The sequence below is a fragment of the Perna viridis genome, chromosome 6 (genome assembly GCF_037379345.1).
Source record: "Perna viridis isolate PV_CMFRI_1.1 ecotype Kerala chromosome 6, ASM3737934v1, whole genome shotgun sequence".
Lineage (NCBI taxonomy): Eukaryota > Metazoa > Mollusca > Bivalvia > Mytilida > Mytilidae > Perna > Perna viridis.
In genome coordinates this window covers 36,685,833-36,948,749 of record NC_142450.1, presented here as the reverse complement: position 1 = coordinate 36,948,749, position 262,917 = coordinate 36,685,833, and the positions used below count along the sequence as shown (strand labels likewise).

Here is a 262,917-nt window from a genome sequence, read left to right as displayed (position 1 = left end):
ATGTCTGGCTTTTTGCAAAATTGGCATAAAAAGGACAGGCTTTGTTGCCTCGTCATTCAGTCCCAAACGGAGATCCTAAAGAGCAACAAAGGCGGTTCAAAGTTCCAGAATTCCTGAATGGTGTCGCCTTCAACATTTGCCTGGGTAGACGTACTACAGCTGCAGGTGCAGAGTTAGACGTTTCTAACTAAATAGACTTTCAACAGTGTTTGCTAAAACAGTGACAATAGTGAAAATGAACTCGTGTGTTTAAACAAAATGCTCAAAGTGATATTGTGTGTTTAAAGAAAACCTTGCAAAACTTTTTATTTATTGACTTTCTGTACTTACATTGTTGTTTGTTTATTGTTTGTATAAAATGTCTATGGTGCTATATAAAGTATTGTGACTTTTTGTCCTACTAAAATTGTTACTTTTTGTCCTGTGACTTTTTGTCCTATTCGTGATTTGTGACTTTTTGTCCTACCGAAATTGTGACTTTCTGTCCTGTGACTTTTTGTCCTGTGACTTTCCGTCCGTTTACCCACTCATCAACCAAAATATTATTTTCAGGTACCATTATACCTCTCATCTACGAATCTTTTTGTCGCCAAAAAAGTTTTTTTTTTTTTATTCTTTGAACTTCTTCTTTCAAGAAAATGAAATAAACTGATATATATGTATCCGGAAGAAAGAATATCGTTTGGCTAGATCCTTTAATCTCAATTTCCGCTATATAGATGACGTATTATCTTTAGGCTAGAAACCACTAATTCCACTTCCCATAGGCTTCTATGCAAATTTCACAATATTCAATGGCTTCTCTGGACTTTACCTTAACTTATATCAGCATGATTCTACATATGTCAGCTCACAATCCTCAGAATGGCATGTGGGGTTAGCAGACTTGCATTGCAATACTGGTCACCAGAAGTGAAGTGTCTATAAATAGCATGGGAAATCCCAGTGTTTTCACAAGATAGGGGTATATTTAGAAATCATTATGGAGATTAGGGTTCACATCACAAGAAGCAAATTACACCTATAAAATGTACAGAAATGTTTTTCCTTTCAGAAACTGTTTAATTTTTTTTAAATAAGATGAGAACTTTTTTCACAGCACTATGAGGAACAGGGGTAATTTCTGCGTAGGACTATTTTTGCGTACGTTCCAAATGCTCATTGGTTGAATTGGTGGTCTGTAACCTTAAAACAATCCTAATTTCGGGGATTTAATACATCGCATCTACCCCAAAGGACTTGAGATAAAGGATACTACAGACACTGTGAAGTCAGCCTCATATCTTGACCTACGTTAGAAATCGATTGTAAAGGAAAACTATTGACCAAACTTTACGACAAACGTGATGACTTTTCATTCAGAATTGTCAACTTTCCTGTCATCTGTGGCAACATCCCTTCAGCACCTGTGTATGATATATACATGTGAACCTACCGGCGGTAGTTCAATTCTACCGGAATTGGGACCTTCCTACCGTTCTACTGTTGAAACAGAAAAACTACCGCTTTCCGAAAATAATGCCGTAAACAAATTTTGGACGCCATTTTTTTTATTTACTGAAGGAAAAAAAACCCGAGAGGATCGACATTTCCGGTTGTTTTCGGGTGAAATTGTTAATTAGGGTCATAAACAGTCATTAAGAGCTTTAGTGGTTATCGATGGAGTGTTCTTATCATAACTCATTTGTCACGCCAGAGCTAGCCGAAACTACGTAGACTTTTTGAAAATTAGTTTCTCGTGGTTTATATACATGTATGTAAAAAGTTAAATTATCTATCGAATGATATCAAATTTGAGACGTTCTAGTTTAGAAATAACTTGTTGAGTCGAATTTATGTGACTTGTGATCGAAAAATCGAATATCCCATTTTTCGCATTTTTTTTGGATAAATTCTGACTACGAAAGTCGCCAAAATTAATCAAAAGAAGCCCAGAAGTATAAATTGTGATAATACTAAACAGAAAATAATACCAAATCAGTCATATTTTACTGAAGAATTAATACTCTCGGGGTCTTGACATCGAAAAATCTGTCAATTTAAGCGATTTTTCGGCGGGGTAGTGATACATTTGTTTCATTTATTATGACGTTGCGTACGTTGTTGGTGTCATATTCGACTGAATCGGGGCTGGTTACGAAAACTTAAATATTGCTATTAGAATGTGGAGTTATCAAAGGCAATATAGATATTGAAATGTCCGAAAATGGTTGTTGTTTAAGGATTATAATCATAAATCTTTGAAAGATGCCTTTAATTGCAGAGGGAAAGCACTATTCGATCACAAGAACGTCCATTTTCATATGTGGACGGGTAACATTAAGAAATGCTTGCTTCCCATTTCACCAATATACCTAAGTTGTTTCTTGGCGTATTTTCATAAAACGAACTTTTTTCGAAAGGACAGTTTGTGCTGCAGACGATGTCATATTTTCATGACGTAATGATAATGATATATATATATATACATAAAATGATCAATCAGTCTTTTTGTTAAAAGCCTTTTTGTCCGTATTTCAATTATGTCACAAATCTTACTTTTTTTCGACGTTGGCCATTGGCTACTTTCTTGCTTACCGTTGTAAAATATAACAACGAATAGTATTTTTGTATTTTTACCAAAGTATATTCACGCTTAAAGGACTGTATAATATTCAGAATATCTTGTTTATTCTAATAAATAACGAGTTTTATTGTCTAATAGTAGATAAATACGCACGTGTGTTGTGATGTTACGTTGCCTTTTTCCCGACGTTTTCTACACGTTGCGTGCTACCCAGTCTTTATCAAAAGCTTTTTTCGTTAGCTTTGAGTGAACTAATGATAATGAAATTTTGAGTTTTACATGTATATATGCTGTAGATAATATGTTCTAGAAATAATGGTACTAGGTTGAACATGTATCTTAGCGCAGCATTTTGTCTGTGTCTAACCAAAATGTCACAACATCTAAAATTTGTATATTTTATTTTTTCACGCGTACACCATGCGAAATTCGAACGAATTGTTCCAAAAGGCAAATGGTGTTGAGTCGATTTCTTCATATACTTAAAATGTATTCATCCTCCTCTATGGTTTTATCATTCCATTTTTTCTTTGGCTTAACAAATGGGTTATATATATAATGTAAAACCGTGTCCAACAAAAATGTCACAAAGCGCATGTTTGATGTTTCCAAAGTAATGTTCTGTTTTGCGACGTAAAAACTCTTTTTAAAAAACAATAAAATGTATTGAAAAGTTACGACACTAGATTGAATTAATACAACTGTGGATGTAATGAATTCAATAAATAAATAAATAAATAAATAAAACATGTTAGCGAATCTGATAAAATAATTAAAGAAATGTTGAAAAGAAAACAGGAAAAAGAAATATGAAAATGTTGCCCAACTTTGACGCCCCTATAACTTGAAAACGGTCCAAAAACATAAAATCTGCTGTACATTTGTTTTGTTTTGTTTTTTCTAAAGCGGCAAGGGCACGACGACTGCGCCATAACATTATACGACCGCAAGTTTTTTTCGTCGTATAATTAAAACGGGAGATTTCGCTCTCAAATTTTCTCAAAGAGAGAGCTTTACCAATGTTTTGTTTTCTCGAAATGTTTAGCAATGTTTTATGTTTAGCAACAGACCTTAGAATTCCGAACTGAGCACATGTATTCGGAAATTTCAACATACAATGTACATCTACATTAGAGAAAAAAAAACCAAATAGGAAATAAATAAATTCACTTTATACGCTTGCACAATTTGATTTCTGGGGGGGGGGGGGTACTGACTATTTTGCTTGTAGGTTTGTTGGCTTTCTGTTTTAGTGAGGGTGTGTTTTGCTTTTTTAGCGCATCACGAAATATGTTTTCATAATTCCTAACATTTTTCTCATAGGATAAAATTTCAGTATGTAATCTGATCATTTCTTCGACCAAAGCGTACGAATACGAAAAAATAATATCGAATCGAATAATTAAATAATAAAACATGTCGAGTGTGTTATTTTATGTAAAAAATTAATTAAGCACACTTCTTTTTACACGTTACAATTATAGAGCGATGTACGTCGCAATACAAAAAGACTTCGAAATTTTGCCTATTTTGACCTTACCAAAAATGACTCAAACACCGTACGCTATATAGCCCTATGTGTTACCGCACTTTTCTTGGTATCATTGTAAAGCTGAGAGATAGGGCTACATGATGATTTATACATATGTCAGTTTACTACGTTCTATAGAAAGAGGAAGTTCATAGAAACAAAAAACTTTAAAAATAGATTTTTACCTCAACGAGGTATAAAAAGTAGGCAAAAAATACAAAATTGCTTCAGTTAATTTTTTTGCGACAAAAATATTCTTAAATGGGAGGTATAAGGGTACATGAAAATTATATTTTCGTTCATGATTTGTTGGGGGGGGGGGGGAGGGTGCACGGGGGTTATCTCAGCCCACGTACCAAATATTCTTTGCTGTGTATATCTGTTTTCCATGTCTGGTCTTTGTCCCTGGATTACATTCTTTTGATTACCGCTATAATCTCGGTTCCCTTGATTATTCTTTAATGCATTTTATTTGTGGATATCAAATGAAATTATGCAGAAAAAGTACATTTTGTAGAAATAAATTATACAGGAAAAGTACAATGTAGTAGAAATAATTCAAAGTTAAGGCATATTTCAACAGAAACAATAAAAGTACGAAAATTACAGCTAATGCAGCTTTAAAACATGCGTCTGTATTTCAAATACAATTATATAATGCTTTAGCTTTCAAATGAGAACGAGCAATAAATATCTGAACTTTTCCAAAGTCCAATTAGGTGAAAAATTTCCACTCCCACCCATGAAAAGAATACCTTAACATGAACCAAAATGTTTAGTTTTAGCATAAATTATAATCGATGTCTTGGGTACTTGTGTTTTATATATCGATGTATTCAACATATCTTCTCATTTCAGGCGAGTATTTTTCAGTTTCAATGGGACAATAATGAGTTACTTTGTATGTATGATTTTAGTTACTTTATGTTCTTTGTTGTGTATGTCTGTTTTCCATGTCTGGTCTTTGTCCCTGGATTACATTCTTTTGATTACCGCTATAACCTTGGTTCCCTTGATTACTCTTTTATTAAATGTGGAATTTTCGGAATTTCATATTTTCTTTCATTTCAAATGAAATTTGCAATTTTTTTTCAAGTACCCTACTTATAACAAGATTTGTATATACAAACACATTTATGTACATGTACTTTTCTAATGAGCCAAGACAATTGCACAATTTAACGTATTCCAGGCCATTTGGACGAAAGATGGTAACCCCTACCCACTAAATTCTGCCAAAATGAGAAAGAAAATGATCGTTTATAGCATACACGGACTGTACCCATTTTTATTTTTCATTTACTATGGATATTTTCTTGTATCAATCATATTGTCTATACTCGACGTCACATACAACACATATTCGAATTGAAGCTCTACTTTTTAAACCGTCGGGACTTACCGCTAGAGTTGTCTCTGTTTTATTTAATATGAAGATAGTTCGCATATATGCATGACGTGTTAGTACCAACGAGTCGCTTATTAGCTTAAATCATGCGTAACAAATCCTTACGGGAAAATCCCATACTAATATCCGCCATGTTGGTTTCTACGGGACGATTTGTTTATAAACGAAGTTCGTAAGTTCCCGTCGAACTCCAGTGACAATCGTCTGCTTGATCAACTTCTCGGTATTGTACGTTGTTCGCGTAAAATAAATCCGAGATATCCGAAATGACGCCGAAATGCATTCTGGGTTTTTCGGTTTTTGAACAAACCATTTAAACGTAAACAACATCTCCTAGCAACCCGATCACTGTAAACATTAAGACAATTTAAACGAGGTAGGTGTCAATAAAGTCGTAGAAAATATTTTTATTCAAATTTTAACAGTATGTTATTTATGTGACGCCGAGTATAGCAAATATGCTTTTACCGTCCCGAAGACGACAAAATATTAAAAAAGGAAAATTTTAGAACTAATAGATTATCACACGTAAATTGTATATTTTTTGTTTAAATATCACAGTTTTAACATTATTTTGTTTGTTATCACTATTTTTATACATAAAATGTTTCAAATAAGCAACGACGATGAATGATTGGCATATATGTATCCAACACCATTTAAAAATGCTAATCTACCACATACGAATTGTGGGTTTTCACGGAAATTTTAGTGGGTATGGGGTACCATTCTTTCGCCTAAATGGCCTAGAATACGTTAAAGTATGCATTGCCTTGGCTGATTAGAAAGCTTAGATGCTACATAGATGTAACGAAAAAGTTAGTTTGAAGTAAGGTTCTTGAAAAATTGCCAATTACAGGTGAATTGGAAGAAAACATGAAATTTCGAAAATTCCCCTTCTTATGAAAAACTCATTATTGTCATATCGAAACTGAAAAATACACGCCTGAAATGAGCAGGTATGTTGAATACATCGATAATTAAAACACTAGTACCCAACTCGTTTTTTAACATCGATAATATGCTAAAAATTAACATTTGTGTTTATGTTGAAATGCTTTTTTTCATGGGTGATGCGGCAATTTTTCATCTAATTGGACTTGGATGAGTAACATGTTTATTACTCGGGCTCATTAAAGAGCTAAGACATTATATAATTTTATTTGAATATACAAAAGTTGAAATTAACATTTTAGTTCATGTTGAGGTATTCTTTTCATGGGAAGGGATGGCAATTTTTCACCTAACTTGACTTTGAAAAGTTCAAATATTTATTACTTGGACTCATTTGGATGCTAAGATACTATATTAATGAACCGTGTCACTCAAAAGCTTGTTTAAACTACGGTATTCTGAACAAAATGACAATAACGGATGATATAGAAGAAATTCTGAAATTCTGAAATTTCACATTTTTTTTTCGATTTTACAGTATTTGTCACCACTCAAAAAATATAAGCGCCTGAATTGATCAGATATGTTGGGTACATCATTAATTATTAATGCCTAAAATATGAGTTCTACAGGGTCAATATGCTGTGAATGAGAATTCTGTTTCATACTGAGACCAGTTTCTTAGGGATGTGGGTAATATTTTTGTCATTATTTGAAAATTCATTCTTGAAAGTTATTTTTAGTGGTTTATTTATGTAGAAAAAAAATCAAATTATCTAGATATATCGAATGCCACCAAAATTGTGAAATAACTTGTTGGGTCGAACTTATGATGCGACTTTTTTTCGGAAAAATCGAAAATCCCATTTTTTTCATTTTTTTTATAAAAAAAAAACAAAAAATCGCCAAAATTCATCAAAAGAAGCCCAGAAGTATTAATTGTGATAATAGTAAACAGAAAATACCAAATTAGCCATTTTTTACTGAAGCATAAATACTCTAGGGGTTTTGACATGGAAAATATGTCATTTTGAACAATTTTGCAGTGGAATGGGGTACATTTTATTCATTTTACCCGAAAACCCTAAGTGTTACCGCAACTTTCCTGGTACCATTGTAAAGTTGAGACATTGGGCTACATGATATCAGAGGATGACTTAGACGCTAAAATAATTGAGTCACAAAAAGTCATGGCTTTTTTACCCAATGGTGTACAAATATAGGCTTACACTGATAAGGAATCCGAGAATATTCTTTGGCGACAAATTGATTCGGTAATGGGAGGTATAAAGGTATACCTAAAAATCACCATGAAGTTGATGAGTAGGAGTGCACGGTGGACCATCCCAGCCCATGGACTCCAGTAAAGTCATTTATGTACATGTATCTAATATTGCCACTGGAGATTATTAGGGTGTTGTATAAAACTTGTGGAGTATTTAAACATATATACTTTTCTAAGTGAAACTGTGGCGAGCGTCAAAATATTTATTTTCAATTTACTAACTAAGATTAGAATATCTATTTTCAATTCACTAGCCAAAGTCAGAATATTTATTTTCTAGCAAATTTGCAAAGTCAGACTATTTATTTTCTGGTATAATGATGCCAGAGTATTTATTTACTGATTAATCAGAGACGGATCATTTATTTTCAAAATCTGCCTCTCCCTAAGAAAGGTAAACGTGTTTGCATTGTCTAGAAAACTCCTCTATTTATTGATATCAAAAACTGAATTACTGTATGTACATGTTGATAAATATTCATTAACACATATGTTAATTCTAATTCGACAATGTCTTGCCATAACCATAAGACAAGTCATATACGTATTACAATGCTTCTTCCTTGAAGGTGTACTTGCATGGATGTCTTGAACTTGCCATGTTATGTTAAGAATTAACCATTTCATTTTATGTAGGTTAGCTTGGTACTATTCTGGACTCTCAGTTTTGTTTTCTGTTTTGGAAAATTAACAGAAACCAACAGTGTGGTATCTGTCGGTTAGATGGATGTAACCTAATTTTAAAATGGTAGGGGCCATGAACTCAAAAGTACATAGGAGCATTCCTGTAGTAGTTAGCAAAAAAATATCAAAATTCCATAACAATTGATAAAGAATAATAATAACTGATCAACCATAACTATAAAGTCAGCGAAGGAAAACCAAGTGAATACGGACGACGACGACGACGACGACGACATGGATGCCGCCGACGATGACGCCGCTATCATCACCATACCAATATACGACCGCAATATTTGGCGGCCACACTATTATATTAAATATATACATATATAATATAGGAAAATTCGGGGTTTGGACATGCTCCATTTTCAATTCCCTGAAAAGCCTGTCAATTACTCTTCTTTAGGGCCAAGTTAGCAGTGTGTGAATTGCTAAGAATTTATATTTATAAGGTCTAACCCCATCGATAATGACTTACAGTTAGCACTTCAAAATCAATATTTCAATGAAATCTTGTATCAAACAATTTTATCAACTTCTAAATAGTGAAATACATTTGTAGCCTGTAAAATGTTTCGTTGGATAAGAATTGTATACTATAGTACTTGTTTTGCAGCTGTATAAAATACATCCAGAGGCACTGCCAGTATCGTTTTGTTTCAGAACCAACATAACATGTATGTACATTCAGCACTTCACAACACTGTCATTGTAAAACTCTATTTCATTGATTCCTGTAAATCTCTTCACAATTTAACAAAATTTAGTATTTCACATGTGTAATATTAATGTCTTGATACTTAACAAAACCCTCATCCTTTTAATAGAGAAGCGATCCATCCATACTATAAAAAATATACGAAAAAGTAGACATTCATTTTTAAATACTTTACAAAAATTATCAAAACAGTTGTTTTTATAATATTATGGTATATCAGTGCATGCATTTGTTGATTGAGTGTATATTGTAACTCGTACTTCTATAAGCATACATTTAATCTGTGTAATTCAAAATCAATATCTATTGAATATTCTAGGAAAACATCATCTGACATCACTATGGCTGTAAAATCTTTTTAAAGACATAAAGTCATAATGTGAAGATTTTCTATAAATTGGAAATTAAACAAAAAACTTTTAAGTATTATAAAAGATTGTTTATAATAAACATCTTTAAAAAAAGAGTAATATTTACATATATAATGTTAAAGAATGAAGGTGACTAAAATTATATTTCTATGTACATGTACAAACTTTACTTTATTGGCACGAAGAAATAAAAAAAAAATGGTTATTAAAAATTATATTAAGACTTATCAGTGATTGGTGGATCGATATATCACCCGACGGCAGCGATATATCACAAGATATATCACCCTCCTCTATATACTCGGCGTCACATAAATAACATACTGTTAAAATTTGAATAAAAATATTTTCTACGACTTTATTGACACCAACCGTCGTTTAAATTGTATTAAATGACTTGCTCATTCGTTTAGCCAAACAGCTTCTTAAAAACAAGTCGCTTATTAGCTTAAATCATGCGTAACAAATCCTTACGGGAAAATCCCATACTAATATCCGCCATGTTGGTTTTTACGGGACGATTTGTTTACAAACGAAGTGCGTAAGTTCCCGTCGAACTCCGCTGACAATCGTCTGCTTGATCAACTTCTCGGTATTATACGTTGTTCGCGTAAAATAAATCCGAGATATCCGAAATAACGCCGAATTGCATTCTGGGTTCTTCGGTTTTTGGACAAACCATTTAAACGTAAACAACATCTCCTAGCAACCCGATCACTGTAAACATGGCCGACTTTTTACAATGTAAATATTGCTACCTAGAATTAAAATCTGACCGGAATTTAACGATTCAATGTTTAGGGAGAAGCCGTTTGGCTAAACGAATGAGCAAGTCATTTAAGACAATTTAAACGACGGTAGGTGTCAATAAAGTCGTAGAAAATATTTTTATTCAAATTTTAACAGTATGTTATTTATGTGACGCCGACTATAGGATATATCACCCTCGACGTCATGATATATTACACTCTCGTATTCAGTATAATATAACACATACTGCATGTATAGTAGAGGGTGTTACGCATCGTATCACACTCTGTAAATATATCACCCTCAACTTCGTCTCGTGTAATATTACAGCGAACTATCCTCTACTACAGGCAGTATGTGTATAATATATTTAAAAAAAATCATTGGACCCTCGGTAAGGTGCTTACATGTATACTGTACTTTTACGTGTACATACACAATACAACCTCTATACGTATTATGTCCCCGAAACTTCATATTACAGTAATGGACAGCTAACTGAACTACACCAACTTAACAGATTCATCAAATTAATGCCATGTGTTTTGCAACTAAACGTCGGAAAATTCATAAACATGATATACGTGTGTGTGAATGGAACATAACATCCTAAAATATATGTAAAAGGCAGATCATATTTATGCTTGGACCCCAGCAAAACGGGAAGAAATGTCGGCCATATTCAACTTGTGTTCTTAACAAATTGCAGTTTGAAGAATATCCCTACCTCCTGGACTGCTTTATGAGCATTTTTTTCCATTGAAAACATATTTAACAATTTTAAAATAAATCGATTTCAAAACTGCTTTTGAAAACCCATAACCCAAACCTCATATTATTTGTATATATGTAAATAGACTACTCCTACAATGTACGAGGTTGCAATTCCGTTCCTCTATAACCCAACCCAAGTCTGAAAATAGCTTGCCAGAAAACCTCTACAACTGCTGGAGTAGTAAATAGACCATACATTTATGCCTTAAAAAATGTTTACGGTCACCCTACCAATTGCAATTTTTTTCTTAAAATAATTACGTATGCCGATTGTCTTTCAGAAAGGGTAATCAAGGGAACCAAGGTTATAGCGGTAATCAAAAGAATGTAATCCAGGGACAAAGACCAGACATGGAAAACAGACATACACAACAAAGAACATAAAGTAACTAAAATCATACACACAAAGTAACAAAAGTAAATGAGTCACTCTGACTCCACTAAAGACTGGGAGCATGGACCAGGTGCACCGGTAGGGTAAGCGTCCTCTGCTTTTCTAGAAACACCTGCCGAGTTGCTCATAAAAAATAAAGTCCGGGGTAGACAAACGAGGGAAGGAAAACTATGACCCGCTGAATAAATCAGTTTTCATGGTGCTGATGGATACACCATAACGATCCACGACTTCATGATAACGACCATAAAACTTCTGTACTGATGACTTCAATCTTGTAGCAACATAACTCTGTTCCAGAAGCCTATTTGTTAGAGTTCTAGCGCGATACAAAAAGTCTGCGTAGTTTCGGCAAGCTCTGGCATAACGTATGAGTTGTGGTATGAACACTCCATACGCAGGAGCCGAAGGGATGTTGCCACAGATGAAAGGAAAGTTGACAAGTCTGAATGAAAAGTCATCACGTTTGTCGTAAAGTGTGGTCAATAGTTTTCCTTTACCATCGATTTCTAAGTGTAGGTCAAGATATGAGGCTGACTTCACAGTGTCTGTAGTATCCTTTATCTCAAGTTCTTTTGGGTAGATGCGATGTATCAAATCCCCGAAATTAGGATTGTTTAAAGATAATACGTCATCTATATAGCGGAAACTGAGATTGAAGGATCTAGCCAAACGATATTCTTTCTTTCTGATCAGATCAGCTATAAAGTAAAAAAAAGCCTAAAATGTTTTTTTGAAATATTGATTATTTATATTTTAAATCGAGTGTAAACGCACATGCTGTGAGTGTGCTCTTGATCGTTGATAGTCCCTTTTGCGATTCGGCATTTGAGATATTTTTTTTATTTTGACCACCACCGTCAAAACAAAAAATATCACAAGCGCCGAATCCCAAAATAAATTATGCCTCGGACTAAGTCTATTACATGTTTAGTCTTTGCATATTTGGTTTTCATTGTATTCTGAGTTTGGTGTCACCATGGAGTTAAATATATATAAATCATTTGTGTCACTATGACTTATTTCATTTCAAAAATTTTAAATAAAAATAAAACCCTACCGGCCGACCCTACAAAATTTTAGAATGGTGATAGGAAATATAACATTTTTTTTCAGCCTTGGATATTTCTCATCAACTGACTGACAAGCACTGATAAGTTAACTACCTATATGTCTTACATGCATTGGAAAGTGTTGATTTCATCCAAAACATATTTGGCTGGGTCAAAGATTCAGCAAATGCTGTAGGCTGTACAATGTGTATCATGCAGATCTCAAATTGGATCACTTGGTCACAGATCGACATTAAATCTCGTGATAATGTATTTAAAGAAATGAACGTGGTCTAATGACAACTAATTTCCCCGACTACACCATGACCCACATTCACGGGTATGACTATGCCGGGGGACTTTATAAACTCTTCGATGCTTTACACCGTTCATGAGAGACCCCAAATGATAGCCAAGGGCGTTAAGAAATCTCTCAGTCCGTCATGTAATATAAATACCATATATATGAGAGCAAACCGGGTCTAACAGTATTGAGTATATATGTTGGCACGAAAACGACAACTAAACCAAGTATAGGACAGTCAGCTGATGGTCATCGTCACTCATATTGTGCAAATGATTGGCTAAACACTGTGTTACGAAAGATTTTTCGAGATTTAAGTGGTTTACCTCCACAAAGAAAGTCGAATTATCTACCCGAAGCAACGCTAGGAGCTTTCTAAAACACGAAATTAAGGATGTAACGGAAATACGGAAAGTGCTATCGTTTTCAACTTTATTGTTATAGTGTTATTTGAATATGGGTATTGAAGATACATTTACGCTGACAAATATATGACAGTGATTTGATTCCTCAAATGGAATGAATTCGTTTACAAAATAAGTGACAAGTCTAAGTTCATGCACCTTCATATTCGTGTAAGTAGATTATCAATACAATTTAAGCTGTCTTCTGTAACTATTGTCTTCTGATGCATACTCGTTCTAACACTGCTAATGACCATGGCATATTTACTTTCTCTCCAATCAATACCACTTTTTCAGTCATTTTTTTTTATAGAAACATCTCATTTTTTATCATTAAATGCCTCATGTCTTTCATTCTTTCACTTAATATTGTGACTCCTTTTCTGCATTTTTTTTTATTATACATTCCCTTTCTTCCTTCTATATACTTGTGTCCAAGATTCAATAGGTTTTCGGTGTCGTACTGTAATTTTTCAAAGAATTCAATTTCCTCTTTTAGTCGATTCTGATTATCAGAATATATCGGTGAATCCTCGTAATTCCACAAATCTACTTCTCCCGTATAACATGGATTTATCTTCTTGTGGTCTACACATATTTTGAAAGTCCAGTCTCGCATAAGCTCCGACTTAGCTACTTGCTCAATTAGTGCTGCGGACATGTATCAAAAAGTGCTTTAGTTGTCGAGTTTAATTGGACTAGAGGGTATACGGCTGTATCACATGTCAATGGAAAGATAAATCAATGTAGTTTTTGAATATCGTACTTATCAAAGTGAAAAACGGTAAAGTTTTCTGCTATGTTGCATTAATTAGAGGAGGGGTCAACGATCAATCGACCCCAATACACTTTGATAGGTAATGTAAGTGGAATTGTTCATTTTAGGTACTGAGAAACAAATAACATGTAAAGATCACATGTTTACAATTTCAAAAATGTAAAAAAGAACTTTTCCGACAAAAGTTGACTATTTAATCACAGAACAAAGTTGCCCCTAAAAATTCTTGCATTTTAGTGCATTTTCAATGATTAAGAGATAATAAGACACCGTAGAATATTACAATGTATATCTAAATATTCTTTACTGAATAACAAATAAAATAAACACGTTTTCGATTCGATCTGCAACATGGGCTTTGCAAAATGAGTTGGAAGTTGCATATTTTCACATATTTAACTACTAATTATACTAAAATTGTAAAATACGGCATCAATTCCCGGACAACCTGTTCTGTTTCCGAACAGTTGGTACAACGTATTTTTTGACATGAAGAAGATTTTAAGTGTTTTTTAAGCAGATAGATTAAAGTTTGACATATGTTTTTTTTGTTATTCAATAATCGAGTGCTCAACAATATTCGTTTTCAGGAAATTGGAATGAAGAATAGGACATCCATAGTCAAGACAAAGCACCAAAAATACCAACATAGTCATAAGAATAACATATGAATTTAAAGAATTAAATATCAAGCCAGGCTTGATAAAAAATATGGGGGTTTTCCTTAAGCGCCCGTCGATCTGTTCATATATAAATGATGTCATTCCGGTTTGAACGAAGGAGGGAAACTCTGGCATTGCTTAAAATTCATCAAGTATGTGACGGTGAAAAAGAGAACGTTACAAAGATTTTTTGTAAATGGATTATTTCAAATATAATTGGCCTTTACTATCATATAGACCGATGAAAAGTTTCCAAATTATGACTGGCTTGTTTCCGATTCCTGTATTTTACAGCATCTTCGTTAGACAAGGGTTACAGTCCTGCCCCTCCCATTGCGTGAAGGGAGGGGACAAGACCGTAACACTAGGGTAGCAAAGATGCTTTTACAGTTGTGATCCCATATTCAGTTTAATTCTTATTGGTATTTAGAATATAGCAAATCAGAATTAGAGTGAACCATAAAGTGGCTCACTTATTCATTCTTTGCGTGAAGCAGACAGACATGATTAGCTGCCCGAAAATTAAAACTATGACATTGTAAATGTCTACCTTGTCAAAATATGACAACAGAAGTAATGCACAATTCAATGCACTAACCACTTACTACAACTGCTCTGTACATCTATGTTTACGCCGCAAAAAAAAGAAAGTTTATAACAATAAATAACAATAAATAACAATAAACAATAACAGTAAATATAGCGAAAGATAGATTGTATCCCCTGTTTTTAAACGTCTTGATCAGAGCCCCTCTCTTTTTTTCTCAATATTCTTGATCCGCCCCTGGCCTGGACAATGATGTTTCCTTTGAACTAATATTCTATAATAACTATGATACCACTGTGTCCTATTCACACGGCTACTAAAACTGGAGTCTTTTTAAGAGGTAAAAAATCTTAGAAGTTTTTATTGCGTCTGAACTTCTTACTAAATTTTGCGTTAGAATTTTTACAAGGAATCTGGTTTGTTTTTATTAACTGGTTTAGTACAATGTATAATCCGTGAAGAGCAACGGCGGATCCAGAGGGGTGCATTGGATTGGATCCCCCCTTTTTATTAAAAAAATTGTCATTTTCATGTATAAAACTGACAAAAATAGTTAATAATATCCTAGCAAACACACCCTTTTCTGAGGAATCCCGGCTGACCCCCTCTTTTTTACAGTGTGGATCCGCCATTGCAGAGGATATTGCATTGCAAGCATCAGTCTGGCGCACAGTTAAACATCATAAGACATAAATGTTGTGACAACATGTATGTATATGTTTGCACATACTTCCATGCAAAGTTCAAGGTTCACAGTTTATGTACTGTTAAATTTATTACAAAATTCAGCCTTATCATGAACCCCCGAGTCGCATTATTTGTTTGAGAATCCCTGATTCATGGTTTTAAAAATCTTGACGGTTTTATTTAAAGTCCAAGCATACAAAGGCAAATGCAACAAAAAATATGTATGATATTTGTATGTACAAAAAATAAATCTCAAAACCTTAAGTCTTTTCATCAAAACGTAAGGTAGACTCATTACTTAACATGTCTCTGTTCATAAAACAGTCCGGAAACTAGACAAATTGCCCTGAAACGATTCCATGTTATACAATTTTAGTACAATTAATTGTTTAAATACCTGAAAATTTGCAACTTTAAACTCATTTTGCAAAGCCTGCGTTGCAGATCGAATCGAGAACTTTGTGTTTATTTTATTCGTTTTTCAGTAAAGAATACTTAGATTTACTTTGTAACATTCTACGTTGTCTTATTATCTCTTAATCAATGAAAATGCACTAAAATGCAACCAATTTTAGGGGCATTTTTGTTCTGTGTTTAAATAGTCAACTTTTTTTAGATTCGATACATATGATCTTTACATGTTACTTGTTTTTCGTTACCTACAATGAACGATTTCACTAAAATCACTTATCAAAGTGTATTGGGGTCGATTGATCTTTGACCCCTCTCCTAATTAATGCAAAATAGCAGAAAACGTTCCACTTTTCAATTAAAAAAGAATGACATTCAAAAACTACACTGATTTATCTTTTCATTGACGTATGGTATAGCCGTATACTCTCTAGGCCCAATATAGTTCGAAAAATCTTTAGCCGTCCGCAGCACTAAATCAATAAAATACCACGTTTATCGCAAAGCACAATTTTCGCCTCTTCTGAGAGAGTCCTTCTATCTGGTACAATATAATTTACCTGGGAAGTTTCGGCTTTAAACAACCCTGGTATTATTTCGCCACTTACAACTTGTCCCTTATGCTTGAGTCCGCCCATAAATCTTACCTTGAACAATTGTAAGCCTGTTCGCCAAAAGAGCTTCACATCTTCACTATATCTCACGAAGATTTTTAATTTGTCCAAATCAAACAAACGTACGACGTCAAGAAGAATCACAAATGCAATATTATTTAATATCCCTCGCTCAACAAGCGGTTGAAAGCGAAATACTCCTCAAGGTTATTGTCATCTTTCAATGTTTTAATGACAGCAGGTAAAAGGAAAACAAGTTCATTAAGATGTTGTTCATGTCGATGCCTATCTCTGGAACTGGGAGCATGGACCAGGTGCACCGGTAGGGTAAGCGTCCTCTGCTTTTCTAGAAACACCCAAGAATTTTTCCTCTTGTTTTTCGATATTTGAATTCACTATTTGAATGATCTTCTACTAGGTGATTCGCTATCGAAAAAATAATGGAGAGTCTTGTGGACAATAGTAACACTGGAAAGCCATTAAGACCTGCAACAGAAATGTATTTAAGTTATATTGTTGTTAAAAATACTACAACTACAGTTGAGTTTGAACATGTACATGTACATATGGCTAACTTGCAATTACAGTATTATCTGTTCCAGTGTAATCAATATATTGTTTTTTTCGTACGTTTCCTTTTTACTTTTTTTAACATTACCGTTACAGTAACTGTGCTGACCTTGTCATGTTTGAATCTACTGATACATTTGTACGTTTATTAACTCATAGAACATTTCATTTATCTAAACAAGTGTGGACACAGACTGGTATTGTCCGACGTTTTGTCTTGAATGTGTTTGCATTGCTCGAAAACAAATTGATGTGGTATTTAACAGCAATTGATATATGGTGAGAGCCTTCCGGTGCTTCTTTTTAGGGGGTTCCGCTGTGTTTCTGCAACCCTACTTTATTCTAATGCAAATTATCCAATTTTCGCAACTAAAAGATTCTATTAAAAGTTTCATCAAATTCCGTTTGGTGGTGTAAGAAGAGTAAAATTAAGATATGGGAATCCTCCAAGTAACGGAAGGATAGATGGACACCTCCATTCCTGTAATTCCCCACTAACATTAGGGGGTAAAATGATTGAGGATATTTCCTCTGCTATACGTAGTGGAAATAGAGAGTACTTGTTTTTCAGAGTTGAAATCTTTTTTCTCAGAAACTAAGGTTTAGATGGGTGTACTTGTTATGCTATGTTAACGATTGGCTATTTCGCTTAATGTAGCTTGGTTTGTTGCTCAAAATATGGACTCTTTAAGATTTTTTAGTTTAACAGAAACTTATAGAGTGGTATTTATCTGTTACATTGATATAAATATTATATTATATAAACAATAAATATGCTTATAATACCAGAAATGACTTACAACGGAAGAACTTGAAACTATCTGGATTGAACTTTTCTTCCAAAATCAAAGCCTATTCTAATTGGAACTGTTTATAGACCCCCAAACATGACAAACTTTATTGATAGATTTGAAAAAGTTATTTTTCAACTACAATCTGACATAGAAACCTATATTTTGGGAGATTTTAATATTTGTATGAAAAACAAATCTAGTTCCTTATGTAAATCATCAAGTATGGTGAATTTGTTTGGTTTTGAGCAGCTTATAGACAAGCCTACAAGAATCACTGAAAACAGTTCTTCTATTATTGTGATAAACTAGAAAATGTTTTGAAATCTAGGTCAGTCTGTATTGGTATAAGTGACCACAACATAATTTATTGTGACAGGAAAATAAAGAGAACGCCAGTAGGCGAACATAAAATAATTAAAATCCGATCAATGAAAAACTATTCTTCAGATTTGTTGGTAGGTGAATTGAAAAATGTAGATTGGGCAAAGTGTATTGAGGGTCAATCAGTAGACGATTGTTGGAATAGTTTTAGAGTGTTATTCACTGGTGTTTTAGATATTGTTTCACCATTAGAAATAGATGAGGGTAAAACAAAATACTGAGCCCTGGATGACAAATGAAATTCTAAATCTGATTAAAGAAAGAGATCATCTTTTAAAATAATACAATCAGTTTTCTAGATCTGAAGATTACAAACAGTTTTTTTTTTTTCAAAAAAGTTCAAAGAGAGGTCAACAGAGCAGGATCTAATTATTTTTTTGACAAATTTGAAGAAAATAAAGATGACCCAAAAAGTTATGGAAACAATTAACAGACTTAGGATATAAAGGGAAAAGTCAAGAGTCTAGTATTGTTCTTAAAATTGAAAACGATCTTTGTCACGACTCGAAAACTATTGCAGACTACATTATTTTTTTCACTACTGTTGCATCAGAACTTGTTAAGAAGTTAGCTACAACAAAACGTTTATATAGTGTCACCTCTCAATTATTTTTAGATTTTTATCAGTGGAGAAATCCAGATAACAAAAAAAAAAATATTTTTACAACCAGTGTCTGAGGATTTCGTTTTTAAAGAACTTTCATCTTTAAACGCTTCAAAAAGCAGCGGCTTAGACGGGATCCCTGCAAGATTTAGAGGGGATGGTGCTAGGGTTTTAAAGTATCCAATTACATCAATAATAAACAACTCTATATTTTCTGGGGTAGTTTCTTTGAACATGAAATATGCGAGGGTCAAATCTCTCTATAGGAAAAATAGTCCACTGGAAGTTGGAAATTATAGGCCAGTCAGCATTTTGAGTATTGTATCAAAATTTTTAGAAAAGAGTGTTTACAAACAACTCATACAATTTTTACAAGATAATAATTCTTTATATAATTTACAATCTGGTTTTATGCAAAAATACTCGATGGATACTTGTCTTATATATTTGGTAGATTATCTGAGAACAAACAATGCCAACGGTTTGTACACTGGTATGATAATGCTGTACCTGCAAAAGGCTTTTGACACTGTCGACCATAAGATATTATGTAGTAAACTTAAAGTTATGGGTATACAATCAATTGATTGGTTTCATTCAAATTTGTCGCAAAGAGTACAGTTTGTATCTGTAAATAATACTATGTCTGAACCAATGAATGTAACTTGTGGTGTACTTCAGGCTAGCATTCTGGGACCCTACTATTTATAACTTACGTGAACGATATGTCAATTAGCATAGATAATAAATGTCAACTAATTTTATACGCAGACAATAATGCAATATTATTTCCACATAAAGATACAAATGTAATATCAAACACATTAGGAAGTGTGTTAGAGCAGAGTTCAGACTGGCTGATTGATAATAAATTATCATTGCATTTAGGTAAAACCGAATTTATGTTATTTGGTCCCAAAAGGAAAATTAAATTTCTCTGTTAAATGTTATAATCATGTAAATTAAAGCTACAGACATTGTCAAATATCTCGGAGAGTATATTGATAGTAATTTGAACTTTGAAAAATTAGTGTCAAATATTGTTTCTAAAGTCAATGGAAGACTGAAATTTTTATATAGAAATGCTAAATGTCTTGATTCCAGATCGAGAATAACACTGTCAGTATCTTTGATACAATGCTACACTGTCAATATGCTTTCGGTGCCAGACAGAGTGAACCAACTTAGAATTAACCATGTGTTTAATATTTACCATGGTACTGCACCTGAATATTTGTGTGAAAATTTCAAAATTAATCAAGGAAATACAAGGGGTGCTTCAAATTTAAATTATAGTATACCTAATCGTAAACTACGTAGTAAAGGTAGTTTCATATATCAAGCTATACAGACTTGGAACAAATTACAACTTACTGTTAAAAATATAACAAACAAAAATTCTTTAAAAACTGAAGTTAGCCTCTTAATGAAGGAGGAAGCCAAAAGGAGAGAAGAAAATGCATTTATTTATTTTTAACTCCAAAGTGTCAGTTTAATATAATAAATTTGTATTTACATAAACTGTTAATATTTTAGCATATGTGATATGCTTCATGAGTAGATTCAAGTATTTTTCGTAAATGCTTTTCTTTTTAATTTTTTTTCTTTTTTTTATTCATGTCATTATCTGTATACGTTTATGCCTATGTGTATATACGTATTCCGTATTTTATAATGTATTATATGTGCTTGACTTGTCTAAATTAATATTGATATAAATATAAATAAATAAATAGTGATTATCAAATGAAACTAAGTGTCTATTGACATGCATTGACAACAGTCCTGAGACGACAATGTCAAATCATTATGCGACAGAAACGTTTTCTCAGTCGAATAAAAACTAATCAATTTTTTATTAAAATCGGTGGAGGAAGTAATTGTGTGTAGTGTGTACAAAAAACGGGCCATTTTTTATCTTGATATCCATGCATAACACTTGTAGTACATGCTGCAGTTACATGTATAGATAGAAAACCCTTTCTGTTGATAATATGATTCTTAGTACTATGATATATAAATATGGATATTACAAATATGTCCAGTGTATTAGGATAGGCCTCTGTAAATTAAAAAAACATGTTCTGCAGGAACAAATAAAATAGTAACCATGTTCTGACATTGCCAGTTGAGCAATTCTTGCTGTTCAGAACTCTTGTTCGTGGATACATGTGCATAAAGGAAAATAATACATATATTCTTCAAATGCTGGTATTAAGACTTGCAAATATGGGTTACTCAATTGCTTCTAACAACTTATACACATGTAGCACCTATATATGGTGAAGTTTTGGTGTATTATGAATGTTTGTAAGCCTTATTTAAAAAAAATGTTTGCTTGATTGTGCATGTTCTATATTAGATAAAATTGAACCCTTGTAATGGCTTAACTAACCACTTGACTTGTGAAACCAAATACATTGAAAGACCCAAAACTTTTATTTCTAGTAAAACTAAACACAATTTGAATAATAACATAATTTACATAATTTTTCCGTCACATCTTCTCAGTCAATAGCGATTTCCCGCGCAATATTGGGTAAGTCTAAATTATAGGTGACCAATCACTTACAATGATTAACATTCTAAACTGCATTTGCACTATTCGTTGAACACTTAATTGAATCTTTAAATTATTTGCAAAAAATGATGAAATAAAAAGAAATGAAACACAACATGACCATCAATTTGATTTTAAGAAATGATGAAATGATAAAATTGTCGACTCATCTATATTGATGCGGAGACAATAAATAAACTCAACAACTGAATTTGAAGATTTGGAATATTTTGATATGCAGGTGTCTGAGGGACTATAGTTTTATTTATATTTAACGAATCTAGTATCACTCTTTAAATCGTACACTACACGAAATATTAGAAGATGTAATATTAAAAATATGTATTAGAGTGTAAACTTAAATTATCCCACCACAGAATTGTTTTAACCTCTTCCAACTGAGATGGACTGGGAGACCGTTGGGTCCTTACTTTTCATTAAATATAAAAAATGTTGACTAATGTGTTGTAAACAGTACATAGATGTATAGCATTGAAAACTTGTCAACTACTCTTGAAGGTAAACTATTCGCATTGAAATCATGCTCAAGAGTAATCATGGGAACCAAGGTTATAGGGTAATCAAAAGAATGTAATCTAGGGACAAAGACCAGACATGTAAAACAGACATACACAACAAAGAACATAAAGTAACTAAAATCATACATACAAAGTAACAAAAGCAAATGAGCAACTCGGACTCCACTAAAACTTGGGAGCATGGACCAGGTGCACCGGTAGGGTAAGCGTCCTCTGCTTTTCTAGAAACACCCGCCGAGTTGCTCATAAAAAGTCAAGTCCGGGGTAGACAAACGAGAAAGGAAAACTATGACCCGTTGAATAAATCAGTTTTCATGGTGCAGATGGATACACCATAACGGTCCACGAGTTCATGATGACGACCATAAAACTTCTGTAGTGATGACTTCAATCTTGTAGCAACATAACCTTGTTCCAGAAGCCAACTAAGGTATTGACACGCAATTGTAAATGAATATTGAAGTCATCTTTTTATGCTCCTTTCACTTGCATAATCTCTCATCCGAATATTGCTTTACAACTTAGAGTGATTGTACTGGGGGGTACATTCATTTCATCCACATTTTAAAATTGCTACTGGGATCATTATATAAGGTTTCACTTATTTTAAAAGTACAGACATGATTTTCGTGAAAAAGCTGACGATTAAAGTATTGAAAACACAAAACTTCGCCATTGAAGATCATTTATGTACTTTAGTAAGCGAAACATTTTTGTATAATAATCACAGTAGAAACTATTTAAAAAATATGGATGAAAAGCACCCCCACTGTACTCATTCTCTCTATGTCTTAAAGCATACCACGTGTTGAGTATGTATTCTTAGCAAGAAAACGGCAATAACACCATGTATAAGAACAGTCAGCTGATCGTCAGCGTCACTTATATTGTTCGTTTTATTAGTCAGCACTGCGTTACGAAAGATTTTTTGTGGATTTTTGTTGTTTATATCCACCAAGACAGTCAAATTATATCATCTAAGCTACGTTGCTTTAGTATAAACATATTTATGCATCAAAATACACATATTTATACAGACATAATAGTATATACACAACGCATGATTCGGAAACAAGCATACCTTATGGAACTCCGTCTCCTTCAGAAGTCAAAACAAAGTTCATGTACAAACAGCATGTTCAAGATTACGGAAGAATACATACGTTGAATTATGTAATATATGGTTTTACAGTAATTTTAAATTAAGTAATAAGTAGAAAAAACAATACAATTTAGAAAAGATAAAAATACAATTATTACAGGTTTTTAAAGTGCATATCAAGTGAACCGTCAAAACAGGGGGTGGACGTCTTACAATAGCTAATTTTGCCTTAGCATTTATTCAAGACAATGGAAAACAGACTGCATTTTCAGCAGTCTCCCCGGAGATATGAACTAAATATTCTCTCTTTCCTCTAGTTTTCCTTTGAGCCAATACACGTTTTATCTTGTGAAACCCATCTGTATCTGACGTCACAGAGAAAGTTGGAATGTCTCTGATCGGATCTACGTGGTCACTATCACGGTATCTGATTGGTTTTCTAGTTTGAAGAACGAACGGCCTTCTGTCAGAATATTCTATCTTCGCTTCATTATTCGATTCTATTGGCAAATTCGTTTGGATAGACAAATTTCACACCTTTCATAGAATGAATGACTTTGAAAAACGGTGTCGGATTTGGTGTTCGAATATGAGCAAGCTTCAGTCTTTCTTTGTAAAGCAGTTTCGGAAACTTTCTTTTGCCTTGTGGATCACGTAGCATTGTCATGTGATCAGATGGTACTTCGTGAATAATATATGATCCTGTAAACTTATTTTTCAATTTCTGACCGTCTCCTGTAGGTTTTGCAAAAAGAAAAAACAAAACCACATGTCTCAAACTTTTCTTCTGTTACATCTTTATTTGTATGTTCAAGCATTTTTACGTGTGCCTCCTCAGTATTTTGTCTGACTTGCTCTTGTATACCATTAAGTTTGTTTCACTTGGAAGCTACATAAGACCTTACATCTTTTGGTAATGCTTGTAAATCCCTTGGAACCAAATTTTGAGTCAATGGAAATTTTGGCCTTTGTGCATATTTGATTTCGTACGCTGAAAATCCTGTACTTGAATTAACAGATGAATTCATGGCAAATGTAATTGCTGAATTATACCATCCCAAGATATAGTTTTCATATACGGTGTCAAATGTTCAGCAAGACTTGAATGAGTTCGTTCATACCCACTTAAACAGTGATGTACAAAACTAGGTGTATACTCAGGTTTTACTTCTAGCATATTGCACACTTCTTTTGTGACATTTGCAATTAACTCAGAACCCTGATCTGATATTATAGTGTCACATGTTCCGAATGTGGTAAACAAGTTAAAAAGTACATTTGATACAGTCACAGCATCTTTATTCGTTATTGGTGACGCGACGATAAACCTTGAAAACACATCATTGGCAGTGAAAAGATAGGTATTTCCTCTTTGTGTAACTGGTAAAGGTCCGTACAAATCAACCTGCCATACATCGAATGGAGGGCATGGAGTCGGATATGCAATTAATTTTTTTTTACTTGCTGCTTTTCTGTTTTTACGTTTCTGACATTGCTCACAAGTCTAGACATAATCACTGATTATTGGGGACATATTTTCGAAATAGTATGATTGTTTGATTTTATCCAGCGTATCCTGGATTCCACCATGCCCTGCCATTAGTGAATCATGATACAACTCAAGAACGTGTTTAATCAGACTGTCGGGTATAACCAATTGATAATGGTCTAGATATTTTGTTCTCTTTGCTTTTGCTACTCTCGAATGGAATAAAATTCCATCATACAGTACATAGTCATTTTGTTTCAATAGCACATGTCTGGCTAACTTCTTTGATTTAGCTAATTGTCCGAATAATAGGTAATTGATTGGCGTTAACAAGTTTTAGTCAGTTCGCTGCAACATTCGAAATTTATCAGGTGTAAAATAAAATTCCTTCAATAATGAAGCATGAACAGTTTGACTATCACTATCAACATGACTAATGTAATCACCAATGTCTGATATAATGTCTGATGAAACAGCAATTAATTTATCATCCTCGGGACATTAACTTTCAACCGGTGTTAGCTGTGGATTTTCATTATCAACACCAGATGGGTAGTCTGAAGATTGTGTTATGTTTTGAGCACTGCCTATTTCATTGGAAACACTATTGTTATCTGCATACACTTTTCACAACTAGTCCTTTGGTTTGAACATATGTCGTTGTCCACATTCGTTATTACACTCTCTCGGTGTACTTTTGGTCTATATTGAGGAGAAATAGATTTTTTTAACGCTTTGGTACATATAAAGTCTTTGACTTGTGAAACTGGAGATTATCTTCGGTATCTGCGTATCTTCGGTATATTATGATTAATGACTTTTACAAAGTTCAATTTAGGAGTTCGTAGTAACGATGAAAACGGCTCACCATTAGGTAATTTTCCGTCTTTAAGCTTTTCTTCACTTGGACTTGACTTTTTATGAGCAACTCGGCGGGTGTTTCTAGAAAAAACAGAGGACGCTTACCCTACCGGTGCACCTGGTCCATGCTCCCAGTTTTTAGTGGAGTCCGAGTTGCTCATTTACTTTTGTTACTTTGTATGTATGATTTTAGTTACTTTATGTTCTTTGTTGTGTATGTCTGTTTTCCATGTCTGGTCTTTGTCCCTAGATTACATTCTTTTGAATACCGCTATAACCTTGGTTCGCTTGATTACTCTTCTTTAACATACGAAAAATTTGGGTCTTTCTCGTCTGGACTTGATGATGCATTCTCAGAAAATTCTGGTTTTCTTGACAATGCATCTGGTACTTTCATTTCATCTGCGGGTTTATAAATAATGTCAAAATCGAATCGTTGCAAGAGTGCGAGTCATCGTTCATAAATGGCACTTTTGAATTTCAAAATAATGGTCTTAATGCTTGATGATCATACTCGACTATAAAATGCCTACCACGAACATATGAGGAACAATCGAGAATACTTGTGACCATACCTAACAATTCTAATTTTGTTGGACCATAGAATTGTTGCTATTTTGATAGCCCTTTAGAGCCAAAACGAACTACGTGTTTACTTCCGTCTTCATAAATTTGATAAAGAATGTATCCAACACTCTTACAAGAAGTATCAACACCAATTCGAAATTCACAGTCATATTTTGGGAATGACAAAATCGGTGAATTAATCAAAAAATGTTTCAGTTCATCAAAAGCGGACCGGTGTTCAGGTTCCCATTTGAATTTAATATTTTTGCTCATTAGTTTTGTCAAAGGAGCTGCTATCATACTTTCTAAACCAGTTAAATAAGCCTAATACCCTCCTCAATTCTTTCACATTTTTCGGAACAAGAAATTTTCTGATTTTCTCTATTTTCTGACTAGGCGGCTTTATTCCATCTTTTGAGATTTCTTGACCTAGGAACTCACATTTTGACAATGCAAATTACATTTCGAGGGCCTTAACTTCAATCCCGATTCTTTTTATCTCTCAAATAAAGCAGTCAAGTCACTTAAATGCTCATCAAAAGTCTCGGATGTCACCAGAATGTCATGTAAATAGCATAACATTGATCTAAAGGTTAGTCCATCTAATTCTTTGTCCAATAACATTTGGGAAGATCGCGGGTTTGTACGTAATCCCATCGGAAGTCTGAGAAACTTGTACGTCCCAAAACATGTATTGAATGCAGTATATTTAGTTGATTCCGGGGAGATAGGTATTTGGAAAAACCCTGCACTTAAATCAACAGATGACATAAAATTGGGGGTCTTATCTAAAAAAGACTCTGTTAATTCTTGTAAATCGGGAATGTTATAATGAGATTTCAAAAATCTAAAATCTACACAAAATTTATAAGATGACAAACTATACTCTTTTGTGATTTCATTCGGCTTATCTTTTGGTTTTGCCGTTTTTGACACAAGAACAATTGGGCTATTAATTGGAAGATGTTCCTTCTCATTGACCTTAACAATAATACCTTGTTTTAATAACTGATTTAATTGATATCATAAACCCTCTCTCTTATCAGTGCTAACCTGTAAGATTTGTGATGCTTAGACTGAAAATCAGATTTCAGTGTAATGCTATGTTCAACAACATCTGTGTACCCCAAATCAGGGTTATCATCAGTCACAAAAATTGACTTATATTTGTACAAGTTATCAAGTAAAACATATCTCTGACATGAAGTAAGATTTTCATTAATATTAACACTAGATTTGAAAATATCAAACAAAGTTTCAGAACCCTGTGCATCTTACACATTTGCACACTCTAATCTATCTATCTTAAAATTATCATTAATACAATGAAAAGAAGTTTATAAAGTACCCTTACCTACATACAATAAGTTATCTCCTGCATTTAATATCCTAACAGGAATTGTATGGTCACTAGAAATACTACACAAAGCTTTTGCTAATACAACACCTTTGTCTGTGAATGTTTGATGTGCTATACAAACTCCTTGCTGTCATATCCTCAATTTTTCAGTCACTTTTGCTAAAACTGTTAATTCTGTTTTAGGCGGCACTGACAATGATTTGGCGCATATAACTTTAGCAGAGTTCTCATCACAATAATATGAATACTCAGAAAAAATTAACACAATGCCCTTAGAAATTAGATACTGACAACCTAAAATTAAAGGATGAGAAACAGCACTCAAAATATGTACTATAATACTATGTTCGCCTCTTGAAAGAGGAGTGTTAACCTGAATTTTGGCAGCAGTTCCCAATATATCAACAATCTGATTATTATTCAAAGTAACAAACTGAGATGTAGATATAACAATAGATATCATTGAATTTGGTAATCGTTTGAAAAATGCACATCATCATCCGCACTAGAATCGTCTGAACCACAAGTTACGGAGGCTGATGACTTCTTGGGTCCGACTGCGCGTTTCCTTGGTCCAGTCTGTAATTTCTCGGTTTTGATAATTCAAACCGGTTACAGGCAGGAGCGCTATATCCAAATTGTTCACACGATTGACACTGTGTTTCCGGAAATTCGGAACCACGACCTTTCCAATTACAAATTCTTTCTATATGATTTAGTCCGGTACATTTATAGCATGTTATTGCTCTCGATTCGGTGATATTAGGACGACGAACACGATCTTTCCCTAGAACTTCCAATCTCGAATTGCAATCAGAGAGTTCTTTTACTTTATCAGCCATCATTTCTGTTTTTTAGAAGCTGCTGCTACTGATGCATTCTGCTGTCTATATCCGTATGCCTCTCCAAGCTTTGCTGATGTCAACGCTTCTTTCAAAGTTGTGATCGATCTAGAATGCACAAAAAACGGTATCTTTCTGGTAATCCATTAACAAATCGGGAAATCATGTTTCTTGGTGTTTAACAGAGTTTCGAGCCCTTTTCCAGAATTTTATTGGGGAGATCTCCGATCTGCTGATTAGGTAGAAGAGTTAAAGATTCGAAACACTCTCTACAATCATTGATGGGTCAAAAACATCTAGGTCTGCATATTGGAACACAAAAAATGATTAACAGATGGCAATGTCTTTTTATAGTCTTTTCAAGGGAATGAAACCAAATACGTGCTGGTCCTGACAAATGTAAATGAAAAGCAACAACCTTACGTGCATCATCTTGAAAAGAGTTCAATTTACAATATGATTCGAATTCATTTAAAAATTAATTTCCATCTTCATAGGAATATCCGCTGAATTTTGTCCTTGTGGTCTCTATGGTGTTGACGTCAGGAAATTTTCTGGTAATTCAAACGGATCCCACGGATTCATGATTTTAAATTATCCAATTAAAACAACTAGGGATTCTCCACCATGTAAATAACTGGGGACACGTTGTTCAACTAGTAAAGTATAAATCCGGAAAAAGTCAATCAAATAATAATCAGGAGCTGGGCATTCCACTATTTTAAATATTTAATCCACTTTTCTAAATAAATTGTTTATTATGATGTTATATAGATGTTAAAATAAGTTATGAATAATATAAGTAACGCTCGATGTTACAAGAGCGGAGCATGATGGTAAGCTATCTCAAGATACAAAACGTGCTGAGAATATAACACCCCAAAGCTCCTCCCACAAATTATAAATAAAACATTAAAAATTCTAACTCTGACCAATGGCTAACTTTCTTAAGTTCAATTAAACCAAAATATTTACTTGTCAAAAGCAATTAATTAAATCAGTGTAATGTTCAACGGGGGATAGTGTCATAAAATGTTATCAAAATTAAACTATAGATCTTTATCCTGTGATGCTGGGATCAATCAACAGATGGTCGTGAGAAAGTCTGTGCATACAACTGTTAACATTAATCTTAATCCTGATCTAGCTAATTACCATTTACTATTTATTGACCCACAATTAACCCAATAGATGACAATCGTTTGCTATCTATGATGTATTTATGTACTTGAAGAAATAGATATTTGTTTTGCTCGTCAGTAAGATTTTTAAAACCAAAAAGCAGAACATTAACATCTAATACAACTGGGACTGGAACGGGCAGAAAAGTATTCTGTCTCAAATTTATGTATCGGTTACAATAAAATAAGAAATGGGTTGTAGTCTTGGTTTGTCCACATGAACAAAGGGGAGAATCGACCAAATTACGAGCATATAAGTGTTCCGATAGCAAGACACAGTGCATTCGTAAGCGGGCATGTAGCACTTGTTTTTGTATAATAATAAATCGGGGGCTTATTTGTCTTCCTTGTGACATGCTTTTTCAAAATATTTATAGAATCAGTACTGCAGACGGGCGTTGGCAGTTTGTTCCAAAGTTTAAAAGTCGATGGAAGAAAACAAACACTGTACAATTGGGTACGAACTCGAGTGACAGTTAAGTTATTCGAATGTCGAGTGTTTTATGTATGCCGGCCCTCGGCTGAATTAAGCAGGAAGTTTTGTAAATATGGTGGTGCAAATTTGTTAACCATCATGTAATCGCACTATGTTAGGCATTAAATAGTCGACACAATGTTGTAAGGTTCTGGATAGTTTATTATGAAGCAATTAGAAATAAACCTTTTAACAAAATATCACAATTAGTAACAAGAAAATATATGTATAAGTTTCTGATTTTCTAAACATGAAATAAATCATTCTAATAGATTTACAAAACGTTTGTCATTCAAAAATTACCACTTGAACTGTAATTGCGTCACAGATTCATAAAATTAATAAATTGAATACTTAAATATTATCTGATCGAAAGTTACTTTTCTGTGTCCTTAGAATCAGTATAACACTTGCCAAAAGATCAAAATGAAAATAGTTACTCTCATTCGTTAACTTCAATATTATATAAAAATAAGCACATTAAAGAAAACTGAATTAGCAAAGCAAATAGCAAAAGCATCTAAGCAAAATTAAGCTAAGCAAATCAAAAGCAAATCAAAGCAAAATACTAAGCAAATGTAAAATAAGCAAATACAAACTGAACGATTTACCATACCTTATATGAGGTACAAAGGTTATGCCTCATTACATGATAAGGTAGATTACCAAATCTGCCATAATACCTGTACAACAAATATTAAAGTATAGTTACTTTGCACAGACTTGTATACAATGAAATTCATATCTGCCTTAGACAAGTTTAATAAAAAATGTAACTCAAAAGTATTTTATCAAATCTAAAAATTTACCTCATTTACCCTCGGACTCATTTCGCTCAGTCGCTCGTCATTCACGTTTACGTTTATTTAAAATCAAGTTATTTAATTCAGGCATAAATCAATAAATCTTACATTAAATATTATGCCCGTTAGAAAATAACATTTACTTTTAAAAATTTAAATAATTAAAACACCATTCGCCCAATACACATTCTGACTACGATAACATGTTAAAATGGAAAGTTACCCGTGCGTGAAACGATGTAAATCAATAATACAACCGAGTAGAATAACGACCGAAAATGTAAAGATAAAGTAATAAACTGACCTGAATTAACTGTAGAATTCCTCCAACATGAATAAGAAAATATCAAACTGCAAATTAAAGCAACAGAAGAAATCAGATACGTGTGCTCGGCTTGAACATAAATCCGCAACTACCTGGACTTCAAAAGGAATAAACCGCCAAAAGAGATATGACCAATGAAATAGTAAAGAGTGTGCGGCTAAATCAAGCGTAAAAAACTGACCATATAGAAATAGTAACAGTGAACAATAATCAAGACGAAAACTGTCAACTGTCAAAGTCCGTCTATGTAGAATACACATTCATAATCAATTACAATCCGTAATTAATCTATGTTAAATAAAGACAAAAGTTTCATATGAATATATTAATGATTCTATTTCAAACTAAAGTCAATATAATAAAATTAATTCAAATTACAAATAAGTATTCAAATATAAATTTTAACACAAATTCTGAATATTTACACACCATCACAATCATATGTTAAAGAACTAACTTAATACCCTTCCTTCGGTCAACCAATATCTCCCAACCCGTTTCTCGATATAGCTTATCTATTGAAGTTAGTTAATACCACTCGTAACAATACTGGCCGCTTCGGTTTGGACAGCCTCTAATTTGTTTACTAGACCCGGACGACATCGCCATATTCAAGAATTGGTCGAATATACGAGTTTTTCCAAAGAATATCTGTCAAGAGTGAACCGGTATTTTCGAAGGATATTAAGACGACGATATACCTTATCGACAACAGCGTGTATGTGGTCGTGCCACAGACCGTTGATAGAGAAAGTAATTCAGAGGTGTTTATGATTGGGTACCTCCTCAATCTGAACAGAATTCATTTTTAGGCTCGGATGAATAGGCTTATTGATCTTGCGAGATATAATCATAGATTAAAATTTACTAACCAGGTATGAGCCCATCTATGGATCTTTTCCAAATCCAAGTTTAGAATCACAGCAGATTGCATTGGATCGTCAACTACGAGAAATATACTAGTATCATCGGCGAAAAGTTTTATCTGGGATTCAATATTCGTTACGATATCATTTATGTATAAAATAAATAGTAAAGGTCTAAGTATGGAACCTTCCGGTACTCCCGCCTTCATATCCGCCAGGTTTGAGTTACTCCCATTAAGAACTACTCTCCGATGTTTCTCGGCAAGATAATTTTCAACCCATTTTAAAACATCACCAGAAAACCCATATTTTGCAATTTGAAAAGTAAACCCTTGTGCCAAACACGATCAAAAGCCTTACTGATGTCACAAAAAATAACCCCGAATTCCTTCCCACTGTCAAGCGCTTTCCCAATCTCGTTCGATATGTTAACAAGTTGATTCACCGCCAAATCACCTTGAGTGAAACCGGATTGATGAGGGGTAATGATCTTGTTATCTAACAAATACTAAGTTGTCATCCCGAAGGAGCGGATTTCATGCCTGTAATGAGGTTGCATGTCTTCCACCATAATCGCGACGAAGTATTATATTCATACAAAGACTTTAAAAGCTTATCTTGGTGCTCGGTTTGAGCATTGCGTATGATACCTCGTTTCAAGATAAAAAAAAAACACACACAACCAATAAAGTGAAAACAGATACTGATTTTTGTTGGTCAGTAGAAAAAAATAGTATATGAATACACGTCAATTCTACAAAGTTAAGAGTCTTTTTATCATGAACAGAAGCTTTGCATGAAAGAGACCTACTCTCATTCTATATTCATCTATCCCTACACCCATCATGTCTCTCCTGAGTGGTACAGGAGCGATAGAGAGTGGCCTTTGCATACATTTAAAAGTGTTCTATAAAGATGATTCCTGAATAACATATATGTTTGCGTTACCCTTGATCTGATAAATGATCTCAAGTTATACGAGCTAGAGTAATCAAGGGAACCAAGCAGGAATCAAAACAATGTAATCCAGGGACAAACACCAGACATGGAAAACAGACATACACAACAAAGAACATAAAGTAACTAAAATCATACATACAAAGTAACAAAAGCAAATGAGCAACTCGGACTCCACTAAAAACTGGGAGTATGGATCAAGTGCATCGGTAGGGTAAGCATCTTCTGCTTTTCTAGAAACACCGATGAAAAAATAAACATTTCAGAAACTGGAATGTGTCAAAAAATTCAAAATATAAGAGGAAGAGATTTTACAAATCAAATGATGATTTCATTTATTTGTCTAATTTCTATTGTCAAAACTCGTGTGAAACGTTTTGTTAGATTAAAGTGAATCTTTTACTCACAGTGTATTTCATATAATGTTTGCTTTCAAACAGAGTGTTAATCACTTTACATCCAAGAAAATTGTTTTGTTATGATACTTATTAACTAACTTCATTTAATCTCATATTGAAAAAAAAAGTTAATAACACACTTCAGATCATTCAAGGTCCAAGTACAAACTACTATTATATTTAGCATACAATGTTCATTTTTTAAATGAGAGCTGGTGGAATATTTTTTTCTACTAAACTAAGGTCAGGTCGTTTCACGTTTGAGTAAACAAAATTACTATTATAACACATGTTGTGGTTATAAAGTCAATGTTCAGGCTAGTCGAGGCAGCAACAGCATAACTCATGCCATCCATTGGTTCTTGTTGACCAGAGATCACTGGGTCTGGAAAGATTTGAGGATAGTTCCGTGGGCATGTTTTCTTAATAAATGTTTTCAATGATATCTCATTGTGAGCTACTGAAATTTTATCATTATGTTCCTTTGGAAACACTTTTCCATCAACCGTCCATGATTGCTTAACGAAGCCATTGTTTCTAAGCTGACGTGCTTTGAAAGCCACATTACTACGAAGTTTGGTTAAATCTTCGTTAATCAAAACATCTTTAAAGTCAGTGTTATCTTTAAGATTCTTGCTGACTTTAAGAATACGTTTTTTGGTCATCGGGTCTTTTGACTCTTACGATGATCTGTCTCGGAGGTAAAGGCCGACCAAACCGATCTTTACGTACCGGGTTATCGACTCTGTGAGATATGATGATGTCACCATCGTCGAAGTCATTGTCTATGCTTTTTACAATATCGGTGACAATAGCTGTTGTATTTTCGGATGGGTTTTCTTTGATTCCGCTGAACCTCATTAATTTATGCCTCTTTCCGTAGTGTTTCAATGAATCTAAATCGTCGCGAAGTTTGTTCTCTTGTCTGAGATTATCAAGTTCTAGGGTGTACTCTTGGAATGCGTCTTTTACAGCGGAATCAATCTCCTGTTTTATCATAAATTTTATTGTACCGCGAAGTTCCTCGTGTATTACTACCATAAGCTGCATCACAATGTTTGTGATATCACAAGGTTGTAGAGCAAAGGTTGTAGGTGGAGGAGATGAGTATTGTTGATATTGCATACTAGTATGAGGGTATGGTTGAGTTCGTGGAGTTTCTGGAGAAGACATGTTGCAGGATTTCTTTATTGGAAATTTTGGTTCAGGTGGAGTAGGGTAACTGTACCGTCGTGGTCTTATACCCGGGGTAGATAAGTATATGGTAGGATTCAAATGAATGACACATGAAATGATTGTTTGTATTGGGCAGTGCTATTGTTCTATATATTGACTCGCTATTTAATTGCGTTACGTAGGATTGTCGACAAAGTCCGTGATTAAATGTACTCACATACTCGATTATACGATAAATAGTAAATAACCAATTTTCCACATTTTCACACGTATCTTGGTATAACGTCAATCTATGGTACACACGAACATAGTCTTTGCAAACCTGTTCACGATAAAGAGAGGTTTAATCACATATTTTTAACATTTTTAACATAAGCAAATTTTCGAATACATTTGTCTCTTAGCTTTATAATGAACGAAATGAAGCATGTAACAGATATACGGAAAGTGTAATCTTTTTCAACTTTATTGTTATAGTGTTATTTAATAAATGGAACGGGCATAAGGTCTTTGACAAGCCAAAAGCATTTTAAATTTACTTTCTGCAAGAGGCAATTTTGACAACTCATGTACCTTATGTACAGTTTAAATCAAAACATTGGAAGTCCAAAAATAACAGAATTCAATCGAAAAGCCCAAAATCTGAGCTATGCACGAAAGGAATACTCTTACGTTTAAAATTTGGTATTATACATGCAAGTTGTGAAAGTAAGATCTGCAGTGTGACCGAAGTATAAAAACGAAGTGCTACTATTGTTTAGTATACCAAGTCGTAATTGACGACAAAAAGAAAACTTTTACCATAAAAAATTATTTGAAAGGAATTCTCAAACGGCCAATGCATCTTAATCCGCCGTGCGGTAGAAAAAAGGTAATATTAAATTCGCCGTACACCGCCCTTTCAATTCGCCGTACATCGAAATATTAATATTCTTGAAAATATCTCAAAAACCACTGTTTTCATGGGGTAATCGATTTAATAGGGATTGTTTTATAGTAAGATGATACCAAGTAAAAAGTTATTTAGAAGCAAAATCAAATATGACATCCGTGATAATAGTCAAAAATTCGAATGCTGAAAATTGTCAGTGACTAGTTGATATTTTTACATTATTTACTCATTCCACGCACGTTCTTTGAAAGAAACCTATTTTCAGTATGAAGGATATTCATATAAGAAGCTTATTCATCAGTTTATTTGACATTAAAACCTATATTAAGATGAAAAGAAAAAAATGTTCTTACCTTGGTGCATGCCAGCTTCACAACGTGTCCTTCAGTAGTCGCAATATCCGGTGGTCATTGATACATGGTGAATCTCTTGGAAAACGACCATTCAACGTAAGATTCCCATGTTGAGTCTGCAAAGTCGGATAATCTTTCAATTTTACAAAAAAAAAGGATTCCTACATGTAAGTAAAAAGGAGTACATTTGCGAATACACATTATTGCATTTGTGCATGTATACGTGTACTTGCAATAAAAATACATTAAAATTTATTGGAACTTTCTGAGTTTAAAACTGCATGATTAGTTATAGCTTGAATTTGAAACTTATACCTTTTTGGTTTTACAATTTTGTAAATTCGTCAAAACGATCGAAATGAGATAACCACTACAACTTGAACATTAACTAGTTCTTAACATTACCAACCAATCAATCGAATTTCTACGCTGTTTCACAAAAAGGTGGTAAATCGAAAAAGTACAGTTGTAAACACACACACCTATAATAAAGACATGTTAAATGGCGTAAATTACTATATATATATAAATATATAAAGTTTACTACGTCGCTCGGAATAAATTAGTTAAATAATTGTAAAAATATTAAAACTGATCTGATTGCAACCAGAAGAAAACAAAGAATAAATTTCCTTATAAATCATTTCTCCATATAATAACTACATATTTAGCAGTGTAACGTAGTTAAAATTCTATAAAGAACTCTCCAGCAAGATTTTTTGTGAAACACAAAAATGGAGAATGTAATTAAATGTATGAAAAACATGGATCAAAGAATGAAAGCCAGATACAAAAATATAGAAAAACGACCTGACACTCTCCGTAAATAGAGTTAATAAACTAGAAGATAAAACTAGCCAATTTGAAAAGAAAATTCGGACGATGCAATTAGTTACTATAGATTAAACTAAAGGAGGGAACTGAAACCATTTACACACAATATAATACTCCAAGATTACTGGAAAACCAGCCAGTAATACAGTCTGTTATTCAACCAGTTATTGAAAGTGATGAGATCAAGTCCATGAAAGCCGAACTGCTAGATCTTAAGTACAAAAAAAACAAAAAACAAACTAACAAACAAAAAATTTAATCTTTGATTTCTTGCACAGAACGGGCGACGAAGATTTTTCATATAAAATGAAGTGGACGCTAATTACTGAATTGAATTGTGCAATGTTCGCCGCATTAAGACATACGGCAGCTACAGACGGACACCGATATTAGCACGTTTCCTTTACTATCGGAATTTTTAGAAAACGCCGTTAGCATGGCACACAGGCTTAAAGAAAGAAAAAAACGTACAGGATAAAAAAAAACAGTTTCCTCCAGAGATCGAACAAAAAAGAAGAAAGTAGTTTCCGGCTATGAAAAAGGCTCTACAATAGAATGGCCCGAGAGATTGTACAAGGACAATGAACTATACATCCCGGAAGCTGATGATGTGAATGAGCAAGTAGCAAGTGATAACAACACTACTAGCCACAACACCGAACATGGGATACTAGCCCGCCAAGCAAGCGGCAAAGACACGGTCCGTCTCCTCGTTCTTACAAGCGAGGTTCTGACTAGGAAGGGGGTTCAAGAGAACACTGTAATAGTGAAAGTTTAAAGGTTTGTAGCATAAAGGAAAAACTTTTTTGTTCTGATTTATTGAATTAATACTTAATTATGATGTTTTTATTATTCTAATGATGTTGATTCATTGACCATATCAAAACATCATCAATATTGATACTCAAACCATACTCAATACATTCACAGAATAGGCATGCAGCAGCGCTAAGCTTGTCGTAAAAGGCGACTAAATAGTGCTCTGTCCACAGAGCAACTGGGATGTGTGCCCCAGGTGGTGGAATGGGGTACCCCTGGCGTGTTACATGCTGGGGTTGTCAGGCTATAATACGGAAAACCTGACCGCAAACCATAGTGGTGCACCGTGTTGGGAAAGATGCCACGTTCCTTGCACGTTAAAGAACCCTACTGTGGTATTCTCCCGGAGTAGGAACCATGGGGCTCCGCCACAGGAGGCTAAATTGCCCGACACTACCCACCTCTCCCCTTTTCTAGTGGCAATCAAAATTTGTCGACCCCATTGTCCTTGTGTCCCATCCCTTTTTCATTTCATCATCATTTCATGTTCATTTTATTATCAATTTCATGTTCATCGTCTGAATATAGCTGAAATATTGCTGCTCGGACGTTAAACACCAACAAACAAACAAAATCAATACATTCACAATTGGTACAAATGCCTAAAATTACATAAAATATGTAATGACAGGTTATGTAACTACAAAGGTGTAATCGATTATTTGTTGTCATCGTTAGGTATTTTACCATTTATCGCAAAATTCTGGATAGACGATTTCAACTCATTAATTTCAGATAACCACTGTCTTTTACATGTTGAAATTCAATGCTCAATTGATTATAACGTTTGTGTTTTGTTCTAACAATCTATCATCTGCATACAAATTAGCTGGGCTATTGGAAATTAATCTGCATAATTTGCATTTATTCTGAATTTTGCTGGCCTAGGATCGAAAAGTACCTCAATTGCTTTCTTTTTGGCTGATGGTAAATTAGCAGCCTTGATAGGAGATCATTTAAAAGGTTTGCTATAGTGAAATATCTGCATGTCTCATTAGTTATTATGTCATAATTACCTGAAAATCCATGAAAAGCAAGAAGCATTCAGCAAATATATTTACAGTGAGCATTCGGGCCCATACCTGCAGCTCATTCACACTGACATGCAATAATGCATCCATCTGAATCAATAGCAATATTCACTTTATAAGTCACTGTTTTTTTTTTTTTTTTTTTTTTTTTTTTTTTTTTTTTTTTTTTTAATTTGAGCTCTACATTAAGTTCACTTTTTACAAAGAACATAATTATTGTCTGAAATAGCCAGGCGCATTATACCTCAAACTTTTTACAAAATGAGTTTTCAGCATTTTAGTCCATAAATTTGTTTAATGTATTGAGATATGCTTCCATTTTAAATTCTACAAAGAAAGTCTCACTTTCTATCATATGCTTCCAATGTAAAATATCAATTGTTAAATACTAAAATTAAAAAAAAATTATAAGAAAGCGAATAACAAACAAACAAACAAACAAAAAACAAAACAGTAACATAAATAAAGTATTCTGTAGATTACACTTATATGTACAAAAATAGTTCTATAAAGTTTTTGAATAATAAACAATTATATATATTTTGTTAAAGAATTTCATATTTATTTACCTTTCAATAAGTTCATGTTTTCTCCCAGATATTCTATCTTTCCTTTTTCTCAGTTCCTCGTTTTAATCAGGTAAATTCTATAGCCTATAGCTTTCCATATTTAAGACCAAAATTTGTATGTACTAATCATTATGAATTATACTGTAATGCTGTTAGTACATACAAACAGACCGAGTTCAAGTACGTTGGATTTTCGATCTTCGATATTCGACATTCAAACTTTTCAATATCGAACTGAAAATTCAAATCCATTCTATATTCAATATATAAACTGGAAACGAATGTCAAACGAATATCGAACAGAAAAAGACAACCATTGGCTATTCATTCCATATTCTTTTAGAGTTTGCATTCTTATAAGTAGCCAGAAACAAATATCAGACGAATATCAAACGAATATCAAACGAATTTTACCGTTTGATATCAAGTTTTATATTGAAAAGTTTGAATGTTGAATATCGAACATCGAATATCCAACGTACTTGATCTCGGCTGAACATCGTTAAATTTTGATTCATAATGATACTTGAATAGTGTGTGTTAATAGGGGGTAATTAAATAAAAGTCTGAGGAGATAAATTCTCATTGATTGTGACAGCAAAAATAAGAGGTTTTTTCATTTCATCATCTACAGGTCAATGAAAAAACATGAAGAATTAAGACAAAACAAATTTATACTAGCATAAATATAAACACTAGACTATGACGCTAACACAAAATATTCTATAAATGAATTAGCAACGATCTAATCAGGATAATTCGGTGTATTTAAACATTTTGAACCATCAGAAGTGGATTTGACTGTTGCAAATTGAGTTTACTGGCGAAACATTTGTTCAGTAGAAACTACTTTTTTTTATTATTCCTTTCACACTTGGATATCTGCTTCCTCTACCAATCTTGTGGATATAACTTTTCCTGGTTTATTACTGGTATTGGTCAATCCCCGCTGATCAGCAGAAACAAGTAACGAATAACCAAGATGGACGACGTTTATTCTAGTGCAAATGACAAAAATATATGTGAATTTGGCACATTAAAGTTTTTTTAAGTTTTCACATTCTTTCAATAGTAGAAATGAAACTTTGAAATCATAACATTTTCCAGAGAAATTTAACATAAGAATACAAAATGCGGGATATCCGCATTAAGCATGGCCGTCAAAATACCACTCTCCGTTATCATGATGCACAGTAATGTTCATTAGTTAATCAAAGGTATTATTTTAATCAGGCGAAGAGCAAAGAATAAGCAACTCTAATTGCCAAATATTGTTGAAACCAGAAGCTTTTTAGGAACATAGCAGTTTTTGTTTTGTTTTATTTCAATAGGGCTTTTTGTCCACTTTGGCGTGCTATACTTTTTCTTACTCCATTTCTATAAGACGGGAAAATATATGGGACCTCGTATAATGTTAATGCGTTGTTGTCTGTTTCGTCTATAGTCATATGTTCTCGGATATAAGTATGGATCTAAATGGAATAGTACCACAAGTGTTATATTGCACAAAGGAAAGAGTGGGGTGGATTGTCGGAGTTCTGAACCTAAAGGACCAAAAGGGGCTATGCACTGATAATGTGTTCCCTTTTCCCCACAATAACTTGAGAATTCCGTCAAATAAATGTTTAATTCAAATTTCGAAGTCTTTCACCACTTTTATTCTTATTAAAATCTTATGCTGTGTCAAACATTTCTTTGCCATTGCAGTACGCAGCTGTATCAAGGTTATATGTAAAGCTGCGCCCTGTCAAACGCTTTTTAACCAGGTTCAGCTAATCACATTCTCTCGTTTTTGTTTTATACGATTGGAAAGGACGCAAATAGAGTATTAAAACAGTCATGGAACTAGAAGGTGTGATGTCTGATACTTCAACTTCAAATAATGGACGAACAAATACTTTGTACAGATTTAATAATGGTATTGGTTGGTTTTACACAATTATTCTTTGAAACGACAACTATGACAAGTTTAGTTTTCTTAAAGTGACAACAACAAAATGATTATTTTTATTTCCAAATGATTTTATTGTTAATTACAACTATGGTATGATAGAATGAATAAAAATAGATGAAAGTACCCCTTGTGTGTTTGAAACAGTTTGTTCCATTTTTTTTGTTTTTGTTTCCTTATTTACACTGGATATATATTCAGATTTAAACAAAGGTTCTATATATTTATTGTTAAAAATCTATTCCTTGCCATAGAAATATTTTATGTTAACTTTTCTTTCTATTTTTTTCTGTCATGCAATAAACGATAATTTGAATCCTGTTTTTTATTTAATTTGTTTTCTTATTAAATACTTTTTAATGTATTATATGGTTTTACTCTGTTCTGGTAAAATACATGCTTTTACTTAATATTCTATTTCTCGCTATTATATTATATGTATTTTATGTGGAGGAAAGTTTTTGTCAAAACAGTAGACAAAGCCATTAGTCATTTTTAACATCAGTACTGTATGCTCTAACAAGATTAATCAACAGGTACCTTATATAATAAAAAAAATAATATTGAATACTGGGCTTTTGGTGAGATCTAGCGATCTAATAGAACAATATGTAAAAAGGAAAACGCCCTTTGGCAAGTTCATGTTTATTACTTTGGGTCAATATAGAACATTTCCTGACAACCGATTATATTACAGTCCTGATTTTTTTATATTACATATGGTGTAACATTCTTCATTCTTTTTCTTTGGTCTTCGTGATCACATGATTCAAAGGATATTCAACGTACCTGAAGCCTCGTTTCTATTTTATACAATAACTGCACTTGAACGAAATCAGTATGATGTTTTATGGAGCAGAGTACAACTATGATGAACGAGGCGAAGCTGAGTTAAATATTGTTATACTCTGCTCCTTAAAACCTCATATTGATCAAGTTCAAGTGTAGTAATTGTTTTATTACATAACACTCTATTTTACTGTTTAGTCTAAATAGTCTTATTTCAGTGATATCAAAATAAAATTTCTCTTTGTGTTTTTGTGTTAAATATTTTGTTAAATGTACATGTACATGTTTGATAATGTAAACGTAGGAGTATAATCGTATTAATTTCTGAGGTTTTACGGATTCTAAACTAACATGTCATGTCCTTTTCACGTAAATATATGGTTAAATGTCTCAGCGCTTGGTCTGTCGATTTTTCTTTGTTTTCAGTATCCTTTTTCTTAATAGTTTTAGTGATTTCTAAATTAGTTACATCGGCAAATCTTCTTTTATTAGGTCTAGTATTATCGGAGTTACCGTCTATGCTTGAGCTGTCATTTGCTAACAACAATTGAGTTCCCATTAGCTTCCGATACTTTTATTGTTGGTTGGCTCGATTTATTTATTAAAAGCGTTTTGATTGGCTATTACAATTTCATTGACAGTGATAGCTCGTGCCACGTACGTATACTTTCATTCATTAATTTAGCTCGAGAGTGCAATATATATATATAATAGTTGTCGATAAACTGGTCAATATCGTGATATTAAGGCTGCCTACAGGATAGTAGTATTGACCAAGACCATGATAATGACCGAGCTGTAGGCGAGGTCATTATTGCTGTCGCAGTCAATAGTACTGTCCTGTAGACAGCCTTAATAGGTACCAGTATCGTATTGCATATCCCTGAGCAGGTGTACGTCAAAACATGGATGCTATAAAAATATAGTGCATTTTCTTTTTGCCTCTCTACAAACTAATATTTTGTCAAAAGATATGAACAATGACTTATAAAATAGAGCAAACATCACACTGTAAGATGAAGAACTTTTTTAAAAGAAAATCTAACATAATATCATAAAAATGTTCCACTGAAAAGGTTGGTTTGGTGAGTGCAAAACGAAAGTGAAAGTAGGGAAAATGGCTATTTATAGTTTGAGACTACTTTTCTGTCCGATCTTCGTGGACTCACCCTATTTTCTTTGCGGGAAATTATTTTTTCACATGTCCTTAGAAATGCTACATAAGTGAAAGTTTTATTGAATCAATTTACATATTTTTTTAAAAATCCTAAAAATATGCACTTCACTATAGAAGTCTATGGGAAAATTAATACGATACTGAGACCTAGTAAGCCAGTTTTTCAAGTAAAGTTGGATATTCAGCAAGTGGTCTTTACCAGCTGAAAAAGTAGTACCCCAATGCAGGTAACACTTTTAAGATGAATTAGCCAACTTTTGAACCTGATTTTTTATGGTAGCTCTGGTTTTTTGCATTTATGATTAATCTTTACCAAATTTGGAAATGCATTTTGTTTTCATGAATTTGTATAATATCAGTTCAATAAAATTATTATCTTGACTGTTTATGATGAGCATATCTATATTCATGTAACCTAAATCAAGTAATACTCCTGCATAAAGGATAGTTTTCAAGTTACAACACATTTTAAGTATGTGGTTAGGACTTGAAAATAGTCATTTTCCATACATTGCCTCTTATATATGAAAAATGAATATTTTTTTTATTTTTTGTTTTTCTTTCAAATAAATAGCTAAAATGAGTTGCCATAGAACTGTGTGGTTGATTTAAACACAGAAATGTCACAAAAATCAACAGCCAATTTTTTAGTGGACTTTTTTTTAGTGGTTCCAATGGACAGATTCTAATGCGGCAAGAAAAATAAAGGTGTTTTTTTTTATATAAAAACTAATTTTTTTTCAAAAAGTATCTAAAGCAGACAGTTGTTATTATAATATTTATACCAATAAACTATTTTTCTTGCATCATAGCTATCTGTTTTAAAGAAAAAGTCCTTTTCCTGTCATATTGAGGTCCATTTGTATCTGCCTGGGGTACCAAAATGGCTGAAAATCTGTATTTTCTGCATATGAAAAGCTATATTTTTTTAAAACTATGATATTGGTATAATTTTTTTGGGGTTTATTATAATTGAAATGACCATATCTATAGTTTAAAACAGTTGGTTGTACCGGTCATTATACTTTACTTTAAACAAGAGGCTCCCTTGAGTTAAAGACAAAAAAGGAGGTTCGGATATTAATATTTCCATATATGGAACTCACAAGTGGGGATTAAATAATGATTTGGAACTCATAGTACAGCTCATGTATCTACCATGACAGAATAAACCACAAATTTGCTTAGTTTGACTAATGCAGCAGCTTTTTATCAAAAGTAATATTTTCTGGCTAACATTGAGATATTAGTCTCATGCCTGGAATAGGGTACCTATATAAAAATTTTAATAGAAAACTCATGTTTATAGCAGGGCAATGATATTCTGAATTTTCAGTATGAAAAGGAATACTCTAGCAGAAAAACAACAACTTCTATGATTATATTGAAATGATTATTAGTAATAGGTACCAGTATCGTATTGCATATCCCTGAGCAGGTGTACGTCAAAACATGGATGCTATAAAAATATAGTGCATTTTCTTTTTGCCTCTCTACAAACTAATATTTTGTCAAAAGATATGAACAATGACTTATAAAATAGAGCAAACATCACACTGTAAGATGAAGAACTTTTTTAAAAGAAAATCTAACATAATATCATAAAAATGTTCCACTGAAAAGGTTGGTTTGGTGAGTGCAAAACGAAAGTGAAAGTAGGGAAAATGGCTATTTATAGTTTGAGACTACTTTTCTGTCCGATCTTCGTGGACTCACCCTATTTTCTTTGCGGGAAATTATTTTTTCACATGTCCTTAGAAATGCTACGTAAGTGAAAGTTTTATTGAATCAATTTACATATTTTTTTAAAAATCCTAAAAATATGCACTTCACTATAGAAGTCTATGGGAAAATTAATACGATACTGAGACCAATATCACGATATTGACCAGTTTAGAGTTAATTCCCCTTATTCAAACGCATTCGTGGTCAAGCAGTTGTCATTTTAAATATGACGAGCCGCACGTCTGTTCCTGATGCAGAAACACGATTTATATCGCTTTCTGAAAAAAAAATCAAGGATATGGTTCCTCAATAATGAAATAAACTTGATAGTTGTTGATATACTGGTCAATATCGGGATATTTAGACTGCCCTGTATCAACAACTATTATATAAGTAAATAACTATAGCCTAGAGGATGACAGAGCAGTTTTGTATCCCGAAAAAAATTGTTATCACCCCGAGGTCTAGCCGAGTGTGACCATGTATTTTCAAGGGATAACAAACTCTCTATCACCCTCTAAGCAATATGTTATTTATTTTATTATCTTGAACTTTATTTTTGCTGGAACCAGTACAGCTTTTCACGAGAGGATAATAGACAAAAAATAAATAAATAAGGCCAAAAATCACTCTATGAGCATTGTGATAGAGTAGAGTATTTCCCTCGTAATGAACCAATCAAAATTCAGAAAATTGACATGAAGTATAGTAAAAACAAATATGATGATACATGATTTAAAAATAGAAACAGGTATGATGCTACATGCTTTTGAAATAGAAACAGGTATGATGTTACACACTTTCAAAATGTCGAAAAAGATTGTAATGAGATGCAACCATGAGAATTTAAGAACCACACAGAGATACAATAATAAAGTACAACAATGAGACGACAGAAAAATTCATGGAAACCGTTATGCAATAAATGTGAACTCATTTGCTGGACAAGACTTAGGAGTGTGTCACATGGCGTAAAAAGTTTTGGGGATCAATTAGAAATCCATTCCCATAGACGCCGTTGTCAACACAACTAACTTCAGTTTTCTTTCACCTGTCTTTGTCCATTAACAGGGCCATTTGATTTGTATTCCTCGCACATTTCCTTCTCACTTCCCAAGTCGCTTTCAACATCATTTAACACATCAGACGCACGTACGTTTGAGGTGCTGGTAAACTCAGTGGACCGTAAATAAGATTTACTTGAGAAGCTAGCATCAGTGTCTTTGTCGGATTTGCCTTTTGTTGCCAAACATATAAAGCAACAGAATATTCTCTTGAATTCATCTGCAAATTCTCTGTTGGTCAAGATATAAATAACAAAGTTGATGGACGAGTTAATCATGGATAGAAGTGTGCTTAAGTCACTGCATACTCGGAAAATGTTGTCATATTTTCCAAAGTTTTCAAAGCCATCAATTACACGCGACATAATCAAAAGCAATGACCCTGGAAGAGTGCAAATCAAACACACCCCAGCAATTATTAGTAACATTCTCGTGATCTTGTCCTGTGCCTTGTCCATACCTTTAGTGGCTTTCATTTTCAATCGTTTTAGCTTTATTCTTTGTAACTGAAATATGATAAAGAAGTTGAATATGATTGTTAATAAGGCTGGTATGTATCGAAAGAAAATAGTTGCAAGGATTTCGTTGTGAACCGACAAGAATTCTTTGTTCTCAAAGTAAAATGGGCTGGGGTAAATGTAGTAATCTGTGGTATTTGTCCTGCTGTTAAAACGTTCCCCTCTTTTGTACTGGAGAGCTACAGGAAACATAAATAGGAAACATGAAAGGTAAATAATGACGATGGCAATAATCATCCTTGTCTTCGATATCCATACTTTGATCTTTAGAGGAAAGGTCACAGCTATGAACCTCTCTATTGATATTAAGACAACTAACCATGCTGAAACCCTACTAAAAGAAGTAATTATGTAGAAAACCGGACCAAATATAGTTGCTGAGTAGAAATCCTCAAGTTTGGCGTCGATTCTTCCGATTATGCAGGAAGATTTCCGGGCCATATTAGTTAACAGGTAGCAGAGATCAGCAATGGCCAGTGCGACCAGTATTACCCCGGTGCTTGATCGAAGCTTTCTCTGCAGCAAGATTACAAGACTCACGATGTTGCCTGTCGAACCAAAAAATGTTATGATCGGAAATAGAACGCATTGTAGTACGAACAATATATCATCTTTAGTCTTTTCTGTGATGACGTTGTAGGGATTGTTCCATGGGAGAAAAAATGTTCGTTGTACAACTACGGCGGATGCAGCTGTCGTGTTATCAATTGAGGATGAATCGTTTAAGTTCATGATTTACCAAGTTGGTCTGAAAAAAAATTAGAAAGTGGTACTTTCATCTTATACTTGTGCCATCATACGATTAGAATAAATAATTACATGCGCATAGGCATTCATAAACAATTAATATTTTTAAAAGAAAGTTATGTACTAAAATTCGGAATTCAGCGTTTGTATGTTATGACTACCTTTCCTGTATTTTATATGTACAAAAAAACATACTTCCGAGATGCTTGTAAACATATATTATCATATGTTGCTGATATACCTTTGTATATAGTATTGTTGTAGGGGCATCTGTAAAGAATACAAAAGTATTAATCATATGAACATGAGGATAATGTGCTGTTAAAAACAAATCTAGAACCCACCATTACATTGATTTTTTAACGTTGAATTGTGTATAAAAGATGTGTGCCCAGTGTTGCGAGTAAGTACAATTATTAAAAACATAGAAATATCGAAGTCTCAAAGGAATACAAATCCGTGAATAAAAAGACTACCAGGAACTTTCTAAAGAAAAACAGATGTAGAACCCCTTATAAAAAAGAAAGAAACACACTAAAACGTATAACGCGATCCCAATTAAAACGCAGGGTAAACTTCAGTTTCTCCTAGGAAAGGGTAAGCAGTTCCTGGTTCTTACACAGATACAACCATAAGGCCTGGTAAAAGGCATTAACCGAAAAAAAGAAGGAAAAGGAATATCGATGACAGATGAAAACAGATGGAAACTGACACTTTTAAGTGGTCGATATATTCATAATGACGACAATGGAATTTTCACAAACTTAACCTTTGAACGTGCTCAGAAACTTTCCCCAGGCAACCAGTATTGACTTTTGAGCCGACGATCTCCCTTCCGTGAATATCTTGGGGTAGGTCATACATGTATTTACCATTGTTGTTAAAAGTTTTGTCCAATAGTATAAATGCAAAAAAGTGCTTTGTGCTTAAATAGGCAATCTTTAACCGAGTTTTTAAATTGGCTTTAGGTAGAACTTCTTGCACTAAGACTAACAAGGATTCCACCTTTGACACGCACTTTTTCAAAACGAAAATTGCATTAATAAGTGAATTTTGATTTTCATGCTGGTTTGTTATTAACAGTTTGATACCAGGGTTTGTTATTATCACATGTTTGATCGGATCAGCGTAAGATCTGCAAATTAAATATTGGTTCGGCCAAGGCCACAAAAACTTTGGCCCTATGCCATATAAATGATTCTCCAGTAAATTCTTTTTTTCAAGGAAAGTCCGTCATGTTTCAAAAAAAGGATTATATTGGTGTTGTCATTACTGAATACGGTAAAATCACTTGGTCTTAATAATTTGATTTTTTTCAGAATTTATGTATTTTCGGTTATTTGCATCTCTTTGGCATGGTGTTGTTTTGTTTCTGACAGTTGTCATATACTGTCATACCTACATATAAAATGATGTTATGTCATGAAAGGTCGGCATATGTATGAATTAAGTTAAATGGAAAAAAATGATTACTAAGATCTGGAACTTGCAGTAAATTTTAGAAGTTCTAGATCGTTGGAAAATCAGATGAATTTTGATATTTTGTACACATTTAGGATTTACTGTCTTGCCAATGGTTTGATATCGACATGTCAAAAGTTCTACGGTCGACAACATGACCTGGCTGAACAAATTAGTGTCATTTACGATTATAACCAGTAATCACGAACGATTTCATCTATGAATGATTTTCTTTTCCATAGTACTTGACCTGCAACCAAGAGAATGACTGGTGTCTTGTAAGGAGCAGAAGCTATTCACCATTTTGTGACTCTGTTTAGTGGGACTTGTGTATTTGTAATTTCGTGTGTACTGTTTGGTTCTTTTGTGTTGTATGTTCTTTTATTCGTGAATTGTAAATTTGATGTTCCATTTTTTTTTTCTCGCCAATGATTTTTGTCTCGTTTAAGTATTATGTTTCGGTTAAATTATGCGTCTGAAAGATTGAAGAAATGTTAAAGCTGAAATATCCCACTTTTTTACGATTTAAGATAATACAAGGAATTGTGACTGAAAACAATTTTGATAAAGAATTTAAATTTTGAAACACGGCCTTTGACCTTTTTTCGATTTGTCCTCCAATAGCCCGATTGTACCGAGACAAGAGCAGTGGAAAAAAATAATAAAATGAGAGCTTTCATTTTCTTTACCTGTATCCAATTAGGAATAATTTAATTTAACTGTTCATTTCTCATCTTGGCAAAATAGGTTATTTTCCATAAACTAACTTGGTACTGTGACGTCATTAATGTCGATCGGTCCGCAGTTCACAATTCAAACAACTTCAAACTAAACCAGAAAAACTGTCACCAATGCTCAATTACTTGACAATTCCCATTCCTCCACTTGATAACATGCACCTTTTGACCTCCATTTTGTTTAAAATGACTATTAGGAGGTGCATAATATGAAACATATAATAACAATTCTGTGAAAACTTCATTCGGTGTCATTTACTAGTATAGGAAATGTAAGAGATAAGAGATGGACCCCTTGTTCCCATATTAACAAATGACGAAGTAGGTCAAACCCCCACATTAATTTAATCAAAATTTAAATACAGTAGTGCACAATGGGAACACATAATAAAGATTTTGTGAAAGTTTCATTCAATTCATTCAGTGGTATAGGAAGAGTAAAGAATTAGAAATGGGCCCCTTGTCCCCATAAAAAATGACAATGTTTATGTTTTACTGTTGTGAAACCCCCAAATTGATTCGTATCAAAACCTAACATAGGAGATGCACATTAAGAACATATAATATAAGATTCTGTGAAAGTGTCATTCATTCAAGTCCATGAAGTAACGGATACGAGATAGGTCCCCCTTGTCCCCATATTAACAAATGACAAAGTCCATGTTTTGAACCCTTTAAATTGTGTCGGATCAAATTAAAAAATTGGAAGTACACAATTGGAACATGTTATAAAGACTATGTGAAAGTATCCTTCCACTACTCCAAAGTATCCTTTCACTACTCCAAAGTTGGTTATTTCCTTATCCAATATTAATAACAGTCATTTAGTGTAGAATAAACACCAACTGTTATTTTTAGATAGCATAGACTTGTGTGGGGAAAAAAATATTTATACTGTGAAATAAATTCGGTAATTGCACTCTGAGACTATCTGACACAAAAACGTTACAACACGAATATCAATCTGCCGATCAGGGAAGTTGAAAAAAAGCAATTAATTATGTAGAAAATCTTTATAAAAACAGTGACAATAAAACTAAAATATAATCACTCGTGCCAAGAATCCAAGTTTTGCACATATTTTGGATATTTAGTTTTTCCAATTTATTTTTCTATTAAAATTTCGTTTTACGGATGAGGCTTTTCTTAAACTGATTTGTTCATCGTGTCATGGTTCGTCTACTCGGACTTGACTTTTATGAGCAACTCGACAGGTGTTTCTAGAAAAGCAGAGGACGCTTACCCTACTGGTGCACCTGGTCCATGCTCCCATTTTTTGTGGAGTCCGAGTTGCTCATTTGCTTTTGTTACTTTGTATGTATGACTTCAGTTACTTTATGTTCTTTGTTGTGTATGTCTGTTTTCCATGTATGGTGTTTGTCCATATATTACATTCTTTTGATTACCGCTATAACTTTGGTTCCCTTGATTACTCTTTCTAATTAGTGAATAAACTCTTTTGTGTAAAGTTGATGAGCATATTAAATAGGTATGTCAATTTTGTCTTGAATGACTATTTGAGTACTAGGTAGGCCTATCGAGCGAGTATTCGTTCGGTACGCTGGGATTACATCTCTTATATTACTCCTATTTAGTAGTATGTTAGACATGAATTTATAATTAGACCAGTACCAGTTTTATTTTCCTAAATAAATGGCTCATATTTGGTTATCTTAATCGTGGTAAAATCTACTAAAAAGGCGGGAAACTGTAAAGTTATTTTTATCTAAAAGTACGTTTTCTATATAACACCTTACGATATTCAATAAACTCCTCTGAAGGCTTTGAATGAGATTAAAAAGACAATTCAATGCTTATCATAATTATTGAACAAACAAACATATTTACAGAAAAGTCTGAATGTATTATCAAAACATTGTCATTTTGTCACTCTCTCGGGAAAAATAAATTGATTGTGGTGATTATGATCAACAAAACGTGCTTGCAAAGGTGATTATAATAGCATAGAGGTACTCTAATTAATGACTAAATATATATATTTGATTAAGAAAACAATTGTCTGATACGATCGCTGTTTCTCATGACAAAAAAGGCAAAGGTTGGGGAAACCCAAACAAGAACAATGTTTGTCAAGGAAGGCTATTTATAGCCTGAACTTGACTTCGAGATCGTCGGCAAGTGGGATTCAACCGGAAGTGGGATATTGCCACATGGAACCGCTTAAATATTCCGCCGTCTGTTATCTTTACCCTTCCCCTTTTCCACATTGCAAAGTTTACGTTAGTATATCGCTCCACCGCCGATCATTCAATTATCCACACTCCCGTGTCAAGTTTAACATGTGATGTTTTATTTTGCATACACTCTTTGAGTTGTTAGTATATTGTTAATGTCTACGATTACAAGATGGGTTATGTAGGCTTGAAAGCGTTAAATTTTTGTCAATCTTACCAAGGAGTTAAATATAGACTACTATCATGACTATAAAAATCCTTGATCTTACTCTGTTATTGAGAATGTCGGATTTCGTAGCTGCAATGTACGCTCTTTGTAGTGTACAAAAATGTAAGTATGGTTTTAATGTTTATGGTTACAGTGAGGGTGCAAGGGGTTGGCATCCCTCCTTTTTATGAGAAAATTTATAACTTTCATGTGTAAAATTGACAAAAATAGCATATAATGAATTAGCACCCCTTTTTTCTAAGGAACCCAAGCTGCCAACCCTCATTTCAACGTGTGGATCCGACCCTGCCAGATGGGTCATAAAGGTTTGAGAAAGTGTTCTAGTGTTTGTAAATTACAGGTATTTTTGTGAACAATTTTGATAAAAAAAATATTTTTACACATTCTAAGAGCTTCGATGTTGTTTTATATTTTATACACATTGTACTTTAAAATACATGTATATATCATCTGTGTTTGATTTGATCCCAGAAATTTAAAATGCAAGCAATGTGTACATGTACATGAATAAACACACATGTAGCAAACAATATGAAGTATTTAAACTAGAAAATAAACATTCGAATCATGGAATTGTTAAGTTAATATGATTTCAAAGCAGAGACATAAACAATGTCTGTTTCAAAGGTAAGAATGAAAGGCAATATAAATAAAGTTAGATCTTAATTGCTCCCCCTTTTTTCTATGTCACATGAAGTCATGTGGCAAAGAAAAAAAGGGGAGCAATTAAAATCTAATCTGAATTAGATTGGGATGAAATGAGGCCATGTTGTGGCATATTAATCACATTCAGCAGTTGATCTTCATCTATCAAAAATGGCGATATCTAGTATAAATTAAGTATTTATATGTAGCCAAACAAACTTTTAGAGCATAAAGAGTCCCTGCTTATGACATTCCTGCTGAAAATTTTCCTAAACATGTTAAAAATGATTTGATTACATTTTGATTGTATTAGAAATTGCCCCATTCTCAGATTTTCAATCGTTATCATTGTGTCTGACCTGTGATTTGAATACCCTATATCACACCCTATATTGCTTACTGTATATAATACCCCAAGACCTATATCCTATATCACACCTGTATATAATACCCCAAGACCTATATCCTATATCACACCTGTATATAATACCCCAAGACCTATATCGTTTATCCTATATCACACCTGTATATAATACCCCAAGACCTATATCGTATATCCTATATCACACCCCTAGACTTATATTTAGAATGCAGAACTTAAAGTTAGATACAGGATTTTCATGACACATGAAAGACACAGTCAAGCAAGTAAATTATATGTCCAAGAAAGTGGATTGAAAATGTGATGGATATCAAGGCAACCAAAAGTAGACCTTTCCTAAGAGCTGATTTTCAGGGACATTCATACATGTACAATGTATTAGGTAAGTGAATGTATACATAAGTTTGTTCAATACTTCCAATGTACACAATGATTTAAAATTTTCAGAACTGGTGATAGGTCTACTGTAAGCATTGCTAGTGTAGAACAGTTGTCATATTTCTTAGCAAAATTTGCAGTTTACATTTGTATGTCTGTGAACAGGAAATTTATACTGAAAACTACAAAAATACATGAGCATGTACTCTAACTGTGGTTACTGGCATATTCAGTACAGTATTGATAAAAAATTTCATACTTGAAATAATGACATTTGTAATATGATAATACTGTCGAACTTCACTCGCTCGAACTCGGATGTCATGATGTCATCACTAATTAAGTAGTTTTGATCTTTAATATAACACTGATTAAAGTTCGAGAATGTTCCGAAGTCGGTATGATAAAAGCATGAAAGAAAATCGGATGAAAACAACTAATTGACCAAGGAACTCGAATTATGAACGTTTTTAAAAGCGAACACAGCATTTTTAATGTCCACAAATCAACATAATCTTCCAAAAGCGAACGAAAAAGATCCACGAACTAACACAACTTCGTATGAAGTAGGCAATTTCTAACAATAAAATCAAACTCAGACTGGCACCGAAAAAAATCGGGAATATTCGAACTGTAATTTCTCGAACTCCCGATAACTCGAACACATTTCAATGGTCCCTTGGAGTTCGAGCTACCGAGGTTTGACTGTACATGTATCTAATTTGTTATCTACTTTACAGTGTGATATTGATTGCTCATAAATAAATCAACATACAGGGATGGATCCAGATATTTTGAAATGGGGGGTCAAGACATCATTATAAATCATCAGGTAACTAGAAACCATACATGGGAGAAGCCCTAAACAATATCATTAGTAAACTTTCCATTTTCTGTATTTAGAAGATTTTTGTCTAGTACATGAAATGACTTTAATTTATTGTTTTAAACTCACTACTTCAAGCCACTTTAATGATCTTCCTGGTTATGAGGTGATGTTGTTTTAACAATGCCCACCTGTCAGCCAGGTGAAAAGTAACCTGTTCTACTCTTACTTATGTTACCTGTTATTAACAGTTATTGAAACAAAGATGTGGTCATGAAGTACACTGTACTGCATTTTTTGTAAAGTTTGTTATGTTTTATTTAAGATGAAATTGAATTATTTTAGAGACAGAAGTATTTATTTTTATTTAATTAATACAGCTGATAAAGATATTTTAAGTATAACATTTCAGAACACTAAAATATAATATACATTTATTGTATTAACATTTTATAATGTAGGGCAGAAGTTATAATGTAACAGAAATACTGTTTGCAAAATTTCAATCAACCAGTATTGACCGGGTGACTTAAAAACCAGTAAAAACCTGGGACAACGATAACCTCCCAACCTTTATTTATGCCTGATTTTCCACACAATTATATGTATATGTAAGAATATTTCTCATCAAAAGGAGGTTTCTGTACTTCCATATCATGTGGTTAAAACACATATATATTTTCATGCATTTACATTGTGACGTATTGCTTTTATAAAACACACTGTTATTATTTTTTCCTTGATTTCTTTTCAGTGGTTATCCCTTTTAAAGTTTCATTAGATGTAGCGAGAAGAAAGCAAAAGCAAAATGGACTATTCTTGTACTGGGACACTATTTAAGCATGAAACAAAGTTCATGATTCTCAAGTGCTGGTACATGTCAACAACTCTTAATAAAAACTACAAATATGAAGTCTGATTTCTTAGCACTTATTTGTTTGCAAAACATAAGAGTTACATGTATTGTAATCTAATACATACGTGTGAAACAATCATGAAGAAAAAATTAAAGAAATGCCTATATATTATTGAAGGCAGACAGGTATAAAACAGTCTGCTTAAGTGCAACAATGATTCATCATAAAAGTGGTACTCATGGCCTATGAGTCATTGGGTATGGGTTCACTAGTAACTTTTTTGTTTTGGAGAGAAAAAAGATGGATTTATATTCAAAGTGCATTTGTTATAAGGAAAGACATATTTCTTATATTCACTACATCTCTTTATCCTTGACTTTCCAACTTGATTGGAATATTAAACTTCTAATATATATGAAGTACATAGTTCGTTTTAGTTTAAAGATCTTTAAACTGCATAGTAGATTTGATAACAAGAGTTTGTATCCTTGTTTGAATTGAAAAATTCCCAGAGGAATTTAATCATTTATTGTAAAAAAAAAGTGTGTAGTTTAGACATTTTCAACTCAGGGCCTAATCTAGACAACAAGGACAAGTTTTATTAAATAATGTTTGAAAATTTACAATATTGACATATTTGCTCATTTAATCTATTACAAATCACTGTCAAAGTGAACACAAACAAGGAGAAGTTTTTTTGCTCATTTCTCCCTTTAGATTAGGTCCTTGGTCAACCCTCCCTAGTCCTCATGATTCATTTCTGCTTCAAGCATCTCCAACCCGAAATTTCAAAGTGTGGATTCATTCTTACTTTGAAAATTAATTTAATATTGATAATCAGTGATTCCTAGCGGAGATCATATTTTTGAAGAAATGCTCGTTTAGGTGTAAAGCGTCAAGAAATTTGAGGACACAAATGTATACAGCCAGAAATACCAAAAGCAATAATAGAAAAGAAGATCCATAAATACATTAATAAACAAGCAGTATTGATATGCATTCCATTAAAACAAATGGTTACTCTTTAAAATGACTAAGTTTTTTATTGGTTTATTTAGCTTGCAATTTTGTTACATGAATTTTTATGAGGCCTTCCTTGACTCAGTGCTTCAACATTTTGATTTTTATAGTAGCTAAATTGCTACTCGATACTTGGACTTATCGAGTTGCACTCGAATACTCGAGTGCTCGTTGACATCCCTAATACTCAATGTACACTTCCGCAGGATAATACTTGAGTAGAAAAAAAGAATTATCCTTGCGGAAGTGTATAATTGAAAAGCACGCTGGTCTGCTCTCCCACGGTTAGCACAAAGGGTTTATACACTCAAACTTCATAAAATGATTGTCAAATTAATCCACAGTCAGCGTTGGAATGAATTGAAGTTTCAAATATGCTATTTATTATGAACAAATTGGTAGGTGTAATTATTTTCACATTTTGTTCTTTAAACTGCAGTGATAACAACTTTTGAATTCAATGAAGGATTATTTATTTGTTCACAAAAACAAAAAAGTTTGGAAAACGTTTTAAGACAAAAACGTCACTATTGTATCTGAATATTTAACAAATAAGCACTTATTATTCAGATTTTAAAGATATGTATCAGAATTAAGTCACTGTCTGGGATTTATTTTTTCGTGAACTTCACTTCTGTATCCTGATCTGTCTTGGTATGACGTCACACCACTTGTAGTAATTCATTTCGAAGAACTCGTTTTATCAGGTATAAAGATGAATACATTAATACGTATTTCAACTATTAAGATCCCTGCCTTTTTGCAATCAAATTATTTCAGCTATTTTTATTTAGAAGAGGAAAGCCATAAATGTGCATATTGTAATTATTGCATTTATTCGTTACAATATCCATTTGGCTGATAAAAAAAATCCTCACATCTTCGCATTGATGGGTATGACCAGGTTTTCGGTAGAAGTTTCGTTGATCTTCTTGGTTATGATGAAATAAATTAACATCACTTGTCGTGACTACTGACTTCAGCATTACCTTGGTCATCAACGGAACCATGGGATTCAAAATCCTCAGGTATTTGTTTCTCAGCTCTAGAGTCGCCTTCTTCTTTAAGGACAGCAGACGAGGCTACTTTCGATGTTTCGGTTATACCAGTGGAACTTATATTAGTTTTATTTTTGGAGCTTGTTTTCCTGTCTTTTTCGGATTTCATTTGTGCCCCCAAGCGCAAACAACCGAAGATTCTCTTGAATTCATCTGCAAATTCTCGATTTGTTAATATGTAAATTACAAAATTGACTGACGAATTGATCATGGAGAGAAGTGTGCTTAAGTCACTACAAACTCGGAAAATGTTGTCATATTTTCCAAAGTTTTCAAAGCCATCGATTACACGCGACATAATCAAAAGCAATGACCCTGGAAGAGTGCAAATCAAGCACACCCCAGCTATTATTAGTAACATTCTCGTGATCTTGTTTTGTGCCTTGTCCATACCTTTAGTGGATTTCATTTTCATTCGTTTTAGCTTTATTCTTTGTAACTGAAATATGATAAAGAAGTTAAATATGATTGTCAATAAGACTGGTATGTATCGAAAGAAAATAGTTGCAAGGATTTCGTTGTGAACTGACAAGAAGTCTTCGTTCTTAAAGTAAAATTCACTAGGGAAAATGAAGTAATCTGTGGTGTTTGTCCTGCTGTTAAAACGTTCCCCTCTTTTGTACTGGAGAGCTACAGGAAATATAAATAGGAAACATGAAAGGTAAATAATGACGATGGCAATAACCATCCTTGTCTTCGATATCCATACTTTGATCTTTAGAGGAAAGGTTACAGCAATGAACCTTTCTATTGAGATTAAGACAACTAGCCATGCTGACACCCTACTAAACGAAGTAATTATGTAGAAAACCGGACCAAATATAGTTGCTGAGTAGAAATCCTCAAGTTTGGCGTCGATTCTTCCGATTATGCAGGAGGATTTCCGGGCCATATTAGTTAACAGGTAGCAGAGATCAGCAATGGCCAGTGCGACCAGTATTACCCCGGTGCTTGATCTAAGTTTTCTCTGCAGCAAGATTACAAGACTCACGATGTTGCCTGTCGAACCAAAAAATGTTATGATCGGAAATAGAACGCACTGTAGTACAAATAATATATCATCTTTAGTCTTTTCTGTGATGACGTTGTCGGGATTGTTCCATGGCAGAAAAAATGTCCGCTGTACAACTACAGCGGATTCAGTAGTGCTGTTATCGACCAATGATGAATTGTTGAAATACATAATAGACCAGGTGTATAATCTAAACAAAAAGAATAAAGAATGAAAGCTTCCGGGCAATATCATGATATAATTCGAAGTAATTACATAAACAAGCATGTTAAATATATAGTATTAGTATCAAACCTAAGAAGTTAGTAAATCTATATCCTCATTACAAAAGTGATGTCGGTGGTGGTAAAACAAGATGTTGGCAAAGATCTTTTAAATGTATTAGTTATAAGACATTGTTTTTTAAAAAAATATATTTCCATTTTGGTGTGTTTGATCAAAATTGAACTTTTGTTGGAACGATGATTAATTGTATTCATATAGTTTGTAAAATAAACTATCAGAAGACTTATTTCCTCATCACTTTAATGGTTCTTGCTATTATATTATTGACAATAGGTCGTTAGAGCATCATTAATGACTCCGTGAGAGTTTTCCTGGTAAGTTTGTGAAGGGTCTCACAATTTATGACTTTTGTTCTTGGAGGAATTATAACTTTCTTTTCTTTTGAGAATATTGAAATAACGTATAATTATGAGACCACCAACAAGTGAAAGAGTAGGACATTGCTTGTTATGTAAGTCAGATTCCCAGTAAGAATGAGAAAATGTCAGTTAGACAACGTCCTAGCAGCACAACTAAGCAAGAATGCACGTGCGAGAATTGGAAGAAGACAATGCATTGCCCTAAACACTGGAACCCCATCTTAACATCAAGAGAGTGCACTATATAAAAATTGACTAAATTATATAAAGGCCCATCAACCAATAAACAATGACAAGTCCAAGAAGATAAGCACCAGACAAGTCCTGGATATTTGTATAAAAGTAAAGTTAGTGTTTTAACTCGTGTGTTAAGTACTTCTCTATCTACGAATCAGGAAAAATTTGTGTAATGTGTGGCATATAGAGGAAAAAAACGCAGATATTTTATTGCATAATCCAAGTATTTATACCTCATAGTTTCAAGAAATAACTATCAAAGTGTAAAGTTTGCCTTTTTAAGATATTGATAGGTCGAATTTAATTAAAATGCACTATGGCAAAATTACGGGAATTTTTTTCCCATACTTCCTATTATAAGTAGTAAAAATATATATGTCGCAGACACTTCAGGATGATTTTAAATAGCTTTTTGGGTGCTTTTTTAGATGAATTGAATATTTTTAGGCAAAAAGACCGAATTGAGAATAATGATGCGCCACCCATTTCCTGATTCTCACAGAGAATACTACTTAATCTCTTAACCGACAAAAAGTTATTAGAAGCATGTATATTTTGAATACCATTAATGATAAAAGAATGATAATGCCGAATATAATTCACACCATCGGCACTATCATAATAAAAGAAAGAGTGGGTTTACATTAACGATACAATTACCAATATCATAATGAAAAGGGAGTAAAGCGAATATGTACCACATAATTATCAACATTATGAGCAAGAGGAACATTGAGTGGGTGACCATTGACGACCCCATCAGGAACATTATGATAAAAAAAGAGTAGGGCTAATATTCACGACCAAACCAGTAATACTATGATCGAAAATGAATTTTCGAAGAATTTTTTTCTAAACATACCAGAATTCTACCGAAGAGATTGTTTAAAAAAACAAAAGTTTAAAAAAGTTTTCTTTAAAAAAATACATCGTCATCTTATTGGATACTAATTCCATTTAACTCGACTGTTAGTCAGGTTATTCTTATAATCGGATAAAAAGTGCCATTAAACATTAATAAAGAATGAGTAGGCCGGGCCGAATATTAATGACCCAGTAAAATAAGGAGTAGGCCGGACATGAATGACCCCAGTTGTAATATTATTGTAACAGAAGAAGTAGGCTAAACATTAATGGCTCCACTAGTAATATCATTGTAAAAGAAGGAGTAGGCCGAACAGTAAAGACCACCTGAAGTAATACCATTACAAAAGAAGGAGAAGCCTGAACATTAACCATCCCAGTAGTAATATAATTATAAAAGGAGTAGGCCGAACATTGACGACCCCAGCAGTAATATCACTACAAAAGAAGGAGTAGGCCGAACATTGACGACCCCAGCAGTAATATCACTACAAAAGAAGGAGTAGGCCGGACATAAATGACCCAGTTGTAATATCTTTACAAAAGAAGGAGTTGGCCTGACATTAATGAATCAAAAAGTAATATCATTATAAAAGAAAGTGTCGGCCGAACCTAAGTTACGCAAGTAGTAATATCATTATAAAAGAAAGGGTAGGCCGAACATTAATGACCCAAGTAGTAATATCATTATAAAAGAAAATGTCGGCCGAACCTAAGTTACCCAAGTAGTAATATCATTATAAAAGAAAGTGTCGCGCGAACATAAATGACCCAAGTAGTAATATCATTATAAAAAAAGTGTAGGCTGAACATTAACGACCCAAGTAGTAATATCATTATAAAAGAAAAGTAGGCCGGAAATAATTACCCCAGTAATAGCATAAGACTTGTGGTTTACTGGGACACAACAATGCAAATCATAAAAAGTCCACCAATTTAATTTTGTTTCACTTTATTGTAAAATTAATATTTTTAAAACAGAAAATAAAAAATTCAGAAGAAAGATGTAGTTTTTTTTAATTTCATTATTTAGAATAAAAGGCACAGACGGGCAAGAAAAATAAATCGGTAGTTTTGATTGACCGCACATGCTTTCAACCGCTTCCATGGACAAAAAAATGCAATATTTGACAGGGAAAAAATTACTTTATACAACTTTATTATTCCAAAACGTTATTCTATTAGTAAATTCCACAAAAAGAAGGCTTAATCAGGGCCGAAAATAAAATTACGGTTATTGTTCAATTAAAAAAATAATAAGAACTTTAAAGCTATAGTCTAATGGTTTACATACAATATCCCTACACCGATTGAAATGTTAAACGACACTGAACTCAACCAAGACAACGCTGAACAAGATGAAAAACTTACCTCTTTGGACAGTACACGAACACTTCTCACAGCATCAAGGATCGGTCGTGGTTGATGGTACTGTTTAGGAAACTAACCGTCTTAAATAGCAAATCCTTTTCAATCATCGATTCTCATTTCAATTAATTAATAAGAAGTAAATAAATAAATAAAGTCGTCCTATACAATTTTGTAAAGAAACAATAGGAAAACTGAGAAAATACGTTAAATGAAGACATATGCGTTAATAATGATTAGCACAATAATTGTTATATTGGGGTAATCACTTCTGAAATAAACATATATACAAGCAATGAAAATTGTTATAGAAGGTGGTGGTTTTGTTCGAAGGTTAGCGCAGAAGGTGATAATTGTAAACATGACAATCCGAATTTTATTAAAACAAACGATATTAAATACGAGTAAAGCGTTATCACGACGTGTCTAGTTCGATATTCGCCAAATCAAATATATTGACGTTACGAAAACAAATATATTCAGCAGGTAAAAACGTTTATAAAGTTGTTTTGTTGTAAACCATTGGATAAATAATAATAATAATAATAATAATATCCTTTATTTAAACAGGATAACAAATTTAGTTACATAACTAGTTTACAATATGGTCCTGCATTATATACATATATATACAGCATAAATTATAAAAGTTACAATATAACAGTAAAGTATAAACAATGTTTGACTAGAAATACAAATAAAGTAATGACCATAATATTGTTGTAAATACATTTTTTAAAAAAAGATTCTATGTTTGTACATTTTTTAAAGTTTCATTTAGATCATTCCATAGATAATTACCACAAATAATGAAAGATCGTTTATTATACTCTGTTTTGGATATTTGGACATATATAATTTTGGATACTTTGTCTTGTTGATCTTGAACTAACTAGGTGAACATATTTAAATACATTTAAATAATCTGGAACCATTTGATTTATTGATTTAAAAACGAGAATTGCCTTTCTATAAACAAAATAATTTGGCAATGGCACCCATTTTAACCTGTTCAAAAGTACAGCAGATGGTGTCATAAAATTTTGCGCGTTCAAAATAATACAAGCAGCCCTTTTGTGTAGTTTAAAACTTTTGTCAATATCGGAAGCATTTTTTTTGCACCTGAACAGATAGTACAGCAATAATTGAAATGTGGGAAAATTACAGTGTTATAAACCTTAATATTGCAGAAATAGACATAAAATATTTCAAACGTCTCAAAACTCCTATTTTCTTGGATATAGTTTTAGTTAAACAATCGATACGATATGACCAAGACAATGAACAATTAATGTTTACTCCGAACAGTTTAGCAATATTCATTTTTCTACATTTTGACAGTCGTTGTTTTGTACCTATTAACATACACTGTGTTTTCTTAAGATTAATTGTTAATTTATTGTCTGCATTGAATTATAAAGATCTGCTTGTAATTTATTCTCAATCGTATCAATCGACTTATCTGAAACATCCTGTGAAGTGTCATCCGCATAAATAGTAGCATATGAAAATTTTAAACATTTTGGATAATCATTTACATACAATATGAAAAATAGAGGCCCAAGTATGGAACCTTGAGGAACACCTATAGGTATACTTTTAGGCTTTGAAAAACTACCTTTCCAGCCAACACATTGTTCTGTGTTTGAGAGATATGACTTAAACCACAAAATAGAAATTTCACAAACATCAAAAGATTTCAATTTCTACAATAAAACATCAAATGTCAAATGCTTTACTCAAGTCAGTAAATAATACATCTGTTAATTTACCATCGTCAATATGCTTTAGCCAACGATCAACTTAACTATTTAATGCTGTCTCATGTGTTTTGGTTGGAAGGCGGATTGACTTGCAGTTATTAATTTATTATTTGACAAATATTCATAAAATGTATTGAAGACATGTCTTTCAAGAATTTTGCTTACAATTAGCAATACCGAAACTGGTCTATAGTTGTTTACAATATGTTCATTTGAATATAGGAGTAACCCTAGCATTTTGCCGGTCCAGGATAACTTTTATTAATGAAAAACAGAAGGAGGATTGGTGTTTCTGGGAAGATCATGTATGCTCTAACTAGAATCTCTATTTTGTATGATATTGCATGAAAGGTCACGTGTCCCATAGAACTCAATGGGAAAACAGCCATGCAATATCCAACCTCATTAACATTAACTCCGCCTTTAAGAATTACCATACATTTAAGTACCAGGCAATGCTTTTGGTAAGGTAATTCATGCTGTAAAAAACCACGGAACAAACGATGCTTTTTCGGTCTACATATGATATATTTTATGTGACAATAGTCCTTTCTGTATTAAGATGTAGCTGTACTTTGGAGAATATTGCACTTAAATTTCCCACTTAAATCAACAAATTCAATCTCCCAGTAAAATCAATCAAATCAAACCAAATCAAGAACGATAACTCTTGCAAAGTGCTAATGTCATGTACAATCTATAATTTTATTTCAAAAGCACAACACCCAAATGAAAAACTAAGACTGGTTATGTGGTTTAAAGCTGTTTTTGAACAAGAAATAAAAGTGAATGTGGTAGGTTTTTGACATGCATGAATCACCTACTGTCTAATTTTTATATCGAGTACTGCTACTTAATATTTTATCTTGACTTACCGCTAAACGAGAGCATGAGCTACACATGCCTGTATATTTCTAGTTGGTCAATTATCGTTTGGTCAATTAATGGAAGAAATCATTTATAGCACTGCCTTCATCATTATCCAAATAGACTTCTCGCACTGCAGGTTCAAAGTCTATTTGAATAACTCTTATAGATCATGCTATCAAATATAAATTTATCATTACTTTCTTCAGTCAATCAGCTGGCTCCCCACAACAAGTCTCTGCGCAGCCAAAAAATAGAAATAGTTTCGGGCAAATGTATATTGTAAGGATTTTCTTAGATACTTCACAAAATGATATAATTTTCACACAAAACTCTTCTTATGTAACATATTTCAATAACGCCTAAGGAGATTACCGCTTTATACTTATTTAACATAATTGTACATTATAAAACGAATACCTAAGGTAAACATATCCACTTTTCCACGCCAGAGGGTGTGGATATTGGATCAGAGGTAAGAAATTGTTTTCGTAACTCATACGTTTGAAAAAACGATGTATACACTCAATGTGTCACTAAAATTGGATACAAGTATCTATAAGAATATAAAAGAGTGTCTAATGAAAATGGGAATGTTGGATAAATTAATAACTTGTAGAGAATTATTGAAATTTAAAATGCTGCTTTTTAAATAGTATTTTCAGAACAAAATGCTAGTGTAGGTAATGTGCACCGGTAGGGCCGATGTCATCTGCTCTTTGAAAAACAAATCTTTACCAAAGTCAGGTATAATATAGAAAGAAAAGTAATGTATCCAGTAAATCAATTACAGCTATTAGTTGTCTTATACTTGCGTAGCACTAATTTAAAGGCACGAAGTTTTCTTCTTTATGCGTAATTTTAGCCCATAGGGGTGAATCCTAGCCCATATCGTTATGATATATTGTAAAATGCATCTCCCTCCAAAAACGAGGGGTTTCTCTAGACGTAAAAAGTTATTTATTATGATATTTGTAGAATTGAGTACGCCTTCGACGACTACATAGCAGGTTGTGTATTTCAATTACTTTAAACATAATAAAATAGCAACTGTAAAAGTCTTTAATTAATGGAGATGTAAGTATTGTATACAGAGCTATATTAACAAGATTAATATGAATTCAAGAGTAATCAAGGGAACCAAGGTTATAGCGGTAATCAAAAGAATGTAATCCAGGGACAAAGACCAGACATGGAAAACAGACATACATAGCAAAGAACATAAAGTAACTAAAATCATACATACAAAGTAACAAAAGTAAATTAGCAACTCGGACTCCACTAAAAACTGGGAGCATGGACCAGGTGCACCGGTAGGGTAAGCGTCCTCTGCTTTTCTAGAAACACCCACCGAGTTGTTCATAAAAAAGTCAAGTCCGGGGTAGACAAACGAGGAAAGAAAAACTATGACCTATTGAAAAAAATCAGTTTTTATGGTGCTGATAGATACACCATAACGATCCACGAGTTCATGATGACGACCATAAAACTTCTGTAGTGCTGACTTCAATCTTGTAGCAACATAACCCTGTTCCAGAAGCCTATTTGTTAGAGTCCTAGCGCGATACAAAAAGTCTGCGTAGTTTCGGCAAGCTCTGGCATAACGTTTGAGTTGTGATATGAACACTCCATACGCAGGAGCCGAAGGGATGTTGCCACAGATGAAAGGAAAGTTGACAATTCTGAATGAAAAGTCATCACGTTGGTCGTAAAGTTTGGTCAATAATTTTCCTTTATCATCGATTTCTAAGTGTAGGTCAAGATATAAGGCTGACTTCACAGTGTCTGTAGTATTCTTTATCTCAAGTTCTTTTGGGTAGATATTTTCGCAAGAAAATAATGCTGATAAGTAATGTTTCTTCCAAAATCACTTTGAATCTCATATATATATTGAGCAAAAACACATTTCCTTAAACAAAAATGAACATTCCAGAATATCTATCATGTCCGGAAAAAAACCCAGAATAGCTGTGAATTTCAAAGCAAGGTTGTTAACAAAGAAAACGATCTTAATGTTATGTAAATGTTAGATGTCAGACTGACATCTCTGGCATCTAAATATCAAAACTTTCATCCATTGTCTCATAATAATTGAGATATGATTTTAATAATTATTCTCGGTCGGACCATCGCCTGTATAGCATTAACTATAGGGGAATACATACCATTCGCGTCGAAGGCGAGACAATTGATTGTTGGTATTCCATGGTTTATATTCTTTTGGTAACATTATGATGTCATAATGCAAAACCCTTGAACCCTAAAAAAAGAAGGTTGAGTTCGTATACCTAGAAGGCATAGAGTATTTTGTTCAGTAAACAGAATATCTTTTTCAACAAAACCGTTTGTTTTCATTGTTGGGTTTGATTTAGTCCAGTTGTACTTGGATATATAGGTGGAAGAGTGTTCAGAGCTTCCAAAACATGTTCCATCCGCTTACAAAAGGTGATCCTTAACTGTCTTTGTAATACTTGTCTATGTGAATGAGACAATTTTTAGTGGTTCTTTTTTTTTTTGTTTTTTTTTTTTTTTGTCTTTTTGTTTGTTTTTTTTTTTTTTGTTTGGTTTTGTTTTGGAAGGGGATAAATTATAGTTCTTTTATAAATGCACGTTTAGTGTGATAGAGTAATACCATACATCTTTAAGGACAAGTTGCAGCGTGCCACATGGATGACATTTAGTTGTTCGTAAATAATCACTATTTTGTTTTATTTTCGAAATATTTTTTGTATGTGGCCTTAATCGTTCCTTCGGCGCTGGTGACACATGTCAATGTGGCAAAAGTATTAAATATTTTTTTTCGGCATTAGCATAAAATGATTTATTTTATTATTGTGTGTGTCTTTCAAACGGAAATATCACCGTAGTGGGTGCAAACTTGTTAAAAGAGAAATGAGATTAATGTTATTAAACCTTTCAAAAGAGAACCATAGCAAAACAGTGTTAATATGGAACAAACAAGATAAACATACTTGAGTAAGCAGCCTTGTAAAACTGTAATCCCTGAATGCTACGAATGCAATATAAACTGTGTACCGACTTTATTTACTTCAGTTGACTTTTAATTTAATTAAGAGCAAGTTCCTTGATATCGGAAGTATAACAAATAACTTTGAAGAGTTAGTTTGAAGAGTTTGAATTAGTTTGCGTGACTGATATCATATTGGAAATTATTATTTTAACAACACTCAATTTTCGGAAAAATTATCAATTATATATACCTTAATATTGGTTACAGTCTTTAAAGCTTTTCAAAAAAGGCTAGCATGCCTTAAAAACGTGCTAAACTTTCAGGCATTAGCCTGGGACAACTTAAAAAAATCAAATTAACAATACATAAAAGTAAAACCAAGAACCAAACCCGAAGAACATGATTAGAATGAAGAGAACGATGCCCACAATCTGTTAAGGATTAAATCAAGAAAACAAACACCATAATTAATATATTGTTTTAGAGTCTTTTTGTATTGTTTGTTTGGTTTTTTTTTCTCCATAATACGTTTGTTTACAAATAAGTCTTTTATGTCTTTTGCAGCAATTTACTTATTAACCATAACCAATAAAAAGATGTTATACATGAAACCAATTGGCACTTCAGCATGAAGCAAAACTCATTGATTTCCAACTAACATAATAGATTTGAACACATTATAATTTTTTTAAAAATAAATATTATGCATGACTCTAAATGTTCTTTGATAATTCATTGTGATTTGGAATAGCTACCCATCTTGGGGCAAGTTAGGTTATTTGGGTTTGATGCTGTTTTGTCATTAGCGTCCATTGGTCCGCGATCCGCAATTCAAATAATCCTAAACAAACAAATGTTTTGATTACAAATCAATGCTTTTAGAAGTTGAATAATAAGGAATATTTTTAGTGCTTTATCAGTTTATACGAAATAACATGGTTTTGGTCAGTTTTAAGAAGTAGAACCGCAGTTTATAAGTGTAATTAGATTATTTCGTATACACAGTTCATAAGTGTAATTAGATTATTTCGTATACACAGTTCATAAATTAGAAATATTTCCTATATAATTATAAATGACGTTATAGCTTTAATTGAAAAAAAAATCAATGAATTTCCTTTGCAACTGCTGACATGCCCTGGCCAGGTCAAGCATGTTAACAGAACATGTCACTAGAATAATATTCAGTATAAGGGGAAAGGTGACAAAAATAAATCGTTTCAGACGTCAAATTGGCTGCCGATGGCAATACTTGACGTTTTGGGGAACCAGTACGTTTTGATTTGATATCAGCTGTTTGTTGTTGTCAAAAATGATTAATTAGCTATTACACGGAACACACTGGAACATTTTAAACTTCAGTGACGTCAAATTGCGTCATTCAAGACCGAAATGTATCAGTTTTCATTTGCTATTTTAAGACAGTCAACAGTATCCAATGTTTGTTTTGAAAAATTCAAAATGACTAACCAATGTTCTTAATCATTAATTTAAGATGGAATATTTCATCCGTATTCTTAACTGATTTATTAGTTATATTTTTCTGTATTGAATGCAACGGAAGTTGAAATCTTTACAGTATCAGTAAATGAAGTAATATAAATCGGCATCAATATTTCTATATACTACGATCAGACAAAAAAAATTAGTCCATTTCAGTCATTTGTTTATTTCGTTTTTACTCAATTAAAACCAATACTGGATTTTTATTAAAAAAAACTGTAAACTTGTTTGAACTTCTCCAATACGAATGCAATATTGAATTTTGAAATCATTAATATGAACGTTTTTCTATGGAAGTGTTTAAATTGATGAATATGAAATAAAATGCATCACGAAAAAGATCTAATAAGATATTTCTTGCAGCTAAATATTGTACAAGGGAAATAACCTTATTGTGATCGCGTTCTGGAAACAATTTCTGGATTAATATAGATTTATAATAAAAAGATCATGAATTGTAGCATTTCCTATTGATTTATTTTGTGTGTGTGTTTTTTTGTGTACAAAGGAAGACTTCAAGACTTGGTTGATCTTTCCTGACGTCAGTTGATGCTTTATTTAAGTTGAAATTTAAAACAATTGTGAATATATAATTTTATATCTGGCCCTGCTATGCTGTGGTTTTGATTGAGACTACACATAGTCATGCCACCATTGTGTGTGATAGTTTGATAGTTGAAATATTTGAAATCGTGGAAAAAATTATTTCTATATTACTTTGAATTAAATTTGAATAGAATATATTTCTGATAATCAACATTTCTTTATATCTTGTAAATTAAAAGTGAATATATCTATTTAATTCTATCAACCTGGTATAATACACTTTTCCAGTACATGATGAAAATATTGTATATTTTGTTTCTCAGAGATGCTGTAGATCTTTTTTTTCGGGACTTTTTATTGTATTCATATCTGGACCGAATGTCTTATTTACATTTGGGGAAAAGGACGATAAATTCAGTCAGGTTAAGGGAGGGTTGAGCACTCACAAACACGTTTAATCCTTCCCACATACTTTATGTACCTGTCCCAAGTAATGAACCTGTAGTCCAGTTTTTTATGTTCATTATTATTCGTTTTACGCTTTTTCTGTAGATAAGATAGATTTTCGTCTTTTATGAATAGTTTCACTTCATTGACTGGTCAATGTACAGCTAGCTTTATGTAGGGTTATGTGGCATTTTATGGCCATTTCCATGGCTTATTTACATAAAATGTAAAAATGTGCTAAATTTTGACCATACTCCCCACCACTGTTCATAGTGCTGTGAAAAGATTTTGAACAGCAAAATAAAGAACTGGCATAATGTGAGGAAATCAAATATCTTTCAAATTATATTAAAATGGAAAAAATCTCATTCAATCCCATTGCCACAGACCTTCTTTTTATGACAGATTGTTCTCCCCAAAAAGGGGCGATCCTTGTGAAGTCATGAATATTTTCTATATCTATACCTTTAAGTGTAAATGTTTGTTACATTGTATTTGGTTGATGACAGCGTCATTGGCTTTCATACCGCATCTCCTATTTTTATGTTACGTTTACTTTTTGTTTTAGGCTGGAAGTCATATGTCTTTTTATGTATGTTGGTAAAGTAATAATGCGTTGTTTGGTAGGGTTGGTAATAATTTATTAGAGAGTAATCAAGGGAACCAAGGCTATAGCGGTAATCAATAGAATGTAATCCAGAGACAAAGACCAGACATGGAAAACAGACATACACAACAAAGAACACAAAGTAACTAAAACCATACACACAAAGTAACAAAAGCAAATGAGCAACTCGGACTTCACTAAAAACTGGGAGCATGGACCAGATGCACCGGTAGGGTAAGCGTTTCTAGAAACACCCGGCAAAACAATTATTGTTGCTTAAACAATGTTTAAATCGATAACTTTACACGGTTAAAGCCATTAAAATCGACAACATTTGCTAGAAGTAAATATATTATAATGAATGTACTAAATACATATGTATTTGCCTAAACTTTTGTTTCAATTTGTAAATTATTCTAAATTCATTGCAATATAAACTTAATGATTGTTCATGTTTATAATCTTATTATATTATTACATTGGTTAATTCTTATCATTAAGTTGTTTGCACATTTTTGTCCAAATTGGCAATGTAAGTTTCACTTATTTCCGCATTACATTTTGCTATTAGCAATATTACTGATTTAATATTCCTATTCATGGGTTAATCATATTGTTTAAAAAAAAACCAATTCAGCTTAATTATTCTCTGGAAAAGAAAGATTAATCTCTTTCATTACAATGTAATGTTTTTGTAAGGAACAGATGGTCGTAAATTAACATATTTTTTCTTAACATATTGCGCAAGCCCAAATATTCAAGGAGGTATTTTATTTTTATACGTTTGACTTGGTCTAGGCCAATAACACTATTTAAATAAACTCGACGTTTTTTATATGTTTGGCTCGGTCTAGATAAGTAAACGTATTTAAATTAAACCCTTTTTTATACATTTGGCTGTCAATATCACATACATTGCTCTTAAGTTATCTTACATTGGGCATCCATTCTGAGTTCTTAAGGGAAAAAAATAATTATATTCAAAATCTCAACACGATCATTTTGATATAATGTTTCATTTTTCATTTTTCTCCATTATGAGTCAAGTGACTTCTTCGTCGATTCAAAAGAACAGAGTATTCCACAGTCAAATAACACATTTTGTGTAAAATCATTCTTTACTAGATACAATGTGTTATTCCTTACTCTACAATATATTATATTTAATTTCTTAAAGTTCGTATTACTGAAAAGTTGTCGAAATGGTATGCTTCAGCTTTTAATTGTGTTGCTTATTTGAACTTCCTTAAAACCTTTGAACTTTAAATTTAGCGCTACTTTTATCACATGTTAAGAAGTTTTACTTAAAAAACCTATTTTTTTTTATAAAAGAAGACATTTTTATTTCCTGTTTTCAAACCATATATAATGTATGATTCTGAAAACTCTTGATAAGTATGTTGACAAAGTGGTTTTAAACATTTAACATTCGTTTGTGATCATAAGGAATTTATTGATATATCAAGTCTAGTGCAAGTAGTTTTAGCCTATTGTGTGAATATGTAATCATGTTCATGGTTAAAGAAGTTGTATATATATTTCAGTGTTTGTCATTTTAACGAGTGTCTCGTTAATTTTGCGGATGAATTTTGTTTTAAAAAGCATACTATATGTATTTTTGTATGTGGAAAGTTTTTATCAATTATGATTTTATGAAATAATTTGTAGAAGATAATACACCAAAATATTACCAGAGACAGAACCGATCGACTAGTGTCATAATGTTACTCAAATAATTTGCAATATTTTGTAAACTTTGCCTCAGAAACAAATGTAACCGAAACCAAAGAATAATTATCTTTGCTTCAACTACACTGACATAAAAAGTAAATGTTCAGTATATGAATAACCTTAATGACTTACCTCAAACATACATTTGTTCGTGTCTTGCTTCAAGGAAGAACGGCAGATTTAAACTGGTACCAAGCCTGTGAACAGGATTTTGTATAATGTTTAAGGTATGTTTGTGCATCGAGATACGTGATTTGAAAATTCTTACAACACTCGATAATTAAAAAAACAGCGATTAATGCCAACGCGAAATCTAGAATATTTTAAATACTTTCATTGAAGTAGCAATTAAGTCAGAACCGTGTTTTTGTTCAATTAACCCATCTTAAAATAAATTAGACGATTTCATCCACTCTTCGGAAATTAATTGAGGCGGAAACAACTGGAAATATCCAGGATAACATGAATATTTCGTGTATACTATATAGCTTTAAGATTATACCCGGAATACATTTCCGGGTTAGACGACGACGTTTCGGACGAATACAAAGCAAGTGTCCAATTAGTCTACTTCTAATAATCAGAAGTCATAGCAAATTAAGTCGCCATTTGGTCATCAATGTAAGTTTTTAAATCGAGGGGAATCAAAGCGGGTCTGGAACATTCAAAGAGTAAGGATCTCTCAGAGTTAATATCATGTAAGTATAACTGCATTATGACACGACACGAAACGACAAACTGTTTAAGTTTTATGTTTTTTTAGATAGATACCGAGGAAAAGTTTAAACATAATATCAACAGCCTTTCGTCATTATAAGGATATAATAAAAATTATTATTTAAATTTGATTTAAAGAAAAAGGTTATTCCATAAGATTTTTTTCAGGGGTGTTACGAAGATGGTGGCCTTTATTTATACGTTACTTATATCCCTGGTAACGATATCTGTTGCTTTGATAACTGAACAACCAATGCCACAGCTACTCTGCAATTGTTTCAATAGAGAATTGTCTGCTTCCAAAGATGAACCTGGTGCTATGATCATTTACACATGTGTAAACAAGTATCTTGCAATAACATGGAGAGACCGTTACTATCAAAAGATGTCAAATGACCCAGAAGTCATTAATTGGTTTAAATCACTTTACAGAAAAAACAAAAGTCTTGAGTACCATAGTCGCCTAAAGCGACAAACCGGTTCTTTGTTACATGGCACAAGGCAGGAAATTCGAACGCTGTCTAATGCGCAACGTCGACGGTTTATAACAGCTGTTCAGAGATTAAAAACAACAAGGGTGCGTAATATTGATTTCCTCAAATGACATTTTCAAGTTTTGAGAAGTCACACATTTGCATATATGCAGATAAAGCAAAGCAAAAAATTATGAATGCAGTCAAACCTGTCGATTGAGCTTTCAAGGTAGACAAATCATGGTAAAATTTATACACATGTTAATTTTACATAAAGTGCACAACATCGAATATTTGAACCGTAGCTTTCAGATCGGTCATTGCTGAATACAGGGACAGGCGCAATACTTTCAATTTTTCTTGGAAAATTCTTGAATGAATTTCTTTTTAAATATTAGTTTCTGGAAAATGCCAAATTTGAGACATTTTCGAAGTGCAATAACGTAGAGTGTAGCTGATATGACTTTAAATAGAAAATCGATTATTCCGTTTCAGCAATTTTTAAATGAAAAGAGTCCTAATAATATCAATTATGGTAGTTCTTGTCGATTAAGACCATTTTAAAAAATCTGAAACTCAAAAACTCTTGTGTTTAAGCAATGGTAAGGGTACATATTATACATTAATCTAAAAGCTAAAAAGTGTGACCGCAATTTTCTTGACAATACAAATCGTAGGCATTGGGCTACATGATGATAGCTATATATATTTAGTGATATTTGAGAGTGACTTGGGAATTCGAACAATTTAGATTCCAAGAATATTCTTTGGTAACAATTTCTTTTCATAAATATCATCATGAAGTTAATAATTGAGGTGCGGACGGACAATATTGTAAAATTCTAGATGTATTGAATAGCTCAATCCATAAAAGAACATGCATTTTAAATATCTTTCACATTTAAAACTCCCAACATTTTTAAATCAGTCTTTCTAATCAAACATAAGGTGATTCATGCATGTCAAAAACCAACCGAATTCAGTTTTATTTCTTGTTCCAAACAATTACTGATCACATAACCAGTCTTAGTTTTTCATTTTGTAGTTGCGCTTTTGAGATAAAAATTATATAGATTGTACACTTTGTAAGAGTTATCGTTCTTGATTTGATTTCCTTTGGTTGATTTTCTAAAAGTGCAGATCTGAATGCAGAAATGATTATCGTTCTGTTAAAGTATAGCGCATATAGACTGAAAAAACATTGTTTGTTTGGTGGATTTTTCTTCACCATGAATCACTTTACCATTGGCAGTGTCTGAATTTTATGTAGCCTGGTACTTACATCCGATATAAAATCTTAGATTGACTATCTGTTTAACGAAATAAATCGGAATGGTACGGAAACCTTTCTTATGTTGAGTTGTCGTGAACAAAAAATAACAAATTTCTTTTAACTATATAACATCGTGCATTACCATGTAATCAAAATCTCCCTTTCCCTTTTTCATGTGTCAACGTTATGATTTAGTATAGTTAACCAACAGGTTGGATCCACAAATAGATATGACGCTATAGCCGCTGCACATGATGGCCCAGCACTGGAGAATGCACATTTTGGACCAAACTTTCTTGGTTGGCATAGGGAATATCTTTTACTGTAAGTACCAAAATAACAGTAATTACACAATCCTTGACTTATCGTTTGATTCATTGTTTAATGTTTCAGTCGGTTGTTATATTCTTTTCCATGAGTTCTCTTAACTAGAAAACCAACTCTTAAATTTGAAATAACATTTGACCATAAACCTAGAAAACATTTTTTTGTTCTTTTTTCAAATTCATTAAATCTGAGTAATTAACTATAAGAAGTACAGAATAGTTCGTTTATCTCGAACAATATATGAAATTGTCCTAGAGTAAGCCAAATGCGGTGCAATGAATATTTTTTATTCAGGAGTTAAAGGTAGAAACTGTTAGAGTTTAAGATTTGATTTTTGGGGTCAAGAGTACCTTCCAGTATACCTTTTCCTCGTAAACTGTTGTTATTTTCGATTTTCATAGAAACCAAAGAATGATTTTTCATTCATTACATTTTTGCCCATACTTTTAATGATAGTTGAAGAAATAAACCATTACTTTTTCTATTAAATCTGGTTGGCCCTTAAATTACAATTGCGATATCTTACTTCATGTAGTCATCAGTTTTCAATTAACAACCAGAAGTAACCGAAGCATATCTTGGAAACTTAATATGAATTCATGTCAATGTTTTTTTTTAGATCTTAGAGTTTTTCTTGTTTTTTTTTCTGTTCTAACTATCAAAGTCTTATTTGCATTCTCACCCGATACAATAACATTTTCGCTGATGAAATAACAATTAATTATTAAAGAGTAATCAAGTGAATCAAGATTTTAACGGTAATCAAACGAATGTAATCCAGGGACAAAGACCAGACATGGAAAACAGACATACACAACAAAGAACATAAAGTAACTAAAATCATACATACAAAGTAACAAAAGCAAATGAGCATGTCTGGTCTTTGTGCCTGAATTACATTCTTTTGATTACCCAATGGCCTTGGTTCCCTTGATTACTCTTTAAAGTAGATGACTCATTTTGCCTATATTTTATAGTGTATGTTGAGGTATTTCATGGAGTTGTTGTTTGTTGTTTCAGTTCATTTTTGACCTAACATTAAAGGGGAATGGTGTTGTCCTCATAAAACTAGTTTAACCCCATTTCTGCAACTGTCCATATTCAGAAGATGTTAGTCATTAATGTTTTAAAGAATTGTCATCGTTCTGTTACTATAAAATTTTATTTTGTCGGGGTCTTTCAGAGCTTACTTAAAGATGAGTTAATATCTTTCGGTGATCTCGGAAATTCAGCATTCCACAGTATTGTAAAACTGCCTAATTTTGTTCTCATACTTTGATACTTTATCACTTAAAAAATGTCCAACAACTGTAAATATATAAAAAATGTCAAACAACTGTAAATATATAAAAATTGTCAAACAACTGTAAATAGAGCAGGCCAAGGCCTACAGAATGCAGTAAAACATTTCTAGGAAATTGATACCTACATCACATATGACAATCATAGAAACCATGCTAAAATTTGCAGAAAAGAATTCACCAGTTTCCATTTATGTCATTTTTCATTCTAGCCAAATTTACGAAACTAAGCTAAACTGCTGCCACAGTACGCGGCAAAGTATTCGCTATTTTGGATTTAGGTTATACGATGGTGCATTTGTTGCGTATCACCATCTCCGTTCTTTTTTCCTTTCATGTTTCGAACCAAATGATATTATCATGTCTGAAAAAAAATTGCAGTTCGTAAATTTTTCGATCACTGTAAGCCAATACTCAAAAGTACAAGAATTTGTTTCTGATTGTACCGATTGTATTTAAGAATATTCTCTGAACTATGCAATATGAACTCACAGATTTGAAACAGCCCTTCGGCAAATAGACTCCAGAGTTGTGCTGCCTTATTGGGATACAAGACTTGAATACAATCTACGTAACGAGCTTGAGTCCAACATTTGGGACCTGTCATTCATGGGAGATAGCCAAGGCGTTGTTAGTTATGGTCCATTCGCAAGATGGCGGCAACCTAATGGCGCCTTTTTAGAAAGAAGTGCGGGTGCAGATGGGTCATATATTCCTCCAGTCGGCATCCAGAGAGTGTTGAGTAGACAATCCAATATACAAATATCAGAGCCCTGGGCTGCAGATAGGTTTAGCTTGGAGAATTATCATAATGCGTAAGTAATTATGATTGCAGAAACCGATATTAAATTTGGGATCGATATGGAAACCTGAATGTTCCGATGTATTTTGTCAATGAGAGTAAAAATTGTGAGGTAATAACTCAGAACGTAAGAGTCATAGCCGGATACAAAAGGGGGTGAGCTAGTGTTGTGAAGTTTAGTTGATTTTATCATGGATCCTGCACTGTGGATATAAGGTTTACTTTAACTTCAGTCGCAAAAATCGGTTTGATACCATATTTGTTCACTCCTTTTTTTAATGAAACTTTTGAAATGAATGTATGTATGTGTTTATTTTCATTAACTTTTTTGGCATTTTGTTCCAAGGGTTCATATGAGAGTAGGTGGTTCAATGACAGGATTAAATACAGCACCGGCGGACCCCATATTCTTCCTTCATCATGCATTCATTGATTGTGTATGGGAGGACTTTAGGAGACAACAAACATATCCTGAGAGAGACTACCCGTGGAATAACCAGGCTCGAAGATCTCAACGCCCTTCAGAAAGAATGATAAATCTGGAAAGTAATAAAAGAAATATCGAGGGGTACAGCAACGAATACACCCAAAGATATTACAGGTCAGATGTTTGTATTACAATCACTTTACATTGCTAACTCGTATTGTTATGAGTTATAAACCAAGACCTAGAAATTAGTAACTTGAAAACCTTCATTTTCAAAAGTGTTTTATGTCACACTAGCAATATACAAATAGTTGTATCTCTAATAAAAGACATACATATGTGTATACTGAAAACTGAGTAGCTACCCGATCGAATCTATTTGCGAAATTCACAATTACAAGTTTACATTAATAGTGTCAACATCTGTTGAGGCTGTTACTGGCATTACATTTCCTTAGTGTAAGAAACAAAGTCCATGTTTTTTATAGTTGTTGTAACTGGATATAAAATCAAATATATTATCTTGTTTAATGTGTCTGTCATACTTTTATTTACTGATGCAGCTGGAAAATGGTGTTAGATCATTTCAATTGTATTATTGTTAATATGTTTGTTTGTTTGTTTGTTTGTTGGGGTTTAATGTCCGATCAGCAATATTTCAGCTATATTCAGACGATGAACATGAAATTGATGATAAAATGAACATAAAATGATGATGAAATGAAAAAGGGATGGGACACAAGGACAATGGGGTCGACAAATTTTGATTGCCACTGGAAATAGGGAGAGATGGATAGGGTCGGACAATTAAGCCTCCTGTGGCGGAGCCCTATGGTTCCTACTCCGGGAGAATACCACAGTAGGATTATTTAACGTGCGAGGAACGTGGCATCTTTCCCAAAACGGTGCACCACTATGGTTTGCGGTCAGGTTATCCGTATTATAGCTTGACAACCCCAGCATGTACCACGCCAGGGGTACCCTATTCCACCATCTGGGGCACACATCCCAGTTGCTCTGTAGGCAGAGCGCCCTAGCCCCCGGCTAGGGTTCTGAGCACTATTTAGTCGCCTTTTACGACAAGCTTAGCGCTGCTGCAGGCCTATTCTTTTAACACCCGGACCTGCGCGGGGATATTGTTAATATGAAAAACGTTGATACTTATGATCGATGTTATATGAAATAAACAGAACCTTGTCAAAACGTTAAAGAGGTATATTCGCTGACAAATTCCGGTCCTATTATTCGGTGAAGACTTGGCGTACCTACTAAAAAGACTTATTTACTTATTTTATTCGCAAATAATTAAATATTCAAGGTCCTTATATGGTAAAAATGGCGTTTCTATGAAATTTATGGTGATTTTTAACGATACTTTGAATTTTGTCAGTGATTGTTCGTTCCAAAAACATTTGCCACATGCTTCGAGTGAGAAATCTTTTTTTAAGTTGTCTTTATATAATACGATGTCATGGTCGAATATTTGAGCTTTCGATGGATGCTGTCAATAGTTCCTACATAGAAATGTTGTGTCATGAATTCACGTGTGTTCCGCTACTTTGATCGTAATTACATTATTTTGTTTGCTTCGTTCAGTACTTTTGTGTTTGCATGAACTATACGCTTAAATGTGTTATCAGCAAAATAAACACATATTAAACTAAATGTTAAGCAATATCTAGATTCGACAAAGCTTATCATTTGTAAAGAACTTATCCGTATTCTTTTAAAATAATTCAAGAGAATACAATACACACACACACACACACAAACCTGTAACATTTTTATAAGTACTTCACACTCTATAGCTACCTTAAATGAAAGACTGTTATAACCGGTAATAGAAAAGTAAATGTTGTCAATGTCAGATGAAAAGTATTGCGAAATGTTTCATTATGCCACTTTAAAATCTTAAATTCTTAAACTCTTAAATATTTGTTACTTGTATACGTGATTCTTACTTTAACATCCATACGAACAGCAGAACACACATGAATACAGAACGAACACTAATTCGTTACCGTTTATAGTCCTAATTATTTTTCCAATACCTTGTAGATGCGCAAGAAGTCCCCAGACTTGTAGAGAGTGTAGAAACAGAAGGAATCTGAGATGTGGTACTTGGAATCCGGGTCTTTGCGCAGCTGGCCGACAATCGCGCAGAACTTCAGCAAGAGCAAGAAATGCTCTTCAAGACGAACCAAAAAACAAGCCACTTGGAATTTCTCAATCTTTTAGGAGTACTATTATAGACAAAAGGAAAAACAACAGGGGAAAAAGATCGATACCAGCTGCCGATTTTTCAATGAATTTTACTAAAATGTTCAGTCACGAAGACTACCCAGAGAAAATTCCAAAAACGTGGCGCCCTTCAGAATCTGAATTAGAATCTCCTATTCAAAACTCTTTTGTTATTGATGGGGTACCAGATATCAAGAGATGGGTATTCATACCCGTCATTGTCAAGCACAAACGACCTCCGGGATTATACTTTAATTCCAAAGTCATTGTACACGGAGACATTCAAGCTGGCGTAGATGTCTATTCGTATGCAATGATTTTAAATGACACCAAAACTAACCGGGACCAAGCTACATTCCCAAACCGAAATATTCCTTCTAAAGTGGGGTTTGACAAAGTCTTTGTACAAGTTGATGGGTTGTCATACAGCGGAAAGTACAAAGATTATGCAGTCGTCGATTCTCGACTTCCAATATCGGAGTCTGTTACGTTTGTTGGTGTAAAAAGTCCAAAGCTGAATAATAGTCGTTCCTACGTTTCTGCATACGATTCTCATGGTCGATTATGTCATGCGTACTGTCTTGTATACGGGTCAAATCCACCTGAGTACAAAAAATGTTCCGGGGTAATTGATTTGACTACAACATCCCCATTTATGTATGGAGACAGTATCGGTGAATCAAATGGTCTTCTATACCGGAAATTAAAATCTGTAAATCATGTAAGAAGTTATGAAAACGTCTTCTTGACATTTCATTGTGACTATGATGACACCCCTTGGAGTCAGTGTAAATAAATACTATTAACTGTTTTGAAATAAAGTGCAAGAAGCAGAATGTTTCTTTCATTATTTTAAGCAAAAAGCTTTTCTTGTACGCAGTTGTAATGGTCCAATATTACCTTGGAAACATTGGTATTTCAAAATATTTCATATAAAAATTTTCCCATTATGTATGCTCAATTCAAATATGAACTGTGCCACTGAACGCATTGTGTTACTTTTTCTTGGCATTGGAACGGGGAAATATTTTCGTCTTTTTATCGTTCAAACTTTGGGGTTGTTTTTGCTTTGTTTATTTGTTTTATTTGTGTTTATATATCTTTGAATTTGTGTTTTGTTTTTGTTTTTGTTTTTTGCTTTTGTTTTGTTTTGAAAATATCATACCAGCCATGCATTTTTCACTATTTTAAGCTACAAATTAAAAGTTTTGTTGTTTCATTTGTAAACTCTGCCATCATTCAGCTACAGAAAATGTTGCTAAAAAGTGTGTATATTATAGTTACTTCACGTTTCATGTACGTTATCACCTCCCTTTTACAAATAAAAAGTGTTTTTGATTCTTTTTTATCCCGCACAAGCCTGTATATGCACCCCACTTTGTCAAAAAGCCTAGATTGTTTGAATGTCCAAGTCATTTTCGGATATCAAAACTGAAGATACTAAATATATCCAGGCATGATCATGTAGCCCTATGACTCCGCTTTTCCGTGATTTAAAACGGATACAGTCGCACTTAGTCTTACCCCTACTCCACCCAATAATATCTTTTTTTTTTGTGTCAAAACCTAGAATATCGTTTCTGTAAAAGGTGACATGTTTTTTAAATTCTGTTAACTACTATCACAATTGATACTCTTAGGGTCCTTTTGATGATTTGTGAGCGTTTTTCATTGTCATACTTTATCAAAAATTGCTTGGTTTCTAATTTTTCATACACAATTGCATACATTCGTCTCTTCAAGAATCAGTAAAAACGACATACTAGTATTTGGTAACTCTTTTTCGTAGTATCACAATTGATATAGGTTTCAGGTTCTTCTGATGACTTAAGGTATTATAATAATCATAATTTACGAACAAAAACAATGCTAAAAACGAGATTTGTATTATTATTGTTAATTTCAGCCATTTTTCAGTACTTTTATCTATTGACTTGTTTTGATGAAGTGCGTAAATATGAATAATTAAAATAGCTCTCTAGGTACAAATCTGCCCTACATTATTCCAATACGCACTTTTTAACTAACATAGAACACCTTTGTGATCTTTTGAGTACTGTCTTTTCATTTTGAATAACTGTCAGTTATGATGGTCTTAACCTTTAAATTTGCTATCTACCAGCATAATTGACAGCTATTCAAATTTAAAAGACCGTGGCCAAAAGATCACACAGGTGTTCTATGGTAGTTAAAAGTGCATATTGGAGATTCGTTTGTGGCAGAGAGTGTGTGCCTAGAGCTATTTCAATTACTCAGTTGCCTAGCTAGATTTGTATTGAAATTTGAATTTTAACTAGCTGTAAATATCAGCATACATCTCTAGGATCTTAAAATTTCAAAATGGCATTTGAGCAAAATCAAACCAGATATTCTTATTTATTTTTATTGCAATGTTGTATGTGTATTTTCATCTTCAATGATTGCAAATGATTAGAAATACATGTCAATTTAGGTAAGCTGATGAGATGTCCCTACTATAGCACTAATCCAACCTCAACTTCATCTGGGTGTGTAGATTCTGGAAACTCTAATAGTAAAACAGGATAATTGGTATAGCCAAGATCTTCTAGTTCTTCCCTGTCAACGTAGAAATATCTGCAGTTTTCATGAAAAACGCTGACATATTTAGTGATCAATACTGACGAGTTAGAACTTGTCAGTGTTACCTGTGTACCCATTGGAATGCCATATATTATGACGTACAATCCAGTTCCGTTTTCATCTCCACTTTTTAATGATATCTCTACCGCATTCCTTCCTGAAGAAAATTATTAAATGATAAATGAAAAATAAAATAACTATGCATACATTCAACACATAAGTGTCGACCCACCTGTATTATAGGATAAAAAATTAAGAGACATGTCCAAATGCAAGTACAATACCAGGGGTGTCATAACTTAAACCCAGGTCACTGGTAGAACAGATATATAATGACAGATTGAAATTTTAAAGAAATTAATCGAAAATGGACGCCATCAAAGCATTGACCGGAAATTCAAACATGAAATATCTTTAATTACACATTTGCAGTTTTCCCTCAAAATAAATTTATTATAGGGGAAATTTAAAAGAAAACTAAGGAAGCAGATTGCATTCAGCATTAGATTTTGTCTTAGGAGCAAAAAGCTGTATGTCAGAACAAATTTGTCGCCTTGAAATACCATCCTTCTTACTACTTCACTGCGTAAAGCTTTCGTAACATCAGGAGTTTGTTGGATGTGTGATAAAACCATATGAAGTTGAGGGACTTAGAATTTTATTAAAAATACGCTGTCCGGTGGGCATAAAACCCTAAACCAAATGCCTTCACCCACCCCAATAAAACATAAAAAACATATACTAATTACTCCTTAAATGAAAATTGTAGCATTCATTCTCCGCCAAAAGTGACAGATTTTTCTTTGTCCTTTTATTTGTAAGTTTTTTGTCGTTACTTGTTGTATTCTTTTTTTTTAAATAAAAATGTTATTAGTTGTGAACTGAATATAATACAGTATTTTCTTATAATCCTTAATTTAACAACAGATAAAAAAAAATAATTAGTCTTAATATAATAATAAATAGTAAGCAGAACTTACTTCCATTAATATTCAACTTCCGCATCTCTTTTCCTTGGATAAGTACTAATTGTCTCAACAGCTCAACGAAACAGTTTGTATGTATTAGTGAACTATCTATATCGACATGCTGAAAAATGTCCCGTAAATCAGCCGTCTCGATCGGATATGATCGTTTCAGTGAAGGTATTCTCCAAGCTGTAAATATATATGATTGATCATATAATATTAAGTAAATGAATATTGTGAATTAACCTTAACGAATTTTGAGTAGTGTTTTCGTTACATCGTACAGATACAATGCACAAACTACATTTTCTGTTCTTGGTTTTTTTTTCGTTTTTTTGTTTTTTTTTTTGTTTTTTTTCTTTTTTTTTTTGCGGTATCGGCAATCGTAATTAAAGTATTGACTTATTGTTTTAAATGCAGTTGCGTTAACTAATTCCAGAGCACGTTTCAATATTCCGACGTAGTTATATTACATTATCGCTACTCTTAAGGGAATTCATCGTGGTTTATGAAACGTAAACTGTCCTAAAGTTGGTTTTATCGCAGAACTTGGTCATTTCGTTTAAGTATTGTTTATTTTTGACCAGGTTATGCATAAAAAAAATTTAAAAACATTCATTATCATTTAATTTCTAATCGATAAAAGTCAAAATTAAGATTTCTACCTTCATCCTGAAGCCTAAATTAATTCGGAATAATTTGAATTGCGCACTGCGCACCGATCGACTTTAATGACGGCACAGTACCAAGTTAGTTTACGGAAAATAACCTTCCTTGCCTAGATGAGAAATGAACAACCAAATTAAATTATTTTTAAAACAACCAAAGCTTTATTGTGCAAATTGTTTAAAATACAACGAAAATAGGTAAAGTGAATATGCCAAAGAGACAACAACCCCATCGGGATGAAAATGGTCTTCAATTAACCACGAGGAAACTCTCACACCACAGGGCAGGCTGCAGCTGGCCCCAAAACATCATTATATACAGCTACAGTGAAATAGTCTTGCCCCTATATGCTCGAAAGTAACACAAAAATAAACTAAAAGTGAAAACGAAACAATACATAGAGAGATAACCGACATAAAGTATGTACAGTTAAAGGAAACATTTTCGTAGGATTTCTTCCGCAGTCATAACAAATCTAAGAGTAAAATCACAATTCGTCCTTTAGTCTTCCTCGTAAAAAGTCGAAAGCTGCGAAAGTGATATTCGATATATTTGGTTCTGTAAGTTTTTTTCTAGATGTTATACTAATTTCAACGGAAATACAAGACCACAGCTAAAAAAAATCTTTTAAATTGATTTAATTCAATTTTGAATGAGTGTCATTAAGGTGAGACAAAACATTTTTTCGTCGCCCTTACACTTCTCCTGTTTATGATAAGCATATACGAGTATAAATGGTTCATGAATTCTTTATTAAATTTCCTTATGCACAAATAGATCAACTATAAGAATAAGATTTTAAGTTATAGTATCTTATAGTTTTTCACTTAGATGTACATACATAGAAAATATTTACTTGTTCAAAACATGTACTTACATCGATGCCTGTTGATTTCTTTTGCCCATTCAGACGCTTTCGGACATTTTGGCAGAAACATTAATACAACCACACAGAGAAGTATTTTGGTTTTCATCATACTAGTCCCCATGTTTGTTACCTGCAATTTGATTTCTTCACTTTCATGTCTTATATACAGTTTCTATGAACTATAACCCTTTTTAGACAAGATTGTGTACACGTCTGTTTTCTGAAATAACTTTGATGAATTAGTGAAAACTGAATACAGAATTTCGTCCTCAGCCTACGATGGCGTTTCTGAATTCATAAAAAAAATAGATCAAAAATGTCTGTCGTATTCTGATTGTCTAAATTGATAAAAGAAAATAATTTTGCATCGAGTTAACAAAGGTTCAGACATGATAAATCTGCTATGGGAGCAGCTCTTTGATCAGCCATTGTTTGTGATGAAGACTTTTTGTCTTTGTAGCCATTTTGCCTCCTGAATGAATGCAATAATAAAAGTTAACTTCGTCAACAACGCCACAATATAACAATAACTAAATAATCTGACTTTTCTTAGAAAGGATTCTATAAACAGCACTACAGTTGAAATTACATCATCAATTTAGGTTTTTTTTTTCAAGCTCATGGTTGGTAATTGTGACTAAGGATTCTGAATCAGATTCAGGTGATGACATCTCAATTCGGAAATCCCGTTATCCTACAAGGGAACCAAGATTTCAGCGGAAATAAAAAAAAATTAGGGACAAAGACCAGACGGTGAAAACAGACACACACAACAAAGAACATAAGATAATCAATATAAAACGTACAAAGCAACAAAATTAATGAGCTCTAAACAACGGGTAGCATGGACCATGTGCACCGAAAGGAAAACGTATTCTTGTGTGTTAGTAATTAAAATGGTTGTGTAAATGTTTCATTTTCACTCTTTGTCATCTTTTTATGATTCCTTGTCTCTGAAATTTTACTGATTTTTGTTTCAATTGACATGTTGATGTGACAATCTCGTAGAATTTTAGATCTATATGCGGTGAAATGAATAAAACCACCGAAGACTATAGCTAAACATATAGGTCATAAACATTGGACAAAACGTGAAATTAAAAAGTTTATTTAAATTTAAATGATCTAATTATATTACTTCATGTATATACAATATGCTTGTACGAAACAGTAATCAAGGGAACCAAGGTTACAGCACTAATCAAAATAATGTAATAAAGGAACGAAGACCAGACATGGAAAACAGACATACAGAACAAAGAACATAAAGTAACTAAAATCAAACATACAAAGTAACAAAAGCAAATGAGCAACTCGGACTCCACAAAAATCTGGGAGCATGGATAAGGTGCACCGGGTGGGTTACCGTCATCTGCTTTTCTTGAAACACCCGCCGATTAAAATTTAGTTACGGAAGTTAATTTCTCCAGAATCAAATTTCTCCCTTTTTCATGATTTCAAAACAAAAGGTCACATTTAATCCACCTGAACTAACGATTAACTCTTTATTTACTTTTATATACGCCTAGCAGTCAGTATCATTTTTGTCGGTCTAATTTCAATGAAAGTTTCTTTTATCTTTTTTTCTACACTATGTAAGGTTTTCTTATGGAGTTGTAGCTTGAATGCTGGAAACGTTTGTTCCACGTAATTAAACAACTACATTTATTTGTTTTGTCCTAAGCAGATAATGCTTTAAATTGTCACAAAAATAAAAATAATTAACACATGCTTGAATATAATGTAATAAAGAGATTAATGGTGTTGTGATGAACAGTGAAATGGTTTATCCACAAACAAAAACTAACAACACACCTGTGTTTTTAAATCTTTTCAATCTTTGAACTGTTGGCCTTATTTAATTAGATTTAAATCACAAATATACAAAATTGTGAAGGTACAAAAAACAAAAAAATTTTCAATTCTAGTAATCAAAAGTCGATAAATGTTGGAAACCCCAAACTAGCCAGTTTTCTTTTATCTTTAGTTGCATTCATTTCACTTGTATGTTTCGAAATTTGCCAACTTTTAAAAACAACAAGATTATCGAACACTTATCCGATCCATAATCAAGTCAATTCCAAAATGAATTTAACAAAATAAATATTACAACACTGGAGTAGCTGGTACCACAATTGTCCTGACCTGATACAGACATTTCGAACGAAATGGTGGATTAAATCTAGTTTTTTTTTCGGTGCCCCCACCCCCCCCCCCTCATTGCAGCGTGAATATATCAGTGGTGATTAAATAGCATGTCCATGCTATAGTGTCATAATCGGTAAATCAGTGCTCATGTCAGTACAAAGAATAATGCACAAAAAGCAATCACTATTCATTGTTTTAGAAACTGACTATTTCTCAACCAAGGACTGATAAATGGCGAACATGGAAATCAGAGAAGTAAGTACTTGCTCCAGTGTATCGATTCAATTGTAAAATATTAACACCATATTCATGAGAGGAAGGTATATTGCTGCTCAGGTAAGGAAAGTTTATAATTTTAATAATTTTAATACTTAAGTCGTCTCTTTATCGTAAATCCTAATCCAATGTTGTTGAATTCGAGATTCTGAACAAGCTGTTTCTGTAGTTTCCTTTATTTCAAGCTCTGGTGGATCAATTGAAGGTAACCATTTACTAAAATAAGGGTTGTTAATGGACAAAACATCATCAGTATATCTGCATGTGAAATTAAAGGATTTCGCATCTTTCATATTTTTAATCTTTACGAAATTCTGAAGAAGCTGTCTCATATGAATACAAAAACAATTCGGCTAGGATAGGAGCACAATTGGTGCCCATTTGAATGCCAACTTCTTGCTGAAATATGTTTCTTTATTTATTAGATTTTTTTAGTAACCATATATGAATAATGCCACTACGAGAGTAGATTTTATTGCAACAAGATTGTTGTCCATTTTTCACTGCTGACAATATCTTTGTAAGGATAATTGACATCTTTTCCTCGGAGCAAGATGAAGATCCAGCGATATACCTTTCTTTGTTTGGATTTTTATGAAGCTTGGTAAACCAATACAAGTAATACACTTAAAAAAACAAATACAATGTTGTTTGAAGTTTTGTCCATAGGAACGATAACATATTTGTCAAGCAGTGTCAAGGCATTCAAGTGCACAATGATCGTTGAATACGACTTGGGGCGTTTACTGACACACTTCTTGAGATTTTCAATACGATTCAGTATTAACAATCGCATATTACGTAACCAATCTGATAAGTACTCGACTTATAGATCTTGACTCTTTCCTTTCCTTATCCATGATCTGGCATAATCTTCAACAGCATCCATCATGGTTGTGAAATTTTATTTCCAATTGGGACACTGTAGTTCTCTGATTATTAGACAATGCGACACTACCTCACTTTCATACTCTCTCTTTCTCTAAAGTCAGTAACGGTAAGCAAATCGTTGAATACTGACGACATGAATTTTGTCTTTGAGAACTATGAATTTAAAGTTGCAAATCAGAATACTATGGATTGCAACCTCTTGAGTACGATATTTCAAAATCAAAGGGACACGGTGACTGGTGTTTCTCACTTCCTTTTTGTAGACTCTGGAGACTGATGCTGTTTTTTCGATCAGAAACTTTGCAAAGATAGCTTCTCTTGACAAAACGGATTTCATCATGTCACATTAGGTCATGAAATCTAAGTCGTCGATACAAATACGGTAAAGTCATAGAAATTGTGACTTGGGAATGGCATCTTTGCACAACAGAGGATGACAGGACTTATATAATTTTAGAAACAATGGACATCTGTGGGTTGGTAAAAACTGATGCAGAAAATTTACCTTGTTGGATTTTAAAATTAATGTCAAGGATCAAAGGGTCTCCTGTGTGATTTTAATTTCTGTTTCATGGCTAGGTCTTAAAAGGAAACAGAGTTGATGACAGACGTCAAAACATAGTCCTTATCATAGGACAAAAACATGGTCTATGTATCTTTTCTTGTATCCATCTGCACCATGAAAACTGATTTGTTCAACGTGATATAGTTTTCCTTTCCTCTTTCGTCTACCCCGGACTTGACTGTTTATCAGCAACTCGGCGGGTGTTCTAGAAAAGCAGAGGACGCTTATCCTACTGGTGCACCTGGTCCATGCTCCCCGTTTTCAGTGGAGTCCGAGTTGCTCATTTATTTTTGTTACTTTGTATGTATTATTTTAGTTGCTGTATGTTCTTTGTCGTGTTTGTCTGTTTTCCATGTCTGTTCTTTGTCCCTGGGTTACATCTTTTGATCTCCGCTAGATTCTTGGTTCCCTTTATTACCCTTTTCAAGTGCTGGTGTTTTGTTTGGGTCTACGTACTCTGCGAACATTTTTCTGCAGGTAGCTACATTAAAGCTTGGTCCCATTTTGGTTTCCGTTGTCACCCTATCTGACTGTCTATAGTGTTTGCCATCAAACTGAAAGGTATTGAGGTTGAGGAAATGTTCAGCAAGCCTTACAAGGATGTCAGTTTTGACAAGAGGAAAGTGTCTCCTGTCTAGAAAAGGTTTTAAAGCTATCTTAGTATCATTTTTAGGAATGCTTTTTATAGAATGCTATCACATCCATAGGTAAACCTTTTGGAATCTGAAATGTCAGACTCGACAAAATCAAGAATGTTAAGGCATGAGTAGTGTCCTTGATAAGTGTAGGTAGGTTTTCGCGATGGGCATGAAAATGTCATGGAGAAACTAAAAATGTATTCAGTAGGATGGCTTGAAACTGAAATAACCGGTCTCTCATGATTCCCAAATTTATACACATTGGGAAGCGTCATGTTCTTGCAAATTGTGGATATCTTCTGGGAGATCCCGATTATCTATTGATGTAAAAAAAATCCTTGACTGTTATCTGGTTATCTTTTGTATTGTTATTTTTTTTTGTTTTTTGTTTTGTTCGGAATCTTAAAGTTGACTTTCTTTTTTCGACACATAGCATTGAGCATCCCAGGCGACCAGCTGTAGAGCTCCACCTTAGTGCTGGTCTTGAGATGGCGGATGGCGGCGTGCTTAATGATAGCTATGTTATGTCCCTTCACTGGTTTGGTATTTAAATTGTCAACTTGACTTTGACAAGTGCTGACGTGCTTGTCAAGGATAGAGAACCAGTGATGTTTGTTGGTGAAATCGGAATTATTTTTGCAAAGTTTCAAGAATAAAGAAACTGTTGTGTCAATGAGTTTAGCACGGTCTTGAACGAAGAAAATACCTCCAAATGGAGACGGTGGGAGAAATGCTGGAGGTTGATTTGATTTTAAAATAAATTAGCCACCGGTGTGGTATGGACAAAATATGATCCTTTTGGTAGAATGCTTTTTTCTTCAGAATCACTTAGGGCTACCGAGTCTAGACAACAACGAACACATTATTCAAAGAGTAATTAAAGGAACCAAGGTTATAACGGTAATCAAAAGAATGTAATCCAGGCACAAAGACCAGACATGGAAAACAGACATACACAACAAAGAACATAAAGTAACTAAAATCATACATACAAAGTAACAAAAGTAAATGATCAACTCGGACTCCACTAAAAACTGGGAGCATGGACCGGTAGGGTAAGCGTCCTCTGCTTTTCTAGAAACACCCGCATGGTGCTGATGGATACACCATAACGATCCACGAGTTCATGATAACGACCATAAAACTTCTGTACTGATGACTTCAATCTTGTAGCAACATAACCCTGTTCCAGAAGCCTATTTGTTAGAGTTCTAGCAAGATACAAAAAGTCTGCGTAGTTTCCGCAAGCTCTGGCATAACGTATGAGTTGTGATATGAACACTCCATACGCAGGAGCCGAAGGGATGTTGCCACAGATGGAAGGAAAGTTGACAATTCTGAATGAAAAGTCATCACGTTTGTCGTAAAGTTTGGTCAATAGTTTTCCTTTACCATCGATTTCTAAGTGTAGGTCAAGATATGAAGCTGACTTCGAGTGTCTGTAGTATCCTTTATCTCAAGTTCTTTTGGGTAGATGCGATGTATCAAATCCCCGAAATTAGGATTGTTTAAAGATAATACGTCATCTATATAGCGGAAACTGAGATTGAAGGATCTAGCCAAACGGTATTCTTTCTTTCTGATCAGATCAGCTATAAAGTCAGCCTCATAAGAGTGAAAGAATAGGTCAGCAAGTAAAGGAGCACAATTTGTTCCCATTGGAATGCCGACCGTTTGTTGAAAACACGTCCACCACACTGGACAAACATGTTGTCAATTAAAAATTCCAGCATTTTGTAAACATCTTCCTCTGTATATTTGGAAGATGATTTGGAATTATTTCTTACAAAGTATGAGGAATCTCTACCAAGAACTATATATTTGTATCTAGGTGTACCATCTTTTTTTGAAAAACATCGATGTATAATGTTTTTAAGTCGGGATTTTAACTGAGTATGGGGAATAGAAGTATACAGTGTTGAAAAATCATAGGTTTTAATGCTATTATATTCAGATAATAGCCTTGAACTGATTGTCTCCAAAAGATCTTTCGAATTTTTCAGGATCCACATTGAATTAATGCCACTACGGGAGTAACAAGTGTTGTGGTAGGACTGTAGACCCTCTTTGACAGTTGTGAGTACAGAAGTTAAAAGTTTTGAAAGAGGTTTCAACATCACTTTTGGTGAGCTCATAGTTGAATCTGTTGGAAAGTTCGTTAGGGTTATCAGGGATCATCCGTTGTATTTGAATTTGTTTGCAGTGGAAGACAAAATGTAAAAAAAAATCATTCTTGAGTGGACGAATCCTTCCGACAATATCGTTTGCAGCTATTGGGTGACAATAGGAATAGAGCTTGTTTTTGATGAGGTCCTTTCTAAGACGAAGGCATTCAAGTTTATCTTGGACTGCTTGAACGGTCAGATGTATCAGGGATATCGAGAACTGACGCGAAAGGAATTGAAGTTTGAAATAAAACTCCTCGTTGTTACAAATTTCTTCAGTGGGATGAAAGAATGAATTGAAATTCACTACACCAGAAGAAATGCGACGTCTGAGAAAACACAAATGACTCAAAATCAAGTATAATTGTAAAAAGTCTAGAGCGGTACAAAAATATCCGTAGTTGTGATATGAAAACTCCATACGTAGGTGCTGTAGGGTTGTTGCCACAGATGATAGGAACGTTGACAATACAGAAAGAGAAGTCAACGCGTTTGTCGTTAAGTTTGGTCAATATTTTTTTTTCTTTTCTGTCGATCTATAAGTAATGGTCAATGTATGCGGCAAACTTCACAGTGTCTGTAGTATCCTTTAATTCAAGTTCTTTGGGGTATGTTCGATGTATAAATCACCGAAACAATGTTTGTTTCACGAAAATACGTCAACTATGTAGCGGAAACTGAGATCAAAAGATTTAACTAAAAGAAAAAAAACCATTGTTACGTGTAGTTTATTTCCACAGCGACTTAAATTTGGCTGGTGAATGCAAGTTAGTATGTTGTAAGTCACTGATTTTTTTGTCATTTAAATTATAGCTACTGAATGAATGAACAATTGAATAAGCCGAGTACAACAATAGTTATGGTTTCGACAGCTCTTAAATCCAAATTAATACATCAGAACCTTTCCCTTATATATATATATAACGTTAGTATGATTCAATATTCTTCTGGCTGGTGCCGCAAAAGATTATTATGATTGCATTTTGTTTGTTTGTTTGTTTGTTTGTTTACTCCTTTTTGAAATCCTAACATTTATTATATACCTAAATCATTTTCCTCTTATGATTGGACTAATTATATAGGCTTCAGTGGAATGTTGTTGAAACTACTTCGTCGCTTGTACAGTGTCTTAACTTAATAATTGTGATCCCAGTTCGATTCCCGGGTGGCATTTCATTTCCAGTGTTGAAAGCATTCCGCTGTTGTTGTCTCGTTTTGTTTTTGTTTTTATATATTAATTTTATTTCATTTTTTTTCATATAATCGTTGTCTTATTGTCACGTCATTACTGGAGATTTTAGATCATAGAAAACGAATCTCTCCGTATGATGCAAGTACCGTGAAAACGGCAATGTTGTCGTCAGACAAAGAATTATTTGGCAAAATTTGTCACAATTAACACAGAGAAACTTTTATCAAGAGTAGGATTCTCCTTTTTGCAGTTCGTATTTAATGGATAAAACGTACCTAAATCATCACTTCCGTACAACAATATAGGTTCTATTGTATGAGAAAAAAAGGGTAACTAGTTTAAGGTATCACTTTAGATCATATATATTTGACTATAATGATGCCGAAACTACCTTGTACTATATAAAAATGAGGAATTAAAAATTGCAAAATATGCAACATTCTAAAAATCTACTCTTTCTTTTCTAGTACCTTACGAACAAACCCTTTCACACAAGAAGTCGTTAATGACTTGAGTTACAAATAGACGAACTTAAGCTATGGATTATAGTGCAACTTCTGCGGTCTAGTACATGTCGGTGAAAAGCAATAACGATTAACCAAACGAATATGCAGTCATCGTTCGGGAATCAATACCAAATAATTTCCAACAGGTTTTAAACATTTTTAATCGACAGGATTATTCAAACCTCTCTATCGTATACTATCCAACGAACAGTCCTGTCATAAATAAAAGCGATTGTTTGAAAAGAGAGGAATACTGGACACGCAGATGGATTACTGCAATACCTTACGGGTGTGATGACAACATCAAAAAGTAAAGGAAACCTTTCAAGCCAATATAACAATAACGTAAAGGTGATGAAATTATTTGACAAATATCCAAGACGGACAAGGGGCCATGGCCATCGCCATTATCCTTCACCTAAAATGCATGATGTCTCCATAGATGGTCTTCTTCATTTCATACAAGAACCTATTGGACATCACGTTCAAACTATATTCTATTCCACTACACTCCCTTTAGAAAACAAGTCTTGCCATCCCCGTTTCTGAACCCACTTCATCATTATACAGACTTGAGGCCACCATTTTGGATATTGCTTTCCACAGAACCTCAGTTTGTGTGAAAGGTCATGATGAAGAAAAACGATCAATTGTCAACTAGTGTTTGTCAACAATTAAGGACAAAAACAAAATTACCGAACACTAATCCGATTCATAATCAAGTCAAGTTCTGGGAAATCTGGGAAAATACTATGAATGCACTCATTTCCGCTATTTTCGCGGTGCACAGAAACCTTTGAAAAATAATATCTGCGAAATTAATTTTAACACTATATGAAACTTTTTTAAACCGCAAATATGTTCACGAGACAGAATCCACAGAAATTAGCAACCACGAAAATTAGTACGTTCACAGTAGATATTACAGCTGGTACCGCAATGGTGCTGGCTTGGTACAGGCATTTCAAACAAAGTGATTGGTTATATCTAGGTTTTACAGCGCGCTTAAAGTCCTTCTTCCATTGCGGCGTGAATGTACCAGTGGTAATTAAATAGCATTTGCATGTTATTTGTCATAATCGGTAAATCAGCGGTCATATCAGCACAAAAAAAACCAAAACAATCATTACTCGTTATGTTAGAAGAAACTGAGTATTTTCAACCAAGGATTAGTATCTAAAATGGAATTTGGTCAGAAACCCTTTGAAACGCATTAAAAGATGCAATTAATTTGGTTAACATCCCCCATCACAAAAACATCACGAATAAAATTTCCACGTATTTTAATGACAAATCAAAACTAATTATATTGCATTCAAACTTTTCATTTTTGAAGGCTATTGGAGGACCTCCAGAGTGAGAACTTTCAGGCTAAACCACCTGTCGGTTCTTGCAAATACTCTCCATTCAAATATAGTCCTTTCGGTCTCGTCATTACGGGAGATTTAAACATCATAGAAAACGAATCTCTTCGTAAGGTCTTTTCTAAATGTCAAAAGTACTGTAAACCACGCTCCTTAAATTGGAATTATAACTTAAAAATGTTTATCGGTGCCGTGGAGGACTATGCAAGAAAATAAATAAAACGAGAACAAGAAGACATTGATTCACTGCCAGAGCGGGTGAAGGCTGTGAGGTCTTTAATTTTGAAATGTACGAAAGTTTTAAATAGGTCAATGAATGTTAATGCTACATCGATTTTCAAAGACCCTGGTGTAGCAATAACATCGTCTACTATACATTACAATATTTTGTCATACCAACAGACAAAGCCCAAAACAACATTGTGTTTGTATACAAAACACATTACATCAAATGTTTATTATCAGAGGTAGACATAGGAAACAATAACAGTAATGAGACCTATACTGCTACCACACTCTCCAAAGAAGAGATAGTGGAAAACCATAAATCTGTTACTAAAAGTGTATCCTTTTCGGCCTCTCTACCAAGGACTATAATTGTGATCTACCAGTCTATGTACTGGATTCCTAAACTCCAAAATAATCCATACAAATAACGCTACATACCAAATCGCTTAAAAAAATTCTATTTCTATACTCACATCTGTAAAAGATGTTCTTCTGGTCTAGCACGGCTACCACGAGAGTTGTAACTCCCGTAGTGGTATTAATTCAATATGGAACCTGAAAAATTCGGAAAAACTTCTGGAAACCCTCAATTAAAGATTATTATCAGAATACAATAACATTAAAAAACAATGATTTTTCAACTCTTAATACTGCTATACTCCATACTCACTTAAAATCCCGACTCAAAATCATTATTCATCGTTCTTACTAAAAAAAAAAGACGGTACACCTAAATACAAATATGTAGTACTTGATAGAGATTCTTAATACTTTGTAAAACGATTCCAAATCATCTTCTAAATATACCGAAGAAGATGCTTTCAAAATGCTGGAATTTTATTATCGACAACATATTTGTGCAGCGTGGTGGACGCGTTTTTCAATAAAAGGTCGACCTTCCAGTGGAGACAAATTGTGCTTCTCTACTAGCTGATATATTTCTTCACTCTAATGGGGCTGACTTTATAGCTGATCTTATCCAAAGAAAGGAACTTCGTCTATCCGAATCCTTTGATCTCAGTTTCCGCTATATTGATGACGTATTTTCGTGAAACAATCCTAGTTTCGGGGATTTTATACATCGCACATACCTTAAAGAACTTGAGATCAAGGATACTACACACCCTGAGAAGTCAGCGTCATTTTTGTACCTAGAGATCGATGGTTAAAAAAATTATTGACTAAACTACGACAACTTTATCATCTGTTGCAACATCCCTTCCGCACCTGCGTATGGAGTTTTCATATCACAGTATGCCAGTGGTTGTCGCAAAGTTCTACGCGGACTTTTTATACCGCGCTAAACTCCTTAAAATCATGCTTCTGGAACAGAGTAATGTTACTACATATTTGAAGTCGTAATAACAGAAGTTTGATGGTCGTCATCATGAACTCGTGGACTGCTACACCATGAGAATCGATTTGTTCAACGTGCTTCCCTCTTTCTTCTACCACGGACTTGACTCTTAATGTGCAGCTCGGCTGGTATTTCTAGAAAAGCAGAGGACGCTTACCTTACCGGTGCACCTGTTCCATTCTCCAATTCTTTACTGGAGCCCTAAGTTGCTCATTTACTTTTGTTGCTTTGTACGTATTATTTTGAATATTTTATGTTCTTTGTTGTGTATGTTTTCCGTGTCTGGTCTTTGTCCCTGGATTACATTTTTTGCTTGGTTCTCTTGCTTACTCTTTATAAACATTTGAATCGAGGGATTCAATATATTTCTATAACTTGAAATTACCTTTTAAATACTTTTCGTATAATTCATTTTTAGCATTGGAAGATCCAGAAGAGCTAAATCATATTCCAAGATTTTTTCTAGTTTTTATTTGATAATTAATTCTACGCATGTTCGTTTTGGTAAGACTGATAAAATGCATTTTTATGATATTTTTCTGCGTGTTGAGTAATTGTAGCAATCATCAGTACAGAAGTTTTATTATAATCTTCTCAATTTGATATGAATAAGTTTGTGTCTCAAAAGATGTTAGTCTTCTCGTCTTGACAACCTCGAAAAAAAAACTTGTAAAAAGATTGAGAAATTACTCATTTTTTAATTAAAAAAACCCCATTTTTTTAATGTTTTATTTCCTTGTATGTGTCATAATTTACCACACTGAATAACTTGAATGATTTGTAGTATATAAATATGATAGTGTTAATTTTCATTGTGTACTTCTATACGCAGTATTGCTTAATAACAATAAAGTAATATTATGCAAACATGATTTATGAATATGTAGACTAAATACATGTTGGAATTTGGAATGAAATATTGAAAGTGCTTTGTTCAGCAATTTATAGAAAAAATCACGTGTGTATTAGATGTATAAGAACTTGTCCTTCAGCCTACACTATTGTTTTTTCCTGATCAGAGCCAACTAATTTTTTTCCAGTTCAACATGCAGGGCTTTTGTTTTCATTTTTGTTCCAAGACTCTGCTTCTTCAAATGTACTCAGATAAAACAAGGAAGTAACTTGTATTACACTTTTATGTCATTGATATTGTAATAAAATCAAAATAACAATAAAAATCGTTTACATCAACAAACTGGGTATCTAATATATTTCTTTCAAAGGTTTTTCTTGCTGCTTTATATTGAAATGACATAAATGATATTGTGTGGTTATTTAAAACTACTTTGTATCGAAATACCATGCTTTTCTATTTAAAAAGTGTAGATCTAAGACTCAAAGGTATGAACTGAATATTTTCATCCAATATCCCAGAATGAATGAATCCTCCTAACTCCAATAAAAAAGAAAGCACTGGATTATTCGTGGAAAAAATAAACGGAGATGTTACATTAAACAAACCACAGATCTTTTCAAGATTATAAATTTGACAGGAGTCTTTCTTTACCGGCATTTTTAACACAAATTCCTCAGTTCTTATAAACAACAAAATCTTTCAAAACTGCATGCTAAAAATGAACAGATGGCAACACTGAGCCGCCTGACAATCACTTTTACAGATTTAATTTCAGATAAAAGGTAAGTTTAACCAGTTAAGTAGAAGATCATATGACCTCCTTGCCCTTCAGAAGAAAATGAAGTTTCTTTAGTTATAAAACCGTTTTGTTACCTGTAACCAATGCAAAAAGACTTGTCATTCCTGTATTTCATTCCACTTACATTAAGTAAACTCTTAAACCAAGGAGAGTTGAAAAAAATAGTATGAACTCTTTAAAACCAAAATAGTATATAACCTGCCCTCTTGTCCCTGGTTAATTAAGCTTGACCTAATCATGCTTAAGCTCCTTTTTTCAATCATAATGCCCCGCTGTCCACATTTCAAGCTGGAGCACTTGTGAAGATAACAGGAGTAACTGAATACTGAACAAGTGCCTTGGTACAGCAATATTTTGATAAAGCCAAAATTTGATTCCTGATAGAAACCCACGTTTTGTCTATTCTAAACCACACAATAACTACTTGGCAACATAAAGTATTAAAATGAAAGACTTCATCAAGCTAATAAAACATGTGCATATATATACAAATCTAAACTGTAAAATGTATATCTTAATATATACAGGTGGAAATAATATACTAACTCAAACTTACTTTTATGAATAGGTTAACAATTGAAACACTTAAAAAAATTATTTAAACATATGTGATCCAAAATATAAACAATATCACTGAAAACCAATAATTCTGCACAATAAGAAATCTTCAATTCAAATTAAAAATCTTTTTATAGAGACAATTAGCAGTAACTAAAATTCTTTCCAACTACACAGTAAACTGCAATTCTATAAGCCCTAGAAATTGTTGCTGAACAAATTATTTTTGTGTTATTTTTCTTAACAACAAGTTTCAATTTCTTTTCACTGTCAAAAGCTGATTAGAAGTTCCTATAAAGTACTATAATTCATCTGAGATTTCCACAAAATAGACAGACAATTTGTTATTGATTTTAGAGTATTTTAAAGAGTTACAATGATATTATAATCTAGCTATTTAATTAATCAGAAACTGATTACTATGAAATACTTCAACAAAGAAGTTAACACTATTAAAACTAACATTTAAGTATATACACTGAATTGATTTCAGAAAAAAAGCATTTACTTGTTTTTCAGTCAAAAACACCAAAGATAGTGTACCAAATAACTTCTACAAGAATTCACTTTCAGCTTTGAAGACCAAATAACAGAACTTGCATCATAGAATGAATTGAAATGTGAAAAGCCAATTGTTACAGAAATGACTGCAATAGCAATAAAATTCTAGGTGTGTCTTCTGATTGATAGATAGCTTTATATGCACATTACTTTTATGTATGGCAGGATTCCACAGAGACAAGTAGTAGCTAATTTTGTTTTGAAAGTGGTAGTAACACAAATATTTATTATTCCATAATATGGTAGAAAAAAAAAATAACGAAACATTTAACACATGCATTTAAGTTGCTCCTTGTTTTATTCAAGTCTTTTATTGTTTATGATGACAACACACATAAAACGTTTTAAAATCAGATATTAAATGATATGCAATTCGCTGTACCTAAACACTAAGTTATAACTGTAAATTCAAAAACTATTGTTATAACATAATGTGAAAATGAACAACTGCCATTACATAATATTGTAACTCAGATTTGAAGAATGGTTTTAAACAATGACACTCTTCTAAATATATCAATTGATAAATATTGGTCTAAAACTGCAGATTAACAACAGTTTTTGAATTTACAATGTTTTACAATAGCCAGCACCAATTAGCCATTTTTATCATGTATTTGAACACATAGTCAAAATACAAAACAGTTAACATTATAGCAACAAATATTATTACATCTTTTTCTATTTTTGATGTAGTAAGTGAAATTTGTAGAGTATTTTACTATCAACCTAAGAATTATTGCTTCAGAAATGAAACTCAAGCATTCATTTTAACTAAATACAATTTTTGAAATTGGTTTCCCAACCTATGTTGACATACATATAAATAAAGAATTCATTGTATTGCATACAAGCAAATTCTTAAGACTCTTAAAAAAAATTACTACATATTTTCTACTCTGATGTACACACTTATAGTTATTTCAACTACCTGTAAGTTTAAAGAATTTCTATTCACTAGTGCACATTATGTTTAATGATCAATTTCAGACATAACAGAGAGATTGCCCCCTACCACTATAGCACTGTGATGTGTAATGCTAAGAACTTAATGAGTACTGAAAATCAGGGAATTTTTGTGCTGTCTTTTTTTTTCAATGTTTCTGCTATAAACCTGCTTTCAAGCAGTTTTAAATTCATTATTGTGCATCAAACTGTATTATGTTCTTCAAAGAAAATATTTGCAACAATTTAATTTTAGTTTTACAGATCTTGGTGTGAAAATAACAAAACTAAAACTGCTGCAAGAATTTCACATTTTACAGTATTGAAAATGTAGTTCCATTTAGACTGTACATGTACTAAGACAACTGTGTCACAAGCCAAAAACCAAGGAAAAACACTGTGTGGGTTCTCAATTTGTCAATTTCAAGGTACAATTCAATAATTTACTTTCAGCCAGTCAAATCATTACAGCTAATACAATAACAAAAAGAGGTTTACAAAGCATTCATTTATAGAAATTGGTGAAGTCTATTCTATGTACATTCTGATTACATTGGCTGTGTTAATTAATCAGACTTTTTTTTTAAATCAGTACAAATATTTATAAACTAAATATCTGTAACATATAATGACAATGCATGAATACAACAACAAAAAAAGAGGTTAGGAAAACATAGTCACAACCATTAAGTTAGGACAGAAACACACAACAGATAATATGCAAAAAATCAATCAAGAAAACACTGCATATCAGATGTACTACCTGCTGCCAGAAATCAGCTAGTTAGTTTGTGATTGTGTTTAAGAATGTATTGGTATTTATGTAGCTTGAAGCAAGTTTTTACTTTCTTCTCCAAATAGAAATGGGCTGTAAAAATTGACAACAAAAAAGAAATGTATATGCACTTATAACTCTTTTTTTCTAAAATTAAAGACTTAATTTAATTGGGTTGCTTAATTAACTGAACAGCTATTATCTTAGCAGAGAGAAATACTATCATTAGTTATCTATTTTTTCAGCTTTTCAAGAAACACATTATAAAAGTTAGAAATGTTAAAAATACCATACAGGAAGGAAATTGAGACATCATTTATTTCTCTATGTCCTTTTCAAAGAAGACACATAATTTATATGACAAAAAATTTTTGAAAAATTGCATATTTGCATATTGTTAGTCTTTTGCTATTCAATATATCTAACATACTATGTAATATAGAAATAAGAACTACTGAATATATCCAGTTCAGGTGCAAATACACAGCACTGCATTACTGAAGGAAATGGCCTGCATAATGGAGAGAAAAACTGAATCCAGTTTTACAAAGCATCTCAAATTAACATTTTCCTCAAACTCTTCCTCAACTCAAATTTCAGCAAATCAGATAAGTTGAAATTGAAGATTTGAGGGAAGACACAGGACTTGAGGAAATTCTTTGAAGTTTTTTATGAAACCCACGCCAAGTCAGATATAAATCTGAAGGAGAAATAGTCTGTAAAAAACTGATCTGAGATATATTGGATGGAGATCCCTAAGCCAAGCAACATGGTATTGGTTCAGAAAATGGTAAACATGAAAAAGTGAGAGACAAAGTCATGTCAAACAAAAGGGTACAAGTCATGATAGTTTGCATAAACCGGTTTCTCAGTGGAAGAATATACATTAAATAACATAATGTGTAATTACTTTAAAGTGAAAACAATGGAACAAATACATATATTTCAAATGCTAATATACTGGTAAATAATTGGCACATATATCTTATGGTTGTTTCCTCCAATCGTTGACATGGTTTTATCATCTATATTATCACAAGGGAATTCACACATGATTTCTATTTACAATGGTATTATAAACTGTATAAATACGTTTAAAACTTAATACCTAAGGTAACATAAATTGTAAGGACCTATGTTTGTTTTCATTACTAGCTTGCTTACATTAATGATAATAAACCTAGCCTTAATGTAAACAATAATCAGTTTACATTTCAGGAACTGACTCAACATTAAATCATATACCTATAACATAATTAAGTCAAAATTTTGGACTAGAGAGCATTTTATACAGAGATTGTTTAACATGTAGTCTTTGTAATTGTAATGATGAGAGGCATTGCTAGTATTTGTTCACTTTAAAGTTACAATAATGATTAAATCCAGTGAATAACTAGTAATTAGTAATAAACAGAACTTATACACAGAGATACCTAAATAGCACTTTAAAAGTTTACAGGAATTAATGTCAATCTATGATACTTGGGGCAAATTTAAAGAAAACTTTCAAAAATATAAGATAAAAACCTTAAGCACTCATCCAATTGTCTACTCCTATGTAATCTTTTAAGCAAGTCAGATAATTGAAAGGTGGCGACCTTAAATCCCATCTACTAACCATTTCTAAGAAAATTTTTAAACAGAAAAAAACACCAATCTCCAAAATTTAAAATCGAAAATGGAAATGGTCATTTGGGATTGATAAGAGCATAACTGGAAATACTTGTGGGAATCTAATTTCACATCTCACATGTACATGTAAAAAAACGGTAAACAAAAATATTTAGCCAATTTCACAAAAAGCCATAAGTGTAAAATTGATCATGAGTTATAATGTCACAGGGTTATTTTCTGTTGAGACATCATTACATAGGGTCAAGTTCACACTTACGACTTTTTTCCAAAATTAATGCCTTATGGCTTTTTAAATGATTCATTTCTTTAAATGTTGGTTCAACCTTCTTACAAAAAATTGGGAAAAAAATACAGGATCCAAACTGTCATTTTGTTTCACAAATTTGTCAATTATCCAAATCAAGAAATATTTTATTGTAAAGACATTAATCAAGTTTCTTTTCATTAGGAACAATAAATTATCCCTTGACATTCAACTCCTGGCTACCAAAAAATTATATTTAATTCAAACTGGATAACCTAATATAACAACACTGGAGTAATTAAAAATACAGAATTAGTTGAACTAGTACACATATCTAATCTATACAATTATTGAGCTAATGGTTTGACTGCTGTACTACAGAAAATGTAGACATTTCTGAATGCCAGCTTTGCGACTTGGTGCTGAGGTAACCATTACTGTATTTTTCCACATAAACACCATTGCTCATATTCTTATCATCTATTATTGCATCTCCCCGTGAGAAAATTGTTTGAGAGTTCAACTCATCATCCTCATTCTGGTTAGGCCACTCACCATGTAGCACAGGTATATAGCCCTCAGATTTACTAGCAGGTACATGAATCTCAGTTACAAATCTACTAGGGCTTGTATTTACATGGTTAGCCACTTGAACCTGGTGGTCCATATCAGTGTCACGACAATGGTAAGGGCTACTGTCAACATGCGGATGAATTTCAACAACTTCCATATGGTTTGGGTTCATATCTACAGTTTCCATGTTGTCATAGTCAGAGTGAATAGAGGAAGTCATTTGTCCATTTAATTCAGCAATATTTTCAACAGTGGTTTCATGAGAGTTCTGGCTGTAGTTTGCAGTCGTTGGAGAAACATCTTGATCATTGACAGGTGTGTATCTTATTTCCTCTCCAATATCTGAATCACCTGCATAAGATGTCCTTGAACTTTGCATGGATAATTTTGCATTGTAATCAGCAAGTGACAACCGAGAATTGGCAGCAGTATCATAATATGAAGATTGATCATCGAATGATAGTTGACTAGACTGCATAGAAGATGTATCAGCTCGACCTAATTCTGGAGTGAAAGAATTTGACAAACCTCTCTTCCGTAGAAAACCAGACTTCCCCTTGTGAGGGTTTCTTTTAAAATGTTCATCTGCATTTTGTGGGTTACGGCCCTTAATTTTTTGCTCGATACTTGGCTCAATTTCCAATCCAAATGGCAATGTTGGCTCTTCATTTACTTTAGGTTTAGGAGCTAATAACATTTTAGCTTTTGTAAGTTCTTCCACTGCAACTTGCAACTGGTCTAAAACAGCATCATCTTCATAGCCAAAGTCTTTCTCCAAACCAGACTGAAGATATGCTACTGCATTCTCCATACTTAATCTCACTATTCTTCCTAAAATCAGAAATATTTTTATCAGTAATATTTTCATCTCAGTTGTGTACATGGTATATCAAGATTCTGTTAACTCCATATACTGTGTTTTTCTTTCCCAGAAAGAACAAAATTTGTAGTGTTATAATATTCCTGAACTTTAGTATATTTTGTTACTATTAGATGCAATTTAGTATACACCCATGATAATTTAACTTAAGAAATTCTAGAGATTCATGCACATAATATTGCACTTATGTAAACTAAACTGTGGTATAGTAAATCATTACTATTATCTGAAAATGGTTTAATCTCTCTTATTTTTTTCTACAAAAGAAAAACAGCAATTATTTTTTTAGAATAAAATTTGGTATTAATAATTGAATTCTAAAAGACAATTAGGTGGTAAGAATATCATTATCAGTATCATAAATCAATATTGCATCCTTAAGGTAGTCTCCTCATGAACTTTTAATTGTTCCAATGCTCAAAAATTTAAGTAATTTTCTGCTTGTTACAGGAAATTTTGGCATGACGCTTCACTTCCTCAATATATACAAACCTGTGAAACTAAATATAACTTTATTTGCCTAAATTTCACTTTCCAAAGATTAATGAAGTTAGGAATTCTATAGCACTATTTCAAATCAAATATGTTTCCTAAAGACATGTGGGATAGAAAACACTTACTTATAATAGGGAGTAATGTTAACAGTTCTGGTACAAAACACAAATTTTCAGTAACTTCTATAAATTTTCTAAAGTACAGGATCAAAAATAAATATCTTAAATTATCACTAGTGGATTAGATACTAAAGTTTTACAATCAATATGCAATGGAAATTAGACCCCAGGATAAACAATTTAATAGGTAAGGTATTGGATGCCAATCAGACTTGAAACAGAATCAACACTGAATACAAATAAGTGTTATCTCCCTTAAGAAAATGTAGTAAGTGATTTAGAGTAAGAATGTTGGCATCATGAAATTTACGGTCAGTTTTTTTTCATTGAAATTGTTTACTAATGGAAAAAATGTTAATTCTTTCTAAACAGGATGATAAAAACTTACTTTTGTGGAGTTTGAGTATAGTATATGCTGTGGCACACAATAGTTTGTCTCCTTCCAACATAAATACATCATAAAATCTTAGCGTCAGAGTGAAAGGAACCTATAATTTAAAGTTAAACAAATTTTTTACTTAAAATGTATTAATGCTCCAAATACAGCTTAAGCATCAATTAACAGAACCAATGCATGAGAATACTTCGTAAATTGTTATTAATTCTAATATGACACCCTTAAAAGGCTTTGCGGCCACAACTGTGGCTGGTTTTTCCATTGCTATATGAGCAGCACACAACTTAATGGGCGTGGCTTGTGTGGCTACCTAATCACGTAAACATACATACAAAACATTCCTATGTGTATCAGCTGTTTTAAAAAAACTATTAAACGTTATGTTTTAGAAAAGTTATATTATATTCCATAAAAATCACATACACACATACACAGTAGCACTCACAATATGCCACATGCCCCATCATGTACGAAAACAAACAATAACAATTTTCAATTAATGAAACATTGTACCTGTCCATGTGTGAACACTGTGAACTTATAATGCAAACAACTATTGTCATATAAAACATCTTACTACTTAATTCACCCTTTCCTTCATTTTAAAAAATATAAAGCAAAGTTTCACTAGCAACCATTTCAACTGACATAGCATATAAATCTGGATTTGTAAAAGGTGTGAATCAGTAAATCCCTTGAAAAATCACATTCCTGCAAAAGTTTTCCAATCTGTAGATTATCAGACTAGTGCCTGGATTCATAAAAAATCTTGAATGGAAATTTTCCTCAAATCTTTCCTCAACTAAAATTCACTTGAAATTAGAGATTTGAGGAAAAACACTGGATTTGAGGAAGTTCTCAATTTGAGCTACTGTTATGAAACCAGGCTGAGACAAAAACCTTACCCTGTCCAGGAAGCACTGTAAGTACCACTTTATAGTATATAAACTTGTATAGATATCATTTCTATCCTGTAAACAAATAAACTGTACAGTTAGACCTGTATAAACCAAACCACTTTTACACTTAAACATTTTTTTTCCCATTTAGACGTGTGTTTAATTTGTATGGGTTCAAAATGCATGGAAACATTTTTTAAAATGAATTTTAGATGTCGGGTTCCCCATGTTTCTATTTTGTTCAGTTTAGAAAATTTTTTTCTTTTTATATCATCAATATTTACAAAATTCTAATACAAGCCGTTCTCGTTCAAGTTTGTTTTCATGTCAGATTCAATTACCTGTATTTTCTTTATATTTCAATCTTGATAAATAGTTGCTTGAGGATAGAGGTGTTATCATTAAATCAAAGTTATGATATATAAAGGATATACATATTGAGCATATTATACAGTGATGCTATCATCACTCCTAACAATACAATGATATAATTAATCACCTAATGTTGTAATTATATATTACACACCCAAAATAAAAATCAAGGGCACATTTTGAAGAGAAGACAGATTTTTGTTCTTTGATGGTTGAAATTTTTTAACCCTGAAGCTGTAACTTACCATAAATTTTTTTAACTTTGGAAGAAATTTCCTGAGTATATTGTCATGGTGTTCCTGGTATCGCAACAGTTTTGGGAAACCAGGCATAAACATTCCTAAAATATGAACATTCATATTATAACACTATATCATTCTTGAGATTAAAAAAAAAAAAACTATTCTCTGAAAATTCAGAAAGTCTCCTACTACTTTACAGATTATTCTCTTTTTAAAGCATGAGAAATAATGACAAGTGTTTAGGAACTGTTACTAACAGGTACAAGCTGATTATATGCAAAAATAATCATTTGTTATGATATTAGAATTTTGATAGTATTCTGTATGATCAACATTTCATCTAATAAAGTTATGGCAAAATTACTACAAAGCAAACCCCATCAACAAATGAATAGACTTCTATGAACATTTTCATTACAATTCAGTAACAACATACCATGCAAGCCATATCTCTTCTGACAAAACAGCTGAGACAAAGCCCAAAATGCATCCTGTAAAATAAAAAACAGTCTTCACATTTACACATCTTTATATTCCTAGTGTTCACATTACACAGGCAAATGTGCCACACATGAGAATCATATGGTTTGCATCATATGATTAACATATAAATCGGCCACCATATGATAATCATGTTTTACAGATTATTCTCAAAATCTACATAATCATATGTATACTGAAACATATGATTATCATATAAATCGAGCACCATATGATAATCATATGATAATCGTATGTTTTTCACATTATCATTATCATGGTATGATTATCATATGTGGCACATTTGGCTGTGTAAGCCACTAGCCCAAAGCCCTTAGCTAGTGATTCAGGCCAGTGAAGTAATGTGTACTTTTCTGGTTCAGGGTAGTTGAATCCTATATCATCCTCTATTATTCGGGCTAGTAGTTGAGAATTTTGAAGGAAAGGACTGTTCCTACTTAATCATACTAGCCAAAACAATATGAAACTTGGCAAGGATGTTTGTAGAACAGAGGATTTTGCTCTGTCAATGCATCTGGTAGATAGACTGTTAAGTACTTCTCTGTCTAAGAATCAGGCAAAATGTGTATAAGGTGTGGCACATGAAGAAAGAATACACAGGCATTTTATTGCATAATCCAAGTATTTTTACCTCATAACCTCAAGAAATTACTGTCCAAGTGTTTGAAAAGTTTGCCTTATTAAGATACTGATAGGTCAAATTTAGTTAAAATGCACTGTGGAAAAATGGTGGGAAAATTTTCCTGAACTTTTTCCTTATATAAGCTGTCAAAAAATACCTACATCTTCAATGCTTCAGCATAAATTTAAGTAGCTGCCCAGTTGTTTTCTAGATGTGTTGAATGTATTTGAGGCAAAAAAGATCAAATTGAGAAATATGATGTGCCACCCATTGCCTGATTCTTACACAGAATGGTACTTAAAATAATACTTGTTTGGACCAAAAGTGCTTTCATTTCCCAAGGGGGCTTTTAAATTCTACTTACAGCATTTGATCTGTTTTATTGTTTGGTATATATCAAATTTTTGTCAAAGGATTTTTTTAATGGATATCTCTGTTGCAAAAATTTCTCTTAACTTCGTTTTATAAGACATGGAAGTTAAATTAATAACCACAAAGACTTTTTTAAGTACAGACATTTTCTGACAATTATGCACGCCTTCATACAGCAACCAAACACTATAAAATATACATTAAAATCCAGTGAGTGTATATAGGAAGACAATGTTGTGTTGGACAGCAAACTATACAATTCACTAAGTCTATTTCTAGATTTTTCACAAAATTTGCCTTAGCCAAAATTCCTCTTCAATTTGCATGAAGTTACATGTGAATAATGAGTAATAAAGAGCCAATGCAGATAATATTGTTAAACAGAAAGGAGAAATGTGCAAGTTGATTAATATATATTTTACAGAACTCAATATTAGCAATTTTTTCAGTAATATGTACATCTTTATATAATGATTTAACACTACATTAAGTTTTATGAGAATAAAGAAGTAATAAATGAGGAGTTACAGACAACATCTTATTAGTGCAAAGTTTATACCAATCCAAGTTTGTTTCCTGGGATATGAAATTTAATTTCCTGACCAAAACCGAAATAACATACAGTAACATACCTCTTCATTTAAATACATGAGAAGTAAAGCAGCAATCTCTGACATTCCTTGGCAGTAACCCACTTCTGTATTGTACATAGAGTAAGCAGCTAAAACATGAAACAAAGCTTGCTGCCTGAAATTAAATCAAGTGTTATTAAAATCTGTCAAATACTGATAGTACAGGCTAAATTCCCTTCATTCCAAACCACTGGGACATTCCCAAAGCCATTCGTAACATTTGTACTGTCCAAGAATCTTTTGGTTCTTAGCAGTAGTTGTGAATGACATTTTGAGAAGGGGCAATTTTCAGGATTTTTCAAAGATATTTATAATCTGAAAGGGTCATTTGTATAGTTTTCTTTTAAAACTAAGGACTATTTCCAGCCAGAAAGGGCACATGGCCCATAGCCCTTGCCTTCCCAACTCTTAGTTCTATTTCATAGACATCCATGCACTTATATAGAAGACCACACAGCCTTAACATTTTGTGTCCAATTTCTATTCCATTGCAGACATATACATAAAAAGCTTTTATTTTGAATAACTGAAACTGTTGTGGTCAGCCTCAAAGATATTGTCATTGTTCATATAAAGAATTAAAGTAAGAATGCCCAGTGATCTTAAAGTTTTACCTTATACAACATATTTGCAGTAAATTAATTATAAACAGATTTCTTTTTGGCTTTTATTTTTTAATAAAATAAGTAAAAAAAAAAAAAACTTCTTAAAAGAAGAGTATGGGGTGCTGAATCTTCCGATAAAACTTATCCATTGAATTGTGTATACTTACTTGACACCATATCTCTGTCTATACATAATATGGTTTCTGTAAGTACGGTTAATGTCGAGATCTATCTGTCTAATGTCAGGTGACTTGGCTCTCGCACGTTTCTTCATTTTCTGAAAATGAAAAGAACATGAGAATCTAATTGTAACAAGTACAACTACAGTCAAGCTACTACTTTTGAACAGATGGGTACATGGGTATAAAGCAGATATCCAATTTAAATTGGTCCTTCAGGAAAAGCAGCTCGTATGAATGGATTCAAGATATCAGTCAGACCAAACAAATTTCAGTGTATAATAATATGGATAATTACTGTGAAAGTACAATTATTTGTGGAGTACTAGTTTTCATGGATTGTGTGAGTAAGGTAAACCACGAAATTTGATTCCATACCAAAAGGAGTGTTTACTTTAAATTGTGAGACAGTATCATCAAAACCATTCAATAATCTACAAACTTGTGCTTTTCCAGTAAACCACAAAAATTGATACCCACAAATATAAGTACTTTCACAGTAAATGGAAAGAATAACCCAAATCTAATCACATAGATTGAACCAGTGTATGGAACTTGTCTAGTATGTGTATAAACTGAACCAGTGTATGGAACTTGTCTAGTATGTGTATAGACTGAACCAGTGTATGGAACTTGTCTAGCATGTGTATAGATTGAACCAGTGTATGGAACTTGTCTAGTATATATATGAATCGTTCTAATGATCTTATAAAAGATTATCATATATTGGTTCTAAAGTTTAATATGTCTAAACTGTATTTTCAAAACTGGTTCAGTTGAGACAGATTTCCTGTTTACTAAGGTTCAAAATGCATTTCAACTGATATAAAGGGACTTTAGAAAATGTGTAATTATGATAGATTTTTGGATTATCCCTATACATGAAATACAAAATGTTTGTTCTTATAAAAAAATGCATTTCTCAGAATGTTTTGTTGGATTTTTATAACAGAACATTTATTTTTTGCCAACTGAGTATGCATACAGTATTAACAAGGGACTTTGACCTTTTTGAAGTGATTTACTGATTTCTTGGTGTGTTTAATGTGGAATATTTTTTTCCACAGTGGCAAGATTTTAAAGGGGGGAAGTTGTGATCACACCAAAGTACTTTAACCCGCCACATTTCTGCACCTGGCCTCTGAATGTCTTGTTTCGTTCTCACCTTTCATTTATTTTATGTTAGTTGAGTATATAGGGGCAACTCTTTCGCTGTACCTGTGTATAATGATGTTTTGGGACCAGCTGCAGCCTGCCCTGTGATGTGAGGGTTTCATTGTTGTTCACTAAAGACCAATAGGTAGCCCTGGGCTGACATTTTCATCCCAGTGAGTTATTGTCTCTTTGACATATACACCATACCTATTCTCATTATAATATCCAACACAATCTGGAGTATATCAAATAACATACATGCCACAATCTAAAAGTTTTCAGGTGTTTTGTTGAAACAATGTCCAAGAATAGATAGAAAAAAGTAATTTCATGTATAGGATTGAAAAAGATTTTCTATGAAATAAACCAGAACTAACATCATATACACCATTCTGTTCTGCCTTGACTTTGTTGATTTCCAGTAAACGGGACCAAACTTCTCCACGTACACTGTCAGGTATACCTTTATATACCCTTCTCGTTAACTGTAAAAATAAATTAGAGCCCCAGATTTAAGATATCTTTCTAAACACATGTAAAAGTTTAATCAATCTCGTTTTTTAAGTGAAGTGTATGTATAATAAATTAATCACCAACACAAGTCTGTATAAGTTATCTATTTTCACACCACCATCAACATCAAATATGATTCCTACCACCTACTACCAAAAATTTTGTATCTATTTAATTTCATAAAATTATAAAATTATCACTACTTCATTTTTATTTCCTAAGGAAGTTTATTTCATTAAATTTCATCAAATCATTTACTTAAATAATTTCAAAACAAACATTTTAAGATTTGTTGTAATTCATTCAATATCAAAAGCATACCTTTTCCCCAGGATAATATTTCTTCCAGCCCTTCATCATCTTCAGCCATTTTTTTACTCTCTCTACTTCAACTTCTTTAGCCTACAAAACAACAATGTTTATTGGAATAAAATATCTAACAAGCAAAGAGTAGGTAAACAAATAACTGAAATCAAATCACTATTTAAAAGTGATTCATTTTTATGAAACAATAATTTAAAAATTAAAAAGTTGTACTTTTTTTCCAAAAGCTTCCAAACTTATTGTTATTTACACACTTCCATTTATTAATCACCCAAAATGTTGTCACAAACTTTGAACATTCACAGAAAATTCTACCAAATACTGTAAAGGCATTAAATTTGTTGGTTGTAAATTTTTCTAGGATTATGTCCAGTGAACATGTTTGTGGGTATCAATTCATCATTTTGAAACATGATAAGCATTTTATAGTATTAAAAATCAATTTTGAAGATCCTTTCTTTTGCACTTTTCAGTCCACTGTGAAAATTAATACTTCTACAGTGCTAATAACTTGGATAACAATAACAAGAGGGCTGCAATCCGAGCTGGAAGACACAGAAAACAGGGACCTACATTCAGTATAAAGAGTTTTGGACACCATGCTGTCAACAACTGAGTACAGCATTAAATGGACTCCTAGTGTTCTGATTCTTTTAATACCAAACCTGTACTCACACAAATTTGGATTTGTTGGATATTACATTATTATCATGTAGCACACAATTCGTGCATTTTTTCAAAAAATGAGGTTAAATTTTAGCAGCCCTCTAGTTTAGAAGTTAAAAAGATGTTTCATTTAAGTTTTTTTTTATCTGGTCTTTTGTAGATCTAGCTAACTGAATATAATTAAGTCTATTTCTTCATAAAAGTTTATCCCAATACAGCACCAGACATAAAACAATGAAATCATTACAAAAGCACAAAACAAACTCTTGGAAAGTATTTATATAAACCCAAAATTTTACTAATTGAGCTTCAATTTTACATAGTGTAACCAGTTTGTAGAAACCAAACTTGGATGGACAAATAGTTAGATGAGGAATAATGTATCAGTCCTGTTCATGCAACTTTATGACAACCTTTTTTTTTTGTTGCCATACTTTATGAAAAATATTTGTAAACTCCAGATTTTTGTGATTTTTAAGTGGTATGGGGAGATTCCCAATCTGTCATTAGTGGTCAAAGTTTGTAGAATCAAGAAGAATCTATAAATGTAAACACCTATGATGTGTAAGCATATGAGTACTGTAAATCAACTTATATATATATAGCAGTGCTTTACCAAATGTTCCCTGTGTAAAATTTTTTGATAATTCACACTGTGAAATAAATTCTATAATTTCACTCTCAACCTTTCTCCCACCGAAACATCACAACACGAATATCAATCCCCTGTTCACAAAATTAAAAATTTAGGAAAAAATCGAGGAAATCTATATGATAAATAGGATAATCAATTATGTTAATTACCAAAATAAGACTACTTGTGCCAAGAACGCATTAGGATTAAACTCATGCACATTACAAGTTCCGCTCACTCAATAAATCTTTGGCCCTCAAGATCATATTTTGGTTATTCACTCTTTCCAATTAATTATCATATTATTATTTTTGTGAGTGAATCATCTTTACCTATTCAACAGGCAAAAAGAAATCATGAAAAGAAAGTGCCATGAATAAGTCCCTTCATTTTTTAAAAACATGTTTTATAGAGCATTGGTTGCAAAAATAAATAGTAACGAAATCAAATTGACATCCAGGAACACGAAAATAAGTATCCTTGAAAACAAGTTGGTTTGCATTTTATATGATCTTTAAAAAATACATAGACTGACATCAAGGGTAGAGGTGCTTAGATTTATGGGGTTCATCCGAGTTTCAGTATTGGTCTATGGGTGTGATTTACATGTATATTAAATAAGAATTAGACTTATTGATGTAAGGTTCATACCAGGTAGTTGAAAGTAAGCATGACTTTTATTTATGACAAAAATGTAGAAAACTCAATCTAACTTCTTTTCCTTACCTTGACTTCAGAAGCATCCTTACGACTTGGTAGCCTACTGTCACTGAAATTCAAAAGAAAAATTAATATTACATAGAAGTGTATTTGAAATACATATAAAAACTTATAAATTCTATAACAAAAAAAATCACCTCCTACTTTGTTAAATATGCAAGGTTTATAAACTAGATGGTCCTTGATTGTTAAGGTTGAAAGTTTACAGTTTAAAAACAAATGAAAACAAGCCAGAAATGGTACAGTTAAGATACATTTACCAGTAAATAACGAAGAGAACTATTTGTTTTAATTGTTCCTACCTCCAATATATTTTTATGTACAATTACATTTTAAACTTACTACATAGTAAATAGTGACATCATATTGAAACCATATACTTTCTTAAGCAATTTATCTCAACATAAAATTTGAGGCAGGTGTTTTTAGTATTGGTAAAACTATTATGATAAAATTACTCTCGTACAAACAATAATAAAGGTAATGGTTTTATCAAACATCAATTATTTTAAATTTTTTTCCAATAGTTTAGTTACGTCAGAAATTATGTAAATTCAAATTTTATGGTTTCATTTTCATCTCGGAAGTATTTGAAATTTGTATTAACAAAACATTGGTTTTATTATCAATAAACAGGGGTTGGGAAGGACATTTTGAGAATGGGCCATTTTCAGGTTTTTTCTAAGATATTCAAAATTTGAAGGGCCATTTGTTAACAAACTATGTAGATTTCTTTTTTGTGAAGGGGACATTCTCTGACAGAAAGAGCAAATGGTCATGGCCCATTGCCTTCCAAAACCCTGAATAATTGAGTTTCAGAAAATACATGTAAATTTTCAGTAGTAGTACATTTTTGTACACCAGACTTAGCAATAGCATTTACCCTATGATTATATCTTGACTACAATAGCAGTATTTTATAAAATTAATTATACAGTACAAGAACAATCACATCAGTAAATGAATTAAATGCAGCTATCAATTTAAGAAAGAATTAGTTGTAAGCTTTGACGTCACATCAGAAAATAGCATTATTGACAATAAATTTTATGCTTACAATTTTTTGTGAGACCGAAAATAGAACAAATTCAGACCATTTGTTTAGAATAGATAAATACCAGTATACACTAATTCCGAGGGGTTGATAATAGCAAGACCCTTCAAGACTTAGTTATCATGATCAGCACATCATAATAATAATTGATATATTTTAAAATACTCTTTTCAATAGTTGGTAGGGTTAAGACATACATAACTTTATCTTGTTTATAGAGCAATAGCTTTTTATATACTTTGACATACATGTAGTATAGATTAAGTCCTATATTCCGATTTGATCATTTCCCTCAAGAATTAATTTTATCTAATTATTCAGTAAAGAAACTTAACATGCAATATCACAATTACAGTTATCTTCTGTACTAAAATTAGCCTTTTATTGACTAAATTACATGTAAACTGGGAAAACTTGAAGGAAAAACAAATTCACACATTTTAAATGAGAATCAGAAGCTTCCATAACCACAATATGTGCACACTATAACAACATTGGAGTTTTTGAAAAATTAACCATTGATACATTAAATAATGCCTGTTTTGAAAATTTAGCAGACTGATTGCCTCAAAGTACAACCACTGTGTCCAGTGCTAAAACCTCAGGAGGTAGAAACCCTCTAAATTCACTATTCCTTACATAGAAACAGCTACATAACCAGTCTAAGTTTGCTACTCGGTTATTGCATACTTGGTACAAAATTATATGGACTGTACATGAAATTGGTACTTTGGAGGAGTTATTGATATTGATTTTCTTAATTTGAATGATTTAAGTGGGGGATAAATGCATGGTTTTCTCAAAAATACAGATATGTATGTTATTAGGACTATGATTACATAGAAATACAGCACATGTAGGTTGGAAAAACATGGTTTGTTAGGTGTTTTTTTGTGCACCATGAATTACCTTCACCATTTGCAGTTACTGAATTTTATATGGATTGGTACTAAAATACTATGTAATTGATTATCATGCTATGATGCCCTTAGCTTCTTGCTTGATAGAAAAACTACACGAAATGCTTACTGTATAAACCCATATCTGTCTGTGGTATGATACACCTCAAAAGTGGGGTCTTCCCAGGGATCTATCTTAGCCCCTTCATCTCTCCCCTGAAAAAAATTATTAACAAATTAATGAAGTTACATACTTTCATTTCAGTTCTTCAATTTCAAATGAGAAACCCAATAGTAAAAAGTTAATAGATAATTATTAAAATTTCCATTAACAAATACGATTTAGCCTTAAAAATTTCATGTTTTTTTTTTGTGTGTTTTTGATATTGTATATCAATAATTTTCCGAAAACATTCAGTACATAAATCATTATATATTAGTCCTATAAACAACCCTAATAATTGTAAAATAAGATTACCTTGTCATATTTGCCAACTATCTCAGCTCTCTCATTTTCAGCCTGTCTGACTTGCTCATACTGATCATACACAGGGGATGAGCCTAATTATAAAACCAAGTTAAACAGTTAACATATCATGCACAGATTTTTTTCCAATAATTTGAGTTAAGCATAAAATTTACACTTTACATTTACACTTAGTTGTACTCCTTTATAAAGTTAATATATTAGTATATTCTACTGTCAAGTATTGGTAAAGAATGAACTTGTGAAAATCAAACCATTTAAGGTAACAACAATAAGTTCCTTCAAATGTTATGAATGTAAGAAATACATCAACTAAAACTGTCAGTAGATTCACAAAAGGATAATCTTGTTTCCACTTTAGTTGGATTAGCCCTTGTTGCAAGTTTCTAACAATAAACATTCTTTCTTCATTCAATCTAACTCATGAATTGTCATCAATATCTGTTAGATGGTATAAGACGTAAGTATGAATTTACTTCTGAATATGGTTGTGTTGGTAGGAACCAGTGCGGGTAGGAACCAGTGCTGGTAGGAACCAGTGCTGGTAGGAACCAGTGCCAATACCAACATAGTATTCTGGGAGATATGCATCTAAATATGGAGATGTCTAAGTGACCCCATCATGGCCCATGGCCCCTTTACCATACAGTATTTGGTGGAAACAGAATCATTGAATGGGGAATACATTTATGTTTATTTACTTGAAATTGTGAATAAATATTCCTATAGACAGTCTAACTCCATTAAAAAGAACTGCTAAATCAGTCATAAAAATGTTTTAACTGTAGATTTTTTAAAAATAAAATTAATCTGCTCCTTTATTTTTGTCTTAGTTGCATACAAGTACAAGTAATATACATTCCAAATTTTGGCATGCTCTTCTTTAATTAAACTTAAACAAAATGGCCCTAATACAATGCCATCTTTAATCAAATTACTGAACATATATATGACATCTCTTTGAGTCAAGCCTGAAGGCATTATAATAGATGTAGATATCAATCGCATTGACAAAACATATGTACCTTGACATCTACTTGTTGTAAACTTAGTTATAAGATTTGCCAGAATTTTTGCATCTCTTAGCAGGTGTTTCATTAATTAACAACATAACACAACTAAACTTAGGTTGGATCAAATCATTAATGATAAGATTTGCAAACTGCACTCACATCCACAGAGGTACAATTTTTTTATCACTTAGAAATCAAGTCTCCCATTTTTGTACCAATTACATTCATAATAATAATTCTTTTCTTAACATATTAAATTCACACTACACATGCAAAGCATTAATTACAGTAAGACAGCCATAATTCAAACTAATTCATATTGAAAATAAAAGTTTTATATATTCTGTTTCAAGGTAAAAAGAAATATACATGTACCTGTAGTGCATGTATATTTTTCTTTAAAAGTAAAAACAAAAATATTGTTGAAGTTACCATCTATACCTTTCATGTTGATGTTATCATTCAATGGTTTGGCCTTTGACCCCGAATAAATTTCCTCCTACACCAAAATATTTTAATATAGTAGTATCATTGTGGTTTTTAAGACACTCCAAAATCAATATTTTTTGCAACCAATATGTCAACACTAAAACCTCTATGCAAAAGTACATGTACATATACTCTCAAAGGTTATCAACATAACCTAATAAATAAACTGTACAACTTGATGTTTTATACATGTACATGTATCACTGTCCATGCATGTACAGGATATGACAATGTACATTAAAATATTTTGGGCTTGTGTCATTTAAAACTATTTCAAAAACAAGATAAAAAGAATAAATTATTGACAAAAAACTCACAAGGACTTGTTACACATACATCCGCCATTTAATATAAATTTTAAATTTTCAACATTTCAAATTGCTCCTTTAGTCATGCATCAGTACAGTTTTAAGCTACATCTGGTATATATTTCTATTAGTGCAATCAACATAGGTATCAACTTTTATTTAAACCCTGATCTGGTTAATGCTTCCTTAATTTAATGAGGTTGGATTGTTTCAATTCTAATACTAATATTCAATTTCTGGTTTTACATATAATGGGGCATATTCAGCTGGAATGTGAAACATGTAAATGGTGCTTGGCTCCCTCTTACTCCATTCACTGCCCTTACTCCACATGGATTACATGTATGTTAACCTTTAAAATGGATTATTTCCCTTTTCAAGAATTTGCTAAAATTACTGTCCTTCTCCCATATCTATATGTATATATGCACATACATATGTACTGGTATATGATATTCAACATTTATTATCAAATTTCATCAAAACAGTTTTGGAAGAGTTGCTTTTTTCATGTTAAAAGTTGCAGAGGGGTCCTTTAAAAACATGTGATTTAGGACCCTGCAAATCCTCTATTTGAAATACAATCCAGACGCCTAAACTGTACATGTATCTAGGAAAACATTCAATAAAGAAACAAGCATGTATATGTACATGGCCTTACTAGTCACAGACAGACAGACAGAAAGACAGACACACACACACAGATATATATTTATGTGGACTAACTACATTATATCTACAATGAAACATACAATTCTTTACATTTACATGGCCTAAGACAAAAACACATGTACATGTACATACCGCTACTCATTCTGCAATTGGTTTATTCTTCATCCATAAATTCATAATTCTGTAACATAAAATAGAAATATGTATCATATAATAAATATAACAAAAAGTTACAAGTCAACATAATAATCATGCAAGGAATCTATCAGTAATGGGCCAACCAGTACAATGTAAATAAGGATACGGGGCACAAATAAGAAAAATACGATACCTAATTATAAGTCAAAGTCAAAAATCCATTTCATTGGCAAGAACACAGATAAAGTTATACATATATTAAGTAATTTGATTACACATTTAAGGAAGTAATTCACTATTAAGTACATGAAGGACTTAAGTGACCTTTGGTGAAAAAAAAATGCAAAATTTCTTTTAAGACAGGGTATTGTAGAGAAATTGCATGTATTTCTCTCAACTTTAAAATACATATCTATTTGGAATATAATCATTCTTGTGATTTTCAAATACTATTGTGCAAAGAACATATACATGTACATCATAAACAGGAACAAGTTTCTGAGAAGATATTAAATTGTTTCATCTTACCTTTATATTAATATTACATTAATTTAAATCAAGTTGAAAAAGAAAAAAAATAATGTTCTATTTTTTTACTTCTCTATTGGAATTTATAGGGCTAAGGTAGGAAATTGTTCAATAGATATTGTATAAGAAATAAAGGAGTCCAAGAAAGCCTGTACAAATGTACATGTACCACATCACTATGGTTTCAAGGTACATGTAGATCAAACAAACTGACAGGATATAAGGGGACAACTTGCCAACTCTCTCTTCTTTTTAGGCTTTTATGACTTCAAATGAAATAAGTTTGGAGTCTCTCAATGCATCTACAGGATCGATTGTGATACAGTAGTCACAGTAGTTAATTCAACCTGTGCCATTAGTCACTAGCCCTATATGGGAGACCAGTAAAAATTGATAGTCAAAGTAGTACCTGAAAGCTATTAGGAGCAGTCTAGACTGTTTTACAGTGGTTACATTTTAACAACAAAAAAAAACTGATATGTTTTATCTTTTACTATATTATATTGCTGTAGGCTACATGCACCTACATGTATTCATACACAGTAATTAAGTACTTCTGTTTTTAAGAATCAGGCAAAATGTGTTTAAGGTATTGAAGAAAAAAAAAGGAGAGATTTTATGGCACTATCCAAGTACTTATACCTCATGACCTCCAGAGACAACCATCAAAGTGTTTGTAAAGTTTGCCTTTTTAAGATATCGGTAGGTCAAATTTACATGAACTACACTATGGAAATATGTTGGGGAAAATTTCCAGCACCTTTTCCGCATACAAGCAGTAAAAAAAATATCCGTCATACATTGTAGATGCTTCAGGATAAATTTAAATAGCTTTTTGGTTGTTTTCTAGATGTGTTGAATGTATTTAAGGCAAAAAAGACCAAAATGAGAAAAATTGTGTGCTACCCACTGCTTGTTTCTTACACAGAATGGTACTTAACAAAAATAGAATTCAACAAATCCAGGAAACATCAAGACTTGGAGAATAAATTAGTTGTTAATTGAATAGTTTTACTATGTACAAAAGGATGTGTATCATTTCAACAAGGAAGATAAAAATGAAATTAAAAACTATTTCAACTATAATTCAGTGTTTTTTTTGTTCTGATTTGTATCCAAAATAAATAAAGAGAATTTGAATGGTTTTAGAACATTAAGAGTAATTTGAGAATAATAAATACTTTTAACAACAGATGGAAGTAAATAAAGAAGGAAGAAGTCCCTGTGTGGATCACTTCTGAAATTTGAAACCTTTTCTCACTTCATCATGTTGTAGACCACATCTACTGATACCCAAGAATATTTTATCAACAATAACTAAATTATAATGTTTGTTAACATCAGTAACTAGCAAATTAAGGCCAAAAAGATTAAAATCAATACTTTACAAAAAGAATTAACAAACAGCATTCAACTTTGTTGCACTTCGGAGTGTAATAATTCAGTTAAAACACATACATTTCAAGTGATGTTAACATTTAAAGTTCATACTTCGCAAGTTTTAAATCACTATCACAAGTAATTGGTGGTTGAAACTACCTTCTACTCTAAGGCAGGTTTTAAATTTGCTCATGTAGAAATGCCTAAGACTATTTCAGATGGTGCATGGCCCTTCTGTGCAAAAATCTTTATACTCATTCAAAGAGTTCTAAACATAATAATGATTTCTAGTCAGATACCAAAAAATTACACCTGGAAGGTGTATTTATATTTTAAATTCTACATAATATGTACTAAAGAGCTACATGTATTCTGATTTCCCAATGGTGACAGTGTTAATTCCCTATTTATTCTTCTAGAAAAATGCGCCCTATATTAATTTCAGGTAGAGCAAAAAACCATTACTAATACAATAGAACTTCCCTGTGTGCTAAATATTTAAGTGGCATCTTACCTCTTTTTTTTTACATTAAACATTTGAAAAAATACATGCAACTGTATCAATATAGACTCTGAAAACATGTTTTATTACATTAGTCATACAGTACTGTATATATATATGTATATAGGCTTATTCCAATGGGAATAATGTCTAATAATGTCATCTGAAAACACAATTATAGTAATACAGAATGGCTCCAAACTAAATTACTTCATTTTCTGTATCACAGTATGAAAGATCAATAGTGTTTATATATAGATATATCAGAAAATCAGTAGAAAAATAATCCTTTCCCCAATCCCTTTACAAACATACCTAAACAAATATTCTAATTTGTTTCTGATTAAAATCTCCCTTCTTTCTGCCAAGGAAATGGGTATTATCTGAATACCACATGAAATGTTCATTTGGAAAGCACAAAACCTTCTTGGTAAATAATTGACAAATTTCTTTTTTACATTTCATGTACATGTAAATGTATTTCTTAGAATGCTATACCTATGAAATTATTCTTTTTTTTTTTAAGCCTTACCATCAGTTTTAGTAACTTAATTAAATATATAAGTTCTCAGTCATTTCTTTACAGACCTTTACCATAAACTTTAAGACAAATACCATAGATTCCTACAAAAGCAGTTTCCCAGTATTCAGCAAATATCATGACAAAAGCCTGATTGTTGTTTATGAAGTTAAATTGATTTGTAACATCTAACATTGTCTAAGTTTACCTACTTAGTCCAATCAATACACATACTGAAAATCTCAAGATTGATTTTTATCTTCTTTATGTAATTTTTCCCTAAGGCATGAAACAATTTTCTCTTATGTTTATTTTTGAAGATTTAGTTTCTGTGATCAACCTAATAACTGATTAAAGAGAAGACAAGGCTACTTGACTTCCATTGGAATGTATGATGTGATGCAGTAAGCAGAAAATGACTAACACCAAAGTCTATCATGTGTCCACCTACCATTCTGAAAAGACCTTAAGTAATATAAAGACAACTGAGAGTCATTTTGATGTGGTTTACATCAATGCTTAATAGATTTGTTTTTATCTTGACCACTAGGTTATGGGTCAACAATTTTCTTAGATGTAAGTTGTTAAAATCAAAATGTACAATTTCACTCATCAGACAACTCCAGAATTTTGAAATAGATGTGTGATTTTATAATGAGTTCACGTTGACCTCTAAAAGAATTATGCTAGCTTCATACTAGCAAATGAAATTCTTCAAGAAAAAGGAAGCACTGACCATTTGGGTCAATATTCACAGTTCAATATTGTAAATTCTACTTAAGGACATTTAAACAGAAAGATTGTTAGACTAAAAGACATCATAGATAACAGTTAATCAACATGCAGAGACCATAACAAGAATCCATAAGAAAAAAGGCTTAGCCACAGGATATTAATTAAATCAAAGCTTAGCCACAGGAACTCAAAGCTCTTCCACAAAGAGTCTTGAAAATTTTTTATGGAGCTAAGATTATGCATTTTGTATACAGAATTATTGAACGAAACTCATTATCCACAGAGAGACATAATAACAGTAGTGATTACCTTTACAGAATAAACATAAGTGCTAAGTTTATTCACGGAGATACTAATTTGGAGCTAAGTTCAAACAAAGGCTTTAAAAAACTGCCAGTAAAAGCTAAATTTATTCACCCTGACACTCCACACCGAAAATGAGTCATCTTTATTTGCAAAACTGAAAACTTTACTGTTCATCCTATTTAATATTACCAAAATTATTGACTGGACATCATGAAAATTCTCGTTTCTGGCACTTTTTTTTGGCACCTTATTCCTAAACGGTTCAAATCACATCAAAATCAATCCCAGTCTTCCTTTTGTAGTATGACACATTATGGTATAATTGTAGTATGACACAAATAAGATCTGATGGTCTAGTTAATGAAAGGAATCACAGTGTCTACAGACAATGTCATCAGCATGACACCATTATATGACTGCATTTTTAAAAAATAAAAACATATTTTTAAATGACAATGAAGTCCTTTCAAGTCATTTTTCATAAACCACTGCAAGTGTTTCTGTGCTAATTTCAAATCAAAGAATTTGCAGGCTCACATAAAATCCAATGTTCCCCAAAATAGAAAAAAAGAACATATACAGTAAAATGCAACAAATGCACCAGTGTATAAAATAAATACAAAACAATAATCACTAAAAGGTCTTGAATAAGTGTAAACACACTGGTAAGTAAGCTTTGAAAGGCCCTGACAGCAATTCCAGGATAATAGAATGCCTAGTATTGACCAGGCTGGTGGTCAATATTGGTTTTAACTGGTCATTACTGGTCAATACTCCTCTTAGTCAGCTTCAATAACTAAGCAAATATGGAAAACCTTAAGCAATTATACCTTTATTGATGAACTCATCCAATATGTCATATTGGCCAAGGCCAATGTGGATTTTAACCACACCAATATTAATGAAAGCTGCATCGGACAGCTAAATCCCATATTGGCACACTTTTGTACTTTGTATTGCTTTGGCAGTTTTGATCGTATTTAGTTTAATATTCAAATGTCAGTCAATAATGGTCAATACTGGTCATTTGGGTTCTAAGCAAATTGCTTCCGAAGTCTTAGGAAGGGTGACTTCATGTATTATGTGTGCATTTGATTCCAAAATGACCACAACAGTCAAGTACCCGAATATTTATCTGATTGCTTGACACCAAGTATAGGTAATACCACTAGATATAATTTGAGAAATAAAGCTAATTATATTTATCCTCAAACTTGCATTGAAACTTTCGCACATTCCTTTTTTTTTCCACCACACGCCTTCTCTAGACATTCGGTTATGAAACATACCTACAATTAAAAATTTCAGAAGGGTACTAAAGAATCAACACCTGATTTCAAAACCACCTGCATACTATACGATGGTATACGTAAACTTAACATTATTCATACTAGACTTCGTCATATGAGTAGCACCCTTAAAGCTGATCTGTTCTGAGTGAACCTGGTGCCTGACCAGAATTGCACCTGTGGTTGGCCTGTAGACGATAATATTCATTTTTTCTAAGAGTCCATTATACATTGAGCAGCATCGAGTATACAAAGATACTCTCCCAGACACTGGTGAGGACAAAGAGTATAGATCTGTCATTCTCTTTGGTAGTTCTATACTAGACACAAATATCACAAACTTAAAAAAATAGAACAGTTCATTCAGCACTCAGGTCGTTTCAGTAATTCACTTACTCTATTTTCTCTTTTATATTTTTTTCAATGTATATTAGGTAATTAATTTCATGTGCTGTACATCTGTCATTATTATTGACCAAATGTATTGTTTGTCATATCCATGTCTGGAGAAGATCCTTGTGAGTTGGAACAACTTGTGTTTGATCCAAATTTGATTATTAGCAAATAAGATATGTTTACACAAACTAATGACCTTTTATTATTCTTAAAATTTGCTAATAATGGAAACAACAACTACAATATCAATTCAATTGTTATAAAATTAAGATTTAAGAGCTGAAAAACAATTTTAATACATGTATTAATATGAAAAACTTTGAAAAAGTAAACCCCCAATAAACTTTCCATTTCCTGCATTCAGCAGAATTTTGTCTGGAGGTCCGATACATGAAAGGGCTCTAAAAACACATTTATTATTTACAACACTCTACCTTACAAGCATATATTGGGGATGTTTCATACTATTATAACATGAGTTTTAGTGATTTTAAAAGGGTAACGTATATGCTTTACTAATTATAAATATCATTAAATGTTAGAACACTGTAATATAGTAGATATTTAATTACATAACTTTTTCTAAGTTAATGAATGACACAACATATTGAATAATGATGGAGAATTAGTTATAAATGTAAATCAAAATTTCTATCGACCAGTAAATACAGACAGGAACTAGGTTAATTTTTTTAAGAAGACTGTAAGCAACCATGATACACAAATAAATGTACATGTACTGAAGCAACATTCTCAAATGTTTACAATATGTTCTGGAAAAAAATTTACAATCACCAGACTGTGATATGATACATCAATCTCTTTGTGATATTTGTCATCATTATGCAGCAGTTATGGCCCAATTCAAACTTTTCTATACTAAATTTAACAGAATTGAGCATCAATCCAGCAATTCTGCTGCCCATCGAGTGACCTCTGTGTGTGTGTATATGAACATGCCTAATATTGTTCCAAAATATTAAAGGGAGAATAAAAGGGAAAATACACTTTTTAAACATTAACATATGAAATGGATGTTGGTTGAAGTTTACAAGTTACAGTAACACAACACTATGTATTCATGTATACAATAGGGTATGCAAGTCTCGTTCTAGTTTCATTTTCTTCACCGGAATTTCGGATGTAGAACTTATTGAAAACTGAAAACCAATCTGCATTTTATTGTTTACTTCCGGGTACTGGAAACGCTGTATAACATTGCAAAATCTATTTTATGCTTTATCTTGATACCAATATCATGTAGAGATAGATGTTTGTCATTTTTTATCGGTATTCTTTACACAAAAAGATGTTTTGTCCTTAACATTGAACTCAATGCTCGGTAAATGACAAATCTATATGCTATTGAATAGTAGACTAGGACCCATTTTCGGGAAATCATGGGGTCACATGACGAGACTTACATACCCTATTGTGGAACCGATATCAAAGTGTCACATCTGCTGTATACGGTATAAGGAAAGTAGAACAAAAACCAATTTAATGAAATTTTAAAATGCTAAGGAAAAATCAACTGGTGAAAATGTCTTCCTATAACTTTATTGTTATAAATTTGTTAATAAAATGCATGGAATCCCTGGATATTTCTCAAGTTGATAAAACAAGATCACCTACAAAATGTAGTCATGTTTTTGTAAACAATAAAAAACAAACTTTCATACATGTACCTGTTTCACAGATTCATGCAAATTAACACAAGCAAGTATCATATCTCAACTTAAAATTTGATGTTTTTAAATAAAAAAATCCTTCATGTGTAGCAGTAATTAAATTTGCTTGTAAGTCTTCAGCTCTTATTTGTAAGGTAACAAGTAAAATCAGCACCTGGTCATTTCGGCATCTACACATATAATCAAATCTGCATCTAGTCAAATTGGCAACAGTTTTTGGTTAATTCAGCACCTACTTTTAAAAATATTTTTTGCTATATATCTTAAAATAAATTTTCATTCTTAATAAAAATTTGAATTTTTTTTTAGACTAACAAATCATCTGAAATATGCACAAAAGAATAAAATGAAATGTAATTAATATTTATTCGCTGTTTTGATGTCTCCCCAACAAAAGAAATGATGATTAAAGGAAACATTAATTACCATTCATTAAATTAGAATACTTAAAAGACGTTTATTAACAACATTTAATAATTATTTTCTTTTTGTTGTAATATGAGAGCAGTAAGAAAGACAGAATGAAAGATAGTTGTATTGAATTAAATATGTATATGTATTTTAAATCATGATATCAAAATAATTTTCTTTTAAATATATGCCATCTTTATTTCATAGTGCATTATGACTTACAACTAATAGTACAACCAAAGTCACTCCCACAGGTTATACCAAAGTTGCTATCCCTTCTTAAGATAATTATAATACCAGAAGCTCTGAGGTCTTCCATTATTCCTGGTAAATTTGGTTTTATGGACCAAGAGGTTTCAGAGAAAAAGATAAAAATATTATTTCCCAATTGCTTCAATTTTCAGTCATTTTTACGTGTATTAACAAAATTGTTACATAGGTTTGTTACTTTTAATCAATCATTTAAGACCAATGAAAAACAGGTGATTTAACTAGCGTCAGGCTTTTCATTAGAGGCGGTACCAGGTACTTATACCCTTCTACACTGCTGAAAGATACCACCAGTATTTTAAAATTTCATACATCTTTATTAAGCAAAATGATGAAAAATACCTCCTACAAAACCTAAGGTACCTGCATTGCAAAAAAATTAATGAAACGCCTCAGCATAGGTGCAGATTTAACCAGGTGCCAAAGTGACTATATCTGGTGCCAATTTAACCAGGTACCAAAGTGATTAGATTTTATTTGAAATTGTAAATCACAGATGGAAGACCAATCATTGCAGAAGTAGTTAGCCATCTATAGTTAGCCTGTTAGGACAGTAAAGAAAAACAATTATCATTTTTATACTCATATAAAACATGCACGTAAAAGGTTCTTCACACAGAAAGGGGCATAATTATGATATCCTATAAAAAGAAACTTGTATCCACTTAATGATAGCATCAAATTTTAGCTTCTTCAGAAGCAGGTCGCAAAGAAATATTGACCCTTTGACACGCATCTGTAATTGAGAAAACAGCCATTAAGTATGTCACGGTAACTGTCAGAACTTACAGTATAATAAGTTATTCAACCTACATTTATCACTGAGTTCTTTTTCAGTTCCTAGATTGCTGAACTGGCTTGCGAGATGAGTTTATATTTCATTGAAAATGACACTGGTAAAACAGGAAACACCTAAAGTCACGTGATATTTTGAACCGCTTGCAACATTTGCAAAATTTTTGCTGCTTCAATTTTTGTACAAATTAAAAAAAAACAGTTTAAACGTAACAACACTGTGTGATTCAGATTTCAGTTTCAATTTTGTTATTTCGGTATTTACACGAAGCCCTATAACACATTAACAAGCTTTGATAAGGTAATAATCAAAGTGCTGAATTACTGAGTCAAAGATGGTCAATATTAAAGTTCACAGAAAATGTATAATCATTTTTGTTACTGCACACTTTGGAACGTCAAATCAGGAACTCAAAAAATTGCTCTTCCCTTCAAATAGCAGCACTCTTAAACACATTTAAAGAGAGGTCCAAATGATTGTATTGCACAATAAATAAATTACTGTGTGCATCCAATACATCATATTGTCGCACCTGTTGAATTGTATCTTAAAAAAAAAAATTATTCATTCAAAGTTGGACTCATCATTTCAAGAGAGATGTACTTGATTTTAAATTTATTTGAAGCGAGCTGAAATCATGAAGATATTAAACTCAGAAGAATAGAGTGCAATTCATACCTGCTAATGTGGGAGATACCTTCCCCCATCCATATTGACACTTGCTCGTGAGGGAGATTTTAACATAAAAGCAATTTTTATGTAAAAATTCAGTTAATAAGTATTTCTCACAGAAAATTTTGTAATTTTAACCAAAGACCTCCCACAAATCTTACATTTAAATTATGTGGGATATTCTAAATGTGTCACTGATTTAGTAGGAGTCATCCCCTGATGTGGGAGGGTTAATAGGTATGAAAATTTGGATCACATTATTTTCCATTTTGAGCGTGCAATTTTATTTGTGTAATTTCCTTTGACTTATGACAAACAAGAATATGGAACAACTCAACTATTTGGGTCTTTTTACTGCAAACCTTTTTAACATAGGAAAGTAGCATTATTCAAGTATGTAATTATATTATTCCACTGTATTTTCTATTTGTCACTAAATATGCATGTTTGTAATGATTTTTCCTCCGAGCTAGCCTATTAACTCCGATATTGACATTTGCTTTCTTTGTATTTCTGATTATGCCAATCATAACCTTGGTTCCCTTGATTACTCTTTCTATTTGATTGTATTGCATTTCATGAACCTATTGAAATAAACTATTCCTATCCTTATTAAAAATAAATAAAATCTATAGTATGGGCCAGTTTCAAATTTCCTGTGTAATGCACTACTGATAGCATATACTGCTGACAGAAAATGGCTAAGTCTCCTTGATTTGCATTTCAGTAGGTAAAAATTCATATTCGATATATCTTAAGCATATGGCTTAGTTCAACAGATAAAAAAAATCATATTTTATATTTGTCAAATTTATCAATAATAGGAGGTGCCTCATGCAACAATTTTAATTTTAAATATTTTTATTTAATTTTATCAGTTTGAATGCTGGAACAGATATGTGAATATCTGATGTTACAGCTAGTTGAAATAAACCAGTTCCAATTTCAGTACAAATCTAGCTAGGCAAGTGAGTAATTTTTTACACAGAAATCTTCCCTACATTTCACCAATGCTGTACCAAAAACTACCACAGAACACCTGTGATCTTTTGGATACTGTCTTTTTATTTTGAATAGCTGTCAATTATGATGACCTTAACCTCTAAATATGCCATCCACTATCATAATTGACTGCTATTCAAAATATATAGACAGTGTCTTGTATTGAAATTGGAACTGGTCTATTTCAACTAGCTGTAATTAAACCAAAAACAATGCAGTCAGACTACATAATATAGTTAGGTCATTTCAAGTAATTTGTAGATTTTTGTGATGGTCAGTTGAAATCTATAGATATTTAAATGATTTAGTGTCACATGATTCGGAAATACCTGAAAATTTGTATAGCTCTTCCAATTCTTAAGCAAACAATAAAGAATAAAAATATATAAAATTCAATATACATTAAGCCTGATAGGAACATTTTATCATTTTCCTCTTACTCTTTAAATCTGAATGATTTTCCAATATCAGACCATACAAAATGTACAATTTATATACTGATTATGATAAGTTTTCAATACAAAAGTGTCAACTTAAATCCCCATACTCGAAAGGAATAACTGCACAGATTTAGTCCGAAATTTTTTTAGATTTATGATTAATTTGAACTATGCTTCAAATTTAAAGGCATTTTTAAGGCACCCACCAACACTACCAACATTTTGGCTATGATGGCTGCAACTAAACTGAAGACAAAATTATGGGTTCAAGTACTTTAATTCTTTGTTTTGTGAATTAATTCATATAAAGAGCATTGCAGCATGGTAATATTGCAGTGATCTGTTGCGGCAAGTGTGGACACACAATATTAATTTTTGACACACTTAAGCATAAGGACTTACATTTTGTGGTTCTACATTTGGTTTGGACACAATATAAAACAAAATTTGAAAATTAATTAAAAAAATTTCAAAATCAGAGTTGATTTCTTTTCTTTTCCTTTGACCCCTTATAACTTGAAAAGGGTAAGAAATATCTGAAATCTGATTGAAAGATGCAGACAGGGATTTTCATAAGAAATCCAATAAAACAGAATTATGAAATCAGAATAAAAATAAAAAGTTGATTTTTTAAGGTGTGGCCCTATAGACTCTCATAACTCAAAAACAGTAAGAAATATCTAAATCTGATTGTACAATGCAGACAGAAATTTCATGAAGAATCCAACAAAATCAGACCAAAAATAAAGAAGTAGATTTTTTTGGGGTGTGGCCCAATTTTGTACCACTTTAAGTCCAAAAAGTTTTTCAAAAGAAACAGACTGACACCATGAAATTTGGATCAACAGTAAGCTTTTCTGTCAATTCTAATGATAACACCTATTTTCCCTTTTTTAGTCCCTGATTTTCAAAAGGGGTGGGGCAAAAACCTCCAAAAACTATAGGGCCCTACACCACTTCACTAGGAACAATGTCTTCAAATTTTAAAAGTTTGGATAAGAGTAATCAAGGGAACCAAGATTCTAGTGGAAATAAAAAAAATTGTAATCCAGGGACAAAGACCAGACATGGAAAACAGACGAACACAACTAAGAATATAATGTAACTAAAATAATACATACAAAGTAACAAAAGTAAATGAGCATCTCAGACTCCCCTAAAAACCGGGAGCATGGACAAGGTGCACTGGTAGGGTCAGCCTCCTCTGCTTTTCTAGAATCACCTGCGGAGTTGCTGATAAAAAGTCCAGGGTAGACGAAAGAGAAAAGGTAAACTATGACACATTGACAAGCTTTCCTGAAGTTTTTGTACTTAAACCAAAGTTGATGGACACCAATCAGTACCACAACATGATGATACCATTATACAACCAAAAAATGTTTGCAGTCATATAATAAAGGGATATTTCAGAATTTCCAATTTTCTCCCATTTCTTCTGTTTCAACATTTTTAAAATAAAATATTTCAAACAAGCTTTTATTTATAGTAATATATTTAAATCTGGTCTAAAAATGTAGGCAATTTTTTCCAAAATTTTGTAAAAAAGATAGAGGGAATTCTCTATATTTTGCAAAGTATTAAAATCTAGACAATATCATATCTTAACAAAATTTGTAAAAAGAACACTTATCCACCATTTGTTCATATTTTAAAATGAAAACTGGGGATCACAGAGCCTTTTCCCTTGAATTATGAAAAAAACTAAACTCCTTTTACATTTTTATTGAACATTCTCTTGCCAAATATTCTCTATTGGAAGAGACTTTTTAAAAATATTGTTTGTAATTTTACCATAAACAGTTCTACATAAAAAATATTCTTTTTAAACAATTCAAATATACTTCCGTATGAATTTGCAAGAAGGCAAAGCAGAGCTCCCTGTATAGGTTTTTTTTTTAAAAACCTAAAATTAACAGCAACTGGCAATGTCCATTGACAACCAACTGTAAGAAACATCCTTCCATATCACTGATAAAAACAATATATTTTAGATAATACTTTTTGACATACTAGAGCAATTTACTTTCTACTTGGAATGACCTTAAAGAGGTAGGCCTACAGTAAGGGACACAACTATTACAAGTCATAGAACTGTTTGTATTCAGCATTTTACATCAATCTCATGTAATAAGCATCAAAGTAACTTGGACTGATTTCATTCTGTTTCAAATGAAAGCTTGATAGGTTTTGGTGAAATAGAATATGATACAAACATATCACTGATTTCATGAGCTATGTCCCTTATCCTAGGTCTACCGCCTTAAATACAAATAGATATTTTTGTTCTATGCATATTATAGTACTCACACAACAATATTTAAAATTTATTAATTAAATATCACAGACAAAATACATCAACAAACAACCCAAAAAATAACATTGTAAATAATGTACTGAAAAACTAGCTGTCAATGTTTCCATTAGTTATACAAAAGTTTGAACGTTAATGATTGAAATGAATTAAAACTGTTTAATATCATATAGTTAGCAGAGATCAAATGTTCCCTTTGTAATTTATTTCTACAATTCACATTGTTAAACACATTTGATTAATTCACTCTCGGACTATCTTCATATAAAATGTCACAACATGAATATCATTCTTTCCATCCATAATTTAAAATTAGTTTTGAAAATAGCATTTAATAATGGAGAAAATTTATAAAATACATAGGATAATCAATTGGTTATTGTGAATAACCAAAATGTAATTGTACCCATAAACAGTGCTCTATTAAAATTATTATCATGTCAAATAAGTAATATATTTCCATATCCTAACGATAACCAATTCAGACAAATCATTCAAAACTATTTTATTCAAAACAATTTTCAACATGCAATAATTTCCAATTTTACAATTGTTTCTGTTCTCATAGCAAAATAACATGATCATGATATCACAATTCTTCAACTTTCATTCAAAGTTGGTGTAAAGGGGTACACCTTTATGCAATTTTTACATGCTTTATTTTTTAGGTCAACTTTGAACAATGTTCAAAATATCAATTTAATTCATGATAATCAATACCTAAGGTGAAAATACATTCTAATCTGATTTATAAACTAACATTATAAAAGATTAACATACTACATAGGCAAATATTTTTCATATGAAGTTCATGTTAATCGAGCTTCACGTGCAATTCATGTGAACTTCACATGAAATTAACATGATTTCTATGTGAAATTCACTTAACACGACTTTCATGTGAACAATTCACGTGATTTTCCTTGAAGGCTCATTTCACCTGAATTTCATGTGAACTTTATCACAAAGTTTATTTGCTCAATTCAGGTGAAAATCATGTGAAATTCGTGTGAAAATCATGTGAAATAATTTTGTCTGTGTAAAGGACAAAACCCTTTCACAGAGAGCAACTTTTCTCAGTTTTCTCAGCATTGCATAACACATACGCCATCAAACAGTCTAGATAATGACCTCAAACTACCAGTATGTAAATCAAGAATGGCTTGTCTGTTACCACAAGTTTACCTCCTAGAAGGAATTCACATGTATTTTAAATTTTTGTCTTCACACTCATTCAGCCTTTTCCACCAGCCAGAATGTAGTCCACAAGTTCCTTAACACTGCCAAATTCATTCCTACCAGTGGATTCTTTCTTTGGAAGTTGGGGTGACTTGTTTCTAAGTTTTTCTCCAAAATCTCTAATCTATAAATATAAACAAAATCAAAACAGAGGAGTTCTGAAATTCTATATTTGATTCTTTTTAAATGCTAAGTTTCTTTAAAATAAGTCATAGCAGAAAGTTAAAGTTACAAATGAGAAATAAATACAGGACCTCCTACACTTAAGGTGAAAATGCTATCACTAGACCATAGAGGCTGTTCCATCAAATAAAAGAATATGTCATCACTTGAGTGAATGACCATTGTTGTAACCCTTGACTATATTATCCTCATCCTAAGCATATGCATAGACTTGGTTTAAAAGCAATAATAAGATAGGTATGTAGATATATTCTAACAATGATAACACAAAGCCTAATATCCCCTGCTGACTGTGATCTTGACCTTTGACCATGAGTATGATAAGGGTTCCATCTATTACTTTGGACTAAATATGTATTGAATATGCTATTGGGAAACCTTTTACCTTTAAACTTGGCACTAGAGTGATAAAAAGAAGTATTAATCACAGAGGAAGAGAAAGAAAATTACTTTATCCCTTAACAATTACATGTAAGTCATCAAACGAAATGAATCTGACCTGCAATGGTCTTACTTCCAGGTCAAATGGCAATCCTTCTATGTAATACAAAAAAAAGCTAGATCTATACACTGTAAGTGCATAATCTGTGTGTGTGTTGATTGAAAGAAGTCAAATTAAAGCTAAGAATAAATAATACTTTAAAAGTACTGCAAAAGTGTATTTTCGGTCTATTTGAAATAACCTCAATGCCTATGGTGCACATTTGAAATAACCTCAATGCCTATAGTACACATTTGAAATAACCTCAATGCCTATGGTGCACATTTGAAATAACCTCAAAGCCTATGGTGCACATTTGAAAATAACCTACATATGAAAATAACTTGCTACACAGGTATTCAGTATGCGCCATGTGATTGAGGTCATTTCTTCATAGACCGAAAAAATATAAGTCTTTCCTGAAATAAAAGAGTTGATACAAATTTCAATATGAAAAGAAAATCTAAAGAGCAAGCATTATTTTTTTTTCAACTAATATTCAATTCTAACTAAGACTTGAAAGCTGTGAATTTACAAAAACAATAACAAATCAGTTTCCATGTCTTAAGCAACAAAACATTTGATAAAACTTAGATTTGAATATAAATTAACAGTGAAATGTAATTGACATAGGTATAACAAGGCTGTAGTGTAATATAATACATGTAATGTCTTCTGTACTTCTGTTTACCATTTAGTATTCATGTATTGTTAATCTACATGTACTTCTAAAACCTTACACTTTGTGCCCCGGAGAGTTTATAAGCAGCAAAAAACAGTAAACCAACACTAGACACAGAAATGGCAGTTCCTATCATCAAAGCTCTTGTCCCTAAAGCTGAACCCGATATGGCATCTTGACCTGCAGTAAATCCCTGGAAAAACAATATACTGTGACATAAGTTAGAGACAATTGACACGTGTAAAAAAAAATATGAATTCATTGCAGTTTATGATTTAATGACTATGACTTTAATCAATTTATTTTAGATCTACTGGTAATAACTTTGGTCTTTAGATTTTCCAATTTTTTTTCTCCAACTATATTATACAAATTTGATTTATAAAACATTGTTCACTGAACTTTATTTCAAGATAATTGAGTCTTAATGGTATTGAAGATTTTGTATAGTTTATATAGAAAATATTACTTAACATTGATTGTGAAATCTTGTTTTAATGGGACATTTTCAGATGGAATGTGGTAAATGGCACATGGCTACCTCTAGTCCCAATCACTGTATATGTGATTGACATATGTAATAATTAAGGAGTGACTTTTATATTTTTTCAGTCTACGAAGAAATAATCTCAATCATGCAGGTTATTTTCAAACACCACAGGCATTGAGATTATTTCAAATAAACCCAAAAAAAATGTAAGTCATTCCTTATAATTCAATTCTAGTATCAAATCATTTAAAAAGGTTGATGACATTACAGTCAAACTTCAAAATTTGGTCTATGAGATGATGGAATAACTTTTTATCCAATCAGAAAAAGTGTTACTTCTGAAATTAAATTATTAAACCTTACTTTCATGAAATAATCAGGATCTTTCTTTTTTGTCCTTGTTAGTGCAGCACTAAATCCACCAATCATAGAAACACTTGCAATTCCAGTGAAAAATAATATTTCTGTAAAAAAAAGAATACAATCTTTGGTGGAATGGCAGAACACCAACACAAATGACATAGCAAATTAAATTCAATTACAGAATTTCAAAATTATGAACTTGATCTGACATATTTTATTTGCACCACGAATTGGGGTTTGATTTGATACATATATGTAAAATATATCAAAGCCGCTTTATGTGATGTTTAACTAATACAAATGTACTTGTATCTGCACAAATTTTAAAACCCACTGGCAATAGTGTTGTGCTTCTCTGTGTCATAAGCTTTCATCTTAACAACTGTGTTATCTGAATTCAATAAATGTTTTTTTTATATGCAATTGGAAAATGTGCTATAAAAAGTCCAAATAAAACCTGTGCTGTGTTTGACAGCACTGAGAAAATTCAAATTTATAAGGTAACTGTTCTTGGACCTTATTACTTTGTCTTGTATATCAACCATCTGCTAGATAATGTAAAATCACCAACTTATTTGTTTACAGACACAAAAAAATCCATGAGAGATAAGACATAAAGGAGATAGGGATATTTTACAAAAATGATTATGATAAAATTGATTACTGGACCAACACCAATCCTGGCTACTTACTGCAATTCTCATCCTGAGAAATGCCATAACATGTAAATAAGCAGATGTTAGACAAAAGGTGAAGATAATAAAAGGATACCTAAGTGGAAAGAGTGAATAACCAGAACATGATCACATGTGCTAAAGAATGCCAAGATTTAACTAGTGTGCAAAACTCCTTCTGTGCCCTAATTACAGCTCCATTCAGAGTTAGAAATAGTAGCCTGCAAGCCAGCCCAAGACTGGCTATTTTTTGGCAGGGTTGGCTAATTTTAGCAAAAATTTATATAGCCATATTCAATGTAGTAAATATATTGAAAAATTGTATTCAGGACTGGCTGGAATTTGAATGAGTTTCCGACCCTAAAGCACCATTAAAACTCCAAGCATTCTCAGCATAAGGCATTACATAGATTCTCCTATTATTTATATAGATTTTCTCAATAATTCATTATTATTTTCAAATAAATTATAAATCTCGTGATTGGCAGATTGATATATTTAAAATCATCAGTTATATCAAAAAAAGAGAAAAGTGTTGTGAAGTTTTGGCAGGAAAGGGTCAGTGGGTAAAATTACCTGATAACTTCACATGTGATAAATTTATGAAAATTAATTAAACACTGGACATATTCACTGCTAATATCTATACACAATAAATAAACATTTTAATGTGCAATATGTAGGCAGAACTGAAGAAGGAAAGATTTGCAGTAATTGATGACACATGCTAGTAAAGTGAGCAATGCCTATTCAATTTTAACAATAATAAGACCTATAAAAATCTGGATGCAGACACATTCATCCCACTTTATAAATTATTTGTGAGATTACAACTTGACAATACCAATTCAATTTGGGCACTATACAAGAAAATTTAATTGACAAAATACAACAGACCCAAAAGAGACAGACAGAGCAAATATGAGGTCCATAAAATCTGACTGAAATCTACCAACAGTCATTTACAGGAGGATAAGAAGAGACATGGTAGAACTCTACAAGATAACCAAGAAAATATATGACCCTGAAATAGCAGCCAATGGCAGATTTTGGGAACACTTTTCATGTTAATTATTGAAAGAATGGCTGCAAACCAACAGAACTATAGCAAATGATAAGTAATATGACTTATTGTCACTAGCATTACATTTTGTATTATAGTTAGTATAAATAAAATGTTTTGTAAGGCACAGCTTGATACAAGTTTGGACACACCATTTAAACATGAAATAGGTTTGAATTTTTATTACAATTAGATATTTGACACAGAATAAGAATTTGACTAGAATCAAAGTGGTCACTTTGTGGTCCCTTATTCCTAATTCTAAATGGTTCCCGTCAAAACCTCAAAAATCAATTCCAACCTTCATTGAAGGGTATGGCACCATGTGGTACAATTTCAAAGCGATCCATTCCCTTTAATATTCAGATATTATACATCATAGGCATTAATGTACATGTATCGTGCATTCATCTGTTGATAGTCGTGAGTTCTTGATAGCAATGCACATAAGCAATATGACATAAAAAAAGAAATCGCATGTGTTGTCTATTCACAAAGAATTAACCTACTGAACACTTCCTTGCTTCTATTGGGCTTTGATTTGACTATATTGTGTATAAAGGTATTTGTAAGACCAATAAACTTTAGTACCCCATTATTTTACCTTTCTCTTAAACCCAAATAAGTTCATATTTTAAGCACCCACCTCTCCCAACACACAATTTGAATGTAAAAAAATTTTATAGAAAGTGGTAGGTCATATATTCAGCAGTCATGGGCAGTCGGGATATAAGCATGGCTATGTCAGAAAAAAAATTGTATGGTGCACAGTACTGGTCGTATCTTAATATTTCTTACTAGAAAACGTTAAAAACGTCATGACGTTATCAATGTTTTAAGAGATAAAGAAGAGTAATAATATGAAAAGCCTATTACATTTGGGTGAATTATAATACAAAAAACCTTGCATATCTTTGCTTCTATACTTGGAACAACATATCACAGCAAATTAAAAAATATAAGATGTGATTAAAATTTTTTAGCCATATCAAATTTAATCAATTGTAACATTCATTTGAAGTAATATATGGACCCTGAAAATATGAAATATCGATGAAAATGTATTGAATTATTTATTTTTTTTACTTTCACTTTATGTCCCTCATGCCCTCCATACAAATCCATACATATCCCTATCATGAACTGATGCATAGTACCCATAGTAAAGTCATTAATAGGTCACCTAACTAAAATGTGTTTTTCTCTCAATGTAAGCATGCAATCTCGCCAATCTTCTGGGAAAATAAAAACAAAAATCAGTTAATATAATGACTGTAAAATTGTAACAATTTAATAAGTAGTTCAACAAACAGGTAAACAACATTGCTATGCTATCAAGAACCGATGACACCAGGATAGCCTAAAATCATATCAACTTGAAGGTTTGCCTTATCATATGAGACCCAAGACCTACAATTCTAGTTTCTACTAAACATTTTGAATTTGAATTGAGTTGGGCGCTGGATTTATATTAATATAATTCAAATCTTTAAGGAAATCTGACATTTTATTCCACCCAAAATCTGTATTTACACTTGTGCCGGTTGTGGATGCTATTTTTTATTGCCTGTGCCAGGCTGTGGAGTGTGGCTGCGAGTACTGAAAAAAGAATATTTTTCCTTAGTTTTCAGACTGAACTCTGAACTCTTTCAGTTGAAAGTATAATGATAATCACTATGTAAATTTAGGCAGTTTCTCTGATGTCACGTGGAGGTTACAGACCACCAATTCAACCAATGAGCATTTGGAACGTACGCAAAAATAGTCCTACGCAGAAATTACCCCTGTTCCTCATAGTGCTGTGAAAAAAGTTCTCATCTTATTTAAAAAATTTAAACAATTTCTGAAAGGAAAAACATTTCTGTACATTTTATAGGTGCATTTTGCTTCTTGTGATGTGAAGCCTAATCTCCATAATGATTTTTAAATATACCCCTATCTTGTGAAAACACTGGGATTTCGCATGCTATTTATAGATCCTTCACTTCCAGTGACCAGTACTGCACTGCAAGTCTGCTAACCCCACATGCCATTCTGAGGATTATGAGCTGACATATGACTTTGTAGAATCATGCTGATATATAGTCCTCTGCAGGTTAAAGTTAAGGTAAAGTCCAGAGAAGCAATTGAATATTGTGAAATTAGCATAGAAGCCTATGGGAAGTGGAATTAGTGGTTTCTAGCCTATAGTGAACCTGTTCAAGAAAGCATTCCTGTAACTATTTAAAGAATGGTTATCTCCCTTTGTCATTTCTGCACAACTCTTTTAATTTTCTCTAATATAAGAGGTTATAAAGACAAAGTGCTCGACTTTTATAATTGTTTTTCAAGTTTGTATAAAAAGACAACCTTTGAATTTACTGTCAGATTTATCTTGGGTCAATGATTTGCTTTTTCCTTTCGATTCAAGTTCGTTTTCCGTCAAGGGCGCAGCCATCTTGGAAAAGGGTCTCACTAATATGCAACAAAAAGTGATAAGAAGAGACACAATGCTTAGAATAAAGGTTAATGAACAAGAAGAATAAATAGCGAAAAATATCATTTAATTTCGAGAAAGCAAAATATTATTTTTGAAACTTTAAAAGATAGAACTTCTGGATTTTATTATTCTTTGTTAAAATGTTAAACATACGTTTAAAGCCAGAAAACTAAATAGAATAGTTTTATATTTTTAGTAGCTTGTCATTTCAGTGTCTGTGGCAATAGATATCTGAACTAAAAAGAGTATAAAAGAGAGAAAACAAGGGAAATATTAACAGGGTGAAGTTCAAGTTTCTTGCTGTGATCATCCTATGTCAAATGATTTGACTGTTTGATGAACAATTGAACTGATTTTAAAAAAAAATGTACGAGTACATGTTTGACTTGGTCAATTGAAGTTCTTTTGGATAGATATCTTGAACATAGTTTTCGAAGTTGTTATTATTTACGGTCAAGATATCTATAGCTCTAACATGTCATGTTTAAAAGGATCGTTAAAGAGTTTAGTCATGGACTGCGTTTCGTAACACTAGAGAAACAATTCGATTGTGAAAGGGGCACACTTAGTACCAATTGGAATACCAATAACATGTCTGTGTAGAATACAAATATTGTCATTAAAAAAATCAAAGAATTAATTATATCTGAATATGTCCAATTATATTTTTTTCTCGTCTTAATACTGGAAAATGCATTGTAGTCAATAACAAGAAATGAATTGGGAACCAATATTTCCGTCCGATTTGTGTGCGCTAAATTGATTAAACATTTATATTTTTGTCAGTTTCTGGGCCCATTCATTGAAAATATAGCAAAGAAATGCTTAATACCACTATTTAATAAAAAAAAAAAAAAGTTGTGGTACTAGAAGTAACAGGAAAATTCGAATCTAATCGGACGGAGGTTTAGTTTAATTTTTTAATTAGATATATATATATATATATATATATATATATACATATATATATATATATATATATATATATATATATATATATATATTCAAATAGAGACTTCAATAATAACACGTTTAGTTCGTTAGATAGATCCTCGTGTCTTTTGTAAAAATAGTTCTAGATTAATTAGCGGATTTCCCGCTAACCACGTGAGACCATTCATTAATTTCCCGCTAACCAAGTAAGACCATTCATTAATTTCCCGCTAACCACGTAAAGACCATTCATTAATTTCTGCCTTAGATAAGAGACGACATTCGAAAAAAACCGTGGTATTGAGTTTCTATTCTGAATCCATATCTACAAGTTGGATTACATACAAAGTTTACTTCACGAAGGTCATAATTTAAAAAATGATGCTCCGCCTCTCATTTGTGTTAGAACAATATTTAGTCGTCTAGGTCCAAAAACATAGTATTTTGGGATATTGGTTCTTACTTACGCTTTAGTTTGCTTTTGAATTTTGATAACGAATCCCAATCTCTTAAAGCTTGTTGATTGATCTAGTTTATTCCAATGTCCTATCGTGGAGGTAATAAAGGATTCTTCTGCTATAGAAAGTCTACAGAAGGGTAGTATTATATTATATTTAATATATATAACCATTTCTTATGGGATACTCAGTAGTACTTTTCATTGTTTGAGGAAGTAAATTACACAGATAAGGAGGTACAATTTGGGCTGTTAACAGGGGCGGATCCAGGATTTTATGAAGGGGTGTCGTAATTACGAGAATCAGCACAAAAGGAAAATCAGAATATGACATGTTTAATGAATGAATATGCTTCAAGTTGTATATTTTCCAACTTATTCCAATAAACTACACCACAGTTGTCCAACACTTCACGTGCATATTCTAAGATTGGCCGTGCATAAACTATGTAAAATTTTTTGCTAAAGTATTCCTACAAATTTTATATTTAAGCTTTCGCATCACGTTGGTATGTTTCATGGCACTTTTTTATGATATTGTCAATGTGAGTATTCCTTTTGCCTTTTTGACTAAATGTACACCTAAGTGTTTATGAGAGTCAACAACAGGAATAGCTTGATTATTGAAGTTAATGTTAATATTAGGTATAGTCATGTTCGAAATCATTAGGACTCTTCTTGTCCGGATTAAACGTCGTCAACCACTTTATAGACCAGTCGTCTAGTTTAGCAAGATCACGACCTGTGACAGATTCAATAGGTACAAGATTGGATCCAGAAACTCCAAATGATGCATCATCTACAAAGTCTTGTCAATGAGTAATCAAGGGAACCAAGGCTATAGCGGTAATCAAAAAAATGTAATCCAGGGACAAAGACCAGACATGGAAAACAGACATACACAACAAAGAACATAAAGTAACTAAAATCATACATACAAAGTAACATAAGTAAATGAGCAACTCGGACTCCACTAAAAACTGGGAGCATGGACCAGGTGCACCGGTAGGGTAAGCGTCCTCTGCTTTTCTAGAAAAACCCGCCGAGTTGCTCATAAAAAGTCAATGAAATTAGTTTTTCAGAGACATGTATATCTTTGACAAAAATGATGAATGACAGCGGACCAAACACAAAGCCTTGTGAAACTCTAGCTGAGACACCGCAAATGGGGAGACATTGTATTTTTTATTACAACTCTTTGTTCCCATTTTTCAAGATAACTTTTAAACCATTTTAAAAGATCACCAGTTATGCCGTATGATTTAAATTTATGCAGTTAACCTTTGTGTCACACATTATCAAACGCTTTCGACAAGTCACAAAAAAAAACAAAACAAAAAAAAACAAAACGAAGCAGCATTTTATTTTTATATTTATTTATTTATTTATTATTATTATTTATTTTATTTTTTGGCTTATTTTCTAATACACCAAGAACAGAGTTGTAAAAGCTCTAATAATTGGTGTTCTATTGAATATCCCCGCTGACTAGCCTACTTGTAGGTGAAAAAGAAAGCCGAGTGCGGAAGTCTTTCTTGTCAGTACAAAGCCTCTACCAGTCTAAGACCTCTACAGTGCCTCCTCGCGACAGCACACGGTAACTAGGGTCTAGTATCCTAGGCTAAACTGTAGAGGATCTCGGCGTATCAAGGACCCTAGAGATGCAGTGTGTAGGCCCATCGGCGTGTGGATACGCCCTAGCACTCATCAACCTTGATCCAGCTATGGGTTAAATTGCATCACACTACTGCCTTGTAGAAGGCTTTGGACAGTCAAAGGCTATGGGAGAAAACCCAGACAGAATATCCGTAAAGATGGTACTCGTTAGCATGGTGATGCATCCATCTAAGGGAAGGACCCCCCTACAGAAAATCTACTGGTCCTCCAAGTTATGGGGGTTAAGCTTAGGGCTAACAACCCTAACTTCTAAAAAAGATATGTTACGGAAACAGCAACAAAGAAAAAATCTACAACTGTGGAGGAGAGCCCCCACCGCACCAACAGTGGAGCTTTAATGACTGTAGGTAGAAAAAGCCGAGAGGAGACTACCAACATGACTAGGGAGGCCCTCAACATGGTAAAAACCAATACAAACATCGGGTGTTGGAATGTGAGAACGATGTATGCAACAGGCAAGCTCGCACAGATAACAGCTGAGATGCAACGGTACAAACTACAAATTTTAGGTGTCAGTGAAAGTAGATGGACAGGATCAGGAAAGATAAAAACAACAACAGGCGAAACAGTACTATACTCAGGAAGAGAAGATGGGAAACATCAGGAGGGAGTAGCTATCATTCTAAAGAAAGGAGTAGACAGAACCCTGATGGAATGGAAACCAGTCAGCAACAGATTGATCATGGCTAGATTGAGAGGTAAACAGGTTAATATGACGCTACTTCAGTGCTATGCTCCAATAAATGATGCCAGCGATGAAGACAAAGATGCATTCTACGAGCAACTTCAACAAGAGTTAGATCAAACCCCACATCATGACACCAAAATAATCATGGGTGACCTGAATGCAAAAGTAGGCAATAACAACTTGAACTTTGAAAGAACTATGGGTACACATGGATGTGGTAGTATGAATGAAAATGGTGAAAGATTAACTGACTTCTGCAACATCAACAACTATGTCATTGGAGGCACACTATTCCCTCATAAGGATATCCACAAGTTAACGTGGTATTCACCAAACTTAAGAGACAGAAATCAAATTGACCACATCATGATAAATGGAATGTGGAGACGATCTTTGCTAGATGTAAGAGTCAAAAGAGGAGCTGATGTAGAAAGTGACCATCAACTTGTTACAGCAAATATCAGACTCAAGCTCAGAGCAGCTGGAAAGAAAGTTACAACCACTCGTTATGATACAGAAAAACTTAACATCTAGAAGGTAAAAAATGACTTTTCAATAACACTCAAGAATCGCTATGAAGCGTTAAATATCTTGGAAGATGTTGTGGATGATATTGATGAAAAATGGAACAAAATAACCGACATATATACAAAAACAAGCGAAGAGTGTTTAGGTTTGCGACAAAAGCAAAAACATAAGGACTGGATAACACCTGAAACTTGGAAAACAATAAATAATAGAAGAGAGATTAAAGTTAAAAGAGATAAGACCAAATCACCTCGGCAAAAAGAAAGACTCCAACAAGAATACAGCTCAATACAAAAAGAAGTTAAGAAACTAGTTCGAACAGACAAACGGAATTTTATGGAAGAGCTAGCAAATAATGCAGAAGAAGCAGCACAGAAAGGAGAACAGAGTAAATTATACAAAATTACAAGAACTACATGTGGGAAGAATAGATCATCTCCAAATTTACCTGTCAAAGACAAACAGGGTAACATATTTACCTCAGAAAGCGCTCAAGAAAAAAGGTGGACAGAACATTTTGAAGAGTTACTTAACAGGCCACCACCTTCTCAAGAACCGGAAATTAAAGATGCAGAAGTAGAGCTTGACATAGATATAGAACCACCAGAAATATCTGAAATCATAACAGCAATCAAAATCTGAAAAGTGGCAAAGCACCAGGTAGTGATAATCTCAATGCAGAACTCTTTAAAAACGATCCATACCTATCCGCAAAAATTCTCCATCCCATCTTCCAAGATATCTGGAATAAGACCAAAGTACCAGATGAGTGGAACAAAGGAACCATCATAAAATTACCAAAGAAAGGGTCATTAAATGATTGTAATAATTGGCGAGGTATTACTTTGATTTCTATCCCAAGTAAGATACTAGCCAAAGTTGCAATCAAAAGAATTGCAAGATCTGTAGATGAACTATTGAGAAAAGAACAAGCTGGATTTAGACCAGGTAGAGGCTGCATCGACCAAATTTTCACGCTACGCAATATTATTGAGCAGAGCACTGAATGGCAGAGACAACTCTATATTAACTTTATAGATTTTGAAAAAGCTTTTGATAGCATACATAGAGAAAGTTTATGGAAAATAACTAGATCATACGGAATACCACAACAACTTATAGACGTCATCAAAATTTTCTACACGAACTTCAGATGCAGAGTCGGAAACAACAGCGACATGTATTTCAATGTAAAAACTGGAGTCCGTCAAGGCTGTGTTATGTCATCAACACTTTTCATCATAGCCATTGATTGGGTGATGCGACAAACAACGAAAGATACACCAAGAGGCATCAGATGGAATACCTTCTCCATCTTGGAAGATCTAGACTTTGCCGATGACATAGCTTTGCTTTCTCACACCCACCAACACATACAAGAAAAGACCAAGAAACTTCAGAATTTTGCAGGACAAATTGGGCTAAACATCAACAAAAAGAAAACCGAGGTTATGATGTTGAATGTAAACACACCAACACCTATCAAACTGCACGAACAATGTCTACCTTTTACCAACAAATTCACATACCTCGGTAGTATAGTTACAACTGATGGAGGTGCGGAGAGCGACATCCACCTTAGACTCTCAAAAGCAAGAGGAACATTTAATAGCTTGCAACCTGTCTGGAGATCAGGACAGTACACTATCCGCACCAAACTAAAATTGTATAACAGTTGCGTCTTGCCTATCCTGCTTTATGGGTCAGAGTGCTGGAGGATAACAGAGTTAGACCAACACAAACTCTCAACCTTTCACACCAGGAGTCTGAGGAGGATCCTAAGAATATTTTGGCCTCTTAAGATCAGTAATCAGGACCTCCTTAATAGATGCCAACAAGAAGATATGGCCACCATCATTATGAAACGAAGATGGAAGTGGTTAGGACATGTCCTGCGAAAAGACCTAAAAGACAACACAAAAACAGCCCTATTCTGGACACCTGAGGGAAAACGCAGGAGAGGACGCCCAAAGATCACCTGGAGACGCACCATTGAAGCAGAAGTCAAAGAACATAAGAAGACTTGGGGCACATTACAGAAACTTGCCAATGATAGACAAGAGTGGAGGAACTTCGTTGCTGCCCTACATGCCAGTGGCGTAAAGGGCAGTAAGTAAGTATTGAATATCCAGGGAAGAATTTAACCCGCACTGGTATTCATACGAAAGTTTGTTTTCAAATAAGCGATTGTTGACAATGTTATGTTTATGAATTATTCTCTACATCGTGTTGCCTTCACTGCTTTCAAAGAAGTGGGGCTGTAGGTCGGACGGATATGTTGATTTTCGAGGAAAAGGGGGGTTGTCAAAACCATGTGTGCTTCCCGGCAAGTGCTTGTGCTACAAAACAATTAAATGATATATGAACAATTTCATATGAAAAAAGAGGTCTACAAATAAATATCACTACAAATTCACTTTTTAAGTAAGAGGGCTACATATTCATATACAAATAAGATTTTTTTTTAAATCATTATATACGAAACCAAATTTTGATATAAAATCACAAAATTATAAAAAGGTTAGAAAAATAAGGTTTTTTATCATGATATTGTTAATTTTTTATTTAGTTATCTATATGCCAACGAGTTTGGCGCTTAATGGTATGCAAATTAGTGAACATGTCATCACAAATCTCCTACTTTTAAAATCCTCGGTACTGTACACATTATGACGCTTCTTGCCTTTTCTTGTAGCTTATTAGTGAGACCGAGGTCAAGAATTCGAGACAATGAAAAAAATGTTAAAGGATGTAACAAACTTTTCAGTAATATCAAAAAAGAAAACATAACCACTTAAATGTGATACAAGTATTTTTTTGATAATTTTGATATTACGGGAAATTAACAAGTTGTTCTTTGCTGCGCATGCGTGAAGTAATTATGTTCATCAACAAACTGGTTAGTTTCCTGTGTTTACGAATGAAAAAGTGAAATATTTAATGAAGAACAATGATTTCGTGCAGTATTTTTTGACTAGTGAATAACAGACATGTTAGTGCTACAGTAGAAGTGATGAAAAGACAAAAGATGAAGATAGTTTTTATAGAAACAAATGAATCAAACGTACATAGCCGTATCAACTGATTCCACCACTGTCGTTCTGGATAAAAAATCAAGCAAAATGTCTAAAAAGACTCGCAAATGGGAAGTGTTCCCTGGCAAAAATAAATTCTGTTGTAATGGCAGAATCATGATGGCCAGACAGACAGGGATTTTCTACTTTACATGTACTTTAATCGTAGTCACATGTGGTCTTTTCTTTGGGTTTGAGTAAGTTTATATTGTGAAATATCTTGCATGTACACATACATTGTATTGTAACACAAGTTATATTTACATCCATTTCTTTCAACCTATTCATATCAGTGTTGAAGTTTTAACATCTTCAATATATATAAATATGTATAGCGAAAAAAAAAGATATTTGATTTTTCCACATGGGTTGAAATCAATAGTGAAAAACAAGAAGTCAGAAATGTACTGTTTTGTATTTATAGATACAATACAATTAAAAAATACACAAATGAAAGTATAAAGTCAAATCTTTCCTCTCCTACCGGTTTCACTGCTTCTGTAGATAATCATGGTTGAAGATGACGTTAAGAGTTATATATGGGATGCTACATGTATGTTTGCCTTAACATATATTTTTCGTCCTCCATAGATCTTCAATTTTAATTTCCAATGCTTTTTTAATTCCCAAATCAATTATTGCTTCTGGATATTTCCTTTCCTTTTGATAAATGTTTCTTTTAATTCCAATGACCGCCTGTTCAGTATTTTTATCGGATATTATTGTGCACAATTGTCTCGCTAAATTGTATGGAAAGCTCAATTTTGTATGTTTTGTATGTACATGTAAATATATATATATATCTTCCCAAGGATGTTAGAACTGTAAAATTTGCGATGCAAATTTTTGGTTGTTCCCTCTGCGGGACTCGAACTGATACTGCTGTGACATCTATGGCAACACCGCCTGCACAAAGTCCAGTGCCCTAGACCACTCGGCCAGCTAGGCTATATAAAAACATAGCTTTCCCTGGCTGTGTCATTCCTCCTCGTAGAATTAGTCTAGGGCAGTAACTTAATACACAGTGTATACTTGCTCAATTAAATAATGGCAGTGGCTCCTCGTCCACATATTTGTGGACGGAGCCACTTCAGGCTAATTGTCAACACATCCGGTTTGCGTCAAAAACATACAGAATTGTGACAGAAACACCTGATTCGTTACGAATATGTTGTCAAACTCATCCACTAATGCACGACTGTAAATGTCATCGCAAACTGTGTGTACATTTAATAAACTGAACAGTTTTCTGTTCATGGACTGCATATTTGATAGTGGGAGCAAGCCCCTGTGCTTGAAAATATACAGGTTTTATGTTGGTCAAACACAGAACAAGTCTCAGAAGTTATTATGACTAATGCCAAAGTCAATGCATTGTCTTTACCAGATGTTTAAAAGTAAATAATTAAGTCTTGCCTGATATCATAAAAATCCCATGTGTTCAGAAAAGGTATTGAATGTTCTTAAAATTTTAGTTTCTACAAAGAATGACCAGTGTGAATCGATATATTTCACACCTGCCACCTGGAATGGTAGCATTCTGATTTAAAATGTGCTGAACTGAATCATGTGCCAAAACAATCTTTCTCAGTGTGCAAAAATAGTCTTTCAAGTTCGTTAAATATGTATTTTGTATTAATTCTGAAAGATTTTTAATCGTTGTTTGTTATATCATTTTGTATATATCTGTATAAAAGAGAATTTCTCACAATTTCCACATTACTAACGTATATGAACCGTTTCTGACATGATTCTGTGCGTTACTGACTCAAACCAAATGTGTGGACAATTAGCCTGTAGAGGCTCCCTGTCCATGAATGCGTGGACGAGAAGCCACTGCCTTAAATAATGGGGAAAAGATGGTCATTGGGGAAATAGTGTCCATATATATAATATATAGAAGGCTTTATATTATATATATGGACACTGTTTCGCCCAACTACCATTTTTTTCCCCATTATTTAATGTCTTGTGCCTGTGCAATGTACATGTAATTTGGAGTAGGCATTGCAATAAGCATACACTGTGAGCTTCACATAGAATTTCATTTTTAGGCAAATCAGATTCCTACCTTGTTGGTCTGCAGTCCTACCACAACACTTGTTACTCCCGTAGTGGTATTAATTCAATGTGGATCCTAATAAATTCGAAAGATCTTTTGGAGACAATTGGTTCAAGACTGTTATCTGAATATAATAGCATTAAAACCTATGATTTTTCAGCACTGTATACTTCTATTCCCCATACTCAGTTAAAATCCCGACTTAAAAACATTATACATTTTTTTCCAAAAAAGATGGTACACCTAGATATAAATATATAGTTCTTGGTAGAGATTCCTCATACTTTGTAAGAAATAATTCCAAATCATCTTCCAAATATACAGAGGAAGATGTTTACAAAATGCTGGAATTTTTAATCGACAACATATTTGTCCAGTGTGGTGGATACTACAGACACTGTGAAGTCGGCCTCATATCTTGACCTACACTTAGAAATCGATGGTAAAGAAAAACTATTGACCAAACTTTACGACAAAGGTGATGACTTTTCATTCAGAATTGTCAACTTTCCTTTCATCTGTGGCAACATCCCTTCGGCTCCTGCGTATGGAGTGTTCATATCACAACTCATACGTTATGTCAGAGCTTGCCGAAACTACGCAGACTTTTTGTATCGCACTAGAACTCTAACAAGTAGGCTTCTGGAACAGGGTTATGTTGCTACAAGATTGACTACATAAGTTTTATGGTCGTCATCATGAACTCGTGGATCGTTATGGTGTATCTATCAGCACCATGAAAACTAATTTATTCAACGGGTCATAGTTTTCCTTTCCTCGTTTGTCTACCCCGGACTTGACTTTTTATGAGCAAAAGGGACAAAGACCAGACATGGAAAACAGACATTCACAACAAAGAACATAAAGTAACTAAAATCATACATACAAAGTAACAAAAGTAAATGAGCAACTCGGACTCCACTAAAAACTGGGAGCATGGACCAGGTGCACTGGTAGGGTAAGCGTCCTCTGCTTTTCTAGAAACACCTGCCGAGTTGCTCATAAAAAAAATTAGGGTATCATGGGATATACATTTGATCACTTAGAAGTTTTCAATGTAATCCCTTTTTAAAATCATAACAAATGTTGTGTTTGAATAATTCCTTTTTTGTTTAGAAAGGCCTTAATCTAAACAATGATTTAAGTTTAACTTTGATGTATATATGACAATATTCATTAGCCAATAGTAAAGTAGAGAAACATGTACAACATACACATGTATTTGGAACATGTACAACATACTCATGTATATGGAATGTGTACAACATACACATGTATATGGAACGTGTACGATATACACATGTACGTAGAACGTCCAAGAGATAAGGACTACAAAGTAATTGCTGACCTTACAAGAGGGCATAATCTTCAACACCTGTACAGTTTGTTCATTGTACACATGGACTAAACATTAAGGTCCCAAATGACTGAAATGAAAACCACTATTAAACAGCAAATTTTTATTCACCTCTGTAAAAAAATTCCACACACACTCACACAATTGAAAAAAAATACATTTTGTACTTGCATGAAAGAACAAATATTCAACCAACAGGTGATTGATTTACATTTTATCTACATGTACTTGTGGGACAGGTGCATAAAATAGGATTAGTAAGATTAGTTCTGTTTTGAGGGGAATAATACTAATTTACATGCAATAATTTGAACAGGGGGATACGAAATGGGAAAGACATGCATATCTAGTCCCTCATACATGTCCAGAATGTTTTACTTTGTTTCAATTTAAATCAATATACTCTAAATTAATGTCGCTTTTGTTTACATTTCAGTTGTCCCTATTTGGCCGTGCATGTTACCCCAGCTATCCCTGTAGTTGGTGGTTTGTTGTTCATCTTTGTGATGGCTACACTGTTTCGAACCAGCTTCAGTGATCCAGGAGTAATACCCAGGGCTTCCCCTGATGAAGCAGCAGATATTGAGAAACAGATTGGTAAGTTACTTTAATTCTTTGAAACTTGTTTAGGTACATTGTACATCTGTATCAATCTTCTAAATGTGTTCATTGTAAGTTTTTTTCGTGGTACATGTGTGTTGCTGTTGTAAATAATTCGTGTTTTGCCAGGTAATGTTCTAGGCTGAAATGAGAAAAATATGCATGTAAATAAATACTGATTAGGGCAACCCCAATATTAGCTGTTTATATACATGTAGTACATGTAAGTAAAAAAATAATGCTAGTGGTCATTTAAATACATCTTGATTTGAAACCAATGACCCTGAGGCATAACTCTAGTACAAATCTATTAAAAAGCATAAGATATTTTCACTAGATGCTGAAATACAAATACTATATTTTTATACACAATACACACCTGAAGGTTTACACCCCAAGGAAATGCAGTGAAAGGGAAATCTCAACCTGCATGCCCTATTTATTGTATATACAGTATATTTTGTACATGTACATATATATTTGTTTACCATATAATAATCAGTAAACTCTTTCTGTTATTCTCAATTTCCATATTCCATGTAGGATTAAGGTCATGTTTTTAAATACATATACATGTAGTTAGATTGAGGACTTTTGAAGTTAAATTTTTGTTCTTAGGCCATTTTCATGATAGCCGGTTTGGAGTGACGTTAACATTTTTAATGGGCCTATCATGTATATCTGATGCAAAATATTAAAATGAGGTTGTTGCACCAACCATAATGTACATTATACATACAGTGTATTATGTCCTACTTGTACATATGCATATAAGATTTTTAATTTACCTTTAAAGCTTAAATCTTAACTTAATTTGTATCATTTAGGCTGGCTTCTTCATTATACATTTGTAAATGTACATGTATGTAAACAAGTTGTTAAAGTAAAATACAATACTGCCTCAAGAGATTAACATATATGCACATTGTACACGATTAGTAGAAGTCAACATAGAAGTAACAACTGTGATTGATTCTTATGATGTGAAAGTGTAGTATGTTAGAATATTTGTGTAGACTGATATACAAAGTCTGGGAGAAAAGCTATCTGGTCAAACATGTATTTGTAGTCTTCATGGAAACATTCTGATTCACAGTCCAAACAATATTATGGAATTATTTTATATAGTCTTTAAAAAAAAATTGATAATTTTTCAGACCTAATAGCATTTTTTCTTGCCATAGGCTTATTATGAAGGCTCTACATGTATTTGTAAGAATTTTTATGAATTACATGTATGGCTTCCAAAGTGGTCACATTGTTTTGCCATATGTGTGTCTGTTACCAACTTTATACGACTGCATTGTACTCTAAGTATCTCCTATTTTACCTCTGAGACTAGAATGAAATTTTAAAATAGTTTTTAAGTACAATGCTTAGATGTAAAAAGACTCATTTAGACTTTTATTTTCTGTGCTTAAAGGTTTCCCATGACAAAACAGGATATTTTTGTATGAAGTTTAATCTGTACTATACTTACATTACAGAAGTTCCTAATACCACCTCACCTGGTACCTACAGACCTCCACCTCGGACCAAAGAGGTCATCATCAAAGGTCAAGTGGTAAAACTCAAATATTGTTTCACTTGTAAAATATTTCGACCACCGAGGGCATCACATTGTAGTTTCTGTGATAATTGTGTGGGTAAGTATACACATACAGTATTGAAATGGCAATCAAGTCTTTGTGATTGCCAGCCACCTGATTTATATTTATTGTGTAAAAAGTATAGTACTATCATTTATACCATAACTTTTCAGCTTTAATCCATAGCAATTTATTTCAATAGTTTCCCATTATATTGCAAGAAATAAAGGTAACTCATATTTTCGCTGTCATCAGTAAATAAATAATAACTAAGTTATAAACAATAACTTAAAGGAATAAGCCTCTTGAATAAAGGCACACACTGATACAAATGTAATGTGAAAAAAGAATAGCAAAATGTTCTATCGATTGCTTCATGGTTTTCTTCTTAGATAATTTGACTTGTTTTTACTTGTCCTTGAGAATTACATTTGTACTTTAAGTCTTTGTTTTAGTGATAAATCATGGTTTGATCAATACATTGATGTGTACATGTTTCACACCACACATATTTCAATGTATGAGGTTTAACTCCTTTACATATATGTTCCATTAAAAAACATTGATTTTATATTTTCACTACAAATTTGTTCTCAGTACAAAAAATGTACATGTATATTTAAAAAGACAACATTATAAAAGAGTTAATCTAACCTGGTTTTGAGAGGCAGAAAACAATTCATTGAAATAGCAACATTGTATATGTGACTTTGGATGATAGCATCTTTCATACTTGCATTATGTACCTGCAGTATATGTACATTATATATTCAAATGTCTCCATTTAAAAAAAATAATGAAGTGTGGTTTGGTAAGTTTTTGATGAATGTGACCTCTGTTGTTTAGTTTGAAAAGAAAAAGTGTTGTCAGAGTCATGTTATTAATATTATGTGTTTTTTTTCCTTTTTTAGAGCGATTTGACCATCACTGTCCCTGGGTTGGAAATTGTGTTGGTAGAAGAAACTACCGATATTTTTATTTATTTATTCTTTCCTTGTCAGTGCTATGTATCTACATATTTGCCTGTGTTTTAACTCATTTAATATTACGTAAGTATAAAATGTTTAGAATGAAGTTAGAGGGACAATGGCATAAGATCAAAAGCTAGATTGGGGTTACCTAAAGAAACATGATTGGAAAATCAAAGACATTAACACTAATACTTGTTTGTTTGTTTGTTTGTTGGGGTATAACGTCCGAGCAGCAATATTTCAGCTATATTCAGACACTAATACAGAATCAAACATATTTTAGACACTTGTAGCACACTATTATGATAACCTGGGAGCCCCTGTAATATTTTTGTTCCTTGAGTTTCTCTCATATATAACCCCAGGTCACCAGTGACGTCTTCTGTCCTTTGATTGGCTGAGTGGATAAGACTATTTTATTTATTTTTATACATTCTAATAATCAAATTTTAAAAAAAGGAGCGTTTAAATATTTCTGTCAAATTACTTATATTTCCTTTCGATACAAATGCACAATAATTAAGTAAATTAAGATAATTTCATCATTTTATTTAATAGACAGCAATTTACTCATATTTCAGTGGTGACCTGTGTCTATATTTTTAGCGATCCTAGGGTTGCTTATGATATTGACCAGGTAACTAGATTAAGTATTATGAGTACAAAATCTATAAAGAAAATCGTTTTGTTAAAGAATGATATATTGGTTAGGTAAGACAGCTACCTAAGTCTAAAAACATACAGAGGAGATATTATATTGTCCAAGCACATGTACGTGTATAAAAAAAAAATATACATTGTACGTGACAAAGCCATTCTGTGACATGTTTTTACTACTATTGTTTGTACTTTGTTGTATATTTTTAATGGGATGGTAACTTCAGAAAAGAAATGAATTGTCAAATATTTTGTTGCAAATTAAAATTATGTAAAACAGTTTTGGGAAAGTTAAGTTTGATGATTCTTTAGTATCACTATTCAAATACAATGGCTGTGTTTTTTTGTTTTTTTTCATGTTTTCACAAAAATATCTGTGTTTCATTTAGAAAATTATGACAGAAGTGACACTCAGGCAAATGTAAAAACATTTAGATCTTCAGAAGTTTTCTGATTTCGATACAGGGTTCGACATTAACGGTTGCCCGATTGCCCGGGGCAAGTAAATCGCCGGTCTGGACAAGTAAAAACGACATCAAAGTTGCCCGACTGGGCAAGTGAAAAAAATATGTGCCCAAATTACATTATTTCTGATCATCGCAGCTCTAAAACATCGAAAATTACTTCTGTATAGTTCGTCGTTCTTCCCGACCTTGCTGACCTAGATTATCATTGCATAGTTTTCTGATTTTCCCTTTGCCAAAAATAGATCGTATGATATAAATGTCGACCAATCGGATGCCTCCAATTGTACATCTATTTTCGTTATCCAATTGAACATCGCGATTTATTTATGGAATTTCTTACTTTGGAAAACTGTAAGAAATCTGTATCGAAAACTTTGAAAATATGAGAGAAATAGAGAAATAAAATTCTATTGAAGATAGTTATTGTTGTCCATTTGTTAAACTAAAGATGTGAAATAAAAACTCCTCACATGAATACTTGTAATTTCTTTGTGACACAAAGTTCCGGGCAAGTATTTCAATATTTCGGGCAAGTGAATCACATATGTCACTTGCCCGACTGGACAAGTGAATATAAAAGTTAACGTCGAACCCTGCAGTAGGAAAGTTTTATGTGAGAATTTTAAATTTCTCGCATGAAAAACAATCCTGACAAACTTAAATTTCCATTACAGTATGTAATACTTGTAGTTTAATAGTGGGAAGTGAAGATAAATGCTTGTGTTTTTTAAACTATTTCCTGTACAAAGAAATGTGTTTTTTTTTCTTTCTAGGATCAAAGGATGACAATTTCCTGCATGCCATGAGAGATTCTCCTGCAAGATATCCTTTTATATATGTATATGTTACTACAGACTCATGTTCAAGATAACAATGCCATATGTGTGGGAATAAAAAGTTCATATACATGTTATATTATATTAACCTGGGAGACCCTTAACAGTCGACTTATCTTGTGGCTTGTCTTGTAGTGGTGCTATTCTATAACAAAAATCAAGAATATTTTTTTAGACTTGGTAAAGTTCTAAGTTTAGTTAAGTGGTGTTCTTACAGACCATTATAATAATAATAATAATAATAATTATTATAATACCATTACAATAGCAGAATGTTATCTAAGTTAAATTTTGGTTAGAATGCACTACATGTACCTGCACCATAATTTTTTTTATTAAAGCAGCACTATGCTATTTCTAATTTGTGGGGAGAACTCTGTGACAGTTACTGTAAACTGGGAATCACAATTATACGTTTTTATCTGCTTTGAAGAATATATTCACAGCACTTGAACAGTTAGATTTTCCCTGTAAGGTTTTACAGCAACTAAAATTTTCAGGTTTTACATTGTAAAGTATTTCAATGACATCTTCAGATTTGAACCATAGGAGACCTTAACAATGGTACTATTGTTGAAGCCATTATTTGTTTCTTCTCTGTGTGGTCCATCATTGGGTTAGCAGGATTCCACACGTATCTTGCCTCATCAGAACAAACCACCAATGAGGATGTGAGTGTATACCTCACTGGGTCAATCCCAATTAGCTATCAGTCAAACATTGTTTTCCCTCCCTCCTTGAATTGTTATGAATAAAAAATTCGAATACATGTAGATGATTATTCCCATAAAATGTTTGGAAATTACAATTACATAATATCTGGTTTTTGTTTTTGTTTTTTGTTGTTTTTTTTGCTGTGAGTGACCTTGATAATTGTTGCCCTAGTGATTGCTTAAATTAGGCAGAAGTATAGATTTGTTACAGCTGTTTACCTTCTTTAAATTATTGAAATGGGTGGTTGGTGCTCTGTATTGGTAATAGTTTTTGGGTCTCTTTGATTGATTGTTTGTTGGGGTTTAATGTCTGAGCAGCAATATTTCAGCTATATTGAGACGATGAATATGAAATGAATGATAAAATGAACATGAAACGATGATGAAATGAAAAAAAAGGATGGCACACAAGGATAATAGGGTCGACAAATTGTGATTACCACTAGAAAAAGGGAGGGATGGGTAAGGTCGGGCAATTTAGCCTCCTGTGGTGGAGCAAAAAGTTCCTACTTCTATCGAATACCACAGCAGGGTTCTTTAACATGCAAGGAACATGACATCTTTCCCAACACGGTGCACCACTATGGTTTGTATTCAGGTTTTCCATACTATAACCTGACAACCCCAGCATGTAACATGCCAGGGGTACCCCATTCCACCACCTGTGGACCACAATCCAGTTGCTCTGTGGGCTGAGTGCCTAGCCTCGGCTTGGTTTCTGAGCACTATTTAGTCGCCTTTTATGACAAGCTTAGTGCTGCTGCAGGCCTATTCTTTTGACCCCCGGACCTGCACGGGGCGGGTCTCTTAGAGAAAATTCATTCAATCTGTTAAAGGTTCTGGTCACATGAGTTAGTGGTAACAAATGTCCTATGACTTATTGTCCATAATTCCGCAGAATAACTTATAGTGTGTGGTTTTCTGTAATATCCATTAAACATTAAATAAGGGGCTGTATGGAAGATCAATATTTACTAAGAAAACTCACTCAAATTCTAGCCAGTCCTGAATACAACTTTTTTAATTTATTTACTATATGGCTATATGAATTTTTGCTATAATTACCCAATCCTGCCAAAAAATAGCCAGTCTCGAGCTGGCCGGCAGGCTACTATTTCTAACTCTGTATTATTTACATACTGGTAATAAGGATTTTTTGCTTAAGACTGCAGATTTTCTATAAAGGAGCAATAGTAAACAACTGTGAAGCAACAAATATAAATGTTTGATTGATAGGTATACGGGGATTGCTATTGTTGTAAAGGCTTTAACATGTGTTGTTGCTTTTCAAATTTAGTTTTGAGCCATAAGCCTACATGTGATGCTTAAAATGCTTTTGATGTGTAGTAATTATAATTTTTTGTTTCGGTTTTCAGTGTTGTAGTAAATCAGTTTGATTTTTTCTAATTGAAAATATAACAGATAGTTTTGGTAATGAAAGATTCAAAAAGTTTCTGAAATAAATGTCCACTTTGAACTTTTTTTAATGATTTTATTGATATACTTGTAGAAGAAAGCATTTTTAAAGTTTCATAACTTCTTATGATTGAAAAGTCAGACAAAAATTCTTATACTCTTTTTAATGGTCATCAAGTAGGAAGATGTCATTTATAATTTTGAAGGTTCCTTAACATTTATTACTGTTATTGAGGGTATTATCTGTTTCTTTGCCGTTTGGTCTGTTGTGGGTCTTGCTGGTTTTCATACATATCTCACATCATCAGAGCAGACCACAAATGAAGATGTGAGTAGTTTGAGTGTGCCAAGAGTTACCACCCCTTAATTGACCACCTTGAAATTTCAGACACTAGCACAGTTTGATTGCCTGTTTGTATTGTGTTTGCCCTGTACATGGATGGTGTTTTGCCCCAACTAAAGCTAAAATAACATGTAAAAAAAATGCATTACAATGTAACAAATATTGACTGATCAATGAAATCTTCTCTTTTTCATGTTTATGGGTACTTCATGAATAAGTAGTAGATGTATTGAACAAAATACATGTATTTTATTTTCAATGGCATATGTTTAACTTAATGACCTTACAGTCTAGACTGCTAACTGAATAATCATTTCATTATTGGAAATCAATGTCGAAAGGCAATAAAGTCCTGATTTTGGGGGAAATACTACGGCTTTGTTCAATCTATTTCTTATGAAAGTAGTATGATGTAAAAAAAAATATTGTATTTGGCAAATAAGAATTTACCCTTCATTGTTAGAAATATCAAATATCAACTGAGTGAAGTCACAATTGCATTTAATTGCTTCTTTTAGAACCATTTTCATTGTTGTGTGGAGTGCTTTTAATCAAACTTGTGTGTTTCACTTTAGATATGATGTTCATTGTTGTCTGTGCTTGTGTGGCTTAGCACTCTTATGCAACCAGTGCAAAAAACCTTTCAGCTACTAGCCTGAACCATAATTTTCACCATTTCTACTCAAGAAATTCTGAATTTCCAAAGGCCTGAATCAACTTTTAATAGACTATGATAAAGGGCTAGTAGCTAAAGGTGTAGACTGAATTTGTCATAAAGTATATATTGTGTTTGCATGATTATTGTTTTTCCTTAACACCCTCACTGTTATTGAAGGCATTGTGTGTTTCTTTTCTGTGTGGTCAGTAATTGGCCTTGCTGGCTTTCATACATATCTAGTGGGGTCTGAACAAACTACTAACGAAGATGTAAGTTTTTATGGTATAGAATAAATTAACTGAAGGAAAGTTCAGTGGCTTTTGAAACTTAAGAGAAATTTGTAAAATCCGTATACATGTTTGAATAAATTTACTTGGAGCTAAGCTGGCATCAATTATATGTATTTATGGAAATTCTTTAGAAACATGATACTAATATTTACCTTATACTTGTCAATTCAGCAATACAATGTGTCAATAATTTGTACTTGTATATGTTGTTTGATGATATTTATGTGTTAAAACATGAAAGTTAATCATTATACTTTTGTTGATCTGTCAATAGCACTTACTTTGTTAGGAAACATTATATGGATTAGTAGTGTGAATTTAAATGATATCAATGGTGTTAGTGTTAATTCTCTTTATACTTTGTAGATTAAAGGGTCGTATTCAGCCAAGAGGGGCCAAGAAAATTTTAACCCATTCAGCCAAGGTTCAATACTTAAAAACTGTTTAGTAGTATTATGTGGACCTACCCCTCCAAGGTAAAATATACAAAATTGTTAACTAAAACTCACTGAAAATGGAAAGTTAGAAAGTTACTCAGACAGTAAGAACCTAGTAAAAAATTCGAGCTAGGACTAGATGTATTGGAAGGTTAACTCTTTTATGCTGTTAAATGCTGCATATACACTGACTTTCACATGTCGTGTCCAGTGGTACACATAGAAACAATATTATGGCTAGAGAAGTAACCCTGTTTTCTGTTTGGGATTTTTTAATTAGTTATGTAAGCATTATATGACAATGTCAACATATTAAAAAAGTAGAGATGGAACCAACAAAATCTTTCTAAAAAGCCTGGTACTATAATATAATTCTATCTATATTGTAATTAAAGACTGGCCTAGATGATTCAACTTTTTAAACAAATGTTTCATTTACTATTTGGTTATTGATATCAATATCCCATTTTATATCTTTTTATTTTGATATACATCTATTTACTAACTCTATTCTATACTTCCAGTTTGATAGACAGAAGAGGTTTTGTTGTCCCAGAATGTAGTCCTATCCATGATGGCATGCTGGCAACTACTGGCAAGGAATCCAATGCTGTCAAAATCAAGCATGAAAACTATGGAGCTACCACACACTACAAGGTAAAAAATGACAAAATCATATACTTTTATCTACAAACACCAGCAACTGTTATCTTTTTTATTATGATCTTTCTGTCTGTTTCTGAAACTTTCAGTCAAATGAAATAAGAATAAAGAACTTATAAACCTTCCATGTGACAAGTTTTGGGTATGTATTGATTCACATGGTCATTACATTGTTGTCACAGTTTATATTCTGGTAGTAAAACTAAATTTTTGTTTTCAAACTTTCACTCCATGCTTAAGACCATAAAGTGCTGGTCAAATTCCATTATGGAACATATTGCATATACCATTTAGAAGTTAAGGCCAGTTTTCACTTCTTGAATTAAGATTATGTAGATATCTGAGATTATCAGAATGTCTTTCTATAGTTTATAATCATGTTAAAGGATGATTCTTTTTTGGAAAAAAAAATACTGGATTGATATACATGTAGAGCTGGCAGTTCTTATGACACAATCTGACAGTCTGAAACAAACTTGAAGGGAAAATGCGTTAATATTTAAATGTGTGTTTTTTTTTGTTTTTTTTTTTTTAAGAACAACTCAAGTAATGTGGGAACAAATACAGCTGGAGATCAAGTTGTTGTATCAAATGGCAACCTACCAATAACAAAACATGATATGATCAGTTACCAGTCTTCTGACGGAAAAGTAAACAACCATTTACCGACAGTCAATGGTGAGGTTCTGACAATAGCATGTTAAAGTATCATTCAAAGTAACAGGCATCATATTCCATGCTGCTACTGTTGAATACCTGAAATCTATATTTAATATAAAAAGTTTAATTGACATTAGAAATAAAGTTGTGATGAATATTGAAAATTATTGCTATGGAAATCTTGATGTCAAAAAATGTGAATAATGTGGAAGTCATTATCGTTTGACTGAATTGGCCAAAAAAACTGATGAAACTTGGCCTAATGGTAGTCTGCAGTAGTACATATATTTATTTTTTTCGTTTATTGTTATACATTCATTAAATAATGTAGAAATTATAGCACCTGAAAATTTATATGTTATTAGTATTTTAACAGTATATTATTGAGTTGTTGAAAGATAATGACAATATAGGCTGTGTTCAACTGAACCCTAATACATTCTTCAGGTAGAATATTAATGGCCATTTTTAAGTGTGAAGGAAAAAACTGCATGAAATGTATTGTGCACCATATGTTTGTTATTGTAAAGTGATAAACAATGGAGATTGTAATGAATTTATGAACTTTAAAAGTATTTATTTAGGTCATAGTATGATTGAAAATTTCAGGGGAAATATTATTCAATCATTTTATCTATGTTCTGTTCTGCTTCAGGTGAAAATTTAAATTTAAACAAAAAGATTATGTCCACTTCTAGAATATCTTGAAATCTAATAGCTACTATTGTTATTTTTTATTTGTGCTTATAATCAGAAATTGAATATTTCATAATAATATTTCATAATAAGTAAAAAAATCAACTTTTCTTGCCATTAGTATTTTTTACTGTCACTATTGCTTTGAAAATGGGATGACTTTATATAATATAAAATCTAAAAACATTTTCAGTACTGTAAACTGTGGAATTTTTGCTGTTTTTGTGGTAAGATCTGCATGGCGAAAATTAAACTGTTGGGAAGTTATCTAAGAACATTATAATACAATTTAGGAATGATTGTGAATTTTAAAAGTTTGTGAAAGCAGATTAATCACAGAAAACACAGAAAAAAAAGTGGTGCGAAAATTTCCCAGTTTACAGTATTCTTCAAAGCTGTAATCTAACTTTATTAGGAATCTAGGCTGTAAAGACAGAGCTTTGATATTGTAGTTCATGGAAGTTAGAAAATTTGGGGGTGCTATTGTGAGATTTTGAAGCTTTATTTTTTAAGTGTAATTGTGCTTTGATTTGTATGTCACAACCTGACTTACCTTCAAAAAGTTGTTGACACTATTAATATGTTAAAAGTTTTATGAAAATACCTGACTTTACTCTTTCTTTGGGCTTTCTACAAAATCAGGAGGGAAAAAGTCTTTATGGAATATGACTTTAACCCAGTTGAACTACCCAGGTAAGTTAGGCATGTAGTCCAGCATGGGGGTTTTATTTTGTTCTCTAATTTCATTATCAGTTTTGCCATGTCACAATTTGTTTTTGTTTAGTTAGAGCTGTATTTTATGGAACCCCTTTGAGATTTTTTTTGAAGCTTATTTGTACATATTTTTAACTTTGAATAGATTTATGGAATGACTTGGGGTAATATAAGTTCTACTATATCCTAATTAATACAAACAGTTAAGTATAGAAGTCATTCAGTATTTCCTGGTATTTCTTAGTATAGAAAATGAACAATGTTGGAATTTTCTCTGCTGACCTAAATAAAACACAAAAGTTATGTCCGTATTTATTATAACTTTACTCAGCTGTCCTGTTAATCCTAATTTCGTCTAAGTTGTTACATGATGAGAACCGTATTCCATTATTATTTCTATTAAAACTCAGCTTGTGCTTGACAGCACTTGACTATGTTAAAAATGCTATGGTTGATTTTTTATCTCCATGTCTTCAGTACTAAATTTATTTTCTTCTAAATGTATGTAGCAGTGACATGATGAGTATCGTGTTGTTTTCTGTTGTTCATTTTAGCAATTTTTAAATTTCCTGTTGTATAGAAACTAAGTAAGATTTTAAATAAGTAGGGGTGTCTTATGGTAGATGAGATTTTCCACCTCACCTTATCACATATAAAAAGTAAATATTATAAACCAAACCCATCACTTACATTTAGAACAATTAGAATGATTGTTGTTTAAAACTTTTGTGTTTCTTTTTCACTGACACTATAAATGTTAACATTGGAAAAAAAATTAGTAACATAACCTTGAAGGACAACTGTTTTGTGTAGTTGAATGTCATCAAAGTGATATTACATTTTTACTTCCTGTAATTTTCTTTATATCACTATTATAATGATAAAATCTCAGTGAATATCAGTAAATAACTCCACTTTGTATAGATGGCTTATGTTTACAGCTTCATGTATTTTAGTTGATTATTAAGCATAGCTGTAGGTTATGTCTTTTGTTAATGTCTTCAATTCTCTGTCTCTGAGATTTGGTATAAAGCTTATACCAATATATACAAATTTTTATGAAAAATGTTTCCTCATGCATCACTTAAATTTTGTGTTGTATTTAAAGTAAGCCTTTTTTTCATGGTATAAAATTTTAATTTTTAACTTATTTAGAAGAACTATGTATTTAAGGGTAAACAAAGCCTCCTCATACATTAAAATAATACTTAAACTAGTATATCAACTTTTAAACATAATTTATGAAATTACTGATGAAATTTTAAGTTGGTAATTAAGTTACATTGTAAGTCACATGTCAATTGGTTCTAAACTCAGACTAACTAGTCTACAAGTAAATGAAGCTACAGCTGTTGCTTTTAATACACTTGCTCATGTTTCACATATGTTTAAGTCAGTTGATTAGAATAAGTTTTAAGTATTTGTTATTCCGGTCAATCTGGTGGTGAATTTTCGCATGATATACTGAAGGTTTCCTGATTCCTTACAGCTCCTCTCCCCAGCCAATAAGCTTGGAGAAGGTGAGTTCCTTGCTGTCCTGTACCTTTTGGAGAATCAACTTCATCTGATATTTAATTTACTTATAGTATTCGTTGGTCCAAAATTTAACAAGTTTAAAATGGGTTTATCTGGGTGGGTGTGTTGGGATGATTGATAAGGCAACCTCTATCAACTTATGTATTTTCAACTCCTGTTTATCAAATGTAACTGAAAAACAAGACAAGCTTTGTGAGTTGGCCTCTCACTTACATGTACCTGACCACTTCTATTTATAGTAATTAGAAGTTGATTCTCTTATGATTTGTGTATTCTGGTTTACTGTAAACATTTAGTTTTACACGGTCCTATGTTTTACAGCTTGATAAGTGTACTGTAAGTTTTTTTGGTTTGCAGTAGATCTTATTTCTCATTGTCCTAATTTCTTACACTGCTGAGCTATTTTGCTGCATGAATATAAGTAGAACAGATTTCTGTTTGTCATTGTACAATGCTAGATAGTATTTTATACATGATAATCAGTAGTCAGTAGAAAGGAAACTAGAGTGGCACATCACCTGATGGAAGTAATACTTGTAAGGAAAATATTATATGTTGTGATACTGGGCATGAAATGATATGAAACTATAATACTTGAGCATTCTAAGTATTTGATCAGAGATCTAAACCTGCTGGATTGGTTCTGTTGTTAGAAATGAATTGATTAAAAAAGAATTGGATTGATGAGTTGTTCGAAGTATTGATCTTCTGTTTGAGAAAAAATGGGGTTTGTAAAGTTGTGTATGACATAATTTCTGTGGGAATTGTTATTGTTCATTAAACAGGGTGAAAGTGGCTTTAGGTTTGAGATCGTGCAGAGGTTAAAGTGGTTTTAGGTTTGAGATAGTGCAGGGGTTAAAGTATTTGGAGTTTGAGATAGTGCAGGGGTTAAGTAGGTTTTAGATATTGCAGGGGTTAAAGTGGTTTTAGGTTTGAGATAGTGCAGGGGGGTTAAAGTGTTTGGAGTTTGAGATAGTGCTGGGGTTAAAGTGGTTTTAGGTTTGAGATAGTGCAGGGGTTAAAGTGTTTGGAGTTTGAGATAGTGCAGGGGTTAAAGTATTTGGAGTTTGAGATAGTGCAGGGGTTAAGGTGGTTATAGGTAGTGCAGGGGTTAAAGTGTTTGGAATTTGAGATAGTGCAGGGGTTAAAGTGGTTTTAGGTTTGAGATAGTGCAGGGGAGTTAAAGTGTTTGGAGTTTGAGATAGTGCAGGGGTTAAAGTGGTTTTAGGTTTTAGATAGTGGAGGGGTTAAAGTGTTTGGAATTTGAGATAGTGCAGGGGTTAAAGTGGTTTTAGGTTTGAGATAGTGCAGGGGGTTAAAGTGTTTTGAGTTTGAGATAGTGCTCGGGTTAAAGTGGTTTTAGGTTTGAGATAGTGCAGGGGTTAAAGTGGTTTTGGGTTTTAGATAGTGCAGGGGTTAAAGTGTTTTGAGTTGGAGATAGTGCAGGGGTTAAACTGTTTTGAGTTTGAGATAGTGCAGGTGTTAAAGTGGTTTTAGGTTTTAGATAATGCTCAGGTTAAAGTGGTTTTAGGTTTGAGATAGTGCAGGGGGTTAAAGTGTTTGGAGTTTGAGATAGTACTCGGGTTAAAGTGGTTTTAGGTTTTAGATAGTGTAGGGGTTAAAGTGGTTTTGGGTTTTAGATAGTGCAGGGGTTATAGTGTTTTGAGTTTGAGATAGTACTTGGGTTAAAGTGGTTTTAGGTTTGAGATAGTGTAGGGGTTAAAGTAGTTTTAGGTTTGAGATAGTGCAGGGGTTAAATAGTTTGGAGTTAGAGATAGTGCTCGGGTTAAAGTGGTTTTAGGTTTGAGATAGTGCAGGGGTTAAAGTGTTTGGAGTATAGAAGCTTTTTATGTTGTAGTTTTATAGGTTAAGAAGTTAATAGGATAAAATTTGGCATAAGATAATAGGAGTGTTGTGTTATGGAAGTAATTTTTTGCAGAAAAGGAAGGTTGATGAGGCTAATGATTTTTTAAGCAGATAATTTGCTATGCTTCACAGAACTGTCATTTTTAGCTCTGTATTATCTAAAATCTCTTTTGTTTACAGTGAACTATGGCCACTCGGCTATAATTGGTTAGAAAGCTTAATGAGCTCTGTCAATGTACATTATACTATACAAGTGTATATTGTTGGCCATGTTCACAAAAAAATCTAGGTTCTTGAATGTCCAACATGGCACAAAATTTGATGCAGGAATTTCAAACATTTTTTGCTTTCAGTACATTAATGTATTGCTTACTTTATGATATGATTTAGTTGCCTTAGTGCATGTTGTCTATGCAATAATTTATTTTTGTGAATCCTTTTCTTTCTATCACACTTTTTCATGCTTTTCAAATTACTAATGTATACATTTTTAAAAATGATTGTTATGGAAGTCGGTAATTTTTAAATTATCGTCTTTCCTTCCTGTTTCAATTCCTATATAATGTGCGTACAAGATGGATTTTGAAGATACAATAGGTATCTTATTGTTGGGAGCAGAAGTTATGTTCTGACCGATACACACAAAAATATTCCATCAACATTGATATTTTCTTACATGTTAGTAACAGAAAACATGTTTTGATTAATTAAAGTCAACTGAAAAGTTTGAAAAATGAAAGACTTTTTGTTCTTATGTAAACTTCCTCGTAGAAAAGAAATGCATAAAAATAATTTTATCTGATAGTTTTCATATTTCTGAGGTTTGGTATACAGAGAAACCCATTTAGTTGAACTTTGAATTAATTGAAAACCTGTCTAAACCAAACACAGTCTTCAATTCAAATGGGATTTGGTTTAATGAGGTTTGACTGTAATTCAGTTCATCTTTTATACATAGGTTTTTTTTCAAAGTCAGTCTTGTGCAGTGCATATCATAACCATGTGAATTCAGGAATTCTTTTTCTTTTGATGACCTGAACTAGTGCATTATGTACATTACTGTAATATAGAAATAAATGGTCTAATGAGGTATTTTTTATGTGATATTTCCAAGTACTAATGATTTTCTCTTGTAATTTTCCAGTACAACCACCTATATTCCATGACACACCATTAGTGAACTTTCCTCTAGCAGAAGCAGAAGTAGGACCTTACATGAAAGACAACAGTAATGTAGTATCTAGAGGGTGTAGCACTGAACAGTCACCATTGTAGTTCTCCTCAATCGTACCTTATTCAAAACCAGTCATGTTGTTTTTGTTTTTAAGGGTGTATTTGTGTTTTGATTGTACTTCGTTTGGTTTTCACTTATTATGTCTTGGATGGTGGCCATTTTGTATGAAATAAGGATTTGTTGTGATTCAAAATTTTAATTGGAGAGATGTAATTTTCTATTGTCACTAAATTTGTGTAATAGTTCTCCAAGAGGAAAATATGATGAATTGTTATAAATTGTAGTTATTGAATTTTAATTCTCCAATTATGAAAGTGCAATGAAATAAAGCCATAATGATCTAAAATCAAGAACTAATACTGTCAATACAGTGAACTCTTTAACACCTTTGAGAGTAATTATTGGTAATAATTCCATTTAGACGTTTCACTATATTTTTATAAAAAAAAAAATTAGCATTCCCTTTATTAGTATATTAAATGGCCTGAGTGATGGACTAACAATATTATTTAAATAGTTGTTTATGTATTTCATTTTATTATCTATAAGAAACCTATATAATGTAGATGTTCAGTATGATTCATATTTTTTGTTCATTAAGATTTTGTATCTTGTTTTATTTTCTGAATCAAAACTTTGTTTATTTGTTAAATGGTCATAGCTTTTATATGAGTTGCAATGCCTTTCTTTGCTCATATTGTTTGTGCAATGAAATTGATATGGTCAAAGTGCAGGATGTTAAGCCCTTCAAAAACATAACATACATAGAAGATTAGATGAGGCTTGTAAAGAGCTTCTAGTAGTGATATAATGTTAAAAAGGGGTAACTTTCATGTAACATTGACAACAATATTATTGTATTTATAAGTGAATGATATTATTACATAAGCATTGCCTAAAACCTTCAAATCAACTTAATTCCATCATGACACATTTTTGGTATTAATCTTACCATATATTTACTTTGGGGAAAAATGGGTGCCTCTCTATTTTAGTTGAAATGAACCACAATTTTAGGGTCAGTCATTAAGGAACTTTCGGACACCTCTGAGTTTACAAGAGATTTAGACCATATTAATTTCATTGATTATTTTTATGGCTTTCATGTGATGGCTTTATTTTTGTGCCAACTAACTTTTGTATTTTCCACTATGTGAAGTGAATAATATTTTTATACATTTAGTATAGCATAGTTAGTTTTACCCTTTGGTTATGTCCCCTTCCAATACTTGTATCTTTTCTTGTCATTATACAGAAACATTATTCAGTTGACCTTGGTTCTTTGGAAACATTTACTACCTCACAATGCAGTCTTAGTTTCTTTTGAAATTGTTTGAAAGCTTAAAAACTAGCTGTGATAGACAACCAAGTGAAATGTGTTAAGAATTCACCTCAAATACTTTATTTCCAAACAATCAACAATCTGTTATTCTTATTTTTGCTTTTATCAGTCCAATATGTGACAGATTTTTATTAGGAATTATTTCACAGCATTGACTATTAAAAAGGTCTTGAAATAATGTTAAAGTTTGTTATTCATAAAAATAATCTGTTCTAGATTTAGGTTTTTACTTCTGATTTATTTATTGAATTTGTTGAGATATTTTTATTAGAGTCAATCAACAATTCTTCCATCTTAGCTTACTTTTTATAAGTCGACATATTGCCATTAAATATATCAGCTACATGTAAAATTGTTAACCAACTTTTTTTTGTTGTTGCAAATTTTGCAAGAAAAATAAATCACAGTGAATATGTCATTTCATTATGAAATAAATATCAAATATGGTGTTAGTTGTGAAAATAAATACATGTAGTAGTGTGAATTGATATTCTGAAGTATGAAAAATAAATAATGACGTGAATTCATATCCTGAAGTACAAAAAAAAGTAGTTGCATGATTTGATATCCTGAAGTACAAAAAATAAACAATAGCATGAATTGATATCCTGAAGTACTAAAGTAAATAGTGTGGTGATTTGATATCCTTAAGTACAAAAATAAGTTGGTTTTTTGTAATTGTCCACTTGTGTGGTTTGTCACATCATGTATATTCTATGAAGAAATGTGCTGTATACATGCTTACGATGTTGTTCACACTATAGTTAGCTCTAGTCTTATATAACGTGATGGATATTTAGCAAGTCAATGACACATTTAACCTGTATTTCAAAATACTTTACTAATATTCTATGCTGACTACATATTTTTATGTAATTATTTGGAGCTAGTGAATTCAGGTATCTTTATTTACTCAGATGGTTTAATCATTATTATGAATTTTTAAATATCATTATTTTAGCCTATGTCGGTGTACAATTCCTATACTTAAGCTTTGTATGAGTCATACAAAGTTATAAAACATAGTGATTTTGTTATTTCGTCATTATTTGGCAAAAGCAGTTAAAATCTGATATCTTTCATGTACTAAATGTTCACAGTATGATTTATAATTATTTATCATACAAATTGTGTAAGTCTGTCTTTATTTTTGCAATAGTAGAATGAAGGTGCAATGTTGATTGCCAAATTTGAAGTGTTTCAACCCACTGATAGTGACCTCAACAAGACATATGATGTCTCGTGTGTTTAGATCGTTGATCTTGGCAAGATCTGATTTCTTGTAATCTATTAACAGTATCATATCTAATACAATTGCCTGCTTCCTATATACCAGTATATACAGACGTGCCGCTGGAATGATACAGACGTGCCGCTGGAATGGGTCTGAGTTGAAATATATGATTGAGTCATGAATTTTCTACTTTCTTATATAAATGGGTTGTCATTTCTGAGCTGTATTTTTTAAATGGGTCATATTTTAATTGTATAATTTATTGCTAAGACAAACTTTCCTATTATTAGCAATCAATCTTCAGTTAGTGTCTTCTCTTGTCTTCTCAATTCAAATTGATGTGGTAGAATATATGAATGCATTTGTATTTTGCATTGAAAAATATATGAATTAGGGTGTTTTTCCAGCTCCAGCTGCACCCCTGTACCTAATTTAAACAAAAGTGACCCTCGTGCTGTTAATACACAGAGAGAATAGTTATGCTAACTTACATTCAGTAGTACGTGTTTATATGATTTATAATAGCATTTAAAGTCATTTATTTCTTTTCAAACGTTTTCGAAAAATTTTAATTGAATTCAGTGTTAGGCATTTTAAATATCACCATCTAAGTCTTTGTGATATTTTTCCTATATATTTACTTCCCATTAAATAAAACCTTTTGAGCATTATATGTTTGATCTCTAATGTAGATGTATTTAGTGTAGATTTAAGGTTGTTTCTGTGAAAATGAACATCAATGTACATATTTTCATTCTTTATGTGAATTGTGTTTAACATTCCATAACACAAGCTACGAGCTCATTTCATCACTGTAGAAATATAAACCAGATGTTATGTATGTGTTTTCATCTGTTGTAATACCACATGAAGTTTCATTAGATTCTGTTGAGTAGTTTTCTTGTCAAATAAACAGGGTCACTGGTTGCACTATTGAGGATGCTAATTTTATTTATTTCTTTAGTATAGTACACAATAATGTAATAATACTTTAACTTATAATTTTCAATCTGGGTTCTTTGGTTTCAGTATTGTAAGCTTCATTGATAATTTTATTTTAAAAAACACTTTATTGGAAGTAGAATGTCTAGATTCCATGATAGTTGACATGTAAAACAGTACCTTTGTGGTAATTTCTTCTTTATCTGATAGGCTTTATCAAGTTTTGATTTCATTAAATTTTTAGATTAATTTTACTTCATTGTTAAATTCGTATTCACTGACAGAAGGTTAAATTTGGTGCAGTAGGATATGTTTCAATAATTCTTTCCCACTAATATAGACTGAAACTTAAGTCTGATAAAACCATTCTATTTCAGAATCTGTCTGTAGTATTGTTAAAACATTGTAATATTTTAATTCTTTAAAGGCTTTTCTTTGATTAACTTCAAGGTTAATGATATAAAGATTTTCCATTTTATTGGTAACCCCCCTTGTATGGTTATCAGCTTTGGGGAGGTATACTGCTAACAACAGATATAAAGATGCATCAAAACTTCATAGAAATGAAAACATTTTGGTACAGTTGAAATTTTTTAATCAATGTCTTTAACATATAATTTTGTTAATAAAAAAGTCCTATGTCCCCAAAAACTAAGGGCTATATATCTCAATTGTGAGAATATAACTTTTAATTGAATTGGTGCTTATCAGTGTTAAAACTTTAGTTGGAATATCCCTTTCTTGCACAAAGGCATTTATTCATAAGGTTCTTCAAAAGTAGATACCAACAATCTTGTTGAGATCAACTCTATACAAGCACTATGATTTGTATTTTTGAATATGTGTAAATTTATTCTCATGATAGATTTCTTATGTAATTCTCAGTAATGGTTTATTATTGCTTCATTTTCTCTCTGACTTGGTATAATTGTTTATAAGCATTAGATTGTGGTCTGATTTGTGATATGTGATAAAGCACTTTTGTGGCTTACAGTTATGTACCATGCTGAATAAACAAATCAATTTCTATCTCTGTTGATTATTTATAGGTCTCAGTGTACTAATTAGCCTATGCCCTGGTGGATTTGTGTAGAATGTCATCAAAATCCCTGAATAAATTTAGTAAAAATAAATGGTGAAAACTTGTTTTGTGATGAATAGTTTTGGTTGAACTGTGCCAGTTGAACTTTTCTATCAAAAATCTCACTGAATTAGTTTTCAATCAGTAACTTTTAGAAATATTTCTCAATTCCTTAAAAACCAACACAGATACTCTGTATGCTTTGGACCACGAACTACATGTTCTGTTGTAAATACAATTTATTGTTCAAGAGTTATGACCCTTTTTCATTTAGAATATAGTACAGAATAGATAAGAATATAATAGAATAGTCTTTATTTCTAATCAAGGACCCTCACGGGTTCAGTTCTCATCAATCATTACAATTATTAATAATTATCATAAAAGCATGAATCATTTCTGAATTCCCCTTTCACATTAAACGGGAGATGATTGCGGCATTTAAGGTCATGGATTTGATGATTGACATTTTGCTTAATTTCCTTAGCCTCTAGTGTTTCTGTGTCATACAACCAACAAGCCTCGCACGCAAAAAAATAATTCTAATAATTTGTTTTTCGTAAACACTGTTTCACATTTTGTATTGTTTTACGATTTTGGTTTTAAATGTTGGACTTTTCCATTTTATTCATGTTTTAAATTCGTTCGGAATACAATGTACTTGTTTTTCGTTTGTAGATATAAGTTAGTTTTATCAAGTCCGCTAACTTGAGGAACGGAAAAGTTCAAATATACAACTTGTAAAAATATAATTGTGTTTTCTTGAAGAATTTTTCCGATGTTTGATTTAGTTTTGTTGTATATTTAATATAAATGTACATGTTGTGTGTGTCGGTTTGTATTGTGTTGTATCAAAACTCATGTAGGCATGTGGTGACTGAATGGAGCGATTGATAGGTCTAATTAGATTGGCATTATTTCAAATTTTCAATAAGTTTCATTTTACGGACGTCATTATGCATGCATGTGAAAATCGTGTTTTATGAATGAATTACTTATTAAAGTATGTATTTTAAAAATGTTATTTAGTACTCCGCATAAATGAAGTTTACATTTTTTTTCTATTTTGATTTGTAGTGTCCTTGACCGCCATTTTTTTTTAGTTTGAAATGGAAGTGATGATGATTCCATTTTTCGGTTTCATATGTTGATATATTAAAATGAAATTCTGGACGAAGTTACAAAAGTATGGCAACCATTAATGTATTACTGTGTGTAAATTGCAAATGTTGTTCAAAGTAGTGTTTTAGTAGTTAAAGTAAACTATCTGACCTACCATTTTTTCCATGTACATGCAATCTTACGTTGAAATTTATTTCGCATTTGCTTCGATTTTGTAAAATAAGATGAAAATATGTATTCATATTTTAATAACAACAATAAATATATAACAATTTCATAAAAAGCACCATCGAGTAAAATGAATCGTTGGAAAATGTCAGTCACTGCAAAATAAGCATGCAACCACTGCACCACACAATCATGAAATGTTACTATATTCTACTGTTCTATGTTATTTTTCAATTAGTCTAATTGTCCAACATATTTTTCGTTGGAAACGTCGAAGTAAACTGGTAGTCTACTTGTTGCTTTTGCGGCAAGGATGGAGTTTCAGCTTTAAGCACGGTGTTTATACCCGCCAATCAACGGCTGAGTAGTTTCACTCTGAACCATCATAAATCCCGTTATAATGAACGCATTCGTTTATCGTTTTGTCAAACTCTTATGCTCGAACTTGTTTTGACTTGTGCCGAGTATCTCCTATGCAAATTTTCCATTGTTTTATCCCTACAGCGTTGTTCCAGAGTTCCTATTCTATTTTTCCTCCTCTGTTTTGTTTCATCGTCAGCATCGGATGAGTCATCGCTTCCATCATAAGAAAGTTCACTGATGTAATCATCTGACCAGTTGCCATTGACATCCGACTTTTTCACAAATCCAGCCTGCTGCCGTATTCGGGATTTCTCTTTCTTTAGAAATGAAGGAGTTTGCAATTCTTTCGTAGGAGGATTCTTTTTCTTAATCCCTTTAAGTTCTAGTTTTAGATTTTCTTTCTCTCTTCGAAGTTGCAATTCTGTTCTCTGCTTCATTTTTTCAATGTCCGAAAGATGACTGTTCATTCGGTTCTTAGCTCCTTTGTTGCATTTTTCTGCGAATTCAATGTCCACTGATTTCCCTTGTGGTGGTACACTCAAAACAATGATTGTATCCGACATGATTATTAAAATATTTGATTGCTACCAAATTTGTTTAGTCCGATGTTGCTTTATTGAAATCCTGAAGCCAGAATGACAAAACTACTGCGCCGTGGTGTATTTATATCTGTCATAGATCCCCCACCTAGGTCACCTCTCCTGCAATGTTTGAGGGGGTTCAGCGTTGTCTCCGGTTCGTTTACTTACGATTTCCAATAGATCTTAAATCCGCGGGAGAGAAACAAATGAAATTCAAGACAATTCACTTCACAAAAATTGGGTGACAGTTCATTAACATTGAAAGGTACGGAAGGGTATATTTGTCTCGGGTCGAGAACAATAACTGGATTGTATGTCGAACCCAAGTATGGATCGTTCATATGGTTCAGATTTAAATCTTTAAATTAACAGTTACAATTCAATTGCAATTTTCAAAATTAATTCGGCGTTAAAAGATTATTGATTGATAATATTGCCAAAATACAATAAAAATAAAATGTTAAAATGAACCAAACCCGTGGTTGACCCCCACACGGCCTACGACCAGATACTTGTGGTGCTCCAGCGTTTCGGAGCATCCGTACAAGATCATGACAGTCTTGTTTGAACTGTAACCAATAAATTCAATTGAACAGTAGATTCAATATTTACTTTTGTTTTCTTCATATTTGTTAAAAGATAAATTGGCATGATTAAACTGTAAAACACACATTCTAAATCATATGTATTGTTTAATTGTACATATTTCTTGTGACAAGCGCTTTTCTGCACCCAATTCAAAGTAATCAACGAGCTCAAGAAACGTCAAAGACATTATAAATTGTGAAATGAAATCAAGAGTAGATATTTCTAAAACCAACGCCGTTTACTACTGTTTTGTATTATTCAAGCTTATTGTTTTTTACGCACTCGTCTTACCTCGGAGCCTTGCATAGTTATCTCTCCAACATTAAAACTTGACATTTATAAAGTGAATAACGTTTTGATGTCTTTTGTCAGGTACTAACTTCATTCTTTCTGGAACCATTCACCCAGTGCACATTCAATACAGTTAGACTGTACTGGGTTAGAATGCTTATTATTTCTTGCAGTTTTGAGTTGCAGTGAGTCCAAATTCTTTTCAATGAATGACAAAAGCATCATAGTTGTCGTTCGGATAAAATATTGCTGATTTTGGCTCTCCTGATTAAAGTTAATATTGTTTTCTATTTTTAAGCTTGGTGTTTACAAGCTTTTCAGATTTTTTTTCTTTAGAAAAGGAAGACTTGTAAAAATTAACCTGAAAAACAATGTTATGAGCAACTGAGGGGGTTTTTAGATTTTTTTTTGAAAAGCAGATACTCAGCATACCTTTACTCTACCGGTGTACCTGATACATGCTTCTACTCTTTAGTGGAGTCCGGGTTGTTCATTTACTTATATTCCTATGTGTGCATTATTATTTGTTATTTCATGCCTTTATTTTTTATCTAATCATTATCCCTGGATTGTATTCTTTTTTATTACCGATTGGATCCTGACTCCCTTGTTTTCCGTATACGGTAATTGCTTGCTTGAATGTTGTCCCATAGCCTCTTACCTATATAAATACGTTAAAGGAAGTTGTGTATAAACTAGTTATAATGTGTTCCAAGGGCATATTTTTTCTCGTCTGGCTTGTTAGCCCCTTAATTTTGTGAGTACAATGCCAAGATACTGATCAAACACACATATAACTAGTTATTGCAATGCTTGTTTAACACTTCAAAACATTTGAAAATTTTAATTTCATTTTTCTAGCTGTCTAGATAAAATGCAATTCCAATTAAATGTTTCGTGGATTTAATTTGTTTAGCACTTAAAATGATTAAAATCAGATAACAAAATGTTTTCGTTTTGGTAGTTTCGGAGGTGAAAGTCTCGTCGAAATGAATTAAATTAATATTTATCTAAGAACTTATTACTTCTATGTGTTCATTTTACAGACACGGATACAGATTGATATGTACAATTTCATAATTCGCAGAAGAAAAGTCCCCTTGCTGTGTATTCAAAGACTTGATTTCGAGATAGCTAAAATCACTTGGTGTTACAAGTTGGACCTTTATATATTTTAGTATATTTGATTGGTTTCAGTTAGCCCAAGTCTTTTGTCAACGTAATCAGACCTGTCAGACAAGTATTTTTATACCTTATTTTGTAATATATATTGTTTGAAAGAACTTGAAATTTGTTTTGTTCTCAGTATAATATGCGGTATAATAAGATGTTTTCGTGATTATTTTCCAGTAATAGAAAAATAGGGCAAATAAGAGCATATTGGTATCAACTTTCGGTAATAAGCCGTAATTTTAACGAAATTAAATCAGACCAATGCCTTACTCCATCTACCGGTTAAAAACTAGAATTAATGCCAATTGTTTTGTAAATATTTGTTTTTTTTTAATGTTCGCTATACATATTAATGTATTAGTGAATGCACGCAAGGAATGGTATGAACTGTTTTGTGTATGGTAATCTGATACAAAAATGTAATATTAAAATATTTTTATATTAAAATAACAAACATACATGATATTTCTTTGCCTAATGACTGTCCCTTAAGTTGTTGTATTTGCGCTGACCGAAATTAAAATGCCTTGAACTCAGGCGAAACCCGAAAGTACTTTTAAAAAGTCTTAAATATACGATATCGTATAAGATATCGGAAAACATGTAAATCTATAAAAGAAGAATGTCTTTTTTTTATCAAAAGGTCCATTCAGGACATACAAGTAGTCACAAAACAAAACAATTATGTTTAAGTTACATTAACAGAATATGATATCATATTGTATGAAACTGATTCTTAATCTAATTATTAGACCACATGTTATTTTAGTAATAACTATATGGGTATAATAATACATTATACTGCAACCAAAAGTGCACTGACAGTACATTTTATTGATGATATGCGGTCAGTGCATGAACTACCTATATCGGATTTTCACTATCGAGGGCCACTAGTGGAACGAGTAATCAAGGAAACAAAGGTTATAGCGGTAATCAAAAGAATGTAATCCAGGGACAAAGACCAGACATGGAAAACAGACATACACATACAATAACTAAAATTATATATACAAAGGAAAAAAAATATAATAATTAAAAATTAAACTTGATTTAAAAAGTGGTTGCAGTGTAAAGACAATAACAGTATATTGACTACAAATAAAAAAAAAACGATATATACAAATTCCGCACGAATAGAAAAAAAAAAAAAACAAACGTTCGGTCAAGTCTCGCGTTTGACCCCAATTCTAAGCCTCATCTGTATATTGTTTTTATTTCATGTTGTCTATATGAATAGTCTATATATAATAACCATTTAAGGAAATGTAGAGTTTTTAAATGTACAAACTGACACCACGCATACAACAGAAAAATGTAGGTTTTTTTGCGAATCGATTTCACAAATCAGGAATTTTGGACTTTTAAGAAATAATATACACTTATATCCATCTCATACCAACTGAATTGATGTTTGTTTGTTTGTTTGTTGGGGTTTAACGTCCGAGCAGCAATATTTCAGCTATATTCAGACGATAAACGTGAAATTGATGATAAAATGAACATGAAATGATGATGAAATGAAAAAGGGATGGGACACAAGGACAATGGGGTCGACAAATTTTGATTGGCACTGGAAATAGGGAGAGGTGGGTAGGGTCGGACAATTTAGCCTCCTGTGGCGGAGCCCTATGGTTCCTACTCCGGGAGAATACTACAATAGGGTTCTTTAACGTGCGAGGAACGTGGCATCTTTCCCAACACGGTGCACCACTATAGTTTGCAGTCAGGTTTTCCGTATTATAGCCTGACAGTCCCAACACGCCCATTCCACCACCTGGGTCACACATTCCAGTTGCTCTGTGGACAGAGCGCCCTACCCCCGGCTAGGGTTCTGAGCACTATTTAGTCGCCTTTTACGACAAGCTTAGCGCTGCTGCAGGCCTATTCTATTAACACCCGGACCTGCACGGGGACCATCTGAATAGAAGTTTACTAAAGAACTGTGTTTGAACCTCTACGAAATAAAAGAATTGCAACTAATTATCATCTGTAGTTATATATGAAATATATAGTACGTCGACTACTATAAGGTAGGTAGTGTCACTACTACAGGAACCATAACTCTACCGCCCCTATGCACATTTGTACATGTGCCATGTGCAATAATATATATTGGGGTTGACTAGTATATAGAACGTCAGTCGACCCCATATATCAGAAAGCTTCATATGGATAGTTTCAGTGCAATTTTAACTGTCATAATACATGATGTCGTATTTTTTTCTTATGTTGCAAAAAAAAAGTCACGACCCAAAGTACCTGTGGGTTTACATGGTGGATTTTGACCTCCGTATTGACCTTAATTCTGTTAATCATTTCATTAACGATTTCCTCTACTGTGTATGAATCTTTCAACAGCAGCATCAGTTTTTTTGTGTGACTGTTTGACGCAATATCTGCACTTTGTCACCAACATCTAGACTTAGTCTTTTCGTCTTCCCTTCATGGTGGTGTTTGCATTCCTAATGAGACACATACAAAATAATTGTATGTAGCGATTCTTCTTATCCGTAATTTGTCTGAGATATGCAGTCAAATGCATTTCTACTTCACCAGAAATATCTCTCTATGGTCCACTATTCTTCATTCTCCAAATATTAGACCACTAACCTTCCGCCTTTACAACAATTCGAATGGTGAAAATCATGTACTCGCTTCAGCTGCTGCTCTGTTAGCAAAGAGTTCAGTAGGTAGACATCTATTCCAGTCTACAATTCTCTTTTACTCTTTAGAACACCATTGAATCTCTCACCTTGTCCACTGCATTTAAAACTGTATGGTGTTGTTAATAATTGATCTGTACTAGTTAATCTACAAACCTCCTGTATTAAATCGGAACTATGCTGACTACCATGGCCTTTTTAGAGTCCAAGGATCTAAAACCTAAAGTTAGGCGGTTTTAACCCCTCTGTATAATGTACTTTGAACTTGATAGAACTCGTATAGAAGCTAAGTCGTTCAAAGCCATATGCTTAGAAATTACCTCATGAATATTTTTCTACCCAAGTTATCCACTGCAACGTTATGTCTATCTTTTGGCAAACAGACACACGAGGATATATTGTAAATGGTTAAAAATGGTTATATTTAAGTTATTTACAACTGATTAAGTTTTTTCTGCATATTGAGCATCTTTGAGACTTTAAGCTAAATCATAATGACATATTATTTATATTGCTTTGTATACCGCTAGTATATTTGTGTGTTTTGTCTTATGTATTGTGGTAATAATTCACATGTTGGATTGAACCTAATAAAAATTATATTGTGTTATATTCAATGATTGAGACCTTCTTACAATTAAGTAAGCAAAATCGTATACAGTTAGTCATACATCGACCGCATCCATAATCTTTACGAGCTAATTTCTATATCTGCCAACCGTATTCTTTATCTTTCATATATAATGCCCCGTTACACCATAAGAAATATACTGAAGAGAACTTAAAAAACTGCATTGTTCACGACTCTTATACACGGCTACATTGAACGAAAACATGAAATGGTTTTAAATGAAATCCGTGATTATCTTCTACTTTGTTGCATTAAATGACTGGAGATAGTCGATGCATCACTGTATATACAAAAACACGCATATAATAAAGCTATATTCTGTACAAAAGGTGGGAAAAATCATTCAGTCATAACATGAATGCTTGAAACGGGTGATTATTTCACATCAATGTGCAAATGAAAGGCACAAGTTTCTAATTCGAGCTGAAATGGAATTTAGTATAAGAACTGGTCGACAATATCTTCCTAAAGGCAAGTCTTACGAAATGAAATATGCTGAAAAGTGCAATAACGGAGTTAGGCTTCAGCTGATTGCGAAACTTAACCACATAGAACAGGGAAAAAGAAAGATGGAACAATTGTTCAAGAGAGAAAAGATGGCATTAGAGACCGACCTAGAGCGCATACACCGGAAACAACCGGAAACAAGTCCTCATCGATGTCTGAAAAGAATCAGACGGGAACAAGTCCGAGAATGGCTTGACTTTGTTGTCTCTTTCCAGGTTAAAGCAATGGAAAACATTACTAGGGACGATAGTAAGGTTCATGTTGAAAACAACAAAGAAGATGGTGATTTGTATCTAAAAGACGTTAATATTAAACCTATGTGGAAGAGGCCTGTGTCTTCGTGCAGTGGGCGTTTGCGGGAGAAAATGGTTTTGAGTTTCCAGCAACGTTTTACAAAGGCTATGGATTCAAGTCTCTGTATCAGAAGATGTAAAACATTTTGCGGATAATACAGTTCCGTACATGCGTAACACAACATTAAGAATACGCAAATCATGTTTGTTATTATAATACATAAGACTTGTTTGCTTGGATATCATTTGTATTTTTCAAGCTGTACATCCATTTCTTTTGGGTATATTAATTAGAAAAAAAAATATTAGCTAAACATAGACAATAACAGGCTATTGTCAAATGTGGTTGTTTGTATATCGGACAATATAGCTGGAGACATAGATATACAGCGCGGACAAACTAGATCAATCTCCGCAGACCTAAAACCGCATAGAATTACTATGTTACACTCTGCTAGTGTTTGGCTCTAATATTCAGGATGTGAAAATATCCGGAGGTGTAAAAGCTTTGAAATAGCGAATATACACTCTCACAGGATATCTATACCGCGTTTGAACAAATCTATTCATTTGCATCAGATCGTTTTTGTAAATCATAAACCTATTGAAACCGCGCATTGTTTTGACCGCGAACAAGTTACCTGACAAAGAGCAGAACTGGGCTTGATTGAGACCGGTTTCATCATGCCGTCTGTTAGATACCAGAATAAATTTGGGCTTACTCAAGATATTTTGGTGCTTCGCTTATTACTTCGCTATATCCACTTTCCAACAGATGTGCTGATACCAAGACTATATAAATTAGATTAATCAGCTTCTCATTATGCTAGATCACACTCCTTTCTTATTCTAATTTTAAGGCAATTTTCGCTCGGCACAATTTGTTCTATTAACAACCAAGCTTGCTGATATGATTTACATTAGGGTATTGTGTTCTTTTTAATCGAACCTCGATCTTTCAACTGAATGGGGAATTAAAAGAGCGAAACCAACCTACCTTTTGTTTTCAGTTTATAATTAGAGAGTGTTCAATACAACCTGGGGGAGAACGTTTTTATTGTGTGTCAAAATGACTCTCTGCCATGAAAGTACAGCTTAATGAAATATTTCTTCACTTCAATTCTTCGCTATTGTTTGATAAGATTTCGTACCGCACATATGCAAGGCAGGTGATTTCGTTCTTACTTAAAACTGAGAAAAACAGAGCTTTTGGGATGGAAGATAATATCCTTTAGCGTTTGGATTGCACTTAGTTGATTCTCTGCTGGAACAATAAACCAAGTGACATATTTCATGGTTCATTCCTGTACGAACTAAAATAACATGACTATTGCGTGATTTTGTAAGTACAATCAAATAAAAGTTTAATATTTAAAATGGATCCACAGAAGAAAAGACCCGCGTCATCAACCGTGATAAGAATGCTTAAAAATCCTGCTGCAGACAGACGGAATAGGGTGGCAGAAAACAAACTATCGGATAATATTCAAGAATTACACTTAGAATATGCACGAATACGTGCAAATCATTGTCGGACTAAAATGATGTTACAGCAAGAACTACGAGTAATGAGAGAACAAATGGAGAAACAAAGTCACGAGACTTACGAAAGTATTCGGACGTCTCCCGTTGCGTGGTCGCCAAGGTCGATACCAACGATGCAATACGATAAAAATACTTCCCAGAAAGGTGCAATCGATGAGCTTGAAGCAAGTGATGGAAAGAACGAAACTGATGCAAAACGCCGGAAACGCATTCCAAGGTCAAGTCATGAGGAAAGAGCGACTGAACAAAGAATGAACAATATTCATAAACGGTTTGCCATGCAAGCTAACTCCAGATCTAGCATTCAGGAAATTCAAAGACAACACAAGATGTCAGCTAAAGGAGAACGGGGTTCTGTTTCATAGTCAAGTCATTTACGTGTTTTATATCACTTAGCCATTACATCTTTCAATGGCGTGTGTGCATGTACAATTTTAAAGCATGCATATACGACCAATAAAGGCGATAAAGTATAAGTTGAAAATTCATTCCATACATCAAAAAAGAGTGTACTTACGCAATTTTTAGATTGAAGTACTGTGGTTATGGCTTTTATTTGGCCATGGATAATGGAATTTAAGATAACGATGATTTTGTTATGTTCTTGATCTTATGCACGCTCTTTCCCGTGTGTATCCTATTACACCTTTGTAAAAAAAAAGGTAGGTAGGTAGGGATTTTTTAAAACTTTGTTTACATTGCGTCTATGGGAGCTACATTCCGACTAAACTTTAGGGTACTCTATATTTAGCAGGAAAAATATGGAGGGTAGGCTAATAGGAAATACACATCTTTTTAATTTGGCCTAACTGACTGTCGGTGGCGTTTGGAGTGGGGTGGGCAGTATTGGGTTAAGTGGAATGTAAACAGCATATTATATAGGATTACGTAAACAAACGAATAATCTATTTGTGACTTTTGTATCTCTTTTTTATATGTATTGGCTTGTACGATATTCTATAAAAACAAGCAGAAAAAAAATAACATACAAAGAAAACAACGCAACATAAAACAATACATTTTGTAATATCAAAATACTCATGTTCTGAATCAATTCATACAGGGTGTTTGAATTTTTCACTGCAAATAATCGTCAAATTGCAAAACTAGGGATAGGGAAGAACGGAGGTCGACTTGAAAAGTAAATTAACGTAAGCTTATTGTTGTAAATTCTGCACATTGAACTCTGGCTTAAATTCACCATTTGATTACGAATGACATTCACTTTATCTTTAAAAACCTCACAAAAATTCATGTGGCATCGTAGCAGTTAGCCAATTTACGTAATATATTCAGGTTCGTTGTTGAGTTACACGGATCACCTAGATGAATATGCGCAACACCCACCAACTTGTTGCATAATTGAATTCTTATGTATCCGAAAGAGTGCTAAGTTTCTGAGCATCTCATGTAGTTCCAGAAACACGTACATTAGCATATACGCCATAGTCTTATATTATTTCAAAACTTAGGTCTGGTTAATGAACTACTAGCCATGCACTTTGGAATCCATAAAGAACCTACAGCTCTATTATCATAACACATGGCCAAATAGTTTAACTGCATTATCGATATTTAAGTCGATATTCAATTTAACGAACTGTAAATCGAAACTATCTGTTAAATCTTTCAAACTTGAAACCAGCCCTTATATACACTACCTCTCTTCCAGGTATAACTATATCTCAGTTGATAAGCTATAGCTCAAGCGCTACAAAAATTGTCACATAAACGCTGAAGTCTTCAAATGAAGGAAACGCTAGCTATGCACGTTTAAGTCCCCTAAACAACAAAGCTCTACTATCACATATAATCCTCGATACATCTAGTTTTGAAATAACATAGTTTCTTTAGGTTACAGACCACCAATTCAACCAATGAGCATTTGGAACGTACGCAAAAATAGTCCTACGCAGAAATTACCCCTGTTCCTCATAGTGCTGTGAAAAAAGTTCTCATCTTATTTAAAAAATTTAAACAGTTTCTGAAAGGAAAAACATTTCTGTACATTTTATAGGTGCATTTTGCTTCTTGTGATGTGAAGCCTAATCTCCATAATGATTTTTAAATATACCCCTATCTTGTGAAAACACTGGGATTTCCCATGCTATTTATAGACCCTTCACTTCCGGTGACCAGTACTGCACTGCAAGTCTGCTAACCCCACATGCCATTCTGAGGATTGTGAGCTGACATATGTAGAATCATGCTGATATATAGTCCTCTGCAGGTTAAAGTTAAGGTAAAGTCCAGAGAAGCCATTGAATATTGTGAAATTAGCATAGAAGCCTATGGAAAGTGGAATTAGTGGTTTTTAGCCTTAAAACATGTCTAAAAAGCCAAATAGAGTGATTATTACAAATAAAAATAACACCTGACCACAGACTTGCACCATTTCTTGGAAAAATATAGCTGTCAGGTTTTAGTTCGTTTGAATCGGTTTTATTTCATTTTATTTACTAGTATTATTTTTGTATTTTGTTTTTTTGTTTGTTTTTTCGTCCAGATGGATATGGGATAAGAGGGTCTTTTCGGTGGCTAAATAATAAAGAGCAGACCGTTTCAACATAACGATTAAATGTTCATTAAAGGCTCATTTTTTTTTTATAAATGCTGCTGTCCTGAAATGCACGAAACTGACGGAAATATCAGGATGGTTTAGGGTGTTGAGTCGCCCTTTTATTCTAAGTTTGTGTAGAATTTTGTCAAACATGAGCAGATAAAAGGCTAGAATTTCTTTCTTTATCGGAATTACTGCCTACTTTTTAAAATATTTGGATGAACTCCAGCATGAAATATGAAGACAGCTCTTTCGATTGGTACTCAACATCCCTCTTAATCATGATTTTCCTTTCTAGGACTGCATGGTGAGATTGTATCATCTCTTAGGTTTTCCTTCCTAGCTAAACATCCAATGACTTATGCTTCTAACATTTGTAGACAACTTGAATATTGAAATTACATGACGGGTGGAAAGGATGTAGTTCTAGATGCTAGCAGGCTTTACAATCTATAGATTTTGGCGACTGTTTTTCTGATCTTTGATCTATAAATTGATAAAAAGTAAAAGTCAAACTAACAAACAAACTAGACTCATATAGACAGCATTTTGGAAATATACCAAAATAGGCGCTCATAAACCAACACTTTCACTGAACAGGTAAAATCGTAGTATTCATTTGTAGATTTCTATTTCCGACCTTACCGGAATGAAATGCATGACAATTAAAGACCCTGAATTCTCAAGAGCTTGATATTCTCTATATATACACAATACTAATAATAGCACGTGATTCAGGATTTTATAGATTTATTTCTTTGCGTTTCTAGGCATTTGTCAGAATAGTTTCATCAGATGACTTTTTATTATTTGAAAAGTTTGAAATGATTGTTGGAGTCTTGTTCTCTGAAGGAATATTATGGCGACATAGGCAAACGGATAAAAAGTCACAGGACAAAAAGTCTGGAAAATAATTCCCATTTTCCATAGGACAAAAAGGTCGCACAACAGTTTTGAGCATCCATAGGACAAAAAGTCACAAAATAAACAAGTCAAAACAATTAGTGACAGAAATCTGATATGATAAAACAAAGCAAATGTCACTTGTTTCTTCACAGACGCCATGCTATAGACAGACAACATGCTATAGACAAATTTTATTCGGTTCGCCAGAAATTTTGACACTTTCTTGTTTAACATACAGGAAAAAAGTAAGAATATAAAAATTCTTGAAGAAAGTAAGAAAACGAGTTAGTCAAATTATGCAATCTGGGTTCACATCACAATTCGGAGTTTGAATAGACATTGGGGATAAATATACCGTTCACACTACATAAACCACAGTCAAGCCAGAGCAATCCACCATAGGCTCAATATAAACCAAACAATTTATAGTAATACAATACATTATAACATAGTCCTGTAATTAATTAAAGGTCTCTGATTATAACTAAACATCGGTATTTATCTAATGTTAGATGGGACAGGCTAAAAAAGTGGAATTGAAAAAGTTATAACCGTTAAGCACGTCGATTAAAGATAAAATTTGTGCTTACTGATTTGTTATTTTTCCTAATATCCTTATAGTCAGTAATTGATACAGAAGAACGTGGTTCTTTTGCACGAAAATTGCGATTGTTGTGGATTATTCTAGCCCGTAGTACACGCCGATGGAGTACGAACAGCGCGCGTAACGTCAAAACATATCTTGACCATCTTGGACTCTCCGGAAATAATATTTTGTAGTTTTGTTTGGTTTCACATGGGGTCCTACCCGATGCACTATGAATTATTAGTAATTGCTGAAATCACTTTTGGACGATTTTGCATGCTTTTGTAAGAGACAGCATCTTAAAAAATACATCCAATATTTCATATGGACATTAATATTCGCACAAATACCCTTAAAAAATATCAAAATAAGGATTAAAAAGGGTATAATGTAACAGGCTCAGCGGAAATTCGGCTCAAAAGGATGACATGAAATGGGGCGTTTTGACTTGCAACTTTCCTTTTCATTTTCCCGCCAAAATATAATGTCCTGAAAACGAAAGTAAACAACAACAATAGGTCACAATTTAGCCCGGTAGGACAATGTTTATTAGACGGTAGTACTACTCTACCAGTAACAGATTGTTGTTTCGGGTAAACCTATTTGATCACCACCAATATATACTTATTATACATCTTGATCACCTGTTTAGGCTGTTCTTGTGTGCACAGGCACTTCTTTTTTAGCTGCGAAACGTAGCTGTAACTATTTATTTGGTATTTTTTTAACGATAGATCGCAAAATAAAAAAAAAAAAAAAAAAGAAAAGAAAAGAAAAGAGATCAAGAGCTACGATTTCACAGCTATCGTTTCTTTTTTTCTTAATTATTTATATCTCTGTAGTGTAGTACCTTACATCCCACAATTTCAAACTATACTGCACTATGTGGTAAATCAGTCATAGTTCTTTGTTATGTTTATAATACGAGTTCAGTGTCATGTGATACTATAATTTTAATATATGTAATGTATTATGCCCCATTCGTAACTGGAGAATTGTTGGGCTTGTAGGTAAGAAAAAATCCTTTTTTGCCCAGTGGATAATAAAAGTTCTTCTAATATGAGTTAGGCACAGCCTACATCCAAGCATCCCACTTACACATTTTTCTTATGTTTGTAAAAATCATTGAAAAAAAGGGACGATAGCTCGAAGGAGAGATAGGATAGATAAACGGTTGTCCATTTTTTAAAAAAATAATTCAGCATACTGGATTTAGAATTAGATACCGCAAATAATTCTTTTTTTATTTTTTCTTTGTTTTTTAATTGCATATTTTAATTTGAAACCAATTTAAAGGGAAGATTCACTTTGAATTCATTTCCCTGACCCATTTCTGCGGGCCTGTCTGGTACCTATTCCGGTTTTACTGACTCGCATGCGATGCTCGGTATTACAAATTTCAAAAGGGATTGTTTTGTGTACAGTGTATACTGGCATCTCATTGTATCACAGTAGTGAACTGTTTTCAACACAGAAGAAAAACAGGCTTTTGGAAAGCAGATTTTTATTTTGTCTGAAGTAAGAACACAATCTAACCTTTCATTCATTAAACATATTTTTCTGATGCAGCATCTTTAACACTCAGTTATTGCTTGCTTGCAATAGTAATTTGCAGGGATGCACTTCAACTTTTCAATGGATCACGATAACTTTTAAATCCTTATTTCATCTTCATTCAGTTTGCCAGCAATTTTCTGAATTGACAATCGAAAATTTGAAAATGGCTGAATATCACATAAAATTTCAAACTTGTCTCTAGTTATCCTTTTCTAGAGAAAACTTGACAAATATGTGGTTCCAAAGTTTACATTAGCCCTTATGTCAAGTGCTACAAATACTGAAATTGTGCATCATTCCATGTTCTTGATCTAGTCATACTGGGATATAGTGGGTACAGAGTATAGAGTCTAGGGAGTTTTAAAACACTTGGTTGTATAACATAAACAATACATTTATCTTTGATTTTGTTTATTATTTATAGTTAGAATCAAGCAATATTCAAATATTTCAGATTATGGAGAACTTCTGATAAAAAAGTCCTTGATGTTAATGCTTCACTTTCTGTTTTCTTACAACAAGATTAAAACTAAGATTCTAATATGACATGTTTCATATCCTTTTAGACAACAGCCATGGTAAAAAAATGATAAACACATGACCAATATTTCACACAACATATAGCCTATATCTTTTAAAAAAATATGAAGAAACTAGTCCTATTAGATTAAAATAAAGCATGGAAACTCCATTTTATCATTGTTTTACCAAGGACTGGCAATTTATGTCATTATTTAACCCCTCAATATCGCTTGAGGTAAAACAATGCAACATTAATGGCCAGCCAGTGGCTAAACAATGATAAAATGGAGTTTCCATGATTTATTTCATAAGTATAGTTTTCTTGGGAGATGATAAGGTTGTTGCCTGAATGTTCATTTTGAGAACATACTGAAAATGACACAATTTCTGATAAATTAATAACCACTTGCTACTAGCGGATGGTAAAATATGGACTTTATACCATTTACTGTCTATTTTCAAGCTTGTCTGTAACATTTTAAATTATATGAAAGCTTTGTTGAATGTTGTAAAAGTTCAATAATTGGAAACTTTCAAAACTTTCAAATTTAACTTAAATTTTAAATCAAACAATTACATAAATTCTCTTCTTTTCTTACCAGAGTTTTTGTTTTTGCTTGGTGCATATTGACATGTATAGAAGTAATTCTTGTAACTATGATAAAAAAAGACTGAGAGAAAAAGGTTGCTGCAATATTTATGATCTTTGAATTGAATATAAAATTTTTTTGTGAAATATTTCCTGCTTTTTTCCGCTCAATATTTATTACTAGTATACAGTTCAGAAGACATGTTTGTGGAGGAAAAATTATGAATAATACTCCATGGGAATCAAAATCTTTTTAGAGTAAAGAATTTGACACGAATTGATATTAGTGCTACATTTTAACTGATGTCAAATAACTGTACTGCTGAACAACTTCTGAACCTTCCAGTCTAGTGCAAAAATAATCCTGATGATGAGCTTTAAGATGGACACATAATAATTTTGGATTTTTTTTTGCCATGGAATAAAAATTGCTGATGCGGGAGTGTTTTTATTAAGTTAGGGGATGCTGTGATGCCTGAGAAACTAGTTTGTTTTGCAGATGTAACATGTACATGTAACTGATGAATGCCTACATAAGTAGTGCTAAACAGTGGTTGGTTTCAAAACACATCAATGTCCCAGATGACTGGTTAGAGGCTTGTATTGAATGGATCATTGAGGAAAACCAGGTATATTGTACAAAGTATCAATGATTATTATAAAGGTCACTGGTGACAGTGAATCATCAAATATTCCCTGTGTGATGAATTTTGATAATTATCATGTTTAGTGATTTTGTTCCTTGTTTTAAGAGCAGCCCCAACTCTTTATTTTAAGGAAATTTTTGCAGTATTATCAACACATTGGGAAAATATGGTACAGGGAAAAGAAATGCATCATATGCTGTTCCGAAACTGAAAACCGATATTGGACTGACAAATACATACTGACAGTACTTCCAATATTCATTAGGTTATGACTTATCAAATAAAATATTCCCCAGAAGTGAACAAAGTACTGGACAGAGAAATCATGTCTTGAGGAACATTTCACTGGCTTCTTTATTTGGTTTTCAAAAAATTATGCCGGACAATTTGGAATTTTCCTCCCTGTGGGAAAATGTTTCAACATTGTGGTAAAAGTCTGCAGGGGAAACAGCTGATATTCCACTGCAATAAAAGGGTAACAAAATCATACATGTGTAACAACATATACATGTGATAAACCTTTCAACTCAAAATCAGTAAGTTTTGAAAATTTGGTAAGGAGATTAGACCTCATCTTGCTAGCCACAGTTAGAGTCTTGTCCTCCCTCCTGAGTAAGCAAACATAAAAATGTTTATTTTTATGTTTGCTTGCACTATTTTGAGTCACTTGTTTTGTGTCAAAACGTTGTCTTTGCAGACCTGTATGTTTACAGTACTAACCAGGTTTTACTAGGCATAAGCTTAGGTCAAATAAGCCATTAGAATAAATGAATTTATTCCTGTCTATTACTCCACTATAGATACTTAAGTTTTGATTAACCTGGCTATCAGTAATCTGCACTTTTTTCCTTTGATCTTCTAGACCGATATTTTTCTTTCTTTTGTACATGACAAGATATTAAAAAATATTGTGATTATAATACATAATTGAATTTAATTATTTTTTAGGGAAATGTCCAGTCACAACAGAAGGTGAATGAACTTGTGTTTGAACAATGGCTGTTGTCTGATTTACATGAACTTGGTTCACAATGTCTTCCAGCAGTTGTGATCAGTGCTGGCAAACTTCAGCTTAATGGATCGTTTGCTTTGCAGGTACTATTGAATCAGTTAAACTGTATAGTATCCATTTTAACAACAATTGGCTTTGTATAATTTACATTCCAAATTTTTTCTGTTTAAAGCATAGGTTCATTTTATTGCCAGATTGGAAGGATGTTTTTTCCTTGTACATTGTATAACTATTTTCGGTTTCAAATATCTGGAATGAATTTTATCACTCTGTAAACCTATTTAAGGATGTCATTGGTTGAATTGAATTCCCAGCTTTAGCATAACTATAATACCGTTTCAGATAGATTCTATGGTAGATGTTGGCCAATCTTGTTACAGTCAGTTACAGAAAGTAAAGGGAACTGAAAATGCCAATGCTGAGGTGTCTGCAGATACACACAAACCAGTGAGTTTTGTCAGAGAAATTATATAGTATTAGTAATTTTTTTTATTCTTTTTAGGTGTTTATTTCCAGCTTTTTTCCTAGAAGTAGGAGATCTTTTCAGGGTTTTCTAAATTGTGCAGTTTTCTGTTAAAGATGCCAAATCATAGAGGGCTACAATAATCATTTTTCATATTTGCGGAATACAAGGCATTTTAGCATGTATTCCAAAAAGACATAACCCACCAACACATGACAACCTTGTTTGCGGTCATATTAGGGAAAGAAAGAAAGTAAACACTTTTCTTTGAAAGTAAACTATTTTCACTTCGGTAAATAGCTAAATTGACTGAAATAAATTATTTACAAGTATCCACGTACTTACCATAACTCCAATAAGTGAATTATTTGAATTTGAAGTCTACTGCTGTCCATTGCTCCAATCAGACTGTAAACCAGTCTGTCTGGTTGGAGAGTTACTGCCTTTTGCTCAAAATTATAAAAAGGAAGTCAAAGTCGGGAATATGAAAAATGTCTATTGCAGCTATAATTTGGTGCAGTGAGATACTGTTCCATACTATTACCATAACTTTGATGTCCCTGTTTTCAGAATATAATGATATCCATTATAAAGTATTGTTTATATTATTTTCATTTATTTAAAGCTGAGTTGACATTTTAATTAAAGTATTAAAGAAAATCTTTTTTTTTATTTCTGATAAATTTGAAAGATCTACCAAGACATTTTGTGCAGGTGATATAACACAATTTAAGTCACCACTATTCAAAACAAATTATAAACAATTGGATGTTGTAAATTAAGATTTGATTTTAAATATTTAGTGGGAACCAAAACCCAGTAGGATGTTATTATTAAAGCTTACAGATGGGACCCACAATGTTCAGGGAATGGAGTATGGTCCTATTTCAAGTCTTAACTCGAAATTACAGCCTGGATGTAAGGTTGGTATAGCTTGTGTTAGTTGACATGATTGAGGCTGACTGGTCATAGGTTGACTGATCATAGGTTGACTGGTCATAGGTTGACTGGTCATAGGCTGACTGATCATAGGTTGACTGGTCATAGGCTGACTGGTCATAGGCTGACTGGTCATAGGTTGACTGGTCATAGGCTGACTGATCATAGGTTGACTGGTCATGGGCTGACTGATCATAGGTTGACTGGTTATGGGCTGACTGGTCATAGGCTGACTGGTCATAGGTTGACTGGTCATAGGCTGACTGGTCATAGGCTGACTGATCATAGGTTGACTGGTCATAGGCTGACTGGTCATAGGTTGACTGGTCATAGGCTGACTGGTCATAGGTTGACTGGCCATAGGCTGACTGGTCATAGGTTGACTGGTCATGGGCTGACTGGTCATGGGCTGACTGGTCATAGGCTGACTGATCATAGGTTGACTGGTCATAGGCTGACTGGTCATAGGCTGACTGGTCATAGGTTGACTGGTCATAGGCTGACTGATCATAGGTTGACTGGTCATAGGCTGACTGGTCATAGGTTGACTGGTCATGGGCTGACTGATCATAGGTTGACTGGTCATGGGCTGATTGGTCATAGGCTGACTGATCATAGGTTGACTGGTCATAGGCTGACTGGTCATAGGTTGAATGGTCATAGGCTGACTGATCATAGGTTGACTGGTCATGGGCTGACTGGTCATAGGCTGACTGATCATAGGTTGACTGGTCATAGGCTGACTGGTCATAGGTTGAATGGTCATAGGCTGACTGATCATAGGTTGACTGGTCATGGGCTGACTGGTCATAGGTTGACTGTTTTTTTTTTGTTTTTTGTTTTTTTTTGTTTTTTGGTTGGAACATTTCAATTATCAAGGCTTTACAGATCTTATTATTCACTACTTTTTTAGTATATGTAAGATTGAATTGGGTATACAGCCCCCTTAAAAAAAACAAAAAAAAGAGAAAAAAAATATATACAGAAAAGGCAAGCAACTCTTTAAATATGTAATTCATTGAATAGGCTGAATATATGCTAATTTCAATTTTGTTTTAATAATTATAGAACTAATAAATTTTTAAGCCAGATACATGCTCAATTCATTTAAAACATTTAGGTTAGAGTTCATGTGTAACATAATTCATTGTAGTATGATGTAGGATGGTTCAATAATGTTATATTCTTTCATACTATAAGTGGAAATTGGTGTTCCTAAAATTTAACTCTTATTTATACAAAAATTAACAAAACCATAAACAACACATTTGAATTAAATAAAACAATTCATGCATTGCAGAGGTTAATCTTAGCTCAGTAATTTTAATAATGCTGTTCTTTGATGTAACTTGTGCTGTATGGTAAGAGGAGGTTGGTAGAACCCCGTATTTAGAACTGTTACCAAACAATTGATATTTAACTTTATATGTTTATAGATCCAAGTTCAGGGTATGGTCATATGTAGGAGAGGTATGTTGATGCTGAAGAGAGAAAATGTCTCTATCCTTGGAGGAGAAGTGGATACATTAATGGAGTCAAACAACATTGAACAAGTCATTAAATCTACTCTGTAAGTTAGTACATTTATTATCCCCTCTGTTTTGCAGGAGGTATATAGTAAACATGTTGTCTGTCTGTTCATCTGTCCACAATTTTCTGCTTACATTTTTTCTCTGCAAATACTTGTCACAGCCACTTGATATTTTGACAAAACTTTGTATAGGTATGCCATATGGTGGTATTCAGTTTTAGACTGAAGTGATGTCAACTTCCTGTTTGACGACTTTGATTATGTTTTGACCATATTGTTACTGGGGTGGGAAGCTAGGGTATCTACCACTGAGCTTTATGCACATTTTTTTTTAGTTTACATATGGTATAAATCTGAAAAGAATAAAGTCTTTGTCAATGAAAAAACATATGGACATGGTTCTCAATAAATGCCAGCCACTGGCGATTTCGCGGTCTACTTTGACATTGGCGCCAGCTATTTTGTTGCTCACAAAAAAAAATTAAGTTGAAAAAAAAAAATGTTTGGTTATTTCATGCTTCATACATAAAAAAATTGCGTCAGAAATTTTTTGATTGTGGTGTTTATTGTAATGCAGATTAGTTTCCTTGATAAATGCATTTTTTTTTGTCTTGATCGGCAGTACGAATGAATAAACAAACTTTAATCGTGGTTAATTCGATGCTTTTGTAATGGACGTGGTCCGTTTTTTTTCAAACGCATTACTGATTCTGTATCCCAGATTCCGTATGTGGGAAGTTTTAAAATCAATTCAACATTTCATTGACCAAAGCATGTCACAGTGCAAGTACAGAAAAATATCATCTTATTTTATTAAAAAAAGAGATAGATAGTGTGTATAAACAAATGTCAAATCTTTCAATGACTTTATGTTATCTTTGAGGTGTGATCAGGCCGAATTCTTTTGCTTCACATAAAAAAAAATCACATAAATTTTCAAATTTAAGCAAAATGAGGTCAAAAAACGGAAATATTTGCATCAAGAATAAGGGATCAAAATCTCCTCAGAACAGCCCAGATGCCACCTCCTGAACTATAGATTTTCAAATTTTCCAGGGGAGGACACCCAGACCCCCTGCCTACCGAGCATGGTGCCACCTACTTTTAATTTTCCCCCACCTACTTTAAAACTTATGGAGAACCCTGTATGGAATAGTTGTTGAAAATTATTTCAACTAAGTTGGTTAGACATCTAGTTAGTACATGTAGTGCATGCATAGGATAAAGCTGTGTAAGAAACATGTTGTTTTATAATATAGATAAGAGCATTTTATTAACACTTCTTAGCCAATGCACATAACTCAATACCTTAGAAAGTTGTAAGTGTCATGAAAACTGGTTAATCATCTGTATAAGTCTATATTCAGATGATACTTTGACTATATCCCTTCATTTTCAGAGAAGTTAACCTAACCAATGCAGACAAAGAATACAAACAGGAGTATGAATGTGGACCAACTATAAATGTTAAACAAGAAGATCAGAAAACAAATAATAGTTATAGAGGATCTTATAGTAGACCAGGAAATGCTTACTGCCAAGGTAAACCTTATTCTGATGAAATCTTTAGTATGACAAATCATTGATTTAATTTTCAAAAGAACATAACTAAGAGCCACACCTAACCAGATTTTTTTTTTTCAAGATTTCTGGAAGACAAAAAAATAAAGCAGGCTGTCACAAAATTTATTGTATGAATTTTTTTCTGGAATCCCTTTATATAAAAGATTGGTTGTACAAAAAAAGAATATAAATGCATATAAATTTTGTGTAGTTTATTCATTAAGTATATTTTTTGTATTGCAATATTTTTATTGTTTGGAAAAATACAACTGACCTATAATCACAATATTAAAAATTTAACAATACCTATATGTGGGAATCACCAAAATTATTATTGTATTTTTTTTTATTAAAATGAAACAGTCACAAATATTAATGCATGCAATGATATCTTTGTTGACTGTTTATTGGATGGTTGATCTTATTAATTTGTATCTACAGCTGAACCAAGGCATATTAAAGCTGAGTCTCAGACAAAACCTACTGGAGATGAAGTAAGTCTACTCATTACACAAATCTATTTTGATTTTGCCAAGATTCATTACATTCTATTGTTAAAAAATGACCCACGTAAACATTCAACATTGCCCATAGTTGCATGTAACCACAGATAAACTTTGGGAACTCACCTGTGCAGTGTTCAATCTTTGCAGTTGTATAAAGCTGCACCCTGCATGGCATTTTATTGTACAATGTTTATTTTCATGTAAGGTAGCTCTTTTTCTTCATTGTTTTTTTTATTTTTTGTTGAATAGTACTTGAACTATTGAAGAGGGGAAAATTGGTATAACTTGGATTTAATCGAAGCTTGTTCGTGTTATGTTCTTTTCTTTGTATTGATCAAATTTGAGGAAAGTAATTTTGTTTAATGTTTTGTAGTTTGATGAAGATTTACCCCTGGAACTGTTGGGTGATATGGATGATTTTGAGGATGAACTAACTGCTGTCCCTAACACAAATTTATCCAACTCATCAAGATCTTCTACCAGTACTAACACAGGAAATGTAAGAGGAATACAAAATCAGTCTGGAATCAATATGAATCCAAACAGAAGTACTCTGAAATCAGTAGGAAACAATTTCATCAAAAATGAGACCGGAGTGGCAAATTCATCAGGATTGACTCGAAATAATAGTTTTCAAAATAGTAGTTCTTTTACCTCAGCAGCAAATTTTAAAAACAATTGTCTCCAAGGCAATGCAACAAATCAAAATGGTGGTCACTCAGCTGGTTACTATGGTAACAGATCAAATCAAGATGATATTGAGAATTTGAACTTCCTAGATGATGATTTTGATGATGAGTTTGAAACTCAGTTTTTATCAAACCATAGAAAATCAGATCAAATGCCTAGAAATTCATTAGAAACTAAAGTGAATACATCTAAGAAAAGACCACTTGTCTCCCCAAATGAAGCAGATAATAAAACAAAGAGAAGGTCCATCCAGCTATCCAATAAAGGGGATTCTGCTAGTACAAGCAGTTCATCCATATACCACAATAATGTAGTTCAGCAGAAAAGACCACTCTTTAAAACACAGTCAGCAGATATCAAGCAGGAAGATGAAAGTCTCAATGTAGAATTTGACCTTGAAAAGGATTTAAATTTAAATTTGGAAAGAAGTATTGAAAAGAAATTTCAATCATCAGCAGATGGTAATATGATATATTTTTTAATAAAAATATATGGCAATACAGGCAAAAACCAACATTGCTAATAAATTAATGTAACGAAGATTTAACCTTAAAAATAAAATAATCATGTGTATTTTTTTAGTTAGGTTTAACCGTACCTGTTAACCATCCAACACAAGGGCGGAGATTCCCCCAAAATGAATGAAAAATTTACACATGTAAGATTTATGAAAGGTTTTGTTTAAAATTACTATATGTTTATGAAAAATACCAAACAATTGAGTTTGTGCATCATAAATTTACTTTTACCTAAACATCACCCACATGAGACAGCGTCAGTGGGGCAATCACCCACATGAGATGGTGTCATTGGGGGAATCACCCACATGAGACGGCGTCAGTGGGGGAATCACCCACATGAGATGGCGTCAGTGGGGGAATCACCCACATGAGACGGCGTCAGTGGGGGAATCACCCACATGAATTGTTCCAAAGGTTAACAGGTATGGTTATAACATAAAGTGAAAAAAAGAAAACTTTTTTGATAGTCAGTGGTTAGCTAGAAAAAAATTGGTTATTTACAAATAAACTTTAGACATGTTTGTTGAAGAAGTTTATCTAGAGTCTTAGAAAGAGTAGTTTAAAAAAAAAAAAATTAAAAAAAAATTATATGTCTTTATATATTTATCATACACAATGCTTGAAAAGCAGTAGGTATGTACAGTTAGTGATCAGACTGTTTGTCTTTTGATCTGTCAGTTCATCCACACTTTCTTTTATTTTTTATCTCCAGTGAAGAACATAACATTTTTGACTTGATAAATTTACTGCAATCAATTATTAATCCTTTGACTTTAGTTGATATGAGTTATGATCCCTGGACTTACCTGTCAGTTGTAAAGAAACAAATGCCAACACAACAACTTGTCTGTTTCAAAGTAAAGGTAAATACATAATGTAGTAATAACTTGATAGTAAATGTAAAGGGCATTGTCATGATAAATTGACTGGTCTCAGGACTGTGATATTGCACGACAAGCTGTATGCCAGGGCATTATTATGATAAATTGACTGCTCCCAGGACTGTGATATTGCACGACAAGCTGTAGGCCAGGGCATTATCATGATAAATTGACTGGCCCCAGGACTGTGATATTGCACGACAAGCTGTAGACCAAGGCATTATTATGATAAATTGGCTGGTCCCAGGACTGTGATATTGCACGACAAGCTGTAGGCCAGGGCATTATGAATTTTGAAGGCATTATCACTTTCTCAAGGACACTCAGTTTATTGATAACAATTTAAGCAGCTATTTTGTTTATTTCATTTAATAATCTGAAAGAGGCATTATCTTGTGGTAATGCCTTCTACATTTTCACGCGCTTTAATGAGTACTGTGAAGATATGATATATCACAGTGTACTTATTACATCCCCACATGCAAAGTAGGGGTATATCGTGATAGGGGTATCTGTTCTTTCCTCCATCCTTCTTTCTTTCTGTTACACAGGGGGATCATTCTCTTGTTCAATACGCCTCCTACACTACTGAATGGAATTGAATGAATCTTTTACAGAATCATTATTACTAGTTACCATTGTGCACCTCTAATTTTAGGTCAAAAGGTGCGTGTTATCATATGGAGGTTCATGGGGTGGGAGGGTATAAAATTAGGGTGCGTTGTTCACAGTTTTTTTTTAGTTTTATCTATTTTTGCATTGGACAGAAAAGTGTGAAAATTACTTCCAGGGAAATTGATTTTTAACCTTTATAACACTTGGAAACCATGAAAATTGATAACTTTGAGTGGGTTAGCATGATAGAATTTGCAAAAACTGTGAAATTAAAATGTTTACAGTATCACATGACCATGCTTTTTAATATAAATAAGAATTGCTCATTCTACCAACCTTGTAATCAACCAAATCCTGTGAACTTTTGATCAGTTGTCAATGTAAACCAGATAGAATAATCAGGTTAAAGTGTGATATGGATTCTTCTGTTAAGATGGAAAAAAATAGTGTGTTAATAGTGCTGATTTAAGGTGTCATATTGAGTAAAAGTATATCAACAACAGTATTTGGCAAAGTTTTTAGCAATCACCTGCCTATGACATCACCAGTTGTTACTAGAATTCAACATATATAAGGTCATGACATTGATTTTTATGGCAAGCCAGAGTGGACAAAAAATACTGTTTGCTAATATTAAAAAAATTATTTTTTAATATTACAAATTCATTTTTAGCTCACCTGGCCGTAAGCCATGTGAGCTATTGCCATCACTTGGCGTCCGACGTCATCCGTCGTCATTTTCAATTTTTCAAAACTCTTCTCTTCTGACAACACCTGACCAATTGGAACCAAACTTGTTATGAATGTTCCTTGGGGTATCCTGCATAGAACTGATGTGGGGATCTTTGATCCATCGAAAAACATGGCCGCCATTACTAAAAATAGAACATAGGGGTCAGACAGTAGTTTTATGCATATATCTCCAAAACTGTTAGGTTTAGCCAAATTCTGACTGGAGTAAAAGTTTTCAGCTTGATGAGTTCTATCTGTGGTCAAATTTTAATTTTGATATGTTAAGCCATGTTGGAGTTATTGCCCTTTTTCGACATTTTTTATGCTATTTTGAATGTTATTTCTTTAAAAAATCTTCTCTTCTGACACCAACTGACCAATTGGAACCAAACTTGGTATGAATGTTTCTTGGGGTATCGTGCATAGAACTGTTGTGGGGATTTTTTATCCCATCGAAAAACATGGCTGCTGTTACTAAAAATAGAACAAAGGGGTCAGACAATAGTTTTTCACAAGTATCTCCAAAACCGTTAGGTTTAGCTAAATTTAGCTGAAATGACACTTATTATAAGGCCTTCAAAAGTCGTCAGGGGTCAAAGTTGTCAGGTGACTCCTGTAAGAGTTATTGCCCTTGAAAGATGAAAAATGACAGTTTTTTTTTACAGTTTTCAGCCAATATCTTTAAAACTAAAAGAAAGAAACTTTCTATCGCTGAAATGATCCTAATGATAGACCTACCAAAGTCTTCTTGAGTCAAAATTGTTGGACAACTCCTTGTCAAATTTATTGCCCTTGAAAGACAAACTTCAATCAGGTGAGCGATTCAGGCTCCTGGGAGCCTATTGTTTAATATTACAGTTTGGTTTCTAATATTACAAAACCCTTTTTTTTATTATTAAAAAATCATTTTTTTTAATATTAAAAATTCAATTGATTTTCTAATATTAGAAAAATGGATTTGTTGTATTCAATTACAATTTTTTAATATTAGAAAATCATTTTGTAATATTAAAAAATGTGACTGCAATATTACAAAGTGATTTTTTATATTAGAAATTCATTTTCTAATATTACAAATTCATTTTCTAATATAACAAATCCATTTTCTAATATTACAAATTCAATTTGTAATATTACTAAATGTGTGATATTTTGTAATATTACAAAATTAGGAATTTGTGTTATTAGAAAATGAATTTTTAATATTACAAAATGAATTTTTAATATTACAAAATGAATTTCTAATATTTAAAAAATATTTTCTGATATTAAAAATCGATTTTGTAATATCAAAAAAGAATGTTTTCTAATATTACAAAGTAAGTGCTTTCTGATATTAAAAAATGATTTTTTTAATAGTAGAAATTTATTTTCTAATATTACAAATTTATTTTCTAATATTACAAATTCTTTTTCTTATATTACAAATTCATTTTCTCATATTACAAATTTGATTTCTAATATCACAAAACCCTTTTTGAATATTAAAACTTCAATTGAATTGCTAATATTAGAAAATGGATTTGTTGTATTCATTTATGATTTTTTAGTATTAGAAAATCATTTTGTAATATTAAAAAATGTGACTGATTTTGCAATATTGAAAAGTGATTTTTTAATTGTAGAAATTCATTTTCTAATATCACTAAATCAGGAATTTTTAATATTACAAAATGAATTTCTAATATTAAAAAATATTTTCTAATATTAAAATAATGGTTTTGTAATGTTTAAAAAAATATTTTCTGATATAACAAAATATTGATTTTTGTCCACTTTGGCTTGCCATAGATTTTGACAGTTAAGATTTCATAGACATGTGACACAATCACACAACCAATTACAACGGTGGATTTCAAATCTCTTGTTCATATATCATGGTCCATGTTGTGATATTACAATTATCTAGGCCGACCAAAAAGTAGATAACATGACCAGATCATAGAGAATATCAAGGTGCATTAATGTTAGATTTACAATAAGTTCTTGGATGTTGAATTTCAATTTGGCGATTTGCATTTTGTTATAACATTGTTATGTTTCCTTTATTGTGAACCAAATTTAGCTGAAATAGCCATCAATGAATTTACTGCAAAAAGAACAGTATTCATTGTTTAATACATTTTTGTAGTTTATTGATATTCATCCCCTTGCACACAAAATGTTAGTAAGACAACAGTCAACCATATTGACAGAGTTTTGTGAACACACTTGGTTGAATGTCTTTCAGTGGCTTTTGATGGAACTTGTAACATACTTACATTGCATCTCTCAGGAAAGACATGAATTCTAGTAATTATCAAGGTTATAGGTCAAAGGTGTCGGTCACAGTCATAAGAACACTGTGAGTGAAGAATCAGCATCCTTGTATTGATTATACATCTAGTTCTTATTAAAATCTAGAACTCCATTAATTTTCAGGTCAACTGGGGTCAACAGGCTTAAGATCAGGTGACATTGCAATGGTAGCCAAGGGAACAGAAACTGTATTTGATTACTACAAAGAATTTTTAAATTATACATGTATTATAGAAGCATTTCAGATATTTTATGTTCGGAGATGTACTTCCACATTACTATTACTGCTCCTTGCAGCCTTCAAATCTGACATCCTTTCTTTGTCTAGTATAAAACTATAAACCATTTTCCACCAGATTTGATGTAAAATATGGAATGTGAAAGTCGTCTATGACTTTAACTGTCTTTGAAACATATTTTTGTGTCATTGTCTGTTGATTTATTTAAGGCATACATATCTACCCTGACTGGAAAATTAGATTGCCCAGGTGGAAAGAGATGGAGTTTGCCCTGTAAAATTAATGATGGTACTATGAGTCTGGATGTTGACCTTTCTGATAAGGTAAAATACATCACCTGTATGGATTTGTAATTTTGTTGGCAAGGTGAAGAAGTAATAAGTAGAATGTATGCACTGTATTAAGTATTAAGTATCATAACTGCAAACCCCAAGTTTTTGAGAAGAAACGGTTTGTGGCTTTTCCTTTATGACTTAAAAAAATCTTTTTCACCATTGCAGCTTTTAAGATTTTCAAGTAAAAACTACTTCTTGTAAAAGGGGAGGTAATTCAACTTGTAATAAGTTTTTACAGAATTCTATATAGATCTTGTCTGTGCTCCAGGCTCCTTCAGTGATATTGCCTACTCTGCCACTGTTTGTCAAGAAAGTTAAAGAACATTTACTGTTGATATCAGCTCCTTATTATTTGTGCAACTTGATGTTACACCTCAAGCATGCCTTTATCCATTGAACCTTTATTTTAAACTGAAGTTATATTTTCTATGTTTATAAATTGCTGAAGATTTATTTGCTATTGTTGTTTGTCCATTTATTAATACATGTATAAAGATTAACATGACTTTTTGTTTTTGAAGGTTTTAACACAACTGATTGGATTTTCTGCTGTTGAAAGTCAGGTAAACAAATTGCATTTTGATGTACATGTTAACCTTCCAACATCAAGAGTAAACTCCTACAAAATTGATTAAAACAACTCCCACATAAAAATATAAGATTTGTCAAAGGCTTTGGGATAAATTTACCATATTTATCTGTGAAAAATATTCAGTGATTAATACCAAAAAAATGCTTTTTGTAAAAATCTCCCTTGTGTTCATGGCCAGAATCTCCCACATGAACTGTTCCAAAGGTGAACAGGTATGCTTTGTATAAAAAAAAACATTTCTAGTTTGTCTTATATAATATAGTAGTATTCTGTTAATGTAGAGAAACTTGAAACAAGTAAATAGTGTAAAGTTACAAGTGCTATGATCTTTTCTTTTAAATTTCTAATTATTGACTATCTTTTTTCAGGTCAGTTAATCAATTGAATCCTAGAGAAGCATTTCAGGTTCCTTGGAATTGCTTATTTGTAACTTATATTTGTAATTTTTCCATTTCAGAACCTCAGAAAGATGGCTCGAACTGATATAGGTGTAAGGGAAAAACTAACACAGGTACTGATTTTTATGTGAGTTTTTATGGACTAATTTAAAGATAGATTTACTAAGGTATACTACTGTCTATCCATACATCACAAGTAATACAACATAACTGGATTTTACTAATTTTTATGATATGATACACTTCAAAAAATTGTGTGTCAGTCCTTGATGGTTTTCAGATTATAACTTGAGAAGGGATCAGTGATTTTTTTAAAACTTTGTCTGTGGCTTTGTAGATATTTAGGACATGATGTGTAGTTTTGCATATTACTATGAATATATGATCCATGAAAAAAAAAAAAAACAGATATGGTGAAACGTGATAAATGCACCAGCATATAACCTAAATCCAAAATAGTATATACTTTCAGAGGTCACCAGATGATAAAGTGTGTAAACAGACCTTGAAATAAGCTCTAAAAGACCCCAACAACAAAAGTAATAAAATGACAATTTTTCAAGATTCATTGTAGTGCAATACTCAAAAATGTTTTTACATAGGGATGCAATTAGGTATCAATTTGAATATCTGAGCATATTTTAAGATCAAAAGATCTTTTATCCCAAGTGATCCATTAATTTTTCTATTTGTTTCATAGCTTAATATTTTTTTCTTTGACTATCATAACTTAATTCTAGTTAAGAGGATCTTTAAGATTCCAGTGGTCTACCAACAAGACCATGTGGTAGATTAAAATGGAAAAAAGGATTGGGTGTAATTGCAAAGTGAGCAAAAATTCTCACTATGATTCTTGTAGTTCATCATTTCTTTTTTTTTCAGGGAATAAAGAGTTGTCAAGAAAAATTAGTAGAACTGATGTGCATTATGGAAGTGCAGATTTTACCACAAGTTTCTAGGCCTGAAGTTATCTCCCTTGCAATGATATCACAAACAGACATATCTGTTCTTGCAGATAAACTTCAAAGAAAAATGAAACAATAGCATATTTACATCTCAATACTTGTTTAATTAATTTGTTTTATTGTTAGATGATTAAATGATTAAATAGTTTTATTTTGTGTCAAAGGCTATAGATATAAAATGGCACACGTCATAACTAGAAGTCTTTGGAAAGACAGAGGCAAACTTCAAGATTTAGGTTGAACTATTTCAAATATTTGTGTTGTTCAGTTGAAACAAAATTTATCTTCAAACTAATCGCATCAGAAGATATTTTCAATGTAAATTATTATGTTAACCTATATCCTAAATAATCACAGATACAAAGTTCCACCAAAGTCAGACCATAGGAAACTTAATTTCAAAATCCCTTAGGGATTTTCAGTAGAACATGGATGGTAACACTGGTTAAAAAAAACCAGCTGAATCATTTTTTTCTACAGTTGTTTCCATTTGCTTGGAGGAATGATACTTCCATGCATTAATTTGACTCCATATTAATATCATAATTAAATTTGTGGATTTATTTCATTGTCAATTAGGTGGTTATGTACAATCATACTTCTGAAATGTATTTTTACCCTAATAACTATTCCCCAGAATATTAGATGTAAAAACTTAAAAATTAAAAAAAAAACCAGTACATGTCACTAAACTTGGCATATGGAGATAATTGTTTTAATGTGTTCAGATATAGTTGATAAATATTATGTAAGTGATTTTTCCAGATTCTCTAAAAATAGACTTGTATAACTTGTCTATATTAGTACTTTCTGTTTGCATGAAAAAAATAGTCACTTTTAAGGGTGTCTACTTATATTATTTTTTAAAATAATTATTTAATACAAAGCTTAAAGCTTACATTCACTTCAACCTATCAAGCCAAAGTCGTGCACCTAATGTCAAATGACTCTCATGAATATTTGATGAAACTTTTAAAATAATTTTTTACAAACTCTTTTTAAAACAACATAAAAGCAACAAATTGTTCCAGCAAACAGGGTATTTAACCTTTCATTGCAAACATCTAAGGAACTATTCAGGTGCACAGCTTCAGTTTGATTGTGCTCTGTAACATGTCTGCTGTCTGCTTACCAGAATTTATCATTAGTTGGGCACCATGATATAATTATTGTGAGGGGATTCCACAAGAAGAGAATCCAATATAAGTATAGTTACATATAAAATCAAGTAAACAATGGTGTGTGGCACATGATGGTTTAAAAAATTGTAGTTTAATTTGCTTTGCTTATTGAAATATTCATATAAAAGGATTGAAATAATAACAAACAATGATCTGGTTTTTTTGTAGATATCTATGAATTATCTCCCTTAGCAACAGCTATTTTTGTAGAAAAGATCTTGTAAGAGCAGAAAGATATTAGTCTAGAGGTAGCATTTATTATTTAGTCAAAAAATATGCAATAGTTAATGAGTTGCTCATTTGCTCTTGTACATATTGTTTTCTTTATTTTATGTTCTTTGTTGTGTTTGTCTGTTTTTGCCCCTGGATTACATTCTTTTGGATTCCACTAGAATCTTGGTGCCCTTGATTACTTTTTCAAAGGCTTTCCTCACCAACAAAATAATTTGGCAAAGAATACTTTTGAATTATTGATCTGAAATCCTACTCATCTTATCTTCCCTGCTCAAAGTGCATTCTGAGTAAAAAGTATCTCTGAATAAGAAGTGCCAATACCAGAAAACATCAGAACTTAACAGACATGTTGAAAATTAGTACGAAATTACACAATTTCAATTTTTATTTATGGAAGTGTACTGAATTGTTTTATGTGTACATGTTATAACCTAGCAAAGGGGACTCCTTCTAAATCACTTAAAAGATTTTAATGAACCTTGATACGAAGGTTGGGCATCATATATAGATATGCTGGAAATAGATTATAATTACCCAAAGCTTGCGAAGGATGATAATCCAACTAAATGGTCTTACATGGCAATGTGCTTACAAATCTTTTTTTTTTCATAATAATTTCCATTGACACTGCATTTTTACCTTAACTTTACTTGAGATAAGTACATTGATCTGGGAGTTAAGATATCAAATGTAAGGTTTAGATTGATTTTGTTGTGAATTTTGCCTCAGAATGAACTTCAGTAAAATTGACAAGTACTTTTCAAAACAGCTTAAAAAAACTTAATAGCAGATAGTTGTTGAAACTCATACTTTGCCACAAAAAAAAACAAAAAACAAACCAACAAAAAAAAAAAAGCAAACATGAAAAACATAAAACAAAAATCTACATAAAAAAAAAATGAAGGGTGAAAAACACAACTTGGAGGTTTCCTTCTGTATTAATTCCTTCTATTAATTATTACAATGAAAAGTCTGGCCATCCTTCTTGCAAGATATGCTCAGCTTACCTAAAATGCTTTGTTGGAATGAAATCTTTTAGTTTAGGTGTACGACTGTCCGGTTGCTGCAAGGGGAGATTGTTCAACCTACAGGTTTACATTATGTAAATCTGTAAGAAGTGAAGGTACTCTTTGTCACAAATTGTGAGCTTGTTATGTTATTTGAAAAAGGCAAAAATAGGTATGTTCTGTCTGGATGTTATTTTTTCTGGGTGAATCTTTGTGCATTCCATGACACAAAAACTTTATAGTTTGAGGTAAGGCCCATTGAATGTGCTGGTATTCTTGAAAAAATGATATAGTAGCAATAGGAAGTCTGATACTTGAATGTACATTCTGTCTGTAAGGGATCGTTGAACTTTCTAAGACTAAGGTGGGCATGGTGTGGATGTTAGGAAGTTATGCATATTTTTGTTGGTTGAGATGTTGCATGCACATCAACCATAGGTGTAGGAAGCAAAAACTTATTGGTACTGTTTCTGAAATAGGGACACGAAATGTCCCTCCCTTCTCGCACAGCTCAAGGCCGCCAGAATCTCTTGGGTTAATGGTGTTCTATATATTAAAGTACATAACATCTGGAAATATCATTTTATTCAGAACAGGATAAAAAATAAGAATACAGGTGAAATATGTAAAAAAAAAAAAAAAAAAAAAAATATGTGAATATTATTACTGCATGCCATACCTGTCAAAATTATTGGTACAGTTGGAGCTGTACCATCTGTACCGGTTCCTACACCCATGTCAACAGAATTGATTTGAATAAAAAATGAAAAAAAACTTTAATTTTTTTACCACTATTGAAAACCCTTGTGGAAATTTTTTTAACATTGGGAATTAGCCTATTTAGTAAAGAAAGGGAGATTTGTTATGATTGTGCCGACGATTTTTAATCAGTATGATTGCATCGCAAATTTAGGGGTCAAAGTTCACCTGTAAAAGAAATACACAATTTTGTTTGATATTTTATTGTAATTATACTTGATTTTTTTTTATAAATTACAAGTCTTTTTCGAAAATTTCTTTTATAAATAATTTTAAGGAGCAACATTCTTTACTATAAATGACCAATCAACGTCGGGCTTACTATTCCGCGCAGTATTCTGCTCGAACCTGTTGAGCATCAAAATATTTTCTTGTCAAAGCTCGTAGAAACTAACGCAGTGTCTACAAATAGCTGTTCGTAGCAAGGGTAATTGAATTAATATTTTGTAAGAACAATTTTTAATCCAAAGACTTTGAAAGACGCCAGTTTTCACGAGTCTTTTCAGCAGTTGACATTTCTGCAGTCGTTTCAATGATCCTGACGTGCCGATTCATGCAAAACAGTTGCAGATGCTGAATTTTGTTCAATAGATTAGTGTCCTCTTAGCTCTCTCGTTTGTGATCAGAAGGATAGCAGTGTTTAATTGTCTGTCATATGTAATTATCATTTAATTTAATACTACCACATTATTGCTAAGAATGATTATTTGTCACTTGCACCTACTTCAAGTGCGTATGATTGTTACAATATTAATATAGTATGAAACACTGGCACTGTATTCTCATTTCTGAACATCCAGGTAGGGAACAGTACCAAATTTTCCCTGCACCTAAATAATGATTTGCTAAAACATTCATTATTAGGGAAAATTGCATGAGATATATTAATATTATGATGTCAGATATCAGATGTCAAATGCCTTAAAATTGCACAGATAACAAAAATACCGGACTTTGATTTTGTGTACATGAATTTCAGGTAACACATTTTGGACCTTTTGAAAAGAGAAAATCAAATCAAAATACGGAAAAACTTTTTTTCAAAATAATTGATTTACGCTTAGCCATCATGTCATTTTGTAATTGTTTACCAATTTTCAGCTAGAAATGTTAAGTACATGTGTAATAATGAAAAAGTCAGCAAGATAGTAAATGGGTACAGGGTAAAGTTGGTATGGGTTACACATTTTAGTCCTTACCAACATGTGGGTACTTTAAGATCTGTACTTGGCGTCACATAAGTAAGATACTGTTAAAATTTGAATAAAAATATTTTCTACAAGTTTATTGACACCTACCATCGTTTAAATTGTTGTAAATGACTTGCACATTTGTTTAGCCGAACGGCTTCTCCCTAAGCATTGAATTGTTAAATTCCAGTGAGATTTTAATTCTCGGTCCCAATATTTACATTGTCAAAAGTCAGCCATGTTTACAGTGGTCGGGTTGCTAGGAGATGTTGTTTACATTTAAATGGTTTGTCCAAAAGCTGAAGAACCCAAGATTCATTTAGGCGCTAATTCGGATATCTCGGATTTACTCTACGCGAACATCGTATAACACAGAGAAGTTGATCAAGCAGACAATTGTCACCAGAGTTTGACAGGAACTTGCGAACTTCGTTTGTAAACAAATCGTCCCGTAGAAACCAACATGGCGGATATTAGTATAGGATTTTCCTGTAAGGATTTGTTACACACGATTTCAGCCAATAAACGACTCGTTGGAACTATCACATCATGCATACAGGGATTTAACCAGGATTTTCAACCCATTAGTCACTTTTGCGTATGACTAAATCTCAATACTGTTTTTTCTTTTCGTGTCGCAAATTTATCAGCATGCATGTATATACATATACTTATAACAACAATATTATAAATAATAACATGTTTATTTCTATGTCAGCACTGGTATATAAATAACAGATAATTCATATTAATAAAAAATATATAACAACTTACAGTTTCTACATTAGCAACTATTCATGAATAAAAAATGCAAAAAAATACTTTGTTACTGTGTCATACATATCATTGTGTAAAAATCTAAAAATTATATACATCAGCTACTATTGTTGGCATGTGTCTAAGAATGTAAAGCACTGTTTACTTGATCAGTAATGCATAAATCTCCTGTCCTTAGCTATGCACCACAAAGTGAAAGCTATCTTAAAATCAAAGGAACCCATATCAGAACTGAACTGCCTGTTTATGATCAGCAGTGTTGATGTGCTTCTGTATATTATCTGTTAGGAATGCGTTGCTTCCGATAGAAAATGTATTGGTAAGTCCAGCATCTTGGCAGTCGCGGCAGTACATCGCCCATCTATGTAGTATATACATGGAAATATCTTAGACCACTCTGATTTAAATTTTGACTTTAATAGTCGATCACTGCGACTATTTGTAGTAGTTGACTTATTTTTAGACTTTTGACCTTTAGGTACGTTGTCATGTGACGACGAACTAAAATAGTTCGTAATGGTGGACATAGTTGCGATTCGAACTGTGATTGAAAAATCCAAACATCTTTCCATTTTAAATACATACGATGACACTTTGAGTACTTTGAGAATGTGTCACAGCGCTCAACAAACAAATCATTACCGTTAATTAATTTGTTTGTCGGGATAATTAGCCTCAACCAGGTGATCAAGCAAGGTGTGATCAAAGGTGATGCAATCAAAACATTGGTCATGATTGTTTATTGTAAAACCCTAATTGGCTTGGGAAAGGTAATAAAGTTGTCAATTATGGGGTCATGGAAACATCAGAGGCTTTTTTACCGATATTTTTTTGGGGGAAGCGAAATATCAAGTGACGAATCGTGCACGAGAAAAATTCGCCACTTTCGAAAATCATTCGTCAATGGCGAAAATGGCGAGTGCTAGCTAAATCACTGTGCATATGTGCGAACTATCTTCAGATTAAGTAAAAGAGAGTCCTGACAGTTCAAAAAATAGAGTTTCAAATCGAAAATGTGCTGTATGTGACGTCGAGTATAGGAGGTGTAGTGAGATGAAGCTTCATAGGTGTCCCTGTTTAAAAGTCATAGAACCTTGAAAGCTAATTTTAAAGCCATGCAACAATTTTAAACTATATTTTGAACAAATGATCCAGAGTATTTCAAATATTGTTAAATCTTTGAAGACATTTACTATTAAAAAGTAAGGATTTTCCATCTCAACAGATGGACTTGGTTGTTCCCTATGTTTTCTGGTAAATTTAAATTTCTTAATTATACCAATAAAATGAAAGTGTGACATCACACCAAAAATGAGATGGTGAACATGGAATGATGCACAGTTTCAGTATTTGTTGGGCCATTTGTAAATTCTGAAACCACATACATGTATTTGTCCTGTTTTACTGAGGACAAGAAAATTAGAAAAAAACTCTTAATTTTTACATAAGTTTTGTCCATTTTCAAATTTTTCTATGGTCATGTTTGGAAAATTGCTGTCAAATTAAAAGAAGTTAAAATTTGGATTAAAAAGTTATCATGAAATCATTGAAAAGTTATTGAAGTGCATCCTTGCAATTTTTTTCACTGAAATAAATTTAGAGAATTTTCTTTTATATGCTTAGCATTTTCTAAGCACATAAAATTACCTCACCTTTTTGCAAGTAGTTACTTAATGTGGCCTTATTAAAATCAGGACTGTTGATATGCACGCACAGCCAACATCTTGACCAGCAGGAATATGCATAGTTTACCAAAACATCCCCACTATGCCTACCTCAAAAAGTTCAAAAGATTCATTCTAGACAGATTTACATGTATTGTGAGTTATTGAATGTACCACATTTTTCTCACTGTAAGTCGATAATTTTTATCAGCAAAATGTCAGCCTTGACTTATTGCCCACTCTGACTAATATAAGGATTTTTCAAGAAAAAAGTTCATCTACAATGGATTTCATTAGCATTGATTACTCTCATAATATGGGGTAAACTGCAATCACATGTCTTAGGAAAACATAAGCCATCAATGTAAGCTAACCAGCAATCAAACTCAAAAGATAATTGATCAGTGCTGTTATCCATTTTTGAATGAAATCAATGATGTTATATTAAGTCATCCCTAAGTGTTGTTCTTTATTAAAGTCGTTAAAATATTCAACAAACTCTAGAAGATATGTTTACAACATTCTTTAATCGGATCTTGCATTCCAGAGTTATCAGTCCTTTTTATATGGAAATTTTTACCCATTTACAGCATGTCATAACACATTCGCACATGGCACAAATAATAATGAAACTAAATGGCTAATTGCAACCAGATTTAAAAGTAGCCATTTTTTATTGTTATTAAGACTACCAGATTATATTGTTTATTAATTACCAGTCATAATTATGACTGTTATACAGACTAATTTCACATCTGGGTGCCCAAGATTGACAAGATCTTTGGGTTTCAATATCAGAGCAATTGACACTGAATGAAATAAAAGGAATAAAATTCATTTACAAAATACGCATTATTAAAAATACTTACAAACTTCACAATATTGTTTTAAGTTATTTCGTTTGAATAATATGATGAGGAAAACCGCTGAACTTGGGTCTCCACTGACACCTATGGTTTATATCGATGACCTAAGATGCACGTCTGACCCTTGACTTATCTGGCAAATTCAACCATTGTTCTTTTTCTTTGATTTTAGTCAAAATTTGGCAATTTGATACTCCACGTCGACATAGACCAAAAAAATATGTTTGTTTACAGTATCCTAACCGATATTTTCCATTTTATTGGAAAAATCAGTAGAAAATGAAATCCTTAAAATCCTTAAATATTTCTGTGTCTGAGAGTTCTATTAAACCTAGAATGAAACTGTGATTACTCCCACCCTCACAGTAGGGGAAGTGCATTTTTTTGGCAACATAAGTTGAAAAATATGGTATTAATAAGATGCAGAAATCCTGAAATGCTCCAAAGTTCATTTCTCCAATTACATTGTAGTTTCAGAGCTTCTTAGTTACATGTAACAGTACTGCTCACATGATATTGTAGAAGATCTAGAAAATTTAACATGACTGTAATTCCTTCAATGTCCTGCAAGTATTGTAAAATAATTCCTGACATTGTCTGACACCGGTTATCTGATAGAACAGATATTCCATACAAAAAAGAATAAACATGTGCAAAGACCCGATAAGACCTCCTCAAACTGTATGAGAAAAACCAGGACCGATTGTTTTGTGCATAACATTGGTTTGCTATGAGCAGTTGCAGGGCTTGAAAGGCTTTCTTTCTTTTTGAATTTGACTTAAAGCTTGGACTCGGCAAATCCTGTTCAGGCTGGGGATAATTTTTTTTTTATTATTATAAAAACATTGGCTATTTTCCACCTGTTTTATATTCTTTTACTGTTTGATTTTAATTTTTAGAAGGCCCTGCAATTGAAGTGGATTTAAACAGTCAGTTCAAATATGATGATTGTCACGAATGATAAAAAAGGAAAAAAAAATCTTTTTAATTGAATATTTTAGATCACTGATACTGATACATATATATCAACTGCCTTTGAAGATATTGGGTTATTCCCCTTATGATTAGCAGAAAGTATGATAGTTGTAATAAAGAAAATGCTAGTCTAATGGCTGCTCAGACGTTAAACCCCAACAAACAAACAACCAATAAATATTTCAGAAAGTTTTGTTGACTAACAAATTTTATGATCTAAAGCAATTGACCATATGGTCCATATGAGATATTATTACTTCTTGTTATCTGATGTCTATTTCTGTTGAATAACATCATCAGTGGTCACCATATTCATTTCTTTTGATATGCAAAGTTGTCTCCTTCAGCTGTCCATCAAGCTCCATTTTGTTTAAAGTTATACAAATGAATCAGGGAGATTTAGTTTTCTTTAAAGGCATACATGTAAAAAACTTTTTTGGCTGTTTTTGAAAGAGTAATCAAGGGAACCAAGACTCATTTTAGGTTGCTATGAAAGTGGGTAGAATAAAGAAAATTGGTTCTACTGGTTATGGAGGTAGACCTAGAGTTATGTCCCTTACCCTAAGTCTATTCTTCTGAACTAGCCTAGAATAAAGTTTAAGGAGGTAGACATAGAGTTATGTCCCTTACCCTAGGTCTGAACAGGCCTAGAATAAAGTTTACTTGCCCTTCTTACTTCACCTATGTGATATGTTGAACAAAAAAAAACCATATAAAATTAGGTGGCCCAGCAAGCATATTCTGTTGGACTTGGACTTGCCCGTCATGAAATCTGCTTGCATGGGCTTACAGGAGAGTGCTTATTTCAACCCCAGAAAGAAATAAGCTTTTTATTATTGAAATTATACTGATGAAATGACTTGGTTTGATTAGAAATATCTCTTTTGGTTTGAATTTGTAAGAAATGGTTATTGCTATTGAAAGGGTGTTCTTTTTTCTGACATGAAAACTATAAAACAAAGAAACTTCCAGTAAACATAGCAGGGATTGACACTAACTTTCCTCGTTTGGTAGCCCACAGGATAAAGTAGGTACATGTAGTCCTCACTATTATTATGCGGTTCTGTCTTAAGGACTTACAATTTGAAGCCCAATTATAATTTTAAGAATTACAAGTAGGTAGATTTGTGTCGAACCCTGAATGATGATACTTATTACAAGGCTACAAATGTCTCAAAGGGTAAACAGTGTTGTATCTTAGTTGTTGCATGGCACATAATGACACTTAAGTAGCAGTTTATGAAGTTCTTTTTATATATTCACACCAGCATTTTGGGTGCTCTAATGCCTCTAGTTTTTGTTTTTGTTTTTTTTTTAATATTTTAAATATTTAAATTTTTAAATTGGCTACTAAATATGAAAATTTATATACGAAGATTTGTTATATACAATGTATCTAAACTACCTAAATCACTATCACAGCAAAAATTTGTTATTATTTTGCTTGAATAAAATATTATATTGAGTAAAATGTAATTGCTTATTTTTATAAATTAGTGTTGTCTGATATTATATGTACCATCTTATTTTTTGATTTTCTAAGATTACGATGAGAATCTACAATATATATGACCTTTTAAAGATCAGATAAATAATCTACAAATTCACTGAAACATATTTATTCCTCACAGTACTTAATTACAATGTACTTCAGAGCTTAATTTCATGTCAGGATGTCATAAAATGTCTTGTAATATTCTTGATTTGATGGCAGATCATGAATATTGCAATGGATTAATTCTAAGTAGCAATACTTTCATCAGAGATATTGTCATGCAACAATAATAAAGAATAGTCCTGCCATGGGTAATGTCATAGTCCTTTTTTTCTCCCTTAGAAAGTAAACAAGCAGGAGAGCCATTAGGAAGTGTTGTTGACTTTATAACAGGGAAGATTCATAGCTTTGATTTCTAAGGTAAGATTAATGAACAGCTTGATAGGATTATTATTGATATGGAATGACTTGGGATAAAGATATAAAGCTGGTAATGATACATTGTAGGGGTCAATTTCTGAAAACTTGCTGTAATAAATTTTATTGTTATTGAATGGTAATGCATGTTAGTTTGGTTGAGAAATTTGAAATCTAACCATCACCAAAAGTTAATTATTTCTTACATATAACATTTTTGGTCTGAATTTGAAAATTTTTTAATTGAATTTCAAGTTTTGTGCAATTTAGTGTCCAATCAATTTGTTGTGTCCATAATAAATTGTAAGTCCATATGTCTGAGTGTGTTAACTACTGCAGTTGCATCATGTTGCACTCAGCTAAGCTTTTTTGGGTTTTTGCAAAATACCTGGTCCATGCCTGGAACTTCCCTACTATTTCTAAGCACTACACGAAAATAGAGTCCAAATGTAATTCCGTTTATATTATCCAATACCTCTATTTAACTGGCAATTAAATATGTTATTATTCATATCATATTTATATGACATCTCATTAAAAGTGTGTCTCCCATTGGACCAAGTTAATAGATATTATTTATGTCCTAAAATGATCAATTAATTATAGATACCCTATAGTATAGTCTACAAATCTATCATAACATTTCTAATATATCTCATAATGGCCATATATAGAAGCTAATGATCAATAAGTTATATAGATTATTGAACTAATATGAAAATCTAGATGATAGAAACACCTGTTCTTCATTATTGATGGGTGTGTTCTATAGTTGTAGACTAATAAACTAAGTTAGTAATCTCTAAATCTTCATTTTCAAGAAATCTATACATTTGTACCATCAAGGCTCAAAATTCTCAGATTTATTAGTGTTACCTTGCAGACAACAGGATTGATAGGAAAACTTTTAAAAGCAGAAAATAAAGACAAAATCTGTGTACCAAAGAGTTTTACAAATAACAAAAATGAAGTACTGAAGAAATTTTCTAGTTTGACATGTGATAGTACATTGTAACATCAATGTCTATACTTGAGTCTTTGTTATTTAGATTTTAATTGCTGAATATAAAGTTATAGTGGAAAGTTTAGCATGATTCTAAGGTGAAGTTATCTTTTATGAAATGCTTGAGAATGTAATGGATTAGTTAGAAATCCCTCATTTAACCCATGTAACATTGAACTATGCCATTGAAATAGTTCTTAAGTACAAAATTAAATTTTCATTTCATAATTCAATATTGGCAGGTAATCAACCTTTTAAAGGAATATCAAATGAAGTCTAAGAACAATGGAAAGAATGGCTTCATTATTAATGACAAATCTTAACAAGTGGCTGGTAGGGATATACACACTGTCAAATTTTTGATGTAATGTACAATGTATGTGTTGCAGTAGAAAAAAAACATGTGCATAATACAATGTTAAGTAAAAGTATTTTTCTGGTCCAACATTGCTGATGTTAGGTAAATTCTTGAAGTGGTACAATGTGCATGCGTGGATTCAGTATTTTCAGTTAGGGTGGTGTAAAAAGAATTAAAGCCAAACAGTGCAAGGTATGAAACTTGAGGGGTATAATGTGGGGTATAATCCTATTTTAGGGAGGTGAATCTCCATTACGCCTTTGCTTGGATCTGTGGCTGATGTATAGACCTCTAGTGCAAGATATATCTGACCTGTACTGTTTTGTCTGTCTGAATTTACCTTGTAATGTTTTGAATTTTTCTGACATTTCATGGAAAATTTTATATTTGGAGCTTTTTGATAAACAAAAAAAAAATATGAAGAAGTGATTCTGAGAATAAGAGCCCCTTTAATCTAGGTCAGCGTATGTGTCAGACTGACACTGTCAGTATTCCAAACCAGTTGGTGTTCTTGACAACGTAAAATATTTTTTTCTAACTTTGCCTGACTCTTAGGAATACTTAAACACTTTGATAGCTGGTATGGTCTGACACAAAAAATCACTTCCAAATCGGCCTATATTTTCAAACTCCAATTATATAGCCTGCATTTTTATTTTAACAATTGGAAAAAAGATTATGGAGGTATAGTCAACAATGAACTTACATCTATGTATATATTAACACCCTGTGGATTAAAGTCAAAGCAGATTATAATGATCTATCATGTAGTGTTGGAGGATTTCACCTGGTATTGATTTCTATGAGGACATTTTATTCATTTGTGGTGGAATATTAACAGAAATTTTCTTAACCATGTATGCAGGAGAACCTCCAAGGTAACCAATTTAACAATTTGTCTTAAATACAATTAATAGGTTTAAGGTATATGTAGGATAAAATTACTTTTTCTGAAGATTTGATTTTTTTGTCACCATGGCAATGTCATTTAACAGATTGAGATGTTCTTCATTTGGTTGCTAGTCTCTGGAATAATTGTTTTTATTATGTAGTATATTAAATGACACATCTGTGTAATGAGATGGCTTTGTGTAATAATATATTTGTTATCATTGAAATGTGAGAATGCATTGGACACTAGATACATTTTTGTATTGTGTTAAACTGATGTGGTATTAGAATAAGTTCAAGCAAGAGTTAATGAAATGATATGATACAACTACTGAGTGTTTGATTAAGAAACAAAAACATGTATTGTAAAGTCAGAACTAGTTGCAGGGATTTATTGTTTAAAACCAAAGTATGACTAGTTTCTACACCCTGCAACACAAAGTAGCTATGTATTATGTGATACCCTCCAAAAAGTTGTGTGTCCATCCATTCATCTGTCTATCCCCAACAGTTTCTAAATGATAACTTGAGATTAGATCAACAATTTTTTTTGGAAATGTGCCTAATTTTTTTTTGTGCCATAAAATACAGGTAAAGTTAAATTTTTAGCAAAATTCAAAATGTTTATTTTTGAGTTGGGCCATTTTGAAAATTTTGCCATTCCACTTTTTTACCATTAAGAGGAGAGATATTATTTAATGTTTCATTTAATGCCCTATTTTTACAATATATTGTATGAGGAAACTCTATTCTTTTGTTATGCTAAAATTTTATTCTTAAACAATTCAGTCATATTTTCATACCCTCCCAAACAAAGTTTGGGGGAGTATATAGGTTTCACCCTGTCTGTCCAAACTATTTTATTAGCATATTAAACTTTGTGGGATGTAATATAACCACATGGAGTTGTGTGTACTGTAAGACATTTACATTTAGCCAAAAATTGTAGAAACTTGGGCATTTTTCTGCAAAACTTGGTCTCATGCATTGTCTGCAATTCCTCCTCAACAACTTGCAGGATTGTTATGAAACTTAATGGGATGTTACAATGTAAATTACAATTTTTGGATGTGCGTATTGTCAGAAATTCATGTTTAAAGTTAATTTGCATGTATATACTGTCATTGTATTGTCAACATAAAAAAATACTGATTGCAATTTGGGGTTGGGTGTTTAAGAAATGGCAGTAAAATTGTGTTTCAAAAGTGCATAGTTTATCCCCCATAAAAATAGTGTCCAATATGAATCATATGTCCACATTGGTCCTCAAATGTACAGGGTTCAATGGACTGCTGGGTGTATAAGTTCCCTTAGGGGCAATGTCTATTTCTCAATAATAATTAAGAGATGATAAAAGTTTAATTCAAATAACTTTTTTCAAAATTGGAAAACTGGAAAATCTTGATTACCTTTTTGTCACTATAAGCATATGAATCTTTGTTACTGTACTCAAACTCACCAAGTTATGAATTGTTTGGTCATTGTTCACTATTGTTTATAACTAGATATAATGGTTATTGTACAAACTATTTTAAGAGGTGAAAATGTTCTAGGGTACTGGATTTTGCACTCTAGAATAGATGAGAAACACTTTCTAAGAATTCAAAATTGCTTATACAATTATTTTTTTTATTTCTGAATTTGAGTAACAATGACTTATCTTTGTGATGCTTCTTGTTATTGTATTGTGAAATAGATACGGTAAGTTAAAATTTAGTTCCACACAAAAAAAAACACACACACAAGCAATGAATATTATAATAGTCAATATTTACATAAAAACTGATTTGCTGCATTCAATTGACTGTACAAGACTATTACTATGGAAAACATTTCTTTTGCAAAGAACTTTCCCAAATCTCAAATATTCTACAGTAACTGAAATGTACTTGCATTCAAGAAAAACCCTATTTTATTGTTATTACAACATACATGTGAACTTACAGTCAGTAATTCAATTTTATGGGAATTGGAACCTTCCTACAGTTCTACCTTAGTCTTAGTTGATACATGTAGGTTATAGGAAAACAAAGGGGGATTCTTGTTCATGATAGTTATAATGCACAATGACATTAAGGGAAAATTGTTGAACATTGAGGAAATATCAAGAAGCTCCCACAGAATGCAGGAGACCTAACACCTATGATATCAATTATAAGTAGTCAAAAGGGGGTCACAGCCCCAAAAAATCAACTTATTTATTTTTACTTGTTATGAGGGCAAGTAAACAATTGATGTTCCCTTGCTTCATGTTTCAAACTTATGTTCTGCTTAACTTCTGATATAATTTTATATTTCATAGAGAGCAATTTAGGCTATTATAGTTACTTTTTCCAAAACTCCCTTATTCCTGTATGTAATATTGATAAGCTACATGGATATATTAGTGTTGAAATGACTAGTGACCAACATGGAGTTTCAAATATGACCAACAATGTATTAATTTCATGGTTGCTAATTTTTTGCCGTTGCTGTCATGTGAGCATATTTGTAGATATCAATTTTTGTGGATTCAAAAAATGATTAGCATTATGTAGTGTTAAAAATCAATTTTGTGTGTACTGTTTTTCATGTTTTTCTGTCCACCACGAAAATAGTGAAAATTAGTACGTTTACAGTAGACATTCTTAATTTCTTTGTTTTTCAACAGACTTAATCTTCACCAAGTACCTGGATTTTATGTGTATTGTGCAATTTGTTCTTTATTCGTACAGTATCCTTTTGGTGTAACTTGTGTTTTTTGCATTATTTTGACCACAAGTTTTACTTCATATTGGTACTTCTCAATTCAAACTGATATTGTGGGTGTTATAAAGCCCATATATTCAGTAAGTACTATCTGCATTATAGGTACAATCTACCTTAAAGTTCTGAATATTTTAGTACAAAATTAGGAAACTCATCAGGCAAGCAGTGTCAGACTTTAACTTGCCATGATGAAAATTTGTTTGTCCTGAGTGCTATTTTGTCCTTTGGCATACACTCTGGCACACTTATCCTTAGATTCTCACTTGTGAAGAATTTTGATTTGATTTTACTTTATGAATAAAAGATCTTTTTATACATGTACATACTTGACTGGTGTTTAACTATGTGTGACAATGTAACAGTTCAAAAACTGTGAATGACTTAGCTCATATGTAACTCAAACATAATAAAATTATTACCAGTAAGTGGTAATAAATACTATGTGCCTCAGTGTATATTTTGCATTTGAGTATCACAGTACTTGGCCTAGGAAATGTTGGCCAAAAAGTAATAAGTATGGAATATACCAGGTAATATGTGTTAGGAAACCTGAAATTCCCTAGCCAAAGATTTGCATATCTGTCTAAATATTGATTTTTTTCTGTTAATAGCCAAAGTGCTTTTCATAAATGTTTTATATAAATGAAGAAGTTAAAACTAAAATTATGCCTTTGGTTTCTAAGGACAAGAAATGTGGAAATATTGCTAGGTTATTTATAAGTGATTAAGTATGTACATGTTTCATACATCAGGGTCGACACTGACTGTAGTCGGGTAGTCCTGTGCCACTTTGATTTGAGAGAGGACTGTTGACTACCTGGAAATTTTAATTGGTAGTCCTTACGGCTACCTAAATTTTATATTTTACTATACCTAAGAACAGGGCTGCAAGATAATTTTAAGGACTACCTAATTTATCAATCAGAAAATCCTTTGGACTACCTAGCTAGAAAAATTAGTATAAAACCCTGTACATGTATGTATATTGTTGTTAACGTTTGTAGGATGTCAACTGTTCTGTGTGGAAATGAATATACTTTTAGCAAATCTTTACTTTGTATGCAGATTTCCAATTGCATTATAGATAAGTACTGGGATTCTATTATTTGTTAGATAATGTGGATTTTTTTTTCTTTCTGTCTGGTTATAACACTGCATACACACATGCCCCATGGCATGAAGCCATCCAATACAAGGAGTCTAAAATCTAAATCCTTGCCAATGACTAGTGAAAAATAAAACTGTTTGCAAACTGTACAGTTCAGTGCATGAACTTTTGCCTTTTCTTCAGTTCTAATCTCCACAATTCATAAAACAGTAATGATTCTTTGCAAATGGAATTTTAGAGGTAAGGAAACCAATGATAATTAATTCATAGGTAATCTATATATAGATAGAAGGTAAACCTTTATAGGTACTTTCTGATGGTATATTGAAAACCAGCTGATCAGAAAAGTTATTTTGTGTGGGTCGGAGGATGAAAAGGTTCATTTTTATTGACTGTTTCACATTTCAGTGGTTTTATTCATGAAATGGTTTTTCTGTGGAAATTCTTGATTATATATATATGTATATGAGCTATGTAAGAAAATATTGCTGTGGGTGACTGAAACTCATGTTTTTCTTGTCTCTTAAAAGTGTATATGTAGCTTAATTATGGCACTCTATCCTCAAAAGTGGTGGATTTAGATTGGATAGGTACTGTGAAAGTACTATTGTTCATGGGGTACTAATTTTCATGGTTTTCACAGGTGAGCCTGGCCAAGAAATTGGTTTTCTCAACGGAAAGGTGATGCCCATTATTATTTATACTGAAAACCTCAGAACCACAAATTTAAGAATCCACAAACTTGTGTACAGACTACAGGTATCTTTCCTTGTCCATGAAAATTGGCATCCATGAATTAAAGTACCTTCACAGAACATGTATTTGAAAAAAGATAGCTTGTATTGTAAAGATGGTAATTGAGTGTATCAAAGTTATGTCAATAAATTATATATGGTAATACATTCTAGGTTCCATCTTATACATTATAGATTCTCTGACATTAAGTATTGGGTTAACATAAATGGATACATTATTTAAAATTAGTAGGTGCAAGTCTTCCATAAACACCTCAAGTTATTTTGATGAAATTTTGTCTATTTTTTTTAAAAATATTGTTAAATAATTATGTGGACCTTTTAATTATGGGTCAAGTTTGTTTATTTTATTTGTTAATTTAATGTGTTCAAGAGTTAGTCAATATTTAAAATTTGAAATGCAGGAAAATTTTTGATCAGAAAATTTCTTGCTATTGTATGATTCTAATTTTTTTTATATAAATGTATCGAAATTGTTAAAGACTTTGTAACTGCAACTCCCAAACCACTCAAGGAATTTTGAAGAAATTTTGTAGCATCATATAAAGATATAATAAGTAAATACTAAATAAGAAATATTAAGTCACGGAACATATCAGGAGGTTGTTTGGAAAGGCTTGTCTGTAGGGTTATTAAGAGAGGAAATGTCTACTATTGTATAGAGATTGATAATTCTTCATGTTTGCTATAAACTTTAATATTTTGACTTTTTCAGAGTGCTGGTTACTCTACAAAACTCTGCATTTACTTTATTTTATAAATAATATGATGTAGTTTTAGGGAAGGAATAGGAGAAATTTTTGTTTGTGATGTCAAGTCAAGTATAACTTACTGATATTTAGGCTAATTTTGATTTTAATCATGCAAAGCAACTTTAAATAATGGATTTGCTGTGCAATTTGTTAATAATGTTTCATGAATTTTTTCATATATATATAATCCTTTTCTTATTAAACATGTTTTGAAAATAAGATAGCTCATATAACATACTGATATATTATGACATGGTCAGTTACACATGGTAGATTTAAATTTAATGCCAACTTCAAAATTTGGTTTTAAATACTTTTGTTAGTCATATACATTATTTGGATCTCTTTGTTTACTTTTTGGACTATTGTTCTATTTTACATATTGAACATGTGACTAGGCATTTAAATAAATAATTTTTCTCGCTTTGTTCAGGTATATATAAGTCTGGGCATATTACAAGGGAGTTAACCTCTTGGTGTTTACTTTAAAACCATCTTCTAAGACTGGACTACAAACTTGTGCAGTCCATTTAGGGATGTATATGGTGATGTATTGTGTTGTTATCAGTTGATTATAGTTTGAAATCAATACAACTGAAGCAGGAAAGCGTTTGAAGAGAGTAGATACCTGCAATCAATAATCAAGTTACCTGTAATTTCTTGTTGACAACCATTTAGCGTCACAAACTAAAATGGCCGAATCCACTTCCTGATGACTTGGATTTAATCTTGTCTCATTATCTTGGATTAAGGGACTGTTGTACAATGGAACCCAGCTATAAAATGGGAAAATGGAGTCCCCAAGTACAGCGCAGGTAGGATTATAGGATACAGAGTTCACTTCAGTCTATTATGGCGGAGATTGTGATGTACCAAATATTGACATTTTCTGTCTATTACAAAATGCTTTTGAAGTAGTCAGCTGTTTCGTGTAAAAAAGGTTTTGAGTTGGTTGAAGCTGTGTAAAAGTGATCAAAATATTGTTTTTATACAGCTTTCTTCATCAAATGTTACACTATATGAATTTATAAATAAGTATTTACTATTCTTATAGAGGTTATATGATGGTGCATGTGTTGCGTTTCACCATATCTGTTTCTTTTTTGATACTATATAACTATTAGTGACAGTGAGTAATATTAAGTGTATTGTGTAAAAAAATGGTAGTTTTGTTCCCTAGGCCTATAAGGTTTTTGATATCGGAGAAGGTTTAACCAAACTGGGTAGTCTTGGTCAAATCCATTCAGCCATTTCAGGTCATAGCTTTGATGAAAGATAATTCTTGATTATATATGATTCACTAGGTTGTGTTATTATATGAGATGTAGGGGGAGTCCATCATACATTTAACTTTGTTATAGATATCCAGTATTTATAGCTTTACATTTCAGTTGTTACACTGACATAAGTACTTAGCCATTAAAGTCATAAGGTAAACAAATTAACCATGAAGATATGATGCAGAAAGTTTTGGTCCAAAGAGTTCCTTAATAACTGCTGTTTTATGTGGAACTGAAATAAACATGTTTGTTATAAACTATGAATTAAAGTAATAAGGCCATAGGTTTTCATGCAGAACACAACTAATAGCTTTTCAGCTTCCTATTTACTTCATGAAGAATTTACCCAATATTTATATATATGAAGTTAAAAAATTGAACAACTTCAGATTTATTGCTTAACCATCAAAATGAGTTCTAGTCTATCCTGATAAAATATATAATGGTAAATGTACGTGTTCATAACCAGCATGTAAATCTTCAACAAGATAATGCATCCTAGTGGTCATTTAATAACCCAAAACCGGGGTAGAAATAGGGAATTCTTGACCTCTGTTCTATGGCAAGGAAATTACATGACAGGCAAGTCACTGTGCCTAATATGCTTAATATAGAATGTTTTTTTTCTTCTTTAGTTTAATATTATATCATAAAGGCTAGTAAATTACATTTTTGGCTTGTTCAGTTTCAGCAAAACGTGTTTGCTTGACCTGTTGGACAAAATTTTCTCATTTCTATCCCTTGATATCATTTGGCAATAAGGTTCACTTCAGTTCTTAGTTAAATTTTCATAAGATATACTAGTCAAGATTGACTGTTTAATATCTGGAGATTATATCTCAACGCTCAGGCAATTTATATGTACCTGAAGCCTACAGCCTAGGATTAAACTTGCTAGCATAGTCTTCAGATTCAATCATAAATACCTTATCAGTCTATTGACACAAAGGAGAATGTTAGAGAGTCTTATTATGATAGAGTGTCTCAAATATCAATATACACAATGGATATTTTAGTCCCACACTTTGAAGGTGTTTGATGTTGGTTTTACTAAAAGGGAGACCATTGATATTATACTAAATATTCTTATCATTCAATGTAAATTTTTATTACTTAATATTGGTACATTTTTGTAATTAAATCATTTGGTTAGGGACTTCATTGAGTCTATGAATCTAGGTTTATAGTTATTGTATTATGGGTGCCAGGGGTCACATTTTTTCTTAGAATGTAGATTAAATTTAAGGGTCTTGGTTTTGCTTTATAATTCTGTTGGCTTGCAATTAAAAACATCATGTTGAAATATGGTTAAACCTAGTGATGAAACATGTAAACTGTCAGTGATTACTTTGCACCATTTAGAGCCTGTAGGTCCTATGTGTATGTTCCTTATTATTGTTATGATATTTGTTGCTTTGTTACATATTTAGGTTCTAATGATTTTGTGATTGTCTGCTTGTAATTCTTTGTATTTTACACAGAAAAGGAAATCTACAGAATATACTGTATCCTTCTGTCCTATTATGCTGTTTTTATATAGTACCCACTGGGCCTCTATCTGAACATTGTTTTACAGACCTTTGTATAGATTTTCTTCATCCAAGTCAGACGCTGTTCAAATACTGCACTTAAGTGTTTGTCGATACTCAGATTTAAACTACCATACAGACTGGGCTATTGTTCTAAGATAGAAGTGTGTTCCAAGAAGAGGATATTGCAAATCACATGATACTGAAATCTATTAAACTTCTGTCAAGATATTTCTCCAAGTGGGTTGGTTTTTTCTGGTCTTAGAGACATGTTAGAAATAGAGACTGCGAGATTGAATTGGGGTCATAAATTGTTGGGTAATCATATAATTTAGACTGGTTATTTCATGAGTGAAGTGTACTTCATTGAAATCATCCTAAATATTGAACCTTGTTTAAACCAAGTTAGTTACCATGCCAACGTATAAACATATTTATAACATTATTCACCAATTGAGAAGACTAAAAGTTATAACATAGCAATTATATTTACATATGTTAGGATGCACTATACAGTTACATTTAGGCACACTGTTTTGCACACAAAGTTGGCCCGGTCTTATTTTGTAAAACTTAAAATTAAAACGTGAAATTTGGTGGATATAATGTTTAAATGTAGTTGAGCATTTGTACATAGACAGATGTAATATATGTAATGGTAAACAGCGGTACAGGTGTAATTTAAGTGAAGAAAGGTATCTGGAATGTTTTCAGTCCCCTGCTGTATTAGGTTCTTTCATCAGACTTCAGCTGGCTGATTTTCAAAATACCTTATTTTGCATGAAGCTTAGGAACTCAAATTGCGAGAAAACGAATCTCAGTATTTGTAATAGTCTTTTGTTGAAGTTTAAAATGTCAAGAAACAGGTAAGTATGAACACCAAAAATGTTCAAAACAGAAGTCCTAAATTTGTCCTGAATATCAGCAGTAAGGAAGCATATCAATGCAAAGTGTCAACATAGGGTGAATTACACCTTGTACCGATAGTTGTTTTGGTTCGAGGAACACATACTAGTAGTTTAGACAGGAAAAATATATTTGAAAGTTCAGCTGTAGACATCTTGTTGCTCCAACCTGATAAAGTACCAAAGTGTGTACATGTTTAAAGTGATAGAAGTCATTGTCAGAGTTCATTCAAGCTTTGTGTTCATTTATTTCCATTGTTGAAATAGAGGAACTAACTATCCTTTTCCAAGTCAACTTACTAGGAAAGACTTTAGCAGTAATATATTTGCTAAAATACTGGTCTAAATTGTATTTAGTGGAAAGTCTATATAGATCTTGGACAAAACCTAGAATGTCTTTTTTGTCAAATGTACAAATGTATAAAGTTTGTTAAGAAATAAACGTTTTGCTTCAGAAAGAACATCAATTTCTTTTTAGTGATTTTGGAAATATTGTCAACTAGTACAACCAAACTTTCTACCATGTCTGACCTGGTTATTGTTCTTAAATTCTGTTTTCACTTTTGTGAATAGTGTTGCATTTTCTGCAGTGAAGACATGTCGCTAACAGTTAAATTATTCCATAGCTCACAGCAGTACAATGCTTAGGGTAACACAATCTTTTTGTATAGCTTAACATAAGTCAATGGATTAAAGTCCTGTTTCAAGTTAGTCGTACCAAAAGTCTTTTCAACTGCCCCAGGGCATTTCATGTTTGATGTTATATCTATTCCAAGGTAATTTTTTGAGTTTGTAACTTTAATTTGCTCTGATCCTAATTTCCACACGAAAGGATAATTGTCCATGTCATAGTATTAGAATGTCAGTTTTAGTACTGCTGAATTGAAATAGCCAATCGTTAGAATAGTTATAGCAAATGTCAATCAGATTTTGTAGAGCCAATAATGCAATGTCATCTGCAAATGGCAGATTACCACAATTAATGTTTTTGATCTTTAGGCTGTGGCTAGACGCTTCAAGCTGAGTCAGTAGTTATCAATATATAGGTTATGTAAAAAGGTAGATAACACACCACCTTGTCGTACACCTTGATCAACTGGAAACCACGATGATGTGATTCCATTCAGTAAAACGGCACTCTTCATATCAGTATGACATTGATTGATTATCAGTAATAGTGGTCCTTTGATTCCAAGAGATATATGTTTCTGTGTCAGTCCTTCACGCCATACAGAATCAAATGCACGTTTAATGTCAAGAAATGTGCAAAATACTGTACTGTTGAGTGCAATGGCACACCTAGCTGATTCTGACATGGTGAAGTATGTAGATAAATAGTTAAAAGAATTTTTTCTGTCTGATAAAGGTATAACCCTGATATAGTCTTTACGATAAAGGTATAACCCTGATATAGTCTTTACATTGTTGTCTGTGTTGTTGTTGTACATTGACTTATGTATATATAGAATTACTTGAGAAAAACTTATCTGATCTTTCTGAAATTTTACCATATTGTTCCCAGGAACATGGCAGAAGACCTATTAATTTTTGGAAGTGTTTGCTTCCCCCTTTTGAAATAATGGGCTAAAAGAGGGGAAAATTAGTGTTATCATAAGAATTGATAGAGAAAGTTAATTGTTAATCAGATTTTGTTGGTTAAGATGTCAATGTATTCCTTTTGAGATTCTGATTTTAAAAGGTAGACTGTACTTGAACCATTTTGGAGTTTTTTAAGTTTTAATTTTTAATTTTTGTTCAATTACGATTTTTTTTATTCCTTGTGAATATATCTACCTGCATTTTTAAATTAGATTTCAGATTTCTCTCAAGGTTTTCAAGTTGTATGGGCCATAGGGGTCACACACCAAAAAATCAAGTTTTTTTATTTTTGTCAGATTTTGAAATCTTGGATACAGTGATAGATTGCTGAACAACTGGGTTCAGAATAATACAATACAGAGAGAAATATGTAGGCAGACAGTTTAATGGTCTTTGCCTCAGTGTTGTTGACTAAACATCATTTTCTTTTCTCACTTGCTATTTGTCTATCAGCGGTGTTCTTCTATTAGATATAGCTGCTCTTTTTTAGCGAGTGAGCTCCTCCTTGTTTTTACCTTACTATTACATTACTTACCTTATTCAAGACTAACATGTGTCAGCAAGTTTCATGTGAGCAGTTTCGTTTTGCTCAGTTAATGAGATAAGTACAGCCCCATTAAAAGGCTGGTGTGTTGTTTTGAAGTTGTTATCCTGTTATTGATAGCTTTTTTTTCTGTCTTTTTGTTGATGAAGCATGGTGTGTTAGAACAAGAGAGAAATAATCACAATTTGAATACAAAATGTACATGAGTTAAACAATTGAACCTTGGACAATGGACATTTTAGCACAGTTTTGAAAGTTGAAAAGATGATAAAAGCACTAGATACAATGATAATTGTACAGACTAACATTTCCTAATAATATTTTGTAAAATATATTTTTTATAAATCTTTATGTCAGAATTTGACCTAGATTCAATGTTCTTCCTTTTGGTAAGCCATATCTGATAGGACTAAATTAAGGCACCTGTAACATAGTAACATATATATGTAGTACCCTTGTGCTTAAAGATCTCTGAGGCTCTGGTATGGTTGACAACTTCATTTGAGGAAATGTGTAAAACTCTGCATTTTTACTTTTTGAACAAATTATAGAAAGATTCTAATTTTCAGTTGGTGATAAAATCAGAGAACTTGTACATTTTTCATAATCAGCCTATCAAGCCAATGACTTATAGGCAATCAGATCATTAACAACATATGTGGCTTGTTCTCTGATACTGTTTAATGCTCTTTTGTCTTTAAAAAGGAGAAAGACAACAGGTTGCACTTTTATTGTAGTGTAGGCATTTTTATTTTACCCCCCCCCCCCTCAAATTGTCCATCTGTCAGTCTGTCCCTTTGTCCACTTTCTTGTAACATATTTCTCAGCTTGAGGGAATGCTTAGATATTTGCATGATGACTTGTATTGTATCTCCCCTTTCCAGGTTCCTTGCTCATCTACTTCCTGTTTATCATATGACTTTATTATAGGGTTGATGCATGGTGGAAATTCTCATATTCTACTAGAGGGAATGCTTAGATATTTGGTATACTCTTTTATTTGATGACTTTTACTGTGTCTTTCCTTTCAAGATTTGACAGAAATGGTTGAGTGGGGTATTATAAATTCTTAGTGTGATGCAGCAAGGAACATCTTGTTTTTTTCAGCAAAAAATTCAAGCTAATTACACAACAGACTACAAAATGTATTTCCATTTTGTTTCATTGTTTAGATTTACACCTTGTTGATGCTTGGTGAAAAATAATGACAAGTATAGAGCCTACCCATGTTAAAATAAACAAAAAGCCTGGCATTCAGGAATTATTTCTTTTCTGACATGTCTAAAAAGTCATTTTTGTCAGTGATGTGCTCCTTAGGAGAATTAAATATTTGACTCTTCCACACACACATATTATTTTTTTACAATGGAGTGCAATATGTTATGCCAGAGCTTGCCGAAACTACGCAGACTTTTTGTATCGTGCTAGAACTCTAACAAATAGGCTTCTGGAACAGAGTTATGTTGCTACAAGATTGAAGTCATCACTACAGAAGTTTTATGGCCGTTATCATGAACTCATGGATTGTTATTGTGTATCCATCAGCACCATGAAAACTGATTTATTCAACGGGTCATAGTTTTCCTTCCCTCGTTTGTCTACCCTTGACTCGACTTTTTATGAGCAACTCGGCGGGTGTTTCTAGAAAAGCAGAGGACGCTTACCCTACCGGTGCACCTGGTCCATGCTCCCGGTTTTTAGTGGAATCTGAGTTGCTCATTTACTTTTGTTACTTTGTATGTATGATTTTAGTTACTTTATGTTCTTTGTTGTGTATGTCTGTTTTCCATGTCTGGTCTTTGTCCCTGGATTACATTCTTTTGATTACCGCAATAACCTTGGTTCCCTTGATTACTCTTTCAACTGTTTCAACAATAATATTTTAAATACATGTATATAATTATAATAAGAAGTAACATTTTTAATTAGAAAAGGAAAATTGAACCACATTTACTTATAAACAAACCAACGAAATTGTGTCATGACATCACATCATGTAATGTAGATATTTCGTTAATGGTGGAAAAGCGGTGCTAAGTCACTGAGGTTTGTCTAACAAAATATCAACAAATCATGGTCTTCTGAAACACCTTTCATTCTTTGTGAATGACATTTCAATGTTGATTTGCTATCGTGATCATGTCCTTCAGTGCTTGACCGAAACCATCATTTTACGTGCATCATACAGCCAACTGCCAGTATGACCAAAACATTAGACATGTATCTTATACAGTAACGCTAAGATCATAATAGAAATAATGCGTTTCTTAAAATGTGTTAATGTCTTTGTTGCTTTTAGTTTTATATTTAGTAAATGATTACAATCATGAGTGCATGGAAAGTGACCCATTCATTGCAATGATTGTGCAAGTGCGGGCAGGGTTTTACACTATTTAGAGACCTCTTTTGTTTACAAGGTGATTGTGTCATGTCATGTCAGAATAATACATTAGATAACTTGTCTGTAACCCAGATATGATTTGATGATTTATGCACACATGGGGTTAATTCTTTGATTTTTTTATACCAATTTCTAGATAGGGCATATTCTGTTCTTAAATGTTTGATAAAGAAATTTGAATAAAAAATCATTGCATTAATTTCTTTAATTTTAGTTATTCAAATTGTCTTGTTTTTCAAACTGTACAAGAAATCTAATAATACCGGTACAACTTCAAGTGTACTTACATTAATAATGAAGATATGAAAAACATTGTTCTAATGTGGTAAAAGATAGTGATACTACCCAGAACAGTTGATAAATCTGGACCAAGTTCACATATCCAGTACATATAGAGAAACAACTTGTTGGATCAGACTCAGATTATTATGGTCAGAGTTCAATATCATGATTCCCTTGGGTCTTATAGGTGTGCTTGTGTCTGTAGTACTGAATATCTTATAATTCAGGTGGTCTTCTGCAAAAGTTTCAAAAGTTTAGACTGCTCTGCCTTTTGTTTGCTATTTTACTCCTGCATATGTGTATTTTAAAACTTCCAACTTAATGGGAGAGCTTGACTCAAAACTGCTATTTTGTTGGTATTTGATTTAACCTCAATAAATATGGTTTGGAATCTTTCATTTATCTGTCAGTTTGTCCCTCTATGCAAGGACAATTCAACTTTACCTTACAACAAGTGTATGATGTAGATTTTTTTTGCAGAGGAGATTTGATTGGTAAGCACTTTCTCCTCTAGATGAATGTATTCTAATGATGATATAGAAGTTGCACATTTGTATATCATATGTAGATGTGCATGAAGTAAGATTGTGAAAGTTAAATACTTGCAAGGACTAATAACTAAAATCTGAAGGATTTACATGTTTAGTGCCAAATTGGAAGCAGGAAATATTCTCTTTGCAAGTTTGCTCAGTGTATTTCTGGTCCATGTGTCCATCATGATTATAGTATTTTCAAATAACCTGATAATTCTGCTAACAGTTTCAGAAATTAAGTCACCTGGTCAAGTAGCCCAATTAACACCTGTCAGTTGTTTCAAAGCTGGGCTCCTGTCAGTGACTTATATTGATGTCTGATCACTTGTCAATTAATTAGGTAATGAAATCAATAATGTAAAATCAATTAATGTTTCTAGTATAAAACAGGTGATAACTTGTTTCTACATGTAGAGCAAATACATGTATACTATTAATAAGTTGCAGTTGGATAGTCCTTTGAAAATAAAGTAAGTCAGTTTTTCATGTTTTTTCTCAATAATCGTGTTATGACAAGTATTTCAGTTACAGTTTGGCAACTTTGTTACATACAATGCAGTTTTGCATAATTAAAGAAAAATTGATTGTTGCAATTTTTTAGCCCCAAAATTTGATGATAATATTGAAATTTAGGTGATTCCATATTCTATTTTAACATTTATTATGTACATGTATTTCTATAAAAAAAACATAGTGCTACTTTAGTGTCTGATATCATCTAATCAAGTTTGGTTTACTTGTGTAATGATTTGTACTTCAGTTTGTTGAATTAACTATAAAAATTTTTTGGAAAATCACCTTGGAATTTAATAGACATTTATTCTATTTGTGTGTTTTGATTGGCATTACATTTAAAATATATAAATAAGGAATTGGACTTTAAATCTATTAATTTACTTCCTTGTCTTGTTCACAGAATTTGATATTGATCTGACTAGGGTTATTGTATCTTTAAGATGTCAAGAAGTGAAATGAGCAGAGTAATTCTGTAAGAAAAAAAATATTAAATGAAAAAACCATAAAGCACTACAAAGTGTTTTTTTTTCCTTCTAAATTTCTGCAGTTGTTTTTATTAGTCACTCACTTCACTTCTGCCAGTTATATCCTCTGGGGTGTTGAGCAGCAACTATGTCCCTCCCTGTCTGTCATTGGCAAGTTTTTGTAGGGTCCCCCATGTCTTGTTGATGTTGATGTTTCTTTATGGATCAGTGAGTACTAAGTAATGTATCCTGGTCTCTATAATGAATATGTTTTTTAGTGAAATACATGTAGAATTTCCAGCTTCTATTGAACTATAACTTGCATGTGTGCACTTATGAGATGCAAATTTTCTCATTTACTCATATGCCTTATCTTCAGTGGGAAGTGACATCGAAATAGTTAAAACCCCAATGGCTTAGTTCATCATTAACTCAATCCCTTCAAAATCTTGAATAAAACCAAAAAGTATTGAAAGCCAATAACATTTATTTCTGATACACATAACCAACTTAAATGTGATATCTCATGGGACCTTTTCTGGAAGTAATATGATATATCCATGGCTAGCCTGCTGATAAATAATATATACATTTTTTTTCATTTCAGTCAAGCTGACTCTTTTGGTGACGTTAGTATGAGTGGGCCTCCAGGCAGGTAAGATTTTTAAGGCATGAACAAGTTGAATGTTTTTTTGGACCTAACATATGTATTTATACAGTTTTATTGAATTTTCTTAAGATATGATGAATCACTCCTGCCTGGTTTTTAACCAGAACCATACTTTACTTATAACAACCTTACCTCTATCTAATCATTGTGCTACAAACAATAAACCAACAATGCATGAACTGAACAGTACTGTGATTAACCCTTACATTAGTTTCATTTGGATTTGATGTTCTTATAGAGAGTTGCATTCCCATAATAAATATGGAGAGTTTAGAACAGATAAATTAAACTACAGACTCTCAGATTAGAATTAACACTGTTTCCAACTATTGTAATTCTGAGCATATTTCTGAAACAAAGCTATTAAGTGTCACAGTAACACATTAAGTTCTCCTTCTCAGTAGTCAAATGATCCCAATGTTCATAAAATTGAACTGTTAGGTAGAGGAATACTAGTAGTACTGTAATTTGTACCTCACAAACATAACTTTTATATGCTTACTATACTTCAAAGCATAGCGTAGGCTGAACTTTCAGAAGAAACATGCTATTTCCCCTGCAAACTATTGATTCTATGATTGGACTTGTATAAAATTTACATTGTTTTTTATTTTCAGTGTTGGAGAAGATTATAAACTCGCTATGCAACAGAACAAATTAGAAAAAGAGGTATGATTAAATGTTTAGCTTCAGGGTGGTGGAGATGAATTGGCCTTTTGCTCTGCATTGGGATTGCTCTAAACAATTATAACAAACAGTCTCTAGATATGATTGATCTTTTGTGTGCATTTGTGACATTTGTTGACCTTTGAAAATATCTCACAGGGAAATAAATGTAATTTGAAACTGGTGTGATACACTGATGTTAAGTCAAGTATTTACTCACTTAGTTGAAGCTTAGTTGTTTGGAAAAAAAAAAATTCAATGGAGGCCAATCATGAAAAGCTTAAACAAGATCAAATGTTTACATTGACAATTAGCATTGCAGAGTTACCAAAATCTCTCAAACCAATCTGGTTGATCAAAATCATGAAATTCCATATCCATAAATATTACACAAAGCACTTTCACAGGGATTAGAATTCCCCTCAAAGAGGAAATTTTTTTGTTCATTTTTGCAAAAACAGTGTAACCAGTTGAAAACTTCATGCTCGTCTTACATAGTTCTATAAGTATGTTCTGTGTATTGTATTTGCCTTCCTTTAATGTTATGATGATTAATCATTTACTTTGATATTGATTTTGTATGTCTTTTCTTACATTTGTTTAAAGTATTCATTAATTTTTAAAAGGATATTCAAGAATGTAAACAGTTCAAACAGTCTGTTGTCTGTGAAGCAGAAATAACATTAAGGAGTGTTTAATAATATAAAACAAAACAGTTTTGAGTCTTTTGTTAATTTTTTTGTTATTTGATACTTATTCAACAAGTGAGTGTAATGGTCTCCAGAAAACAATGTTTCATTAGTGACACTTACATTACAACATGTATGTAACTATTCATCTTTAGTTTACTTTTATGTTACTTGAGTAAATAGGGGCAACTCTTTTGCTCTTCCTGTGTATAATGATGTTTTGGGGCAAGCTGTAGCCTGCCCTGTGGTGTGAGCATTTTCTAGTCATTCATTGAAGACCTATGAGTGGCCTTTGGGTGACATTTTCATCCCAGTTGGGTTATTGTCTCTTTGACACGTACACCATACCTATTCTTGTTATTTTACCTTGGTATTAAAATAAGTTTTGAAATTAATATGTGTCACTCTTGAAACAAAAATCTCGGACAAAACATGAATTTAATACGTATGTTTACATTTAAACAAATAATGGTGAACATTGCATTAATATTGCAGAGAAGAAGAATAGAGGAACAAAACAGAAAGAAAAGATCTCAGTTAGGTATATTCCAGCCGAATGAAGACAGTCGTCCAAATTCAGGAGGCAGAGATCGGAGGAAACGTGCAGATGAAAAGAGTCCCTTAATGCCTAACTCAAAACCCTCTACTCCTACCCCATATGGTAATGATAACAGTTTTATAAGTTGATTGTGGATTGATAGACTTGGGTGCAATCTTTACATTCTTAAAGTTCTTTTGCATTTGTGTGCTTTTAGCAATTCTTTTTTCCACCTCATTTTCAAAAAAGTATTTTTTTAAGCTTATTATATTTTCAAGTTTTTGGAAAAAGAGAGTTTATGTTTTCTTATACATATGTTATGATATTTTCTGCAGTTAATGCAATTATTACACACCAAAGTGGTATCTAAAAAAACAGAGAATATTTGTTCACATTAGTTTCATGTTAATTTTTGTGAACAATTCTTGCTTTTGTATGATGTCTGGAAACTTATTTCTTGCATTTGTTTTCTATTAACAACTTTTTATATACTTATTGCTCCTTCAAGAGGGTGAGTTTACATATTTAATTGTGATCAGTTGTTTTCTGTCCGTTACATTGGTTTTTCATTTTGCTGCTTTTCACAAATTTCATTTAATCGCAGTGTTATTTATTTGCATGTTACAATGTTGCCATTTTAAATTATCATTTTTTCTGTAACCCTGTTCAGAATTCATAAAACTCCTCAAGTCTAATTGGTCTCTATTCATGTTGAGTAAAGTTTTAAAAAAAGATCTCTATTTGAGGAGACTTATGAAACTGGATGTATTTTAGAGATTTAGAATTCAATTAACATGCAGATTACACCATAAGTTTTTGTCTTGTCAAGTTCACCCTTTCTATATAAGGTTAGCTCTGTTAGTTCTAGTTGTATTTTGTTAGTTGTAAAATCTGTATTTGAGTAAAGCATGGTTGCATCATTCAGTCCATAATATGCTATGCAAATGAAATTAAGTATGACAGGACAGGTCTTTTTTTGAAGAAATAATTAAATTTTTCATCATACAACCCCATAAAGTAACTTAATAATAAAAAGAAAACTGTGCAGCCTTTTTTGGTAGTATCATGTATAACAGAATTTGCATGGTTCCTACATCTGGCTGAAAGTTTATTACACCATCTCTATATTAGTTTCATTTGTATTTAACCATCTTATATGAATTGTGGTATCAGATATATATATATATTATTGAAGATTGGCCAGAGTTAAGTTTTCAGTTGCATATGATCACTTAAAGTTCTTCATGTTATGGGTTGATGGACAATGCTGAAAACAACATGATATTTTTTTTAAGCACTTTAATGCAATCAAACTGAATGCCTGAAATGTATGCAATTGGAAAATCTCTAATTAAGTTCCTGTTAAGAAACTGGACTCACACATGTCGATACATTTTTCACCACTCAATTATAAATGATATATAATGGTCATACCAATGACTATCCTAGACAGCCCTATGAAGTAGAATTTATATTCACTTATATCAAGTATGATATATTTTTCTATTAGATTAAAAAAGCATTGCACCTTTTTCACATATTTTTATATAACCATAGAAAGTGGTTTTATAATATTATGGTGATATTGTAGTTATTGTTATTGCCCCCTGACATTTGGTTCTTGATAATAACATAATTATTTTTGTATATAGCTCTTTATTAATATTTTCCACAAGGTTGCATAACACCAAAGGCTGTTATATCAAATCATTGAACTAGCACAGCATACAGACATGAAACCAATGAAAAAGCAGAAACTGGCAGAATAAGAAATGAATGAATTGTAACAGTAAAATCTTATGTTGAAAATTATTATTCTGCATTTTTCAAACTAAATTCAAAATTTCAGAGGACATTTCTGTAAATCTGATTTTCATTCTTGAGAAGCAAACAGTCCCTATCCCCTTGAAGACCTTATCCCTGAAATTTCCTTAATTTGAGTTGTCACACATCTTAACCAATTTATATATATCAAATTCAAAATATCTTTACTTCAAAAGGGTTTAATTTGATTTATATTACAGAATATGTTAACCCAGCAGCATATGATGATGAATCTATGCCAGAACACTCAACACAACGTAATAACACAGTCACAATACTACATGATGCTACTGTAGACAGCCATAGTGATGACAGTGATATCCCAGAAATCAGTGCAGGTAAGACAAGGGAGATAACTCAGTATTGTCTTCATTTCACTACACTCTCCCAAACAATAAATGATGGAAGTGTTTTGTGTTGCAACAAAGATTTGAAAAACACTGCAAAACTGTGCATTTGTACCAGTGATTGTACTTTGATTATTAACCAAATTATAGTGATACTTTCGTCATTGATACATTATTAGAAATGTATCTTCTACAGTAAAACATTTGGTTTATAGAGTTCTTATTTGTTTCATTTGTGGAATGCATTAACTACTACAATTACTTTATTTAGGGTAAAAATTCAGATTTCAGTAACTATTTTGGATTTATTGTATAATAAGATGCATGTTTTGAAATCTTTGTTATTTCTTAAAGACATGTGTCTCTTACATGGTAAGTCAAAAGCTTACTGTATCCTTGTGTGTATTTATATTCATTTTTCCATTTTTTATGTGATTTATAAAGGTGAGGCTTTAATTAATTTTTCTGGATTTTTATGTGATTGAAAAGATGTTGCTTTTGTATGAAAAAGAGATTTTGTCTCAATTTATTAAGTCTGTATTAAATTGATTTAATTTTTTAAATGCATTTTTAATTAGTCATTTTTTTTTCTTATTTCCAAGACCAGTTTTATTTCCATATGTACAAAAATCCTCACTTACTTTTGTTTGTCTCAGTAGTATGATTTTTTATAGATGTAGATTTCAATGACAAATGATTGTTTAACAATATTACAAACAGTACAAAAAGTTTTTTTTTTTAATTATTTAGTTTGATTATGTATAATCTGTATCCAAAGTATTTTCATTTTATATATGTTTATTAACAAAGAAAAACAGGTTAATGAAAGCATATTGCATGATGGATGTATTGATATATATAATGATCATTTTGTTATGGTCAAAAGAAGGGAGATAACTCTAAGTTAGATTTAGCATGGATATAATCTCATTGCATGTTTGTCAACCCTCTTTGGTGCAGGTGATGAGGTACATACTAAAAAAGGGAAGAAAAATAAGCATTCAGCTGCTCACTGGACTTTACCGTCTCCATCAAATGACACTACAGGTCACAAAGGCGACCCAAGACCAAGACGAAGCACTAGTAGAAGCCCTGCTCCTCAAAACACATTTGAAATTCATAACATAGAGTCTCATAAATCATCAAAACAAATGGATTATTCATCTCAAAATCAGGAATTTAATGGTGAAAATGAAGTCACTATTCCTATGTTAGAAGGTACAAGATTTAGGTTCTCAAAGTGTTTATCTCTGGTCAAGTCAATGTGTCAAGTTTTCTGCAATATGTTTCAATATTGAGCTCAGGATTTTGGTCCTTATTGACCTTTAGAGTATGAGCATTAGGTGGCTATTTATTAGAGGTGGAAGTTTTATTCATGGTCTATGACAGTGCAAGTTTCAAAAGGCCAGTAATATTTATATCTCTCACTGTTGGCCACTTTCTGGTACAGGGCCCTATCCAGGTGTTTCACATGGTTTAAACCCCTTTTTCAGGTAGTTCCTTGACAAGATAATGGCCAATCCATTTCAAACTAAATTTTTTACTACTTTCGGAACAAAATCCTGTTGTTACAGTTAAAAAACTGAAATGAGATAAGACACATTGGCTTGATGAGGGTTTCTCTTGAAATATAACCAGTATAGCCTTACAACTAACAGTATTTTAGGCTTTTGAGAGACTAACTTGCTAGTTCTCTACGGTGTTGGTTTTTTTTCCCAATAAACAATTGCATGCATTTGTTATTTATTTACTTAGTTATTGTTTGATTAGAGTCATATAACCTTGTTTGTGTTGTCTTTAGTAGATTTAGATTCTGCACATGGTTGTGTAGGTTTGTTGAAATATTTGTATTCTTAGTACATTTGTACTTAATGGTAATATAGTGTATCAACTTGATGGGTCATTTTTGTTAATAACAAGTTACATGTTATGTTCATTATATAAATAATGCATTACTGTTTTATCAATAGGATAAAAATTAGACCTCAGTCACAGCATGTAAGATCTAACATCTCTCCATTTACTTTCTGTTCAGATGACCTTCAGATTTCATCTGTCATGATCTTGACAGCATTGTTCAAAGGGGAAATTTTGATTACTTTGAGTAGAAGAGAGTGTTGTTAGATCCTACATGCAGTGACTGAATGGAACAATTGATAGGTTTAATTCTAAGTAGATTGATCATTTTACATCTCTTGAATATTGAAATAGCTTTTTTTTTTTTAACTTAGTTTAGTTTTTTTTTTCTTTTCATTGTTCAAAAAACCAAATTGTTTATAAAAATTATTATTTTAAGTTCAGAAAAATGTTAGTGCTTTAGGAGTCGCAAAATGTAAAAACTGTTAATGCAGAGGGAGATATCATATTTCTAATTTACAATTCATTTTTATATGTTAAACATTAGTTCTTAAAATTTCTCACCCTTTTCACCCTGCCTGATTTGCCCAGAGAATAGTGATAATGTTTGCTTTGAATTACCTCTGAAATAAGGCTTTTCCCCACAATGAAAGTTTCTCAATTTGTTAAAAAAAAAAAAATGGCTGAAACATAAATCCGGAAATAAAATAGATTATTTCCCAGTTAGTAGTCAAGTGTAAGATATGGTGTTTCTGTTGAAAATACACCAATGAAATGTTTACAACATGTCTTCTAACAAATAATGATTTTTAATTACAAATTCAAGGTTTGGACTGCTTATAATTTTCCCATTTGAAAAAGAAATGGTACATTTTACCTATTAAAAAAGGATGAGGAAGTTTTCACAAGGCCAATAATATCACTTGAGTATGTCCCACCAATGAAAAATCCCAAAACAAACTCCTTTCTATTTTTTTCAAAAAGACAGATGATTATTTAGAATTTATAATCAAACAATAGCACAACATAAACAATTCAATTCTTTATAGTGCTAAATATGTACAGTAAATGTATTCATTTTTTTGTTGTGTACTATGTTTTGCTATTTTCATGATGGATAAAAGTAGTTTTTTAAACCATATAATGTCTATCATTTTGAAACCACAAAAATAGATACCTGTGAATATGTTCAGATGACAGAATCAGTGAAAATTAATGCATTTACAGGAGATTGTAATAACAGTTTTGTACCAATTAATTAGAGCCATTTACATGTAGTATTTTAAATCTTCATTAGCTAGTATATGTATCATCATAGTCTATATTTTTTTCAATTGAATATCCACCTGACATGAGTTTACATGCTGAGTAACTTATCAGAAATCATTAACTTTGATATTCTACACTTGGATAATTTATAATTAACTTCATTGTACGGGTTTATATGTCAATAGTCTGGTTTGGTAGATAGACTACTGCTGTGGAGTCTTTTTAATGCAACCATTCTGGTTAGGTATATTACACAGAAATTTTTCTAAGTATGGCCACCGCACGGCATGTGTTGGTAGACGAGAACCCCAACATGGGGGCATTGTCTAACCTTGGATTTCTACAGGATGAATCTGACAGTGGGGGTAAGAAGTTGTATATATATATATATATTTTTTTTTTTTTTTTTATTTTCCCAGATATTGTTGAAATAAGTGAAAACTTTTAATTGTTTTACCATTTCAAATCAAAAGTGCCTCATTTTACTAGTCATATGGTTCTCTATCACTATCATGTAGGGAAAGTTTTGTGAAATTTGAATTAACACAGACAGTGAGTAGGGGGGATGTAAAGGCTCATGCATCAATAAAATTTCTCATTTTTTAAGGGTCTAAAATTGTGTGTGATGGGATGTTTTAAGTATTGTTTGAGAGATTTAAATGTGCAATAAGCTATTCAGAAAATCACTGATAAGATGTGTAGATTGTTCAGAGATTTGGATTTTTGACAAGCATGTTTTGACATTCCTATTATGGCGCACTGACATGTCTTCTATCTTACATAAACCATTGTTAACGTTTTATTTTTTTTTATATTAGTTATTATTAATTAGAAATAAATCACAGGAACTCCATTTTATCATTGTTTTACCATGGGTTGGCCATTTATGTTTCATTTGTTTACCCCAAGCATAAGCACGAAATGTTGATTGTTATGGACCATAATTCTGTTGTGAAATTGGGTAAAATTTATCTGACGTCTATAGTGTTGGTCATATGTTTATAATAGTTTTACCATGGCTGTGGTCTAAAGACCTTTGAAGCACATCATATTGAACTATACTTGCCAATATTTCTTTAATGGGACAGAAACTGATTTAACAATCTACTTTTTTCCTACATGAATTTTAAATTCATCAAATATACTGTTTAGTAAATAGTTAGTCTTGCTTCTAACATGCATTAGTTTTGATACATACTTGCTACTAATACTACAGTCCAGTAATGTGAAGTAGTTAGAGAAATAATGTCTACAGCTAAAAAGGAGCTAAAGAACATACTAGTGTAGAGTTAACTGATAGAATTATGTAATTTTGTACATAATGCCTGATATAATTCACATTTTTAATTTTGTTTTTTGTTTTTGTCTGTTTTTTTTTTATTGGTGAAATGTATATTGCAATCTAAGTTACAAACAATTAATACTTAAAATCCATTGCTAAGTTCAGTGACTCTTAGAAGATATTTATTTTACAGTGTTAATCATTAAGATGACAATTTTGCTGTATAATTGTTACAGAAGTTGGCAAGTTAAGAAATCAGTGGTAAAAATCATGAAAGCACATATTTCTTGAAACCAGAATGATTTCAATTTTGAATGTCTTGCAGATAATGGAAGGAAAAAAAAGAAAGAGAAGAAAAAACCCAACAGACCTCCTGCCCCTCCCACACAGATGATAGCAGGAGGTAATCAGGGATCTATAGGGAGCCTTGATGATGATCGAGGAGAGGATGAACCTGATGAGATCAGTGTTCCTGTTGCCCCACTTTCCATGACCAAATCTCCTAGTACAGCCAAGTTCCAAAAAAATTACAATAGCGAGGTAATCTCCTTTGTTATATTGTCCCATATTATGAAACCAAATAAGACCGACTTGCTGAGCCTTGTTGTCAGCATTTAACATAGAAGTTTGAATACAATGAGGCAAGATTCTCAGAAGCATTGAGTAATCTTAAAGCAGTAACAAAATTGGAAGGTAAAAATTTTATACATTTGATGAGACACTATGCACACTGGCTAAGCTCATGGAAGTAATGATAAGTTAGCAGCAGGATATAAAGCCATTGTCTTTAAGCAAAAAGTCTGCTTTAAACTTTGAGTTGGGAATTATTTTGAATTTAAGAAAATATGTAAAATGTGTGAGACTATGCCCTACTAATGAGTAAGTCATGCCATCAGGGCTAAGGGGATAAGTAAATTGACATTGTTTTCAGTTATCTTACTAAAGTACGGGTAATACTGACTAATCCCCCTTAATATGGGTTTTTACAAATATTTTTTTTCTCATTTTTAGCTTGCCTGGCCAAAGGCCAACTGAGCTTATGCTATCACTTGGCGTCCGTCGTCGTTGTAGTCATCGTGGACAAATTTTTAAAAAATATTCTCCTCTGAAACTACTGGACTGACAGGTTTTAAACTTGGCATGATTGTTCCATAGGGTGTTCTGCACAAAATAGTGTTGGGATTTTTGATCCATGAAAAAACATGGCCACTGTTACTAAAAATAGAACATAGGAGTCAGATTGCAGTTTTTTGCAAATAACTCAAAAATCGTTGCCTTTAGCAAATTTCTGGCACGGTAATATTGTTCAGCATCATGAGATGGACCCATGTTAAAATTTTCAAAATGATTGGTCAACTGATGTAGGAGTTGCGGCCCCTGAAACAGTTTTTTTTTGCATTTTTCACATGTGCAACTTTGAAAATCTTCTCAATATCCATTGCACAGAATTCAGTGAAAGTTGGCATATATGTTCCTTAGGGTATCCCACACAAATTGACTGTTGGGATTGGTGATTCATGAAAAAACATGGCCACCATTACTAAAAATAGAACATAGGGGTCAGATGGCAGTTTTTTGCAAATAACTCAAAAACCGTTGCCTGTACCAAATTTCTGGCGTGGGCTTAATTGTTAAGCATCATGAGAAGGACCTATACCGAAATTTTCAAAACCATTCATTGACTAATGTAGGAGTTGCAACCCCTGAAACAGTTTTTTGTTGTTTTTTTTTCACATGTACAACTTTGAAACTAAAACCATTTAAGATCATGGAATGAAAATAGCATAATAGTTCTTTAGTGTATTATGCTCAAAATGACTGTTGTGATTTTTAATTCGTGAATAGATATGGCTGCCTACACTAAAAATGGAACTTATGGGTCATAAGACAGGTTTTTGAAAAAAATCAAAAATTGTTGCCTGTAGCCAAATTCTGTTTCAGGTCATGAAAATGCTATGAAAAGCATTTCCTGCATTTGACAATTTAGTTGATTTTAACTTAACCTGTCTCATTCCTCAAGTTTTTCAAATAAGCAAATGGTTAACCAGGTGAGCGATTCAGGCTCTCTTGAGCCTCTAGTTATATTCTGAAATAATTCCAAATTTAAAATAAACCTTGTGGTTAGGAAAAGCATGTAAGCTAGATAAGTGAACAAAAAAATAAATATTTTTGAATCCCAATTATGCATTAATAATCAGTTTCTCATTTGTTTGATAGAAAAAATCACGTAAAAGTAAGAAAAATATGAATTCAAACCAAGAGTACACAACTCGGTTGGTAACGGACCAAGTAAGTTAACAGGCTTTCAGATGTATGAGGCGTAGCTAGCTTTTTATTACTTTTACACATCATTCAGTCATATAATTTGCACTAAATTTTGATAATTCTAAAAAATAGTATACCATGTATTGTTCTAAAGGAAATTTTTCATTCATGGTATTTTCTAGAAGTTTTTTGGTGATAGTACATTATGTGATATTATGTCTTGATATTATTGAGGGTTGAAAATTGATTTTTATTACCTTGGCTAGGTAGCATACATACCACACCTGAATGTATAGAGCTAAACATAATCATGGTCTGCATTAAGCATTCTCATATATTTTCATTCCTTATTTATTCATCTAGATTATCTCAAAGAGTCATTTTCTGTGGATGACATATTTCACAACAAGGTGGTACTTCCTTTAAAAAAAATCATTGATTTAATTATTGATAATGTTATGTGTTTAAAACCATATGTATTGATATTTTTGTCTTCTTAAAATAATTTTGCCTGTTTAAATGGGAATTGGAAACTTCATTTGAACTAAAAACAACTTTTCCTTCTGAAATCCATGTGAATGTTAACTAAGCTAGATGACATGAATACAAGAATAACATTCTCAAATGCTTCCCGTATTGTTATACTGTTAAGATAAATACAATTGATATTTTTCTGATTTAATCTTTAGCTTGATGATGATGATGTAAGTCATTGTTTTAGCACTATTTGAAGCTTTGTACACTTTAAACCAGTATTTCAAAGTCACTTAAGATATATTCCTCTTTGTGCACAGTTATAATACATTAAATATTTCATTAGGCTTAGTTGTATTATAGCATATACAATGGAAGTGTTCATGGAGTAGAGTTGGTCTTTCCATGTTCAAATGACATTGATGAACTGCTATAGGTAGTTAATTTGACAATGTAGATGCGTATTTATGTTTTTGATCTGCTGGATATGGATTTAAAAAGAACTATATCTCCTTGTCAATTGTCCAGTTAACTGTTTGATGCTGTTCATTAGTTGATTGTCATTTGATCAAGGCCAATTATATTACCTGGACATTATCATTTTATGTGCTGTAAATACTCAAAAGCCCTTGTTTGCTTCCCACTAACTACCACTAACACAGACATACCTGTCAGCTCCCCAAATTGTGGTGGGATACATTCAGTTACACACCTAGGGCATGTCAAATATCAATTGATATTAAAACTACACCATTCAGTAGATGGGTAACTTCTACATCTATCACTGCTACTGACTTTGGATACAATGTAATGAAAATTTTAGATTTACTAAGGAAGTCATTTATAATCATGATTTATGGAATATGAAATCCCCATTATGATTGATTATTGATCTTTTATTTCAAAATTATAGTGCTTTGAAAGATGCATGATATGTGTTAATAAATGGAGAGGTTGGGATAGATAGCAAATAGAAATTGCCTTATTTTTATGTCAATCTAGCCCAAATTATTTATTAACAGGGGCACTAATAGAATAGAACCTGATGTATTGCATTTACAAATGAATGAGTGGCTACAAAACTAAAAGCAAACTTAGATTACAACCATTCTATATTTTGTTTTTATACCCTTTACATTATGTCATAGAAGTTATATGAATTAGTTTGTTTAAAATATGAGGTTTAAGCATTATATACACCATTTCTTACATTATTTATATATATGCAACTTCCGTATATATGTTTTGTAAAATACAAATCCTTCTTATTCTATTATAATATATATATATACTTTTATAGGGTACTAATGATGATGACCTGGGAGCAACTGGTCGTAGTTTTACACCAGACGGGTTGGAAAAGTTGGATGATTTTGTGATACAGCCAGCACCTCAGGGACAAGTCATGAAATGTAGAATTACGCGTGATAAGAAAGGAATAGATCGTGGTGTTTATCCTACATACTTCTTACATCTGGAAAGAGAGGATGGTAAAAAGGTATGAACAGTACAAAACAAAATGAATAGCTAGCCATGTCTTTATACCCATTATTATCCATGTACTTACACTCTGGATAATCCAAGGTTTTTATGGCTTCATGACGTTTCTTTTTTAATGCAGGGACTATAGTTTGGACTTTTTATCAGGATTTTTTAATTTTATATGAAAACTACTACTACTGATGTTAAAAGTTGGCCATACTATCTCAAATCTTGACAGTAATCCCCACAAATGATAGCTGAAGTTTAAAGTGTCTGGATTCATAGGTTCAGGTAGTGATGACCAAACCTAAATGCATCTACTGTTTTATACTGCCTGTTACAGGAATGATTTTTTTCCCGCTAATTGAAATCCGGATTTTACCGTTACAGTTCTTTTTTTTACTGTTAATTTATTTCTGATTTTACCTATTTCTGTTTTGTTTGACGACCTCATAAAGTCATTTCTGTTGTTAAGGGTGAGAAAACAGAAATTAACTGATAATATGCATGTGACTAATGCAAATGAAAACATCTGAAGTTATCTCTAATTAACCCAAAAAGAAACAAAATGTTTTTACTGATGAAGATTACACTTAATACTTTGTAAATACAATGCTTTAATTGTACAATGTTGGAAATTTTCTTCGAAATTATGCATTAGCCCTGTAGCCACTTACCTAATTTATGATTAAAAAAAGTTCTATTTATGGAAGAAATTTGTGGCAGGTTAAAGATATGAGAATGGTTGCTGATAGAGGGTGTGGATGTGTGATTCATCCCATACTGATGACCTACTGCATGTTTTTAAAGTATGTTTAAAAAACACAAGCATTTTTTTTCCAGACATTTTTGTTAGCTGGAAGAAAAAGAAAGAAGAGTTATCCTTCAAACTACCTGATATCCACCGACCCCACAGATTTGTCACGAGGTGGTGAAGCTTATGTAGGAAAATTAAGGTAATAATTAGATGATAATTGAACCCTTATCTTGGTGAAGGAAAAAAACAAATGAAATACTTAAATGTACTACTCAAAAAAGGGTATTTTGATTGTCACAATACTTTAACAGACAAGTGAAAATGCTGTATTCCTTGTGATGTAGTTGTGAATATATGTAATACATGTAGCTTGTGGTGCACATTGCAAATACATTGTCTAAAAGATAGCTTGTGTTTGGTATTATTTATACGATTTGGTCCTCTCTTTGAGGTTAAATTGGTCTATTTGTGACATTGTCCTTGATCCTGACCATCAGGTGTATTAATACGAAATAATAGAGTATTAGAAGAATCAACATTTGATACTGTTATTGATACAACATTCTCAGGCTGATAAAGGCTGTAAACTGTCAAAGAAATATTATCAGTATGTTTTCAGTGATATAATGTCAAGTACCAAAGTATTGGTTTTTCATTTTGAAGGTTACTATTTAATATGTATACTTGAGATATAACTATCTAGACTTATTTCTTAAAGTTGGAAGTGAAGTTTCTGTTATTCAGGTCAATTTAATAAAATATTGTTATGTTTTGTTTAAAAGTAAATATAGAAACAATATTGGAAGTTAACATTTTAGGAGGTTAACAGTATTTTGAGGGAGCCAATATTAATTGATTCATTTTGATAACTCCAGTGTTATATTTAGCTGCATATTCTGTTGATCAAATGGATCTTGGTTTCATGTGATATCTGATATGTCATATGGTTAGCTTGAAGTGCAGAATAAGCCCATTTTTGATGATAAAGACAAAAAATATAACAATTATCACAAGAAGCATGAAAAGAGAAGAGATACCATAATTATGTTTTTTATCAAGACCTTCAAAGTTGGTGGTGTTCTTTCTTCCTGAGAACTCTGAAATGAACCTACCAGTATTACATGATTACATATATTCTGCTTTTCAGGTCCAATGTTCTAGGTACACATTTTACATTATTTGACCATGGTTGCAATCCTAAAGATAATTATGAAAATGCCAGGAGGGAGTTGGTTGGTATTGTGTATGTAAGTATGTTACGGAAATGTATTTGTATTCATAGAGCTTAAAAATATTTTGATGAGATTCCTGTATGTATTGTACCTGAAACATTTATAAGTTATGATAAAACAAGCAGACATTTTTGATACAATTTCCAATGAAGATTGAATTACATACTAAAATTACTCAAATTTTTTGTTATTTTTTTAAATGTTAGTCTTCATGGAAGTAAGCTACATAAACACCTGTGTTTTAGACAGACTTTTATGGTATACCATTGTCTATCCATCTGTTCGTCGTTTGCACTTGGCTCAATGAATCAAAAATGCTACCACCAATTTTCTTAAGAACTTTTTCAGTTGTTTCTTTCTATTGATGTGAGCACCCTTTTGATTTTTTATAAATATCTGATTTTTTTTTATTTTTAGTTTTGGGATTTTATTCATGTAAAACTTGGGTGATTTTCTGTTTTCTTACTGGTATTCAAAAACCCCTTCTGCAATGTCAGTGAATTGTTTATTTATATTGATTAAAGCTCCCTTATGATTTTTTTTTAATATTCCAAATTTATTATATTAAGTAATGGGATTTTATTAATAAAAAAGGAGGGGATTTCACTGATTTAGGACTATAACTCAGGAGTGGTTGCACCCATTCTCATAAAATGTTAGGAAATAATTTGTATCAGTTTTTTTAGGTTCCTTTTCAAATGTTACAAATTTCTGTTTTTCCATTTTAAGTAATGGGACTTTATTCATAAATCTTATTACAAGTATTTTAAGTACATTGAATGTAAATGAGTCAACTTACTTCTTTCAACAGCATGTCTTTAAAACTACAATGGGAATCCTCAATCCAATCAGATACAACCAAGAATTACATATTTTCTTTTTTGACAAGATGTAAATGCTTAAAGATTGAAACAGTCATTTTTGATATTATTGCATTTTCATCATTTTTTTTAGGAAACCAATGTACTAGGATTCAAGGGACCAAGAAAAATGACTATCATTATCCCCGGTATGAATTTGGACCATGAAAGAGTGGACATTAAACCACGATCGGTAAGATATTACATTTCTGATTCTTTTTCATTTTTATGCTAAAACATTGTCCTGGCAAAAGAGAAAATGCATATAAATAATATATGATGTCTCAGGATGAAATTGCCTGCAAAAATTCTGGTTGGTCTATAGAAGTCAGTGTCAATTTAAGAAAGTTACCAGGTGTGCTTAGGCCTCTAAATTGATAAGTAAATCATAGTAAAGCAATAATATTTATAATTCTGCCTCGTTAACTTGATTTATTTAATTCACTCACTGAATGTGTAGACCAATAACCAGCAGTGCATACTTTACCTTTTACTCTATTGCCTTGCTTTGCTTAAATTGAGTTTAAAATAATTTGAATGGTGTAGAAAAGGCTGAAAAAAAAATCTGTTACTATTTATGTCTCATCTTTTTAGGATAATGATGGCTTGATAAACAGATGGAAACGAAAAAACATGGAGAACATCCTAGAACTTCACAACAAAACACCTGTATGGAATGATGGTATGTCTATTATCAAACAGAACTAGTCGTTGATTTAACTTTTAAGATATGTATCTAGGATACTGCTTTATATTCTATTGATGAAAAATTTGCTCATTTTGTTTTGTTAAAACAGTTTTATTTCTTTAAAGTTACTTGTTGCACACAAAACAAACATTTGAAAATCACAAATGATATCCTAGGCTTTTGTTGATAGGAAAAGTGTGAAGTCAATCAAGATATTTCTTTTCTTTTAATGTTGTCATAAATGAACCATATATTTTGCTGATTAAGACCGGAATAGTCTTCACTAACATGCAATAGATTGAAAATCATTGTCAATTGTTGGAATAATGCATGTGTAGTGGTCCCATATTAATGTTTTTTTTTAATCATAACTAGCACTTGACTTAAAAAATTGTGTGTTTCTTTTTCAGAAACTCAGTCATATGTATTAAATTTTCATGGAAGAGTGACTCAGGCATCAGTGAAAAATTTTCAAATAGTTCATGACAATGATGGTAGGTATATGTGTTAATCAAAGCAAAGAAATATAGAAACAAGATTTGCCAAAGATGATCTTTTAAATCAAAAACCTGTACATAGAATAGTGTTGATTTTTATTTCAAGGTGTCAATCAGTTGCAAAAGAACTCAACTTGTATTTTGAGAAACATTCTCAATATACTGTTAATGAACATATTTATGTGTTGTATTTATTTTCTCTGATTTTTGTGGTTGACCACTTTCCAGGAAAATAAATTCCTGTGAACATAAATACACTTAAAAATTCGAAATACATATATTTTATGCTGAGGGGGTACATCAAAGTAGCATAGAAAACTACTAAATTAAGAACATAAGATTTGTTTGAAAATCAGAAATGGTGAAAATAAGTTCCCATGACAAAAATTGCAAGCAATAAATTGACTAATTTTATTATTATTATTATTTTTTTCAGTGGAATATATTGTGATGCAATTTGGACGTGTAGCTGAGGACGTATTTACAATGGATTACAATTATCCTTTATGTGCATTACAAGCCTTCGGAATAGCTATTAGCAGTTTTGACAGCAAGCTTGCCTGTGAATAGAGTTGAAAATTAGAATGTGTGCATGCATGGTTGGACCATATCAGCTTTAAACAAAAGTGCTCATCTTTAGAATATAAGATAGGTTGTGTATGGATGGATGACAACATTGTCAAGTTGTTGCACTGTTTATTCATTTCCTACTGTTATGTGATAAATTCTAGGGATGTTTTTTTTTTCTACTGTATTTACAGGTTGTTTTTTTTTTGTGATAAAATTGAAAAAGAATGCATTATTTATCGGTAGGAGAAAAAAGGTTGTTAAAGGATCTAAAGGTTTAATTACTAAATTTGATATGAACTACTTAAGTTTATGTTGACAAAAATATAAATATGAATAGAACTTGAGAGATTTTTCTTCATCATCACTCCAACATCTTAGGTTGTCCATACATAGAGATAAAGTGTGTTCTTTTAGTTATGATAGTAGTATCAACTGTTAAACTTAGTTTCCAGTATGAAACTTATTGAAATTGCTAGTACAAAAGTAAGAGGAATGCTAATGTATTACTCTAGTAGTGAAACTGATTTCAATAGTAGTACATTTATTCACTGTAATTTTCAACGAATAGCAGAGAGATAAACATGAATCCTTTCATTTTCTTTTTTCTAGTGACCATGATTTAGTATTAGTACTTTAAAGATCATATGTTTGACCCCAGATGGTTTGATTTGATGCATAATGTTGGATGGGAATGAATTAAATTCTTATCAAATTATTTTATATACTAAACACAAGTTTATTTCACCTCTGTCTTGGTTTTGAGAATAAAAAAAACATTGCTACTTAGTTTGGCTGCATGGGCATTTGAAAGACCTGGATTACTAAAGTCAGCATGACAATATGAGCTAAAATTATAATATCTGGTAAGGATATATGATGGGAGATAACTCTGTAATTTATAGTATTACCACTTCCTGTTTGTTGTTACTGATCACTTTATTTAAGACTTTGTTGGTTATGTGCAATTATTTTTGATAGTGTGTTTGCTTAAAACTTCCTTGTTTTCAACTCTCTCACTAATTCTATTTTTGTATGGAAAGCCTTGATATTTATAATGAATTTTGGACATTGTACTTTCATCTAAGTACTGTATTATACAAATTATGTTCAATCCATCTTACATATTTTCATGATGAATGAATGAATGAATTTGCATAAATTCATTACTTAGTATTTCTTTACATTTCATTGTAATAATACAGCCATGGAATATCTCTATGAACAATTGTTTGTTGTCAAAGCATTTCATCATCATAAAACAATCTGAAATATTATTCCAGTACATAGTGATACTGCTATGATACATTGGTTCTAGGCATTTCTCTAGATGATATTCTAATTTTATGCTAACAAGTACCCTGTAATACTGGATTATCTCACTAAAATTATTAATATAGTATAAACACTACAGAAAGGTTTATTGCCAATGTTCTTTTAATGAACTGTTTCAACATTTATAAAATAGATACAAACAATTATAGAGGGGAGTTGAAAACAATATTGTTTATTGTGGTGTCTGCATGTTTCATTATCATATTTGTTATTGTTAATTATTGTATTAATTTACATAGTATTTATTTTAATTAAAAGAAAGATTATAGTGGGTATAAATGTAAACATTGTAAATATTTTTATATGAAGACTTGTATAGTTTGTACATATGATTCTTGTGTGTAATTGTTGGCTGGAATGACTTAGTTACCATCAACAATGTTACAGTGCTTTTAAGTTTATCAGATAATATGATTTACTTTTATTATTTTGACAATTACCTAAAATCTATTTTCTACTACAAATATCTTTTGATTAATTTTACCAATAAATTGCATTGTTCCAGTTAAGCTATACTTGGCATTACTTTAATGTTCTAGTTTTGAATTTTCTCTTGGTAACTAGTTGTCACATAGGTTGGTTTTTATTCTATAATTTTTTTGAAGGTTTTTTATGTTTTTTGGAAGTTTCTCTTCTAGTTATACTTACTTTTACATTATCAAGTTTATTATCTTTGTATGATTCAAACTCATTTATTCTTGGGTAATTAATAATATAGATGTATATGTATTTTTATGTTAACCAATGGTCATGTCAGTTACATACAACCATATTTTATGTGTCATCACTATAAGTAGAAATAGCCCATTGTACCCCTTCTCTGCATTATTTTTACATTTTCATTATAGTTAATTTTCAAACTGTTTACATGAATGGAATCAAAGAAAGATAACTCCAGAAACTCCTAGGGCAACATATCACTCACTACTTTAAATTCTCATACAGTTTGTTTAATTCGAGTATTAGTTGCACTTGGTTGGTCTTTCTATTTTAATTGTGTTTGCTTAATTTCAAATGACTTGTGATAATGATGGGTCAAATATTTTGTTTTCTTTAGAATGTTCCTTATCAAATTATTTCTAATTTAGTCTGGTCATCTTTTATCTAATCTTACACATACTAAGATGGTCACGTTTCAAGTGCTACACTTAGACCCTGACTATTTATTTAGATGAACTAAAAAAACTGTTCAGATTTTTTTTCCAGTGTATAATTTTATTAATTTTTCAACTATTATGAATCTGTGATTGAGGAAAAATGTTTGAATCTAGTCAACAGAAAAAAATCTTGGACTTGATACATTTTAGACAGAAACATTGCCAAAATACATAGTAAGTCCCACTGTCAAGTTTTATTTGTGATTTTTTTTTATTGTATTGATATTCTTTGTTGCATTAAATTTTTCCTTTTTAATGTGAATTGGTGTAATTACAGGTCCTTGGATATAGCAGGCAGTGCCATTAGAATAAATCATTTGAAAAAAAAAAAAACAAAAAACACCATGCTGAATACACTAATTCATTACAAAAAAATATTTTTAGAATTTTATTATACTAGAGGTAATGTTAGTTTTAAATCTCTAGTTATAGTGATTTGTGATATTAATTTACACACGTTTTTCTGCCTGTTACTAACAGAGACCAGTAGTTACGATAATGCTATTCTTAGCCTTACATTATAAAGTATTATACAATCTACCACAAATTTTGATTCCGTCCTTGGGGAGCAATCATTTATTTTATAGGGCTAGGATCAAAATTTTATCCTGGATTAAAATTTTGTTGTAATTTTTGCCATAACACTGGTTTTATTACACTTAGCCTTAGCTACCAATAACTGAATTACTTTTATTATTGCCTTTAAGATAAGGTCCTAACTCTATAAAAAAAATTAAATGGTTGCCTCCTTAACCATTGTTGTGAGATTTATTTTGTCAGCCACCTTGGCTGTTCTTCTTATTTGTATAAGTACAATTTACCTCCTGTGTTGATCAATGAAATCAAAATTATTCATAATTTATTCTGAACCTATCTGAATATGGCATTTTTTTTTACCATTGAAGTTATCCTTAGATGTTAAAAAAATAAAAAGCGCAATACTTTGATGTAGAAAAAAATGAAATTAAGATCTTAACTTGAAATATGAACATGATGTTGTATTTGATGTTTTAAAAAATTAAGAACATCTTTGTATGATTTTTGTTTGACAGAGACACTTAGAATTAAAGATTCTACAAATAAATGAAAGTGACAACTACAGAAGATAGTCTGACCTTGCCAGTCAGAAAAAATGTCTTTAGTTCATCTTGTTTGAAAAAGATTTTGTGATCTCTGTAAAAAAGCAACACCTTTTCCTTGGTCTTGGTTTATTTATCTATCTCTGTTTATTTAAGTGATTGACATTTTATGTGTAATATCTTTGTAGCTGGTGTATAATTTGCACATTTATTTTCTTTCATTGTATCATTAGCTTTAGTTAAATGACATTCCGTCAAAAAACACCGTCCATATTTTGAATAGTGTTGTCTTGTGATGGCCACAAGATTGTGATCTAAATAAAATAAATTGTTCACTAAAAGTTATTGTTTGTTTAAATTTTAAGACATTTGTTATAAAAAGTGTTAGTTGCCAAGCCTCTGCACATTTGGTTAGATTTGGAAAATTGAATCTTATAGTGTCATGTTGGAAATTTAGGGAATTTTAAAATAGTTGAGGTTCTTAGAAAGCAGTTATGGCTTTATATGTCCTTTAGAAACCTGGTTTCAACTATCACTGATCTCAAGTACAGATGTTAGCTCTCATATGGTCATGCATCCAAATTAGTAGTGCAAAAAAGATACAAAAGACCAATTAGATTTTGTCTTAACATATTGTGGCTGGAGTTCCTCATATTTCATCTACTTTGTCCACATTTAAAAACCGAAGGCAAATTAATTTTGTGCAAGCTAATTTCTTGTCAACCATTTGGAGTTATACCCCTTTGAACCTAGAAATATCCTGAATTATGCTACTATGCATGTAGTCAGTATATACTTAACCAGATAATTTTAATGAGATTATGCCCTTTTAACTTAGAAATTACCTTACTCATACTACTGAAGCAGCCGCAAGAACAACCAATAGAATTTCATGAAACTTTGTGCATTGCTATACTATATACAGTTGTGCTTGATACTTGCAAATTGTGGAAGCCTAAAATTTTGTGAGAGTGATGCTCCTTTTATATTATGAATTTCCCAAATAAACCACTGAAACAGCCTGTTAGTCAGTCTTCTGAAACTACTACTACCAATAACAATTTAATGAAACTTGGCCCACATTATGTAAGTATCTCAGGAATTGAGATCCATTATTCATTGGAATATGTTTTACTGGTTACCAAAAAGCTTTTAGCATTGAAGCACTGTCTTTGAGAGGAGTCGCATCTTTTTTAAAGGCAATGAAGCCTTGAATTTCAAAGTGGATTTCAGCATGTCGAATTATGCTGTCCTCAGTTAATTTATTAGTATATTTTTGTGTGTGTTGTATACTGTCGTAGGCTAGTTGTCAGCTAATTTTTATAACATTTAATGTGCATCAACATTGACGGTGCAGCAAAATCATAGATGTTTATTGGAAACAAAACAGTTTTCATATTTCTACAAAGACTCTTATGGGAACCTTGATTATAACAAGAGGCTCCCAGTTGAATGAATCCCTCATCTGGTTAAATTTTCAAGGGCAGTAACTCTAACAAGGAGTCATCCGAAAACTTTGATCCCCACAAACTTTTGTAGGCGTTATCATTAAAATCATTTCAGCAACTGAAAATGTCATTCTATCTATCATAGGTTTTAAGATATTGGCTGAAACTGTAAAAAATTTCCTCTTTCATCTTTCAATGACAATAACTCTAACATGGAGTCATCTGACAACTTTGATCCCCTGGAGACTTATGTAGGCCTTATAGGTCTCCGTCTTGTATTCTTTGCCCCATAGGCTTCTGTAGTATACCTTAAATTTTTATGATTTTTTAAAAAATAGACAAGGAGTTTCAATCTAGCTTTTGACCATGTTTTTCAATTTAGGAAATGTCAAAAATATTTTTTAAGTCCATTCTCGAAAAAAAGTTTGGTACACCAGGACAGGTCAAACTAACAAAAGACTTTTTCTACTTTCATTTTTTTTAATTAAGACCCCTTTTCTGAAGCATTATTTTTCGTGAAAATACTGTTTTTCCTCAAAAACAAGTTTTTTTTTTGTTTCATAGCTTTATATTTACCCTGTACTTTTGATGAAAAATGATAGTCCTTTGCCAAGAAACAAAAACAGAAAAAGGCAAAAGGGAAGCGCACTATATTTTTTAGCCTCCATGTTTTGATAAACACCCGCTCAGAAATATGTAATACAAGACTGATACCTATAGAAAGGATCATTCCAGCAATTGAAAGAATTTGGCTAAAATTAACGGTAACAGCAGCCATGTTTTTCCACAGATCCAAAATCATTACATCAGTTCCATGAAAATACTCTAAGGAACATTCATACCAATTTGGTTCCAATTGGTCCGGTAGTGTCAGAGGATAAGACGTTTGAAAGAAATAACATTAAATATAGCAAAAAAAAAACGTTGACAGAGTAATCAAGGGTACCAAAATTCTAGAGGAAATCAAAAGAATGTAATCCAGAACAAAGACCAGACATGGAAAACAGACAATCACAACAAAGAACAAAAAGTTACTAAAATAATACATACAAAGTAGCAAAAGTAAATGAGCAACTCGGACTCCACTAAAAACGCGGAGTTTGGACCAGGTGAAATAACTCCAACATGGCTAAACAGATGAAAACGAAAATTAATGCAGACAGGTCTCATTGTGCTGAACACATTAATCCCGTATGTGAATTGGGCTGAACCTAACAGTTTTGGCGATATACGAGAAGAACTACTGTCTGACCGCTATGTTCTATTTTTAGTAACAACGGCCATGTTTCTTTCCACACATCAAAAATCCCCAATAGTTTTTAAGCAGGATACCCTAAGGAACATTCATACCAAGTTTGGCTCCAATTGGTCAAGTACTGTAAGAGAAGATTTTTGAAAGAAATAACATGAACAAGAGGCTCCCAGGAGCCTGAATCGCTCACCTTGTTATAGTTTATATTTCAAGGGCAATAAATTTAGCAAGGAGCCGTCTAACAATTTTGATTCAAGAAGACTTCGGTAGGACTATCATAAGGATCATTTCAGCTATTGAAAGCTTCTATCTATCTATTATAGTTTTCAAGATATTAGCTGAAAACTAAAAAAAAAACGTCATTTTTCATCTTTCAAAGGCAATAACTCCTACAAGGAGTCGTTTGACAATTTTATCCCTGATGACTTTTGAAGGCCTTATAATAAGGGTAATTTCAGCAATTGAAAAAAATTTGCTAAATTTAACGGTTTTGGAGATATAAGCGAAAAACAACTGTCTGACCCCTATATTCTATTTTAGTAATGGCGGCCATGTTTCGACGGAACAAAAATCCCCATATCAGTTCTATGCAGGATACCCCAAGGAACATTCATACCCAGTTTGGTTCCAATTGGTCAAGTAGTGTCAGAGGAGAAGATTGTTGAAAGAAATAACATTAAAAAATAGCAAAAAAAACGTCCAAAAGGGGCAATTACTCCAACATGGCTCAACAGATGAAAATGAAAATTTGACCACAGATAGATCTCATCATGTTGAACACTTTTACTCCCCGTCAGAATTGGGCTAAACCTTACGGTTTTGAAGATATATACGAAAAACTACTCTCTGTACCGAAGTTCTATTTTAGTAACGACTACCATGTTTTTCGACGGATCAAAAATCCGCACATCAGTTCAATGCAGGATAACCTAAGGAACATTCACAAAAAGTTTGGTTCCAATTGGTCAAATAGTGTCAGAGGAGAAAAGTTTTGAAAATTGTTAACGACGACGACGACGACGACGACGACGGACGCCAAGTGATGGCAATAGCTAAAAATAGCAAAAAAGGGCAATAACTCCAACATGGCGACTTAAGAGATTAAAATTAAAATTTAACCATATGTACTTCTATATCTCATCATGCTGAACACTTTTATCCTATATCAGAATTTTGCTAAAACTAGCGGTTTAGAGAAATATGAGAAAAACTACTGTTTTATACCTATGTTCTGTTTTTTAGTAATGACGCACATGTTTTTCCAGTACTATGCAGGATACCCCAAGGAACATTCATATTAAGTTTAATTCCAATTGGTCAAGTAGTGTCAGAGGAGAGGAGTTTTGAAAAATTGTTAACGACGACGACAACAGACGACGACGACGGAGACCAAGTGATGGCAATATCTCACCTGGCCTTTGGTCAGGTGAGCTTAAAATGAAGTTCCTTCTTTTCTGGTGGAGCACAGAAGAACTATGACTATGGAGCGAACATACTTTCTACATTTAAGTTTTAATACGATTGTAATTTTTTTTCGGTCATGTAATGGAATTGTCTTTTTAGTTAGCGTTAATGCCTGCGTTTTATCGTCGCAAAACTATAGATTTTGGAGGTTTCTGTTCCAGCCTTTTCCGAAATAAAGGACTAAGAAGGGGAAAAATATTTGTAATCATTAGAATTGATGGGAACAGTTAATTGTAGATCTGATTTTTATACGACCTGAAAAAAAATTCACTCGCATAATGGTATCACCCTGTCATCGTCGTCGTCATCGTTGTTATTGTCGTTGTTTTCATGGGCGTCCGTTAACTTAAGTTTATTTACGATAACTTGAGTACAACTTACCCGATCTTTTTGAAAATTTCACACATATTTTTCTAGGGACATGGTGGAAGACCCTTTTAATTTTGGAGGTTTTTACCCCAACCCTTTTAGAAATAGCGGGCTAAAGGGGAAAACGGGTTTTATCATTAGAATTCATAAGAAGGTTTATTGTTGATCCGATATTTCTGATTCAGATGTCAATATGTTCTTTTTGAAATTCTGTTTGGAAAAATACCCGTGTTTTTTCAATCAGATTTCAGATATCCTTTACGTTTTTTTTTCAGTAATAAGAGACTAATCCCAAAAATCTACTTTTATTGTTTTTGGTCTGATTTTGATTTTTTCTCTCTCTCTCTTTTTTTGTTGAGATCCTTATGAAATTCCCTTAGGATTTTTCTTGTTATAAGGGATAAAAGGGCCACACCAAAAAATTACTTTTTTAAAAAATGTTTGGTCCGATTTATGAAAATTTGTTTTCATTGGATTCCTTATCAAATTCTTTCCTACATTTTTCTATCAGATTTACATCTCTTATGTTTTCTTTGATTAGCACCTGTAAAGAACTTTATTCCCTTCAACTGAATTTCAAATTTTGTACTATATTGTGTCCAAACCAGTTGTGTCCATTATGAACTGCAAGTCCATATATGCTTTAGTGTGTCAAAAACTAATATTGTGTTCACATTTGCCCCAAGTGAACATAGTTCAAATGCTGCGGTCGTATCATGCTGAGATCCCCGAAGCTTTTTATCACATTGTTTCGGTCTTTTAATGGCATTCCATCATTTCCAAGTTATTAAATTCATGAAACATTTTTAAATGATCTAAGATTGCCGGGTGAAAAATAACAACCGAGATTGCTCCCTTGTTTCTAAAGGGACATCTTTGTAAATCTACGCCAGAACAGAGTATATCATTGTAGCTAAACGCCAGAACAGTGCATACCACTGTAGCTAGGCAGAACAGATAAAACGAATAACATTGTTATAGGAAGAAACATGATTCATTCTATGCACCCTAGACTAACCTTTTTAAATTAATATATCTCACATGATGATACACTTTTCCAGATAACAACCATTACACCGATTGTCTAGATAGAGTTATCCAGGGAACTCAGATAAAGAATGTAATCCAGAGAAAAAGATCAGACTGGAAGACAAACACACACAACAAAGAACATAAAATAACCAAAATAAAACAAAGCAACGAAAGTAAATGAACAATTCGGACTCCACTCCATTCGGACCATAAAACTTCTGAAGTGATGACTTAAATCTAGCAGCAACATAACCCTGTTCCAGAAGCATGATTATAAGAATCTAGCACAGTACAAAAAGTCTGCGTAGTTGCGGTAAGCTCTGGTATGACGTATGAGTTGTGATGTGAAAACTTCAAACGCAGGTGCAGAAGGGATTTTGCCACAGATGAAAGGAAAATTGAAAATATTGAATGAAAAGTCATCGCAGTTGTCGTATTGTATGAGTAGTATATTATGAGTTCTAGGCTTATTTTTTTGGGGGAGCACCCCAATCCGCATACGCATGACGACACATCCGGTGACCGTGGACCGGAAGTGACCGGTAGAGGGAGGGGGACAGCAAGTGGACCATGGGTATGACCGGAAGTGGACACTGAGGAACCGGAAGTGGATGGGGGGGGGCAATAAGGGGAACATGGGGAACCACAGATATAGAATAGGGAGGGCTTATAGTTTAACAGGGAGGAAACGATATCCATAGGTATCCTTATTAAATATCTTAATTAGGGTAATTATATAGAATACTATAAACAAGTAAGTATAAAAAGGGGTTATTTTAACTAGAGTTGTCTTTCTTTGATTACATTTTTACATTATTTTTACATTTTTATTAACATTAATTGTCTTTTTTAATTATTGTCTTTGTATACTAATTGAATAGGCACTTTCAATAGATTTTAAATTTTGATTTGATTTTCTCCTTGCGATGTTCAATTGATAATTTAAAAAGATGTCTCACGGATTAGACAGATGTTTGAAACTTCCCATTTTACTGGTGATTTCAATATCCCATGTATTGATTTTTAACCGTTTTTATTCTGCTTTATGAGTACATTACAGGTGTAAGGACGTGTTGTGCAATTTTTACCTCTCGGACATTAATTTTTATCATCGTTTTTATTATTTTTGTTTTAATATTTTTTGTATTCAGTTTGAATAATTAATGTTTCTATTTTAACTAACGTCTAAAGATTATCCTGACTATTGTAAGATTTAAAATTGATTTTTTACATTTGGAACGTTAATATCTTTTGAATGGTGTATTGCTTTTCATTTCAGATTTTTATAGTCGACCATTTCATCACCTATTACAGACACACTTAACCTTTTCATCGATTTTATCCGTGTTATGGGGCTCTAGTGAGTAAATTCCTTTTTTTCAAACTTTCAATGTTTACATGTCGCGTGTACTTGACCTGATGTTATGGGGTTCTATTGGGTAAACCATTGATTTGTTGATTTTTTTTCTCTCCATAATTTCATTCGTAGTTTGTTTCCTACGCCCTTTTTTGTTTAAATTTGAGACTTGTGTGCTCGTTTAATGTTTTTCTTTTGTTATTATAAGGAGATTGAACTTTTTACTGCTATAGTATTTTCGATATTTGCATGTCGCATACACCCTTTGAACGTATTATGATGATCTATTGGGTAAACCGATTTCTTTTTATACTTTCAATGTTTACATGTCGCGTGTACTAGATTTGACCCGTTATGGGGATAAACCATTGAACTACGGAGTTTTATTTTTCTCTCCATATTTTCATTCGTAGTTTGTTTCCTTCGCCCCTTTTTTGTTTAAGTATTGTATGATAGGTTTTGTATAAGGATATTGAACTTTTTACTGCTATATTAAGTTTTCAAGTTACTTACACTCAAACTTTGACCCGTGTTCTGAGGCTCTGATAGTAAATATGTTTGTTGTGCTGTCGCTAACAATATAAATAGGTGTTATCGGTTTTGACCTACACTGTTTTGTAAGGAGGTCTTTCTTTAGTATAGTTTTATTACACAACAAGATTTTTTTCCTATATATTTTATTTACAATTCATATTCATATATTCGTCGGGGTGTCGTCTGATTTTTTCTAAACCGGGTCCTGCTCAATTGTCTGTTCCATAAAGTGTTCTTCTCCTTTAAATAACACTTCACAATCCGATCTTCTTATGATTCTACTTTACTATAAGTAGTCTTACCGTCCGAGTATCATTGGCGTCAAGGCTGTTTTTTTTCCACTCTTCACTTCCTTTTGTTTACATGACTTCTGTTGGTGTTCATTGTACATCTCATATAGCTCCTGCTATTTTTGATGAAACATCCTCTCATTGTATAAGGTCCCGGTATCGTAGATCAATATGATTCATCTAGTTGAACTTTTGTGACTTTCTTGATTTATTAAGATCTTTGATTCTCATACAAGGATGTACGGTACTCCGCTCTGGTTTCCACCAGCTGACGTTGTACGTTTTACGTTCTTCATACATCTACACGATCTTTGTTCCGAAATCCTCTCTATACAGTTACATTTATAGGCGTTACATCTGTTTTATTGGCTTTTTTCTTTCCTCCAGCAGGTCTACCACGAGGTCTTTTTGGGGCCTCACTTTCTTTTGTCAGTTCATTCTTTGGTTTGCATTGTGCCCTTCCTGTCGTCCATTGCACGTGTATGGCATCACGACTGGTGATCTCTTCTAAATCAATTCCTCGACAGGGAAATATCTTGTAAATCTTTAATGCTCCGGGTGCGTCCACCTCCTTTGCAAGTCGGCCAATAAGTGACCACACATCCGTTTTCATCTCTATTTATACTTTTCTTCATCCAAGAACACATCCTGAATTTCCCATGGGAAAATTTTGCGTCTCAATCTGAAGTTGTCGGAGTGCCCTGTTTCATGTCGGTAAATAAATATCCGTGGGGTTTGGCGGTGGCATACTCGTACGATTTCATAAAGTAGTTTGTCTTTTTGGGAAACATTTGTTGGGCCATGGTCTGGCATGTGATGCGTCTCTGGAATTTTTAAAAAGAACCAGGTAATGAGCAGATTCTGAACCAGCAACATGACACTTATATTTTTATGAGAATATTTCGTGAAGAGATGGGAGAAAGATTCAGTGTCTCTCTCTGGGATCCAAGGTGTCAAGGTCGGAGAGTCCTTGTACAAAGTCGACATCCTCCATGGTTCCATAAATGGTCTGGTACAATTCGTAGCACCACGTTATTCGATCGGGTCTAGGCATCATCATCTGTTTTACGTTTTGTACCAATCGACGTACAAACATCGTTTTTCCACTTCCGGTGGGTCCTGCTATGACACTGGTAAAGAGATAGGCCCCCGGCATGAAATGGTCGTCCAAGTATCCTTTGGGTACGTCGAAAGCAAGGAGATCGTCTGTCGGGTGTATGAAAAAGTTTTCGTCAGCTGGGTCCTTGGGCAAGCTTTCTTGAGTATCATCCTGGATCGATTGGCGTAGCCCTTTTATCGAAGTATAAGGGTCTTGGCGTAGTCCATTCATCAAAGTATCTTGGTTTTTTTTTCTCTCAAAGCATATTGGTGTAGTTCTGTCATCAACGTATCGGAGTCCGATAAACCAGTTTGCATCGATTCTGTCTTTCTAAGGTTGTCTTTTGCTGGACAGGATGCGTATGTGAACTGTATTGGTCTGTTTGCATGGTTCTCGTAGCGTGATAGAGGCAGTGATCCTTGCCCTTGCGATGGTCTAGAATAAGAACACCTGGTTTCACTCCGATGGGGTACATCAATTTAAGCTTGGTATCCATGAATTTTCCTAAAATGACGTTTCATATGATACCTTCTTGTAAAGATCATCTTGCATTCTGGACGTGGACATCTTGTAAACGACGACCTTCTTCTTCGACAACTGAGAACAAAATGATAACAATTCTTTTTTACTTTTACTCAGGCCTCTCGCTGATATTCCTTCCATACTCAAACTCCACCTTTTGAGGATATGTTTGGTTCTTTACTCCCCCCTTTCTTTTGACGCCTTAATATTGACTCTTAACTCTGACTCCGACTCTTAACTCCGACTCTTGACTCTTACGTCCGACTCCAACGACTCTTGACCCCGGCTCTTGACTCTAACGACTACCCAGGCTCTTGACTCGTATCCCCGACTCTAACGGTTTCGGTTAAAGTTAGATCTAGACTTAGGACTATGGCAAGGGTTTAGTTTATGGTAAAGTGTTTGATTAGGCTTAGGGTTATGTTTATGGTTGAGGTAAGATGCTGATGTTTGTCAAGGATTATGATTAAATTCGGGTTAGGGTTAGGGGTTAGGGTTAGTGGTAAGGGGCTTAAGGTTAGGGTAGGGTAAGGGTTAGGATTAAGTGTATGGTTAAGTGTTTGATATTGGGTTACACATAGTGTTGTACATAGTGTTGAGGTCAGGTTAAGGTTAGAGTTTCAGATAACGTCTAATGTCAAGAAAATTGTTAGAGTCAACCGTCAGTTTTAGGCTCAGGTCTATTTCAAAGGTTAATTTTATGGTTAAGTGTTGGGTTAGGCTTAGAGTTATGTTTAAGGTTGGGATCAGATGTTGATGTTTGTCTATGGTTAGAGTTAGGATTAGGTTTAGAGATTGGTCTAGGTTAGGTTTCGGTTAAAGTTCGATCTAGACTTAGGTCTTGTGTCTGGTGTTTGTCTTGATGGTCTACCTTGAGGTCTTTGATTAAAGTTATATCTAGAGTTACTTATGGGGTAAGGGTAAGATACATGTATTTGTTTCGGTTCTGGGTTATGTTTGGGGTTAATGTTTGGAATAGACTTAAAGAGTTTGTAATAAGGTGAAAGATATTGACATGATAAAGTTAGAGCTAGGGTTAGGGTCTGAATATCAGATAAGGTCTTGTATCAAGAACTTACTAGAGTCAACCTTTAGATCAAGGATCAGGTCTACGGTAAGGGTTAAAATTATGGTTATGTGTAGATTTAGGTCTAGGGTTATGTTTATGGTTGGGGTCAGATGTTGCTGTTTGTCTAGGGTTATGTTTAAGTCTAGAGTTAGGTCTATGTCAGGTCTGAGACTTTATCAAATTCACACATAGAGTTTGTTATGGGTTGGGGTTAGGTATTGATCGTTACTTGTTCGGGTTCGGGGTTATGGCTTGGGTCAGTGTTAGATTTAGATAGTTAGCGTGCGGGTCAAAGAACTAGGATTAGAGTATCTGATAAGGTCCAGTGTCAAGAAATTTGTTGGAGTTAAACGTTAGATCTAGGTTCGGGTTAGGATTAGCTGTATGGTTAAGTAAAGGGTAAGGCTTAGGTTTATATTTAGGGTTGGGGTTATTTGTCTAGGGTTAGGTTTAGGGCTATGTCCAATAAATGTGAGAAATAGTTTATCGATTAAGTTACGGTTTGAAAAGGAGATACACTTTTAGGTCGAATAAAGTTAGTTGAAAGAAAATTGGTTAAGGATAGAGTTAGGGTTGAATCTTCAGAATTGCGCAGGGTTACTTTTGTCTATCGCAGGTTTTGTATTGGTTAAGGCTTGGTGTTAGACCTTTGTGTTATGAATGTTATTGTTAAAGAAATAACC

At 32.5% G+C, this 262,917-nt stretch overlaps 10 protein-coding genes across 37 annotated transcripts; 5 read left to right on the top strand and 5 right to left on the bottom strand.

Moving 5' to 3' along the window:
* Positions 1–43,773: 43,773 nt before the first annotated feature.
* On the bottom strand, positions 43,774–63,956 carry LOC148614782 (putative G protein-coupled receptor B0563.6). The gene is made up of 2 exons (XM_088589147.1): positions 63,705–63,956; positions 43,774–47,154 (listed from the first exon to the last, which is right to left on the bottom strand). Exon 2 carries the CDS (start codon positions 47,136–47,138, stop codon positions 45,861–45,863), a length of 1,278 nt encoding a protein of 425 aa, XP_088445273.1. The 5' UTR covers positions 47,139–47,154; positions 63,705–63,956; the 3' UTR covers positions 43,774–45,860.
* Positions 56,841–58,124, bottom strand: LOC148614783 (putative G protein-coupled receptor B0563.6). The gene has a single exon (XM_088590471.1). It carries the CDS (start codon positions 58,122–58,124, stop codon positions 56,841–56,843), a length of 1,284 nt encoding a protein of 427 aa, XP_088446597.1.
* Positions 63,957–64,093: 137 nt separating the features above from the next.
* On the top strand, positions 64,094–79,898 carry LOC148614781 (uncharacterized). 4 transcript variants are annotated; one of them, XM_088589144.1, is made up of 8 exons: positions 64,142–64,171; positions 64,675–64,706; positions 71,668–71,728; positions 72,387–72,795; positions 74,176–74,288; positions 76,087–76,407; positions 76,741–76,995; positions 78,880–79,898. In XM_088589144.1, exons 4-8 carry the CDS (start codon positions 72,400–72,402, stop codon positions 79,856–79,858), a joined length of 2,064 nt encoding a protein of 687 aa, XP_088445270.1. In that variant the 5' UTR covers positions 64,142–64,171; positions 64,675–64,706; positions 71,668–71,728; positions 72,387–72,399; the 3' UTR covers positions 79,859–79,898. The 4 variants fall into 4 exon arrangements, with proteins under 4 accessions (XP_088445271.1, XP_088445269.1, XP_088445270.1 ...); XM_088589143.1 differs by lacking the exon at positions 71,668–71,728 and having other exon boundaries at positions 64,110–64,171; XM_088589145.1 differs by lacking the exons at positions 64,675–64,706; positions 71,668–71,728 and having other exon boundaries at positions 64,094–64,171.
* Positions 79,899–81,455: 1,557 nt separating this feature from the next.
* LOC148614780 (uncharacterized) lies at positions 81,456–84,288 on the bottom strand. The gene is made up of 3 exons (XM_088586202.1): positions 84,178–84,288; positions 82,644–82,820; positions 81,456–81,820 (listed from the first exon to the last, which is right to left on the bottom strand). Exons 1-3 carry the CDS (start codon positions 84,275–84,277, stop codon positions 81,537–81,539), a joined length of 561 nt encoding a protein of 186 aa, XP_088442328.1. The 5' UTR covers positions 84,278–84,288; the 3' UTR covers positions 81,456–81,536.
* Positions 84,289–98,551: 14,263 nt separating this feature from the next.
* Positions 98,552–126,790, bottom strand: LOC148614779 (USP6 N-terminal-like protein). Of its 2 annotated transcripts, XM_088589141.1 has the most exons (15): positions 126,673–126,783; positions 123,021–123,091; positions 117,826–117,874; positions 115,203–115,285; positions 114,855–114,940; positions 112,778–112,820; positions 110,749–110,829; positions 110,292–110,399; positions 108,748–108,857; positions 107,976–108,090; positions 106,285–106,339; positions 105,852–105,946; positions 105,241–105,306; positions 104,327–104,426; positions 98,552–103,275 (listed from the first exon to the last, which is right to left on the bottom strand). In XM_088589141.1, the coding sequence occupies exons 3-15, from the start codon at positions 117,833–117,835 to the stop codon at positions 102,227–102,229; spliced, it is 2,001 nt and encodes a 666-aa protein (XP_088445267.1). In that variant the 5' UTR covers positions 117,836–117,874; positions 123,021–123,091; positions 126,673–126,783; the 3' UTR covers positions 98,552–102,226. The 2 variants fall into 2 exon arrangements, with proteins under 2 accessions (XP_088445267.1, XP_088445266.1); XM_088589140.1 differs by lacking the exon at positions 123,021–123,091 and having other exon boundaries at positions 126,673–126,790.
* Positions 126,791–129,027: 2,237 nt separating this feature from the next.
* Positions 129,028–138,706, bottom strand: LOC148614778 (transmembrane protein 242-like). The gene is made up of 4 exons (XM_088589139.1): positions 138,605–138,706; positions 134,519–134,619; positions 133,724–133,858; positions 129,028–132,443 (listed from the first exon to the last, which is right to left on the bottom strand). Exons 1-4 carry the CDS (start codon positions 138,690–138,692, stop codon positions 132,315–132,317), a joined length of 453 nt encoding a protein of 150 aa, XP_088445265.1. The 5' UTR covers positions 138,693–138,706; the 3' UTR covers positions 129,028–132,314.
* Positions 138,707–142,177: 3,471 nt separating this feature from the next.
* Positions 142,178–143,023, top strand: LOC148614777 (protein CFDP2-like). The gene has a single exon (XM_088590470.1). It carries the CDS (start codon positions 142,178–142,180, stop codon positions 143,021–143,023), a length of 846 nt encoding a protein of 281 aa, XP_088446596.1.
* A 2,853-nt stretch (positions 143,024–145,876) lies between these two features.
* Positions 145,877–170,403, top strand: LOC148614776 (palmitoyltransferase ZDHHC14-like). Of its 13 annotated transcripts, XM_088589130.1 has the most exons (13): positions 145,877–146,288; positions 149,947–150,107; positions 151,598–151,756; positions 152,611–152,748; positions 154,568–154,616; positions 157,927–158,029; positions 158,417–158,526; positions 159,012–159,144; positions 159,687–159,828; positions 161,149–161,199; positions 162,710–162,740; positions 163,078–163,092; positions 165,767–165,917. In XM_088589130.1, the coding sequence occupies exons 1-11, from the start codon at positions 146,071–146,073 to the stop codon at positions 162,727–162,729; spliced, it is 1,284 nt and encodes a 427-aa protein (XP_088445256.1). In that variant the 5' UTR covers positions 145,877–146,070; the 3' UTR covers positions 162,730–162,740; positions 163,078–163,092; positions 165,767–165,917. The 13 variants fall into 13 exon arrangements, with proteins under 13 accessions (XP_088445256.1, XP_088445264.1, XP_088445257.1 ...); XM_088589138.1 differs by lacking the exon at positions 162,710–162,740 and having other exon boundaries at positions 165,767–170,403; XM_088589131.1 differs by lacking the exons at positions 157,927–158,029; positions 163,078–163,092 and adding an exon at positions 156,985–157,087 and having other exon boundaries at positions 165,767–170,403.
* Positions 170,404–184,905: 14,502 nt separating this feature from the next.
* On the top strand, positions 184,906–202,186 carry LOC148614775 (recQ-mediated genome instability protein 1-like). Of its 4 annotated transcripts, none has more exons than XM_088589122.1 (14): positions 184,906–185,028; positions 187,603–187,732; positions 188,699–188,845; positions 189,105–189,209; positions 190,065–190,148; positions 191,601–191,734; positions 193,095–193,237; positions 193,700–193,752; positions 194,138–194,915; positions 195,753–195,838; positions 199,950–200,063; positions 200,597–200,638; positions 201,125–201,178; positions 201,948–202,186. In XM_088589122.1, the coding sequence occupies exons 2-14, from the start codon at positions 187,625–187,627 to the stop codon at positions 202,107–202,109; spliced, it is 2,010 nt and encodes a 669-aa protein (XP_088445248.1). In that variant the 5' UTR covers positions 184,906–185,028; positions 187,603–187,624; the 3' UTR covers positions 202,110–202,186. The 4 variants fall into 4 exon arrangements, with proteins under 4 accessions (XP_088445248.1, XP_088445246.1, XP_088445249.1 ...); XM_088589120.1 differs by having other exon boundaries at positions 190,029–190,148; XM_088589123.1 differs by having other exon boundaries at positions 190,029–190,148; positions 201,125–201,192.
* Positions 202,187–205,545: 3,359 nt separating this feature from the next.
* LOC148614774 (tubby-related protein 3-like) lies at positions 205,546–252,139 on the top strand. Of its 9 annotated transcripts, none has more exons than XM_088589113.1 (17): positions 205,546–205,638; positions 212,521–212,598; positions 230,871–230,918; positions 231,551–231,602; positions 232,784–232,949; positions 234,851–234,988; positions 235,958–236,215; positions 239,731–239,945; positions 241,623–241,694; positions 242,360–242,374; positions 243,445–243,642; positions 244,470–244,582; positions 245,531–245,630; positions 246,570–246,668; positions 247,070–247,157; positions 247,574–247,657; positions 248,097–252,139. In XM_088589113.1, the coding sequence occupies exons 3-17, from the start codon at positions 230,899–230,901 to the stop codon at positions 248,228–248,230; spliced, it is 1,752 nt and encodes a 583-aa protein (XP_088445239.1). In that variant the 5' UTR covers positions 205,546–205,638; positions 212,521–212,598; positions 230,871–230,898; the 3' UTR covers positions 248,231–252,139. The 9 variants fall into 9 exon arrangements, with proteins under 9 accessions (XP_088445239.1, XP_088445241.1, XP_088445240.1 ...); XM_088589114.1 differs by lacking the exon at positions 205,546–205,638 and adding an exon at positions 205,662–205,868; XM_088589115.1 differs by lacking the exon at positions 212,521–212,598 and having other exon boundaries at positions 205,604–205,638.
* The last annotated feature ends 10,778 nt before the right edge of the window (positions 252,140–262,917 follow it).

Bases quoted from the DNA above. Each gene is read 5' to 3' on its own strand.
- LOC148614782 (XM_088589147.1), bottom strand. From the start codon at position 47,138: ATGAACTTAAACGATTCATCCTCAATTGATAACACGACAGCTGCATCC.
- LOC148614783 (XM_088590471.1), bottom strand. From the start codon at position 58,124: ATGTATTTCAACAATTCATCATTGGTCGATAACAGCACTACTGAATCC.
- LOC148614781 (XM_088589142.1), top strand. The intron at 72,796-74,175 runs GTGCGTAATATT...GTTAACCAACAG, and splicing joins AGAGATTAAAAACAACAAGG to GTTGGATCCACAAATAGATA. The intron at 74,289-76,086 runs GTAAGTACCAAA...ATGAACTCACAG, and splicing joins CATAGGGAATATCTTTTACT to ATTTGAAACAGCCCTTCGGC.
- LOC148614780 (XM_088586202.1), bottom strand. From the start codon at position 84,277: ATGATGAAAACCAAAATACTTCTCTGTGTGGTTGTATTAATGTTTCTG. The intron at 82,821-84,177 runs GTAAGTACATGT...ATATATTTACAG, and splicing joins AGAAATCAACAGGCATCGAT to CTTGGAGAATACCTTCACTG. The intron at 81,821-82,643 runs GTAAGTTCTGCT...AATTTTCTTCAG, and splicing joins GAAGTTGAATATTAATGGAA to GAAGGAATGCGGTAGAGATA.
- LOC148614779 (XM_088589140.1), bottom strand. The intron at 108,091-108,747 runs GTAAGTATACAC...ATTTAATTTCAG, and splicing joins AGACAGAGATATGGTGTCAA to GCAGCAAGCTTTGTTTCATG. The intron at 106,340-107,975 runs GTATGTTACTGT...TTTATTTTACAG, and splicing joins TCATGTATTTAAATGAAGAG to GATGCATTTTGGGCTTTGTC.
- LOC148614778 (XM_088589139.1), bottom strand. From the start codon at position 138,692: ATGGCTGCGCCCTTGACGGAAAACGAACTTGAATCGAAAGGAAAAAGC. The intron at 133,859-134,518 runs GTAAGGTTTAAT...TTGTTTTTCCAG, and splicing joins ATCCTGATTATTTCATGAAA to GGATTTACTGCAGGTCAAGA. The intron at 132,444-133,723 runs GTAAGGTTTTAG...TTATATTTATAG, and splicing joins AACTCTCCGGGGCACAAAGT to ATTAGAGATTTTGGAGAAAA.
- LOC148614777 (XM_088590470.1), top strand. From the start codon at position 142,178: ATGACTAGGGAGGCCCTCAACATGGTAAAAACCAATACAAACATCGGG.
- LOC148614776 (XM_088589128.1), top strand. From the start codon at position 146,071: ATGAATCAAACGTACATAGCCGTATCAACTGATTCCACCACTGTCGTT. The intron at 150,108-151,597 runs GTAAGTTACTTT...CTTACATTACAG, and splicing joins AGATATTGAGAAACAGATTG to AAGTTCCTAATACCACCTCA. The intron at 154,617-155,198 runs ATATCCTTTTAT...TAACAATGGTAC, and splicing joins ATGAGAGATTCTCCTGCAAG to TATTGTTGAAGCCATTATTT.
- LOC148614775 (XM_088589120.1), top strand. From the start codon at position 187,625: ATGAATGCCTACATAAGTAGTGCTAAACAGTGGTTGGTTTCAAAACAC. The intron at 189,210-190,028 runs GTGAGTTTTGTC...TTAAATATTTAG, and splicing joins CTGCAGATACACACAAACCA to TGGGAACCAAAACCCAGTAG. The intron at 195,839-199,949 runs GTAAATACATAA...GATTTATTTAAG, and splicing joins TTGTCTGTTTCAAAGTAAAG to GCATACATATCTACCCTGAC.
- LOC148614774 (XM_088589110.1), top strand. From the start codon at position 220,976: ATGGAACCCAGCTATAAAATGGGAAAATGGAGTCCCCAAGTACAGCGC. The intron at 234,989-235,957 runs GTAAGACAAGGG...TCTTTGGTGCAG, and splicing joins TATCCCAGAAATCAGTGCAG to GTGATGAGGTACATACTAAA. The intron at 247,158-247,573 runs GTATGTCTATTA...TTTCTTTTTCAG, and splicing joins AACACCTGTATGGAATGATG to AAACTCAGTCATATGTATTA.